This window comes from Toxorhynchites rutilus, chromosome 2 (genome assembly GCF_029784135.1).
Source record: "Toxorhynchites rutilus septentrionalis strain SRP chromosome 2, ASM2978413v1, whole genome shotgun sequence".
Lineage (NCBI taxonomy): Eukaryota > Metazoa > Arthropoda > Insecta > Diptera > Culicidae > Toxorhynchites > Toxorhynchites rutilus.
The window spans coordinates 229,846,014-230,134,371 of NC_073745.1; the positions used below are offsets into that span (position 1 = coordinate 229,846,014).

The following is a 288,358-nucleotide window of genomic DNA, read 5'->3' on the forward strand; positions in this document are numbered from 1 at the left end:
GTCGATGATGGCCTGGTCTTTGCAGCCATGCGTATTTTTCCTGCATCCTTTCTGCTCTTCTGCGATGATGTGATGCTGTTCGCAGTGAGCAGAAACTTTGGCGGTAATTATGCTGCTCAGTATTTTGTACAGACTCGATAGGCACGTTATCGGTCTGTACTTTGATGGGTTCAATGTGTTGCTGTCTTTCGGGAGGAGGAAGGTGACGCCACGGGTGGCGAATTCAGGAAGGTTGTGTGGGTCACGTAGCACCTTGTTGAAGCACTCAGCTATCTTTGGATGTGCGACGGTCAGCTTCTTGTGCCAAAAGTTCTGGACACCATCGGGGCCCGGTGCTGCCCAGTTCCTCAGGTACCGCGAGGCTTCGCGGACATCGTTCTCTCCGACGATGATAGCTGGCATCTCTCCAATTTCACCACAACTCTCCTCCTCCCGTCTTAACCACATTTGCCCGTCGCGATGTTCTACTGGGGTCTCCCAAATACCAGCCCAGAAGTTCGTCACATCGCTAATATCTGGCAAACCTTCGCGGTAGTCGGGCTTCTCGTCGCTAATGTGGTCGTAGAACGCTTTTTCGTTATCTCTGAACATCCGATTTTGTTCCTGGCGCTTTGCAGAGTCAGAGTAACGTTTCAGCCGTTTAGTTAGGACGCTCAATTGCTGTACCAGTGTGTCGAGTTTTTCCGTCAGCTGGTGAGCTCCCAGCTGGCGAAGTTCAGTAGGCCGCACGATCACAGCAACTTGGCGACATAATTTCGCCGATCTGCTGCCTCTTTTGTACGCCATCAGTCTTCCAATTGCGGCGCGCTTGTTTAGGATCCGTTGCTCCAATCTCCTTCGCCATGGAGGCTCACGCCTTTCACGGAGATGTTGGAGCAGTCCGCCTCTTGGCCTAATACGGTATCCTAAACTTTTGGCGGTCGCCACAGCAGCACAGTAAACTTTCAGTTGCAGCTCCTCCATGTTCTCAGCATCAACCAAGTGCAGCGGAAGAACGTGCTCGTTCATGAGCTTTACTGCACTTGTCAGCCTGCGGGAATGCTGCAACTTCGGGATCCTGGGGCGCGACAAAGGGTCCGTGTCACGGAACTGTGAGATCGCCTCGTCGTAATGGAAGACCAGATCGCGTAGTAGTTGTTGATCTGGCTGTGGATCTTCCGGCTCAGGGGGTTGTTGTACTGTGGCCTCCACTGGTGCTGATTCGCGTGCCCCACTCGCGAATGAATTGCTCAGCCGTACTGAACTTCGTCTCGACACATCGCTTGCTCTGCTTGTTCTGGAGCTTAGTTCTCTCTGCACCTGCTGCTTGATCTCGTCGACTTGCGTTTGGGAGAGCATATTGTTGCGTACAATCGCTCTACGCCTCGCGTTCATCGCGTTTTGGTCAAGCCTCCCGACGAACTCTGGATACGCTTCCTCGAACATTGCGAGTATTCGAGGGCGACCGCTCATGTCCGTCTCCAAAGCAGTGCAGATGTAATAGGCGCGGATCACGAATTCATTCATTTCATGTGTCCACATGATCCGTCGCCTAGTAGTACCCACAAGTGTGGACGACTGTCGTCTGACAGTCGCAACACGCCTCGTAGGCGCAGCGTTTCGTTGGTGATGTCGATGGCTGCTGTTTCCGTGTGGCGGTAGCTCTTCGGGTTGAACCCGGCTGGTGGCCCGCTCTTGCACATCGCCCTTCAGCCGCTGGCCGCTCGCTCTTACGCCCGTTCCAGGACCAGCTCCAGTTCGGGGACCCTCCTCGGGCGATCGCATTCTGAGTATTCTTCGTGAACGTAGCTCCATTTTCTGGGTGTATCTCCTTTGCCCGGGAGACAGCGGGTTGGCAAGGCCTCCATGACCCGGGAGGCCTTCCCCGGGAGAGATATAGCGCTCTGACTCGCTCGCACCCCCTCACTTAGCCACTTTCGACACCCGTTCTCGGAGCCAAGACCAGGTGTGTGTTTCCAGTTCACGCCCGATCTAAAAATGTCGTCATATGATCTTCGTGGAGGCGTGAGATAGGAACATTTGAGACCAACAGGTAGGCTCCTACCCTAGTGTTGATCCCCATTTGAGAAATTTTTTTTTTTTTTTTTTTTTTTTTTTTTTTTTTTTTTTTTTTTAAGAGGTGAGGAACGCTCTACCAGCCTTACCTGGGAAGGGTTAACCCAGACGTCGAGTGGGGATCGCACCCACAAAAACCAAGCCCTCTACTCGTTGCCTTATTCCCCCTGGGACCACATCTAGGCGACTACTTCAGGGGGCGGCTGTGCTCATGCACTTCTCGAGTTTTCAACGCTAACTAGCGTTGTCCTTCCCTTTTTCTCAATATTTTTTTCTTTCCATTCGTTTTTAATTCCACTGCGCTGATGTCCTCTTCGCAGGCATTTTGAATTTACCCGTCGAGACGTGAACCGATTAGGAATTGCCCTCCTACTTGACGCGCAACCCGTCACAGCCACCCTCGCGGGGTTTCTCACCTGTCGAGACGTGAACCGATTAGGAAGCGCCCTCCAACTTGACGCGCGCCCCGTCACAGTCACCCTCGCAGGATTTCTCTTCCCAACGGAGCGCCGATTAGGCAGTGCCCTCCAACCTGACGCGCACTCCGTCACAGCTACTCTCGTGGGGTATTCACCATTTTGATCGTGGCTTCATCCTTGATGCTCGTTCCTTCGAAATGTTCGCGGTGTTCCTCCATCCAGGCCACGATCAGGCGTTGTCAGGTAGGCCTTTTGCTGTTCTCCGCGGCAGTATCCGTTTACCTGTCGAGACGTGCACCGATTAGGAAGCGCCCTCCAACTTGACGCGCGCCCCGTCACAGTCACCCTCGCAGGATTTCTCTTCCCAGCGGAGAGCCGATTAGGTGGTGCCCTCCAACACAACGCGCACCCCGTCACAGCTACTCTCGTGAGGTACCATCTCTTGCAACAGCCGTCGCCGTTGTTCACCTTTCACCGTCGACGGGTGCACTGGTACTATGGTCCTATGGTACTATGGTCATATGATACTATGGTCCTATGGTACTATGGTCCTATGGTACTATGGTCTAACCACCATAGAAACATTTATTGCACCCTGAAACCTTAATATGCCTAATTTGGTTTTATTTGCTTGATTGATTCTCGAGTAATGCAGAAATTTATGTTTCTCATGTATGGCAGACCCCCCCCCTTATAGAGAAGGGTAGAGATTCTAACCACCATAGTATCATTAATTACACCCTAAAACATCTTTATGACAAATTTTGTTTCATTTGCTTGATTAATTCCCAAGTAATGTAGAAATTTGTGTTTAATTTGTATGGTTATTCTCTAGACAAAAACTGTCTTCGACAAAGTTGTTACATACGATAGAGCGCTCATTTTTATGTTATCAAAAATAGGGTGACCAGAATTGTCGATGAAAGAAAAAATCTTACTTTCTTATCGTTATAGATAGAGGTAAACATAGCTCGACAATGTTATAGTCCTAGTTATTTGAGACATCTTTGTAGAACAAAGTTTTCTGACGTAGAACTACGTCTTTCATTAAGGGTACCAAATCAGAAAACAGGTCACGTTTTTATGAAATAAAGTTAACGTTAATAACTATTTTTGTCGGGAACGGATTTTGGAGATTTACATACTAAACGAATCTGAAATTCCGTAAGATTTGTTTAATATGCTATACATTAGATTCCTCTGGTTTGTAGATGGTTGAAATTCTTGAAAACTTTAAGCGTTTCCATTTTCCCATACATTTGTTCTGTCCATTTGTGTGCTTTCCCGAACAGAGCTGTTAACAAAGGAAAAGGTAGAAGAATGAAGGGGAATACTTGCCTACAGTATAAACAGTGGATTTCGCTGAGGCAAACTTTCATTCGGCATCGGACTGTTGAGCAATCCAGTTCACTTTGCTTTCGCTGCGCTTCGATCTAAGATTGGACCCCACCAGTGGTAATCCAACTTGGATATCGTCGTTTGGTTTTTCTGTTCGTTTTTCGCGTTATTCGTATCGTGTGTTTTTTCCGCGTCATAAATTGGACGCTTCGCACAGTGTGTGATGAGCAAGAAGAAGAGGAAGGCTGGCTCGAGCCCTGCAAAAAACGAACGCATTGCCAGGGGCAATAAAATTTCGAGGCAAGCGTCATCTACTGCTGCACGCGATGTTGGTGCAGTGAAAAGCGCTCGCACTGAACCGAGCCTTCGCGAGTGTGACACCGCATTGAACAACAGCGAAGTAGGCGATTTCGGCGCGTCGGTCGAAAATGTAAACGCCGTTACCCAGACAGCAACCAAAATCAAGCTCCCCCCGCTGGTGGTGAAGGCGGCCGCTCTTGACAAAGTCATCAGCGAATTCGCATCGATGGGTGTTACAGCAGAGAACAAGCTGTGTGGCATAATTCAGTCTTTTTCCAAGCTGTTAACATTGTTTGTTTTCCGTCATCATAAGGGCTTCGTTGGTGCCTTTGAAAATGCATCAATGCATTAAACTGACGTTATGGCGAAGCAGGCGGTAAGGTTGAGCGCCAAAAAATTATTTGGGGCATACCATGCATCTTGAATGTCTTACTGGAATGTTATAAGTTATTTGGGTTCGCGTGCCAATCGCAAAACTGCCTTCAACTAGGATTGCATTTGCGCTAATATTGATCATAATGAATCATTGCTACTGTTTTCGAGGTTGTTATTAACAAAAAGAGTTTATTTCGCTTGTTTAGTCACCAAGAAAGTAAATGTCATTCTGGAATTTTGTATGTGATTAGGTTTCGTTTGCCAGTAGCAAAACCTTCTCCACTAAAGTTGACAGCTTCGCTTCCCTCGAGCATGAGAAAGTTATGCAACTTTTTTCGAGGCCAGTAATATTAACATAAGCGTTCTTTTGAGAATAGCGCAAAATAATGAGAAGTGTTTATATTCCTAGTAGTTTCAAGCCACCAATGTATGGCGACTTATATAAAATAACAGTGTAGTTCTACGTCAACAATGCGGTCGTATCTTGGACACAACCTCCTATAATTTTTTTTTCTATCTCTTGAAATAACCGATATAGCGCCTTTTTTGTTGCGTTAGGGTCACCATGAAACAAACTGTTTGTTTTGCTCTAACTTTTATATTTCAAATTCTACATACAAACGTTCTTCAAAAGACTTTTAGAGCTTACTAATACAAAAATTTTGCGATGCAGAAATTGACAATATCTCAACTTCACTCAAAGTTATTTATATTTCTTCCCAAAAATACGCTCTTTTCAATTGCTTGCCATTCTTTTTGGTGCAAACATAAAAAATGTCTGTTGACGGAATTTGGAAGAACAAATTTCACTCTATATAATATGTTATTTTCAAAGATATGTTATATTTTTTGTCTTTGAGTGAATTAAAATTGAAATCATGAGTTTTTGGGTGAAAACCTATCAATAACATTGAGCAGGATTAAGATATTGGCAAATTCTGCATCGTAAAATGTTGGTATTGATAAGCTCTAAAAGTCGCATAAAGACAGTTTTGATGTAGAATTTTTTAATATAAAAGTTAGAGCAAAAAACCGGTTTTTTCATGGTTACTCTAATGCAACTTAGTTAAAAACATCTTTGTGGGAGATATTTATTCATTAGACAAAAACTGTCTTCGACAAACTTGTTATATGTGATAGAGCGCTCATTTTGATGTTATCAAAAATAGGATGACTGTCGATGAAATAAAAAATCTAACTTTCTTACCTTTATAGATAGAGATAAACCTAGCTCAACAATGTTGTAGCCGCAATTATTAAAAACAACTTTGCAGAACAAAACTTTTTTCTATCTTTTAATAGAATCGATTTAGAGCTTTTTCCTAAGTTGCATTAGGGTGACCATGAAAAAGCGGCTCTTTCTTTGTTCTAACTTTTATATTTCAAAATCTACATCAAAACTCTCTTTTTACGACTTTCAGAACTTATCAAGACCAACAGTTTGCGCAGAACTTGTCAATATCTTAATCTTACTCAAAGTTATTGATGGTTTTTTACTCAAAAACTCATGATTTCATTTTAAATTCACTCAAACACGGAAAATAACACGGAAATGAATAATGATGAAAAAATCTAACTAGAAGGTGACTATTCATATAATTTTCGTTCAGAAATAAAGAAAAAGATATTAATTCCAATTTTTACATATTTTTTTCCAGTGTAATTTTTGTTGTATTTTTTATGTAAGATTAAATTATTTCCTATATTTCATTCTCTGACTAAAATTTTATAGATCTTAAAGTTTTTAAAACAGTTTGACAGAGTTTTGGTCAAACAATGAAAATATAGGAAATAGATCAAGCTTCCGCATAGCACAATTTAAAAAAAATACATTAAAAAAAATATTTAAAAAATATATTTTTGAAAAATTCTGAATGAAAATGAATTATGTGAATAATCCATACAACTACCAATAAGTCCCTCATACATTGGAATAAGGGCACTGTAACTTTTGGCATCTTTTTTTGAGTTTTTTCTTAATTTCTTTTTCAGTGTAGTTTTTAAAAAGTTTCGGCATTTTTTATGAAAATTCAAACAATTTTGTGCCTTTCCTTCTTTGACCAAAATTTTGTAGGTATTATAGTTTTTGAATTAGAATTTTTTGCAAAAAAAAAGGCCCTTTTCAAAAAGAAGTCAAATTTTGAGATTTCAAGTATGCAGAGTTGCTCAAATGATCAATGTCTTTACACCCACAACGTTCCACTACCAACTCCTAAAGCGACCCATAGACGTTTAATATTATGGCGCAATATTTTGCATTCAAAATTGCCCCTACACGATCGATTATATTGCGCAACCCAAAATATTCAATATTATTGAGCAATGTGGGTTGCCCAATATTTGGACGGTGACCCCTAGACGGTCAATATTATTGCACAATAATTTGGTTTGTACAAAAGATAGTACCGTGTGGAGGCGATATTGAAGGTTGTGCAAAATGTTGCACAATCACGAGCACAGACGTACAACCACACTGTGCAAACAGTCCCTACCGGAATTTCATGAAGTCAACATGTTGAGTGCAGATTTGTGCTGCGTGATAATTGCTGTGGCCACTAGTCGTAAAAAAGGAAAGAAAAAAGGCTTTCAGACTGGTAGAATATGGGCCAAATAGTGGTTTATTGATAGGGAGAAGTTCACCCACGACAAATTACTCAATAAATTTAGAGTAATTGAACCAAATGATTTTCGTAACTTTGTGCGAATGGACAGAGAATTATTTGATCAACTCCTTGCTTTTGTTACTCCTGAAATCGGTAGAAGGAACACTATCATGCGCGATGCAATTGCTGTACGCCAACGTTTGTCCATAACCCTACGATATATCGCAACCGGGAATAGTTTTGAAGATCTGAAGTTCTTAACTGCTCTGTCACTTCAGTTTACTTTTGTCGCAAAGACGCCAAGGTTTGAGTCTTCCGAAAACCGTAAAATCATCCAAGTGCATGGAATCGGAGTTTTGAAAAAAACAATTGATGCCAAATATCTTCAAATTGCATGAAATGTAGAGATCTACTGTCGTCTCGATTTTTGATGTCATCTAAATCCCAAAATTTGTTTTTTGATAACATCCCGTGCGTCATTTAACAGTTTTCAAAAAACTGAATCAGCATTCTACATGGCTTGACAATAGAATCAGCCTGTACCTCGTCCAATGCCTCTGCCAACTAAAACACAGCATCCCTAATGTTGTTTCACTTAACCATGTCATAGAACACTCCTTGGCATCCAAGAAGCTCACGCATAAGCTTTTGATTGAAGTTGGTCTAGACCAATTGAATAATATATTGGTCCATGAGCTGTAACAAGGCGATGAATATTTTTTTTCGGTTTTCAAAACATTACCCCTCCCCACAGGGGGCGCCAGACAATTTTTGGCTACAACACTGCAATATACAAAAAAAATAAGTGTAAATCATAATTATTTTACGTTTACCAAGAGGTTTTCTTTCAATTTTTTATGATTCGATTATCCGGAGTGAAAAAAAATCAACATTCCGGATAATCGAGTCCGACTTGTATTTCAAATCAAAACATTCTCAAAAATTCACAATTATAATAGAAAATCATTATCAGACACAATTTTAGTTTAATATTATTTCACAAGCTGCGAGAAAACGTATTACTCTATTACATAGAATACATATTCGTTTGGCAATTTTGACTCATCTGGAAGTACTAAGCGCCTTGATTAACACCAGTTTGAGAGTTTGGCAGTTATTGCGAGTGACAAATTGTATTTGCGACCCGGACATGTGTGACTTACTGTATGTGTCAGTATATAAATGTCCTAAGCGTGCTCATGATAATAACGCGCGCATGAGATGTTTAGTTCAAAATACCGCTAGTAACCAACTTATCCTGTCAATATTACCAACAGACGGCACAATACTATCCCGTTTGCCCAATATATTTTCAAAATTTTGAAAAAAACACAATATATTTCACAACCTTCCAATATTGCTCATAGACGAACAATTATTTTGCCCAAATCAAAATATTGAGCAATAATATTGAACGTCTATGGGCCGCTTAACCGTTTGAGTGCGGAGCAAACTTTGTTAGCATATGCCAACATGCGGATGAGTTTGGGTATATTTGAGAAAATACTAAAGAGCTTAGATAACTGATTAGGTCACAAAAGTTGTATTAATAGGTAAAAAAACACATAAAAAGTGAGGTTTATAAAATTCACTAACATAAACTCCCTCATCTATACATAATTTTTTTTTTTAAATAATGAAAAATAATATTTAAACAATTTCATTCAAAATTATGGCTTGCTGCACAAAGCGCGTGAAGTCCTCTTTAAAAAATGTCCCCGAAAGACGAAATCCTACGTTAAGAGGTGCTAAGTCAAAAATAATAACATAGAACAAGAAAAGCGCTATCGCGCTCCCCGCACTTTTCGCAAACAACAAGAGTGTTCAAACGGTTAAGACGAGTTGGCATGAAATTCGTTCATTGAAAACGTGTACGTTATATCGATGTTCTTAGAGGGGTGAAGGTTCCTACTGTCAATAATTTGAATAAAATATTTTAATTAATTCAAACACCATAAAACGTGTGGAAGAATTCCGGTTTCATAAGTATACGTCTACTAAATTGATAAATTTAATTATTATATCACCACCAGTGATCAACATCAACATCATGGAAAAAGCATGGTGTAAGCTGAAGCAGTCTAGAAGGTCTAGACACAAATCCTGGTCCTAATGGTGTTAGTTTCATTATTTTAAAAGAGTTCTAGAAGCTTGTGTCTCAACCAGTGACCCCTTCATTGAAGCACTCCATACAATGTTGTACAGTGAGAGATCAAACAATACGAACTAGCAGGAGGACATATCAAAAAGCTAATTCGAATGATAAGCTTGCGGCACCATGTGGTGAGCACTTGTAGTAAACATGACAAACTTTTTGTCTCTATTATAGTGACTTTCAACACATTTCGACTGGTTCGTCACTTTTACTTCCATTTTTGAAAGAATGTCGGGAGTGACAATCGAACTTGTGAGCTCTGCGTGAGAGGTATGGATGTTACCACCACGCCAGATCACGCCAGATTATTGCTGGTATTTTAGAAACGGATATACCCCTTTTTTATTTGACCCATTGAAAGCTGCATAAAAATCATAGAAACACACGACAACATATTTTAAACTATTTTGTAACAAATATCGCTGTTTCTCTGAAGTAAACATCTTGAAAATAACCATATCTGAGATATTTCAACGATAACGGGGCTTTCACTGCACAGGAATACAAAGGTTATGTACTAGACCAAAAGCTATAAAAGGTAAATCGCGGCTTGAGATTGCTGCAATACTAGACTATCAAAAACATTTGATCATCTTGATTGGATTGGTACCGAAAATGAAACGGAACGGCGTAACATTCTAGGGCGTCAGACGAGACAAAAATGAACTTGATTGGACCCGATGGACCATATTGGCACTGCTTACAAGCCATAATACCCAATTGAAACATTCCAACGTGGAAGAAGAACCAACATGGTCTGGGAATGTTTCTAAAGTTTCGAAGTTTTCGAATTCAACATTTATCGAATGAAGAAGATAATGGATTGGTTCATTTATTACGGCTGCAAACCAAAAAACAGGTCGCGTTCTTATGAAATAAAGTAAACGTTAATAATTATTTTTGCCGCGAACGGAATTTGACGATTTACATACCAAACGAATCGGAAATTTCATAAGATTTGTTTTTTATGCTATATATTACAATGTCCTGGTGTGTAAATGGTTTAAATTGATGAAAACTCGAAGCATTTGCATTTTCCCATACATTTGTTCTGCTCATTTGTGAGCTTCCCCATTCCGTCAATAACGTGCTACTTTCCGGCGACCAACGAAGAGGAATGATTGAAGGTGAAGGTGGAAGCTAGCCATTGTAGTAGTATAGGTAAACCCACGGGTAAAAATGGGGTAATAGTGTTTGTAAGAGAAGAGCAAAGCACACGTAAATAGATTAATTCACTTATCAGACAGTGTGGCGCTTCATTGACACAAGTCTTTGAATACATTTGAAAAGAAAAATAACAATTCAATACTAAAGTAAAATGTATGAACGATATGTTCCGATGAACAATTGCGCATATATATATATATATATATATATATATATATATATATATATATATATATATATATTGAATATATATATTGAATTTTCATTTGTTCATTAAATTAGTTACAATCATCTGTTTTAAGTCAAATATGCGCCGTTTTTTTCGATGACTTGTTCCCAACGAGATGCCAACTTCATAATACCCCTGTTATAGAAGCTCGCTTCCTTATTGGCAAAAAACTCGGATAGCCAATTTTCACAGGCCTCTTTTGTGGCTAACTTCTGACTACCTAGCTCGTTCGCCATGGACAAAAACTGGTGGTAGTCACTTGGTGCAAGGTCCGGACTATACGGCGGATGCAAAAGAACCTCCCATCCGAGCTCCCGGAGCTTCTGGCGCGTCACCAAAGAAGTGTGTGGCCTGGCGTTGTCCTGATGGAAGACAATGCGGCCTCTGTTTATCAAAGTTGGCCTCTTCTTCATGAGTGCTACCTTCAAGTGGTCCAGTTGTTGGCAGTACAGGTCCGAAGGGAAGGGAAGCAGCTCATAATTGATTATTCCTTGACAATCCCACCAAACACACAGCAGAACCTTCCTGGCCGTTAATGAGGGCTTGGCCACCGTCTGAGCCGCTTCAGCGGGCTTCGACCATGACCGTTTGCGCTTCACGTTGTCGTAAGTGACCCACTTTTATCGCCAGTCACCATCCGCTTCAGAAACGGGTCGATTTTGTTGCGATTCAGCAGCGATTCACATGCGTCGATACGGTCAAAGATGTTTTTTTTGCGTCAACGTGTGTGACACCCATACATCGAGCTTCTTTGTGAATCCAAGCTTCTTCAAATGGTCAATAACGGTTTGATGACTTATACCCAGCTCTTGGCCGATGCTACGGCTGCTACTATGCCGGTCTTTCTCGGCTAATTCAGCGATTTTGTCGCAATTTTCGACGACAGGCCTTCCGGAGCGTGGCGCATCTTCGACGACCTCTACACCAGAACGAAAACGTTAAAACCATCGTTGTGTGGTGGAAATGGAAACTGTATCGGGTCCATAAACTGCACAAATTTGATTGGCAGCTTGAGATGCATTTTTGCCTTTGTCATAGTAGTACTGTAAAATATGTCGAATTTTCTCTTTATTTTGCTCCATATTTGCGACACTGACACTATAACTAACGAACGACTTAACCAAACAAAACACTGTCAAGGACTATATTATAGCGCGCACCTTTCCAACAAGCTATAGTATGACTCGATACAACGAATACAACTAGAACTACGCGCTTACAACGACACCTCGCGGAAATACCGCAGGACTTTTTTGACAGCCTAATATATATATATATATATATATATATATATATATATATATATATATATATATATATATATATATATATATATATATATAAATTTAACTTTCAGAGCACTAGCTCTAGTTAGCCGACGTTTTTCACTATACAGTGCGACAGCAGATGGAAATTTTATATCTTGTGAGTATTCGATTAGAGTTTGGTTGATATTACTTGATGGAAAGTGTGCGAAAACGATCATTTTTTTGGGCGAGTGAGTGAGATGAAAGAAATGAGCGCCATTGTGACAGTCACTTGTGGCTAGCTTCCACCTTCCCCTTAAAGTCTCTGTGAACAAAGAAAAAAAAGAAGAGTGAGAACGAAGGGGAATATTCGCGTTGACGGCGGAATGGTGTCGACATCTGGATACGACATTAGTTTGTATGAGGTTAACTATTCTCTATCAGATAAGTCGGCCCTAAGGCAGTTTTAAATTGCTAAAATTTGTATGAAAATTTGTTCTTGGCGTTATTTACCTACGAAATGTACGTTGTTCTGATCATAATTTAAACTATTTTTCATGAATTTTCAGATATTCTCACCAAAAATTACCATCATAATATAAAATTATCGTTAGGCACAATTTTTGTATGATGTTTTTTCACTACTTGCGAGCAAAAGTGATTTTCATTTACATAGAGTACTAATTTGATTTGGGAAAAAAAATTATTCATAATTTTTATTTAAAAAGTGTGTTCATTTGTTCTGTAACCCCATATTGTCATGCCTGCTCCCCCATTTCGTAATACGAAGCTCAATGCCGTCAACGTTGGATCTCGCGGAGGCAAACTTTCAGTATCGTTTTAGATACAAAGCAATGAACATCGCTATATATATATATATATATATTTTTCTTTGTTTTGAGTCATTGAGATTGAGCTATGGACGCGATCAAATTACTTACTCGCTGATGTCTCTGGAATTGCAATTGTTACATCAAACTGACGACATTCCATTAAGGTTCTGAACTATACAACTAGGCTATAATCGGCTCGCAAAAAAAAAGTTCAATAAATTTGTGTGTGATTTGGTTTCGTATGACAGTAGCAAAAATTTGCCCACCAAGGATGATATCTAAGCTAATCGAGACCGGAAATATCTATAAGAAGGGCTTCTGGTGAGAAGAGAGCAAAGTGGAGATAAGTTTGTGTATATTTAGTTGCTTCAAGCCATCGATAAATGGCACTGTGTGCGTACGTGCGTGCTTCATAACACGTATGTACAAATAGCGCATCTTCGCTGCGATGAAACCCCGTTTGTATCTGCTCCCGTGTGCATTGACCTTGTCGCGATGCAACAATCGCCTAATATTTTGATGCTATGATGGACGATTGTTCGGTGGTGCAAATTATGCAGCCGCGAGAATAAATATAAACAAAGAGGAAGGTAGCGAGAGAAGAATATTTGCGCTAGGGTATGAATAATGGATCTCTGCAGAGGCAAATATTCGGATTGATTCTTTATCCGAAGCAGTTAACATCGCTTGTCTTCCGTCATCATAAGGGCATCGCTGGTGTCTTTGACATTTCATCAATGCATCGAACTGACGCTATGGCGAAGCAGGCATTAAGGTTATGTGTCACATAATTATTTGAGGAATAGCAAGCTAAACCACAGTGAATGTCGTGCTGGAATATTGTGAGTTATTTGGGTTGGCGTGCCAATCGCAAAATTGCCTTCAAAAAGGATGACATTTGCGCTCATCTTGATCATAATGAAGCATTGCATCTCTTTTCGAGGTTATTGAGGTTAACAGACAGAATTATTTGTTACAATTTATAACCACCAAGAAAGTAAATGTCGTTTAAGAATTTTGTATGTGATTTGGTTTCGCTTGCCAGTAGCAAAACTTACTCCACTAAGGATAACAGCCTATCTCGAGAATGAGAGAGTAATGCAACTTTTTTCGATGCCAGTAATATTGATAGAAGCGTTTCTTCTGAGAGTAACGCAAAATGATGAGAACTGCTAATATTCTTAGTCGCTTCAAGCCACCAATGTTGAACGTTTGTTTGATGCTGGTTGGTTTTCGTTGTACGAACGATGTCTAGAGGTGTGATTCCACTGAGACAATACGAAATAGCATGTAGCATGATATTCGTCAACTGATTCTACAATAAAAAACCATTTCAGGGCGACCAAAACAATCTACTGAACAATTATTTCTAAAATTTCTCAGCATTCTAGAATAATATCCGAAGTTATTAACAAGCGACTAAGAACTTCAGTTTGTTATGGATATTTAGTTGAATAAATTCATATGATTTTGCGAGTTTACTTTTTTTTCCCCAAAATATATATTTTATTAAGGCACATGTGGCGTTAGCCTGACGAGGCCGGGAGTCCAATATTTTGACAATTTTTGTCTTACAACTATGTTAGTAATATGTAACCGATTACTCGCGGTTGGCTCGAGGTTAGTATTACAAGTGTTCTCATAATTGGTATGTTGCAGTCTTCGATGCTCTGTACGTGTGCCCGACACGGGATACTTCCTATTGGGATGCAGCTGACCATTAATCAGCAACGCCCCCCTAGTCTGTACCCCATATCTAGCGTGGTGCGTCTTTCTCGACTCGAGGAATCCAGGATAGAATGGTCACTAGCCGGCGCAATCATCAGCTCGTGTAGAGTTGTCATGAGCGGTACAACCTTTGGCTCTTGTTGAATGATCAGTGAACTGCACAACCTTCAGCCCGTGCATCTGTAAAGAGTGTGTGTATGTATTGCCGCGACTAAGTAAAAGTTTATCGATCGGATAGGAGGGATATGGAATGGGGGCACAACGAAGGAAACATCATTAAACGTTGACATCGGCGTTTCTGAGGAACAGGTATAGATGAAGCAGAAGATCAGGATCCCGGCTACCTAAGATATCCCGGACGGGGATATCTGATTGTCTGCCTTGTGCTCTCAGTGCTCTAGAGAGCTGAGAGCGAGCAGCATGGAACCGGATACACGACCAGACAACATGCTCGATGTCGTGGTAGCCATCGCCACAATCACAAAGATTGTTTGCTGCGAGCCCAATGCGATAGAGATGCGCGTTTAGGTTGTAGTGATTGGACATGAGCCGAGATATCACTCGAATGAAATCGCGACCTACATTCAATCCCTTAAACCAAGCACTCGTCGAAACCTTAGGGATAATCGTGTGTAACCAACGACCGAACTCATCTTCACTCCACATGCGCTGCCACCTAACGAGTGTGTTCTGACGAGGAATGTGAAAAAATTCATTATAGGCAATTTGCCTTTTAAAAAGTGTGCCTTCTGAAGCGCCCACCTTAGCTAGCGAGTCCGCTTTCTCATTCCCCGGAATCGAGCAATGAGAGGGAACCCATGCTAAGGTAATCTTGAATAATTTTTCGACCAAAACACTCAATAGTTGTCTTATTCTTGTTAGGAAATAAGATGAGCGTTTATCAACTTTCATTGAGCGGATTGCCTCTATTGAGCTGAGACTGTCTGAAAAAATAAAATAGTGCTCGATGGGCAATGTTTCAATGATCCCTAATGCGTAATATATCGCACCCAGTTCAGCGACATACACGGAACAAGGATCTTTGAGTTTGAAAGAGGCACTGGAATTTTTATTGAAGATGCCGAAGCCAGTGGACCCGTTTATGAATGAACCGTCAGTAAAGAACATTTTATCAGATCCAACTTTCCCATATTCTGCCGAAAATATCGGCGGAATAAAATCGGAGCGTAGGTGATCTGGGATTCCATGGATTTTTTGTCGCATGGACAGATCAAAAATGACAGAGGAATTGCAGAAGTAAGGGAAGCAAACTTGGTTGGAGATGCCTGGTGAAGGGTGCACGTCGTGGGTAAGGTACTGATGGTATAAAGACATAAAACTTGACTGAGGAGTCAGTTGGAGTAGATTTTCGAAGTTATCAATCACCAATGGATTCATGATCTTGCAACGGATGAGAAATCTGTAGGATAATTCTGTGAACCGAAGAGTAAGCGGGGGTACTCCTGCCAAAACTTCGAGACTCATCGTATGTGTCGAATGCAAACACCCCATGGCTATACGCAAGCAACGATATTGTATTCTCTCCAGCTTGAGAATATGAATCCTGGCAGCTGATCGGAAGCAAAAACTGCCATATTCTAACACTGATAATATCGTTATTTTGTACAACTGAATGAGGTCTCCTGGATGGGCACCCCACCATGTTCCGGTAATTGTTTGGAGAAAATTGATTCTTTGCTGGCATTTCTGTTTCAAATACGCAATGTGTCTCCCCCAGGTACACTTAGAATCAAAATATACACCCAGGTATTTGAAAAACATAGAGTGTTGGATCGTTTTGCCGGATAGGTGAAGCTGGAATTGGGCGGGTTCGTGCTTCCTAGAAAAAACGACCATTTCAGTTTTCTCCGTAGAGAATTCGATACCCAGCTTGAGGGCCCACGTGAACAGATTGTTCAGGGTATCTTGCAACGACTTTTGCAGAACGGCGGGATTAGTACCCGTGATGGAAATAACTCCATCGTCTGCAAGTTGTCTCAGCGTGCAGTCTCTAGTTAGACAATCATCCATATCATTGACGTAAAAACTGTACAAGAGGGGGCTTAGGCAGGAGCCTTGTGGTAGGCCCATAAAACTGTAACGAGAAGATTTCGAGCTGCCATGAGAGAAAATCATGTGCTTTTCTGACAGTAAATTGTACAGGAAATTGTTAAGAATTGGTGAAAGTCCACGATTATGAAGCTTCTCTGAGAGAATTTCCATGGAAACTGAATCAAATGCCCCTTTGATATCGAGAAAAACGGAAGCCATTTGTTCTTTGCGAGCAAATGCGATTTGGATTTCAGAAGATAGCAGCGCGAGACAATCATTTGTCCCTTTATCTCGGCGGAAGCCAAACTGCGTATTTGACAGGAAATTGTTCGTTTCGACCCACTTGTCCAAACGAAGTAGAATCATTTTCTCTAACAATTTACGAATACAGGATAACATTGCAATCGGCCTATACGAGTTGTGATCGCAAGCCGGCTTGTTGGGTTTTCGTATGGCTATCACTCTCACTTGTCTCCAGTCATGCGGGACAATATTCAGCTCCAGAAACTTGTTGAACAAGTTCAGCAAACGCTGTTTTGCCAAGTCGGGAAGATTCTTCAACAAGTTGAATTTAATCTTGTCCGACCCCGGAGCTGAATTGTTACATGAGAGAAGGGCAATTGAGAATTCCACCATCGAAAAATTCTCATAATCGCTTTGAAGTGGAATGTCGCGTACGACGTTTTGTGCAGGAACGGTGTCGGGGCAAACCTTCCTTGCAAAGTTAAAAATCCAACGGTCAGAGTATTCCTCACTTTCGTTTGTATGGTTCCAGCCACGCATTTTCCTAGCCGTATTCCAAAGAGTGCTCATAGCGGTCTCCCTTGACAAACCATTGACGAACTTCCGCCAATATCCACGCTTTTTTGCTTTAAACAAACCTTTTAGTTTGGCTTCTAGAGCTTGGTACTTTAGAAACCATTCCACTAATCCAGTTTTCCTGAATTTTTTGAAAGCGAGTTTATCATGAAATTATTTTTTTTTATATTCAATTTCCATTACTCACCTTCCATCCATTTGCCCAGAGAATGTAGATCTACATTCAAGAGTAAAAACGCCATTGTATACGTCATTAGTTACAATCAATAACACAGTATTATTTGCAAAATATTAATGTCGCAAATTGCAACGGGCTTGAAACAAATAATATATCTGACCTCCTGTAGTCAATTATAGTGATAACTTTTCACCTGTTGTGCAACCGATTGTGATAACCTCTATCAACCAAACCATATGCTCTGAATCTATTCATTTCGCAGGTTCATTGAATTTCGACTGGGAAATCTAGAGGATGTTGACGATTTATCTTAATTGTGCTATTCATTCATTTCTTTCGTCCAATTCGCGCGCTGTTCAAACGTTATGTGGTAAACGGTCGAGTTCCATCGACTGGCAGAGTTTTTCTCCCCCAGTTCCAAGTACTCAAATTATACCGATTAGCGTTGTGCGCATGTGCCCCAAACTATGATCACTTGTGCTTACAGCGCTAGTCTATCGACTCGTGAAAATAGAGGCCCTAGTCTGTCTGTCTGCCAGTGCCCGGCAGTGGTCTCCCGTGTGGGCATTTGTGCATTAATTTAAATTAGATTTGCGCAATTATACAGCTTTTCTGTCCGCGCGCGCTCTTGCTTTTCACCACTCAGCTCTTCCACAGCGATTAACATTTTTGTCTGGCCTAATACAAGTAATTTATGAACATGGTTTATTTGTTTTTTGCTTGTTTGTTTGTTTGCCTCGTGTCGTGACGTAGATGTTACCACTTTGGAATTCCATTCAGAGATTTCGTCTACTCGTACCGGGGCACAGTGATTTCCGAGGAGAAACAGGTTGGTTTTCTTCATCCCCGTTTTGGTTCGATGCTCAAACGTGGCTCACGATTGACTTCTGCCTGCAATTAACCTTTCAGCGAAGCATCGGCCGTTGATCTAAACTAGTCTATGTTCTTCCACAGAGCCTCTGTTTCTAATATGTACCTTCTTAAGGTGATCTTTGATGGCAGAATGGGCGATGATTATTCTACGATTTTGGTATTATCAACTTCCCTGCTTTCATTAACCTTTCGTTCGATTCCTTCTTATGGAAATTGAGTAATTGAAACATTGTTGAAATCAATTTCGATGGGCAATTTGATCAATAACATGAAGGATGTCGATGATTTATTTTAATTGCTTCTTTCGTACGTTTCTTTCGGTTGTGCCCGGTCGAAGGCTCTCCTCGCCCCCTCTCACCCATCCATCAGTGAAGAATGTTGAGCACTGTGGTCAGCTCTGCTGCTATCTACCTATCCGTTCAGAAGCATCGAAGCGTCGACCGGGTATTACAAACGGCTTGCGTTATGTGCGTGTGCTTCGGCTTGGATTACTTCCACCGATTGGCTCAAATGAGGCAACAACAGCGCGGCCTATCTCCACCGATTTTGGATCCCCGTCTAGCTGTCTGTCGGAGCCGAATGCCGACCGTGCTTTTCTCTGGTGTTGTTGTGGGCATTATGCATCGAATTGGATTAGATTTGGTGCAATTATAAAGCTTTTTCCTGTTGCCTTCCGCCTGCATACTTTTCGCCTTTCATGGTTCGAAAGTAATTAACGTTTGTGGTTTTTGCCTATTGTTTGTTTTCTTTCGCTTGCTTCCATCGGCCAGGATCTTCTTTTGTCCCCCTTCTACGGCTTTCTATCGGGGGGGATAAATTTGCCCGATCGGGGCAGCAAAACTATGCGGTGTTCGATGCCGATTGTGCATATCTAGAGAATAAAAAACAAGAGAAAGTATTTTGTATGAATTGTTTAAGATAAAGTATGCTTGTACTTTGAATAAGTTATATGCTATTAGAGGTTAATGAAGGGATTTTTTCACAATGACCTGTTATGAAATTGTGGACGTATTTTAAACCATGTTTATTTGCATAATTCGATCTGAATAACTTGGATGATGTGCAGTACAGTGCGGACTCGATTATACACAGTTTTTGATTTCTTTTCACTGTATATAATCGAATCCTGTATATAATCGAATCAAACAATTTTTTTTTTCATTTGTTTTTTTTGCATGTATTTTTCGTTTTTTGAAAAAAAGAGGAATTTGATTTTTAATTCATCCACTTACAGTCAGAAAACACCTTTCTCACATGCAAAAAATTAATTTATCCAGATTCTCTCAGAAGGTGATAGACGATCATATTTGATGAAAAAAATCCTCCTACGCATATGTGCGAATTTCAACAATGACAGAGTAATAGAACTTTCTTTTTGTTGCGGGCTATGTTGCCTCAAACTTGCTCTACGTTAAAAAGTACGCTACGGAAAACAATTATGATGCCTTCATTCGAAAGATGAGAAAATTTAGTACAGGATATAGTAGTGGTACAGCTAAATAAATGGATTTTAATAACATTTTGGAAGTGAAAAACTTTAAAGTTAATAATTTTGAATGTGTTATGATTAATTTTATCCTAAAAATTTACATTAAACTAGATTGTTTCCATCAATCAAATTGAAGTTCTTCAACCGCTCCATAATTTGTTCTTTGATGCCCATCTTCTATATTTATTAATTTGGCTGCAATATCGATATAAACAGTTCCTGGTGAAAATTTAAGAAAAATCTTCAAAAATCACGATTTTTACCCCACTGTCCATGTAATAGTCACTTAAACTTCACCTTAACGTTGAAAGGTTACATTTCTTCTTGAAATAAGCCATATTTGAAAAAATTAAAAAAAAAATTTTTTTCCAAACTGTACATAATCGAATCACATATAATCGAGTCTGTATATATTCGAGTCCGACCTGTATATAATTGAGTCACAATTTTTTTTTATTTGTTTTTTTGCATGTATTTTTCGTTTTTTTGAAAAAAAAGAGGAATTTGATTTTTGATTCATCCCCTTAAACGTCAGAAAACACCTTTCTCACATAAAAAAAAATGTTTTCCAGAATCTCTCAGAGTGTGATAGATGATCATATTTGATGAACAAATCCTTCTACGCATATGTTCGAATTTCAACAATGACAGAGTTATAGAATTTTTTTTTGTTTCGGACTCTGTTGCCTCAAATTGGCTCTACATTAAAAAGTACGCTGCGTAAGCCAATTCTGTTGCCTTCATTTGAAAGATGAGAAAATTTAGTACAGGATATAGTAATGAAACATCTAAGTTAGTGGATTGAAATCACATTTTGGAAGTGATATACTTCAAAGTTAGTAATTTTCAATGTGTTATTATTAATTTTATCCTAAAAATTAACTAAAAAACTAAATTGTTTCTATTAATTTTATTGAAGTTCTTTAACCGCTTTACAATTTGTTCTTTGATGCCCCATTTCTATCTTTCTTAATTTGGCTGCAATATCGATATAAACAATTACTGGTGAAAATTCAAGCAAAATCTTCAAAAATCACAATTTTTACCCCACTGCACATGTAATAGCCACTTAAACTTCACCTTAACGTTGAAAGGTTACATTTATTCATGAAATATTTGAAATATAAAAAAAAAAATTTCTAAACTGTATATAATCGAGTCCAAAATTGTATGAAATCGAATCACATATAATCGAATTTGTATATAATCGAGTCCGGCCTGTAGTTGTTTTCACTGTAACTGTTTATATATTCTTAACATCTATTTATTCTCGCCAAAACTTAATATCCATTCTTTGAGAATCTTGAGAAATGGGAAATAATAATAAGACCTTAGAGCAGCGGTACACAACCTTTTTGACGTAGAACTACGTTTTTCAGGAAGGGTGTAAAATCAGAAAACTGGTCACGTTTTTGTGCAATAAAGTTAACGTTAATAACTATTTTCACAGTGAATGAATTCTGATGATTTGCATACCAATTGAATCGAAAATTCTCCAAGATTTGTTTGATATGCTGTATATTACAATTCCCCATTCCCTTGACTTCGGTTTGAATTGATGAAAACGGGAAGCATTTCCATTTTCCTACACATTTGTTCTGTCGATTCGTGTGCTTACTTATTTATTTATTTATTTACTATGACTCTACATCCCATTGAGATTAGATCTGATTCACTACTCTCCTCCAATAAACCCGGTCCATGGCTGCAGTTCTCCAACTCCCGGCTGCACCGATTCTTGCCAAGTCCTGCTCCACCTTACTTATCCGTGCCGTCAAAATCGAACAACGAACACATTCGTTTCTGCGCGTTTTCAGCTTATTTGGTATAAATAAGCCATCCACGATTTGAGACCACATTACTTCTCGTTTGGTGATCATCGAAGAAAGATCGTTGCCGGCGAGCATCGAGCGGGAGTGGATTGTCTTTCTCAGACAGGTGAAGGGAGAAGATGGAGTAGAGTTTCTTTCAACAAGGGCCCTTCTCAGGGCTAGAGTAAAATGAACTGAAGAAGTTTAAATCCTCTTTAAAATAAACATATAATGGGATGAAACCACAATTGCGAGCGAGTTAGCAAGCATAACACGAGGGGTGGACATTCATGCTTAATGTTGATTTCACATACGTACACACACAGCTCGAAACAAGAATGGAACGAATGGAAGATATTGCGAAACACATTCACCACACACCCTTGAAGAAGAGGAAGCCCTCTGTATCAAAGATTGCTACGATAAAGAAGGTGTCAGCAGCATACGGCAAATTGTTGTGCCAGTGCGGATATGAAAGAGTATCCCGAGTTTTGCTGAAGTAGTAAAATTAACTAAATAACTAAAAATTTATATTAAAAAAATTCGATGCATTCTAAAATAATATCTGAAATGACACACAAGCGGATCTACGTTGAAAATGGGGTCGTGTCCTGAGTACGACCCCTTACATTTTTTTCCAGAGGGGCCACAAACATATTTTGTGTCGTGGGCCACAAAAAAAATAATAAAGAAAGGTGGTGTCCAAGAAACAACCGCATAGTTGAAGTAGGACTACAAGATTATAAATTCAAGAAAGAAACCCTTTGGTACGAACATTTGGTAGCACTGACAATAAATGCTTTCACTGAGTGGGAGGCGCGAGTGTTTCGCTAGGCAATAAAACGCTAATCTGAGCAGATTTTCCAATTGAGGCCCAGAATTAACATGTACTGTTGATTGCTCGCTGTCTAGAACGAAACTGAAACACTAAACTTACTGTATATCCAAGTAGTGATTAGTTTTTTTCAGTATCTCTTAGCAAAATTTTATTTCCATTTTGAGAGCCACATACTACCCTCCAAAACACTCAGAATTGCATCAGGAAATCCTACAGAGTTGACAGTTCTAGTTCAGTATTCCACCAAAGAACGCAGCTCTCACCGCCTTCTTCATATCCGGATTGGAATGTTGCTCTTTGACGCCACTTTATATTCGGAAACTATGCTAGAATTCACGAAAATTAATTGATTGTACGGAAAAATTCACCAATAAGTCATTCACGATTTGTCATCTTGCTAGCGACCACATGGTAGTGGCAGCGAGGATTTCTAAAAAGCCATTCTCAAGGCTGAGTATTTAGTTTAGTTTTCCAAATTAGTCATTTCTAAGGCTAAGGGCAAATGAACTGATAAAATCTGAAAGTCAGAGAAAGCCTTTCAAAATCCTAACATCATCGTCATCACACTAATAAATCCGAGCAAGGACCTAAGTTCGCAGGAGACGAATATCATCCCAACTCGATTGGCCGTTGGCAGCACCATCTCAGATAGCAGCGAAACGCTTTGGGTGTAAACACATGGGTCTTTTAAACAACTTTGCATACTTGAAATATTCAAAAAAGAATTAGACTACTTTCAAATGATGAAGTGTAGAAAATCGTTTAAATTTTCATAAAAAAATACCAAAAAAGTTTTGAGAGAAAGTTTCGCTAAAAAAATATTTAAAAAAATAAAATTAATTTTTCTTAAAAACGTTTTTTTTTAATTCTCAAGAAAAATCTATGAATAGCCCTTACAATTTCCAACAAGTCGTCCATAAATCGGAAGATGGGCACTTTTACAGGGAAAAAGTTATTCTAACAACAACTTTTTCATGTTTCCTTTGAAAAAATTACAACTAATCCTAATTTTGTTTATAGTCAAGATAGCAATATAGTGTATTCGACAAAGTTTTAGATCTTAATAAAATATGAACTTTTGTCAAAGACGCCAACTTTCTATCTTTTATAGTTTCTGGAAAATAGGGCATTTTGGTATGGAGACCCCTGAAAAAAAAAGTTTTACTCGTTATAGTTTTGTGAACAAATTCTGGCATTTGACATGTCCTTGACATTTTTCTAAATAGAAAAAAGTTTGCAAAGCATGTCAATCGTGATAAGTTATACTTACAAATGTTACGAATCAAACATTATTAAAAAGTTTTCAAAGAAAAACATGAAAAAGTTGATGTTCGAAAAAGTTTTTTCCTGTAAAAGTGCCCATCTGGGTGCCATGTATGTGGTGACTTGTTGGAAATTATATGGGCTATATTCAAGGACAATAAATTTTAATTTTCCAATTATTTTTTTTTCAATTTATTTTTTTTTTTAAATTTGCTCGATATTTTTTAATGAAAACATAAATAATTTCCTACATTTCATTCTTTAACTATCATTTTTTAGACCTTATGGTTTTCAAAGTAAGATTTTTCGAAAAAAAGTAGAAAAAAACTCAAGATTTCAAAAAAAAAAATCTCACACAAAAGCTATCAGACCTACAAAATTTTAGTCGAAGAATGAAATGTAGGAAGTTATTAATAATAATAATAATTAAGGTCCCGCCTCATTCCCCTACATATGTTTGAGTTGGTCGATTATCTAGTTGATAATTAATTAATACATAATCAGTTTTACAAATAAAAACGAACTGATTTAATTTGCAGATATGAAATCACCTCTTTGTGATATCGGTACTTCACCTAGCTTCGTCTATTCAAAAGTTTCTTCGGACATGTTTGTAAGAAGTCACAGCAAATCTTTCAGTTCAGTCAAATCTCAAGAAGAAACGCTTGCTGTCCCGTCAAGCTATCCCATAGCATCTTCTGAGTTCACTGTAACCTGACTGCCAAAATTGTCAGACTATTAACTCTTCAGATTAATCGAACATTTGACCCGTTGGATGAATTTCAGGTTGTAGCCTATCCCTTCATTCTGACGGTTGTCTGCTTGATCCTTCAGAAATAGCTATTGAGCCTTCTTTACTTGACAACAGTCGTTCCCTCGATCTTAAACGAACCCCAATCATAGTTGTGCTTTTTTTTTAACGAAACTAACATATCCAATTCCACAATAAGAACAAACTCTACCATGTTCCAATCGTTATCACAATTCAGATTTTTCATGGCTGCATTATCGCGCGCGTGCTCAAACGTATGTAGACTACTTTCTATTTTCTTTTTTTTTTCTCTTTTCATTTCTATAAACATACAAAAAATCCTTCATTATCATTGGGACGAAGATGGCAGTTCATTCTTTCATACACATACACAAACACAATTCGTTGAAAACAACTTCGTTCATTACAATTTGACATTTTATATTACATTTTTGATATGTGAAATACACTGTCGTTTAAAATCCACTAATGTGGTTGCTCTTTTAATGTGCCTAGGCATCGAATTGAAATAAGTTACACCTTTAAAAAATAGGGAGTTCTGTGACACTCTACTTAAAATGTTAGGCGTTCGTGCTTCGTCTGCATTTCTGGTATTATATCTATGAATATCACTTCCTCTTTCAATTCGATCACACAAATATCGAGGCAGCAATCCATTTATAATTTTGAAAACGAGCACCATAGTTGAATATACAATCCTTTGCTTCACAGATAGCCATTGAAGCGTGTTTAGCATGAAAGCTGAGGAAGTGAATCTATTACAACGCAAAATTAAGCGCATTACTTTATTTTGTAAACGTTGTAGCCTCCACATTTGTGTTTCGGTAGCAAGAAAAAGAATGAATGAACAGAAGTCTATGTGTGGCGATATTATTGATTTATATAATTGAAATTTCGAGTAAAAATTTTCAACTCATTTCTTAAACGGCACATGATACCGTATTTTTTTGCAATTTTTTTTATGACATTATCTATGTGAGACTTAAAAAGCAGTTTGTCATCTAGAGCAGGGGTTTTCAGATTTTTTTTATGGCAGAGCACTTTTTATAGCAAAAAAAATAGATGGAGCACCTACATTTTTCCATCAACAAAACAAATCCTACTTGCATTGACATTACCTAACTGGGAACAACTATATTTCGGTTGCGTGCCGCAGTTACACGGCATTTTACCCGAAGTAAACAAAATAAAGCACTGTATGCGCTGTGAAATCGAATTAAAGATTGTTTTATTCCAAGGTGGGTTTTCAAGTGGAGCATTTGCTATAACTTAGCGGAGCACAAATTTCCGGCGGAGCACCATTTGAAAACCCCTGATCTAGAGTAACACCAAGATACTTTATCTCTCTAACGCGATCAAGTGTCTCACCATTTATCTCTACCAAACACTCGGTGTTATAATATCTCGAAGAAAATACCATGTACTTGGTTTTTCCAACATTTAATTTTAACTGCTTATAATTCAACCAACTACTAAGACAATGCAAATCTCCATTTAAGTGCAATGCTGCGGATTCCAATTTTCTAGCTGCTATGAACAGAACTGTATCGTCCGCAAATAAATTTATATCGCAAAAACGTAAGACTCGTTTCATGTCATTTATGTGCATTATGAATAAAATAGGCCCCAACACGCTTCCTTGTGGAACACCGAACGTACTAGCTATTGGTTCAGAAACAGAATTAGCAAAAACAGTTCGATTACTCAAATAACTTTCAAACCATTTGAATGCCGAACCCTCTAAACCAAAGCGCCGCAGAGTCTGTAACAACAAGGGCCTGGAAATAGTTTCAAACGCGCGTTTCAAATCCAAAAACACTGCAATGACCGCTTCTTTGTTCTCGATATATTCCTTCCACTTAGCTAACACCAAATTCAAGGCGGTTTCACAGGAATGTGATTCCCGATATCCCGATTGCTCTGGTGCTAAAGGGTGTGTCACATCAAATTGCATCACGGAAAAAAAGCTGTAGAAATTTAATTTTTAGGAATTATATCTTCTGCTTTCGCTTATAATCAGATAAGAGTGTATAGATCACGTTGGCCATGCTTCACTGTCAATTTTTCGTAAATTTGGAAAAATGTCGTCGAACGAAAAAGAGCGTCGTGAATTAATCCTGTGCACTCATTTCGAGAATCCGGAGTTGTCACATCGGGACATCGGTAAGATGCTGGGAATCGTCCAATCCACGGTCAGCAGAGTACTAAAACGATACTTCGAGAACCTAACCATCGACCGGAAGGTGAAGAACGGCAAAAATGGATGCTCCGTCAGTGAAAAAGATCACAAGCGCGTAGTTAAGCAGTTTAGACGTGATCCGAGAAGTTCGGTCCGGGATGTCGCCAATAAGCTGAATTTGTCAAGTTCATTCGTCCAGCGGACCAAGCAGCGGGAGGGCCTGCGTACATACAAGGTTCAGAAGGCTCCTAACCGCGACGAAAGGCAAAACATGGTGGGGAAGACGCGAGCCCGGAAGCTGTACACCAAATTGCTGACGAAGCCGCATTGCCTGGTAATGGACGACGAAACCTACGTCAAAGCGGACTTTCGTCAACTGCCGGGCCTGTTGTTCTTCTCCGCAGAGGACAAATTCAGCGATCCGGAGGAGATTCGCAAGCAGAAACTATCCAAGTTTGCCAAAAAGTACATGGTGTGGCAAGCGATCTGCTCTTGCGGAAAGCGGAGCGCCCCCTTCGTGATGACCGGCACGGTAAACGGGCAGGTTTACCTTAAGGAGTGCCTACAGAAGCGCTTACTAGCACTGTTGAAGCAGCACGAGGGCCCGACCATTTTCTGGCCGGATCTCGCTTCGTGCCACTATTCAAAGGACGTGTTGGAGTGGTACGAAGCCAACGGGGTCACCTTCATGCCAAAGGAAATGAACCCGCCCAACGCGCCGGAGCTTCGCCCAATAGAGAAATATTGGGCGATTATGAAGCAGGCCCTCCGGAAGAACCCAAAAGTTGTCAAATCGGAGGCGGACTTCAAGAGAAAATGGATTTCTGTTAAAAAAAACTACAACCTGACGTTGTACAGAACCTTATGGACGGGGTAAAGAGGAAGGTGCGAACATACGGGCTTGGGCTCGAAGTATGAATCAAAAGAAAATGCCAAAAGTTGTTTAATAGTTTTTATTTTACTGTCTAAAATTTTCAAAAGGATCGGTCTACTGGGCGAATTTCTACAGCGTTTTTTTCCGTGATGCAATTTGATGTGACACACCCTTTAGTAATGAGTTATTATTCAAATAGTTCACCAGCTGGCCTTTAACGACTAATTCTAGCAGTTTTTCTGTAGTGTGCAACATAGTGATAGGACGAAACTATTCGGATTTAATCGTCCCAGCAATTTTTTGTATTGGAACCACTAAAGATTCTTTCCAAACTTTGGGCACGTGCCCAGTTCTTAATGAATCATTTATCAGGTCCAGCAGGGAATGTCCAATAACATGAAAGCAATCTTGAACAACTTTTGCATTGACGACATCAATACCAGCCGACTTTTCTAGTGCAAAACAAATTCTTTTAAGGTCCGCAAAAGTTATTAGGTGAAAACAATCCAGTTTACATCCACTGGCCGTCGGCTGTACTATTTCGTCAGGTTCACTTACCAAATCGATACTTTCATTAATAGGTGAAACACTGTCAACGAAATATGAATTGAAATTATTGGCTATTAGGTTTTCTGATGTTATAACTGAATTCTCGAAAGTTATGGATCGCGGGCTACTGTTTTTAGAACTGTTTAGAACTGTTTTCACGTTTTCATTAGAAAATATCAAGTAAATATTTGGAAAAAAAATTAATTGAAAAAAATATTTTGAAAATTTAAATTCATTTTTCTCAAAAACATGTATTTTTTAAATTTAGAAAAAATTGGTATGAATAGCCCTTACAATTTCCAACGTGTCGCACATGCATCGGAAGAAGAACAGCCTTACAGGGAAAAAGTTTTACGAACATCAACTTTTTCATGTTTTTCTTTGAAAAATTACTGTTAATGTTTAATTCGTAGCATTTGTACAGTCAAAGCTCTCTATAGCGACAATCTTTATAGCGACAAATCTCTCTATAACGACATATACAAAGGTCCCTTCAAAATCACATAGAAATTCTTTTCTTTAAAGCGACATTTCTCTATAACGACCATTCCCTGTAACGACACATTACCGCTCATACATATCATTCTCTATTGCGATAATTTTCAAGGTCACGCCATTCACAGTGCAATAATAATAAGCTTGATTGAAATACTAAGTTCAATGAATGAACGAACATAGTCTATATTATGTTTTGTGAACGATTAAATGTTCGCGCGCAACTATTAATTTTCGTGTAAAATCTGCTTCATTTAATATTGGAACACAAACAATTGCGTGTAGTTCAGTCATTTATTAACGAATTCATAATTTGTTTTTCATACAAATGTAGCATTTTCTTTACTCTTTCATAAAAAAAAAATTTAAAAAATTATTCATTGCTGTTTCGAAGAAATTCTCGTACTTTTCCCGTAATACGGCACATTAGGCGGCGCACACCCTTTTCGTCCACCGTTTTGGCGATTTGATTCCACCAGTTCTTCATTTGAGTCATGTTCCTAACAAGTTTTCCCTTTGCCTTAAGCCTCCGCTTCGTGATTGCCCAGTATTTCTCTATCGGCCGGAACTGGGGGCAGTTTGGGGGGTTGAGGTCCTTCGGTATTACGCTGACCCCGTTCGTTGCGTACCATTCCATAACCGTTTTGCTGTAATGGCAGCTTGCGATGTCCGGCCAAAACATTACTGGACGGTCGTAGGCACGAATAAACGGCAGAATCCGTTTCTGTAGGCACTCTTTTTTGTAGACTTCTGATGTCATTGTCTTGTCAGTGAGAAAGACTTTGGTTTTCTGTTCACAACTGCATATCCCCTGCCAAATCATGTACTTGCGGGCGAATTTATCCGCAAACACGAACTTAAATTTTGCAGGTACATCCCCCCGAGCCGTCGCCAAATAAAATTTTTGACCTGGGATTTGCCCAAAGTCCGCCTTCACGTAGGTCTCATCGTCGATCAGAATACATCCGTCGAACTTGGTCAGCACTTGGTCGTACAGCTTTCGAGCACGGATTCTGGCCACATTGTTCTGCTTCAGCGTCCGATTTGGCTGTTTGCTGGCTCGGAATGACCTTATTCCTTCCCGGAGACGAATTCGTCGCACCGTACTGTGAGCGGCCTGGAACTTATTGGCCAAATCGCGATCTGAAAGATTGGGATTCCTCTTGACGGCCTTGATGACTTTCCCACGCAGTTTCCGGTCGACAGTTCCACTCCGACGCTTCGAATGCGGCTTCCGAGCCGTCGTCAATGTTTCCTTGTACTGCTTGATAACACGCCATACGGTATTTCTGGGCATTTTAAGCTGTTTAGCTAGCTTAGATGCCGACAACAATGGATTTTCAAGAAAACTGTGCACAATTGTATCTTTCCGTTCGGCTTCCATGGCGGTTGTTTACAAAATGCTATCGTTTGGTGTTATGACATAAATACATGGTGAAAGGTAATGAATTTCCCGACACGTGGGTGAAAAAAGTTTCCAAATCCGTCCACTAGGAGCGCCACAATGAGCAAAAGAATTTGTTCCAATATTAAATGAAGCAGACTTTACTTAACAAAAGCAGAGAAATTTAAATTTGAAACATCACTCAACCTGAACATATATTCAGACGCGATTCTGCTGACGGTACATTTCCATATATTCAAAACTCTGCTGCACATAATCAGCTGTACCATTTCGTATAACGAAAGAGTAATAAAAAAACCCTCGAAAGAGACGTGATCGCTCTGAAGCTCTCGGGACGCGCAGTGGGAAACTAACTAAACGATACCGTGTGGGTAAAAAGGAATACAATACAGATTAGCTGTTGTGGATCACGTTTTACTTCTGGTGCTAATAAAATTCATTCTGCCAAAACAGTGATAGGGCGAGGCAAAAAAAGAATGATGTCAGTTTCCCAATCTTTATTCAGTTCTACACGAATTCAGCTCAGCTTTCACAATACACACAAATAGGAAACCTGTAAGCTGATAAGAGATAGGGAAAGCTTATTGAAACAAATAAATTTAAGCATTGTTGTACCAGAATCCCGTCCTTGAGAAAATAAAGTATTTGCATTGAACCTAAAACGAAAAGTATTGTCCGTCCAACTGTTACATGGTAAGATTGTAAATTTAAACTCACACAACAGTTTGAAGCATAGTTTGTTTTAATCTAAATTCCAGTCCAAAATAAATTCAAAGACAAGAAAATCTTTGACGCTAAAAAATTAATTGGACATAATTGAAAGATTTAATTAAAATTTAAAACTGCGAAACTAGACCAAAAATCATTCAAAGCCAGCGACGGATGGTTTCAAAAATTCGTCAAAAGGAATGGACTCCCAAAACCAACTAGAAGATGCTTTCCAAACGATTTATGCTGGTTTATTAACAAAGTTTTGTTAGGGGACAAAATTTTGGGGGCTGAATTTTGTGTCTATTGTTTAATGTTTCGTTTCAATTATTTCAGTCAGTTTCCTTTGTTATAAATATAATTGATTTGTTTCGCAGGGACTAGAGCGTTTCTCTCTTTATAACGACATCCGAATTCTCTATAGCGATAGTTTTTTATAGCGACATTTCTCTATAACGACGGTCCCTTGCGATGTCGCTATAGAGAGCTTTCACTGTATGTATAAATTATCGCGATTTACATGCTCTGCAAACTTTTTTCTATTCAGAAACATGTTAAGAACATGTCAAATGCGATAATTTACACACAAAAATGTAACGAGTAAAACATAATTGTTTTTAGAGGTCTCCATACCAAAATTCCAGAAACTATAGAAGATAGAAAGTTGACGTCTTCGACGAAAGTTCATATTTTATTAAGATCTAAAACTTTGTCGAGTACACTATATCTATATATTAAGATCTAAAACTATAGCTATCTTGACTTCAAACAAAATTAGGATTAGTTGTAATTTTTTCGAAGAAAACATGAAAAAGTTGTTGTTAGAATAACTTAGAATAACTTGTTGGAAATTGTAAGGGCTATCCGGTTCCCGGAATAAATCGCCACAGAAAACGACTGCAACAGAAACCACCGCTTATAAAATGTGTAGTAGGCTATAAATATTGTGGCGCGGTATTGTATTTCAAAACAAGAATTAACCGGGCAAACGTATCGCCCCAGGCAAACGTAACGCCCCGGGCAGACGTATACCGTCCGACGCTCGCTAGAGCTCGGTCGGACATTGCTAAAGGATCGTATCCTATGTTTCAAACTAACCGGGCAATCAGTGGATCCCAGGTTTGCGTGCGAGACACCGCCGCTTCCGACGGCGGGTCGGCGGTGGACTCGGATTGCGTCATCTTGGCGGCATGGGCCGCCTCGATTCCTTATCCTCGCCAAATGGGGACTTCGTCCCCATTACATTGTCCTCAGAATAAATTTCGAAAAACGAGAACAAGAGAATAAATTTATAATAGAAATGTGAGGCACATGATGTTTTTCCCGCGCCAAATATTTCTAGCCTACTACACTTTTTCTAAGCGGTTGTTTCTGTTGCAGTTGTTTACTGTGGCGATTTATTCCGGTCACCGGGCTATCCATAGATTTTTTTTGAGAGTTTTAAAGATAAATAAATTTTAATTTTTAAAATAATTTTTTTTTCGCTGAAATTTGTTTTCAAGAAAATTTTGGTATTTTTTCATGAAAATTTAAACGATTTTCTACATTTCATCCTTTGACCCGAACTTTATAGGTATTATAGTTTTTGAATCACCGCGATTTACATAGTTTTGTTTATAGTTTTGAGTTTTTTCACAACGTTTCGCTGCTATCTGAGGTGGTGCTGCCAACTTCTAAGACGAATTGGTATAAAATTCGTCAGGAGCTCTTTTCCCGCATGAACATATTTTAGAAATTTCATATCCGAAGTGATCAATAGCGAATTGATTTTTAGTTGAAAGATTTGGTCAATAAGTAACAAACCGTTCATCTTTCGAAAGTGCATACTACTTTATGATACCACTTCGATCCGGCGGCAAAGACGCTGAAAGTTTTGCATCTCAAACGTTACACGCTTGTTTTCGAAATTTTAAACTTACTCCCCAGTACAGATGCAGAAATGATGTGGTGCAAAAATACAGAAGCACCTCTCCATTAGGCGGCTTAAAAATCATAGTGATACCTCCACCGAACAAAAATGCACCACTGTGTGCGATATTTTTCATTCGTTTTTCCTTTGCATCAAGCTAAACAATTGTGTCTGATATCAGCGATGAGAGAGACTGTGTGAATAATGTGTAGAATAATGATGATTATGTTTTGAATTATGAGGCTTTTAAATTTGTCAGTACATTAATCTCTAGCTTTAAAAAAGTCCAATTTAGAAAACTAAACTAAACTCTCGGCCTTGAAGAAGGCCATTTGTAAGGCTTCGCTGCCGTTTGATTGTTGGCTGAATGACTAACGAATTGTGAATACTGTGAAATTGCGCTACGTAAGACGATTCTGTTGCTTTCATTTGAAAGATGATAAAATTTACTACAGGATACACAGGGTTTTCCATCTTTAAATTCCGAAAGTAAATTGAAATAAAACACACTTAGAAATCGAATTTCGATGAAACTTTTATTTCAAATTAAAGTTTGGTTTATGCCATTATGTGTGAAATACAACATCATTCAAATGTCCACCTAGGGCTTCCTCGCACACCTTGATCCGGAACAGGTAATTTTCGATGACTTTTCGGCACATATGGGGCGGTATCTCGGTCACAACTTCACGAATGTTGTCTTTCAAATATTCAAGAATTTGCGGAGAGTTGGAATAGACACGGTCTTTCGCATAACCCCACAAAAAAGTCTAGCGGGTTCAAATCGCATGATCTGGACGGCCAATTGGCATCACCAAAACGCGAAATTATGCGTCCCTCAAATTTCGTTCACTGCTGAAACCACATGTCATCCGTATCCATATCTTCAATTTGTGGCAAAAAAAATCGGTTAACATGCAGTTACCGTCTCGCCGTCCTCATTTTCAAAGAAATACGGCCCGATGACTCCACCAGACCATAATGCGCACCAAACAGTGACTTTTGGCGGATGCAATGGCCTCTCAACAATCACGTGTGGATTTTCTGAGCCCCATATACGGAAATTTTGGGTGTTCACATAGCCACCGAGCTCGAAATGTGCCTCATCGCTGAAGAAAATTTGATGCGAAAATACAGCATTTTGCTGCTGTTGTTCGTTCACCCAATCGACGTATGCCCGACGCATTCCATGGTCACCGCGCTCTAATTTTTGTACCAGTTGGACTTTATATGGATGTAGGTGCAAGTCCAAATGCAAAATTCGCCACAATGATGTGTTTGACAAGCCCAATTGCTGAGCACGCCGTGGAATCGAAACATTCGGGTCATCCTCCACACTGGCAGCAACAGCAGCAATATTTTCGGCCGAACCCACATTACGATGATGCACAGGTTTCACAATATCCGCTACGGATCCAGTTTGTTCGAATTTACGCGCTACATTAGCGATTGTGTGCTCTGTAGGCCGTCCATGACGACCAAAATACCTCCGTAATGCTCGAAAAACATTTGCCGGTTTTTCATCATTTTTATAGTATAATTCAACAAAATTAACACGTTCTGCGATGCTAAAACGATCCATATTGTAAAATGGCAGACATTCAACTAACGGTATGACGCTTTGGTTGACAGCTATGTCAAACGGTTGTCAGCGCAAGGCTGTATACTTTCGGAAGCCCGAAATGGAAAACCCTGTAGTAGTGGAACATCTAAATTAGTGGGTTTAAATGACATTTTGGAAGTCAGAAACTTAAAAGTTAATAATTTTTAATGTGTTATTATTAACTTTATCCTAAAACATTATATTAAACTAAATTGTTTCTATCAATTAAATTGAAGTTCTTTAATCGCTCTACAATTTGTTCTTTGACACCCTGCTTCTATCTTTCTTAATGTGGCTGAAATATCGATATAAACAATTCCTGGGGAAAATCTTCAAAAATCACGATTTTTACCCCACCGTACATGAAATAGACACTTAAATTTCACCTTAACGTTGAAAGGTTACATTTTTTATTGAAACAAGTCATATTTGAAATATAAAAAAATATTCCAAACTGTATATAATCGAGTCCAAAATTGTATATAATCGAATCCCATATAATCGAGTCTGTATATAATCGAGTCCGACCTGTATATGATAGTGATATCGCTTGTGAATTCCACAGTGGTGTGAGCGCAGTGAATCTGCAACACTGCAGAATATAAATCTCATTGTTATGAGGCATTCGCTCACACACGATGTACACGTGTTCTGTTGACCTTTTTTTTTATTTGTGAGACAACGTGTGGGACAGTTATGCCTAAAATATCAACATGGGACAGTTGAGTTTGATGATTTTTTAAAAGCCGGGAATAAATAATATGTTTTTTGTGTTTTTCGGAAGATTATGCATAAAAACATCGTTTATGAAGAAACGTGAGAATTATCTAAAAATAACGTGGGCCAACTATGCGTAGAACGGCAGTAATCAACATCATCAAAACGTTTTTTAGCTCCAAACAGTTCATGTGTTTCGCAAAATGTATTTTGAGGAGTGAGATTTTGTTTTAGATTTTTTGGAATCTCCAGTCTAGTATCAGGTGATCAAATCTCATGCGGTGTGTTTAGAGGGTGTTTGAATGTGAATTCGGGAAATTTTGGGACTAAAACTATTGTATATTAAGGTGATGGAAGTTGTGTCGATTCAGCTGAAATTTGTCTAGGATGCGTAAAAATCAAATTTTGTTTACTTAACTTGTACTGCGGTACGTTGTAATGAATTAAGTAACTTAGCTACAAATAAGTTACTTTATACTTCAGGGTTGTTAACATTTTTGATAGCTTCTAAGCTATCCAAAAGTGTAAAAAAAATCGAATTTTATGATCTTCCACGAGTAACAGTTTGATTTGAAATCTTTTTATTCAATCTGATTGCTATTAATCATTTTCCATGTTACATCATCTACTGCTATAATTGGTGATCTTATCACTTAAACTCGAAATGGTCTTTTTAATGCGCCATTCGCTGCATCCGTTGCATTTCGTTCGAAAATCATGTGCATAGCATTTGTACCTAGGGTCTTCTTGAAAAAGATTGGTCCGTCTATTTCACGATCACTAGTGGTCATCCTCAACATACTCTGCCGAAAAAACTGACATATGAAGAAGTTTAATATTTAACACTGTTTCATATCTAGGAGACTGGTAATAATATTTATATTTTATATTTTGAAATTATGCAAATATCTGCAGATTGTGACTCAGAGAGTAAAAATTAAGGCATTGAATTTTTTTTCTAATCAATTCAGATATGGGTCTGAGCTCTGCAGCATAACAACAAAGAATTGCGTAAAATTTACAAAGCACGTATTTACGGACTCCGAGACGGCTCAAAGTATTACGTAGGGTCGAACCAAAAAACAACCGCTATTTGTAAAACAAAATTATCGGTGAAACATAACGCTTGAGCTTGCGAGCTAGTGGAAATTATAAGGAAGCAGAGTTTCAGCCGTAATTTCATGTTACCATTCCATCGACGTAACATTTAATACACGTCTCCCGACGGCATTTGTTATCAATCGATCGGGAACCCTACTATGCTGTCCTACAATGGTATACGTTTGATGACCATAACATGGGCCATAATGGAAACCAAGCATTCGTAGTAAATTGATGCTCCATTACGTACAATGCACTCGTATGCCTACAAACATAGTTCACAACGCACCACCACAAACGCAGACAGCTTCGAATGGCGGCCTAATTAATTAAATTAATTAAACTTATTAAATTGAAAGTATTTCATAATCAGACCTAAATGATATAAAACATCCAGTTTGATTGCAGTGTGCTCGAGAGCACACAAAAATAGGCTCAGCCGAGCACAATTTCAATAAACCTTTATCACCACAAAGTTAAACTTTTAACCACATCCCAAACAACATCATTAAACAGCACAAACCCATCAACGGAATCATCGTCATCGGCAGACAGTTCGTCGTAACACGATTCGTTGCATTCATCCCTCGTGCAGGGATTCGTGCAAATTATCTCATCACGTGGCCCAAATGACTACCGCTAGCTCTCTGTTCCACTCACTCACCCACAGCATCCCTAGACGCAATTCGCTTGATCTTTCCCTCTCTTTCTCTATCTCTGTATACTTCCACCACACCACTTCAATATTAATCAACTTCAAATAATTACATTACCCACAAGAAAAAACCGTACCATACAACAACGCAACAGCGGACAGCAGTTTGCCATTCGCTACATTTCCCGAAGTTTGAGAGGTCTGTCCGCGCGTGGAAAATGCTCTGTACAAAATTTGAGTACGAAGTTCACTCACGATGAACAAAAGCCGCCATGATCCACCTTCTGTCGGAGAGTGAGTGAAAATAAGTGCATTTGTGAGTAAAATTAATAACAACGTAGTGAGAGTTCACCCGTATTCTCGGAAAGTCTAGGCTCCTATGTACAGAAACATTGCGAGATTAAGATAGTTAGACTTTGAATGAGGGAATAATGTAAGAAAAGTTACAGAAGGTTAGAGAAACAGCTTGTGTACATGAAGCAAATAAACAGATGCGTTTTCTGTGGAAGAAATAAAAAAATCAAAATTATGAATGAAAATTACCTTATCCATAAGAATTTATATCTTACGCAATAGACTATCAAGTTTATTGCGTGTGGAAAAGATTTTTTTGACGTAGAACTACGTCTTTCAGGAAGGGTGCCAAATCAGAAAACAGGTTACGTTTTTATGAAATAAAGTCAACGTTAATAACTATTCTCACAGCGAACGGATTCTGATGATTAGCATACCAATCGAATTGTAAATTATCTAAGATTTGTTTGATATGCTATACAATACAATTCCCTAATCTCTAAACGCTTTAAACTAATGAAAACTGGAAGCATTCCCATTTTCCCATAAATTTGTTCTGCCGATTTGTGTGCTTCCCGTACACGTATCGTCAATAACGAGCAACTAATACATTAGTTTCTGCCCGTTTCCAACTTATTTGTTATAATTAAGCCATCCACGATTTGAACCCACACCACTTCTCGTTTGGTAACCATCGGAGCAACAACATTGAGCGTGAATGGATTCTTTCCCTGTCGGGAAAGACAAGGGAAGGAGGAGTATGGAGTAGAGTTTCTTTCCGCTAATGGAATGAAATCACAGTTGCGAGCGAGTAGTAAGTGCAACACAACGAGCGGACATCACTCACACCTAATGCTGATTTCACACACATAGACACACACAGCTCGATGCAAGAATGGAATATATTGCCAATTCAATTTCATCCGTATTCACTATACACCATCGAAGAAGAGGAAGCCCTTCCTATCAAAGTGTGCTGCGACAAAGAAGGTGTCAGCAACATACGAAAATTTTTTGTGCTAGTGCGGATATGAAGGAGTATTCAGAATTTTGGAATACGGACATACACTGCATTTACTTAGATACAACGTATCTTTCATGGAAGTATGCTTTCAAATACCAGTAGGAAAACCTTACACTTTTTTCCACCCGAAACATTGAAATAGACCCCTATATTGAAGGTTAGACGTAGTCCCACGTCAAAACAAGCGGATTGAATAATACAATTCCGTGGTTCTACGTCGAAAATGCGGTCGTGTCCTAGATACAACCCCTTAAAATTTTTCTATGAAAAACAATTAATTATCTCAATATTAGACCGCCGGATTAAGTTCACGATTCAGTTGTCATACTAAAGTGATGAGAACAACATTGGTTTTTCTCAGTCTTAACTAGCTGACCCGGCAAACTTCGTCCCGCCCAGAATAATTTTTTTTTTGTTATGAATAAATATTCACGTTTTCTCAATAAGCGAACGTTCAAGGTTCTAATTGACGTTTTACATTTTCCTTTTACTATAAATTTACTAGTACTTCTACCAAAACTCGTCATTATAATATCCTCGTATAATATTCACAATTCTCGTACAAGATTCTTCAATCACATGCAAATAACGTGGAATACATGTTTGATCTAAAGATATAATAAAATAATGGCAGCTCAAATCGGACGATTCCTTTCTCGAGTTTTGCGCTTTCCAACACAATTGACCATCCATTTTTATTTATATAGACATCAAACATAAAATGGTCTAATAACGCTTATCAGGATGTAAGTTTCCCATTTTCATTCAGTGTTTTCCGAAAACTTCAATTGTCATGTTTGGTTTGAATATCGTTGATTGAAATATGTGTGATATTTTTATGGGACATTTATTGTACTGTGAAATCTTCACATTCGAATTTTGGTTCTTTTTTTATCTATTATTTCTCGAGTTATGCAGAGATTGGTGTTTTGTTTGTACTGGAAGCCTCCCCCCACCCCTTTCAGAGGAGGAAGGTATTGCAATCCATCTTAGAAGCATTCTTCGTTTCTAAAAACTATCACATGCCAAATTTGGTTCCAGTTGTTGGATTGATTCTCGAGTTTTGCAGAAATTTGAGTTTCAATTGTATGGCAGTCCCTTCCTTCTTCGAGAGGGGGAGAAGTGTCGAACCACTATAGAAACATTTAATGCCCTCTAAAACCTACATATGCCAAATTTAGTTCCATTTGCTTAATTAGCTCACGAGTTATGCAGAAATTTGTGTTTCAATAGTATGGCAGCCACCCTATCATGAGATCCTTCCTCGGCCCCAAAAACCCCTACATACAAATTTTTACATCGATCGGTTCAGTAATTTCCGAATCCCTAAGAATCACAAAGATAGAAAGACAGACAAACAGAAACCCATTTATATTTTAGGTTGGGGAAAAAGTAATCCATTATTTTTGGGTGAAATTCAAAACTATTTTTAAAATGCTTCGGAATATCCGATTTGTGTCAAATATGCCCCGTTTATAGAATTTTACAACAAAATTGGTTGCCTTTCTAAAGTTAGCTTTCTAATATCTCTATCACAGAAGTCTTTGTCCTTATTGGCGAGAAACTCTAGCAATAGATTTTTATAATCTTCTCTTGATCTCCATTTCTTATCTTTCTGGATATTTTGTAATGCGGAAAAAGGTGATAATCGCTTGGTGCCAGGCCCGGACTATATGGTAGATGCAGTAAAACATCCCAATCAAGCTCTCGGAATTGTGTGCCCTTGCATTGTCCTAATGGAACACAACGCCTCCTCTTTTGACCAATTCTGGACGTTTCTGGTCAATTGCGAGCTTCAAATGGCCCATTCGTTGACTATAAAGATCTAAATTTAGTGTATTACACCTAAAAAAAAAAATTTTAAATTGAAAGAAAATAATAATAAAAGACGCAATAAATAAGTAACACTGTTTATCTTTTTCTTTCTTCTTTTTTATTCAATTTTCTTATTAAAGCACAGAGAATGTGATTGTCAAAATTATCCGAAAAATCGTTTGTTTCTCATTTGTTCCAAACATCTTTTTTTTTTTTTATTCATAACTTCTGAACTACTAGACCGATTCAGGTCTTTTTTGGAAAAATATTACATTACAGCAATTCCAAATGAAATCGTCCTAGAAATGCAGATTTTAAAAACTTGTATTTTTGATTCTAATGAAAGTAAGTATTCCGTTTGGGTTGGAGGAAATATGAGTTTTTCACAGCAATTGGGAAATTTTTAACTCAAGCGTAACTTTTGAAAAGGGCGTATCGATTTTAGTAAGAGAAATCTTTGATAATTTATATCTCAAAAAATATGTGTCGTACCGAAATAGTGTGTTAGAAAGAGTTATAGAGTATTGTTGGCTTAATATGAAAAAAATACACTGAGAAAAAATTAGTATTCTTTTTTTCATTTACAAAATAAAAATTCAATTTGCAATATCCAAAATACATATTTTTTATTTTTTATTTTTTTTTTTTCATACAAAATAGAAGTCATGAAGAAAATTAAAAAAATGGGCCCAAGATGGTAAAACTATTTTTGACGAACTTTGTGGAACATCGATTTTTTAGGAATTTTCGAAACTTCCAATTTTTGTATGTTAACAATCATTTTTAGCCACAAATTATGAATCCTGATGTGATTTAAAACAAAAAAGGTTATCAATCTCAATCTCCTTCTAAATGTAGCCATTCTCGAAATATTTAAAAAAATATTTCTAATTTATTGTCTTTTTTATAGTAAATAATCCCTTTTAATATGTTTGTCGTGTTATACCGTCATGTTCATGAAATTTTATGAATTTGCTTATAATTTCCAACAACTTTCCCAAATACATAATCATGGTTCATTTCTTGACTCAAGCGTAACTTTTGAAAAGGGCGTATCGATTTGATTAAGAGAAATGTTTGATAATTTATATCTAAAAAAATATGAGTCGTACCGAAATAGTGTGTAAGAAAGAGTTATAGAGTATTGTTGGCTTAATTTGAAAAAAAATATACACTGAGAAGAAAATTAAAAAAAAAGCGATATAAAAAAATATGTATTTTTTATATTTTTTTTTATTTTTTTCATATAAAATAGAAGTCATGTAGAAAATTTAAAAAATGGGCCCAAGATGGTAAAACTATTTTTGACGAACTTTGTGAAACATCGAATTTTTAGGACTTTTCGAAACTTCGAGTTTTTCTATGTTAGCAGTCATTTTTAATCACGAATTATGAATCCTGATGTTATTTAAAACAATGAAAGTTATTATCAATCTCCTTCTAAATGTAGCCATTCTCAAGATATTTAAAAAAATATTTGTAATTTATTGTCTTTTCAATAGTAAATAGGCCCTTTTAATATGTTTGTCGTGTTATACCATCATGTTCATGAGATTTTATGAATTCCCTTATAATTTCCAACAACTTTTCCAAAAACATCGTTATGGTACAGACATATGTTTAGGAGTTACGTTACGAAACATTCGACATGTGGGTTAATACAAAACGTAGCGAAACTAAAAAATCTGTTTTATCTTAATACAAACTTCAATCAATCAAAAAAATTGTTGGCAATTATAAGAAAATTCATAAAATTTCATGAACATGATGGTATAACACGACAAACATATTAAAAGAGATTATTTACTATAAAAAAGATTATAGATTGGAAATATTTTTTTAAATATCTCGAGAATGGTTGCATTTAGAAGGAGATTGATAATAACCTTTTTTGTTTTAAATCACATCAGGATTTATAATTTGTGGCTAAAAACGATTGTTAACATATAACAATTCGAAGTTTCGAAAATTCCTAAAAATTCGATGTACCACAAAGTTCGTCAAAAATAGTTTTACCATCTTGGGCCCATTTTTTTAATTTTCTACATGACTTCTATTTTATATTAAAAAATTGAAAAAATATATAAAAAATACACATTTTTTGATATCGCAAATTAAAATTTTACTTTGTAAATAAAAATAAGAGTACTAATTTTTCTTCTCAGTGTATTTTTTTTTTCAAATTAAGCCAACAATACTCTATAACTCTTTCTAACACACTATTTCGGTACGACTCATATTTTTTGAGATATAAATTATCAAAGATTTCTTTTACTCAAATCGATACGCCCTTTTCAAAAGTTACACTGGAGTCAAAAAATGAACCATGATGATGTATTTGGAAAAGTTGTTGGAAATTATAAGCAAATTCACAAAATTTCATGAACATGACGGTATAACACGTCAAACATATTAAAAGGGATTATTTCCTTTAAAAAGACAATGAATTAGAAATATTTTTTTAAATATTTCGAGAATGGCTACATTTAGAAGGAGATTGATAATAACCTTTTTTGTTTTAAATCACATCAGGATTCATAATTTGTGGCTAAAAATGATTGTTAACATACAAAAATTCGAAGTTTCGAAAATTCCTAAAAATTCGATGTTCCACAAAGTTTGTCAAAAATAGTTTTACCATCTTGGGCCCATTTTTTAAATTTTCTTCATGACTTCTATTTTGTGTGAAAAAAAATAAAATAAAAATATGTATTTTGGATATTGCAAATTGAATTTTTATTTTGTAAATAACAAAAAAGAGTACTATTTTTTTTCTCAGCGCACATTTTTTTTATATTCAACCATCAATACTCTATAACTCTTTCTAAGACACTATTTCGGTACGACTCATAATTTTTGAGATATAAATTATCAAACATTTCTTTTACTCAAATCGACGCCCTTTTCAAAAGTTACGCTTGATTTTTAAAATTCCCAATTGCTGTGGGAAACTCATATTTCCTCTAACCCAAACGGAATACACACTTTCATTCGAATCAAAAATACTCATGTTTTGTCATTTGTCGATTTCATTTGGAATTACTCATTAGCAGAAAATTTGAATTCTGTTTTAGTTATTTTTGATTGTATTTGTTTTTCGTTGTTTTCTAGTGTCGGGACCAAGAGCACTATATTTTTTCATATTTTTTTCTGGAAAGCTAAGGTTTTTTCACATAACATATCTCCTATCTACCCTGTGCAGATTTTTTTTTTCATGAATTTGGCTCAAAAAATACAGATAACTACAAATTTTCACTTCTATTACTTATTTTTAATTAATTTAATTAATTTTTAATTTTAGTATTTTCGCATAAATAATATCCCAATCGCTCGTTTCTAAACGGGGTTGTACACTATGGAAATTTGAAAAAAAAAATATTTGTGGCCTAAAATGTTCTCTGGGGTGTCTACTTTACTGTAGTTTTTGTCCCAGGTTTGTCCGATCCTCCGTTCTAAAGTTACAAGCCAACTAGTGGACCTAGGTCTTTGCGTGAGGAGCGTGGATCCAAAATTTCAAACGCGTTTTTCTCGAAACTAAGTTTTGCAAAATGGTGGGAGTTCTACCTCCGAAATTTTTTGTCGACATTCGTCGCCTTGGTGCATCATTTCTCGGTATTTTGATGAAACAGTTTTTCTCAGATTTGCCACTAAATTTCTTGTCATCGTACGTAGGATTTTTTTTTTTGATATTTTGAAAAATAAAATTTTGGTGAATGTTTTTGTCTCGATTTTTGAGGCAAAAACGCAATTTTTTTACAAAAAATCATTCGCTGAAATCGGTCCACTAGAAAAACTTGTAGTACTTCCATCAGTTTACTATGTTTTGGCTGCAAGGGTTCAACAAACCGGTTGCGGCTATTCAGGGGAAAGTCCGATTGACGCCAATATATTTTTTTGTTTTTTTAAGTAACATATACCTAATCAAATTGTGATATCAGATTGATTATAGTAATTTATTTTCTCGTTGAAAAAAATCGCGGAAATCACATACTTTTCATGATGTTTATAGTGTACTACCCCCTTAAACCGATCGAATTTATTTACGTTTTTGAATGAAAATGCGTTTTTGAATCAATCATGATAAAATACCAACTGGACAGCATGTGCGTAGATCTAATGCGCGTGTTGTTGATGACATTGCTGAAATCATGGCAGGTGACTGCACAGCGACGCGAGGAATTGTAATTCGAAGAAGAAACAATAATTAGTTAAGTTAATGAGGTAATTTAATATAGAAAAGAATTGTTTTGTTTTTTTTTTTATTTTTTTGTAGACATTCGTCGCCTTGGTGCATCATTTCTCGGTATTTCAAACACAAGTATTAATACAAATTCATGTTTGTAGTTGATATATTAAAATAGCGTTGAAAACGAGCTTCTAGTTTCCTATATATTTATTAAGATCTTTTCGAACAGTTCAAAATGAACATAAGGACTCAATTCTGGAAATATTGAAGCACAAATAGCTGAAAATGAATTTGTCCGCAACAAGATGACTCTTACTGGAATCCGTCTTTGAGCGTAATCTATAGAAGTTTAACTACGACCAAAACCAAACAGTGAAAAATAACTTTAAATCATTTGAACGACTCGATGATGCAACCAATTTTCCTTTTTTTTTTTTCAAAACGTTTTGATGTTGATTATTGAGTTGAACAAAACGAACTGAAACACCTAAATTTACTTACTCTTGGGCAATATGTGTCTAAAAATAGAACATCTATTGAAACGTAGCAGGATCAGACTTTTGAGATTTCAGATAGCATCTGAAGAAGTCACAAAATATATACGTCGTTGTCAAAGCTATAGATACAGATGCCTCTGAATTGAATGACAACAAAATAATAACTTCTAGGCCCATCTACCCGTGTCCAAACAATAAGCTTCCTAGCAGCGTTATGTCCCCTTTTCAATCATTCACCATTCTCTAGTTTTTGGATTGCTATATTCTAATTCATTACAACCATTACATTTTCGTGTGAACCAGAGTTAGATTATAATGACGATATTTACCTAGTTACCAATTTGAACAAGCATGTTCTGAGAATTGTGTAAACTTCCATTACACCTCAAAGTAGAATAGCATTTTTACTAAAGTGTAAATACTTGGCCGGCTCTACGTGGATACAATTAATATCATCGTATCAATAATAACATTGTCATTCAATGATACTAGAACTTGGACTATGCTTCAAATTTGAACTTATAAATTTAATACAGATAATACAGATTTCTTGGAAAAAACTAAGAAAAAAATATTTTTTCAGACTCAAAACACAGATTGACTATGGTGGTTTGATTTTATTACGGTTTGTTCTAAGAGTTTATTGATAATTAGTTTTACGGCAGAAATGTACAATACAAAATACAAATGTAATCACTTTTCAAGTGAATGAAGATTTGGCTCGTATTTCTGAGTGGTCATTGAGAAATAGATTGTCAATCAATGTTAAAAAGTCGTACGCAATGTTCATAGGGTATGCTAGAAATAATGTTGACAGACCGTGTTTGAGGCTGAATGACTCATTATTGCCAGTTGTTAGCTCTGTTACCAGCTTGGGCTACAAAATCCAAGTAAATATGGAATGGGACAATTTTATTCGAACAATGTGGAAAAGTGTATGGAAAACTATGCATTGCTAAATCAAAATTGTTTCAATCGCTTATCCTTCCTGATTTTATGTCGTGCGATTTCCTTTTGATACAGTCTTCATCAGTTGCAATCAACAAACTAAAAGTAGCTTTAAATTCACGTGTACGTATCGTGTTCATTCTGAATAATTTTTGGCATGTTTCACATTTGCAGTCAAATTTACTTGGATGCGCGTTTCATAGCTTTGGGAAGCTTAGATGTTGCTTGCTGATATTCCAACTAATAAAAAACAAAGAACCACAATATTTGTTCAGTAAATTGAGACCATTGAGAAGCGTTCGCTGTCGGAAGTTTGTAATTCCGCGCTACCACTTGATGAAATATGGCAATTAATTTTTTGTCAGAGGCGTTACAATTTGGAATTCACTACCGAATGATTTAACTTTGGAAAAATCAGATTCAGCATTTAGGAGAGGGTTGGTCGAGCACTTTCGTGAAAATTAATTTAAAAATTTGTTAGATTAGAAAAATTATAAAAATTTCCAAGGTATGTGTCACTAGTTCTACTATGTTAAATGCATTGTAACATTTGGAAAGGCATTGTCTTAAGTTGCAGAATAAACAGTAATAATAATAATAATAATAATAATAATTCTGCATCGTTGGATTTCCATTATATACAGATGGAAGAGAAAGTCTCCATCAGATTTAAATTCAATGAATAGTTTTATTGTACTTGTTATTTTTAATTTGAATACTTAGACCATGCAGTTCTGACCTTCACGCAAAATCATTCTAGATTTTCCGCTAAAACTATATCCCCATGATATAAAATTATTTCTTCGACACAATTCTCGTTCAAGATTCTTTCTCCACCTGCAGAAAATGTGTTATTGTGCTACATAGAATACATATCTAGTACGGAAAAGTTTATTTTTATACATTGCTTACGAATACCGATGATTTAGTGTCAAGGCGAGTTTGTGATTATTTGCACAGCTCGATTGAATTGAAAGTCGAACGGACCGTAAAAAAATGCCAAAGTCAGAAAGATCCGATCGGATTCCGGGATAAATGTGAATATTTGCACTTTCGCAAGGACTCGAAAGCCATGTTCGCCCACGTTAAAGTTCTCAAAAATCGATAAAGTAAAACTGAAGTAAAAGGTGTGTGATAATCAAAAGCAAAGCCGAAACCATAGAACAATTTGAGTATTCTGTAAACTGTGCGTTTATGATTTTCAATTCGAACTCAATTCATAAAATTAGTTGCAATAATTGGTCACACTAATTTTCTTACTATCATTCTCCAACATTGATTACTTGATCAAGGATTGATCATGTTAGTGAATGAATTCGCCACTATTTCTATTATCTTCACATTTCCCCTTACAGATTCAATCAACCAAAACGACAACAGACCTGAATGATACTTAGCCGTAATTTAGAGCAGCTTCGCTTTAAACTCTGCATTGATTTTCCAACTTTTGTGTTTGTCTTCCTCCATTACGATCAAATCCAACCCCAACTCCACCTCCACAATGTCACACTTTTCTCGGCATTACCGCCTTTTTTTCTGCTTTGTTCTAAGTGTGAATCGGCGCAGTCACCGAGTTTCAGTGTAGTGTGTATCAACAAGGAACTAAACAAACCGTTGGCTGCTGTGTTGAGCTTCATCAATTGTATGAGGGAACCAAATGAAAACGGTGTTGTAGTGTGTGTGTGGTAAATCTCTGCGAGCCATATGAATTCCCATATGGTCCTATGCTAAGAAGAGAGCGAGAGAACTTTCGTGAGCCATTTCATGAACACATTCGCCTGTTGTTCACTCAGTATCGCACTCAGTTAATTTTCCTGGTGAACTCAACACACAACAGGAGTTCCCTCTCACACATCCATTGCATGCGAACATCTCGCTCGCCAAACCATGTGAAAGAGTGAGAGAGATGGGTACGTGATTTGTTCGTTCCGTTGGTGCGATGGAAAGCGAACCGCCCCATCCCGGAGTGGCTTGGCGCGCCTAGGCCTACAGAACTGCACACAAGGATAAACTAGATGTTGATTTACCTTTCGTGCGTCAGGTTGTGTAGTTTCCTCTCTATCGTCTAAGCTGAAAGTATAGCTAGCGGTGCACCGTTTTTGGACGTCGGTGCTTGCGAAGAGTACTAGCGAATCGTACCTCCCGCGCGAATAGTGGCTCTAAGGCTCGAAGGGTTTTGATTATTATTTGTGTCCGCCGCCGAATTCCGCGAGTGTGCCCGCTGTTTCCCCGTGGAACGGTAGAAAAGGGTGGTTAAAGGTCGCGTGTTCACCAAAGTGTTGCTTGCAGTTGATTTGCGTGATATTGGATTTTCGTGCGTTAATTATCGCGGCGGTGAAACTGTGTGAAGCAATGTGAGAAGGATTTCGGTTAGTTTAATACAAGAAGGAAAAAAAATCTCAGCGATTTTGTCGATTGTGAACAACAAAAAATTTTTAGTGAAAGCAACAAACACAAAACAAGAAACGTGGTCAGGAAGCGCATCGGTGAAAGTGACAGATACAGTGAATCCGGGTACATTGGAGGTGTTATTATTTCGGAGAAAATACACAAATGGATCCTAACGAATAGCACAGTGCACAGTTTTTTTTTCGAAGTGTAAGAACAAGTGTTGCGAATATTTTCCCAAAGTGCAAGCAAAAGTGTTACTTTAGCACTACCGAGTCGTCGTAAGATGGACATCAAGTCACTGTCGGACGTGCAGAAGCAGATCTTTCAGAACCTGGTCGAGAAGTTGATCGCACGCAACAAATTCCCAGCCGGCGAGGGGGAAGATGTCCAGAAGCTGTTAGAGGATGTTCGTGACGCGAAAAACTTCCACAAGATCATGGAGAAGTTGAAGGAGTGCGGCCAGCTGGATCTGGATATCGAGGAAAACTTTCGCGAAGGTACGGAGAGTAACCGTCACGGAGGACACCGATCAGTACCAATCTAATCGGCGGTGTTTGTTTGCTTTGTTTGTCGTTCGCAGAAAACGGATTTTTCCTCAAAGATACTGCGAAAAAGTTCGGACCCGGCGGTCAAACGCTTACCCCGCGGCACACCATCGACGCAATACTAGGTTTGAATAATTGTGAAAATGGAGGTAGGATACTAATGATACTTTCGAGGGGTTTTGTTTGTTTGCACTAACAAAAGGTGTGGCTTCTGGGGGCTTCATGTTCTCTTTTCCGACTTGATACAATCAATGCTGCACTCTGTATGACATCATGGAGATCATAGACCAGAATGAACGATGTTGATAGAAGTTGACTTATATGTGCAAAATTAAACTTTTGCGTTCGTAGAGCCCGCAGACTCATCGTAATTGGAGATAAAGTTGTGAACATTGTCCAGTGAGAAATTCCAGAATTTTTGGTTGTGTGGCAGATGTTCAGAAGAAGCAGTTCATTGATTCGATTGGTTGATATCATTGTTGCAATTCAATTCTGAGAACGAAGTGACCGCACTCCATTTTCAATAGAAGCAAGGGCAAGCAGAAGAGTAAAATAATATTTTGTTATTTACCTAACTCATCTCCTACTCAATGGCATTGGAGTGAAGAACGCTGGCTTTGCTACCTCTTTCGGTCGTATTTTCAATCGAATGATAAATGTTTTATGCAAAAATTTATAATTTTGATTTCGAAATACAAATTCGAGACAGATTTTTTTCTAACTCGTGTTGTGCAAATAATAACTTTCAGCAGAGACATTTGCTCACTGAATTGCAATTTTTTACCTAATTTGCAATTGAGAGAACTGGTACTGCAAGCCCTATCTAGTCAAGTACCTAGCACATGAGAAACTTATTCAGACTTAACACTTTAAGGACCGGGAAAAGATCTGTAAGACATACGCCTGGGACCGCTCGCTTTGACTTGTGTGATGTTTTTGTTGCGTGCAAGTTTCTGTTCAACATCTTGCTGGATTTAATGAATAATTAATTATTCCATTGATTGTTTATCAAGTAACAACCTTCAAAATCATGCTCATTAGGTAGAGAGTCGAATCATTCATCTTTCCACATAGTTCAGTTTTCTCTTGATCGTGACAGAGAAAAGTTATAGACTGAAACGTGAGCGGTCAATATAAGAAAATATACAGCATTTTGAAAATCAAAAAAATAGTTATCGAAGATATTCGATAGACAAATATTTTACCTATCTTCCAATTTTATTAATCGGAAAAAGGTCTGAGAAAAGTATATAGCCCAGTTGTATATGAGAAATTAATTATTTTAAAGAAAATTTAAAAAAGTTATTTGAAAGGACCCAACACACATAGTACTCATTCGAAAAAGAATATTTTTTTTATCTTTAGCCAAATTTTCATTGGTCCGAAAAGGGTATGAGAAAAGTTATTGGCCAAAACGTTCACGAGTTGTACGGGGGAAAGGGTCTGGCTTTTGGACTATTTTTCGAATCCCTATGTAATTCACCATAGGATCTAAATTCCTATAAAAAATCTTGAAATAATTGATTTGTTTTAGATTTATAAATTCAGTACTACTATAATTCGTACTTAAATGTGTTCCTACGCCTTTTATAGAAAAGTGAGATTTTTTTCAGATAATGATAAGATAATTCTGCTATATGGTTTACTACCGTTCCGAATCATATTTCGGACGCTTAAGGCATATGATGCAGAAAACAGATCTCAACTTTATGCACAGGTATTATTTGGCTGATTTTTTTTATAATTTGGTTTAATATGCTTTTAACCTTTCTACTTTAATACCTAATTGTTTGAAAACATAAACAAATCATCGAATAAAATGCTTTTCAAATTAAGCGAATAAGAATCAAACTTCGGACACTAAATCAAATTTCGGACAGATTGAATTCAAATTTCGGACACTTTATTTTGTGATTTTTTGGAAGAAAATTACATTACACTTGATTATATTTTATAGTCAACTGCGAAACACTTGCCAAGCAATCACCGTGACCTGATAACGATGATGAGAACTGATGAAACACGAGAGAAATTTAAATATTGATAACGGGGTAAATTCTTCGTTCTCACGCTAAGCAAACGTCAAACACAAACGATAATGAGTGGATTTTGGATGTTGAATGGATTTTTCTTACTATGTAATAATTCAAATGTAATTCTCAAATGAAGTGATAGTGAAACCAAGGGATTACTCCAAAGAAGCAATTGTGATGTTTATTTTATAGTTATATCATCAGTGCATCAAGCATTCCAATATATTAGAACAAAGTGTCCGAAATATGATTCAGAACGGTATAAGAGCTATAGTGAAAAAATGTGTTTTTCTTTTTTTCCCCATTCTCAATAGGCTTGGAAATGAAAATTTGAGAAAATACTCAAAGTACGTCAAATTATAACAAAATTCAATCGCCCGCTTTAGAAAATTCCTTGGTGTATAGAATTTATTAGAGTTTTCAAAACTGGTTTTTGGTGAATATTTATCGAACTATTTAGTATCAAATACGAATTCGAAGTTATTCGTTCATACAATAATATCTCAGTACTGAAAGGTCTTACAGCAACGTTATAGAAATCAAATGAAATATAGTTGATAAGGTTAACTGGATTAGCTATCTCTGAAAAAACAGAAAGAAATCGATTTCTCATTTCTTCCCGATATTTTTGTCCACTACATCTACATATATTGAAATACAAATTTCTCTGTAAAACATTCCGTGTAAATCCATATAAATTATGCTTCAAAGTGATTTATATCCCATCTTCATGCGTTCATATTTCACGATTTTAAAGCATTTCAAAAATCGCCTAAAATTTCGTTTTCGCACTCTGTTCATTTTTTTTCGAATGTGAGAAAGTTCTATTTCCATTTTCGTTAAATTTATTAATTTCCCTCCCACAACTTGTATACATTTTGACCCATACATTTTCTCAGACTCTTTTTCGGCCAACGAAATTTGGCTTAAAATGAATATTCTCTTTCCAATGAGTATTATCTCAAAAATGTGTTTTGGGTCCTTTCAAATAACTTTTTTTCAATTTTGTTTAAAATAATTAATTTCTTCCATACATCTTGGACCTATAACTTTTCTAATACCCTTTTTCGATAAATAAAATTGTAGCTTGTATTGTAGAAAATTTCTCTATCGAATAACTTCGATAACTCTATTCGAACAACTTTTATTGATTTTAAAAATTCTGTATATTTCCTATATTGACCCATGCTCACGTTTCAGTCTATAACTTTTCTCTGTCACGTTCAAGAAAAAAAATGGGGAAAGATGAATGATTCAATTCTCTATCTAATGCAGAGATGCCAACCTTCCTGATTTTTCAGGATTTCCCAGACTTTTTGGCACGCTCCCTGATATCCTGACAAACACTCAATTTTCCCTGATTTTTATAAAATGATCCGGATTTTTCCTGATTTTTTACTTTTTGCTAAATCAGAAAAAAATCCACATAAATATAGTGGGAGTTTGGCTGGTTCTGTATGAGAACTGTCATAATAGTCTACATTAATAAGCTTTTGGGTCCGCGCTTATATAATGCTTACTCTTTCTTTCGATTATACTCTATCTGTTCGCATTTTCGAAGGTTCAGTGTCGACATTTCATAAATTTTGAAGTTAACGTGAAAGAAATATAATCTATAAGAATCGTATGCCCGAAGGTTCTCGCAATTTAATCTCAAAAAAACGAAGATTAGAAACAGAATAGGAGCGGAAACGATGAAAGGAATATTAGCGACCAAAATTAAGTACAGGACGGATTTCACGCCAACTCAACCGGTCATTGGCAGCACCATTTCAGATTGCAGTGAAACGTTTTGGGTGTAAAGATATTGGTCATTCAAGCAACTTTGCATACTTGAAATATTCCAAAAATAATTAGACTACTTTTTAAAAAGGGCCAAATTTTTTTTAATTTTTTTTTTCAAAAATTTATATCTTAAAAACTATAACACTTGCAATATTTTGGTCAAAGAAGAAATTATAGAAAATCGTTTAAATTTTCATAAAAAAATATTTAAAAATTTATTGTTTTTAATTTACAATAAATTTTTTTTTTCCAAAAACTAAAATTCAATTTTTACAAAAACGTATTTTTTTTTAAATTCTCAAAAAAATTTGTGTGAATGGCCCGTACAATTATCAACAAGTCGTCCATACATCCGAAGATGAGCACTTTTACAGGAAAAAAGTTTTTCTCACAACAACTTTTCCATGTTTTTTTTGAAAAAAAAACAACGAATCCTAATTTTGTTTGAACTCACGATATCGATGTAGTATGTTCGACAAAGTTTTAGATGATATTAAAATATGAACTTTTGTCGAAGACTTTAACTTTCTATCATTAATAATTTCTTGAATATATGGCATTTTCCCTGAGGACTCCTGAAAAAATATAATTTTTTTCAAATTTTTTGATAGCACCCCATATTTTTTATAATTGGGGGTGACTGTAACACCGTGCATGCACACTTCATTCAAGTAGCTGCTGACGACGATAATATTTCATGTGCTAGTATTGGGCACTGTTCAACCTAGTGAAGCTAGCTAGATACTGGTTCCTCACAGTTCTGTCGAAATGAATAAGTTTAATACGCTCTATTGTCGTGCTGGTATTTCGAATTCAAAGTGTAATAGAAACAAGCTACGTTTCTTAACGCCGGAATTGATTAAAAATATATATACTATGGGATATAATCACCATCTGGATGAAAATATTCGGATTTGTGAATCATGTCGTGCTTTTGTGGTTCACAATAGATGTCCACCGAGAGAATCACAGCAGTTGGAAATGAACAAAAGAATATTCTCATTCGTCGACCCTACGCAGCCTTCAACAAGTGGAAAACTAGTGGTTCAAGATATAGAAGGTAAAAACAATATCTAGTTGATCAGTGTGATGCAAGCACATTTCATTTTTGTTTATGAATTGGGGATGTTCGCATAGGTAGCAAATTCAAAAATTCAAACGTCAATTATAAGATAGATGTACGGTTATTGTGGAAGCATTTAACAGCATCGTTCAAATGTTGAAAATTTCACAAATTTCAATGAGAAATATGAGGAGCTTAGACTACCGTATTAAAAAATCGGAAGAAATTGCGCAAGCAGTGCGGTAACATCTGTTCGCACTGGATCCAGTGGACAAAAACAAATCAGATGATTTTGACGAGATTGTTATGCAATTGAAAGAAAAGTTTAAATCATCTGCTAACGACAGAAGCGAGCAGATAAAAATATTATCAGTATTACCCAAATCTTGGCCTATAACCAAGATCGTAGGAGAGCTTGATGCACCGGAATACATGGTTAAACAAATGCAAAAATTAGTTTATGAGCAGGGAATCCTTTGTACCACCAAGACCAGAAGTGGCCATGGAATCAGCGAACCCGAAAAAGCCTTTGTAACAAATTTCTACGACAGTGATGATATAAGCAGACCTATACCAGGAATGAATGACTACGTTTCTGAACTCAAAAATGGCCAAAAAGAAAGAGTTCAAAAGCGTCTTTTGATTATGTCTCTTAAAGAGGCATTTATGATTTTCGAGAAACGGAATCAAAATTTGAACATCGGTTTCACCTCGTTTATCATGCTAAGACCGAAACATTGTAGGCTACTCGATAGTACAGGAATTCATAATGTGTGTGTATGCACAATCCATGACAATGTGAAATTAATGTCTAAAAGTTTAAGAAGTCCCAAGAAGAAATTACTAAGAAATTGCTTTGTAATACATCTGTAAGAACGATAGAATGTTTTTTTCGTGCTTGTAAGGAATGTGCATTAAAGGAAGAAGTAAAAGAGGAACTTGAAATGCTATTAGAGGAAAACGAGATAGAACACATTGTTTTTCAACAATGGTTGACAACTGATCGTTGTTATTTAGAAAACATTATGAAGCCGGTAGATGAGTTTGTTTCATATTTTGTTGATAAAATTGATATGTTGATCACTCATGATTTTATTTGTAAAGAACAGTCATCCTTTCTAAGAAACAAAAAAGAATCTTTAAAGCATGGTGAATTACTTGCAATTTGCGACTTTTCAGAAAACTATTCATTTATAATCCAAAACGCTGCTCAGGGTTATCACCGGAATAATTCGCAAGCAACAATTCACCCGTTTGAAGTATACTACAGAAGTAGTACAAAATTAAAAAATATTAGTTTCATTATTATATCAGAGGTACTAGCCCACGATTCAAAAGCAGTTCAGTTGTTCATTTCAAGATTAATAGGATTTATGAAACAGTTTACTGATTTTACAAAAATGACATTTATGTCAGATGGAGCAGCTAGTCATTTTAAAAACAAACAAAAAATTGCCAGTCTGTGTAGGCTTAAATCAGAGTATAATTTAGAAGCTGTATGGCATTTTTTCGCGGCATCGCATGGGAAAGGGCCTTGTGATGCTATTGGTGGAACACTTAAACGAATGGCAAAGAGAGCAAGTCTTGCTCAAGAATACAGAAATACTATTAAAACTCCACGAGAGCTTTACGAATGGGCAGAACAACAAACAGATAAAGGAATAACTAAACTAAATTTCAGTTACATAACGACTAAGAATATAAAAAAATGTCGGAGAAACTCGAAAAAATATTTAACAACGCAAAGACAATTTCAGGAACCCAGAAATTTCATTGTTTTGTACCTATTAATGATGAACAAATAGCTGCTTTAAGATATTCGAAATCGAAGGAAACTCCACGAATTTTCACATTGTTGGGAAAAGCCAGAAAATAATATGTATAGTTATTCTATAGCATTATATGTATAGTTTTTATATGATGTTGAATAAATTTTCTAGTTATGATATTCACCGAAAGTGTGTTTTGAATAATGAGGAAATGGTTGGAAACACCATCTCAGATTGCAATGAAATTTTGTGGGTGTAAAAACATTGGCCATTAAAGCATCTTTCCATACTTGAAATCTTCTTGTTAAATCTAGGTGACTTTTTGAAAAGGGCCAAATTTTCTTCCTTAAACTGTTACAAAAAAAAAATAATCAAAAAACTTTAAAATTGTGCCCAAAGACCAAATATAGTGGCCAAAGAAATATAGGAAATTGCTGAAATTTTCATTAAAAATAACTTTTTTTTTAATTACGCTGGAGAAAAGTATTAAAAAAATAAAATTCATTTTTCTCGAAAAAGTTTTTTTTAATTATAAAAAAAATCAGCTCATATTTTAACCAACAATTCATCTAAACATCGAAAGAAGGGCACTTCTATAGGAAAAGAGTTTTTCTAACTTTTTATTCCTTTGAAAAGCTACTACTAAGGTTTCACTTGACATTTCCATTAGCTAGAAACATTAGTTTTTCAATAGTCATCAGGCAACAATGCCGTATATTCAAGAAATTATACAAGATAGAAAGCTGAAGTCTTCGACAAAAGTTCATATTTTAAAATTATCTTAAACTTTGTCGAACACATTATATCGATATCTTGACTTCAAACAAAATTAGGATTCGTTGTGTTTTTTTTAACATGAAAAAGTTGCTGTTAGAAAAACTTTTTTCCTGTAAAAGTGCCCATCTTTGGATGTTTGGACGACTTGTTGATAATTGTACGGGCTATTCACACATTTTTTTTTGAGAAATTTAAAAAAATACGTTTTTGAGAAAATTGCATTTGAGTTTTCGAAAAAAAAATTAGTGTGAATTAAAAACAATAAATTTTTAAATATTTTTTTATGAAAATTTGAACAATTTCCTAAAATTTCTTCTTTGATCAAAATTAATAGGCTTATAGAAATTTTTGAAAAAAAATTAAAAAAAACTTTGGCCCTTTTCAAAAAGTGGTCCAATTATTTTTGAAATATTTCAAGTATGCAAATTTGCTTAAAAGACCAATATCTTCACACCCAAAACGTTTCACTGCAATCTGATATGGTGCTGCCAACTAGTTGGCGTGAAATCCGTCACAGTTAAATAAAAACGACGGTTACATTTCCGACATCACATTTCCGCAGCATCCAAGTATAACAATCGATTAATCTTTTTTTTATTAAACTGTAATTATTATTAAAATGTGTTTTATTTCTTGAAGAATATATATCAAATTGTTTGTAAAGCAAGAAGTTGCGAGAATGATCTGTGAGACACGACAAATGAATTAGCAGGTTCACTACATATGTTTAAAATCTCCGTTCATTTGCATCAGTTGAAACATGGTTACGTAAATGGTTACGACTTTTGCGTTTCATCTATGCGTCGATTTTTTTTAAAGCAAATTTTGGCGGGTGATGAAAACGGGTCATTTGAAACAATCCGACTGACTCGGTCCCGGACAACCCAATATGAGCTATCCTGATTTTCCCTGATTTTTTTTTCCATTCTCCCTGATTTTTCAAAAAAATAGTTGGCAACCCTGATCTAATGAGCATGATTTTTAAGGTTGTTACTTGATAAACAATCAATTTATTCTAACTGAAATAATTCATTATTCATTAAATCTAGCAAGACGTTCAACAGAAACTTGCACACAACAAAAACTTCTATCCGCTTATTTCACACAAGTCCGTAAAGAAGGAACGCGAGAACGAGAAATCTCGTGAGCAGTTCGTAAAGTGTTAATGTAACTATGACCAAAGCAAACCACAAGTTCCAATTTCTATCAATTTTATCTGTAATTTTGTTCTTTCATAGTGGCAACACACAGTGTCAGTGTGTTTCAGGACTGGTACTGAAAATGTAGAACTTTATTTTACTTCTTCAATTGTTGATGTTGTTGTTGAAAATAGTTTCCTACAGTTTCAATACACTTTAAACACTTGAATGCGTGCTTCTTGCTCATTTTACGTATATTTGTATATTTGTGATTCTAAATGGAGACAGACTAACAATCGAAACTGACAATAGCGCCAGCTATCGAAAATTTGTTCTGATTATTACCTTATTGATGGTTCACATTGTAATACATTGATTTCCATTAATACAAATGTTCCAACTCTGACGTTTATGTTCTATATATCATGTCGACTGAGTGACACGATAAGAGTGAAATAGTCATCACCAAAAACATAGTTTCATCACTTTGAGAAATAGATTGTCAATCAATGTTAAAAAGTCGTACGCAATGTTCATAGGGGATGCTAGAAATAATGTTAACAGACCGTGTTTGAGGCTGAATGACTCATTATTGCCAGTTGTTAGCTCTGTTTACCAGCTTGGGCTACAAAAACCAAGTAAATATGGAATGGGACAATTTTATTCGAACAATGTGGAAAAGTGTATGGAAAACTATGCATTGCAGCGTAGTGGTAGTTTTTTGAGTCTTGATATTAAATCAAAATTGTTTCAATCGCTTATCCTTCCTGATTTTATGTCGTGTGATTTTCTTTTGATACAGTCTTCATCAGTTGCAATCAACAAACTAAAAGTAGCTTTAAATTCATGTGTACGTATCGTGTTCAATCTGAATAGTTTTTGGCATGTTTCACATTTGCAGTCAAATTTACTTGGATGCGCGTTTCATAGCTTTGGGAAGCTTAGATGTTGCTTGCTGATATTCCAACTAATAAAAAACAAAGAACCACAATATTTGTTCAGTAAATTGAGACCATTGAGAAGCGGTTCGCTGTCGGAAGTTTGTAATTCCGCGCTACCACTTGATGAAATATGGCAATTAATTTTTTGTCAGAGGCGTTACAATTTGGAATTCACTACCGAATGATTTAACTTTGGAAAAATCAGATTCAGCATTTAGGAGAGGGTTGGTCGAGTACTTTCGTGAAAATTAATTTAAAAATTTGTTAGATTAGAAAAATTATAAAAATTTCCAAGGTATGTGTCACTAGTTCTACTATGTAAAATGCATTGTAACATTTGGAAAGGCATTGTCTTAAGTTGCAGAATAAACAGTAATAATAATAATAATAATAATAATAATAATAATAATAATTCTGCATCGTTGGATTTCCACTATATACAGATGAAAGAGAAAGTCTCCATCAGATTTAAATTCAATGAATAGTTTTATTGTACTTGTTATTTTTAATTTGAATACTTAGACCATGCAGTTCTGATCTTCACGCAAAATCATCCTAGATTTTCCGCTAAAACTATATCCCCATGATATAAAATTATTTCTTCGACACAATTTTCGTTCAAGATTCTTTCTCCACCTGCAGAAAATGTGTTATTGTGCTACATAGAATACATATCTAGTACGGAAAAGTTTATTTTTATACATTGCTTACGAATACCGATGATTTAGTGTCAAGGCGTGTTTGTGATTATTTGCACAGCCAAAATCCAAATGCCAAAAACAGATAGATCCGATCGGATTCCAGGATAAATGGCTGTTTAATATTTGCACTTTCGAAAGGACTCCCACGCCCTGTTTGCCCACGTTAAAGCTCTAAAAAATCGATACAGTAAAACTGAAGTAAAAGGTGCATGATAACTAAAAGCAAAACAATTTGAGTATTCTGTAAACTGTGCGTTTATGATTTTCAATTCGAACTCAATTCATAAAATTAGTTGCAATGATTGGTCACACTAATTTTCTTACTATCTTACTCCAACATTGATTACTTGATCAAGGATTGATCATGTTAGTGAATGAATTCGCCACTATTTCTATTATCTTCACATTTCCCCTTACAGATTCAATCAACCAAAACGACAACAGACCTGAATGATACTTAGCCGTAATCTAGAGCAGCTTCGCTTTAAACTCTGCATTGATTTTCCAACTTTTGTGTTTGTCTTCCTCCATTACGATCAAATCCAACCCCAACTCCACCTCCACAATGTCCGTCATACTTCAGACTTCGTACATATGATAAACTATTTGCTTTTATTCTTTTTTCATTCAAATGATTTTTTGTTCCATTTTTGTAATTCAGAAGGAAAAACAATCCAGGTGTTGCATATTAGCTATCAAAATGTATTGGTATTAAAGCAATCAGTTAGTAAATTGAAACATCAGCCAAACCATGCGGGAAAATATTTTTCTCAAATCATTCTTCCCAAAGAAACATTTTCTGTAAGAAAAACCACAAGTAATATGAACTCCGCACTTTTAAAATATGGGTGTTACTGTCTGTTGGCGCCAACAAACAAATCGATCTATAGTTGCGATCCTATCAATTTGTTGCGCTTTACCATCTCTTGCGATGACAATTATTGTGTGTAAGAGATAATAGACTAAGCAGTTTTGAGTTTCGAAATACGCTCACATACACATTTTTCGATGTGAAAGTACATAAGAAGTCAAATTTCATTTTCTAAAAAAAAGAATATCAGAAAATATTGACTTCGATGGGCATCACGAGTAATTGCATGGTATGTTCTAACAATGTAAGGATTCATTTTTCGAACCAAAAAAGCGAGTTTTTTTTTCTCAATTTCCCAAGATTCTCTAAAAAATTCTCCCATGACCTTCAAAGTTTCTGACATAAAAAAAAACAGAACGTTTATAGTTTATTGAATTAGAAAGTATAGCTCGTACTATGAAACCGAAATCGGTCGGAAGAAAGTTGGAAAATGTACAGAATGACGAAGTTTTTGTTTCGTTTTGAATTTTAAACCCCGTACAAAAAAAAATGGTTTTTGACATAAAAAAATTCTTTTTCAATCGATAAACGAATGCTTCGTTATATGGAGAATCATATATAAAACAATCAGCAATAAGCATCACATCGATCGCATAATTTGTATTGGACTTATAAGTGTAGCAAAAATTGTTAAATGTAGTTTCTAGAAAAACGCGTTCAAAGTTTGCGTTACTGATTTCAAGGCTTTGAAGCGAGAAATGTCAATCGTATCTGCAACTGCAAACTCACACAATGTGCCTTCCTCTTCCTTAGATATTGAGGTAACAAGGTGATTTAGTAATCCGGTAGTTTTGCGCCCACAGCGGAGTTGCTTAGGAGCAAAGCGACAAACAAAAAAAAACATGTAAATTTTGAATATTGTTACCCTGAAAATTCATACTGAGTCGAGTCTTCGAATATTGAATTCAGAGCTTTTCAAATCTTCGGACCAAATGGAAAATAATCGTGTTTGAACTTAATCATGTTGTTTAGTTTTCGCACAGTGTATCAATTTTTGACACTCTGCCGAATAGTTTGTATGGTTATGGTTATGGGGATTTTTCTTTCTGATGTATAAATTCAACATGATCGGAACATAACCATACCATACTAAACCATACAAACTATCCGGCAGAGGTAAAAAATTGATACACTGTGCGAAAGCTAAAGTTGATTCTCCGGAAATTTTCGTTTTCTAGAAGCTTATCTAGTCTTTGGATGTAGTATCATGGGAACCATTTTGTTATACATGCCGATAATTCTCCCTTATTTTCATTTACATGTTTCACGAGGTACTCACTATCCCGACCATAGTGAAACCAAATAAGTCGTTTAACACTGCAACTATCGACATTTTTATTTAGCTTTTTCTATCAAACCGATCGTTTTGATCAGCGTGATCTTTAATTGTCAAAATATAAAAAAATCAAAGGAAATAAAATACATTTATAAAAAGTCATAACATTTTTGAAAAATATTAAACAAATTTTATTTGCAATGCTAAATGGATTAAAAATACATAAAACGTCGAGATCTGGTGTCAACTTGAAAAAAAAATTGACCGAAAATTGACCTTCTGGGACTCTGAGTCTGAGTGGCAATGAAGGTATGGAAAAATAATAATCATCGAATTTAAAGAACCGACCATGTCTATTTTGTTTGAAGACCCAAGTAAAGGCCTTTGCAAAATTTCAACTCAATCGGACATGATTTAGGGATGCTTCAGAACGTTGAAAGTTTTGATTTTTTTCATCATGAAAACTCAAGAAATCATCTAGGAAACATGAAATGAGAATAACGGAATTTAACACATTACATTACATATCTTCACATTAGTTAGTTGTCTAGTTAAGTGATATTAGTAGATTAAATATCTATTCAATACACTAGCCGATCCGACAAACGTTGTTCCGCCATAAAAATATTTCTATTGAATATGTTGGTTGTTAAATACAAAATAACTAATGTATTGTAAGTAAGTTTAAATGTTTTAACGATCTACACAAACATGATAAGGGTTTAAGGCAATTTTATTGGAGTTGATGTACCGGCCAATTTGGTAGCACATTGTTTCCTCGTTGTTATTCAATCAAGGAATGTTCAAATCGATATTCTGATTTTGAAACACAGCCACATTGATTCGTTTATTCACGAACTTGCAAATGTTTTTATTGCTTTTCACCGAACTGCAGAACTCAACATATGGTACTACCCAACAATTATTAATATCAATGACTGTCAATGTCTGCCATGCAAGGCGATAGAAGTTTTAGATCACCGCCATGATCACATGTTTGTGGTAACAATATCAAACAGTAACCCATATTCTGTCATTGGCAGACTCGAAAGCAATTTTAAGTTGAAATGAAATGAAAATTATTGCTCGATGTTGTTAAAATACTTAGAAGACATAGTCCTGACCATAACTTAACTATTTTTCTACAAATCTCCTTTCATTCCCGCCAGAGACAATTTCCGTTCAATATTTGTTCCCACTTGCAGAGAATGCCGAACACATCATACACATTGTAATGAAGCTTACTAAAGACTTCATTTTTTTACACACGTGCTGTAATATCATGACAATGTATGCGTTTCGGTCTGGCAATGGCAACGGCTGTGTCGGCGTTGCTCACGATAGCTTCTCGAAGAGTGAGTGTATTTTTCGTCACGCCATTTCTGTTGATTGTCTAGAATCCAGTCGTTCGCTCTCTACCTCTCTATCGTTTGCAAGTAATTTTACGTTCAGATGGCGAACGTTAGAAACATTAGGAACATAACTGCCGTTCTACGCATAGTTGTCTCATGTTACTTATTGACAGTTTTAACTTTTCTTCAAAAAACGATGTGTTTAGGCCTAATCTTCCGGGAAAACACATAAGAACTTATTGTATGTTCTCAACTCTTACAAAAACAACATCAAGCTCAATTGTCCAATCTTGATATTCTAGGCATAACTGTCCCAACATCTATTTTTTGTAGATCCATAATAAATGAATCGGTTCAAGCACAAGAATTTCATGCCACGCTTTCAGCAGGACCAATGTACTCATTTCTGGTTTGGAAAACGAACTAATTCTCAAATAAATAAAAAAAAAGTTGAACAGAACACGGGTACAGCTTGTTAGTGAATGCCTAATAACAATGGGATTCATATTCATATTCGGTGTTGTAGATCACTCTCTTCTTCATAAAACATTGTTTTTATGCACAATCTTTCAAAAAAACACAAAAAAAACTTATTGTTTGTTCCAAGTATTTCAAAAAACAACATCAAGTTCAATTGTCCCATGTTGATATTCTAGGTATAACCCACCATGAATTTCTCAACTTATAATCAAGTTTGATTGATTAAAATAAGGTGAACTTTTCACAATTCATTAGACAATAGTTTACTGCTTATAAAAAACCAGGTGCATTGCTAAACTAATTGCTACAAGCTTCTGGTAGACAAATATGGTAGAAAACTTTGAATGCAGTTTTCTTAGTTGCTGATTTTTAAACATGGGACAACTATGCGTAGAACGGCAGATAAGTACCATTGGAAAAGAAGATGGGAAGCTTCGTATGAACGGTGTGTGTCAGCGATTAATTCCAGATTATTGTTTCTTCTCCGAATCACAATTCCTCGCGCCGCTGTGCAGTCGTCTACTGTGATTCCTGTAATGTCCTTGTCAACATGTACAATGAATATACACTCTTATTATTCAGCTGGTGTTTTATGAGGATTGATGAAAATAGCGTGTTTGTCAGCTTTCAATCCGAGTATGAATTATTTTAAGAATCATAATTATCAATTATGCTTATTCAAAAAAAAAATCATTTAAGTCGTCTCGCTTCAGCTATCAAACAGCAGTCTTTCTCAATGCTGATGTAACACACAATGATTTTCTTCGATTCTAAGGAAGGTGGAGGTGGAGACACCGCGACGATTTGCTTGCCGTCTGGTGAACAGTTCCTCGGTATCTTGCATCACATCATATTTGAATCTGTACTGGGGTGTAAGTTTAAAATTTCTGAAACAAGAGCGTTACGTTTGGGGTACAAAGTTTTGACAGTTAACACCTCTTTGTCAGTCGTACAAATACTTCATTCGAAAGATAAAAGTGTATGAGTAATGATGTTTACTAATTGACCCAAAAACTTGTTTCAATGTCTTAAAATTGCTTCGAAAGCGAACTATTGAAATCACAAAAACCTATAAATACGAGTAGGTACTCGTATGATGGACTTAGTTAAGATTTGTCGATGCATGGCGTTGGCTGTCAGCGAAAGTTCCTTAAATATTGTGCTCGCTCTGGCCAATCTTAGTTTCTGTTTGGCTACTGCGTTGAAATTTTGTTTTCGCCTCAGAATGCATCTTCAGAATATGCAAGAAGCAAACATAGTGTAGAGTGGAATCAAAGCAGAAGAGAAATATTAAATAAGAGGTACGTCGTTGGTTTTCGTACCGTGGAAATTGTATGAACTGTTGATTTTATGCGTTATGTGTTATCAAAAAGATAACGATAGTGTGGGACAAATGCATAATCGCTTGAAACCGCACTATATGTAGAACGGGAAAAATGCCACGATACATACTGATTGCATTACGTGTATTATTCTGAGTGCGTGTACTGTTCTCGCGAGAACAAGAATGAATAATAAATCAACCATTTTCAGCTGCGTGTACAAAACATCACAAACTCATCGGTCCTTTTCGGGGCCACTAAAACTATCGACTTAAAAGTTATTTAAGAATTGTCGATACATTCTTAAAATCTATTTAATACTTATGTTTGACTGAACAGAGCTTCTGCGAATGGAGTGTATTTGGATTTGTTGGTGTAATGGTGTTTTTTTTAATTGTAGAGTGTCTAACATTTTTTCAGTTTATTCGCCTCTAGCCTTGAAAAAGACCAATTCTAAATACCAAACTAAACAATCCGGCCTTGAAAAAAAATTGTAAGGGGTTGTATCTAGGGCACGACCGCATATTTTAGACGTAGAACTACGCAATTATGTTATATAATCCACTTGTTACCGCTTCGAATATTATTTTAGAATGCATCGAAATTTACGTTTCAAACAAATTTGATGAACGTCCTGTTACGTTTGATATCATGAAAGAGGAAAATATGTGAACGGAAGAATTGTCAAACGATTTTGTATTTTACATTTCCCTCTGAAATTATTACACATCTCATGTTTACGTTACCGCGAAAGTTCATTCACCTCTAGTATCTGAAATGACGATTTTCCCAGATTTCTCAGTTTAAAAAAAACGTTTAAGGAAAACATATTTCGGTCTGCACAACGACAAGCGAGTACAAAAGTACTCAACACCAAATAATACCACCGACTTGCATGTCTTTGCAAAGCGGATTCCCCCAGACACATTGATTTCGAAGTCCGTGTTAGGGAAACACAGTTCAGTGGGAAAAAAATACCCCCGACTTGCATGTTTTGACAAAGCGGATTCCCCCAGGCACACTTATTTTGAAGTCTGGTGGGAACAAAAATACCCCCGACTTGCATGTATATTTGTGGAAAATGAATTTCCAAAGGTACATCGATTTTGAAATCTGTGTTGGGGAAACCGTAAATCGGGCCATTCAAAACTTGGCAGTTAGGGTGTTTAGATAACGCTTGACATTTTACAATTATTCAATTATTCATCTCATGAAAAACAAACTTTTTAAATTGTGATAGACGCGTAGAAATATTTCCTATCAATTGATGCAAACATCTTTTCGATCTGTTAATAAATGTTCGAGTTATGAGCATTCGAAATACAGGTAGGGTTAGCACAGAAATCTGCAGAACAAATGTATGGCAATAAATGAAATTCTTCCAGTTTTCATGAATTCATTCTTTGTGTGGACACCGACAGGACAACATCGTTGCTGGACGAGCTGGACGGCGAGGGATCGAGTGCCTTTCTCAAGGCAAGAGGGTGGAGGTGGTATCGCTGGAGTAGAGTAGAGTTTTCAAAGGGCCTTTCTCACGGCTAGAGACGAATGAACTGCAAAAGTTTAAAGTCTCTATAATACAATACCTTACCTTACCTTCATGAATTTAAACCGTTTAGAGATTAGCGAATTGTAATGTATAGCATATCAAACAAATCTAGAGAATTTCCGTTTCGATTGGTATGCAAATCATGAGGATTCGTTCACAGTGAAAATAGTTATTAATGTTAACTTTATTTCATAAAAACGTGGCCTGTTTTCTGATTTGGCACCCTTCCTGAAAGACGCAGTTCTACGTCAAAATACTATTTGGAAAGCTTTGCTGCTTGGATGATTGATAAATATCTGAAATTTTGTTTCGATGGTATTGCTTTCGCCTTCGTAGCCACCACATCATAGGTTGATTTCGGATTTTCTGTTACCGTTCTGCGCCCGCTGAGATGTTTTGTTCTGCGTTGGAGATGTAATTTCGCTAGGAGATACTGAAAACTATTTAGATTATCAAGAAGTTCAGTATTCCAGCTTCCGTGCTCTAGACAGCGAGCAATCAACAGTTCATGTTGAGGCTTAGAATTAATTTGAATTTCTACTCAAATTGCTTCCGCGAAGCGTCCGCGCTTATTTGTCAGCCCTTTGCTATCGAATATTTGTATCAAAGATTTTAATTATTATATTTCTTCAACCATGACTAGTAGGCTTTCCTGTGGAAAAAGTTTGAAGAATAGCATTGAATATATATTCGAAGATAGAGCTTTTCATGGGAGGGAATAAAAACTATTATTAGTATTTTTTTATGTGATGATTTTTTGCATTCCCTCTATTCTGATTTCTTAATTCAAGTAATTCGTGAGCCCACCCTATCTGAACATGTTCATGGACAGGTACCTCAAGGTAGGAAAAACTGATGATTGAAAATCATTCAACATAGTTGCATCATTTCATCATACTGATGATTCGAATTCGTATTTTTTTAAAGTAAAAATCAGCGCAAACTTTTCTTCATTGTGGATGAAAAACATGCTTAACTCGGTAAATAATGGGGTTTTAAAAAAATCTTTTCTATAGTATATTCTTGAATGTTCAAGGTTCAGAAAAATAAAGAAAAAATAAATTCGATTTTTTTTTCAAATTTCTAGATTAGAATACCCCCGGCAATTGTTTGTATTTGGTTTTTTTTCACATGGTCCTTTTTCGAAATTCTGTCGATGGTTATGTCCCAATTTTTCAATACCCTTTAATTTGGACATTGAATCCAAGCCCTTCCTTCATTAACATTAACTAGTTAATTTCACGCCTTAATACCGCTCGTGAGATGGTTCCTTGGCGTGTTACGAAATCGTATTCGTATGATTCTCACTTTACATTGTCTAATTCTACGTCAGTCAATCAGGAACCCATCAATCAACTTCTCATTCACTTCGAGCAACACTTCTGCCCCTGTTCCCTAAAAACACTGTTCGGTTCGAAGCTCATATTGGCCGAATCGATTTGGGCCCTCGAGAGCCCAAAGCCATGGAATAGGCTGTTCCGTTCTGTTCGGGCGCTCTTCCAAGCTCGTCCATTGTATCGAGGCGATGATTATCATCTCGTCAGGCCTTTGGCTGCCACTTTGGATCGTTTTACGATACAATGAATGTTCTCTGTCTCACACACACACACACTCACGCAGCCTGCCTGCGCTGAAGAGGATTGATTGTAAAGCTCTCTCAATCCGGTAGTAGCGCCTTTTCCCGAAAAGGGGTTTCTGTTTGGATGAATGCGCTAATTGTTGTGTAGGGTCCGCTTGGTATATCGGCAGCTGCTATCAATTTGGCACAGTCCGATCTTGTTCTATTCGATTCCTTTCAATTTCGACGGTAGTTCAGATAAGCAAGCCGAAATGCTTATATGATACGTTCAATTTCGATTTCTATGGAAAACGTGCTTGGCGGAAGTCTCTGAGAGTGGGAGCGAAGAGGATTCCAGTGGACTGTGGAGTCATTTGCGGAGCATGGCTAGCAGCTCTCAATCAATCTCAAAAGTCGGCTGGCATAATTAAATTTAAATTCCTTTTCACCAGATTAACTCCATTAAGACTGATCAAACCAGGCGCTACTTCTCTCAAGTCAGAGTCTCAGCCCAGCTCGCGACGTCCAGTTCTGGCTGAATTAGTGGAAGGGGGATGAGTGCGAACCGGGGAAACTGTTTTATTGACTGCTAATGAAAATCTTCCGCCCGATCAAAACGTGTTTTTCCACTTGTGAGACGCGTGAGACGGTGTGAGACTCTCTCAGCTCTCTCTCTCGCTCGTGTTCGCCTGTCCAACTGTCGATCTGCGGCACTATGAAAGCTGAGCAATAGTGTCTCGTACCTCCGCGGTTAATTCCCCCCGCCAGGGGTTTGCTAGCAAATAAATACTCAATTTCGTTTGATTGATTTATTAATGTCTCGATTTTGTAAGCCCTCGTGTGAAACACGAGGTGCCATGGCCATTCTTTGGCGTCGTTTGTTGTTTTATACATGCGCCATTGGACATCTCTCACACATTACAGATGTTTCTTTGTGGTTAGCATGAAAAGGGACTCGTTTTGGCGCTTAATTAATCATTAGCGGATGAGCGCTGGCGGAGTCCATTAGTGGTGAAGGCCATCTCCTGTGCTGGACACATGTGGGCAGACAGATAGTGATGTTATCTGCATAGGCTAATGATAGCGATGGGATTAATTAGGAGGAAGCCATTCTTTCGAATGGCTGTATCAATTGAGTGTTGGAATTTGTGGATGAACAGATCGTCAATTATTCTACTTATTGTATTTAAAAAGCTGTTCGTTCTCTTAGCCTAAGGGATCTTGAATAAATTCCAGCAGTTTTCCTATTAATAACGTTAATAGAATACAGTGAATCTTTTTTATAGCGTTAGGCATGTCGTGTCTCATGCCTTAAAGAGTATTTGGCGATAATTTTACTACATCTCTTTAATTAATAAAAAGTCAGGCACGCAGTTTTCTTGTTGAGGTTTATAGCGACATGTTTACTGACGAAAACAAAATGCAGAGGGTGGTTTAGACGTCACAAAAATAATCATTTCGATGTTCAAGATGAATGTGTTTCCGACGTTGAACTCAAACGATGAGGAAAAAACGAAAAAAAATGTTGTGGCTAGCAATGCATCATAAACGGTGTATTGTTAAGCATAAATTAAGCATTTTCATTCATTAGTTTTCATTCATAAAATCATTAATTTCCTGGCCTTCATAACAAACACAATTTTTGGCATATTTGTTAACATTGAATCACGGCCATCCAAGTATATTTTTAAATGGACAGCTTATTTTCGGCGTGACTTGAATGGATAAAATATTATTCATTTACATCATTCACATCAAGCGAATAAGAATCAAACTTCGGACATTATTTATAAAAAAAATCAAATTTTGGACAGATTGAATTCAAATTCCGGACACTTTATTTTATAATTTTTTGAATGGAATTTACATTACACTTGGTTATATTTTACACTGAACTGTGAAACATTTATCAACCAATCACAGTAAACTGTTAACGATGATGAAAACTGAAGAAACACGGGAGAAATTTAAATAATGATGAACGTGTAAATTCTACGTGCTCATGCTAAGCAAAAGTCAAACACAAACGATAATGAGTAGTGTTGTCATATTTTTGCCGATTATGTTATAATTCAAATGTAGTTCTTATATGGAATGATAGTGAAACCAACGGATTACTCTAAAGAAGCAATTGTGATATTAATTTTATAGTTACCGTTCTGAATCATATTTCGGACGCTTAAGACATGTGATGCAGAAAACAGATCTCAACTTTATGCACAGGTATTATTTGGTTGATATTTTTAATAAATTAGTTCAATATGCTTTTAAGCTTTCTACTTTGGTACCTATTTGATTGAAAACTTAAAAAAAATCATCGAATAAAATTCTTTTTAAATCAAGCGAATGAGAATCAAACTTCGGACACCATTTAAAAAAAATCAAATTTCGGACAGATTGAATTCAAATTTCGGACACTTTATTTTTTAATTTTTTGAACGAAAATTACATTACACTTTGTTATATTTTATAGTCAACTGCGAAACACTTACCAAGCAATCATAGTAACCTGATAACGATGATGAGAACTGATGAAACACGAGAGAAATTTAAATATTGATGAAGGGTAAATTCTACGTGCTCACGCTAAGCAAACGTCAAACACAAACGATAATGAATGGATTTTGGATTTTGGAAGGATTTTTTCCTACTGTGTAATAATTCTAATATAATTCTCAAAAGAAGTGATAGTGAAACCAACGGATTACAAGAAGCAATTGTGATATCAATTTTATAGTTATATCATCAGTGCATGAAGCATTTCAAGATATTAGAACAAAGTGTCCGAAATATCATTTAGAACGGTATATCATCAGCTTGAGCTTGAGCTTGGGTAGACAGTACAATTCGTAGTTGCTCTCCGTGATTGACCTAAACCAACCAAATTGTACAAAGAACGCACAGAATGATGATTGGGACTAGCAAATCATTCTCGTTGTGCAATTTTCGGTGATTCGAGCTTTAAATGGTCAATAACGACGCCGGCCACGTCCTTACCGTCACCAGGGGAAGGGAACGAATGTTAGTATGATATTCGCCGCCCGAAGGCCAGAAGGGTCGTCTCTATAGCGTGGTTCCCTCGCGTTTATCAAGGAAGGGATATTTGTTAGTGGGAATGGTTAAGAAAAATCAGGATTCACTGCGGTAAGTGACGTGATTCTAAAAACGTGAACCCTCAACTATTCGGCGAAATGAGATTTGAGGAAAATATACATTCTTATCGGGCCGGTCATGCATTTTGTTATTCATCGTGTGTAGTACATAGATATTTTTCCTGACCTGAGAAAGTCATAAAAACTCCGTTAAAATCTCTCGATCTATATATTCTAATTCAATCGCGGAGACCAAGTTTATTTTTGGCAGCCTGAGAAGGTCGCTAAGAAACCCTTTTAGTATTCCTCTAATCGACGATTGATCTTAACCTGAGAAAGTCACTGAAGAATTCTTTTAAACTAGCTAAAACTGACTATGTATTTCGAAGTTTGGAATCTGAAAACTGGAATACAAAAACAAAATAACAAAAGAGTATGGACAACAAAGTTTGGATTATTTAATTTTATTCAAAATGAAATAATACAAAATTTTATAATGTGATCTACGAACTGAGATATATACGCAAATTAAAATAAAATAACAATAACACAATACAGCAAAGTAAAGCAAAGCAAAGATGCTTTCAAATCAGTACCACCTTCAGATATTAATCTAAGTACAAAGCAATCTCAGAAAGAATTACAGGGCTATCTCATAAGCGCAATCATTAAAACTTTTGCGTGAGGAAAAACAAATGTATAAAACATAAAACATGAGCAACCCTAAATGCATTTGCTTGGCTTGAATTTGCGAGAACGCCGCTCTCAGTGAGCGACGCTGTGCAGTGATAAGAGGCTAATATATTAGCGGAGAGAACAAACACAACACAAACGTAGAAGAAAAAAAAAAGAGAAAAACTATCCATGGTGAACGTATGATTCAGAACGGTATATCATCAGTGCATTAAGTATTTCAAGATATTAGAACAAAGTGTCCGAAATATGATGTTGTCTGAAATATGATTCAGAACGGTACATTCATAAAAAAAATGACTTGTTCGTCACAAGAGTAATTTTTCTGAGAGGGTAAACATTTCATCATGGAAATTATCTAAAATATGTAGCTCGAAAGCTCTTCGATCCATAAGAAAAACCTATTTGCGAGCGAGCTGTGAGGAACCAATAAAACTTTTGAAACAACATACATCTAGAAAAAATATAAACAATTTCCTTTGAAACATTCATAATTGAAAGGTTGAAAAGTTAAGGTGAAAGTTAATTGACTATTAGAAGTAAATGGAGTAAAATTGGGATTTTTGAAGTTTGTTATTGAAGGAAAATTTTGTTTGTGAGTGAATGACACTTTGGAACATCAGGTAGAGTGTTTTGAAGTACTGGAAAATATTCTTAGCCGCTTTTTATCCCATTACTTCAGTTCAAACTAGATCCGGATTACATTTTATTGACTTTAAAAATTTTCGAGTTTCGTTGCGAATTTGTGGGAAGCTTTGGTTTTCTATTTTGATTGGGAGAAAAGAACACCACCGTGAATGACGAATCAACAATCAAGTTCAAGTTCAGTCTTCCATAGCGTACTTATTAATGCAGAGCCAGTTTGAGGCAACGGAGTCGGAAACAAAAAAAAAGTTGTATAACTCTGTCATTATTGAAATTGGAACATATGCCTAGAAGGATTTTTTTAATCAAATATGGCCGTTAGGGTGGCAATGGATGTATGGAAAAAAATCATCATCGAATTTCAAAAACCGACCATGTACATTTTGTTTATTGGCCCAAAAAAATGACCTGTGCAAAATTTCAGCTCAATCGGACATGATTTGAGGGGGGGCCTCGATGCGCTCAAAGTTTTGATTTTCTGATCCTCGAAAATCTTCAAAGGGGGGAGTAAAGGAAATTTGGATCGTAATTTTGTTTTCGATGTCAAACGATTTAAAAATGCATGAAACGTTGAGATCTGGTGTCATCCCTAAAAAAAATTTTTTGGCCGAAAATCGACCTTTTGGGACTTAGACTGAGAGGCAATGAAGGTGTGGAAAAACAATAATTATCGAATTTAAAGAACCGACCATGTACATTTTGTTTATTGACCCAAAAAAATTACATGTGCAAAATTTCAGCTCAATCGGACATGATTTAGGAGTGCCTCAAAGCACACAAAGTTTTGATTTGTTGGCCACTTAAGCTAAGTCCCAAAAAGTAGATTTTCGGCCAAAAATTTGTTTGCGAGATAACATCCGATCTCGACGTTTTATGCATTTTTAAGTCATTTGGCATCGAAAAAAAAATTGGATTTTCTAAATTTCCTTTACTCTCCCCTTGGAAGATTTTCGAGAATAAAAAAATCAAAATGTTGAGAGCTTTGGGGCACTCCTAAACCATGTCTAATTGAGCTGGCATTTTGCACAGGTCATTTTTGGGTCAATAAACAAAATGTACATGGTCGGTTTTTGAAGTTTGATATGACCATTTTCGCTGCCACCCTAATGGTCGTCTATCACTTCCTGAGAGATTCTGGATAGATTTTTTTTTCACGTGAGAAAGGAAAGGTACTTTAAGGGAATGAATCAAAAGTTAAATTCTTTGTTTATTTATTCAGAAAACGGCAAAATATATGCATAAAAACGAATAAATTTTTTTTGACTCGATTATATACAGAGAAAGGAAATCCGAGACTGCATATAATCGAGTCCGACCTGTTTATACCTAAAACTTGAACAAAAAAAGGATCCAACCTGGTAGCTCCTGGTGGAAGTAAAAAGATGCCGACCAACAAATTTGGAATGATGATTTTCATTCTCATTTTATTCTTTTTCTTATACTTTATCTTAGAGACGAATGAACTGCAAAGTTTAAAGCCTCTTAAAAACAAAGAATCAATCAATTATACTTTATCTTCTTATTTTCATGTATAAAACCTCACTACAAGTTTTTCGGAAAGCCTAAGCAATAACGTTTATAAGAATATAATATACTTATTACTTATTGTGAGTTATTATGATCAAAAAGTAATTTTTTTAAATTCGTTTTTTTTCGAAAAACAAAATATTTTTGCAATTTTTTCTCCTCATTTCTCGATATCTCATATATAGTTCCTGCTACAGTCCTGGAATTTCGAACTTTTCTTAGTTAGAGTTTCTACTTTTTATAGTAAATATAGTAAAAACAAATCATCAGTGACAGTCATTTCTCCGATTTTGTCCGCCTGAAAAATCATAGTGAATTTTTGACCAGAAATGGCACGAATGTGATTAAACAAGTACCATACTCTCCAGATTCAGCCCCGAGTAATCTTTTTTCTTATTTCCGAAACTCGTGGGACCCTGGGAAACTGCTTCGTTATTTTTTTTCTAAATCTTCCGAAATGCGAATTCCCGGTATATATTTGAGAGAATGTATAATATTTTAATGTGTTGCATCGGTTTTATTAAATTCTTCTTTAATTTTGAAAATGATTATGTTTTAACAGAATATTATATATATATATATATATATATATATATATATATATATATATATATATATATATCTGTCTGTCTGGGTTTTTGGGGCCGGGGAAGGTATTCGTGATATTTTGAGACCCCTCCCCCCTCTCTAAGGGGGGGCTGCCATACAAATGAAACACAAATCTCTGCATTACTCGAGAATTAATCAAGCAAATGAAACCAAATTTGGCATGTGGAGGTTTTAGGATGCAATAAATGTTTCTATGGTGATAAGATACTCCTTCCCCCTCTCTTAGAGGGGGCTGCCATACAAATGAAACACAATTGTTTGCATTACTCGGAAATTAATCAATCAAACGAAACCAAAGTTGGCATGTGAAAGTTTTAGGATGCAATAAATGTTTCTATGGTGATAAGATACTCCTTCCCCCTCTCTTAGAGGGGGCTGCCGTACAAATGAAACACAAATTTTTGCATTACCCGAGAATTAATCAAGCAAATTAAACCAAATTAGGCATATGGAAACTTTAGGTGCAATGAATGTTTCTATGGTGGTTAGATACCCCTCCCCCCTCTCTTAGGGGTGGCTGCCATACAAATAAAACACAAAGTATATATATATATATATATATATATATATATATATATATATATATATATATATATATATATATATATATATATATATATATATATTAGACTGTCAAAAAAGTCCTGCGGTATTTCCGCGAGGTGTCGTTGTAAGCGCGTAGCTCTAGTTGTATTCATTGTATCGAATCATACTATAGCTTGTTGGAAAGGCATTTTTGCTATAATATAGTACTTGACAGTGTTTTGTTTGGTTAAGTCGTTCGTGAGTTATAGTGTTGCAAATATGGAGCACAATAAAGAGAAAATCCGACATATTTTACAGTACTACTATGACAAAGGCAAAAATGCTTCTTAAGCTGCCAATAAAATTTGTGCAGTTTATGGACCCGATACAGTTTCCATTTCCACCGCACAACGATGGTTTCAACGTTTTCGTTCTGGTGTAGAGGTCGGCGAAGATGCGCCACGCTCCGGAAGGCCTGTCGTCGAAAATTGCGACAAAATCGCTGAATTAGCCGAGAAAGACCGGCATAGTAGCAGCCGTAGCATCGGCCAAGAGCTGGGGATAAGTCATCAAACCGTTATTAACCATTTGAAGAAGCTTGGATTCACAAAGAAGCTCGATGTATGGGTGCCACACACGTTGACGCAAAAAACTTCTTTGACCGTATCGCAGCATGTGAATCGCTGTTGAATCGCAACAAAATCGACCCGTTTCTGAAGCGGATGGTGACTGGCGATGAAAAGTGGGTCACTTACGACAACGTGAAGCGCAAACGGTCGTGGTCGAAGCCCGCTGAAGCGGCTCAGACGGTGGCCAAGCCCTCATTAACGGCCAGGAAAGTTCTGCTGTGTGTTTGGTGAGATTGTCAAGGAATAATCTATTATGAGCTGCTTCCCTATGGCCAAACGCTCAATTCGGACCTGTACTGCCAACAACTGGACCGCTTGAAGGTAACACTCATGAAGAAGAGGCCATCTTTGATAAACAGAGGCCGCATTGTCTTCCATCAGGACAACGCCAGGCCACACACTTCTTTGGTGACGCGCCAGAAGCTCCAGGAGCTCGGATGGAAGGTTCTTTTGCATCCGCCGTATAGTCCGGACCTTGCACCAAGTGACTACCACCTGTTTTTGTCCATGGCGAACGAGCTCGGTAGTCAGAAGTTAGCCACAAAAGAGGCCTGTGAAAATTGGCTATCCGAGTTTTTTGCCAATAAGGAAGCGAGCTTCTATAACAGGGGTATTATGAAGTTGGCATCTCGTTGGGAACAAGTCATCGAACAAAACGGCGCATATTTGACTTAAAACAGATGATTGTAACTAATTTTATGAACAAATGATAATTCAAAAAAAATACCGCAGGACTTTTTTGACAGCCTATTATATTTTATTTTCCTTGTATTGTTCATTGAACCACAATTAAATTTTGATCAGTTAAGAGTTCTAAAGTTGCAATTTTTTGTAGACTGGATCCCTGATTGATACGCCATTTGCTATTATTGGCACATTATCCCCATTTGTTTTTTTTTATTTTGTTTCTTTTTTAATCTGAATTTAAGGATTTTTTGGAAGATTTTCTCTAAATTTCTTTTCGTGATTTGAAATAAATAGACACAATAAATAAATATATAAATAAAAATAAGATTAAATTATTTTTTTTTAGACTGTAGGTCATGCCTTCAGCTTTCAATCGTTGCTTGTACATTCTCGTTTTTTTCCTAATTAAACAGTCGCTAGACCACACTCTATTATCTATTAAAACTTTTATATGTGACCATTCTCAATTTGGCACACGATTTCCAACGATAAACTTCTCCAATCGCGTTCGAATGAAGTGTAATCAGGAACAGCGTCTTGTCCACCCCAGACATATGCACTCAATCCCATTTTTTTGTTCCTCAGCAGCAGCAGTGGCAACCGCCACTACTTGCATGTCAACCCGCCGTCAGGCCACGGTGTAGAAATTGTTTGCGCTTAACTTTAATAGCCTATACTTCCAGCAAATAGCTCCGGTTGTCGTTTTCACCCTCCCTACGGTACGGCCGCACCACTACCGGACACATATTTTCCTACCAGGTCCCAACAGCGACACAAAGCGACTCACAATGGTAATGAAAACTTGTTGTAACAGAATTCCGCGTTCCCTCGTATTTTCTTGTTCTGGGACGAGGGCAGGCGGGCAGAGAACGGCGAGGAAATTCTAATCTAAACTGTGCTCAAATTCAATTTAATTGAGAGTGATTTACTGCTCATGATTCAGTTGTCGCTGGTAATTCCTGAAATGCACACCAGCGCCCAACGCTCGAAGGCTCGAAGGACTTGGCGCGACGATTACTGACACACACACACCCCTCTAATAGCTTTTAAATTCGAGTGCGAGCAATAGATTTGCGCCGGTATCAGGTGACTCCATTAGTGAAGTCATTAGCGGCGGCCGATGTTTCCCCCGCACGATACGATACGTCAGGACGACGTCGCGTATACGTGGTTCTCACAGTTGTTGCTGTTGTTGCGGTGATGCCCTCTTCGATACACACTTATCTAGATCCGCTGTCAATATCGCTAACGCAAGAACAGACGATGCAATCGGGGGAATGGGAATTTGTCAAGAGATCAAATTAAAAATCGATCCCATGGACTAGCTGGACGCGAACCCTAGCTAGAGCAGGGCAAATATTATTAAATTATCACCCCCTAAATGGGCTAGAAGACAGTTTTCCCGTGTTTTGTTCTTCCTCCTTCGCTTCTCTGAATCATTGAAAACGAACGAACAAAAATCAAGCTCCGATTAAAATCTTCAGCCGACTTCAGAGCGCCGGTTTGGGAATGCGCCGATGCAACCCAAAAAAAAACGCGCCCGGAGACAGTCGGAGGAGTGTGGAAATCGAAACATCTTGTCCGCATAACAAGTGTTACAGTTTTGAGCCTTTTTTTCCTTGTGGGGTTACCTGTGATAGGGTGTAACAACCACGAAGAACATCGGTAATCCGCTTGTTTTCGATGATGAGATTAAAACACAAATTTGTTTCGCCTACACACGCATACAAACGACTCGCTTGGGGTATATAAAAAAAGAGGCGAGCATAATGCCTAATTGATTTATGGCAGATTAAGATGTGGAATCCATTAAAGTCGTCACTCAGTCAGGATGTTTGAGTGGTGTCTGTTATGTTTTTTTTGTTTTGCTTCGAGTGATTATTCAAAACATTTTTTTAAGTTAAACCAGTTCGCAGAACTTTAGTTTCAGGAAGGTTGATTGGAATCAAATTATTAGAATGGTATGATTTTATTGATCGGAGATAATGATTAGCGATGGAATTAATGAGGCCAGTGTTGTCTATATTATTTTTTAAGTCTTAAATGATCTTAAGTTCACGGTTGAGCTGAGAAAGTTATCCCAAGTGAAGCTAGGGGACTATTTGCGTTGAGCATTCGAGTGGAATGAACACGCTCTTAAAATAAAAATTGTGAATGAAAATCTACTTTTCTGTATCAAATTAGTATTCTATGTAAATGAAAAACACTTTTTCTGCAGGTGGTGAAAAAATCTCATACGAAAATTGTGCCTGATGACAATTTTTTATTATAATGAAAAGTGGATAATGGATGAATGGATAAATAAGAGTCAGTAATACGTGTTTTAAGTAATTAAAAAACGGTTGTGTCCAGAGTTGTCAACTATAAATTTCAAAAATGAGGAAGAATCAAAATTTTTGAAGGCAACATATATTTATTAACTTACTTTCTTCTTTCGAAAACTGTTCCAAGTATTTTTTCTGCTGTCCATAAAGCCGAAGTTTTTTTTTCCTTGAGTAAACATTGCAGGGACTTGAACCTGTCATAATTTGATGGTGCAATTTTCGGTTGGTTTGGCTGATACATCGATGACGTCTATCACATTAACTAATTCTTTTCCGAATCGAATCGAATATGTTTTCTACGTAAAAGGGGAACTCGTTTTTACGAAAAATGTCAAATTTATCAAACAAAGAAAATGTATCTGATGATCTTATATTATTTATTTATTTATTTCTTTATTTACTATTCGACACTAAGTTAAATAATCATAGACTTAGATTGGGAGCAAACGTTGAATTTGAACTCAAAGTGGCATAAAAGCCCAATAACTTTTCACAATGGTATACAAAGAAACAAGTGACATAAAAACTAGTCAAAAACAAAAATGGTATGTTGTATTTGTTTGTATGTAAAATAGCTCGAAATGATTTTTTTGAATGATTTTAGAAACAGTCCAACACCATGATGCTTCCACCACCGTGCTTCATAATCGGATGTAGATGCACGTCCTGGAAGGCCTCGTCGCTCTTCCGCCAAACTCGGAATGGTCGTTTCTAGTCAAACAGCTCGAACCAAGTATAAACTTTCAATATAGGGACCTTTTCCAAAGGTTCGGGAGGAAAAAGTGGAAGATTTTGAACGTTAATATCTCTTCAATCAATGGATGGATTTTTATTTCGAATACATAAATTAAGAGAAAACATATACATCTATTTTTTTGTCCGAGACTCATATCGTTGAAATAGTAAAACAAGTGCACAATGTAACGATGAAAGAGGTCGATTTTACTCGTACATGCTTTCTAATGCAACAAGCAATATTCCTCCATTCCATTCAATTCGAGAGTAAGCTTACACGGTATGCCTTTTGGGAATGTTGTTGCTATGCCTATTCACGCACCGCTCAGAGAATCACGTTGCATCAGAGTGCGATGCATACTGTTTTGTCTCAAACTACGAACACTTAAGCTTTGATGGTCATTAAACAGTGTCTCATTACTCAAAACGGTATTTTTTCGCGAAATTAATTTGATTTTTGGATACAATAGAGCCTTCTTTTTCATTTGACTTCAAAAAAAAATTATTTACAAATATTTTTTCATGGCGAAAAACTAAAAATTATATTAATCACATTTGCACAAATTCCGAACACCATTTATGTTACTGATTCATATTCCGAACAATTTTGTCTCAAATTCCGAACAGCAAAAATGCATTTGTTTAAAGAATTCATAACTTTTGAATTACTGAACCGATCCAGATAATCGATATATCAAATTAAAGCGAATAAGCTAGTCTTTTGTGGAAAAATATTTTACTCGCAAGAAAATGGGATGTGAATTTCGTAATTATTGATTGTGTTCGTTTTATCTAGTTTACATGGTTTCGGGACCAAGGGCACTATATATTTTTATATTTCTTCTTGAAAGCTGAGGATTTTTTACATAACATGTCCAAAAATGCGACTAGACGAGATTTATGCGAATAGGATTCCATTTTTTTGCAAATTCAATATTTTTTCAAAGAAGACTGACTCATTGACTTCAATTTAATATGTCGATTATCCAAATCTGTAGTTCAAAAGTCATGAATTTTTGAAAAAAACGTCATTTTTGCAAAAAAAAGGAAACATGGTTTTTAGATTTTCGATTTACTTTGAAAAACTATAATTCAGAACAAAAATAAACACATTTCTGATTTTTGGATATGTTATATAAAAAATCCTCTGCTTTCAAGAAAAAATTGAAAAAGAATATAGCGCCCTTAGTCCCGAGACCATGAAAACTATAAAAAACAAATAAGTATAATGAAAATAAAATCCAATTTTTTCAAGTTTGCAGATGTAGTATTTTCTCAAAAAAGATCAGCTAACTGGTTTAATTTGATAAGTCGATCATCTGAATCGGTCGATTATTTCAAAAGTTATGGTTTTTTGAAAAAAATGCATTTTTGGAAAAAAAATAAAAAAAAAGAATTTTTGAACAACCCTAAAATGGTATTTTTCTATTGTTGCTCCAGAATTGTATTATCTTTGTACCCCAATTTATGAACTATCACTTTATTTGCCGGAAAATAGTGTGTTCAAACATTTTCTTTCGGAATTCGATTCATGTGTCGAAATTTGATTCAAATTACGAACACTACTTTAACGCTAATTTTAAGATTTCTGTATAAACCATTTTGTTACAATTTATAGTAGATTCGTAACGCGATTCTTACCGAACGAACATATAAACAGCAATTAAAGTAGTTTTAACTACAAAAATTGGAAAACTCACGATGCTTGTTTTCTACGGAATTTGCTAATGCCAACAATTGGTTTTCACTGGTTTTCTATAGTCACTTTTTTTTGTAAATGTTTAGTATTATAAATTATAGGCAGTATCGATACCTGTGAATGAATTTTTAAATTAAACCTATAAACCAAGGAATGTGAGGGTTTTCAATATGCAATTATTTATAACATTAAATTTCAGTAATTTCTCATTTGTGTTCAGAATTTGAATCATACGTCGAAACTCGATCAAAATTCCGAACTCTACTTCAATACTATATATTGATACCACAATAATATATATTTCTGCATAAAATATCATTTTTTTTCAGCCATTTATTGTAGATTCTCACCTTTTCTAGCATTTAACATGAAAAAAGCAAACAAAAAAATTTAAAGAACTACAAAAACTGGAAAATTAACAATACTTGTTTTTTACGCAATTTGCATTTTATTTTTGGTTTTGACTGTCACTTTTTTGCAAATGTTTAATATCTCAAATTATAAGCTGTATGAATGCCTAGAAAAATTTTACAATAAGAATATGAAACAATTGAATAATGTATGATAAAAATCATTACAGAACTTGACATTGGAACTTAAAGGTGTAGAACCTTGGGTTGATCACTTGAAATGTAGTATTATATTATAATTTAAACAAAATTAAGAAATGAAAAGAATTTAAGTAAAAAAATTCCCATTCGTGAAGACTCAATGTATGGTGATGGAGGAGTAGTAGCGGAAGAGTTAAGTTTTCCAAGGGCCTTTCTCAAGGCTAGAGACGAATGAACTGCAAAAGTTTCAAATATCCTTACCTTATCTTACAACATTCAGTCACACTCCGGCCAGTGTGATGTGTTGACGTTGAGAGTTTATGTGGGAATGTTGTTGTTCATTCTTTCGGGTGAATGTGACACAATCTTAAATAACATGATGTTAAATTTTTTATTCGAATTTTAACATTTAAAAACTGGCTTCGTGTCTTCTAATCCAATGAAGATTACACATTCGAGTTTGGGACTCAAATTAAGTTCCCGAGCGTGAAAGTCGCCACCAGACGTCGACACTGTACAACTGCCATCGCGGATTACGTCAGATAGAACGATTTTAAACAGCACAATAATCATACAGTCTTCTAAGAAGATGTGCGATCATTCCTAATCTATCCACGATCCAGCCACGAGGCAGAGATTTGTTCAATTTTGAGCGAGCAAGCAGAAATTGGACGCACTCCGAACCACATCCAGCCGGTGCTGATTCGCCTAATCTACTGATTTCCGCTCTTCTCCGCGGAGAGGGAGCCTCACAGCCACTCACAGTGCTCCGCGTAAATGTGATGATAATTATTTAATACAATAATTGCCCTCTACTAGGTTAACTTGTTCCTTCCAAAACCCAAACATCTGTGGTTCGTGCTGCACATTGAAGTCTGTGTATGTTTCGACCGGCTCCAACCCAAGGTATCGATTAAGTAAAGATCAATCGGTTTTCCTGCTTTTATCGACCTGGTGCCATGATGCATTAGCCGAGGGCAGAAGATCGCATCCAGTCTGGCTAGATCATTGATTTTTTTTTGGTTGCTGCCCTCTGTTCTCCTCTCTGTTTCTCTTGGTTTTATGAATGGCGATAATCACTGTTATTTCAGGCGCACTTCGCTGCTTACTTGTTGTCTGGAAGATGCTTCCTTCCAGAGTTAATTTGAGCGCTGGAGCGATGAAAGATATTCAGTTCGATTATCTCATTCGATTTGGCAACAGAGCGGAAATGACAGTCCAAAATTGGCAGCACGAGTTCGTACCGCAATCGAGAGGACACGGCTCGTACGGTTCTCGTTTAATTATTCAATCTGGGGATCTAATCAAACAATTAGCCTGTCCACATGAAGTGAATTGGAAAAATGAGATTCAAACGTGATTTTAAAATAGGAAAATGCGCAATCCAAACAAAGACACTATCAAAGTCTATTGCCAACAATGTGGGGCACACGTGGCCAAGAGCTCGAGAGCACAAAGGTTTCCGTTCTTTCGGCCTCTTGGTCGGTCGAATGGAGCCTGTACAAATATCCTCGACTTTTCCTCGGGCGATAGGATCTAGTGATTTTATCTTTCGAATTACACCAGACATGTACATTAAGCCGACAGGCAAAGTGCTTTCGGTTCGTTCCCTGCCTCAATCGTTTTGTCGCAATCGGAAATATGAACAGTTTGATGGGGATTTGGTTTCGATTCATCAATTAAATTGCGTATTTTGTCTGAGAGACTGTAGGGGGTATGAATTTCACAATTCGTTCATAAATTGTGAAGGAAAATCGAACACCTCCAGCATCCGGTGCGTCCTTTCTATGATGGCTGACACTCTGATGTTCTTTTGTCTCCCAATAAAAACCGGTTGATTGTCACCCTTTCGGTAACCTCCCATCTTCCAGCTGTCCGACACTCACTCACTAACTCACATCTACCCATTGTACATTCCTAAGCCCCAAAGCGTTGTCCGTAGCAGCCATCCTCGATGATTAGATTAAATACGCTGAAATCGACTCGTCGAGGAGGCAAAATCGAAGCAAAAACCTCGGCAGCAATCAAGACGTGGTGCACAAAAGTGAAAACATGTCTTCTCTGCCAGGAAATGGAGCTGTTCACGGGGTTCACTCGGATCTCGGACCCAAGATCGGAAGGATAGTTATTGAGTTAGTTTTCCATTTGGCAGCTTCTTTTCCTTGCAGCAGGGATGCTCTTTCTTTTGCGCCAAAGAAGCCGTTCCTCTTTTGTCTTGTCATTGTCGTTTGCTCACCTCCTTCGGTTTGGTTCCTCGACGAAGGGTCGGAACTTGACGCCCGACGGCACTTCGGGCGACTAATTGTTGTATCTTCTCTTAATTCATCTAATTTGGTGTCTGTTTTCATCGTCCGAGGAAAACAATGATTGGACAGAAACTCGTATTTGGTGCTTAAGTGATATTTAATACCACCTTCTTTTTGTTTTGTTGTTGTTGGCAGGAATTGGTGCTTCTTTGATGTTTGTTTGCTCATTCGAGCTCGTGAACAGAGAGTGATTATGTTTTCGCTCAAGTGGGTGATTGATTTTTGCTGTTAACCATGATGGAAGCGAGTAATTAGGAAACTTATGTTCGTTCCGAACGGGTTAGTACTTCCGATAGAAAGGGGAAAGGGGCTGGCAGTGAATAGTCCCATAAAATCGTTTAAGAAAGTTATTTATTTCTTGTGGTTGACTAAGTTTCGGTTGGAATATATCGAATCCTCTTCTTGATTAGTTGATTTTCTATTGAATTACAGAACTTATTGAAGAACAGCCGACCCTCTTCGATTTTTCAACTTATCCATATGATTCTATATTTTATTCCCTCTCTTAATTGAGTTTTTTGTAAAAACTTGTACCGATTTTGCTCAAACCTTCGATATTTTTTTTTTTTATTTAAATCGTTTATTTTTACAGGCTCAGTTACATAGGTTTAAAGGAGCCGAACTCCTTACTGTATTGTTACTAGTATATATACATTTTTCCTTAATTCTAATGTTAATAATATAGGAAACCGATTACTCGCGGTCAACTCGAGTTTAGAAGGGTGACATATTTTCTTCAGGAAAAGGAGGGGATATGAGGATATGTTGACATTGATCACACTCACACTCTCAATCACACTCTCAATCACACTCATCACACTCAATTCTTAAACCTATCTTATATCTAATATGTATTTACATTTCATCTTATTCTTAAGAAGGGATCCGATCTCTCACAAAGGAAAAGGAAAAGGAAAAACTAAGGGTATAAGGACAATCACACACGAAGATCGATAGCTTTAAGGAATACATATATTTGGGACATGTAATCAAGGTCTAACCGAGCCAACACGTCTCTCACCGGCACATTGGGCTGCCTTCCTCGGGCCCGAAGGGTGACTACTAAATTCGATCTGGCGACAAGATACAGCTCGCACGACCAAACAACGTGCTCGATGTCGTGGTAACCTTGGCCACAAACACAAAGATTGTTGTCGGCAAGATTAATACGAAAGAGTAGCGCATCTAACGAACAGTGATTGGACATGAGTCGGGAGAAGGTGCGAATAAAGTCCCGGCTCAAGTCCAGACTTTTGAACCATGGTTTGAGGCTAACCTTAGGGATAATCGAGTGGAGCCACCGGCCCAATTCATCTTCGTTCCATTTGCGTTGCCAGTTAACTATGGTATTTTTGCGGACTAAAGAATAAAATTCATTGAAGGCGATTTGACGCTGATAAATATCGCCTTCAATTGCACCTACCTTTGCTAATGAGTCAGCCCTCTCATTACCCAGAATTGAGCAATGTGAAGGGACCCAGACAAAGGTAATGACATAACAGCGTCTGGATAAAGCACTCAAAATTTCTCGTATTCTCTCAAGGAAGTACGGCGAGTGCTTTTCCGGCCTCACTGAACGGATAGCTTCGACAGAGCTAAGACTATCCGTTACAATGTAATAGTGTTCAACAGGTCGTGAGGCGACGCTGTCCAGCGCCCAGTGTATCGCTGCCAATTCAGCAATATACACTGAGCATGGATTCTGAAGACTGTGTGAGGTGCTAAAAAATTCGTTGAACACTCCAAATCCTGTGGACTCATTCATAGAGGACCCATCAGTAAAGTACATATTATCACAATTGATATCCCCATACTTTGCATCGAAGATCGTTGGAACGATCCTCGATCGAAGATAATCTGATGTTCCATGGATATCCTGCTTCATGGACAGATCAAAATGCACAGAGGAATTGATGTAGTCAGGAAAACAAACACGGTTGGGAATATACGAAGAAGGATCAACCTGCATGGAGACGAATTCATGATATGAGCTCATGAATCCAGAATGAAAATTTAGCTCGATCAGCTGCTCAAAATTTCCGATCACCAATGGGTTCATAACCTTACACCGGATGAGGAACCGAAGAGATAATAAATTGAAGCGATCTTTTAGTGGGAGTAGGCCTGCCAAAACCTCGAGACTCATGGTATGCGTTGAGGGCATACATCCCAACGCGATACGGAGACAAAGATACTGAATTCGCTCGAGTTTAATGAGGTGTGTTTTGGCAGCTGATTGAAAACAGAAACTGCCATACTCCATCACTGAGAGAATAGTTGTTCGATACAACATTATAAGATCTTCGGGATGGGCTCCCCACCAGGTGCCGGTAATTGTACGGAGAAAGTTTATTCTTTGTTGACATTTTTTACTCAGATACCTAATATGGGCCCCCCAAGTACATTTAGAGTCGAACCAGACCCCAAGATACTTGAATGACATAGCATGAGTGATCGGTTTACCCAAAAGTTGAAGCTTTGGTTTTGCTGGTTTATGCTTCCTAGAAAAAACCACCATCTCTGTTTTCTCCGTGGAGAATTCGATCCCTAGCCCAATGGCCCAGGTTGAAAAATTGTTCAAAGTATCTTGTAAGGATTCTTGCAGGTCGGATTCGTTTGATCCTACGACAGACACCACTCCATCATCTGCAAGTTGTCTTAGGCTGCAATTTTGTGTAAGGCAATTGTCAATGTCGCTTACGTAGAAGTTGTACAAAAGGGGGCTTAAACATGAGCCCTGGGGGAGTCCCATGTAAGAGACCCGACTTACTGCCGAATCTCCGTGAGAAAAGTTCAAATGTTTCTCACAAAGCAAGTTATATAACATATTATTCAATAGAGGCGGCAGACCCCGAGATTGTAATTTGTCTGACAAAACCTCTATTGAAACAGAATCAAAGGCCCCCTTTATGTCCAAGAATACTGAAGCCATTTGTTTTTTTTCGGCGTAAGCCATTTGAATTTCTGAAGAAAGCAACGCAAGACAATCATTCGTCCCCTTGCCCCTGCGGAACCCATATTGTGTATCTGAGAGTAGGCCATTCGTTTCAACCCATCGATCAAGGCGAAACAAGATAATTTTCTCCAACAATTTCCGTATACAAGACAGCATTGCTATTGGGCGGTACGAATTGAAGTCGGACGCGGGTTTTCCGGGTTTTTGAATAGCTATAACTCGTACTTGTCTCCAATCATCTGGAACAATATTATGCTCCAGAAACCGATTGAATAAGTTCAACAAGCGATGTTTCGCCACATCAGGGAGATTTTTCAGCAAGTTGAACTTAATTCTATCCGATCCCGGAGCAGAATTGTTACATGAAAGGAGAGCAAGAGAGAATTCTACCATCGAAAACTCGGAATCAAGATCGCACCTATCTTGTGGTATATCTCGAATAATTCTTTGCACTGGAGCGGAATCGGGACAAACCTTTCGTGCAAAATTAAAAATCCATCGATGTGAATATTCCTCGCTTTCATTGGATGAAGAGCGATTTCTCATGTTTCGAGCCACTTTCCATAATTTTTTCATTGACGTTTCTCGTGACAAACCTCCCACGAAATTTCGCCAATAAGCACGTTTTTTCCCTTTGATCAAGTTTTTAAATTGATTTTCAAGGTCCAAATACTTCTGAAAATTTTCAGGGGTTCCACGTTTCCGAAAAGCTTTAAATGCATTCGATTTATCTCCATAAAGCTTGGAACACTGGCCATCCCACCATGGATTGGGAGGCCTTCGACGAATAGTGGAACCTGGGATGGGTTTCGTTTGAGCGCGAACCGCGCTGTCATATATCAAACGAGAAATGAAGTTATACTCCTCCAATGGAGGCAAACCATCTCTGGAATTGATGGCTAGAGCAATCGCGTCCGCATATTTTTTCCAGTCAATGTGTCTTGTGAGGTCGTATGCCATGTTTATTGATTCAGAAGAATTCAACCCATTGGTGATAGAAATTTTGATTGGCAAGTGGTCACTACCGTTGGGATCCTGGATTACATTCCACTTGCAATCTAACGATAGTGAATTCGAGCAAAGCGAGAGGTCAAGAGCACTTGGTTTAGCAGGAGGTTTAGGTACACGTGTTGTTTCCCCAGTGTTCAAAACGGTCATATTGAAGCTGTTACAAAGGTCATATATCAACGATGAACGATTGTCGTCGTACTGTTCCCCCCAGGCAGTTCCGTGAGAGTTGAAGTCTCCCAAGATTAATCGTGGCTCAGGAAGGAGTGAGCACATGTCAACAAGTTGCTTGCGGCTAACCGCAGCTCTCGAAGGCCAATACAAGCTGACTATACAGAGGTCTTTGCCTCTGATGTTTGCATGACAAGCAACAGCTTCGATCCCTCCAGTAGGTGGAAGGTCAATTCTAAAAAATGAGTGACACTTATTGATCCCCAATAGTACCCCTCCGTATCTGTCATCACGGTCCAAGCGTATTATATTAAAATCGTGGAAAAAGAGATCATTTTGAGAAGAGAGCCAGGTTTCGGATAGAGCAAAAACATCACAATTGAGTTTATGAATTAGAAATTTGAATGTATCCAATTTAGGGATAAGACTACGACAATTCCACTGTAAAACAGTGATATCTCCGACCTCTCTATTTAAATTAGACATCAAGAGAGATAATCATTGCAAGGAGGGGCCATGTTTGCATCAATTGCTGCAAAATTGTCTTTAGTACTGGAAGCATTGCGGTGACAATGGTTCAGATGGAGTCGGAATCATTAAAACACGTGAAGATTTGATCCACAAGGTCAGACAACTTTATAAATCCCGATTGGGAAGTTGAACTTGACGGAAAAACAGGGACAGTTGGGGTTTTTGATGTCCCCTCGAGTGCTGGGTCGTTCGAAGGTGAACTATTACCACGGAGGCCAGGAGGGACCTGATTTTGCTTATCCGCTGCACTCGATTTTTTGGGCAAGCTAACAGGGGGTATCACCGGAGGGACTTGTCCTTGAACTTTGGGAGTGGTCACATTTTTGCGCCGGGGATTCCCTTGAGAAATAAACGGCGTGCCCCCGTTAGCTGTATCCGCTTCCATTTCGTCAACTGGCAACGTAGCGAAGACATTGTGTGTATTGATTGGTTGTTGTTCTTGAGCCAGTGGAGAAGCGCCCTTCAAAATTTCTGCGAAAGTGCGTTTAGAGCGTTCCCTCAAAGAGCGCTTCTGTTTCTCCCAGCGAGCCTTGTATGTTTCACAAGCTGAGAGCACGTGTGGGGATCCCCCGCAATATGGACACTTATGCTCAGTCGCACTGCAGGATTTCCCCTCATGTTGTTCTCCGCAAGTGGCACATCGTTCTTTATTGGCACAATAAGCAGCCGTGTGACCAACTGACTTGCACTTTAGACAAGTCATTGGCTTTGGAATAAAAAGTCGCACGGCTAACCTCAATTTATCTACCATCACGTAGTCAGGGAGAGCTGAACCAGCGAAGGTGACTCGAAACGAGTTGGACGGCGTAAATTTCTTTTCTTCTCCTTCATGGGAGACTGTTCCGAGCTGGCGGCAACCCAAGATCTTAACAGTCGTCGAGGGCAGTTTTTTAAAACGGCCGGTACCTTCACTCGTAATGTATTCGCACGTCAAGCCCGTTTCGGTTATCACACCCTCAATTTCGACTATGTGAGAGGGTATGTAGACCCGATACTCAATTGTAAAATGCTGATCGACAACAATCTTGTTTGCATCTTTTCGATCATTCACGACAACTCGCAATTTGTTTGGTCTAACCTTCGAAATTTCCGAAACGGAGGTATACCTTGCCAGATCTTTCGCGATCTGCATGACTCTCAACGCCTTTCCATTTGGCTTAGGCCTGAAGAAAACAACCCAGGGACCAGTTCCGGGCGCATCTTCTGGATAGACCTTTACACGGGGAGTGGGAATAACAGGGGGGGAAGGCGAGGACGGGGATTGAGAGTGGGAAGGCGAAGGTTGAGAAGGAGCGGGAAGAACAGAGGGAGAAGACGAGGTTGAAGGTAGAGTGGGATCGTTAAGGGCAGATGGGAGATTTGCTAGTTTTTTGGAGGGAGGCTTGGTAGGGTTAGCTGACTCGTCCCCAGAAGAAGTATCTTCCGTATTTGGAACACGTTTGAGTGACTTTTTTTTATCCGTTAGGAGGGAACTAGAGTCAGAGACCTCCATATCCGAAGGTCCCCCACTCTCTGCCATTTTAAATTTTCACTTATATTCTAAGTATTTTTTTAAACAATATTTCACAATAAAATAATTCACAAAAACAAAAAAAAAAAAAAACTTATAATTATTAAATATTTTCTCTCAGTATATTCAATCTTATTCACCTATGAACGCACTCCAGTGCAGATGAACGGGAGCGTGCTGAAAGCTCGTTGGTGGTGGGAATGTGCCTACGACACCACTACACACAGTCGTCGGTGAAAGCTTACCCGCACTGTCACTGTTGGCACGATGACTCGGCGAAATCTCCAATGTCGGCGAAGCAGCGACAAAACAAAAACCAATGCTTGGCTTTCCGAGGATGAAAGCCTTTATCCACTTGCAGGCAGGGCACTTCACTCACTATCCAGATAGTGAAATGAACTCTTCAGCGGCAAAAAAACAACAATCACGCGGTAACCGATAACGGAACTTGGACGCGACTTTCCTTCGTCTGGTTACTTCGGGCAATCGGCGAAGAATGAACCTTCGATATTTATTCCTTTCAAAAAATATTCCGACCGATTAGACTCCTATTTCACCCTTAGCATATAGAATCATGAGCAGAGATGCCAGATTTTTCAGGATTTCCCAGACTTTTTAGAACGCTTCCTCATATCCTGACGAACACTCAATTTGTCCTGATTTTTCTGAAATGATCCTGATTTTTCCTGATTTTGTACTCTTTACATTATTCGTTATAAATATACTGGTTTCCATGCCAAAGTTTTCTTTCATGATAGTTCTCCGGTTCGCACTTGCATATATCATACATTAGGGTAAATTTTCTAGACGCAAATCTATACTTAACTTAACTTAATCTCTACCCTCAATTGTTTCGTGGTTTTCCAAAATTACTCAAGAGAAAAATTTTGAATCCACAGTCAATATAAAAAGATCTATATACATAAAAATTGATTTCTGTCTGTCTGTCTGTCTGATTCTTATGGACTCGAAAACTACTGAACCGATTGACATAAAAATTGGTATGTAGGGGTTTTTGGGACCGGGGAAGGTTTTCGTGATAGTTTAAGACCCCTCCCCCTTCTCTAAGGGGGGTTGCCATACAAATGAAATACAAATTTCTGCATTTGTCGAGAATTAATCAAGCAAATAAAACCAAATTAGGCATATGGAGATTCTAAGGTGCAATAAATGTTTTTATGGTGATTATACACTCCTCCCCCCTCTCTAAGGGGGGGCTGTCATACAAATGAAACACAAATTTCTGCATTACTCGAGAATTAATCAAGAAAATGAAACCAAATTTGCAATGTGGAGGTTTTAGGGTGCAATAAATATTTCTATGGTGGTAAGACACTCTTCCCCCCTCTCTAAGGGGGGCTGCCATACAAATGAAACACAAATTTCTGCATTACTCGAGAATTAATGAAGCAAATGAAACCAAATAAGGCATATGGTGGTTTTAGGGGGAAATAAATGTTTTCACAGTAGTTAGACACTCCACCCGCCTTTCTAAGGGGGAACTGTCATACAAATGAAAGACTAATTTCTGTATAACTCGAAAACTAATCAAGTAAATGGAGCCAAATTTGGCAATGCGGAGGTTTTAGGGTACACGAAACGTTTCTATAGTGAATAGACACTCTTCCCCTCTCTCTGCCATACAAATGAAGCATAGATTTCTGCATAATTCAAAAACTAATCAAGCAAACTGAACCAAATTTGGCATGTGGAGGTTCTAGGGGGCAAGAAACATTTCTAAGGTGGCTCAACACTCCTCCCACCTCTCTAAGAAGGGGTAAGGTCTGCCATACAAATGAAACACAAATTTCTGCATAACTCGAGGATTAATCAAGAAAATGGAGCCAAATTTGGCATGTGCAGGTTTTAGGGGGCACGAAACGTTTCTATGATGAATACACTCCTCCCTCCTCTCTAAGGAGGGCTGCCATACCAATGAAATACAAACTTCTACATAGCTCGAGAACTAATCAAGCACAATTTGGGATGTGAGGGTTTTTGGGTATGAGAAATGTTTCTATGATGGTATGACACCCCTCTCTCCTCTGGAGTGAAGAGGTGGTCCCACAAAAATGTTACACATATTCCAACCGAAAATATTCCAATCAAACATGACAATTGAAAATTTTTGGAAAAGTCTGAAGGAAAAACGGAAAATTCGGAAAATTAAATTCCCATATGTTCTACAATTACATAGTGACAAGCGTTGTTAGTCCATTTGATGTTTGCGCTAACGAAATATCTTTATCTTCTTCTATAAAAATGGATTGCCGAATATGTTGATAAGAGCAAAACTCGAGGAAGGAATTGTATGATTTAGGGCGTCTTTATACTATCATATTTTCTGTATCAAACATTTATTCCATGTAACGGAGAAACATTAACACTTAACATAACAAGTGGTTGTTAAGTGGTTGAAGAATCTTGAACGATAATTGTGTCAGAAAATAATGTAATATTATAATGATGAGTTTTGGTAGAAGTACTAGGAATTTTATAGTAAAAGGTAAATTCAACAGGGTCGATTAGAAGAATAATCAATCAACAGTTCTGCGATTTGACCCATGAACTTGCGCTTAGTAAAAAACATGAATGTTTGGAGGTATTGATAACAAAAAACAAATTTTGGGTGGGACGAAGTTTGCCGGGTCAGCTAGTTTCATATATAATTTGTTCATCTGATTCAAAGTAGAATCAACGTTAATGATGGGACTATTGTAAATATATCTATAGCAGTACTAAATATCATAAAAATTAGGAAAAATTCAACAAGTCTTCCACTGCTCATTTATTTTCCTGATTTGTCGAGTAAAGATTCATTCATTTGAATTCATTGAAAATTTGAATATTGATTTCTCTGCAATTCTGCACTGTAGTGATACTGTAAGTTTTTCGGAAAAAATAGAAACGATCAGAAAGTCAGTTGAAACACTAGCATTTCCGCTTATGCGAGGATTTATACCAGGCTTATTAATTCTTTTACATATCCGGTCTTCGTCCGAAGGAAGATATACTCTGTTTCTGGTGAGATTTGGAATGGATTCTGCCTTATGAGCTACTACCAAGCAACCTGTTTCTTATATGCATGGCTCCCAGCAGTCTTCGACGAGGAAACAAACATGTTCTGGGAGGATAGAATATTTAAACTGTGTGAAAGATGGTGAAATATTGCGTAACAGAACTATGGATATAAAATTAAATTATAATGCTTTGATTGAAAATGATGTTTTTGTTTTCCCATTAAATTTTCGGACAACCCAATATGAGCTATCCTTATTTATCCGGATTTTTGTTTTCATTCTCCCAGATTGTTTTGAAATTATAGTTGGCAACTCTGATCATGAGTTAACTTGGTCTGAAAAATCTTTTATTTTGTAAATTTTCGATCATTTTTGTCATTGAACCAATTTTTTTTCTATACTTCAATATTAAAGCCGATTTTACAATCGTTCATAATGCGCGCTATTTCCTTTCGTTACTTGCCATTTTTTTTCTCGCCAACCAATCGGAAACACGAAATCATTCATGAGACAATATAGGACAGAAAAAATCGGAGGAATGGATTTTGGTCTGTCTTTTTCCATGAAATTACTGAATGTGGAATCTTTTTCTTCAGAAAAATCGTAATTCGAAAACAACTTGTCTGATCGAAGCCAATTAAATAGAACTTAAATTGGAGACTGAAACAAATAAAACTTTAGCCTAAGACTAACCGTTTTCAGGATACACTCTGTCCAACCTCTATAAGATCAGGGTATGATCTTGCTGCTTTGTGTCATTGTAAACAAACTTCAATTTATATTCTAGTGTATTTGTATTGGTAACTATCATACACTGCATGATTTTCATATGTGTGTGTGCAAGCGTTGAGCGTAAACAAATGTTTTTGTATTTTTCAAGTGTCAAGTTTCCACAAGACCAGTTACGTTTTCCGTTGGTTTTAGTTAGTTTGATTAATAAATCTGGAAAATACCGAAGGGAAAGGTGCTCACGGATAGAGAAAATGACAAATCGATGCATTTCACCAAGAAAATGTTGTAATTAGAGAAATTGCTCGTCGGATTGGACGATCCCATCAGGTAGTTCTCAATTATTTGTCCTCAAGGATACGGTAAAAATAAGAAAGCTCCACGTAAATCGAAGCTCTCTGACCAGGATAAGCGGGAAATAACTAGAACAGCTTCGAATACTTCAAAATCGCCTATTCAAATAAATCAATCGTTTTCGAAAGAATACATTTTGCTATTTACCATAACGAAAAGTTCCTCAATTTTTTCTTTTACTTTTAACTTCGCTAGGTTATCTTCAGTGACGAAAAAAAGTTCAATTTGGATGGTCCTGATGGTTTCAACGGGTATTGGCATGATTATGGAAGAAGGAACATTATTTTTTAAACAGAAATTTTGGTGGAGACTGCTGTCTTATAGAATCTGGACAGCTGAAATTATCATATTTAAGCACAATGAATAAACAAACTATTTTTTTGAACAAAATTGACGTTAAATATTCTTTATTCTAAACATTCTACAATGTATGAATGAATCTTGTTCAAATTCTGACTGTTTGTGTTGCAACGAAATAATTTCAGGTTGGTCTTATAGACGTTGGACATAGATATTGGATATTAGGTTTGGGGAAAAAGTAATCCATTTTTTGCGTGGAATTCAAACCCTTTTTTGATGCTTCGGATTGTCCGACTTTGGTCAGATATGCAAGGTTTTGTTGAAAAATTTGTAGTCATTTTCAAGGTAAATCGTGTCCCACATCAACGGAAAAAACGCTGTAGAACATTACCCATCGGATATTTCCTCTTGGAAATTTGGGTCGAACTAGTTTAGAGTGTATTGTTTAAACTGTATTTTTATCGCTGTCAGTTTTTCGAAAATTGGAATTGCTTTTGCACAAGTATCTGGAAAATCCCCAACTCTCTAATCGGTACATAGGAAAAAAAAACCTGGAATCGTGCATTCATCGATGAGTCGTGTAAGTTGTTACTACAAAACATTAATATTTAAGAAATGTTCAATCGTTTATCGAAATAACATTTGAAGCACGACAAACTTTGGGTTGAATAAAAAGAAAGAGTTTTTGTTAGGATGAAGAAAATTTTTGCAAGACTTTTTTTATACACTTTGTTATATACGGAAAAAATAGCAATAGGCAATACACTTGACCGTCATGAAAAAAAATCAGTCATTTCCGGAGTGACTGTTTCGAGAGAATCGAATTTTTGGTTCTAGAATGCATTTTTTGTGAAAGCCTGATTTATTTCTGCAACCAATTTATCAAAAAGTGCAAGTTCCGAATGAAAAATCCAGATAACTATTTTTATTGGCACCCAAAACCATTTCGTATCCCGAAGTCCCAGAGTGGCGATTTTTGTCAAATTTTTTTCTTAAGATGACACTAGATATCGACGTTTCATGTAATTTTAAGACATTTGGAATCAAAATTTTTTTTTCGAAAACCGGTTTTCTGCCCTATAATGTGGAAAATAATCAGTAATAGACAGGGAAACAATCAAGAGTCTACCCAGAATATGTAGATATAAGTTATGGGCGGATATGATTGGGATCGCGCGGTCCCACATCATTAATTGATCTACATTAATGGTATGGTATCGTGTGACAAGATAATAAAAGAGAGGAGAGACAAGAAAAAGTTCTTCGGGATATCTGAATTTCATGCTCGAGCTAGCCGAGAAAAAAGGTATGGAAACCCTCCTCAGGTCTAAAGGTTTTGTCGAGGTGTCTGACCGAGAGCGTGTAATAAGTGTAGGATTTTTGGTTTGCTTTTTTATACATCGATATGATTATATACCGATCTATAAACAAAGCAAACAAGGTTTCGTCCTTTGCAGCAGAGAGTCTAGACTAATTTATTGAAAAATGTTGTATGCAAAGATGCTTAGTTCGCTAACATCTCCTCACTCAGGAAGTTTGAAACAGTTCTGAAGAAATGCTGCCAACCCTGAGACGAGTTAGCGCGTAATTTCTCAATAATTTAGAGACAATTTAGCCATATCTCGTCATCTAATTTATTCAGGCGTAATCAGTGTTATTAAAAATTCGATTCAACAAATATTTTCTGCTTTCTAATCTACTGAAACACAATTATTATGCAAAGAACATACGCCTCGATCGCAATCCACCTCTGGGAACGGTTATGGCTATATTCAACCTCTGCCACCAAGCAACTAAACTAGAACTTTCCCAATCCGAAGCTGGCTGCATTCGTTCCGAAGTGTGTTTTGATTACAGTACAAACCACTCACCCTATTACTATTCCAAAAAACACAAGTCAAAACGGCAGGTAATTAATTTGTCAAAAACTTCCCAGCCTCACCCCATTTATTCGTCTAGCAGCTCAACAAACGGCCCCACATTAGAGCATTTTCACGCTAATAAATAACCTCCAAAAATTGCACGCCCGAATGGAAGCGAAAGTTTTTAATCACAAAAAACGCTCCTTTATATTCGTCCTGTTTGCCGCCACTGCTGGGCTGGGCGCAGAAGGCGCACTTCTTGCCGGCTACCTCCGCTATTTGGCCCCGATTAGGTCCGCCAGACGCCACCGAGAGTGAACCCGGGGCACGCGATAGCGGTTAGCGAAAAGTAGCGAGAAATGCAAATTATGACTAATTTGAGGTTTATTATATGTTTTGTAACACACGAGTTCTACTTTGTTTCTGGGGTGGGTTTGTGGAGACGTCTCCCCTGCCCCACACACCCACTCTAGCCGTCAGAAGACGACCGTAAGTGGCGTACGCAGTTGCATTTCGAAGATGAGGAAATTCTACGATTTCCTCGGGTCGAATGGAAGGCGGCGTTCGTGTGGGGAAAATTATAGAACACGCTTCACATAATTAGCAAGTCAAGCCCGTGAAACAATAATTGCTCTTTATTTCTGCGAACGGGGGAAAAGCCTTGGGTTCGGTACTTTCCTAACCGAACAACGAGCCAGCTTCAAGTAATTCAATTATAGTAATAGCTCCAATTTGGATATCCACTCCTCGCAGTTGCCCAAACTTTATTCACTGTTGTTGTCTTCGGTCACAAAATAATCAATCCGAGCACGAATAGCACCGATTTAATGAGCTGCCCAAGTGAAACAGATGGAAATGAGCGAGCAGCCGAAGAAAATCGTTTCAATTTGTTTCGCTCGTGAAACTACCATCACTTCACACATAATAAATAATAAAAATTATAATTCGTTGGTCGTGATTATTCAGCCCTACGCCCCCTCCGCCCGGTCCAAAAAAGAAATATCATTTCGAATGAAAACAATCACCCGTGGATTGGCTGGTAACGGGCAGGAATTCGACGGCGGTCAAGGGAAAACCTCCTCTCCCTGGTCACCAATTAATCTTTTAATTACGAGCACGAAATTATCATAATCGTCATAATAATGTGCATATCGGTCAAGATTTACGCGGACTGATAATTTTTTTTTGCTCCCCACCGCGGGTTGGCCTCAGGTGGAATTCATTCGTTAATTAATTCATCCACGTCGCTGATAATAATCGCCGGCTCGAATTCATCGGCTCATGAAACGTAACCTCATCGGGTCGAAATTCTATGGCATAATGAGCTGTGCGAGCGCATGTCAACAAATTTGTTCGGTCTTTCATAAAAACGCTCGTTGAAACGAGGAAAAATGGTATCAACAGATGTGGCATTGATTTTCTGAGTAACCTAGAGTAGAGAAGTGTTTTTTAGGACTTTAAATGGTTAACTCAGCGCTTATAATAGTTATTGATTTTTTTTTCTTTTTTTTCTTCCTCCGATGATCCTAGGCGATTCTAGCGACGCGACCGATCTGAGCGCTTCTCCACTGGGCCACATCAAGGTCTGCGATCAGCAGCAAATGCTTGCCAAATCTTCCCCGCTGGCCAATCAATATATGGGCAGTCCTTCGCCGGACAAGTTCCAGCAGCTCGCAAACTACCAGAACCACATGAAGAGCTTGGATTTCGCTTCCTCGCTGGATCCGACGGGTCTTACGGGACATCACCAACCCCATCATCCGGCGCTGCATCCCCAGCACCCGAATGCGCTTCCATCCCACGCTGAACTCGAGTACATGAAGTCGCTTAAGGAAAATAACAAATACTTCGCTGATCGAAACTACCGGACCGCGATGGGCTACGGAAACAACAAGTACAGTGCAGGTGGGGATCCCGGCAGTGAGGATGGCAATAGCACCTTGAACGACTACGAGGATGATCTATCGTCTCCGACCGGGGTGACGACGACGGGTGCCCTCAAACGCAAATACTCGGACAACGATGATCATCTGCTGGACGGTGGAAGCTGCGGGGCTGGCAGTGGTGGTGCGGATAGCAATCAGGTTGAGGGCTCCATTAACAAATACAGCAAGCTGCATGACTCAGCCGATAAATCAATTAAGGCTAATAGTTTCGATTATATGAAAAATTTCGATGATTTACGAGCGCGGCAAGCGGCATACGATGCGGAACAGCAGCTCCAGCAGCATCACCAACAGCTTCAGCAGCAACAACAACAGCATCAACAGCAACAGCTCCATCAGGCAGCCCTTCATCACCATCAGCAGCAACAACAACAGCAACAGCAGCAGCAGCAACAACTTAACGTTCAATCACAGCATCCACTCCAGCAGCAAGCTCCCCCTCACCATCAGCAGCAGCAGCAGCAGCTTGCCGCGGGAAGCATCGTGCATGGTTCAGTGCCCGCCGAACATAGGCCCGATGATTATAGACTCGCGGCGAATCCCGCCGGTGGTCAGGAAGGTCCGGACAAACTAGCCGAAGATGCCGGTATCAGCTATGCCTCCAGTGAAGAGCTGAACCAGACGACGCCAAGTGAGCAGGGCGAGAAAATGGGCTCCGGAAGTGATGATGAAGGTGAGTAATCAAACTTCGAAGAGTAGGAATGCTATGATTTATGCTGTCACAAGAATCCGGATTTTATTCGAATCTGATAGCGTAGAATTGGTTTCCATTTTGTGCTGTGGTCAAATTGGGTTTCTGTTGATATTCCGTGGCAATTTCGACGCTTTGTATGCTGCTTTCTAGTTTGCACATTCGTTCCATAGAAAACAATCTATATACAGTAGAACCTCGATTATCCGGTGCGGTGCGGATTATCTGCGAAAGTGAGTTCCCTAGTAATTCTATAAACCTTTCCGAAATTTGTCAATGAGTAGTAGAGTCTTACTTTTTTTTGTTTTTTTTTGTTTTGGTCGTGGCTTTCACATTATCTGATCACTGATGTACACGACCTTACAGATTAATACTTCAATAATTCCTGTATTGATGAAACATAGTTTTCATGCTAAAATATCTTTTTTCCGTGTTTGTCCTCATTTTTCGTTGTTTCGTTGTTTTTCGTTGTGTTATCCGCGATTTTCGTTATACGTGATGACCTGGCCCGACTATTTCGTGGATAATCGGGGTTCTTCTGTATATAAAAATGGATTTCTATCTGTCTGTCTGATTCTTATGGACTCGGAAACTACTGAACCGATCGACATGAATATTGGTATGTAGGGCTTTTTGGGGCCGGGGAAGGTTTTCAGATAGTTTGAGACCCCTTCCCCTCTCTAAGGGGGGCTGCCATACAAATGAAACTCAAATTTCTGCATTACTCGAGAACCGATATTGGGTATATGAAATTGAGGGATGCAATAAATGTTTCTCTGGTGGATTGACACTCCACCCCTCTCTCGAAGGGGGCTGCCATACAAATGAAACACAAATATCTGCATTACTCGAGAATTGTTCAAGCAAATGGAACCAAATAGGCCATATGAAAGTTTTAGGATGCAATAAATGTTTTTATGGTGGATAGAAACTCCACCCTCCCCTTTAATGGAGGGCTGCCATACAAATGAAACACAAATTTCTGCCTTACTCGAGAATGGATCAAGCAAATTAAACCAAATTGCGCATATGACACCCCATCCCCCTCTCAAAGGGGGGGGGGGGGGTTGAGTTGTTTATGGTCCGTGGTCTGCCATACAAATGAAACACGAATTACTACATTACTCGAGAATTAATCAAGCAAATGAAACGAAATTTGGCATGTGGAGATTTCAGGGTGCTATAAATGATTCTATGGTGGTTAGATACTCCACCCCCTCTCTTAGGGGAGTCTGCCATACAAATGAAACACAAATTTCTGCATTACTCGAGAATTTATCAAGCAAATGAATCCAAATTAGGCATATGGAAGTTTTAGGGTACAATAAATATTTTTAAGGTGGTTAGACACTCCACCCCTCTCTCTAACGGGGGGCTGCTATACAAATGAAACACAAATTTCTGCTTAACTCGAAATCTTCTCAAGCAAATGGAGCCAACTTTGGCATGCGAAGGTTTTAGGGAAAACGGAACGTTTGTATGATGAATAGACACTCCTCCCGTCTCTCTGAGGGAGGGCCATACAAATGAAGCATAAATTTCTGCATAACTGAAGAACTGATCAATCAAACGGAACCAAATTTGGCATGTGAAGATTTTAGGGGACAAGAAAAGCTTCCATGACGGGAGGAAGGGGGGGGGGGGAGGTTGTCTTTATTCTATCATATTTTCTGTATCAAACATTTATTCCATGTAACGGAGAAACATGTTATTTGCAAGTGGTTGAAAAATCATGAACGAGAATTGCGTCTGAAAATAATCTGATATTATAATGATTAGTTTTGGTAGGAGTACTAGGAATTTTATAGAAAAGTTAAATTCAACGGGGTCGATTAGAAGATCAATCAATGAACAGTTCTGCGATTGGACCCATGAACTTGCGCTTAGTAAGAAAACGTAAATTTTTGAAGGTATTGATAACAAAAATAAATTTTGGGCGGGATAAAGTTTGCCGGGTCAACTAGTCAAGTGTAAAAATATTTCAAAATTATTTTTTCTCAAAAGCATATTTTTCAATTATATGAATAATCCTTAATTGTAAGCAATTTTCATATATATTTTTTGAGAATTAAAAAAAAAACGTTTTAATAGAAATAAATTTTTATTTTTGAAATAATGCATTGTTAAACCTTATTTGCAGTTTTTTTTTTTACAAAAAAGGGTTTGTGTACTTTTTGTTGCGATTGCAACGAAGATGATGTTTTCCAATTGATTAAAAGTATATTCATTATTACAGTTAAAAAATTCCTGCCAAAAGGGGGTCAATACATTAAATTGTTCTTTCTAATTAAATTTGAATTCCTTACGTTTACTATTCCTTTCTCGTTTTACAATCGTTCTTTTGTCCTTTCGATTTGGTAATTTGAATATTCACTGCCAACTAAATTCAATAGTAAGAAACACGATTACAATTCTAAGTTATGCGTCAACTGACCTTGTGAACTGTACAGGGTTTTTTAATATTTTTAATTCGATCACAGTCACTTAATTTTTTTAGAAATTTGAAATGAAACTTGAAATCTACAATCTTTCATACTTGTCTAGCGCTTCTATCAATTGGTTTTGTTTTTTTTTATCTCTCTCCTGATCACTCATTCGTATAACTGACAGTGGCTCACCAAAACAGAGTCGACAGTGGCTCACCACAAGCAATTCGTTGGATAATAGGTGAGAAGCAACGAGGGGTTGCGAAAACTTTTACCAGAATCACAATATTATAATCTATAATTTTGCCTAATACCTACATATCGATCAAATAACCCGTTTTGGCGTTATATCGGGTTTTTTTTTAATAAAAAAAAACGGTTTTGGATATCAATGACATTCTTTATTCATGCGAAAGTACATTTGATGCCATTATGTATGGAACTTGATTTCTTTTGCATGACCTCCACGGACACGCTTGCAGAAGTCCAGACGCGGAACCCAATTTTCAACAGTTTTCAAGCATAAATCGGCCGATACTGCTGCAATTTCAAGTTCGATATTCGTACGAAGTTCATCAATCGTCGCTGGCTTGTTGGCATAGACCATAGACTTCACGTAGCCCCACAGGAAATAGTCTAACGGCGTCAAATCGCACAGCCGAGGCGGCCAATTGACTGGGCCATTTCGTGAGATAACGTGCTCACCAAACTTGGTTTTCAATAAATCGATTGTTAAATTCGGTGTGTGGCTTGTGGCGCCGTCCTGTTGAAACCACATATTGTCCAAGTCCTATCATCCAATTTGAGCCAAAAATATTCGGTTATCATTGAACGGTAGCGATCCCCATTCGCAGTAACGTACCGGTCTTGATCATCATGGAGGAGTACGGCCCAATGACGCCGCCGGACCATAAACCGAACCGTATTTTTTTTGGAATACAATGGTTACTCATGGAATACGTGCTCCACAAGGTTACTCGTGGATTACTGCCTGACCAATATCGCATATTTTGCTTATTGACGAAGCCATTCAGCCAGAAATGAGCCTCATCGCTAAAGATGATTTTTCGATGAAAATCCGGATCATTTTCAAGTTGTTGCTCAGCCCAAACCACGAACATATTACGCTTCTGGTGGTCAAGCGGCTTCAGTTCTTGCGTCAATTTGATCTTGTAAGGATGTGGGCCAAGATCTTTTCGCAATATTCGCCACATGGGTCGGAGCTGCCGTTTTAGGCTTTTTAGACGTTTTTTTGTTTCCGAATAGTTGTTCAATGTCATATCGTATTATATCATTATATACTAACTATCCAATCAATCATAAACGTGTGTATGAAGAGGGCCCGGCAGTCGACAGCACGGCATTGAAGATACGAATCAATAATAACCGTAAAACATTTCCGTCCCATTCTAGGAGGCGAGGAGGGTTGCTCGAAGAAAAAGCACCGGCGCAATCGAACCACCTTCACCACCTACCAGCTGCACGAGCTGGAGCGGGCTTTCGAGAAGTCCCACTACCCGGATGTGTACGCGCGGGAAGAGCTAGCGATGAAGGTGAATCTGCCGGAGGTTCGCGTTCAGGTGAGTACATCTCTTCATTTGTTGGATATTGATTTTTGGCTTGCCAAACGGCACCGTATTCCGTGCAGAGCGACCAGATATATGTAAATTCGGGGCGGTTTAATGGTGGCAGCGTAAAACGGCTAACACGGTTCACATACGATATGTCCCCGCATTTCGGGAACGTAACGAGCGAATGTTTGGTTATTTATATGTGTGGAAAAACGATAAATGAGCGCGTTATGCGGCTTTCTCGAATTCGGTTGGGTTAACATTCTTGATTTGGAATATTTTTTTTCTTTCGGGGAAAGGAATCTACGTACAACATCACCGATCACCGCAACACCGCAATTTCATTAAGAATAACATAAACAGCCAACCATCAGGTATGGAAGGTTTCTCCGGGACGGGATCTCCTGCATTCACATTCGGAGCTCGACGCCCAGCAATCCAATCAGCGCTGATCAAACTCATTTCCTGTCATCTGGAATAGGCCGGCCGGAGATAATTTAAATCGAAATTGATAGTAATTATAGCCTTCGCATCGTCAACAAAATACAAATCCGCATGGAAAATCACATTAGAAACCGTTTCCACATAGACACCACCTAGCTCGCTCCGGGACTGATGATGACGATGATGATGTTGATGTGGATGATAGAGCGCCGCCTCCCTCTCTCCCGTTTTGTTGGTCTGTTTATTTTGCTCCGCAGTCCCCGCACCGTCAAGTGAAGAGGGTGAATTATCCTCTTCAGACCACACTTAATAATAGTCAGTCACAGTTCATCTACAACCCACTCCCACCCACCGCTGCGACAGCGCACTGCAAACGACGGAGGAGATTTCATTCGTATCCTCTCCCCCGCCACACGAAAGGGGGAACGTTTTTCAGATTGTCGTAATTGAGTTTTCATTTTACCATCATATGAATACGATTATCGGGGTGAGATGATGGCAAGGGCTGCGCGTCCTTAGCCTAGATACATGAAACGGTTCCAGGGGGCGCGCGCGCGCACTTTCCGAGCATCCTAACAGGCGACGACCCCTCAGGAGGCAGAGCCATGATGTTGGCCGGTTGTTGGCAAAGGGAAAGTCACTGTTTATTTGAATCGGCGACTTCACTCAAATGCGTCCCCTCGGGTGCGCTCTCGATGGTATGGGATTTGAGTTATTAAAATTTGTTAGAGTTACGTTTTCGATTACTTTCCGGCGGGTGTTCCGTGAGTGCACAATGGGAGAAAAAAGGGACAAAACTGGTTAAAATAATACCAGTTCATTTTCACTATCGCAATATTCAAGGTGGAATGCAACTTTTTTGGCAGTCCAATTACAAAATGACGCCGGCTGTGTGATTGGTAATTGCTGCAAATCATCCAATTATTATCATCTTTTCGAGCGTATGCGTATAAGCGCTACTCAACAGTGGCATTGATTTGATCAAGGCCATACTCATTTGTTCTTTCTTGTTGTGTGTGTTGATAGAATCGATGTGATCATTTTAAAATGCTTAAACCGATGATGTATCCAAAAACGCGTGCGCAATTTATTGGGTCCAGTCGGTGGCGGATGGAGCGATGAATACATTCGTCATCTTATCGAAGCTAGCCTTTAGGTAAACAGGTTGTTGGTTTCAATAGATTGAAATTAATTATAATTCAACGCTAAGCAACGCAACGCCAACGTCGAGCTAAGGACACCGCTGGTTGCTCGAAGATGCCACCAGAAATCAGTACAGTAACCAACCTTACCTGACCATCGGCAGCTGGACAGGTCGCAATCACATGGCCTTTAAGCCACCAATTTCAAGCTAACCTTGGATCACCTAGAGGCGGATGAACTGTAAAGTTTAAAGCCTCTTAAAAACAAAGAACCAACCAACTAACCTTGGATCCACGGTGGTTATCAAATCACCAACTATGATCGACTCAACCACTTGGAGGACTTGGACTTGGTCCTACGAGTTATTGTAAGCATGTAGTCTCGCACCCAATATCTTCAGAAGATGTCTGCTTACACCAGCGACTGATTCCAGCTATTTTTCAGCTATTGTCGAGAGGCACCCACGATCTCATTTCGTTGACTGACCTCAACAGGAAGTGGTTGGGTGTCGTCTTCATCAAACGGAATATTGGGCAGAGGACGGGAGTTGACGATTTCTATAAACATGCTCTCCAGAAATTCTCGCGTCGGGTGTCTGCTAGTTTGAAGTCGTTCAAAATTATGCTCGGCGGTCCGGATCATCAACCGCACCCTCCCATGTGAGGCGTGACGTGGGAGGGGCGACTAAAGGCGGCTAGTCGAACTGAATGAAGGTCACCCATTGGCGGGGGCTGTGGATTGGCGAGAATAATTTGCACTGTTGACAATATTTGCAGGTCTGGCGATATGCTGCTTTAAGCCGAGCGTTTGAAGTATTTTATTTATTACCGTCTCATGGTTATGATGAAGGAATCGTTCGTGTTTAAAGAGATGATCCCGCGGAAGAATTATCCGCTTGGCTGCATCGTGATCGATGTACGCGCATGCCTTCGTCCCTTCGTTTCGTTGGTACCCATCGTCACTCACAAACATCCGACGTCTGAAGGATTTCACTTACGCGAAATGCCACACATTGATTGTACCGTCTGTTATCTGAACGAAGTCCACAGAGTACATCGTCGGCTCCGTCGCTTGATCGTCATCCCCCCTTAGAAGTTCGAGCAGTGTTGATCATCGAGGCGTATCAGTACCCGATGAAACTTCCGACGAATGTCCCCACTTACTGCTACCTTAGACTCTCGGAATTGCACAAGCGCCGAAAATGGGATTTCTCTTGAAATCTTTTTGCTCGGTACTTTGCCCAGCTAGCGCACCTGTACCGTTTCTCAGGGTAATATCCCTTGGGGCTGCCCATGTTTATATAGGAGACGTAAGCGACAGAATGAACAAAAGCGACTTTTTCGCCATTTTGCATCCTACGCAATGTAATACGTTTGCTCAACATGCAAACAGACATTTTTTGTTCGAAAACATTTGAGCAATTTTGAAAAAAATGTTTCCGAAAAATCACTGTTTGTCCACATAACAGACGTAGTTCCATACAGCTTTCATACATCGTTCGAAAATCAACAATTATAAGCATTATGTGCTATAAACTAAATCTACATTTGAATCACATTCTTTGTAGAGTCCAAACATGCCTATCACGATAGTGTCTTATTACTTAGTGTTTCCTAAGAAACCATTGAAACACTGCTCATATAATTACTATGTTTCGTAACTGCACTGAACAATGAACAAAGAGAAGCAATTGTGTTTTTTTAATGCTATAACTAACTAAATGTCTGCATTCGAATCTTCAATTAGATAATGAATCAATCAGATCACCAGTAAAATAAAAATAATATTGGTTCTTAGCATTATAACTCCTCGGATTCGACATCGAATTATTCCACATACTCAGCATCTACTCATAGTCACTCCACCATATTTATGCGATTGTGTCAAATTTCTCATAGTGATATCGGTAAATCATGTTGCAAATTACCAAAATTGCGGATTCAATTAATTGAAAAACATGAACCTGCTGTTCTTATCATATCTAGTACTATTCTAGACTCGCAACAAATCCAAAGTACCTTTTCCAGCAATTTCACTAAATTTCTCCCAAACCTTCTTGATTTTATCCGATAACAATTGAAACTACCGACGGAGACGTTTTAACTTTTATCGAAAATGTAAATACTAACACAACAGACAGGGCAACCTGGTGATAACGTCTAGCTATGTGAACAAATGTTCATTAAAACGATTGAATAGACGTAAGCGTTTTCCGCATGGAAAAACATATGTTTTAATCCGCAATCTCTTAGGCTCTCTTTTTGTCGATAATATCCTTCAACTGGACAGATTATTTCATTGGAAATTTGCATGGTTACGCTTTTTTTTTATATAAATTCGTTTATTTTTACAGGCTCAGTTACATAAGTTTAAAGGAGCCGAAATCTTAAATATATTTTTAAAACTATATATATGAACAATTTTCTTAAATCTATGGTTAGTAATGTGGGAAACCGATTACTCATGGTGGACTCGAGATTAAAAGGGTGACATTTTCTCAGGAAAAGGATGGGGTATAAGGAAATTATTACAATGTTGATAATCACACACACTCAATTCTTAAATCTATTCGTACATCTGTTGTGAATTTACATTTTATTCTCCTGTTTATAGCAAGCGGACCAATTACTCACAAAGAAAGAAATGGAGGGTATAAGGATATAAGGATAATCACACACGAACATCGATAGATTTAAGGAAAACATATATTTGGGACATGTAATCAAGGTCTAACCGAGCCAACACATCTCTCACCGGCATATTGGGCTGCCTTCCTCTAGCCCGAAAGGAGTTCTCTAAATTCGATCTGGCAACAAGATACACCTCACACGACCAAACAACGTGTTCGATGTCGTGGTAACCTCGGCCACAAACGCAGATATTGCTGCCGGCCAGATTGAAACGAAAGAGTAGCGCGTCTAACGAACAGTGATTGGACATGAGTCGGGAGAAGGTGCGAATAAAGTCCCGACTCAAGTCCAGACTTTTGAACCATGGTTTGAGGCTAACCTTAGGGATAATCGAGTGAAGCCACCGACCCAATTCATCTTCGTTCCATTTGCGTTGCCAGTTAGCGATGGTATTTTTACGGACTAAAGAGTAAAATTCATTGAAGGCGATTTGACGCTGATAAATATTGCCTTCAATCGCACCTACCTTTGCTAATGAGTCAGCCCTCTCATTACCCGGAATTGAGCAATGAGAAGGGACCCACACAAAGGTAATGACATAACAGCGTCTGGATAAAGCACTCAAAATTTTTCGTATTCTTTCAAGGAAGTACGGCGAGTGCTTTTCCGGCCTCACTGGACGGCAGACAGAGCTAAGACTATCCGTTACAATGTAATAGTGTTCAACAGGTCGTGAGGCGACGCTTTCCAGCGCCCAATGAATTGCTGCCAATTCAGCAATATATACTGAGCAAGGATTCTGAAGAATGGGTACGCTTGTAGGCGAAAAAACAACAAAATTGGGTTTTCCCAAAACTAATGGTGTTGGTGATTACGTCTCCTATGCGATCATGGGCAGTGCAGATCTTAGCGTAATCAAGACGGACCACTGAACGCTACCGGAGTAGAAAGGACCGGTCTTATTGAAATTTAATATAAATTTACTAAATTTACTGAATCGATTTTTATTTTCGAGTTAGTAATGCCCATGTGCTCCGTCGTCGATGGTCTTTGGGGGTTGGGAAGGAGAGGGGGGATATCATACCTTCTCTTGTTCTCGGTGAAACAGGAATGCAGGTTTAAATTCCAGCTACGTGTTATGGCCACCACAGTCGCTTCTTTGGTAGGTCTCAGCGATAGTCGACTTCTCCAGGAAGCGGGATGATGCTGCCTCGTTTCGTGGTCGATTGTGCTCCCGAATGGCGGAAACTGCTGTTCTTCAAGAAGAATGTCCCAATGGTGTTCCTCTCACAGTTCTGCTCCGTTAATCGTGGACAGAACTCGCGTCGTCAGATGGTACCGGTGAAAATGCGCTCCAGTATACGTTCTCCAACTCTTCGCGTACTTTCGCTTTATAGCTGCTCACCTTCTCCAAATTTTTTTTTATTCCTCAACACACGTTCTCCGCTCTTCTCCTCCTTTCTCTCTGTTCCTCCCATCCTTCCTGTTTCCGGTTACTGTCAGAGGCAGTGACAGTGACAGCTAGGCGAGATTGATAATTCACCCAAGCGTTACCCCGTTTTTGCGGCACGGTGGGCTTGAGTTAGTGGGTACAATTTTCATTGGCAAAAAAAATTACATTTCACAACAATCATCATGTAGACCAGTGACAAAAAAACAAATTTTCTACAAAAAAAAAACAAGCACAAAATTCTACAACGGTAACATTGAATTGTTCCGTATTTCGATGGTAACACACTAATTTATGTAGGTCCTCGCCTGGGGCTCGGTTGCATTCGCAGCTCTGCACGCTATGGTAGTTCACCTATTGCTCTGCTTGATTCTTGTCGGTAATAGTTCGGCTGAACAGTTCATAAGGTTGGCGTCTAGATGGCGCCTCTTACTAAAATCTACTTGACAATCACAATGCCTCATTTTTTAATGGATACGTGTCAAAATTTGACAGCAATCGGTCGATTGGTTCGTGAGTTACAGCATTGAGAGGGAAGGAACTTTTGTTATTGTGAAAAAAATGGAAAAATCATAAATCAATGAAAACGATGGCAAAATTGCATGAATTGGGCTTCGAATTTCTTCCGCATCCACCGTATTCTCCTGATCTGGTCCCCAGCGCCTATTTACTGTTAGCAGACCTGAAGAGAATGCTCGCTGGCAAGAAATTTAAGACCGACGACGAAGTGATTAACGAAACTGAGGCCTATTTTGAGGAAAAAATGAAAAAGTACTATAAAGATGGTATCGAAAAGTTGCAAGATCGCTATAATCGCTGTATCGCCCTCAAAGGCAATTATGTTGAATAATATAATTGAATTTTGCCAAAAATATAGTTTTACAGTGTTATCTTATAAACTTTTCAACCGAACTGTTACAGTTTCCTAAGACCATCCAGCCGGTTGACATTACCATGTGTTGCGTGATCTAAACCGATAAGAATCCGGAGACTGACGTTACTGTAGGACTCGAGTGGTAATCCTTTCAAATGCGTAAATTTTTCTCAGAGCTGCGTAAGTCGTAGCGACTGTGGACGAATTCGAAGTGAGGACAACGTGTACACACCGGCCAGCTCATACTTCTTCGAGCTACTTACACCAGAGATTTGTACGTTGATCCGCCGTGACTGCGCAAGCTTTTGCATTTCACCAGTCCACATCAAACACAACGATTTTGACGGTCCTTGAATTCCTAACTCTTCTGCCAGGCTTTGCTCCATTGAAGTGAGCTCGGATCCATCATCCACGAGTGCGTGCTTATCGTTTTCATCGGTCCGTGTACGATTGCATTACAGTTCATTCCTCGTCTCAGTATTGGTGTTATAGGATGCGAGTACTGAGTACAACGACAATTACGCACTGGAATCGATTCGTGTTACATTCGATTTCCCACGAGAGTATCATGGCCCAGTCCATCTTTAGAGATGATGGTAGCCTATCCACCAATTCGATTCTTAGCGATAAGTTGTATACGAAGTCACTGACTTCGCACGCGTGGATTGTGGCAACAAGATTCTCTACCGTAAGCGCGAAGTTCACAGTTGTCTCCATCTTCTCCATATTCGGTGAAGGTAGTGCACGAACCTTCCGGAGTATCGCCTGGTCAATAGTCTTCGAGAATTTTAATATGACAAAAAATCGGGATAACACTAAACTTCGACGTTCCATGCAGTTTTAAGACATTTGGCATCAATTTTTTTTTTTGAAAACCCCGATTTCATGAGCTCAAAGCAGGACTGTGGAGTCGGAGAAAAAATTCCCGACTCCGACTCCCCACAATTATTAGCACCGACTCCGACTCCTGCTGATAAAAATGAAATAATTCGAAACCAGAATTTTCATTTGAACGTTTTATTTGCGATTTTCTCTGATTAGACAATAAAATTAAGCTTCAAATTGCTTCAACCAAATCTGCCTCCATGGAGAGAACGATGGCTTCACAAATTTCAAAGCAACCTTTCTACGCTGAATAGGATATTAATAAGAATAAAATCGATCCTTTTTTCACATACTTTTAGCTTTGATTGTATCCATCAAGTGATCGTCACAAACTGAAAATAGATATAAATAAAACATAAATAGATATAAATAAACCTACTTATTGCTTATTGCATATTGCTACAGCTTTCGCTCATGAATTAACGACATAAATGAAGATGAGAACGGTTATATTTTCTTTTTTCACGAATCACTACTATATCCCATATGTTTAACCCAACGTTCGTCTTGTATAAATGTTCAGGGGGTTCAGATCTTTCGGCATAAAATCGACATCAATCGTCTTGTACTACTCTAATCCTTCGTGTAGTGGCATCATGCAAAATCCGGCCCGAAGATCTTCGGACCGTCGTGAGCCTTCAGGAGAGGGAGAGGCTGCTTTTGGAGATAGAGTGTGAAGAATACACATTAAACCATGTTTACGCAAAATTTCAAATGATTTTACCCAACGGATCAAATGTTAAAGCAATTTGAGTGTGAGCGGATTTTGAACAGGTGATTTTTCGGTTTTCTAAATTTTGATGTTTGCGACACTAGTAAATGAAGTCTGATTGAGCTAATATTTTGCATAAGGTATTTTATCGTGCAAATCAACATTTCGAAGGAAGTCTCGATTGAAAAATCGAGTCAACGATTTTCATTGGCAATCTAATCCTTACATTTTGCCTCGTATTCCAAAAAAACGGTCCCAGAGAGTCGGTTTTTGACAAAAAAAAATGTTTCTCCTCGAGACGACAGTAGATCTCAACGAAGACAATTGGCAACATTTTTTTTTATTTCGAAAACCCCGATTTCGTTTTTGCTCAAAACAGCAGAGATTGGTCACCAGCCAAAAAAACACGATCCGTATTTTGTTATTCACTCATTAGGGTGCCCACTCCTAAAATAGAGTGACAAGGAAAAAAGTGACATTTGACGTTTTTTTTTATTTTCAAACATTTTTAGCGTTCACACGTTTACTAGTTTTAGAATAGATTAAGAGTAGATCACCCATTCACAGTGGTAGGATAATGTAGATAATGTAGGTAGTAATGTAGGATTATTTCGATTGCCGCCAGCCTACTTCCCGACGTGGCGTAACTAACACAGATTTTATTGACCCTCGCATTTTAACGACTTTTTCTACCCCTTGTCATGTTCGAATACCTTACTGCTTAACATAATTTTTATTCCACCAAAACTTAGAATTATATGTAAAAATGTGTATTCCAACCAGGGCCCGAAATCTTCGAAGATGAAAAATTAAAATCGACTCTTCTTTCAGTGGCTTCGCTTCGACTAGAACTACTTCGGCATTTGCCGTCAACTTTTTTTTTGACTAGCGTGTAAGAGAGAGGATGATTGATGAACTTCTCTAGCATATGGTTATTCTAATTGACGTGACTAATGAAATCAATCCACACTACTACACCCCCTGACACGAATCTCGTTAACTGCGTACACAATCGTTTTTTAACGTCCATATAAAGCGAATCGAAAGCTTGATTCCTGATGCAAAAAAGTAGTTACACCATCAATGGACATTTTTTACCCACCGTGAACTCCAACCAACGAACTTATACAGTTACCAGGTATAGTAAAAAAAGGTCCTCGCATTAGTATTAGTGAATAGCGTGTTATCTAGCGTGCATTTTGGGAGGAATTCTAAACAAAATTTTAGTTCATTTTGTCTCCGAGTTCAATTTTTTGAAAAAAAACATACAGAAAAACGGGTTTATAGCGACAAAATTCACAAATTTGTCAGTGTTCCTGAACACAACAATGCACGCTATTTTATATGTGTGAGTAATTTTCGTATCCTCAGTTGAATATGATTTTACCGAGCCCTGATTCCCACTGATAGGAATACTTTGGAGTTAGAATTCGAACTAACTCTCAAATGCTCATACTCCGTATATCCTCCTCTGCCCTTACAGCTCACCATCCCCGTAGATTCCAATGAAACCCAGCCTTTACTAACATCGCGCTTGAGTTACGTTTTTTATCCCATCAATTTCCCAAACTCGCCGTCCCGTTCGGCTCAGGAGCCAATCAAGCACACGTGACATTGACAGCTCGTATAATTGTAATCCGCCGTTCGATAGACAAAACCATTCGGTTCGATCTATTACTGGGAACAGGGATTCTCCCGCGGACCTGAGCCACAACACACGAGCACACAACAATCGCGCGCTGCTGGAAGCGTGAAGGAAGGAGACCTGTCTTTGCCCGCGGTAAAGAGGATTAGGATAAATAACGTTTTTCTGCCCAAGCCATGATCGTAGGGAATCGATAACCGAGCGAAACGTTGCTCTCGTTCTCTCACGCACCCCAATTCGAATGATCCCGCCCAGCTTATCAACAAGCGTCTAATTGGGCGCTTCGAAAAATACCACTTTCTACGAACTGGGGAACATTAATTTGTAACACTTTGTCCGACGCTTGGGGCGCGGCGTGTGACACGTTTCCACGTGAACCATTTCACTGGTGTCAAATTTCTCGTTAGCATCGCAACTTCCTCGGTCTCCCCCCACACCTGGTGACACCTCTGGGTGATCAGGGTGATGGGTGATTAAAGTACCGGAATGCACGGAATGTGTCTTCAACCCGACCGCCGATAAAAGCCCCGCGGAACAAAGGGAATGAAGCATTTGTTTATTTGGTGGCGGCAGCATGTTTCGATTTGGTTTCCTGGCGGAGCGCATAAGTCATATTTTTTCGCATGCCCCGATGACATTTGTCACAAGCCATGCAGTCATCCGGCGCTAAATTAATGTCTTGCCACCGCCGAATCGTTTTGGGTGCTGTGGTGGCGGGGGCCTTGTTCCCAATTTAAATGACTTTTTGAAAAGTTGAAAATTGACGATTGCCGCGCTATATGGTGTAATGATTTGATTTTCCGTCACCGGTTAGCCGGTTGAGAAATTGAATTATATTTTTACACGACATGATGATACACGAAACGCGACGGGTTGGGGAATTGGAAAAGTTCTTCCCAAGGGCAGAACGATTTTCATTATAAGATAACCATCGAACAATGATGGATGTCAACGTTTTTCAAAAAACATTTTGCAACAAACAAAAGGTCCCCCGGCTCCGTCACATCACGAAGTTCATAGCAATTGCGTGTGATCGATGCATATTCCAATTTTGCAAGTGAGCAAAGCGATTTGCAGTTGTGCTCCGCCCCGCGTCATTCGTTTTTTTCCCGCGGAGGAACATGCACTCCAAGGCAATCACTATTGACATGAAATCAATATACAACATATATCACCGTGATTGAAGCTCGTTACGGACACATCCACGGGGGAGAGCCCTACCTGCCTCAAAAAAATGGGAACACTCATTTCAGAGTGCAATTTTGTTGTGACCTTTGCCACATTTTTCGGGCTGGTCTCTGATCGGAAATCAATAACCAACACCGGTGGCGGCTCAGCTGCCCTACAATGCCAATTCGGGCCCGACTCGTTGTTACGCATTATTATTCAACCAAGAAAAAACTTCATAATTCAATTCAATCATATTTCATTTTTCTCACTCGGGACAACAGGAAAAATAACCAGCGAAGGTACAATGATGTAATCAAATCACAGAGTCAAGTTGATGTGAAAATGGAAAATTAGGTTGCCAAATTGAATGAACGATAATGGCACAACATTCGACACGACCAACCTTACGAAGGGTAGTTCGAGGGCGCGAAATGTGACAGATGTAAGCTGTTGTCTCCCCCCACCAGAGCTCGGTGTTGTCACTCCCTCCCTTGACGGCTTCAAATCAAGAATCAATTATGACAGTTTATGTCGTTTTCCGGATTTGGTTTCGCAGTGTTTTGGTTCCGTTGGACGGAACTATAAATAATTGCCGCGGGGGTGAATGGCCTTATTTGGGGTGTGGCACGGTGGGTGAATGGAGTGATTATAGTCCATCCGAACGCTCTGTTGTGTAACAACAGAACTATCTTTTTTTTAGAACTTCTAGGGATGCGAAATGATCGACAAATGATAAAATGGTGTACAATATCTGTTTCCGTATATAAAACTAGCTCTGGCGTGAAACCTTCAATGGAAATCAATGTACCTGTGTTTTATAACAATACAATTAGATGTTACTCATCTTTTAACGTAATTACTCCTCTGCCAAATTGACGTCAACTTTGTATGAATTACAACAATTGTTGTTGTTCTTCATTTTTGAGACTTTCAGTCTCTTGGGCTAATTTGTCACAGTGAATTGCAACAAGTTTTATAAACTCATGTCGGATTTTTTTTTAATAATACACTGGTAAGATTGGTATCAAAGATATTAATTTCGTTCGGCCATCGTCCCACTCACTTGAACGCATGTAGGTGCGATCCCTATATTAAACATATCACATTTCAAATCGAATATGTTTGTATCATTTCCACAATGATGACCGCGAAAATGGTCATGTCAAATTCTAAAAACCGACTATGTACATTTTGTCTATAGGCCCAAAAACGGTCTGTGCAAAATGCCAGCTCAATCGGACATGATTTTATTATTATTATTTATTATTATTTTATTGTCGTCAATCAAAATTGTAGACCAATACATTCTTAATACTACTTAAAACTAAAAAAAACTAAAGAGAGCTGGCTGTATTATTTATCCGTTTAATTCAAAAGACGATTTTAACAACAAATTGTTTATTTATTTATTTATTTATTTATTTATTCATTTCGTCAAACCAGCGCAGACTAAATATGCTGCCCAAATATTAGAGTGAAATTTAACTATATCTTATTCTATTCAAATAGTCTTTGAGCATTGACCTTGACATGGTTATATCAATTATTTCACTGTGTTCGTTACAGAGGCTCATCATACGATCAATAGAACTATACAGGTAAACTTCGATATAACGTACATTTTACTTTCAAAATTGTACGTTGTATCGAATTGTACGTTATATCGAAGCATAATATAGTACTCACAAACGTAGTCTATAATACATTATTGTGTTGCTGTTTTAGTCAAGTTAATGAATAACTTCAATCAGAAGACGAAGCCAGCTTTTCTCATGATGTTTCCCTTCGTACTGTTGATTAATGCTTGATTCATTTAGAATCCGGAATCACAAAACCAGCTGTATTTCGGGATTGATTGAAGGTACAAAACTTGTTTTAGCATCACAATACAAATAATTCATTGTTCTATCAGAAAAAAAATATTGAAATTTTTTTTCCTTTACTCTTTGGAAATGTGTATGTTATATCGAGTGACGTTATATCGAGTGACGTTATATCGAGGGTACGTTATAACGAGGGTACGTTATATCGAAGTTTCCCTGTATTTGGCGTTCTTCGGTAATCTATGTAGAAAATGTTAGGGTTTCTCAGGTGCCTAATCGGTGCGTAAAAATTTAGGTTTCCTAATATTTCTTCTGAGTCCACTCGTTGTGATATGATGTCAACAATAATAGAATCATGGCAGAGTTCCGACGTTCTTTTAAGCTTTTCATATTGATGACCTTCTGGAATATAGTTTGGATAGGGTTTGGGCCTCTATAATTTGGTAGAAATAAATTTGTTATTCAAGAACATGTACTTCAGAGGAGGCAGGAGAATATTCTGGCTGTTGTGTATATCGATTATATGAACGACACAACTTACCTACAGACGGTTTAGTAAATACAGACTAACAGAGATGTACCCTTATCGGATTATAAAGCAGTGCAATTGACCACCCTAATAGATAAATCAAGTATAAGATGCCTAATAAACATTAAAATGATTTAAAAGTGGTTTGGGGCGAGGTTTGGAGGAGAAATTACTTTAGAAGCCAATTCGGAACTATTCCATATAAGGCCACCTTTGCCAAAAAAAAAAGGTTCCAGAAAGGAACCCTTGTACCATGTCCGATAGAGCTAACATTTTGCACAGGTATTTGACATTTTGAGCCACTTTTTGTACTTGAAATCTAGAAAAAGTTGAACTTCTTTTTGAAAAGGGGCCAGAGTTTTTTTTCTCCTTAATTTAAAAACAGTCCAACTCAAGAACAATAAGACCTTTTGAAAAACTTAAAATTTTCATTGGAAACGCCTTTTTTTAATTTTCACTGAAATAAAAATTATTCAAAAAATTGAATTTAATTGTTTTTGAGAAGTTTTTTTTTCAATTCTGAAAAAAAAATATATAACACCAACTCTATGCCAAACCGATATACTGGTTCTCAGATTTTCGTCAAAAGTGGTAGTTTTGTACTTTATCGCAAATTATTAGACCATTAGTTTTTTTTTATTTTTTTGTTAGGGTGACCATTTCCATTTTAGGGTGGCCCGAAAAATCCATTTTTTCGCTTTTTTGTCAAAAATGACTTTTTTCAAAAATGCATAACTTTTGAACCACTGAACCAATTTAGATGTTCGACATATTAAATTAGCTGGTCTTTTTTTGAAAAATACTACAGTTGCAGAAAATTTGAATTATGTTTTCGTTATTATTGATTGTATTTGTTTTTTATAGTTTTCATGGTCTCGGGACAATTTTTTAAAATATTTTTTCTGGAAAGCTGAGGATTTTTCAAATAACATATCTCGAAACCAGGTAAGCTTTTTTTTTCGTTTTTGAGTTATGGTTTTTCAAAGTTAACCGGTGGTCCAAAGAATCATTTTTCCCTATTTTCTTAAAAATGACTTTTTTCAAAAATTTATTTCTTTTGAACTACTGGACCGATTCAGATGAACGACGTATCAAATTAAAGCCTAGCCTTTTTTTAAAAATAACACACTTGCCAATTAATTGGATTGTAGTCACATACATCCAGTCTAGTCGCATAGAAATATTGAACGAAAATCGAAAACTTGTTAACTTTGAAAAATCATAACTTAAAAAGGAAAAATAACACCTCTCTGGTATTTGGATATATTATGTGAAAAAAACCTCAGCTTTCAGGGAAAAATATAAAAAAAATATGGCGCCCATGGTCCCGAAACGATGTAAGCTATAAAAAACATATATAATCAATAATTACGAAAACAGAATCCTTTTTTATTCAGAGTGTAATATTTTTTAAAACAAGACTAGCTCATTGGCTTTAATTTGTAGTGGAAAAAATGGTGAAAAAATGATTTTTCGGACCGTCGGTTAATTTTGAAAAATCATAACTCAAAAACGAAAAAAACGCCTCTATGGTTTCGACATATGTTATGTTAAAAAACCTTCGCTTTCTAGAAAAAAATATAAAAAAATATAGCGCCTTTGGTCCCGAGACTATGAAAACAATAAAAAAAACGAATACAATCAATAATAACGAGAGCAGAATTCAAATTTTCTGCAGGTGATTGGCTTTAATGTGATATGTCGATCATCTGAATCGATGTTTTAGTTCAAAAGAATTTTTGAAAAAAGTCATTTTTGGAAAAAAGAGGAAAAAGTTGATTTTTTGGACAACCTTAAAATGAAAATGGTGACCCTAATAAAAAAAAATACGGGTCTAATGTTTTGTGATAAGGAACAAAACTACCAATTCTCACGAAAATCTGAGAACCACTATATCGGTTTAGCATGGAATGGCTGTATATGTTATGGAGAGAAAAATCGAAAATCTTCGGAAAACTCTGAAGATAGGTCGGAAAATTCGGAAGGTTGATTTCCCATATGTTACATCATAACAAGCGTTGTCAGTCCATTCGATGATTGCGCTTTTGAAATTGATCTTTGTTTGAAATTGGGAATGGATTTTCAGGCGGAATAAAGAAGTTGAGAATCGAAGAACAAATTGTAGAGTGGTTAAAAAGCTTTAATTTGATCGCTTTGATTTGATATTAAAAATAATCTTCTTCTTCTTCTTATATGGCACTAACGTTCCTAAAGGAACTCCGCCGTCTCAACGTAGTATTACTTGCGTCATTTTCATTAGTACTTAGTTGAGATTTCTATGCCAAATAACACGCCATGAATGCATTCTGAGTGGCAAGCTCTAGAATACGCGTGACCACAGTGCAAGTCAGAGGAAATTTCTTTGAAGAAAAATTTCCCCGACCAGAACGGGAATCGAACCCGAACCCCCGGCATGTTAGGTTTGACGCTAACCACTCGGCCACGGGAGCACAAAATAATACTATCTTTAAAATTTTCCACTTCCAAAATGTTAGAGATGAACCAGCCTTAGGCTGAAAATCTCTTTAATAAAGAAAGAAAACAAAACTTCCAAAATGTAAAATAACATTCACTAATCCACTCCTTCAGATGTTCCACTACTATATCCTGTACTAAATTTTCTCATCTTCTAAATGAAAGCAACATAATCGGTTTACGTAACGTGCTTTTCAATTTAGAGCCAGTTTGAGGCAACAGAGTCCGAAACAAAAAAAAATCTATAACTCTGTTATCGTTGACATTCGAACATATGCGTAGAACGATTTTTTTCGTGAAATATAACCGTTTATCACCTCCTGAGAGATTCTTGAAAAAATATTTTTTTATGAGAGAAAGGTGTTTTCTCACTTCAAAGGGATGAATCAAAAATTTAAATTTATACCATAATTGAGACACTTACTTGACAATTTATGACATAAAAAAAATATGAAAAAATGTTCTGTATCTCGATACCTGCCTAACTCGATGGTCCCCTTGGATATCGAGTTAGGGAGAGTTGACTGTAGTACAAAAAATTTGATGTTTGAAGGTGAAATTAATGAGAGTACCGTTTTGTCTCATATTCCGAACAGTCTCAAATTCCGAACACTTCATTTTTAAATATAAATTTACTAAACTTTTATGTTATAAATAATCGAATAATGAAAACACAGACATTCTTTAAGGTATAGGCTTCATTTTGACATCATTTACAGGTATCAATACAGCCTATAATTTATAATATAAGACATTTGCAAAAAAAGTGACAGTCAAAACCAATGATAAAATGTTTGCGTTAGCAAATTCCGTAAAAAAACAAGCATAGTTCATTTTTCAGTTTTTGTAGGTGTTTCAACTGTTTTCATGTTAAGTGCTAGAGAATGTAAAAACGACAGTAGTTCAAAAGGTATGATTTTTTTTTAAGAAATGCATCTTTGCTGTACGGAATTTGAGACAAAAAAGTTCGGAATATGAGTCAGTGACAAAAATGGTGTTCGGAATTTGAGACAAAAGTGATTAAACATATTTTTAGTTTTTCACCATGAATATTCATTTGTAAAAAAAATTTATTGTAGTCAAGTTAAAAAGAAGGCTCTATTGTATACAAAAAGCAATTTAACTTCGCGAAAGAGTACCATTTTGAGTAATGAGACACTGTTTAATGACCACCAAAGCTTAAGTGTTCGGAATTTGAGACAAAACGGTACGGGTGAGATCGACACCCTGTCGGGTTAAAACCGACATCTCTAGAGAAACGAATGTAAACTTGTTACAAAAAGCAGGTGATTTGACAAATTCCTACTCCTAGACCGGAATAAAGACGAGAGTTTTGATCCCAGCTTGGGTGAGCATTCACAGAAGATGTGCCGATGAGCGTTGAAGTTCTGCCAGGTATTTTTGTTGACATGCCCTGTTCAATGTTGGTTTTGGCTGTTTATCAGTCCAGCTCTGTCGTTTTGTCTTCCAAATATAAACACAAGGCATCTACGCCTGAACACAAACCAGGTGTCGGTTTTACCCTGATTGAAGGTGTCGGTGTTACCCCGAATGGACTCGAAATTTCAAAACAAAGTTTTCTATCATCGATAATCAACAAAACCACCTACCATCACAGAAGATACACTGAACGATGATCTAAGACGAATGCGGCTCACAGAAGTATCGAATTTTCCAGAATTTTCCGACTAAAACACTTAAATTCCTCTAGCGAAATTTTACACGGACTAACTCCTGTTTGCTGATCGGTCCTGTTTTATTGTTTCTTTTGACATTAAAGCGGCTTCCGCAGCTGTAGGGTGACTCGGAACCTAAAAAATGAAGAGTGTGTACAGGGGGCATCGGAAAATTTAAAATTACTTCTAACTGGAAAAATCAGGGAGTGTCGGTTTTACCCTGACTTCCCCTACTTGAAATATAATTTCCATAAATTAAACTAATCTCTTATTTGCCCCTAATGCTTGAGGATTGTATTAGAACTATCTTGATTTCAACCGGATGATTCAAAGTTAACGAACTCAGAAGATATTTTAGTTTTCAAAAATATCTCATGCCCTTTAAATCCAGAACAAGCATTAATACATTCCCTCTAGGAAACCAATGCACGGAAGTATAGAAAAGGAGAATTTCGTAATCGGAATACATTTGATTAAATGGGAAAAGGCTTATTCAGAGTTCCGGATTTGATTCAGTTAAAAGTTTCAATGACCGTGTTAAAACTGCTTTTTTGAATTTTTTAATGAAATCTAAATCATCGTTATTCATTCCTTCCCTTCTGTTACAGAGAAATATCGTGATAGAATCTGAATTTGACTTCGTGTTTTCAACATATTTTCTTCTACCGTTCGCCTTCTATAATACCCACCACTATCGAAGGGGATCCCCACGGGAAATTGATAAATCCGCGACGCGATTATCTCTCGTATTTCTCTTTAGAAGATATCGAAACGTCTTCCAACGAAAACGAGTCGAGCCAGATGCGATTTATAGAATTTTCTGATGCTCCGGAATTCCTGAATCGGTGTGACGGAAGGAGGAAAAGAATCATCGGAGGATGTAGATTAAATAACGCCTAACGGAGCAGCAGCAGCAGCAGCCGTGGTGGCGGAAAGTTTTTCGTTTCATCTGAGAAACAGGACTGTGGGGTGCTGTTCGATAGGGTGATGACTACGCGCTAGCGTTCCGGATGAAAAAACAAATAGAATTGAAGGGTCGATTCAATTGCCGCCAAGATTGATACCGTCTCCCTATTGTTGTTAATTTGATGCTGTTCAGTTGGCAACAAACACATGCTTTCTCACATAATTACTCTGGGATAAGAGTGTGAATTATTCCCATCATTGATTTTGGTTGTACCCTTTTCCGCATAGGGAGGGTGCCCTGCATGCAGCTGGGCGTGAAAATCCCACTTGATTGGAGAGTAAAAGCTGTGAATTAACACTATAAGATACTATAAGACAATACGAGCATCATAAATACAAGAAACTTCTGTCCCATTTCGACAAACTTGACTACGCGCTTCGCAGAATATTCCACCCAGATCCAAGCGACAAAGGAAGGGAAAATTTGTGATTCAGAGCCAAAGTCTTGATAAAATAATAAACACTTGCCAAGCGGCGTTGGTCAAGGTATCATAATCAACCCCCTTCCCCTATTCCAGGCCTCGATTTCAAACGCACGCTGATAAAATTGAGCACGCAAGCCACGACGACACTAATTAAATTAATTATTTCAACTAATGTGGTCTATTTAGAGATGCTATCTTAAGTACACGGTAAGCCAACTGTTACCCAGCCTTGAGTCGGAGCTTCGAACGCCGCGAACGCGAGGGGGTATGGGCAGCCGGAACTGCTTTTTATCATGTAACCTCGTGTGTGAGTGCCTGGCCTGGGTAGTGCATGTTGTGACTGGCTCCCGGAGGGAAACTTGGTTTGCGCCTAACCGACGGCCTAATTGCTTTTCCACCTGGCGATGTGGTGGGTGCGAAGGGTGGAAAGGAGGGGGGTTCCCTTCATATATTGAGCCACCTAATCGGAGCATTGAGATTCGAATGGTTATGGCATCCGCCTCGGATTCAAATAAATTTAAGTGAACCGCTATAATTTCGGATTTTATCGAAGCGCCGCGCACATAGGGAAACCCCCTTGGAACGAACTTCCCGTTCCAACCGACCAACCGCTTCACTCTTCATTATTGTTTATGTATATTTAATTATTGTGTCATTTTCAAGAATTAAATTATAAATTATAATAAAGGCAAGCGGGGTGAAAAAGTAAACACGAGCAAACGTGTGGCGTGGCAAACACACTTTGTGAGGAAGAGAAAAGAGTTGCAATAAACAATAATCTCGCTTCGTGTCGCCTTGTGCAACGTGATTGTGTATGTGTGTGTATGTGTACATGTTGGATCGGACCCCGATCAGTGCCAGTGCAACTGTCGCGGAGGAAGCGCGGGGAATTCCAGGCAATAAGGACGCTCAAGTTCGTCAAGTGCAGTTGCTCCTTTCACTCGGGCGATGTTGACGTGCACAACAATCAGTTCCGCGTCACGTGGACTGGTGGCGGTGGTGGCTGAGGTGCTGAGGGGAAACAGGACGTGCATCAGCCAGACGAACCTCCCGGCACCACCTTTCTTCCCCATGCAGATGGGCCCTTGTTAGGGCTGTTTGCTAACGAACAACGAAAGAGCGTGCAGAATTGCATCGTACGCGGGGCGGTGGCGGCCGACAGGTGCGACTGCTGGTTTTGGGGCGGCGAGAGGTGAGAAAAGTGGAAAATAATGTATTTATATTGCATTTTTCAATTTTCATAATTATGCTTTCGCATTTAAATTTGCACAACCTCTGCGAGGTTGTTGGTAAATTCGACCGTGATGCAGCCTACACTTTCGCGCTCAGTCACTCTCTCATTCTCGCTTCCCCCAGTCTGATTTACACCCACACTCGTTTATAACAAACATGGCGAAATTGGGTCCCGTCATTTCTACTCAAATGTCGCTCTCGGTGTGGTTGAGCAGGTGTGATCAAAGAAGTGCAATGAAGGCTCAATTTAAATTGAATTAAACTCAATGACGGGCACGACCTAGGAGGTCGGTTTGATCCCGACCTAGTCGAGGAGCGGTTGTTTCTCGCCGCGTAGAGTGGGATAGTGAGGAGTGATCTTTTTTTTTTAATTGTAACACGCGAATTCTGCCTTTCTTCATTTCCTCTCGATAAATACGCCAGCTAAATCCGTATGTGGAGGCGATTTGAGAATAAATTGCCACCGATATAATTACTACGATTCTTGTGGATGCTTTAAAGTATTTTTATATCTAGATGGCGTTTTCACAGTGTAGTGAAGACCCACTGTAGTGAGGACCCGTTTAACTCTTAATTATTTTTGATATAACAGTAACAAGTGCCGCCAACTAAGGAGTGTATCGGAAAGTGAGCTTCCAAAAACCAAACAAAACCTAATAGGTTGATGAAATTTTTGGTTAAACGCGTTTTATTATTGCCTAATATTGAAAGGCAGTATAGTGAATAATTCACGCAAATAGCTGATTTACGTAGAATGATCGTACCTTGGATTTGAAACCTACCATCAAATTCTCCACAGTAATCTTCCAATGTTTCCTGAAGTCTGATATGTTTCGAGACGACATACCACCCTTTTTAATGTGCCCTTGACAACTACCCAGCTAGCATACAACAATCTTTCTCAAAAATGATCTCAGTCACAGCTGCTTTGCTCGATCCAAAGGAAGAATGGAAAATAGCTGCCGCACACAGTGGCGCAATTTTGTTCGATGGAGACACCGCGTCGATTTTCATGCTGTCTGGTGGAGAGTGCTGCTGTATTTTTGCAACAACATCATTACTGTAAGTGTGTAAGTGTGTAAGTTTAAAATCTCAAAAACGATAGCTTTTCGTTTAGAGTGCAAGTATTCGAGCATTAACACCACTTTGCCTGCTGAACGTAGTGGCATGACAATTACATTCCAAAGATAAAAGGTTTATGAGTGACGTTTGTTAGTTCTCGCTCCAAACATTTTCTTCCATAGCTCAAACAGTGCTTTGAAATCTATGAATATGCTTGAAAGTCCATCGAAGTCAAGATTGGTCAGCGGTTGATATTGGGTTGGAGATTAAGTTCGTAGCGTATCTTTCATTTAAACACAAAAACAATAATTATATCAATAACCAATAATTTTAGGTTGGGGAAAAAGTAATCCATTATTTCACTCAAAATTCAAAACAATTTTTAATATGCTTCGGATTGTCCGATTTGGGTCAAATATGCACCGTTTTGTTGTGAAAATTGTTGCCATTATAAAGATTCATAATGTCTCTATCATAGAGGTCTTGGGCCTTATTGGCAAAAAACTCCAGCAATAGATAGTGGTTTTTGCGCGGTATCAAATAGATAACTGTTGTGGGGGAACAAACATGTAATTGGCTCTGGTCGCAGTGTGTCTAGCACAATGTGCTACGATCATTGCTAATAAGGACACAAATCTCGTGTATTGTTCTCGCTGGAATAAGAATGAATCATGAATCACTCATCTTCAACTGTTTCTACAAAATCACGCAAACCCATCGGTCTCTTTTCATCAACTTTCGATTAAAGAGTTATTCCAAAAATGTCGATGCTTTCTCAAATAATATAATCATCAGAAAAAAAGCCAATTTGGAAAATTGAACTAAATACTCGGCGAAAGACCATTCGGAAAGCCTCGCTACCATTGCCAGCTGGTCGTTAGCAAGATGACTGATAGATCGTTAATGATTAATTGCTGACTTTTCCCGATCAATCAATTATTTTTTCCTGAATTCGAGCATTGTTTCCGGATTCAGAGTGGCGTCAAAGAGCAGTGCATTTCAAGCCGGATGTTGAGAATGTATTTTTCAGCGGTGAGAGCTGCATTTTTGGCAAGAGCCATCTCCTACCGGAACCGGTTGCATGTGGAACACCGGTAATTGGTGAAAATTTGTCCCGCAGCGGTTGCTGCCTACGCCGCCCTTCACTACATCCAATTCGGCTTGGATTTTCTGTTGCCGTTCTGATTGTTGGAAATTTAGTTTTACTCAGAGATACTGAGAAACTATTTAAATAGTCAGTACGTTGATTGTTTCAGTGTCTTTCTAGACAGCGGGTAATCAACAGCACATAATAATTCTGCGACTTATATTGAAAATCTGCTCAAATTGGCATTTCAATTAATGTCATAATTGTCGAGCAGTTATGAGTGAAAGTTCGAAAGGTGGTCATGATCTCTTGATTGGCGCACTATACATACCACCAGAGAAAAGGATAGTTAGATAGAGGATAGCTCTTTCATGCAACTTCATTTTGATGGTGTATCTGAGGTGTTTAGAATCCAGAAGGATATTAATACTATGATTCTGCTTGGTGATTTCAACCTACCAATTTCTGATTTGGTTTGAAACGAACAACGGTTATGCTTCTTTGGATCCACTACAGTAATACACCAATGTGGCCATCCAGGTTCTCCTCGACAATATATCCTTCCATGTACTGCAACAACGCAACTTGATTCGCAATTGCCCGAACTTGACCTCATTTTCTCAAATGGCTCACTTGTGAACAACGATACCGTATCCGTTGCCCGAGAACCGATTGTTCCTATATTGGTCAGTATCATCCTGCCCTAATTTATTCTGGGGAATGCAAACCATCTGTCCTCTATGAGGAAGTTTATGACTTTAATAGACTCGATTTCCTTCGAGCTGATTACGATGCTTTGAACCAATTATTTTCACAGGCAGATTGGTCTGAAGTTTTCCAATCCTCTGATGTATTGGTGCCACCAACTCCTTCAACCGCATTCTTATGATTTGCCTCACACAGGCAGAGCCACTTAGCAGGCCCCCAAGAAATCCTGCATGGTCTAACGTTCGCTTCAAGAAGACATTCCAAATTTTCAAAACTCTATTACATTTTCTCTTGAAAATTTGGGTAGAAAAGGTTCAGAATGTATTTTTTACAGTGTATTTTTATCGCAGTCAGTTTATCGAAAATTGGAAAAAAATAGCGTCACACGAAATGCAACGTCGTGGATTGATTTTGCGCAAGCATCTGGAAAATCCTCATCTCTCTCATGGGGACATCGGAACACTACTCGAAATCGCAGTCAAGGGTGATTAAAAGTTACTACGGAACTCTGAGCATCGAACGGGAGGAGAAATGCGGTCAGAATGGATGTTCTATTACTGATCAGGATCACAAGCGTGTCGTGAATGCGTTTAAGCGGAATTCCAATGCTTCGGTAAGGGATATGGTCAAAAAATAGAATCAGTCCAACTCTTTCGTTCAGAGAGTTTACCATTTTCAAAGTTTGCCGAGAAATCTGCTCATGAAGAATACGAAGTACGCCATTCGTGACTACCGGGATTGTAAACAGGCAGATATACCTCAAGGAGTGTCTGCAGAAGCGTCTGCTTCCTCTGTTGAAGCAACACCAGGTCCCTACGATCTTCTGGCCGAATCTAGCTCCGTGCCACTATTCAAAGGATGTCCTGGAGTGGTACGAAACCAACGGGGTCACTTTCGTACCCTAGGACATGAACCCCACAACGCACCGAAACTAAGGCGTAAGATGCGAGCATCCGGTTATTACTATATACTAGCTAACCCGGCAAACTTCGTCCCGCCCATTTACTTGATTAATTATCGGGTAATGCAAAAATTTGTGTTTCATTTGTACGGCAGCCCCCTCTAAGAGAGGGGGAAGGAGTATCTTAACACCATAGAAACATTTATTGCATCCTAAAACCTCCACATGCCAAATTTGGTTTCATTTGCTTGATTAATTCTCGAGTAATGCAGAAATTTGTGTTTCATTTGTATGGCAGCCCCCCCTTTGAGTGGGGGAAGGACTGTCTAACCATCATAGAAACATTTATTGCACCCTAAAACTTTCACATGCCAACTTTGGTTTCGTTTGCTTGGTTAATTTCCGAGTAATGCAGAAATTTGTGTTTCATTTGTATGGCAGCCCCCCCTTAGAGAGGGGGGAGGGGTCTCAAAATATCACGAAAACCTTCCCCGGCCCCAAAAACCCCTACATACCAATTTTCATGTCGATCGGTTCAGTAGTTTCCGAGTCTATAAGAATCAGACAGACAGACAGACATCACTCCATTTTTATATATATATATATAGATAGATTGAAGTTGAATGTATTAAATATGCCAAAAGCCTACTAATGGGTTATATTTTATTTTCTGAAAATTTGAAAAGGATGGGTCAAATAGATAATTTTCTACAGTGTTTTTTTCCGTGTTGCAATTTGATGTGGGACACTCTTCATATCGTGGATACGATCGCTTTCTCTACGATCTCTGAAGGAATCCCAAACGGTGCTGGAGCTTCGTAAATTATAAACACAAAGGGTACAGGCTGCCAACCTCTATGCATTTTGGAGATATGTCGGTTGAAACTTCACAAGCGAAGTGCGACCTTTTTGCGCAACATTTTGAAAGCGTTTTCGTAGGTCGTATTCCTGCTGAGGATGAAGGGGCAACGGCGATCAATGGAGCTCCTAGAGATGTTATGACGTTTTCAAAATTACCGAAGAGATGGTGGATGTGCAATAGATAAACTCAAGCTCTCCCACAAACCCGGACCGGATAAGATTCCCTCTTGCGTTTTCAAGAGATGCAGAAATTAGGTGATTCGACCTCTTCAAGATATTTACAATTGCTCTCTCCATCACCAAAAACTTCCGACAGTCTGAAAATCCTCTTTTATGATTCCTATTTTCAAGAAGAGTGACAAAACTGACACCTTTAATTGCCGTGGAATAACATCTTTGTCGGCGGAATCAAAATGTTTGGAATGCATAGTAAATGAATGTCTTGTTTAGTTCATGCAAGAGCTACATTGACCATTTCCAGCCTGGATTTTACCCTCAGCGGTCAGTTGTGAGTAATCTTTATGAATGGGACGATGAATGCGATGAACGGCGGAGTACAAGTGGATGCAGTGTACACGGATATCAAGGCTGCTTTCGACACAGTAAATCACGAAATACTACTGGCTGAACTATTTCGACTTGAAGTATCGGAAAGAATGTGCAACTGGCTTCATTCGTATCTACGCAACTTTGCGCCAAAACTGGATCCTGTGAGTCTTCGTATTTCTCGCCACGTTCTGGTGAATCACAAGGCAGCAATCTAGGTACATTGCTGTTTACACTGTACTTCAACAATGTAGCGGTTCTTCAACGAAATGGTGTGCTGTACATCTATGCTGATGATGATGATTTGAAATTGATTCATTCTGGAGTTCGCCAAAGGTTTTGATGATCCTTGAGTCCATGCAAAGCAGGTTTGTGAGGCGGGCTGAATAACCCGCATTGGCATGACCCAACGAATCTGCCGAACGAATTAAACCCCTTCAAATCAGCGTGCTGATAATCAAGCTGTATTCGGAGCGAAGTTCCTACGTGCTGAAATTGACAATTCAGAGTTACTGGGTCGCATGCGCATTTACCCACATGAACGAGTTCTGAGATGTAGGTAACTCGTTTAAAGTACACGCAGGAATACGCGATATGGCTCACACGATCATATTAGACGTCTACGAATAAACTTCTTCATGTAGCTTACAGTTTGTTCGATTTTAATGTGTCAACTGGTTTATTTCGTCAGCGTTTATTTCTCCGAATTGTAGAGTGGTTAGAAAGCTTTAGATGAATTGATAATAACAACGAAGACCATCATACATTTTTAGGAGACAAATAATAAGAACCTCTACATAAAAACTAACTTTTGGGAACTTTTGGGCCCCTTCAAAAAAAGTTATTTTTTCTATATTATTATAATTTCTTCACTAATTTTAACTGAATTACAACCGTTTTCAGTTCTTTAAGGGAGTACATCTACATTCCATTTTTAAATATTCAAAAAACAAGAAATATTCGTATAAAAAGAATAAGAAATATTGTTTTCGATTCGACTATATACAGCATTCGATAATATATTGTAAAAAAATTGAAACTATATATAATCAAGTCCAGCCTGCTTTGTGAGACTTTAAAAAAAAACGCCAGAATGAAACAAACATTATAATGCAAAATTTGGTCGAGGCGATTTTTTATGTATTATGTAAAAAATCGTGAGCTTTACAAAAACTATACAACCGAGGTGTCATGCTTCAAAAGTAGACATTTACTTTATTTCAGGATGGTGAATGCTGAGAGTAAAAAAATATGTGTAGAATTTATTCCGATAAGGAATAAGTATACACGGCTTAAACTAGATCGGCGTGTTTTAGCCATGGACTGTTTTTTTTAATATGAAAGTAGGAGAAAGGACTCTAAATGAATTATTTCACATCAAGGTAGATGTCGACACTATATAGCTCCATCGCGAACATCGATTTGATCGAATTTTAACGTACCCATACTTCAATTATCCTTAGTTGTGTTTTACAAATACATATTCCCATGTTGTTTTTAAGGATGAATTTTCATTTTCTTTCCTGTTACGTTTTTGTGGTTGCTTTTCTCCAAAACACAGCGCTATCAACTGTCCGTGGCAGCAAACAAAACAAAACAAGCCAAAAAGTGAAATTCATTACGACGTGTCGCGTTGAAACTGCACTTCGTCAGGAGAGGTCCCCGTAGGAACACACAGGCATGTTCGAGAAAACGAATAACGCCCAAGAAAGAGCTCGACTATAATTTTATTAGCGATTATCACGGAAGTACTTCCCTCCCCTCGGCCATCAGTACCACTTTGGGCTGTGATTATTCATTCCACCAAGCGCGATTTTGTAACCGCCGCCGCCGCCGCCATCGCTGCTAAAAAGGAGTTTCCACAACTTCCACAAAAGCTGGGACAAAAGTGTAGCGAAAGTAATTTGCAATCGACACAGGATAGGTGGGTTGGGGATAAACATGACGTCGCGGCTCAATTTGATTAAACCATCAGTGCAAAAAATAGAGCTTCGTGTCCTCTGCTTTTGATCGCGTGGCTTCTGAAAAGCGGCCAGAAAAAAAAATCTCCTATTTGGGCCCCGAAAACTTGTCCTGTTTAAGTTTGAGGTGATGAAAAGAAGAACATGATTTTTTCCACCCGAAGGCTCCCGCCCCGGAGACAGGGGCCCTTAGTTCGGCGCGTGCAGGAAGTCTCTTCTTGCGAACTTGTCTCCCTCCCGTGGGAAGTCACGGAAAACAAGTCCCAAAAAAAGTAAATTAAAATTGCACACAAAAGTTTCGACTGCTGCTGTAGGCCCAACCGATAGCGACAGCCCCTTCTGAGGAGTGAAAAAACGAATTAACAGCACAAATGTGAATTAAGTTATAATTGTTGGGTCGATAATAGCCACAATTTGGGGTAAGTGTGACGCTCGGAAGGAGGGTGGTCCAAGAGTGGAAGAAAAACCGCGTCATTAAGTCAACGATAATTGCTTTCTGTCTGGTGTTGTTATTTTTTACGGCAACTATTTACAACAGACAATTTGCGGTCAAATTTGGTGGAATGTATTTCCGAGGAAAGCATTTTCTCGAAATGCTGTCAACCACTGAAGGTTTTCGATGAGAACGATCCGCTAATTGTGTTTCGAATCACCCTTTTAACCCTTTCGTCGCCCCGTCGCCCTGAAATGGGTGACACTTTCCTCGTTCAAATTGAATAGTATTTTTAGATGGAATTTGATAGAATAGGCACCTAAATGTAACTACAGGATGTGTAGAAAATAATAAAATCATAATCATATTATTATAATGTTTATATTATACTTTCTATTAATTTTTTTTGCAAAACCCATATAATATGACTTTGGCATACATTATTGTTGTCAATTCGTCTTCAAATTAGGAAAAATATTGCTAGATCATGTAAAAGTTATCTACAAACTAAGTTTGATCTTCATTTAATAATTTATTCGCAAGATGGGCCTTGCAAGAAACTCAAAAACGTCGCGTTTGGCGACGAACGTGTTAAGGACAGCTGGGGGGGATCTCTCGCGAATCTATATGCAACGCTTGGTGTTCAAATCTTGGTAATACAGATCGGTTTGATTTTTATTGTCGGCATGGCTTTTTTGTGTAATCGTTTCGATCGCTGACTTCCAGCAACGGAAATGATTATTTTTGTAATTTTTGTTATCAAATAATCAAGAATTGCTTTGAACACAGTATTTTAAATACAGTTCGCATCACTCACGCTGCCTTGTCAACGATGTAATGACAAATCCTCACACGCTGTGGTTTCCATCAAAATCATCTCGTTATATTCACATCAAACGGATCGGACAGGGTGAGTGACTTCCGCAGTGTGCGTGCGGATGAATTTGCTGCCCCTTGCTTGGTACAGAGAGCGAAAAAAAACTCATTCAAAGGCGGCCATTTTCTATCATCCAATTTGCTGCTGGAGGACAGCGTGCGAGAGAACGAGACGAGAAGAGCACAGCCAAAAGCCACAAAAACGAAGATGTGCGCGCGGTGGCATAGAATCCATCCCACTTTTCTCGCCCAAAGTTTCTACTCTCGGTGCGCGCCCCTCTGTTAAGAGCGGTGATGCTTGATTTTCCGGTTTGCCTTCTTTGTTTGGGTTTGCGTGTGTGTGCGTACGGGGTGAAGAATAACTTCTTGACGGGATGATGGCTTTGTCATATCGTTCAACTTCAATCATCAAACATTGCGTCAATTGAATTGTAACTATCGAACAGGGATGGTACTAGCAGAGTAAAACTAATTGGAAATAATTAAGTCACAGATTGCACAGAGAGTATCGTAAAAATATAATTTTTCACACTGTTGTGGACCAATAGTTTTTGAGAAATTGGAGAAATTGAAAATGATAACGAACTGTAGATTTCGACGTTTTATTTATAGAAATTAGGGTAGGCAAAACTAATATGCCTCCTTTTCTATTTCTATGCTGATCTTCAGGATTGAGAGACCATTTCATCGATCGCGATCGCGTTCATCCAGATTCTCTTGAAATAATCGATGTTTTTGAAATTGAAATTAGGAAAATCGAAAAAAAAAATCCAAGCCATATGACATAAAAATGCACGAAACGTCGAGATCTGGTGTTGTCTCGTTGATGTTGTCTCGATAAACAATTTTCGGCCGAAAATCCACCTTCTGGGACTTAGCCTTTTTTGGCAACCGGGGGCATTTAGATTCGCACCACGCTCGAAACCACCGTAAATTTTTAAATGTTTATACAGCATTTTATACTTGATTTTTCATTAGAGTGGCTCGTTTATTTTTTACTAGGGGGATTCCAAAAACAATTAAAATGAAATTTATTATTATTGAATAGAAAAAAGCAGGAATTTTATTTATTTATTTATTTATCACCGTCTCGAATTGTTTATACTTCCTCAGACTGAATCCTTATATTAAATTCTTAATCCTATTTTTAAAGACAGTTTTGGACACGTTAAAATCGAACACAGCACAAGCACTTTTGAATTCACGGAAACAATTCTCTAAGGGGTTATGGAATCCGTAGGAAGTCCAATGGCGATTGATAAACAATAGATCTCGCTCACGTAGTTGTCGAAATGGTACATAGAATGATACATTATATAATAAGGATGGACAATCAAAATTTCCATTTAACAGATCAAACACAAATATTTTTTGAAGGTTGGCACGCCTAGAAGCTAACGATTCCAACGCGATCAGTCTGCAGCGGCTCAAGTAGTCGGGGAGATGGTCTGGATCTATCCAAGGCAGTTGTCGGAGAGCATATCTAATGAAACTACGCTGTACTCTCTCCATTCGTGTGATTTGGGAGCTGTGAAACGGAGACCACACGCAGACAGCATACTCCAAAATGCTACGTACTAATGAGCAGTATAGCGATTTGATTGCGTAAACATCTCTGAAGTTATTGGTGCACCGACGAACAAATCCAAGGGCAGCAAACGCTTTAGCGGTAGTGACGCAGATATGCTCATTGAACCTTAGTTTGTTATCTAGGACGACTCCAAGGTCGCGAATGGAATCAACACACTCTAGTGTTTCAGGCCCGACTGAATAACGAAGTTCAATTCGAGACTGCCGGCGGGTGAACGACACTGTTTTGCATTTTTTGATATTCAATTCCATTCCGTTATCCTCACACCACCGCCGTAGCTCCTCTACGTCAGCCTGAAGCGCGCAACAGTCAGGATGGGATGTTATTGACCTATAAATTTTCAGATCGTCGGCATAGAGCAGTTTTCCAGCATTCAGTCGAAAGCTCAGGTCGTTTATGAACAAAACGAAGATAAGCGGCCCAAGAACACTTCCCTGTGGTACCCCTGATGTGATTGGAAAATATCGAGAGTGAGAGCCATTGATGTTTGCATACGCCCACCGTCCAAGGGGCCCAACGACACCTTCCGAAATGTGTCCCGAAAAATTAAAAATTATCGTGGAAGGGTTATTTCCGCAGCACGACCCAACGACCTGGCCACCCACGCCATATGGAGAGGATGAGGATAGCATCGAACGCAGAGATGTGACGAACGATGAGCTAGTTGCAGCTATCAAACGCCTAAAAACGAAGAAAGCGCCTGGCCCAGATGGAATCCCCAACGTAGCTTTGAAAGCGGCAGTCCTAGCATTCCCTGATATGTTCAGGACAGCCATGCAGAAGTGTCTAGACGAATGCTACTTTCCGGATCGATGGAAGGTACAACAGCTAGTACTACTGCCCAAGCCAGGAAAGACGCCGGGTGGTCCAGCATCGTATAGACCCATATGCCTGTTGGACACTCTTGGGAAACTTTTGGAGAGAATCATCCTTAATAGGCTGACGGAATGCACGGAGGGAGTTCGTGGACTGTCCGATAATCAATTCGGATTTCGGAAAGGGAGATCCACGGTAGATGCCATTCGCATAGTGGTCGAAAGAGCCAACAGAGCATCCAAACAGAAGCTCAGAGGAAATCGATACTGCGCAGTGATAACGATCGACGTTAAGAACGCGTTCAATAGTGCCAGCTGGGAGGCCATCGCGACTGCGCTCCACACGATGAAAGTCCCAGACTACCTGTGTAGAATACTGAGAAGCTACTTCGAGAACCGTGTGCTGGTGTACGAGACAAACACGGGCCAGGCGCAGATTGAAACTACGGCGGGAGTTCCGCAGGGCTCTATCCTGGGCCCATCGCTCTGGAACAGTATGTACGATGGTGTACTAAAACTGAATCTGCCCAGAGGTGTGGAGATCATTGGCTTCGCGGATGACATCGTTATTCTCGCGACAGGGGAATCTTTGGAACGGGTCGAAATGCTCGCGACCGAGTCGATAGACATGATCGGAAGGTGGATGCAAAGTGTGAAACTGCAGATAGCCCACCACAAGACGGAAATGCTGATTGTCAGCAACCGCAGGGCGGTGCAACGTGCAGAAATCACAATTGGAGAGCACTCGATAACCTCGAAGCGAGACCTAAAATACCTGGGGGTGCAGATCGACGATCGACTGAACTTCAACAGTCACGTCGACTACGCTTGTAAAAAAGCAACGAAGGCAATCAATGCACTGACACGAATCATGCCCAACAACTTTGGCCCAAGCAGTAGCAAGAGGCACCTCTTGGCTAGTGTCTCCTCATCGACACTACGTTACGGTGGTCCAGCCTGGATCGCGGCGTTAGAAACTCAGCGGAACACGAAGAGGCTGAATAGTACGTACCGGCTCATGGCGATGCGAGTCGCGAGTGCGTACAGAACCGTGTCAACAGAAGCGGTCTACGTCATAGCCAGGTTGGTCCCCATAGACATCATCTTGGCGGAGGACAGCGAGTGCTATAGGAGGAGGGGAACCAGAGGAATCCGGAAGCTAATGAGGGCGGAGTCGATGGCTAGGTGGCAGCAAGAGTGGAGTGCCGCGCAAAACGGCAGGTGGACGCACAGGCTCATACCGACACTAATGGGCTGGGTGAACAGGAAACACGGAGAGGTAAATTTCCATCTAACGCAGTTTTTGTCTGGTCATGGCTGCTTCAGGCAGTATCTGCACCGGTTCGGACACGCAAGATCGCCTCTTTGTCCGGAGTGTGGAAATGTGGAGGAAACACCGGAACACATCGTATTCGAATGTCCCAGATTCACCACAGTGCGTGAGGGGCTGCCTACCCTTCATGCTGGGAACATCGTGGAGGAAATGTGTCGTGACGAGGGCACCTGGAACGCAGTAAACAGTGCAATCGTACATATCATGTCCGAGCTACAGCGGAAGTGGAGGACCGACCAGCATGCGGATAACGCCTGACCATAAGAGATGAATAATCGAGACGGCTGTAGTACCGGATAGTCCCCCCCGAGAGCCGCCGTGACGGAGTGCGCGTCATGTTGGAGGGCACTACCTAATCGGCGCTCCGCTGGGAAGAGAAATCCTGCGAGGGTGACTGTGACGGGGCGCGCGTCAAGTTGGAGGGCGCTTCCTAATCGGTGCACGTCTCGACAGGTAACCGGATACTGCCACGGAGAAGAGCAAAAATGCCTGCCTGGCAACGCCTGATCGTGGCCTGGATGGAGAAACACTGCGAACGTTTCGAAGGAGCGAGCATCAAGGATGAAACCATGATCAAAATGGTACATACCCCACGAGAGTAGCTGTGACGGAGTGCGCGTCATGTTGGAGGGCACTACCTAATCGGCGCTCCGCTGGGAGAGAAATCCTGCGAGGGTGACTGTGACGGGGCGTGCGTCAAGTTGGAGGGCGCTTCCTAATCGGTGCACGTCTCGACAGGTAACCGGATACTGCCGCGGAGAACAGCTAAAATGCCTGCCTGGCAACGCCTGATCGTGGCCTGGATGGAGAAACACCGCGAAGGATGAAGCCGTGATCAAAATGGTGTATACCCCACGAGAGTAGCTGTGACGGAGTGCGCGTCATGTAGGAGGGCACTACCTAATCGGCACTCCGCTGGGAAGAGAAATCCTGCGAGGGTGATTGTTACGGGGCGCGCGTCAAGTTGGAGGGCGCTTCCTAATCGGTGCACGTCTCGACAGGTGAGAAATCCCGCGAGGGTGACTGTGACGGGTTGCGCGTCAAGTTGGAGGGCAATTCCTAATCGGTACACGTCTCGACGGGTAAATGGATGCCTGCGAAGAGGACATAAGCGCAGTGGAATGAAAAGCGAATAGAGAGAAAAAATGTTGAGAAAAAGGGAAGGACAACGCTAGTCAGCGTTGAAAACTCGAAGAGTGCATGAGCACAGCCGCCCCCTGAAGTAGTCGCCTAGATGTGGTCCCAGGGGGAATAAGGCAACGAGTAGAGGGCTTGGTTTTTGTGGGTGCGATCCCCACTCGACGTCTGGGTTAACCCTTCCCAGATAAGGCTGGTAGAGCGTTCCTCACCTATAAAAAAAAAAAAAAAAAAAAAACGCCCACCGTCCAGATAGGTAGGAACGCAACCACTCACACATCCAATACGGAAAACCTAGGTGACTAAGCTTCGCTACTGCAAGTTCGTGGGGAACCTTGTCGAACGCTTTCGAAAAATCGAAGTAAATTGCATCTACCTGGTGTCTGAGCTCGATTTCCGTTGATAAAAAGTTAGTAAACGTCATCAGATTAGTCGTTGTCGATCGTTTACTGACGAAGCCATGTTGATATTCAGATACCATCGGTTGACATGCGGTATATAAAATGTTATGAACTAGTCTTTCGAATACTTTTGCCACGCAACATAGAATGGAAATACCTCGGTAATTTTCAACGGCGTGATTGGAGTCTGATTTGAAGATCGGACATATTGAAGCTGTTTTCCATTGATGCGAAAAAGTGGTGTGACGTAGAGACTTATTGGAAATTATTGTCAATGGTATCTGCAGAGACGTGGCGCATTCTTTCAGGAACAGTGGCGTAAGTTTATCAGTTCCAGAACCTTTAGACACGTCCAATTTACTCAAGGCAAATGAGACATCGTGTTGTGATATTTCAAACAGCGGCAAATTCAAATCGAAAACGGGACAATTCCTGAGACTGTCAGGCGAGAATGCTGGTGAGATGGTGCTGTGTACCTTTTCGAAATGATCTGCGAACAGATTTGCTATTCCTACCGGGGAATCAGCACTATTACCGTTGAAAGTCATCTCGGCTGGGTATCGGTTTAAATGCGAATTGCGAATAAACGTCCAAAAATATGAGGTGTTTCGCTTCGCAGTCGTCTCCAGGTGAACGATGTAATTTTGAAATGATGCGGTTTGAAGTTCGTGATACTGAGTCTCAATTATGCGAAGATTGTGACGATTTGCATCCGTTCGTTCTTTAAAATAACGTTTACGGGATTTGCGGACAGCGTTACGAAGGTGCTGCAGCTCTGATGTCCACCAAGCGTGCTTGTAGGAGTGTCTCGTGAATCGTCTACGTGGAACATGCTCATTCAAAACTGCATTCAGAGAGTCATAGAATATACGTACCGTCTCATCGGTATCCTTACCGAGAAACAACGAAGCCCAGTCGATAGTAGATACAGCTCTATTAAGTTCTGCAAAGTTGCAGCGTCGAAAATCAAAGTCGTCGGTTTCAATTGTGTTCCCAGGAGGTAGCAGGAAGTTGTCGTTAACATCAATATCTCCTCCAATTATCTCACTTACACTTCGTCCCTCGCGCCATGACTAGCAGTAAGTTAGTTCCTTTCATGTAGTTCATTCCCGGTACTTCGCAGCCTATTTTTTATAAATCAATCTCCACGTTCTGAAGCATTTCAATATTTTTTTCGTTGGGGTTCGATCGCTGGTAAACATTCCTAGTTGTTTCTTCCTCACAACTGTTTTAGCTCGTTGATGGTTAATACTGCACTTTTTGGAGCGCTCTTTTTAACTTTCGCATGAATTTACGGGTTCATTGGTTCACTGAATCTCCAAAAACAGCCAACTAAAGGGTGTGTCACATCAAATTGCATCACGGAAAAAACGCTGTAGAAATTTAATTTTTAGGAATTATATCTTCAGCTTTCGCTTACAATCAGATAAGATATATGTGTATAGATCACGTTGGCCATGCTTCACTGTCAATTTTTCGTAAATTTGGAAAAATGTCGTCGAACGAAAAAGAGCGTCGTGAATTAATCCTGTGCACTCATTTCGAGAATCCGGAGTTGTCACATCGGGACATCGGTAAGATGCTGGGAATCGTCCAATCCACGGTCAGCAGAGTACTAAAACGATACTTCGAGAACCTAACCATCGACCGGAAGGTGAAGAACGGCAAAAATGGATGCTCCGTCAGTGAAAAAGATTACAAGCGCGTAGTTAAGCAGTTTAGACGTGATCCGAGAAGTTCGGTCCGGGATGTCGCCAATAAGCTGAATTTGTCAAGTTCATTCGTCCAGCGGACCAAGCAGCGGGAGGGCCTGCGTACATACAAGGTTCAGAAGGCTCCTAACCGCCTAAAACATGGTGGGCAAGACGCGAGCCCGGAAGCTGTACACCGAAATGCTGACGAAGCCGCATTGCCTGGTAATGGACGACGAAACCTACGTCAAAGCGGACTTTCGTCAGCTGCCGGGCCTGTTGTTCTTCTCCGCAGAGGACAAATTCAGCGTTCCGGAGGAGATTCGCAAGCAGAAACTATCCAAGTTTGCCAAAAAGTACATGGTGTGGCAAGCGATCTGCCCTTGCGGAAAGCGGAGCGCCCCCTTCGTGATGACCGGCACGGTAAACGGGCAGGTTTACCTTAAGGAGTGCCTACAGAAGCGCTTACTACCACTATTGAAGCAGCACGAGGGCCCGACCATCTTCTGGCCGGATCTCGCTTCGTGCCACTATTCAAAGGACGTGTTGGAGTGGTACGAAGCCAACGGGGTCACCTTCGTGCCAAAGAAAATGAACCCGCCCAACGCGCCGGAGCTTCGCCCAATAGAGATATATTGGGCGATTATGAAGCAGGCCCTCCGGAAGAACCCAAAAGTTGTCAAATCGAAGGCGGACTTCAAGAGAAAATGGATTTCTGTTCAAAAAAAACTACAACCTGACGTTGTACAGAACCTTATGGACGGGGTAAAGAGGAAGGTGCGAGCATACGGGCTTGGGCTCGAAGTATGAATAAAAAGAAAATGCCAAAAGTTGTTTAATAGTTTTTATTTTACTGTCTAAAATTTTCAAAAGGATCGGTCTACTGGGCGAATTTCTACAGCGTTTTTTCCGTGATGCAATTTGATGTGACACACCCTTTAATCTCCAATTAGCCAAACATCCTCTATTTTCACTTCTAATGCAGAACAGTTTTAATCACAAAGGATTGTACACAACATTATGAGAGAACGACTGTTTACTCCCAAGAAAATAGTGCTGCCGAAAAATATTTCCTGTAGGTAGGATTTGAACTTCTATTATTTGGTAGGAATCAAGTTATCATTCAAGAACATATACTTCAGAAGAAACAGGAGAATATTTTGACTGTTGTATGTATATCGATTATATGAACGACAAAACTTACCTACAGACGGTTTAGTTAACACAGACTGACAGAGACGAATCCTTATCGGACCATAAAGCAGTGCAATTGAAATTACAATGAAAAACTTTGACAAACAATAGTTACTATTTTCACGAAATTCTGTGTTTAACCGTATAACAACTTACCAACCTAAATGAAAGAAACTGAATCTTACCCCTTCGCGGTCGTTTGTCTGCTCTCAGCCATCAAAACAAGGAAGTATACTCATCTTTCACACATCATTCACACTAAACGTATTTTGATATCTAGTGAAACTTTTCACGAATTCAAACGGTGCTCATATGAAAAATACATGCGGTACTCAATGTAAACGGAAGTTGTCATCCATGCTTGAGGAAAGGCTTAATGAAAAACTGCACGTATTGCGGCTGTATGTTCAAACAGAAAGAGAAAAGGCGGAAGACCTGAGCTGCATTTTGGTGACTGTTTCGAAAGATATCATACGAATTATAGCATATATTTTTTAAATGAAAACAAACACATTGAAACGCATTGTTTAGTAAACACTTATCTGAATTTATATAAAATCGAATAAATCTTAAAAGTTATACATCACTGATTTTTCAAATAAAAATAATTCCGACCAGTACGACACCACCATCCAAACTAATTACGACCGCAAAGGGTTAAGCCTCCGTTACACGCGCTGTTGTATTTTATACAAAACACTTCCATTTAAAAAAGTTGCTAGTCATGACGAGAGTAACGAAATGTTAAAGACCTAAGTTTCCTACTAAGATGGCGTTTTCTCATTAAATAACAATAAATTTCATTTTAATTGTTTTTGGGACCACCCTAGTAAAAAATGAATGAGCCATCCTAATGAAAAATCAAGTATGAGATGTCTAATGTAAAATGGTTTACGTATGGTTCAAAGCTAGGTGTGAATAATTTTAGAAGCCAATTCTGAAATATTCTATATTTGAGCCCTCGTTTTGTCAAAAAAAGATAAGTCACAGAAGGTCGATTTTCGGCCCATTTTTTTCGAGATAACACCAGGTCTCGAAGTTATATGCATTTTTTAGTCATTTGACATCGATTTTTTTAATTTTCCCAATTTATACACTGCACAAATGTCTACGTTCAGATCTTGAAGTCCTCTAGAAAGTTTCGTTTATTTTTGTCTTTGTTGCTTTTTTTTTTGTTTTTGGTTTTGTAAAAGCTCCCTAGTTGTTTATATGACGAATTTAATGCAACACGGTTGGTCGTTGGCAGCACCATCTCAGATAGCAGTGAAACGTTGTGGGTGTAAACACATGGGTTTTTTGAGCAACTTTGCATGCTAAGAATATTCAAAAAAGAATCAAAGGCTCTTGTTTCTAAAATGCCAGAAAAATTTTCTTGACGTTTTACAATAATTTGTAGCCTAAAAACTATAATTCTTACAAAATTCTGGTGAAGATGAAATGTAGGAAATCATTTAGATTTTTTTTTTTAAAATGCCAAAGTTAACAAAATTCGCTGAAAAAAAATATTTAAAAATTTAAATTTATTTTCCTTGAAAAATTATTTTAAATTAAAAAAAAATATGAATAGCCCTTACAATTGTCAACAAGTCTTCCATAACAACAACTTTTTCATGTTTTCTTCGAAAAAATTACAACTAATCCTAATCCTTGAAAGAAGTTTTTCGAACAACAACTTTTTCACGTTTCCTCTGAAAAATTACTATTTATGATTGATTTGGATCATTTTTATGCATTAATTTTCACGATTTTTACAATTTACAAAATGTTACGAGTGAAACATTACGTTTTCAGGAGTTTTCATAAAAAAATATTCCAGAAAATAAAACTGATAGAAAGTTGACATTTTCGACAAAAGTTCATATTTTAATAAGGTCAATAACTTTGTCGAATACACTATATCGCTATCTTTACTTCAAACAAAATTAGGATTAGTTGTATTTTTTTCAAAGAAAACATTAAAGAGTTGTTGGTAGAAAAACTTTTTCCCTGTAAAAGTGACCATCTTCTGATGTATAGACAACTTGTTGGGAATTGGCATTATATTTTTTGAGTCTAATTCTTTTTTGAATATTTCAAGTATGTAAAGTTGCTTGAATGACTCATGCCTTTACACCCACAACGTTTCACTGTTACCTGAGTTAGCGCTGCCAACTCCTAAGACGAGTTGGCATGAAAGGGCCTGGCCGAGTAACTGAGTAAAAGGTGGCCCCAAACCAAATCACCTGCTGTATGGCAAATATTGTATAGGATATTAAATAAGAAATTTTGACGGTTCATTTGAACCCCTATGTGGATTAACATAGGATCTATAGTGAAAAACGTACTTTTTTCGTTTATTTCACCCCATCCTCAAAAGCTTCGAGATAAAAATTTGAAAAAAATACTGAATGTGCATCTTACTACGGTGTGTCAAGAAAAATTATCGAAAAAAAATTTCATGTAAAATTTAAGCACTAAAAAAAATATTTAGATTTTTTTTTGGGATTTAGAGATTCAGTACTAGGGTAAATGATCTTGGTTTGTCCAATTTGGGGTGTTTTTACGCAACTAATAAATGCAAATCGATTTTTCTTCATGGAAATCACACATAATCGAAACGAGTTTGGGTTTTGTTGAAAAGCCCCAAGTCTCTAGTTGCTAATACTACCATAAGGTGTTGAAATTATTCAAATTTTTATGTTTTTTAACGATTTTCCTTAAAGAAGAATTATGATCATGGTTTGACCACCTCTGATTATGGTTTGCCCAAAAAAATGATCATGGTTTGTCCGGTTTTAGAAATCTCCATTTTTGAATGAAAACATTCGAATTCACAAGTAGATGTTGCATTTATCATTGCTTGAGTTTACTGTCATCATATTGATTCATTCATAATTTAGGCTTTCTTCAGAATATTGCCTTTTCTTGGGCATTTTAGAAGTGTTCACCTCAACACACTCAACACAGAGAAACTTTATTTCCGATATCCGCGAAGGACACAATAAACAAACTGCAGCGCGCCTAGCGGTTGCCATAGAAATCATGTGGACAAAACAACATTATTGAATTGGACAACTCATGATCAGAATTGAGTTCATCAAAATGCGTTAATTTAATGGTTTAGCTATGTAAATCCGATACAAACGGTGAGCAAGCATGATGTTTACAATATTTATAAGTGTTGTAATCCAGAAAAGGTCTGAATACGTGCCAAATAATCATCTGGTGATCGATTAAAGTTAGCTCGAATGAGGGGCGCATTGACACAAATAGAAGGTGTATTTTATAATCCTTTAAAACATGTGATTTCGTAAAAACATACTATCAAACTACTATAAATCATGTAAAAGGCAATTTAATTTATATGTTTCGAAACATTCGAAGGCCTTATTTGACACAGGAGCGCTGAATTAGAGCATTCAAAAAAGTGGGCAAACCATGATCATATTTTCGACTGGACAAACCAAATCATTTACCTTACACTTATTCATATTTAAATGTGTTCCTACGGTTTTTCTTGATATATGTGATTTTTTTCAGTGTTGCGCGGTTCAAAAAATATATTTTTTATATTTCCAAAGAGTCTGGCTCGGTAAGGGAGCAAAAAGTCCCCCAAACCAAATCACCAGCTGTATAGAAAATATTGTATAGGGTACTATTTTATTGAAATTATAAAAAAACATACAAATTCATGTGATTCGATTGCATAAAAAACGTTTTAACCCCATAGCTCTCGCTGCTGGTGTTACCTCAGGTTTGCGGAAGAAATGGTTCAGATTCTGGTCTAGAAATTAACGCCAGCAATAATTATTTACGTATTGAAAGGGCGTTTAAAGTTGGTTTTTGCCAATATTCAAACTAGACTACGGGTAACGGTAATAATAGGTTCATGAAAACGGTTCTCAGAATAAAGCAGGTGACGGATAAACATCCGCTCTTGGTTCGGAGAAAGCACGGAAGTTTTGATCCCAGCTGGAGTGAGCACTCGCCGGAGATGTGAAGGCTCTTTTTTTACATGCCCTACTCAACCTTCCCTTTGACTGTTTTTTATTGTATTGATATCCAGTCCAGCTCTGCCGTTTTGTCTTCCAAACGTAAACACGAGGTATCCACAAAAATAAGAACGCGTTTTTTGCTGTCAGCGGAACACAAACCAGGCGTCAGTTTTGCTCCGAATGAACTTGAATTTTCGAAACAAAGCGTTTGTGCACCGATAACCGACAAAACTTTCTACCTTCTCACAGAATACACATTGAACATTGGTCTAATATGATTTAGGTTCACAAAAAGTAGCGAATTTTACAAAAAAAAAATGTTATAAAAATATGTATGTTACCATCCTTACTGCCAATCTCTTCATTCTTTGTCTTGACTGACTTCAACAGCTACAGTATGCAAAAATCTTCGACTAAAACATTTAAATTCCGGCCATCTGTCCTGGAATCTTGCAAAGTATTCGGTATCCGACCAAACTACTTTCTACAAGTATTTCATCCAAGGGGTGGGGGTAAAACGGACATGTTAAGAAGAACTTCAATTATATCTTTGGAAACTCATGTTTCCCAAAGCTTTGATGCAGTTTCTTGCAATTCAATCTACTGTTTTTCTACCTAATTGGCCAAATATTTTACAAAAAAGTGTTTTTCAATGTTTTTTACTAGAAATAAAACAGACCGAAAAGTACAATTTTTTTTTTCGATGCGGGTATAATGGACATGTAGTGGGGGTAATATAGACAGGTTTATAATATATGAAGCATAGAGGTTTATCGTTCGCGAGAGGAATAATTTTATTCAACCAAGGTCTGAACTCATCACGAATGTCCGTTAAATAATGAAAAAATCTTATTAATTCACCTAGAAGTGATATCGTGCTTTTCAGCTTATACGGACAGACCCGTCGATTATTTTGCTTTTGGTTCCAACATCTTCTAAGCAGTCCGCATTTGGCGATTTGATTTTCATTTATAGACGCAGGGCATTCCTTAGGAATAGATTAAACAGACTTTTCACAGTTCATCTCACTCCCACTGGCAACTGTCCATTTTACCCCACCAGTACAATTATTTCAATAATTTAATTTTTTCCACTCAAAAATGAATTTACTTTTCCGTACATACCTAATATCGCTTCTCTGTTAAATCACAAACCGAAATATAACCATCAGCGAATTGAATTTTGATATTAAACCACTCAAAATGCTTAATAGCGAAGCAGCTAAAATTATGATGCATGCATGATTTTCGGTTTTTGTTTCCCTTTTTCACTTTTGATCAGTATGCAATGCCATAGGGTGGCTTAAATATTATAGAATAACATGTAGAAGGTGTCCTCATTAACAGAAATCGTAAATTCAAAATTTAACTATACAAATCAACTACCAGTCCATATTACCCCCACTGTCCGTATTACCTACGGTTCCCCTATAGTGAAAATGTAAACAAAGGTGACATAATCTTTCTAGTGAAATATTTCAGCGGTTAGTGCATTATAAAAAAAACAAAGCCCTAAACGGTCCCTCCTAATTAGGTCGACCTTAATTATTCGAATATGATTCAAATTGATGAAATTGCTGTCAATTTCACACCACCGGTACGGTTATCTTCATTCCATAAAAATATTCGTTTATATTCTAATAGCTTCAAAAACTCATCGCGCAATAAACCTCAACTAATGTGCTTCTCCCCCGCATCAGCGACCGTCTAATAGGAGGCTATTAGGACTAATTTCTCGATGATCGCCGAAACTTTCACTTACCCTCAAGATTAAATGAAATTAAACATACAAGTTACGCCTCGTGGCAGCGCGTTGAGAAAATTTACGAGCTGATGATTCAGAGACACTTCTAGGCCGAAAAAAGGGCCCATGGCTACCATCAACCACTGACCAATTCGACAACCGACTCAACGACCCAAAGTATCGTGTGACCGTGCGTGCAAACACCCTAATAACGCTGAAAACGAGCCGCTCATTATTTTGACTACGTTTCTAGATTATCAATCTCCATAGGCTGGGCCCCCGAAGCTCACTCTCGGCTTGGCTGCTTTGGCGGGGCGTCGATCAAAAACAGCCCACCTCTTTGGTTATTATTTGGGTATTATCTTTATGAATTTCCATATTTAATGCGGGAATAAATTCCGACTAGCGTTGATCCGTTGTTTTTTTTTTCTCTTGGATTCTCTTTGCCGCCGCATCACCCTCGGTAAAGCTCGTTTGCCTTTCATAACACAATAAAATGAATATAAATTTGATAGATTTATTCAAATTTAGGAAGGATGGCCATGGGGGCACGCAAGTGCGTGCATATGTGAGCACCACATACCTTCGGCGCGAATAGTTGTTTGCGTTGTGAAACGAGCAAAAAAATATATATACATACCGGGGGGACCAATTTATGAATTAAGATTATTATCGAAACAACATGCGATGGGCAATAGACTTGCTCCGACGCAGGCACCGCTCGGCTCGCAGAAGCGATTTGGGTGTCCTTACCAGGTCACACTGGTACGGGTGGCGGCTATTAACCGTATGTTTTATGCCAACTTTTATTCCCAGTCGTTCACATACGATTGTTGTTAGGGCGATTCGTTGAATAATAATTCAGTGTTATTGAAACCTGACTCCGTTTATTGGCGCGGTAATCGGAATACATATCGAGGTTGTTTATAAACTACCAGGAATGGGGATTTCCTATGTTCCTGCTGAACGAGGTTATTCTTGTTGAATCGAACTTCACGGTCGGAGCTTTACTAACAAACCGCCAATTATACAATTAGTTCAAATCAGTTCGTCAACAGGTTTTACTTGTTCGCCGTTTTATTTTTTTCATCCATTTAAAACATAACTTCCTTTTACGTAATTCGGAAGCACTCACGATTCTGCCGCACAGGGTTTCCATTCATGTCGCGCTTTGTGTAGCTACATGATCATGAACTAGTTTGAATTATAATTCAATTAAACCCCTTTTCTTCCGCTCGTCCCACTAAGATCTGGCCCGCACTAGAGACGATTAAAGACTTGCTGCCGCCGGTATATGAGCTTCAAGGGAGGAAATTATATGTAATTCGATATTTTATCCTTGTTGATACGAGCCGGTTTGGGTAGTGAATATTGGCGGAATGGCAAAACGGCTTCGAACATGTTTGATCTTCGCAACAACCAAAAAAAATTGAAAATATTAATTTATTTGTTCGAAAATGCATAGTAATACACTAGTCAACGTGAGAAATATACCATTATTGATAGGCTGACCAAACGTACAGTTTTTTCAACCATTTTTATTGTCCCACCTTTCTATGAATTTGTACCGTATTTCAAGTATAGTATTGTAATATTGTCTTGCTGTACTAAGCGATTTATTTGAAAATACATGCCTCAAACGTTGGTTGTAGAGATCAGCTCGTGACCTTTCAAATATTCATTGGCATTAATTGTCCTTTTCCAAAAAATGAAAAAGTTTTGTTTAATGAGTGGACAATGATTAAAGGAATTAAAACTTATGAGATAAAAAGGTGAAACGAAGAATCCGTGTCAGTTACATACAGTTCATTGGGTTCATATATTTCCAGAATTGAAAACATTCGGATTTGTAAGAAATTTCTGAAGTTTTCTGATTCTATTTTTCCCCCTGCTAGTAACGCATGAGTTGAAACGATTTTTCTACGATGAACAATATCAACGGAGAAGACACGATTTAATGTTGAAACAATGGAAGCTAGGATAATTATCAAACAGAACTTTGATCTGGAATGTGATAAACTATATAATAAGTATAAATTATAACAAAATTTGCAAAAATCATCATCTCCATTGAAAAATTCATTGCTTTGTTTTGCAGATAACGGAGCAGGTACTTCTAAGAATACTTGACTTTTTCGTTTTGACGTAGGACTATGTCGTATCTTCCAATATAGGGCCCATTCAATTCAAATTTCGGGTAGAAAGTGTGTATAAATTTTGAACGTTAAAATATCTTCAATTAATGGATATATTTTGATTCCGAATGTGTATAAATATCCCGAGCAACTTTTTTTTTGTCAAAGACATATATGGATGCTTCACTTACCAAATCGATTAACTCCATTTTTTTAATAATATTAAATTTTGGTATCAAAGCACTTGACTAGCCCCTAACTGTATGTATTCAAAACAAATTTCTTTAATAATAAGTATTAACACCACTAAATGACAAAATCTTTTCAGCTATTGAATAATGAATAATAATAATAATAAAAACATATAATATTTTATCATTTTTCTCAACATCTTGTTTTATGGAGTTAACCGATTTGGCAATTGAAGCATCCATATACTGGAAATAGTAAAACAAGGAAACAATGTAACAAATAAAATAGGTTCTAGGTTTAGCCACATTTTTATGTACACCAGAGGGGTAAAAATCTTTCACATCTGTACTTTTTCTTCCAAAAATCTGTTCCATCGAAAATATTCGTTGTAGAGAAAAATCTATATTATCAGCATGAAAAACTCCCCATTTATTTACAACAAATACTACATTTACATTTGCAAGTCATTCGTGTGTTCGATGAGGCTTATTTTTTTTCTGAATCTAGATGGTTTACTTTCATTTATTAAAATTTTCGAGCTGCCGCCACGACGTTTAATCCAATCTTTTGATCTGAATATATTTTGAAGCATAGTTTTGTTCTGATTATATTAAAAAAAATCGCTCGACAGTTGCTAAGGCATCGAAGTGCCGAGAATGCATAGCCATTATTTTTTTAGATATCCAAAAAATCTGTACCAATCTGTACTTTTTGACGAAAATCTGCACTCTGTACCGTAAACAATCTGTGCTAAAAATAACGAAAACATCTGTACCTTTCCAGATAAATCAGTACGTCTGGCAACATTGATTTAGGGCTAGGTTTTTCCGATTTTACTCGCCGCTCACAATGCAACAAGTAATGTTCTTATATGCAATTCGGGTGTTAGTTTACATGATATGGTTTCTTACTTCGATGTCATGTCACATCGATCTGCTCTGTGTTTTCAATTTTTAGTTTCACTCTAGTTAGCGAATACTCAAAACCTTTATGTAAAATTGAATGTTTTTTTAGGAAAATTGATGCTTGATGCTCGCGCTGCGTAATTTATTTATTTTGAGTAGAAATGGGAACATCGGTTCACTTTAATGAACGGTCAATTCTTTCGAGCCGTTTCTTTGCTCTTTCGGTCAGCAGTGTGAACGCCAGTATCGAGAACTACAGTGAATATTAGATGGAACATATTATTAGTAGACAGCTGCTTATGTCCTGGCATTGATATCATTAAGTTAGATAGGATATTTTTTTATTTTTATTTTTATGCATATCCGAAATTCGATTTCAATTTTCCGTTTTTAACAGCAATCAAGATTCGGAGCTCACTCAACTAGCAGCCAATCGGCGGCAAGGATGTTCAAAATAGCCTTGGTACAAGACTTAGAGTTTAGCATAAGTTTTCTAAATTGACCTTTATTATAGCGAATAAAACGCAAATGTTCAAAATCTCTATAATTCAACTTTTCTTTGTCTCTCTACCTCGCTCTTTCGAGCTCTCTCTCTCTCTCTCTCTCTCTCTCTCTTTCTCTCTTTTCAGTTTTCATTTTCACTCTAGACAGCGATCAGCCAACATCATGGGTAAAAACTGAGTGTTAATTTGGGACTGATTATTTATTACCTTTTATTATTTTTCCTATCGATCATCCAATTTTCTCGAATTGATGCAATGTTCCTGAGATAAAAGGGGTGTCAAAGCGCAGCACGTTTTAAGCCGGATGTAAAGAAGATATAGAACACAACACTATCTGCAGTAACGGTTTGGTTTGGATTTTCTGTTGTCGTTCTGCGTAAGGTGCTGCATTGTGGTGTGGTGTCTTTCTTCGTGAATGATGTTTTCGGAAATGTTAAAGATGTAATTTTTTCAAGTGAAAAACTACACGGATATTTAATAAGTTATTCATTATAAATTATAATAATGTAATGTAATAAAGTAATGCTTATATTTTTTTCAATCACAATGATATTCTACGTCAAAATAACATTTTTCGAGATTTTTTTTTTCATTTGCGTGTCCCGTTTTCATTTCTAAACTATTTGGTCAGCCTAATTATTGATTACAAGCACTCCACGAATTTCAAATTCATTAAACCTAGTTTCTGTATCAGTTTACCCGATATCGATTCATGTGATACGAATGCAAATGATTTTTTTTAGTTTCAACAATCAATCATCACAATAATCTCTCGACAAGCACATCTCGCAAAACAACCAGGCGAAAACATAAAAACACGAGTCACATTCAAGGTTTATTTGTACAACCGTACGTAACCAAAATTCATCACGCCTGGGTCCTTTTTTCTGTCCTTCTCATTTCGCTGTCACCGATACATGTTTTCCGATACCCAAAATAAACAACCGACTGCATTCGGCGGCACCCAACCCGCTGCAAAACGAACAAAGGGTCGGAGTGTTAAAAATTGTCACTTTCTACTTGCCTAATGCAACACTGGTTCCATACAAATTGGAAGGATTCTTTTTTTTTTGCTATTCGCTGTTGTTGAAATCCTTAATAGCCCCTAATGGAAGATTTGAATCAGCTCTCGTAATGGAACAACAATAAAGATCAACCAGTGTTGATAGGCCCGTAAGGATGTTCGAGAAGGATAGTTTCATTAGTGCTGCGCTGGTTATTGTTTACCATAGCCAGGAAATTACGGTACAATGAGTTTGAAAAGTGCTTCCCAAATAGATTCGATGCAGAAGTTTTTTTTTCTTTCAGATTTTTTGCTCATTGTGCAGGGGTTCGAACCCAATGTGCGCAGAGTTCGTTGACGGGTGTGTGTTAAAATGCTTGAACTCGATTCCGAGTGTTCTTGAGACGCAGAAGTACGGGTACCATATGTCGAGTCGAACTCGTGTATCGGGAAGCAACAACAAAAAAAAAGGAATAGCACATGGACATGGGAAGGGGGCGAAAGAGCGCCAGCTAATTAGAATCTTGACGCATCCTTCGCTACATCGGCGGAGAGCGAGAGAACAATTCAAACTTCAACCGAGTGTTCTTCCGCGCGCAATTTGCTCGCTTTGATTGTCGGCGAAATTAAATACAGCGCGAGGCAGCGGGTAATCGGAGAAGCTTACGGCTTGCGGAATTATCCGACAATTATCCAAAGCACATTATCTTGTGTGAACCACCACCGTGCATCAGTCTTCGGACAGACGTGTGGACATGAACCGGCGACGGCGGCAGCGACTGCTGCGGACAGATCAGACGGTCGGCAGATCCTTTTGAGGAGCGTGAAGTTTGTGCAGTTGTCCGCTGCAAGACGGTGGCGCCGGTCGAGCCGCTGCAATAGCAATTGGAATGACTCAAATTTCGGTGATTTTGTGTCAAGACATGTCAGTTTTTCGTGTAAATTAGTGAGTTTTTTTTCGAATTTTCACTGGTTTTGATTTTCTTTTCAATGCATTGAAAAGTCATATTTCACGTAAATAATCATATCTTCAGGTTGTACTTTTGGCTGAGATTCCAATATGAGTATTTTAAAAATTTTGTCGTTTCCAAATCTACTGAAATTTTCAGAAAATTTTAATAAAATCTTTTTGAATGGAATCCACGACAATACGAGCAAAGGCACCAAAAAGATGTTCTTCAGCATGACAATGGTTGGCCTCAAGTTGCCAAAACCGTTAAAAACAACTTCCAAACTCTCAAATGGGTAATCCTACCCCACCTGCCACATTCACTAGATATTTCGACGTCCGATTATTACTCGGTTCGATGGCACATGGTCTGGCTGATCAACAGTTCTGCTCATATGGAGACATCAAAAAATTACTTGATTTATTAGATTGCTTCACAAAACGAACAACATTTTCATAAAAAAGAACAGTGAGAACTGAGTTGCGCACCTGGTAATGAAAGGTAATTTTATAATAAGGTCGTTTGTACCTTCGGAATACAATGGGAGTAAAATGAACGTTTCACGTTTCTTTTTAATGTTTGATGGATTGAATAAAACTGCATACGGTATGGAATATACAAAAAAGTGAGTCCAGCAATTTTTTCACTAGTCATAACTCTTCGAAAAATACACGCAGTAGGATGAACCTAGTTCCATTTGATTGAGATTTTTTTTTACTTGACTTTGGACTACGTCTAACATAAACTAGAGATGTAAGGAAAACGAAAAATTTCGATTCCTTATAACTCGACCATTTTTTAATATATAGCAAAGATGTTTGCATCAATTCATTAGAAATATTTCTACGCATCTATCATAATAAATATTTTTTCCTTTCATATTTTGTTTGTAATTATCCACCGTGCATATCATTCTATGTACGAGGAATTTGAAAATATGAAAGATAGCACAACGAAGTCAACAGACATACAAGCCTGTGAGCTCTTGTCTGCTATCCTTTTCATTCCTAAAGCTTGAAGAGAAGCGAAACATTGCATCGTAAGCCCCACTTCTGAGTGATTCTACAATTGACCTGGGAGTTAAATTAAAATTGGATATTTTATCATTCATTGTGATGCAATCTCTTCTCTTGAATGGCACTAACGTTCCCAGAGATTTCATTTCAAACATCGATGCTGTTCGTCACCATCTGGTAATTCGAAAACATCAAGATTACTCGTACAAAGCAGACATGTCCATCGGAGGAAAGGCTCCTCGGTAGCAGTTTGGCATGAAAACTACTCGCAAAGGGGCGTCAGTATCCGTAGGAGTGAAAATGCCCCATCGCTCTGCGTGAGATCCGGCGTTATCAAAAATCAATTGTGTTGCTGATCCAAAGGCTGCCGCTCCAGCAGTGGGTACGAGAAATAGCTCAATATTTCAAGACAGATCTAAGATATTCCGGACAGGGATGTCCGATTGTCTGCCTCGTGTCATCAATGCTCAGAAAAACTGAGAGCGAGCATTATGAATCCTAAAACACCACCAGAAAGTAGGCTCAATGTCGTGGTAGCCAACGCGACAATCATATGGAGTGCTTGAATTCATAGAACATAGGACATAACACTATGTATCACGCGAATGAAATCACGACCTACATTCAACCCCATGAACCGTGCGCTCGTCAAAACCTTAGGGATAGTCGTATGTAACCAACGACCGACGTTATCTTCACAACTCCTAGATGTTTGTTGTGTGTGATATTCCCCATTGGTTTCCAACATCTCTTATGAAAAGGTTAGGATATCGTTTGGGAATGTTGGCCATTTCGCGTTCGCTCGCTGCGGCTTGCTTGTTTCGGTTTCCTGCTGATACTGGCTTCTTAGCAGCCGTTAGATTTTCTCTGAACAATTTGGTTGAATTCGTCACAGTCGATTTGGCCACTTTCAGCGAGTTCTGTTTTTTCGAATAGACATAGGAATGATTTGAATTTTGCTTATGCTCGAACAAGCTTTCGGTAAGCTGTACTTTATGATTCGATGACATTTTAAAAATTAATCAAAGCATGGTAAACACAAAACGGAGGCAACTTTTCATGCAAAATTTTCAATGAGAGTGTTCCTAATTTTTAATGCCCAATATTAGAGAATTTGACCATAAATAAAATATTTACGAAACGATAATTGAGTATTACATAGATCATGGTTCAACTGTGAACATTCGAACAATAACGAACAATAACAATAACTTTTTCTAACGCCGAAAAAGGTGGCATATGTATCGATAAGATAGGAATACTCTTACGCCTAAATGGCTACTGTGTAATATACGGCAAAATTATCGCAAGATAAAATGTACACGAATAAATTCGGCTCTGTTACAGCTGAATTGCTAGATGAGCCTTATAAAATAAATATTACATCGATCAGGAGTGGTCAAAGTGTCGAGTAGCTGTTACAGTAACCCGCTTATCAGATAATAACACTTTTTTGAACTTATACAGATTAGTCTCCTGGGAAAAGTTATACATAATCGATTGGACTTCATATTAAAAAATATACTGATTTTTTTTTGTGTTCATAAAAACTTGAAACGAATCTTTGAATTCGAATTTCAAGTATTCTTAACGCACACTTTTATATTTTTTTTTCTGAAATACATAACTAATGAAACTCAAATTAATGTTCTATGCTATTTTTTTCGTTAAGCTTAATATTTTAATTCTAAAGGGAATTCCAAAAACTAAAATTTGTACAGATTGTACACCCAGGTTTTTTTTTACGCGGGGGATACGTACCTCGTAAAAAAACCGCGTTAATTGGAAAATCCGCGTAAAAAAAACCGTGTTAATTGGAAAATCCGCGAATCTCCCCGTAAAGAAAAAAAGGTCACATAAAAATCCTCTTGAGAATCGTGATGGGGTGCGGCATACGCTCTGAGGGAGCTTGAAAGGGAGAGATATGAACTGTAACTCATTAGATGAGCGATTTTAGGGGGTATGACGAAGCGAGGTGGAGTGTGACAAAGTAGTTGTCCAGCCTAAGGTAAATATTATGGTTTAAATGCTCAAAAAGGTGCGCCTGAGGGAGAGATGTGATATTGCTCAGATTAAAAATAACATGCTATCTCGAGATACTTCTTCTTGCACTTGCAGATTCATCAGCTAGCGACCCAGCTTGTATTTCTCCTGGAAATGCTTTCTCTGCAGCGCTAATTGCCTCTGTTCCAACTCTAACTGCTTCTGGTCTAATTCTTTCTGTTCTGTCAGGCATTTGCGTTGCAAAATCTGTCCTCCGACTTGACGTGGTCGTTCCCATCGAAACTGGCATTGGCGGTGGTGAACAACGCGGGCAAATTGAATCTGTGTTCGCTACAGATGCATCGAACCTGGCACATAGGTGCGGCACTAATATCATATGGTCTCAGGAAGCATGAGGGACAGATTTGATATTGCTCAGTTTTTTTTACGCGGTGACCGCGTTAAAAAAACCGCGTTAATTGGAAAATCCGCGTAAAAAAACCGCGTTAATTCCAAAATCCGCGTAAAAAAAACCGCGTAAAAAAAACCTGGGTGTACTAACTTTCTATACTACTACTCAATTAGATTATGTCTGCAGAACAGTATTTAAAATAAATAAATCTTTGTATATTCCTACAAATCTCGCATCTATGATTGTGCCCTAAACCTAAAAGGCAAGTATGATGAAAATTTGAAGTGGGAAGCTTTACAATTATTGTTAAACATGGTCGTACAAATTTGATTTCGATATATATTATTATATTGTTGCGCCAGTATGAAAGAAAATAAATATAATGGAACGTTGATGATATTGCCTTAATTTTGTCCGAAATTACGGATTGGCGTTAAACACTGGACGGGTTCTATTATAGACCGTATCAGAAAGTGTGGGCACAGTTAGAAAAAACTGAAAAATTGTTTTTTTCGGTTGCGGAATTGAAGTTTTATTATGCAAACATTTTCACTGGTATTAGGTTGGGGAAAAAGTAATCCATTATTTTCTCGGTACCTGGCTTTAGTGATCAATATCTCGCGTAATATAATCATACAATTTCAAGTTTAGTTTCGTTGTACAGATGACATTTCACACAAAAAAAAATCTTTTGCTGTTTTTGTTTGTTTCATTCAGTTGTGAGTTACAGGGTGTTAACAACCAACAAAACGGTGCATATTTGACTCAAATCGGACAACCCGATGCATAATAAAAAGGATTGGAAGTTAGCGGTGAAAAAAATTAAAAAGCGTTACACTGCCACGGACTTTATGTTTCTTTTTCAATCGTATAAACGTTTATCATTTATATAATCATGTATTATATCGTTTGTTGTTTCTCTTTCCTGTATTGAGAACCTATGGTACTTGGAGTAGGTGTCCTACTTATCTATTTGCCACCTCTTGGATCTGTTTCCGATTGATCGAATAATCCATGGTTTCTCTCCTCAGCTTGAAATACACATATTTTTCAGTTTTTTGCTCAAGCTAATAATCAGAACAAGCTGGAAAAAGTAAAAAGTGTTACATTTAAAATTCAGAGCTGATCTAAGCACATGTAGAAAAAAATAATTTAGAGTCAAATGAAAAGAACACAAATCAATACACAATCAAAATAATTAAAAAGGTTAATTATTTGAGATACTGAAAACAAATGACACCGACACGGAGAATTGAATGAGCGAATAGCTCTGTAAATAATCTCAATAAATCAATATTATTGTTTTGATTTTCGATCAATGTTTGATATTTTCATGAAAAAAAATATATAGAAATGCTCACAAGCTCCAAAGTATCTTCACATTCTTTGAAATGTGATTTTCAAAATATCTATGCAAAACTAAATGTCTTTAGAACGAAGACATATCTTCACATCTGGCATCTCCGGTGCGGAAGGAAAGCTTGATGTGTGTGCTGCGATGACAATTTTGTTTTCCTTTCAATTGATCCCTGCTCTCTAGCTCTAGGAACACAATTTGAAAGTATTACACTTCGGTTTACCGTTCATCCCTTCCTGGCAGCAGCCGACCTTTGACACATCCGACGCGGTGTTCCTATTTCATCCCATTCATCCAGCTGTGTATTGTTCGGGCGGTTCCCTTGTCCCATCATCAATGCACGATTACGAACCATTTAGCGAGAGAGAGAGGTTATGTTTATAAATAAATGACTTGGGCTATCCCCTCTCGATTATCGTCCTTTTTTTTGAGTGCGCGCGCCCTAGTGCAGACGCTTTTTTGTGTCGATATCATCGTCGGTTTCGGGAGGGGATTTGCCGGGGAAACCGTTCGGAACGGTGAGAATTCGCAAAATGTTTTTGATGGGCGAAGCGAAAAGCGGTTTTCTGGGGGGAAATGAAATTCTCGATGAGTGATGCCAAAAGCGGACAGAGTCTGTGTGGCTTTAATTGTTCGGTAATTTGTCTTTTGAACAGCCAGAAAGAGTACGCTCATCCTGCGGCCAGAGTGGCATAAATCATTTCTAATCCATTGGATCAATGAATGTTTGTTCGGCAAGACGTGTCGTTAGGCCGAGGGAAGATTAATCGAGTGTCGGCGGCTCTCCTCCATCTGGGTTTAATATGAACGTCAAACGGAGCGTGTAAAGTGGCTCATAATTGTCAAATTATTCGTTAAATTAAACGCAATAAAGCTGGATCATGGTTTACGCCTTCGTCCCGTCGTGGGTGCCGTACCAAGGAAACGAGCGACAGCACCCGCCTTCGGCCCCGGAGCAAACGCTTTGAACTCCGGCGGACCGTGACGATGCGCGATGCTCTCTTTAAGGTCGGCCGCCGGTACCTCTATTTACACTGGGTGGTATGCACGAGAGTAAATTTCAATTTTATCCTTGTTGGAGAAATGAAAACAAACAGAAACGAAATCATTTTTTTTGTTGTTTCATTTGGTACTATTTGTATCGGTTCACCCTCTTGCCATTTGCAGCCATGGGAAGACAAGCTATGGACGGCGAGAAATTTAGGGATGAAATAGACCTGTCGGATTAAGATTGTGAAGAATTTTTGGCATGTGTTTGGCTCCGTATCATATTATCATACTCGGAATCATCACAGAATGTCGTATTGGATTGCTCTTTCCAGCCAGTCATGGTCGACTTCCTGTTTCCAGGGGGGGTTGAATCAATCTGCAGCACACGACCAGTGCAGGTCCGAGGGTTGATGAAGAGACAGCAAATCGAAATCATGCTTCCCATTAACTCTTAATAAAACCATGCGTCTCGACCACCACAGATAGGAAATTGTGGAAATTCCCAAAGGGTTAATTAAAAAACGATTTACTGCTGCACACGTCGTCCCGCAGTCACTCAGGAGTTTATGATTGCATGCAGTGAATTATTGCTGCGGTGACAATAATGTGATGGGCGCCAACCAGAAGCACGAGGGGTCACCTCGAAACCGCCGCTACTGACAGCAATAATTTTGATCGTTCAAGGTTAATAACTCTCATTCCGTGCGCTAAGCATAATGGAAAGAAAGAACAAAAAATGAAACGCCATAGAACTAACACAGGAAACAACAGATGGTTCTATTTCTTGTGGCGTAATTTTGTACCCCTTGTTACCGGCCCGCTTGTGCTCTTGCTGGGGCGGGGTCCGGGGAAGGTGTGTGCTACACTTCACTCCGAGTGTAATTAGCAGCAATTTAAAATTAACATAAAGCGTATTCTTCTGCTCACGTGTGTTCGCGCAAAAGTGTTTTGATGCGGAGAAAAGTAAAAATCGATTAAATATGATGATAATTTAGATCCTTCCTCGCCGTACAAAAGAAAAAAAAATCAAGTTTCGGAGGTAATCAATATAATTTCGAATGCGATTTCCTTCTCTCGAGCGCAGAACGTGGAGGCGGGATAATTTCAGAACAGAAGCAAGTACTGATGTACCTGGGGGCTTGGTGTGGTCAGAACAGAGATTAATGAAGCCGTCCGATTTCCAAACGCACATATTTGCATTCCCGGAGTAAACACCCACCAAACCAAAATCCAGATATGCTCAAAGCCTTCTTCCCATTCGCATCAAGCTCGTTGCAGCTTGTGGTCCTGCCAGAACAATGGATGAATTCGCATTCGCACATGAATTCGCTTTGAAGGGAGCCATACAGCTCGCTAATTAGGGGAACGCAGCGAAGGGCCATTGTTGTTCAATTAAAAATTAGCTAGGTATATAGCGGTGTGCATGTTTGCCCTCCATGCCCTGACATCTCGTTTGATGAAACGTCACGAGTCAAGTTGGAGAAAGCTGAATGGCTGCCGCTGAAATGTTTTGATTTGAACATGAATGCGCACCATCGTCATGTTTTGTAAGCGGACACATTTGAGCTGCAGCATTTCGCTTCAGGCATCAGGAAACCGAGGAACAGCTGCTGATTTTGCGTGTCAATTTGCTGGATTGAGCATATTTCAACATCCAGGATATCCAGGGATGGCGCGAGAACTGTTTACGTGGATTAAATGGGTTGAAATAAATGGGTTTATGGGAAAGAAAAATCTGTTGTTTTATTCAGAAATATTTTTTTTTTACAATTCAATGTTCTACAATAAAAATTCTGATTTGGTTTTGATGAAATCACGGGCTTTTCTCCAAGTTCCTTATATTAGTTTTCGAGCATATTGCATATTGCAATATATCTCCAACCTAACAAGAATGATTTTTCCAACATTCCAACATCTCTTCAAATGCACAATTTTTTGCCATCTTGTCATTTTAATGTCTAGCATCTTCGACCTCATGGTTGTATAGACCCTTCAAAAAGGTTTAATTCCTCTCTTATAGACTTAAAAAACTTTGATCCTGGACGCAGCCCACAATCTTCACGTACGGTTTGTCATCCATAAGCGAGTATCCTCGCCACCTTGTTGGAAACTTTATTATAACAAAACGTTCACCACCGAAAGACGCGAAAATTAAAAAAAAGTGCTTTCAAAAAATTTAAGAGCCGATTAGTAGGAGCGCTGTAGCAAAATGAGTTGTGCCTCCTAATTCTCACTGAAGGAAGCTTTAAATAGACACTGTCGGAATGTCGAGGTTCTTCTGAGTGCGACTCTGGAAGGCCTCCAAATCATTGACAGTATAAAACGAAGCATTACTTTTAAGTCAGTCGCATAACGCTTGCTCGGCTGCATTGTGACTGAATGGAATAATAATCAGCTTGTACGTCATTCCATAAAGAAATTTAGCGGATTTGTTTGATGGGCATCATATTTTTTTCATAAAAAAATTGTTTTTAATATTTCCTCTCGCGAAATTATTCGAAGAGTAATTTTTTAGCAAAAAACTGCAGCTAAAATCGTATACCGAATATCTTATTATGTGAAACGTTCCTAGAGGAACTTCGCCGTCTTATCGTAACACTTAGTTGACGCCACTAAAGGTTTCACCGAGTGCTGAGCGTGAGAATCTTAGAGATCGAAATAAAATTGTGTTTCACAAGATTGAGAGCCAAGTTACGTGTAGAGTTATTTTTTCAAGTATAAGTTTCAAGTAAAATTAATTTAACTGCATTTCTAATACTTTGTTCAGTTATATTCAATTGAATGTTGCATACAGCAGATATCTAAACTACCTGAAAACTACTAGTGTTGTGACCAGGGCTCGGCAAAGTCATATTAAACTGAGGGTAGTCAGGAGACTATGAAGAAATTAACCTTCGTATCAATTGGAAATGAGTTTTGAGTTCTTCCAACAGTTTCTCCGTCAACATGGCTCAACAGAAATTCGGGCGTTTAGTTGCTATCTTACTCTACGACTCGATTATCGCGTTTCATTTTTCCCCGTCAAGTGGACTTCAATGCATATTGAAGTGACTCCCCAACCCCAAAATGAATACGTTTTTATCTCTCTCATGTATCACGTATACGTGTATCGATGTTTGATTTCAACGTGGTTTGACATGTACTACTAGATTTATTCTAGAGCTTTATTTGTTTGTATCGTACACGAAAATTACTCACACATATGAAATAGCGTGCAGTGCTGTGTTCAGAAATACTGACGAATTTGAAAATTTTGTTGATATAAACCCGTTTTTCTGAATTTTTTTTCACCAAATTCAACTCGGAGACAAAGTGAACTAAAATTTTGTTTAGAATTCCTCCCAAACTGCATGCTATTTGGCACGCTATTTATTAATAATAATGCAAGGAACTTTCTAGCAAACCTGATAACTGTGGGTAGTCAATAAACCATCCATTAATGGTGTAACTACTTTTTTGCATCCGAAATCAAGTTTTCGTTTCACTTTATATGGACGTAAAAATATTGTGTACGCGAGTAACAAGATTCATGTCAGGGGGAGTAGAAGTGAATGAAGAAACAGATTTGTATTCATCAGTTACGTCAATTAGAATAACCATTGACTTGAATAGTTCATCAGTCATCCTCGCTCTCAACGCTCGTCAATTCATTGTCTAGTCAATTTAAATTATGTTGACGAAGTAGTCCTAGTCGAAGCTACTGAGAGAAGAGTCGATTTTCATTTTTCATCTTCGAAGATTTCGGGTCCTGGTTGTGACAATTTCAAAAACATTTTTTTACAAATCCGAATATTTTTAGACCGATTTTCATACTCTCTGTGTTCAATACGGGGTTTGATATTTTTTTAAATGAGATTTTATGTGGATTCAGGCGCAGCATTATAACTGCCATCACTGGACTTGTAGATATACTAATTAAAGGAATATCGTAAAAATTTCGTTGATGCACTTTTTTTTATCTCAAAAAGACCTTTGATAGCTTTCTACAGAAAACTGAATATGTAGGTTGTCCGATGCAAGACAAACTATATTGTACAATGTTAACAGTTCAGCTGAAAAGTTCATAAGCTTGACGTCTAGATGGCGCCTCTTGCAAAAATCTACTTGACTATCACAAAGCACCAGCATTGAGAGTGAAGCAACTTTTGTCATTGTGAAAAAAATGGAAAAATCACAAATCATTGAAAACGACGGCAAAATTTCATGAATTGGGTTTCGAATTACTTCCGCATCCACCGTATTCTCCAGATCTGGTACCCAGCGACTATTTTCTGTTCGCAGACCTGAAGAGAATGTTCGCTGGCAAGAAATTTAAGACCGATGATAAAGGGATTACCAAAACTGAGGCCTGTTTTGAATGAGTACTATAAACATGGTATCAAGTTGCAAAATCGCTATAATCGCTGTATCGTCCCGAGAAAAAAAATTAGTACACTTTTTTATTTACAAAAAAGAACTTAAATTTGCAATATCTAAAATAATAATTTTTTGTTTATTTATTTTCTTCATATAAAATAGAAGTCATGTAGAAAATTTTAAAAAATGGGTACAAGACGGCAAAATTATTTTTGACGAACTTTGTGGAACATCGAATTTTTATGAATTTTCGAAACTTCGAATTTTTGTATGTTAACAATCATTTTGAGCCACAAATTATGAATCCTGATGTGATTTTGAATAAAAAAGCTCTTTATCAATCTCCTTTCCAATGCAGCCATTCTCGAGATATTAAAACATTTCTAATTTATTTTCAGTTTTAATTTTTTTTTTAATTTATATGTGTATTTTCTATTTTTTTATAATTTTTTATATTAAATATAAATCATGTAGAATATTAAAAAAATGAGTACAAGGTGGTGAAACTATTTTTGACGAACTTTGTGGACATGGAATTTTTATGAATTTTCTAAACTTGGAATTTTTGTATGTTACAAATCGTTTTTAAGCACAAATTATGCATTCTAATGTAATTGAAAACAAATAAGCTCTTTATCAATTTCCTTCTAAATGCAGCTATTCTCGAGATATAAAAAAAATCTAATTTTTCTAATTAAAAGTCTTTTTTATAGTAAACTAGCTGACCCGGCAAACTTCATCCCGCCCAAAATTTGTTTCTTGCTATCAATACCTTCAAACATTAATGTTTTCTTACTAACCGTAAGTTAATGAGTCCAATCGCTGAACTGTTCATTGATTGATCTTCTAATCGACCTCGTTGAATTTACCTTCTACTATAAAATTCCTAGTACTACCAAAACTCATCATTATAATATCATATTATTTGTCTATTCACCACAGAAACATTTCGTGTCCCCTAAAATCTTCACATGCCAAATTTGGCTACATTTGCTTGATTAGTTTTCGAGTTATGCAGAAATTTGTTTTTCATTTGTATTATTTTCTGCTAGAATGTCAATCCATCACCAAATCTGTTGGTACGTTAATAATTCCATCAGAATGTCAGCTTCATGACCAAACATAGCATAGCATAATATAACGTTTGTCTAAAGTATGTCTTTGTATGTCAACTTGCTTTTTTCCAGTTTGAGAAATGAAGTTAAAGGGGTATTCTAGTGTAGAGACACGAATTTCGGACGTTTTTACGAGCTCCGTAAAGGTAAAAAAAGAATATTTTTGCTATCCATTATATCATTATTTGTTCATCTATCTTTTAACAATGCAACAAAAATTGAACGGAGAAAAAATATTCATAACATAACGCATGAACAAGTCAAAAACATGTGTTTTGGGAAAATGACGGCCGTTTGAAAAACAAAATGCGGTTTAAAATTTTTGTTCTTGCGTTTCCCGATTTTTTTAAAAATAGTAATATTCAAAAAATATTATTTTTAGAGGTTTATGCGATAGAGATATGCCTGCAGATTGTATCCATATAATTTGGACATTAATCTGTTCAGTAGAACTTGAGATATCGTGTACACCAATTTGAAAAAAACTAGTTTCGAGAAAAACGCGTTTGAAGTTCATTGTTATGGCCGTAACAGGTTAGATACCGCATCATTAAAATGGCTCTAACTCGGTAAATAATAGGATTTTCGATAAGTCCTTTCTAGAGTATATTCTTGAATGCCTAAACTACAGAAATATGAAGGAAAAAAGTTTTGTTTTTTTTTAATTTCTAGACTAGAGCACTCCCTTAAGTTATAAATAATCGCACAAAATCAGGCGAATGGCGATGGTGTTCTAAGCAAGTACCCGAAAAAAGTGTGATTTTTTGGGTTCGTTTTTCAGATGTTCAAATAACGTTATCCTACGTCAACTACCTCTCCAACTTGGTTGCCTTATTCAAGCATTGATTGCTGGAAGACGGCATCACTTGTCTGACAGCACGCGGCATAATGAACCAATTGATATACGAAATTGGTGAGCAACTCATCACTTGTTAATAACCGCCTCAATCGATTAGTTTGACGCCTACAGACTGCTTTTTGTGGGGTTAGTAAACTCTCTCGTATCAACCATTCATGAAATGCTAGTTGGTATATGCTCGAGAATGTGGTGCATAAATAAACCTTTCGTATGGATCACCCTCAACATAGTAAGCATATTAAAAAGTGAATGGCAGACGACATGGCAAGCATATTTTTCCATTTTAATGTGTTTCATTTTAACACCAAACACTAATCTCCTAACAATCATTCCTAAAAAAAAGCGCACTGGTACCATGAATAAAAAAAATCTTATGCACTAAAATTTAGTGCCAGAAGCTGATCTTTTGTTGCTATTTCTTTGCTCAATGATTCGGCGAATAGTAACAGTAATCAGTTATCTTGCTATGTTTGCTTCTGTATGAGATCCTGGGCAAATTTTAAGCGAATGGTGTCTGACAAAACATTGATACTACTGCGCAAACAAAACAAGAAAGTGACAAAACTATGAAGAAAATTATCCAATCCAGTGCTTCAATTTATACTAATATTTGGTTTTTGCATTGTTCGAAGAAATTTATAACAATGTATTTATAAGAAATTTATAATTTATATAGTTGAAACAATAGTCATTCATTAAAAATATGTGTTTTAAGGATACTTAACAACTAAAAAGGCGCGACAAAAGTTAAGACCGGTTTAAAAATTCATGGTAAAAAACAAGAAATTTCATACCGTGTAAAGCTTCTAGGGCTAGTACTTGATCGTGTCTCTTTGTTACACATCGCTTTACTCACCCGGTTCGGCATGGATTCCACCAGCTTCTGGCACGGTGTGACCGGGATGGCGTACCAACAAGCTTGGATCCTATCCCACAGTGTCTGTTTATTCTTCGACTTCTTCGAGTGCACCGACTTTTTCACGATCACTCATAGGTTCTCTATAGGGTTCAGATCCGGGGATCCTGAAACCACTTTTTGACCATTTTAGGGGCATCTTCCACTCGGCGTGTGGCAACATACCATCCCTTGGGATTTGGGCGTAGAGGCACTGATTCATGATCTTATCCACCCAGTACAGGGGGCCAACCCCGTACCAGGAGCAGCACGACCACACCATAATGTTCCCTTCTCCATGCTTGAATGTCTTCATGGTATACTGTGGCATGTAAGTGCAGCCTATTGGCCGATGGACCCAAGTTTTTCCATCCGAGCTGATGAGGTTTACCTTCGTCTCATCGGAACAAAGTATATTTCGCCACTGTTTTTCCTTCTCCGAACCGATCCAATTGAAGTGATATTTCGCGAACTTCAGCCGCGCCTTCAGATGCTTCGGCGTCAGCATCGGGACCTTCCGGGGGCTTTACCGCCTAGCCTCAGCTCCAGCAGCCGATCTGCGAAAGGAGCTAAAGCTATTGGAACAACAAACCAGGAAGCTATAAGACAAAAGTTTAGGAGATCATCGTGGTGTAGAGCTGGTTGTTCGATGTTTTAATTATAATAGAAAGTTTGTTTGAATTTTTCCTCATACTTTATTATATCTTATCATTACTATTTCGTGATTTGTTTGAAATACATTTTGTGTTGAGCTTATCTAAAATTCTTCATAATTCGTTTAATCTTAGAAATTTACACACAATTCTAAATTTGCCTGATTCAAATCTACATTTCCTAAAAAAATTTGGATAATTTTGCACGGTCAAATTACGCCCAATCAACCATTTATTACAACAATTCCACACCGTGTGCAAACTAAATTTAACCCTCCGGAGGAATGCGACCAAATTCTTTCGCAAAACTTCCGTCCCGTCCAGCCACCGTCTAACCCCACTCACACAAGACGGTAATATTGAGCCAATTTTCTTTTTAACAAAACTGTCACAACCAGACAGCTCGCCAGCTCGTTCGCTCGGGCTCCAGCCAGAGCCAATCTACGTTCGTTAGGGGGCACAATAAGGTGCACGAAGAATGTCCCTCTCACGCTGCACCTTCGTTTGCTGCCGCCACCAAATCCAATATAAGACGACAAGAAAGACTAGGATTTTCCTCCGAATTTTGTAGTCAAAGATGCTGTCGGTAAAAGGAACCGACCCTTTGCGCTTTGCGCTGTGAACCTTCCACCCACTAGGGAAACCCGACATTCATAATAAATGTTTTGATTGCCGTCTGAAAAGGAAAATAAGCACCGCACAGCATGTTTCATTCACTTTTAATCTTGCTGTCAAGGTTCCCCGCGTTCTTGCGCTAGTTAGTGGGAGACGTTTCTTGAGATGCCGACTTAGCCGAAGGAGAGAGCGGGACGGTACGAACGAGCAACCATTTTGTTTGATCCCCCGGTCGGAGCGGGGGAGTTTCTTCAATTTGCGGTAAATCGATTTTTTCCTCGTTCCGAATCGGCACTTCCTCTTTTGCACAGACTAATTGCGACAAATTATTAGATTAATTATTGGATTAGGCGAGCTATTAAGGTGGTACTAATGAGCGAGCGAACGAAAGAAATTGTGCGCTACAACACTTCAGAGCGCAGTGAAATGTTGAAATGTTTCACTAATTACCGGCCAGCTGCGAGCGATCAGAGCGCGTTCGGTGGTGTAAGCTGGTATCTCGAGGGTTTCGCTAATTGTCATTTCTTGAGCAGGCCTAATTGACAGGCGTCACAATGATGGTCGCGGCGAAGGATAGGAGAAGACCGAATGTCGCTGTGTGTATCACATATTTTTAGTCAGACGTCTTCTCAACCAAAGGCTAAATCAAAAGCATTCGTCGGAAAAAGGCGACACATCAAACAAAGAGAAATACAATTGCTAACCCCTTGAATTAGAGACATTTGCATCTGACAGATTGATTCCTACTTTCAGCAGCGTCAACAAATGCAGAACGCCGTCGTCGTCCAATATTGCTCGGGGGCACTTGAGCCAAACGCCACACAGTCTTTAATTATGAGGACATCAAAAATCAAAAAGGAGAACAACACAAACGCCGGCTCTCCTACATCGAACCAGGAAAATAAACGATTTTTCCGAACGGAACGTCTTTTCGCCACAGAGCACTGCACAAGCCGGAAAAATCAACAAAACTCCGATCTCGACAAAGAAACATTCGCCGATAAGGATTTCTGTCGTTATTTTTTCACTTCTCCGGAGAGTCTCCGCTAAACGGTGACACTCTTGTTCAGCAGCAGCCTCATCCCCCCGGGCAGGGTGCGTCGCAGTCACACAGAGTGTGGGACATCCCACCCGCAGGCTAAATTGCACCCGCTTCGGAGCCACACGCGCCCGCACGCTTCCCGTCTCGATTTCCACCCCGAAAACAAGTCAATCTTTTGTGTACACACGTGCCAAGTGTTTAATTAACCCTCTAATAACTATTTTACGAATCAACAACATTGCAGCTTCTCGGGACAATATGCTACCGTTGACCCAATCCACATGGCAGCGCGTTGGCAAACACGGCAAACATTGTTTCCTTTTGTGTCCTCTGCTGGTGACGACAAGCCAGGTCTCAATTTTCCAGGCCTCCGGAGGCGAGTCGTGCGGTCCGGGGTGGAGTGAGGGGCGGTTGTGTGACATCGTAGCTAATAAGGTTCGAGGCCCTCCGCTGGGAACCGATCTCACCGGGACGGTAATACAACTGTTGTTGCTGCTGCTGCTGCAGCTGATGATGCTGATGACGACGCTGGGAAATGGTGAACCAGGACTGTTACAGGATCACCTTCGCAGGGCTGGCTGCTTGGGAATGAAAGATGAAACGAGGCACGCATGCGTGCTCTGGGTCGGGGGATGATTCGACTTCACAGAACGTACCCAAACCAACCAACCCACCACCCAAGTATGAATGCCCAATAGGGCTAATTGAAGATGCGTTGGTTGGTTCATAATGGGGATGTATCTCCGGGAGCGGAATGGGTAGACGCCATTGTGAACTTTGCTGCTGTCGAGCTCTGATGGAATTATGATTGGTCGGCAGTTTTTATTGGATGGACACTGTCTTCAATCATGCTATTTGAATTCTAGAACCAAAATATTTGTATTTTTAATTTCTCAGTTGCGTTCAGTTTATTGACAAAAAAAACCGTTTGTATTTGGACAAAAATACTTTTCCGAAGTTAGTTATTACATCACGCAAAAAATTAAAAGGATAATAAGGGATACAACATCACCGATAATTAATTCTCTAACATTTTGTTGTCTTTTCTGTAGAATTATTTCCTATAGGCTTGGCTACATTGTAGCTAAGTATATTGTCGTTAAAAGTCAGCTAGATTACGAACAAGATAAATGGGAAATGGCAATTCGTACAATTTTGCCATCGTTGCAATCGACTATCGACCAGGGATTGACAATTTCAAAACCAAAAGATGAAAATTACTTTTTTACTTCTTCCTTTCTCTTCAGTCAATTTTAATTTCGATTGTGTGTACCCAATACGCATACTGAATCATCGATTTTTCAATTTCGTTTTCGTTCTGCTGACGTTTCCTTTGAATTTGAAAGCAGACGCTTTCACTTGACGGTGACCTATCCATTACCATTTGAATAAGACTAATATGCCTTCATATGCCTCTTTTAATACCACTTTTTTTGAAAGACAGTCCGGGAAAATCCAGTTTGAAGAAATGAATTCGAATGAATCGTCCTTTCACATGTGAAAGGACGATGACTGCTTTCAATTGAAAGATTCATTCGAATTCATTTCTTCAAACTGGATGTTCCCGGACCTTTTTTTCAAAAAAAGTGGTATTAAAAGAGGCATATGAAGGCATATTAGTCTTACGACCAGCGCCGAAAACTGATCAAGCCTGATCACCAGATGATTATTTCGCACGTATTCAGACCTTTTTTGGATTATAACATTTACAAATATTGTAAACATCATTCTTGCACACCATTTGTATCAGTTTTACATAGCCAAACCATGTAATTAACGCATTTTGATGAACTCAATTCTGATCATGAGTTGTCCAATTCAATAATGTTGTTTTGTCCATATGATTGCTATGGCAACCGCTTGGCGCGCTGCAGTTTGTTTATTGTGTCCTTCGCGTATAGCAGAAATAAAGTTTCTCTATGTTGAGTGTGTTGAGGTGAACACTTTTAAAATGCCCAAGAAAATGCAATATTCTGAAGAAAGCCTAAATTATGAATGGATCAATTTGATGACAGTAAACTCAAGCAATGATAAATGCAACATCTACTTGAGAATTCGAATGTTTTCATCAGTGTTGGAAAAAATCATCTTCGCTAAGATCAAATGCATAGATTTTCGGGCTAGGTTGCATCGAAAACCTATATATTCCAAACGAGAATTAAAATAACAGATCCAGGCACCACCATATGAGCAAATGAACTTTTGTCCTTCAATATGTTTTGATGTTTATTTTTTCCACCCAGTGTCATTTTCATCTTGATTATCGGAAACGTCAGAACTGAATTTCATTTCAGCCAAATGAATATCAGCTGTTGTTAACTTCTAACCTGAGGCTGCTGTGTGCGGTTGGGTTTTGCAGCTGCCGGATGCCGTATTCGGAAATACCTTATGAAATTCCCGATGTCGCAAATGACTTGACGGTAGCTAAAACCTCTCGTTGTATCCATTTTGCATACGCCGATATTCACTGCCAGAACGAATATCGTTTCGGATGTGATGAATATCAATTTGTTGCTTTTGTTATCCAAAGTATAAATAACAGCGAAGTTATGAACCCCACTCAATGTCGCATTCATTCATTATAGCAAATTTGTTCATGCAACAGCGATATAAACGAAATGAACTCGTTTGTTATTGTCATCAATATAATGAGGGCAGTGTGTTTCAAGCTGAAAAAAAGTCATTTACACTGGAACAAAATCATGTTCGTTACTCGTGAATATTTGTTGATATTCTAAGACACTGGTTTTCATTCAAAAATGGTGATTTCTAAAGCCGGACAAACCATGATCATTTTTTGGACAAACCTGGTGGTCAAACCATGATCATAATTTCTCTTTGAGGAAAACCGTTAAAAAACATAAAAATTTGAATAATTTCAACGCCTTATGGTAGTATTAGAAACTAGAGACTTGGGGCTTTTCAACAAACCCAAACTCGTATCGATTATGTGTGATTTTCATGAAGAAAAATCGATTTGCATTTACTAGTTTCGTAAAAACATTCCAAATCGGACAAACCAAGATCATTTACCCTACTCATTCTTTCGCATCGTCGTTTTTATTAGTTTCAGTGAATATGGTTCGAGCTTCAACGAAATTTTCATTCCAAACAAGACACTTTCATTCGATGTAAAAACCTTTCATTTTCATTTGACGATTTGACAGTTTCGCTTCGGTGTGCAGAATGAAAGAACTGGACGTGAAGCTAAACGATACTGTACGAAAGTGAAGTGATATTCACTTTATTGAACGTGAACAGAGAGTGGCACTATTTTCAGTCTGCACGCTCATTATTGAGTGACGATGTATAAATTGTGTTTGTGTTTGAAATTGTATGGCCCTGCTATCGACTATTGCAACAATCGGTGGATTGTATTATTGGAAAAGGAGCTTCCTGATCGCTTCTTCCCTCTTCAAAAAAATCGATGAATGAATAACGTAAACATACCAAAGTTTGACCAACTGGTTTGGGTCACTTAATGGGGGTAGAGGCATTATTTTTGGACGCTTTTTCGGACTCTGAACAAAAAAAAAACAAATAATAGTTTTAATATCCATTATTTTTTTGCTTATTTTTTGCATGTTATTTTGTGTTGTTTGAACACAATAAAATACAAAAAATACACTATTTGAGCCCTTCTGGTCATCTGAAACGAACAAATCGAACCAATTATCAGACTCCGCTATGATATGAACCTCGAACAAACAAGTTTTTTTATAACGATTTAAATTTAAAAAAAAATAGTATGAAAAAGAAGAAGTAATAAGGAAAAATAAAAGTTTTTGTTAGTTTATACGATTGAGAGATGTATAAAGAATACTCATAACAAATTTGAAATTAATCTGTTCAGTAGAACATGAGATATCGCTTGTGTCAGTTTGGAAAAAGGGATTTATTAAACGCGTTGAAAGTTTTGGATTAAGGAGGTACTAAATTGAATACTGCGTCATTAAAACGGCTGTAGCACAGAAAATGATGAGAATTTCTAAAAATCTTCCAAAGGATATATTTTTGAATGTGTTAACTTTAGAAATAGGGAGAAAAAATCGTTGTTTTTATTTCTCGACTAGAATACCTCTTCAAACTTTTCACGTTTCACTGTCTACTTTCCCGATTTCCGCTTTATTTGTATGGAAAATAATACAGAGTGACACAGATGAGATCGCGATACTTCGTTCTGAATTTAAATTTCAAGAATTTCGTTGATTTAAATCCGTGTTTCCTTTTTTTTTCGACAAAATTGAGTTCACTGAAATAAAGAGTTAAGTGATAATTATTACTAAGTGATAAATAATAATTGTTACATTTATAATAAATACTGTGTATTAACAATTATTCGTGCAAAATACTACTTTTTTACTATGTTCCTCAGCAGGTTCGGGCTGAAAACAGTATTTTTAAATAAGCCAGTGTTCGAATTAGCTTCCAAAGCGAAATTCGGTAACAGTTAACACTTCAGTTTGTTTCTTCGCCGCGTTAAATTTTGATAGGAGAGAAAATACAGAAAAAATGGTTTAAGTCAACGAAATTTATTCCAATTCCCAAAAAAAATTCGCGATTATGCTTATTATCTTATCCGTTAGGGTAATTTTCACCAATCTAGCAAACTTGAGGCAAATTTCAAACAACTTTAGCGCTGCATTAATCCAAAATACTATTCTGAATCGTCATGCGTTGTCCGAAAGTCTGGTCATGCTTCGTTCCAAATGAATTTATAAACGCCCTAAAACTAGTCATAACTGAACACTCTATGGATCATTATCAAAGAATCAAAATAGCAAAACATTGTGACATTGTTTTGGAAATGTATCGCAAAGGTGTAGTATAGAAGCATCTGGATGAGCCTAATCCTAAGTATTTACAAAACAAACACATTTATCGTTTTTAATGGTGCAATTTTGATAAGACGTCAGAAGAAGATGTATTTTCCCTCACCGAGCATTCAGTAGCGTATTTTTGGAAAAAAAAATATGTTTATACGTGTAAAACGTTTGCGAAAGTAATTGTTTGGTCGTTTGGTCGTTTGCAATAAATAAATCAGTTTGGAATAATAAATAATAAAGAATTCTAGACATACGACATGGAAAACATGCTTGTTGGAGTGCTCACTTGTTCATTTTTTTCAACTTCTATATTTCTGTTTCTGTCAAGTTGACCCGGAAACCTTTAATTGAACTGAAAGTAACCATTCGCTCAATAAATTTCCAATCCAATACAATCCAATACAATTTCGGGCTGAATTTTGAGCTCATAACATCCAAAACATGGCGAATACTGTGGAGTTATGGTATTGCAAGTAACTGGATAATCTGTGCATCTGGGCCCTCAATGTGCCTTCTGCATAGAAGAGGATATTATGAGATCAGCAGCAGTTAATCCTCCACCAATCGTTGTATCCGTCATAAAAATAGAAGGTTATGGCGCTGCGCTGCCTGAAAATCTGGACTTGGTCTGTGTCTAGTACAGACAAACCCAAGTCCAGCATCACCTCTCCCAAGGGCCCCTGAGGTTCTAGCGCTGCCTCAAAGGTCTAATCTAGAATTAGGAACAAATCATAGTCCGCAAAGTTTATTTCTTCTAAAGAGTATGTTCAGAGTATGGATCCGGGGCCTTGTACAAGCTCTAGTTCCGTATCTGATATTGTCATTCCATCATTCAACTCTCGTTATTAATTCCCATTATCTGAACTTCTATTATCTGAAGCCCTCCGTGGCGGTGTCAACTGATGTGAAACGCAAAACAAAAACCTAAAGACAACCCGTTCGATAAGCCTTGATAAGCCCGATGGGACTATCTCCGCCACTTAAAAAGATGTCTACCCCTCCGAGTGCGAACAAGTCGAAGGCTATTAGCTCGAACATCGGCATCGAACCTCGACATTAGCTAATCTCTATTTATCTAATTGATGTGATAATGGCCGGTATTCTAGAGAATTTTTTCATTCAATTGAACGTTAGAGAGATCCGAAAAAAAATTGGGAGATTTACAACTCCTTACACGGAGGTTTTCCTGGCTAAAGTCCTACTTCAAGAATCTCTTATTCCGGATGCAAAGAACCCGTGGAAAAGCATCGCAGAATTTAGTTTGTATTGCCTTTACCGTAGGGATTTCAAGCACAAAGAGTGCTCGAATACATAGAGTTTGCGGTTCATAGATGATAAAATCAGCGCCTTATACTTGTACTCGTACATTACATCTTGATTTCACAATAATGATACGATGGCACAGGAGATCTAGCGAATACTCATGAGCTCCCCCACTTGTTCAGGTGGGGAATTGATCGCACTCGATCGCCATCTGGGGATCAAGCAAATCAACCGTAGAAGATTAGTGGTGATTGAGCATTAGGGTGCCAATGAAAATAGACATCTCGAATTTTAAAAAGTTACCCCATAAAAAAATTTCATCACCTCGAAAAATATCCTATGCAAAATTTCAGCTCAATCGAACTTAGGGGAAAGTGGCGCAAAGTTTTTGATGATGAGTTTTTCGAAAATCGAAAAATCATCTAAAGGTAGAGAAGGAAATCAGGGTTTTCAAAAATTGTTTTTTGATCCTAAATGTCTTAAAATTGCACGAAACGTTGAGATCTACTGTCATCTCAAAAAGAAAAAAAAATCAGAAATCGACGCTCTGTGGGGTTTTTTTTCGGAATACAAGGCAAAACGTATGGTTTTGGGTGCCAATAAAACAGTTATCTCGATTTTTCATTCGGAACATGCTGCGAAATGTTGATTTGCACGATAATATACCCAATGCAAAATATAAGCTCAATCGGACTTCATTTACTAGTGTCGCAGACGTAAAAATTCAAGTTTTTCGAAAACCGAAAAATCACCGGAAATCGTCTTGTCTTAAAATCGCACAAAACGTCGATATTTACTGCTTTCTCGAAAAAAAAAATGTAAAAAAAATATTTCGGCACTTGGTCGTTTTTATATTTTTGACAAAAAAAATCGGAATAACTGTCCAATTGAGTTGAAATTTAGCATAGAGTGTTTTTTCGAGGTGGTGAGCATTCTGTATGGGGTAACTTTTTGAAATTCATTATAAAATGAAGTTGGAAAGTGTTTTCTAAGAGTAAAAAGGAGAGCATAAATATGGATTTATATCTTTCCCGGTCTGGGCGGTGTATGTGGCAAAGTGTGCAATATGCTTTAATGCGTGCTTATTTGCAATGTGTCTCTTGTATCGCTCGCTCATATTGCTGTAGCATATTTTTTATACAAATGTTATACCAGTATTTGAGAGTAGTACATTATCTGTTATTTTAAAACTCATTTAATGTAATAAATCGGGATGAACATGTGGGAAACATGTGGTAAAAATTAATTTCTGGTGTAGGAATTAGTGGAAAAAAGACAGTCAAAAATAAAAGTTGTGAAACGGTTGTTGAAAAAAAAACTTGGTCGTCTGATTTGTTCATACCATTATTACGTTAGAAATCTGATAAATAGTCAAGAAACACATTTATGTGTGGTTCCAAATTGAAACCCAGGGCTTCCTTCTTATGTATCATATTCGAATAGCTTAACATCGAAACCGAAACCTCTAACAACAATTATGAACTATCTTTGTGAGCAATGTCAGCTCATAATATAATGTATGTAAGTATATAAGTTAGATTTTAAATTCGTTAGTACAATTGGGATTAGCCAAAATAAATGTTGAAGTCCTGCGAATAAACCGCCAGTTTTTACTACATGATATGCCTTGGAGTAAGTGATGGGCCTGAAGTATCGACTAGAATGAGGTTTAAGTTTGCTCAGCTGCTAGAACTCGGAAACGATTATAATTGCAGACCGTGGCCGGAAATCTGATAAAGCGGGATTTCACTTATAAATTCATGACCAATGCTGACAAAGGCATGGTGCACCCGTGGCCGAGTGGTTAGCGTCTCACATTATCATGCCGGGTGTTAGGGTTCCTGTTAGGATTCCCGTTCTGGCCGGGGGTTTTTTCGTCAAAGAAATTTCCTTCGTCTTGCACTGTGCTCACGCGTCTTCTAGAGCTTGCCCCTCGGAAAACATCCAAGGCGTGTTATTTGGCTTAAGAAATCTCAACTAAGTATTAATAAATGACGCTAGTTAATGCGCATACGTTGAGACGGTAAAAGTTCCACAGGGAACGTTAACGCCATTCAAGAAGAAGAACTGACAAAGGCATTGGTTTCGCTTTCTGATCGGTCTAGGGTCTTCCCGGGTTGGAAATTCTCTCGACATGCAATGGAATAAATACTTTAGATAAAGGCTTAAGGTTGTTCTTTCGATTGGTAATCTATGCCTGCGAGATAACCAGTTCGTTTTTTTTTTAAATTTTCAATGTAGTTTGCTTACTGGCTAGTGTGATGTCATAAAATAAATACATGAATAAATTATTATCGATAAGATAACTCGTCCCGCTCGAACATTTGCAGAGGAATAAAGTGGGATCAACATTATTATTTTTTATTCTACAATAAGATATAGTTCAGTTTCAATTGAATTAGTTATGTGTTTAGGACTTTTGAACAACCCTTCTGTCACTCCAGAAGCTTATCGTTTTGTTGAGAAGCCATACCTACATGTGAGCCAGCATTGTGTACTAGAAACAGTAATTTTTATTTGGAACTAATATGGCCGATATTTGTTCAAATAATTGTATTCGAAATAAAGTTTAGTTAGTGACATGTTGCGTAGTTTACGGTTCTTCATGTTTTTGCACGGAGTTTCAATTAGACACGATACCGTTCCCCAGTGATGATTTCTTTCGGTTTTCACGGTTCAAAACCGAGCCTTCGCAGCGTGAAGTAGAGCTTGTCTACTTGGCAGTGTTTGTTTCACTGGGCCATTGTAACAAATCCATTTTTAGTCACCCGTCAATATGCGACGAGGAAGCCCTTCCTTTTCAACCGCTGGGACAGTTGTTTACAGACGAAAAAAAAAGAAGCGTTTCAGCCGCCGTTTTCTTCGAAAATATCAAATCCACACTTTGTGTGAATAACGACTATTTGGTACAAAATCAGACATCCTCACATAACCGGAAGTGTAGGATGCCAAAACAAAATCACTAGTATGTCAAAACGTTCTGTTTATCATATGTCTAAGCACTTACTGCTGAAGCCTTCTATTGACAAACAACGGAAAATTAGTATCGCATCTTAAAGTATCATTTTTGTAGGGATTGCCAAGTGTTAATAATAGCCGGTTAGTTCAAAACTCGTTCGAAGTATTTATAATCTCAGGGATGACAATCCAAAACAAAAATCATTCAACGCGTACTTATGCTAAACTCTCCTATAAAGTGGCGTTTAAATAAAAAATATTTTGTGTTATACAGAAATTATACAGAAATATTTATGATTCATTTGAACCCCCAGAAACTAAAATTTATGGAATTCGTTTTTCGACGGACTGAAATCAAAACATATGGATACGTTTTAATTCAAAACCAAATAGACTTTAAATCAAAACAAGTCACCCATTTCAATCGCTCTATCCTCATGACTCAGCCCTCAGCATCCGCCATCAGTGCGTTTGACGCTCCCCAGCCTCCCCCCAGGAACTCTTCTATCCTTCGCAGCGCCAATGAATCCTCGCAAGTTTGCGGCCAAATTCAATTAAAACAGTTATTTCATGCCATGGTTTCAATTAAGTCTTCTTTTCGCGCGGTACACAAACCTCCGGCGAATGTTTTTTGGGGGACCGTGAACGGAAAATAAACGTTCCTCCATGATTGAAATCATTCGCTTTTTTTTTCTCTCCTACACCCCTTTTTTTGGTCAATCTTACTCCGTTTGATGGCTGAATGGCCCATCGGTTGTATTTGTACAACAGGCCCAACCAAAGTGGTCTCCTGAGGGTGGGGAGTCGAACTCTCTTCGTCGCACGGGGACAGCTTTTAGCCAGTTGATGTTTATTGCATCAAGCGTATACGAGGTAAAATGTCCACCGTCGTTTGGGTCCAGGCAAAACGAATAAATATCTATTCATAGATCGAACCGAGCGATTCGTTGGGCTTTATGCTTTTTATAACAGTTCCTCGTGCAGAGGACCATTTGCGCTACTAGAAGGAACCATTCGATTCCAGAGTTCCGTTCAATTTTATTATTTTCTCCATCGTGTGTGGCTGTGACACAATCATGATATTGACGGTGGTGACGATAGTCGCGAAGGACCGCGAATGCTTCGCGGCAGCTTCAAGGCTTGATGCTTACTTCCGATGAGCGCAGCGATAAAAAAAGTTCAACCATACATATCACGGAACGATGAAACGGGGATGCATCCGGCTCGAAACAAAGCAATAAAGGGTGTTTTTTCTTGTTTGAAATGGCCATGCGGAGGAAAAATAGCTTTTGTCCATTCATGCGTCGAACGATCGGTCGATGGTTCGCGTTTCCCACGACAAAATTGATTTTTCCTCTAGATGGAAAAATTTCACCTGGTACTTCACGTTTGACAACCTGTTATAATAGAAGTGCGCGTAAAGCTATAATGTTTTCATATGATCGAATTAAATAAAACGGGAACATTCATTTGGCTCAATGATTTATCAAGTAGAATCCCCTCGAATACTTCATCTCGAACAAAAACAAACCAACAGATTCCGGTTATTCGAATCTCACCCACCGCAAAGAGCAACAACTATTTCATCAACGCAATGGAAATATTTATTCTGAACGAACGACAGAGATCCGTTCGATTGGGGAAAAATATATAAATTCAGTTTTAGTTTTCAGTTTTTTTCGCAATCAAATATCGACCAATCGCCCTCGTATCGGACCGTCCGGATTGGCATCGGCGCGCAGAAGTTATGCATATGCAAATTGGGGCCAAATCGCATTTCGCTTTTCGGAATTCGTTTATTAGTTTTGCGTTCCAGATTGAATTTGAATACGTGCGTCTAATGGTCACCGATGTCCGCACCGATCGATTGGTGACCGCTCTGCGGAAAAGCTTTATTTTTCTTAAATCTTAATTAAAATATTCTCTACAACAGACAAACACAACATTCGGTCTCCGAGTTTGGCCAGCTGCAGTGTCAAACCACAGCATATCGCTTGGATACTCTCTCCCAACTCGTGGGGTTTTGATTTCATTTCCATTTAATTTGCCGGGAATGTTCCCGAATGCTTGTACTAAATACAAATCACTTCTCCGACGCTATCTGGAGATTTGCGCCCGGTAACGGGATGGATCCATAGTTTCCAATATATTATGCAAGCGGTAAAATGCCGGCTCCACCGGGGCGAAAGCTGCGTGTGGATGTGTGTTAGGAAAACAAGATCCGTTTTCCGGATTATAGGGAAAACCAACAACGGGATGCCGTTTGCACAGGGCGGCCCATCCTGACGGAAAGACTCGGATAAACTATTACTATTATGCAAATGTAATTAAAACTTTTCGATCGGTATTTACACAGAACTTTAATTAAATGAAATCAGAGTTTTCCTGCCGTGATTCATCTCCAGTGCACTCTGCCAGTGCCGCAAATAACAACTACTGACTGGTTCCGGGCAATGGTATGACGATGATGATGATGATGATGATGCTGCTGCTGTCGTGTATATCCAGCATTAGAGGTTGGTTACGTAATTTAGATGCGTAGTTTCCCGAGTGCCCCCTCTCCACTCCACCGGTCCCCTCTTATGTGGGTGGTACATTTTCGTATGACTGATTTAATTGGAAAATCGTTCGTAGAAATACGATGTGTTGATGCTGGCAGAATGAAGTTATCGTTGGCAGTTTAAGACCGATTCCATTTTGATAACGTCCAAACCGGGATGCGATTTACCATCATGTAGGATATCGTGTAGCGTACCAAATGGGTAGTATTGATCGGTACCGAGCGCTTATTTTGTGTCCGATAATCATGCATCTGTAGGCGAGTACACATTTTTTTAGAAATGTATCTAATCTCGAATGATGCACAGTATTCTATCCATAAACAAAAATCACTGATTATAAATTTACATTTGTATCATATCATACTTATTAGCTAACTGTCTAGCCCAACAATAATTCCTAAGTGTTTCTTTCATCGAATGAAAATCATACTGCCGGAGTATGACACTTTTTCGATAAACTACCAAAAAAAAACATTCTGAAAACACTGTCCACGATTCGCGGTTTGGTTCATTCCATCATTCAAAAGAGAGCCGCTTTTGAAACCTGTCGAATACCTTGTGAATCTCATGGAGAACAGGTATTATTTTCTAATCGTTATTTTTTTTTATCAAAAACAGTGATTACGTTGTAGAAGCTTATAAAGGAGAAATGACAATAAACAAATTAACATCAACAACCGGTGATATGTAGGGGAGGACGAGGTAAGACGGCCACCCTAAGCATGGAGTACAATCAAACACAATGTATACAAAATTGAAGCATTTCATTGTGTCAGCATCGGTTTTTAAGATGTTTTCCATAAGCACGTTAATTTTCAGATAGTTTACTTTTTATTTCACAATGTTGTATCATAAATTAAGAACGGTAAAAAAATGGTGATACTAAAATCATGCGGGGTAACGTTGGATTATTGTTTACGGCAAAATTGTTCTACAGATCAAGGCCATTGTACTATAGATCAAGTGTGACAAAAGTGGGAGGGATTATTTTCCCTGAATTACTTTTAAAATGCTTATACATGATTGAGGATAATGCAATACACTAAAATGATTTCTTATAATTCTCGCGTAACTTTTGAAAAGGTCCAATGTAACATTTTCGTCAACTCGAGAAAAATGAAGTTGAAGACCCGAACATTATTCCGCGAATTGTCTTAAAAGGTATCGATCTTTATCACTACTTTTACCACTAGCAGTCAATAATAACTCTGAAAAACCAATCGTAACAGTTGTTCCGTGTTTTGAGCTTAAATTTGAAGCCTCGGAGCGAAAAATGTTACATTGGACGTTTTGACTGCCCCTGTTTGTACATTGGACATACTACGTTTCACGATAAGAATTTGAAACTAACTACTGAAGAACAATCGAAACATCAGCATTTCATTCTAAAGACAGATTATTATTGTCATCACTCGATGAATTGCACTGACATAGATAACAACACCTGAAAGAAAAAAAAACTCAAAACGACCGAAGTACGACTTCGTGTTGTTTTGATTGCTTTGTTACTTCGGACGTTTCGAGCGTCGGAGGAAAGAGGCGTCTGAAGTAACAGCCGAGAGCTTAAAATCCGAATCTGTACATTGGATATTTTTTGCATCGGCCATTAAAAGATGATGAAGATAGATACGTGAACGATTGTTTTTGTAATGCATTTAATGATTGAAAACTAATAGCGTGCATCCATTAACTCGATTTGTTTACATTTGTTACATAGGACCTTTTCAAAAGTTACGCGAGAATTGTCCAATAGTTGATTGTTTCAATAATCTTGAGGGTAGCCATCTTCCCCCGCCGTTCCCTATGATAAAAACGTCAAGTACAATCAGAATGATACTCTCCATTTACAGAGAAACTTCGATATAACGTACACACTTTCAAAGTCCAAAGGAATAATTTTTTGAATATTGTTCTTCTGAAAGAACAATAAATTATCTGTATTTTGATACTAAAGCATAATTTGTACCTTTAACCAATCCCGAAGTACAACTGTTTTGTAATTCCGGATTCTAAATGAATCAACCTTCAATCAACAGTACAAAGGGAAACATCATGAGAAAGGTTGGCTTCGTCTTCTGGTTGAATTTATTCATTACTCAAACAGCAACACAATAAAGTAATATAAGCTATGTTTCAGAGTTCTTTATTATGCTTCGATATAACGAACAATTCGATACAACGTACAATTTTGAAGGTAAAATGAACGTTATTTCGAAGTTACCCTGTACATGTTCGTTGCCCCGTCAGCCAGATATCGGTGACACTTTCCTCGTTCAAAATTTATAGGATTTTAGAAGGAATTTGATAGAATAGGCACCTAAATGTATCAATAGGATATGTAGAAAAATCATAAAATCATAACCATTTTATTGCGATGTTTATACCATACTTTTTATTAATTTATAGTAGGGATGGTTTTGTACTGCAGCGTTTAGCGAAACCCATATAATATGACTTTGGCATGTGTTATTGTTGTCAGTTCGTCTTCAGATGGGGCAAAACTTTCAAATAGATTATGTAAGAGTTTTCTAGTTTGATCTGCATTTAATAATTTATCCACAAGTTGGGCCCCGCAAGAAACGAATCTGTTAACGAGGATGTGGCAGGCACTCTTTCCAATAAATTTTTCCTGCAATTATAGAAGGTTGACTTTTTCTGGCGTAAGTAGATTGCTTGCCAAACAAAATATTTCTTAAAGAATTTCATCGTTTTTTCGTCCTACGCCAATTCAGCTTTTTGCAAGTTTGCCCACATTTTTATGTTCGTCACCATCTTACGTAGGGGAGAACAGGGTGAGACGCCCATCTTAATCAAAACAGGCTGAAACATGTATTTTTACCACATATTTCAACGTTTTTTCACATCCACAATGTAGCTACGTCTGTTTTCTTTGCAATGAAATGAACTAAAACAATTAAATTATGAATTTTGTTTTCGTAGTTTTTAAATGTATTGGTTTTTTGTTGTTTTCATGGCGCTATATTTTCTTATATATTTTTTCCTGGAAGCTGAGGTTTTTTACATAACATATCCAAAATTTTGAGATGTCATTTTTTCGTTTTGAAGTCATGATTTTCCAGAAAAAAATGTAAAAAAAGTATAGCACCCTCCAGTCCCAAGTCATGAACAACAAAAACAAATACAGTCGAAAATCACGGAAGCAAAATTCAAAATTTTTGCAAGTTTAATATTTTTCCAAAAAGCTGAGCTTAATTATTCATAAGTTTTGAATTTTAAAAAAAAAGGCATTTTTGGAAAAAAGTAGGAAAATTGATTTTTTGGACCCCCCTCAAATCTAGATGGTTACCCTAACGAAAAAATGAAAAAAATGCGTGTCTAATATTTTACGAAAAGGAAAAAAAACTACCACGAAAATCTTAGAATCACTATATCGGTTCGGCATGGATTGACTGTATACGTGTCCAAAATACACCGCAGCAACGGGTTGAAATGTCAAACGATCTCAAAGTATTTATTTTGGATGATTCTTCGCAGATTGATTCGCAGCTTATACTAGGTAGGAGAAAATGTAATCTATGATTTTTGGGTGAAATTCGAAATCTTTTTGAGCCCCTTCGCGTACGATTTGATTTCCGAAAGAGCGAACCAAATGCAAACGCTTCGATGGATCACGCATCGAGTAATTTCTCTTCTCTCCTGAGCGACTCTGTGTCTTGTGGTATGCAAGCGCACCACGAGAGAGACTCGATGTTGTACGTTTTGGCACAATCGTTTCACATCGAGTGAGACTCGATGTTGTACGTGAACAGGGTTAATATGCTTCGGATTGTTCAATTTGGGACAAATATGCACCGTTTTGTTGTAAAATATGTTGCCTAGGGTGCCAATGAATGTATGATAAATTTTTTTAATGAAATTATGCACAAAACGTTTGTTGGCCATGAGAATAGATCGTATATATAACATACCGCTGGGATACCGATTACCGTATATTTAATACCGATTAGGGTGACACTATGCAAAAAAATCCATTTTTCTCAATAAATTGAATAATTTTTTGTGTGTATTTTTTTAACTTATGTTTCAGAAAAAACCATAAGAACCTAAAATTTCATCCTTTTAACCCCGTCCCATTTTTAAATTTTTTATTTCGCGATTTCAGTATTTTTGTAAACACAATATCCAAATAAAAAAATTAAAAATTACGTACGCTTCATCGAACTTTCACCCAAACATGCGGAAGTATCCTCAGTTCGTCTAAAGCTAGGGGCATCGACGAGGTACTGGAAACCTTATCGAATAACCACAATGAATTATTGAAATCCTTCAGATCACACATGCTCGGATAGTAAAATGTTAACCACGCTCATCAATCCAGATAAATTATCAGCTGGAGAACAAGTGTATTGAGTTTTTTATGGCCTTTTCAGGTCAGGAAAAATATCTATGTACTACGCACGATGAATAACGAAATGCATGACCGGTCCGATAAGAATGTATATTTTCTTCAAATCTCATTTCGCCGTATAGTTGAGAGTTTACGTTTTTAGAATCACATCACTTACCACAGTGAATCCTGATTATTCCTAACCATTCCCACTAACAACTATCCCTTCCATGATAAACGCTAGGGAACCACGCTATAGAGGCGACCCTTCTGGCTTTCGGGCGGCGAATATCATACTAACATTCCTTCCTTCCCCTGGTGACTGTAAGGACGTGGCCGGCGTCGTTATTGACCATTTAAAGCTCGAACCACCGAAAATTGCACAACGAGAATGATTTGCTAGTCCCAAGCGTCATTCTGTGGGTTCTTTGTGCAATTTGGTTGGTTCAGGTCAATCACGGAGAGCAACTACGAATTGTACAGTCTACCCAAGCTCAAGTTCAAGCTCAGCTGGAGAACAAGTTTATTGATTCAATGATTCGAATTAATATTTATGAATATGTAGTTACAAAAGATGAAACAAACAACACAGTTTAATGGATTTTTATTATCGAACGATGATTTAACGCAGCTGGGACAACGTCATTCTACGATGTCGTGAGCTATGCCAACAATTCATGGTCGACATGTACGCGAAAGTAGGTAGCGAACGACTGCGATTCCTACGACACAATCGACAGAAGCAGCATGAGGACGACAAATATCAGTAACGTAGATGTTGACGGGCTGGAAAGCGCCTCAGCTGAGCCAAACATTCAGTGTTCATATTAATGTTGAGTTTCGCTGTTCGGCGAAAAGCAGTAAATACAAATGAAAATCCGTGAATAAGGGAAGCATTATGGCTGTGTTTAAAATTCAGAATATCGATGTGTCTACTTCTCGATTAAAAGACAAAGACGAAATAATGCGCCAACAAATTGGCCGGAATATCAGCACCAATGAAGTTGGTGCACACACATCAGTTACGTAAATGAAATACATTGAAATAAGATAGTTCGAATGATTTAATTTGTTTATTGCTGTCGGCGGTCATCGTCTAAAGTGTTGAATTCCTCTGTATGTCATAGCTCTTATCGTCACATATTCGTTTGGTCTTCATCAACGAATGGATCACAAAGGTAAAATCATTCCAACATACTTACAATGTATTAGTTATTGTTTATTCAATCACCAATGTATTCACTAGAAATAGTTTATTTGGCGGAACAATGTTTGCTGGGTCAGCTAGTTTTAAAATATGAAGGACGGAATGGGGTCACTAAAGTCCCCCACACGAAAAGCTTACTTTATAATTATAAATAAATTAATAATAGAATGCCACTAATAAGTTTTTATACAGGATTTAGCATAAAACTCGACTACCTGAACGGAAAAAAGAGAGAAATAAATTGTTCACGAAGTTATTAAAGTAAAACTATTCTTGGGGGACCTAAAGTTTTTGAGATTCGAGATGACCATTTTTATTGGCACCCTAATCTTGCCATTCTAAAGGTTACTTCATCATGCCTTGGTTAGGCTGACCAAGTAGTTCAGGAATAAAAACGGGACACGTAAGCAAAAACACAAAATGCATTTTATTGTAGAATTTCATGAATGAGTGAATAAAAGCAGAAATAAAGCCAAACAATCGAATATTCTTAGATTTATCTTCTTTGTTCTCTACAACAAATTTTATTCGTTCATATTCAAATGGTGGAGAAACTTTGCGTAGCAAATCAGGACTTTTAGAGATTTTACGAGGGTCGTTCAAAAATAAGTTTCAGTGCCTCAGAAATCGCGGAAAAATAAACTTTGGACAAAACGCAATTGCAATTGGAAAAGCAATTGGAAAAATTCAAATGGACTGTGTTCGAGCATCCTCCTTACTCCCCAGACTTCGCCCCTAGCAATTGGAAAATTTCAAATGGACTGTGTTCGAGCATCCTCCTTACTCCCCAGACTTCGCCCCTGGCGACTATCACTTATTTCCGGTGATGAAACAGGCGTTCGGCGGTCATCGATTCGATAACACTGAAGAAATTCGAGACGCAGTTACATCGTACTTCAAAAAGTTGGACGCTACGCACTTCGCGCTCGGTATAGAAAAACTCTCCACGCTATGAAAAATGTCTCGAACGTTATGGCGATTATGTAGAATGATAGAAAATAAAACGTAGATTACGAAAATTACCCTGTTTTTTGTCCTAACTTTATTTTTCCGCGATTTCTGAGGCACTGAAACTTATTTTTTGAACGTCCCTCGTATCATAAAAATTGTCGCATTCCAGATTTTGTCCAACGTTGAGTCGCGACTTCTTCGTTACACACGTAATGTTCATCTTACAAAAATTAAAACTGGTCCGGCACTACCAGGCAGGCGCAAATTATAATTAGTAAGCATTACGAATTTCTTACACTCTAGAAATTTGTTTTCCACTTTTGAAAATGGTTGCACCCAATAATTTGTAACTAACACTGGTTTTTTTGTTTTTTGTTTGTTTGTTTTTTGTGTTCCTACTTTTTTTCTCAATTATTATATTTCCTCTAATCATTGTCCACTAATCATACAATATGTTTTAATCTATCTCAATTGAAGATTCTTTTTACGAATGCTTCTTTCAATCTCTGTTCATTCAGAAATGGGCCTGATTGCAACCTGTAGTGTTTCTCCTAATACAAATGCCACCAACTGATCTCTGGTAGAAGCGCAATCTGCTAAAAATACTTCTCTCGAAATAAGATCCAAGATTTCATGATTTTTTAATCATGTGTTACCATGCTCAAGAAATTTAGCATACTGTTTACTGTTCAACTCTTCAATTGTGCATGCTTTCACAGCGAAGCTTTCAAAATCGAATGCCAAACATTCGATTTTATGTCGATAACAGCTGTGTAAACTTTCTGCGAATACAATGAGTCAAATTTTAATCCAAATTCAAATTCGAAATAAATTACATGGCGCTACAAATTTTTCCCCTTGCTTCTTTTAATGATTTTTTTGATTTATGTTTGCAAATTTATCACCGGGGGTAATTGATCAAACGTACTCATGAAAACAAACTGAAATCTCAAAACAGCATTTTCGTTTCCATTTCTAAGCATTGTAAAAATGCATACTTTCAACAAATCAAAACGTTATTCATAGACACTAAACATCTCAATTCACACTTAGCTAATTCTTTATGAGCAGAAATAGTAATCAGATAGTTACACTTACTATTGAAAAAGTGAGAAAAATCAATTTTACAAAAAAGCACCATGAATTAGAACTATTTTTCTTGACTAGACAATCAATGCTGTGGCTCAGTTTTATTTGAACTGGCTGAACCGAATGGAACGCAACAAGTTTCATTTGGAAGGAATAAGTTGAGGGGCCATAGATTCCAAAACCCGTAATTTGGTGTATCATTTTTCAAAAATAGCTTATTCGATATTAATTCAAGCCTATATCACTTCATTGACGTAAACCGGCTATGTTCCGCATCAGGTTTCCGATGGAAGTGACTACTTTATGACCAGAACCAAATCCCATCATTCGACATATCGAACTTCATGGTTTGTCGAGACTAGCTCATTGGTGACCATTTCAAGGGCTCATAGGATAACTCGTACGGTCTTCGAATGACCTGCAACTCAAACTTTAGATCGAGATACGAGAAAGGCACGACCACAACTTTTAATGGATTAAATCAGATTTGGAATCCTCAAATGATTGAATTATAATTTATATAACCATAGGTAAAGCAATCAGTGAATTTCTATTTATACATGTACGTGCATATTACACTAGAAAATGATAAAAAAATAGATTGATCAATTTCACTCCAAATGTATGCTTTGAAATATCCCCCTAAAATCTTTTCATACTAACGTTTAAGGAAATTTCTCAACAAAATATTTCAAACGTTTTGTGAACTTGATACCCAGTACTGGTTTCAAAAATAAAAATCGGACAATATTGTTATATTTGAATGGAAAAAGAACAAGCACTGGTTTTTCATGCCTATCAAAGCGCCTGATTGAATCAATGTGTAAAGTATTTACAGTCTAGAGTTCGATCTACACATCAATTGAACCAATGATAAAGCTGATTTCACACTTTCCCAAACTAGTTACTGTAAGCCGTAAACTTATTTTTGATATATTTTGTAGAAATTATAAAACTTCTGCGGAATTTCACAATTCAAATACTCGTTATAACGATCCCATGAAAATATACAGTTAGAAAAGAGACGTTGGTTTTTGAGTACAATACGCAATCTTTTACATTATCACGAAAATGGCACCAAAAGAACGCATAACTCGCTCCATTCATTTAAAATAGAGTCCCGACGGAGCCACTTCTATCCATGGCATAGCGCGAGTAAATGAAATTAGGCACACTAATTGACAATCAAGCACCACAATCCATCGTCATCGGAAGCCACTCTTGGCTTTGAAAAAGCTCCGGATGTCTGCGCACATCCCCGCATTTGCCTGGCTCCAGCTCCAGCTTCAGCGTCTTTCTCTTGTTGATAATAAAAATTGGGCGCTAAAATGAGCGAGAAAAGCAAACTTAATGGTTAAATTAATTATTTAATTCAGAAATTAATTAAGTTTCAATTTGCATAAAGGTGGGCGGGAAAGACGGCGACTGAAAAACTCCTCATCTCGGTTCGACTTCTTCCTCTCCCGAAGGCGTAACAGACGCGAATGGGGATGCTCATGGTGTGAACTCCACGTATTGCGCTTGATAGTACCGAGTTGTGATAGAGTTATGTTCGCTATTATTGCATCCCTACAAAATGTGTGCCCTCTCTCGAAGGAGATCGCAATACGAGACTAAAACATAACAGCATAAAAACTTCGACAGCAGCGGAGAAGAAGTAAATTGGAAAATGGGAAGAAAAAACTGTGGAGAAATACAGAATACAAGGCTAATTGCATTTTAATCTTTTCTCTTTCGCTAATTATTTCAGCAAGAAAAGATCCCTTGTCCTGCCTGCTATCTTCCCTATTTTCGCTGGGTTGCTACCCAACTGCTGACGAGTTCTTCATTTTTTAATTAAAAATTATGGATAGAAAATTGAATGTTTTTCACGTTTTCTGAATCGCGCGAGATTTCGCCCCGCCACTTCCGTCGTCTGATGCGTCACATAGCCTTAATTACATCCTCTCTCTTCTTCGTTTACACTCATCCATCCCGCCGTTGCCCCAATACCCGAACACGGTCGCTCTGATGACGCTTTTAAAATGCAATTGAAGCTTCATAAATGGAAAATAATGTAATTAATTTTTTCTTCGCCATTTTTTTCCTTTTTTCTCACCCCGCAACGATTACAACACTCGACAGGTGTGGTTCCAGAACAGGCGCGCAAAATGGCGCCGGCAGGAAAAATCGGAAAGCTTGAGGTTAGGACTGTCGCACTTCTCCCAGCTGCCTCATCGGTTGTCGTGTAACGGAGCGAATCTGCCCGTCGATCCATGGCTGTCACCGCCATTACTTTCTGCGCTTCCTGGTAAGTTCAACAGATTAACTTTAGTTAGATGAAAGTCAAAACTAATTCGGTGTTTCTCTTTTAGGTTTCCTCTCCCACCCGCAAGGTGTCTACCCGAGCTATCTAACGCCACCGCTCAGCCTGAATCCGTCCAATCTGGGTATGACACAGCTTGGTCTGGGACACCCAAACGCACCGCAAAACCTTAGAATATCCCCGCAGGGAATGCACCCGATGTCCCCCCAAATGGGCGGCCACAGTATGCGTCTATCCCCGACCCATCCCAACGGAGCCATCACTCCCCAGAACCTATCGATGGCCTCGCAGCAATCCCTCACTCCCCGGCACTCTCCGCTGGGTGGCCCCGGAGGACTTGGGGCACAGCCTCCGCCGCAGCCATCGCAGCTCGCTTCTGTAAATATACCCATAACATCACCCCAAAATCTATCACTAACGCCACCTGGTTTAAGATCGCCGCAAAGTTTAAGTAGCAGTAGCGCCTCGAACAACAACAACAACAATGGCTGCGCTGGCATACCCCTTAGCCCAAATTCCTCCTCGCCCACCTCGCCGCCCGCTCAGTCCGCGGGCGCAAAAATGACCAAGCTAACCAACTTGGACCAGGATGGCTCACTGGATGGGCTCGGGCTTAACAAGGATGGCATCACGGCCGGAGCTGCTGCCCTCAATATGACCGTGAATCACTCAACCGATATGAGGACCAACTCGATCGCATCGCTACGCATCAAAGCGAAGGAACATTTGGAGAACATCAACAAAGGCATGACCGCGATGGTGTAATATAGCTCTGGAACGAGAGACAGACAGAGAGACAGAGGAACTCTTGTGGTGAAAATGTTTCCTAATTACGTTTAATAAGAGCAAATATGTTAGATAAATTGAAATAATCGATAACGGATAACAGCGCAAATGATCTCCCCGACATGTAGCAGCGGAATAATCAAATGCTGGAATGAGAACACTAAATAGATAATGACATTTCAACTTAACTTAATGCGATTCAACGCGACCCTGTGCTTAGTCTGTAAATAGAGATAGTTTTGTTTTTATTTCATCGAGGCGATCCTTCGTGAAAGGTACATAAATATTTATAATGAAACACTTGCTTGAAAGTTAACACGCTGAAAATTTGTAAATATGGCAGCAGAACTTTCCGAACTATGATAACAACTATTGAGTAGAAGGCACACATATTGGCTCGCCGGGGTAGGATGGAAGTGAGCCTCATTTGTAAATATAAGATAATATTAGTAGCATAATTTCGAAAAAACGGAGGTTGGATGGATAATTTTTGTATAAAAAGTGAAACGCGAGATTATGAATTGTTCACTTGTGAAAATCGATGAAGAAAAACGCAGAAAGTGAGGAATAAAGAAAGAAAATTAACTGTCTCATTGTAGTCTGTTGTCCGAAATACTTCCATTACAGTGCGTTATTTTTTTAGGGAATTTTAAAAAAAAATTTACGCGGTTATAATACAATTTCTGCTTCTTTCATTGCAATTATTGTTTTTGGACATATAATACAGGTCAGACTCGATTATATATAATCGCAATTTCACTTTCAACGTTAATTTTCGAATCCAATACATAATCGAATCACAAAAAAAGCTATTTTTCTATTAATGCTTGACATTCATACATTAATTAAATGTTTTCTTGAGATTCGAGTATAGGATTTGAAAATAATTGTTGAAAAAAAATTGTCGACTTTGACTGATTCTCAACAACATATCTTCTAGAAATATCTTCTAGAATATCTCCCGACAAAATCTTCTCGCTACGAGGCAGAAAAAGGTTGCAGCGAAGCAGATAATGCACATTTCTCGCATTTCTGGTAGAAATAAATATTTATTTTTGTAAGATCGAAATGTCGTTGGTTTCATTGGATCCAAAGTTTCATCGAACCTCTTTGGTCAATTTTAAAATTGAACAGTTTTTTAGACTTTTCCAAATTTATCATCCAATCACCACAAAGGGCTCATCGAACCGATTTAGGGGTTGTCCATGGACTGGAGGCCAGGTGTTCTAAAGGCCTCAACGATTCAAAGAAAGCAAACAAGATGTGGATAATTGATGATGATGATGATGATGGTCACGCCACCTTCCCCTACAAAGGTTTGAGCAAGACGAGTTATCTAGAAGATAATATTTTTTTCCTCAGCTTTGAAATCAGTTTAACAAAAAAAACGAACTGATTTTACTTACAGATATAAACTCAAAAAAATATTTTATTACATTATCAAAAGAGAAGCCAATACTCAGTCCTGTCCGCCACAGAGCCGATACGATCCCGACTAGGCCCTTGCAGCCAGTTGGTCCACCAAGGCATAGGTCCAACCGCCAGCCTAGTTTTGGATAGACAATGAGTACCCCCATACAGAGATGTCGAGAAATTTTCCATCACGAAAAAATCCTAGACCGGGCCTCACAAAACTTTTATCTTATATCCTTTATATCTGTGCGACGCGCGCGAGGCTCAAACTTTTGTAGACTACTTTTATTTTTTTTAACTACTACAGAAGAAAACAACAAAAATAAAAAATAAAAATAGTCCATCATCACCATGATCATGACAGACATAATACTGCTGAATACAATTTTTGAAAAATAATATTTAAAAAACAACAAATTCTACACAGAATAATCCGTTCAAAAAAAAACTTCGTCAGGTACAGTATTCATTGAAAAAAAATATATATATAAAAATTCTACAATAAACTGTTCACACTAAATTATCCGTTCGTATAAAACTTCGTCAGTTACAATCTTCGTCAAAAATTAAAAAAAACATTTTCCGACTGTTAAGAAAGAAAACACAGCTTTAATGTGTGAAATACAGTGCTGTAAGTGTTGTTGCACATTTAATATGTCGTGGCATCGAGTTGAAAACATTTATTCCTTTGAAGTACAACGAATTTTGTGAAGCACATGACAAATAATTAGGTGTTCTCAATTCATTCGCGTTTCTACTGTTATATCTATGAAAATCACTTCCTCTTTCAACTCGATCACTCAAATATCGAGGCAGCAAACCGTTAACTACTTTAAAAATGAACACCATAGTTAAATAAACAATTCTTTGCTCCACGGATAACCATTGCAGAGCGTCCAACATCAAAGATGAAGAAGTGAACCTTTTACATTTAAGAATCAATCGCATTATTTTATTCTGCAAGCGCTGTAACCTCGATATTTGTGTGTCATTGGCTAAAAATAGAATGGAAGAACAAAAGTCCAAATGAGGAGAGATGATTGATTTGTACAGTAGTATTTTGCTGTGAATGGTCAAATCGTTTTTCAATCGACATAAGATTCCATACTTTTAGGCAATTTTCTTGATGACAGCGTCAATGTGAGTGTTGAACTTGAGTTTGTCATCAATAATCACGCCAAGATATTTAATTTCCTGAACACGATCAATAGTCTCATCATCAATCACAACAGAGACGTTTTCATGAGAGCGATTACGCGATATTATAAGATATTCAGCTTTACTTATGTTCAATTTTAACTGCTTATATTTCAACCATCTACTTAAAGAATGCAAATGTAGCACGACCTGATTTAAATCATTAGCTGCAATGAATAACACAGTATCATCTACAAAAAGATTGATGTCAAAAAATCATTGATGTACATAATAAATAAAATGGACCCTAATACACTTCCCTGAGGTACTCCAAGATTATTCCTTACGGGACTGCAAATTTTTTTTTTTATTAATCCGATTATTTTTACAGGCTCAGTTACATAAGTTTAATGGAGCCAAACTCTTAACTATATTTCAACTAGCATATATCAACATGTTGTTTCCTTAATTCTATGGTTAATGAAATAGGAAACCGATTACTCGCGGTCGACTCGAGTTTAGAAGGGTGACACATTTTCATTAGGAAAAGGATGGGATGTAAGGAGATGTGTGTTTACACTCGCACTCACATTCACATTCACATTCACATTCACATTCACATTCTCATTCACACTGACACTTCACACTCAATTCTTAAAACTATCCTTACATTTAATATGTGTTTACAATTTAACTTATTCTAATGTTAGTAGGAAGGGAACCGATAGCTCGCGAAGGACGAAAAGGAGGGGAAAAGGATGTATGAACAATCACACTCGAAGATCGATAGCTTTAAGGAAAACATATATTTGGGACATGTAATCAAGGTCTAACCGAGCCAACACATCTCTTACCGGCACATTGGACTGCTTTCCTCCAGCCCGAAGGGAGGGACTGCAAATGAAATCGTTAAAAATAGTCCGCTGAGTTCTGTCATTCAAATAGCTTTCAAACCATTTGTATGTAGTACCCGTAATTCCAAAGCGCTTAATCGTGTTCAACAACAAGGGCCTAGAAATCGTCTCGAAAGCGCGTTTTAGATCCAAGAAAACAGCAATAATGGTCTCTTCACATTCTAAATTATCTTTCCATTTTGCTAACATCAAGTTCAATGCGGTTTCACAAGAATGACTTTCCCGATATCCCGATTGTTCTGGTATTAGCAAAGTGTTATGGTTTGAATATTCCAACAGCTGGCCTTTAACAACAAGCTCCAAAATTTTCTCTAATGTGTGCAACATGTTGATGGGACGAAACTCTTCGGCTTTGATCGTTCCAGCAACCTTTTGAACAGGAACTATGAAATATTCCTTCCACACCTTAGGCACATGCCCAGTTATTAAAGATTTATTAATAAAGGGTGTGTCACATCAAATTGCACCACGGAAAAAACGCTGTAGAAATTTAATTTTTAGGAATTATATCTTAAGCTTTCGCTTATAATCAGATAAGAGTGTATAGATCACGTTGGCCATGCTTCACTGTCAATTTTTCGTAAATTTGGAAAAATGTCATCGAACGAAAAAGAGCGTCGTGAATTAATCCTGCGCACTCATTCCGAGAATCCGGAGTTGTCACATCGGGACATCGGTAAGATGCTGGGAATCGTCCAATCCACGGTCAGCAGAGTACTAAAACGATACTTCGAGAACCTAACCATCGACCGGAAGGTGAAGAACGGCAAAAATGGATGCTCCGTCAGTGAAAAAGATCACAAGCGCGTAGTTAAGCAGTTTAGACGTGATCCGAGAAGTTCGGTCCGGGATGTCGCCAATAAGCTGAATTTGTCAAGTTCATTCGTCCAGCGAACCAAGCAGCGGGAGGGCCTGCGTACATACAAGGTTCAGAAGGCTCCTAACCGCGACGAAAGGCAAAACATGGTGGGGAAGACGCGAACCCGGAAGCTGTACACCGAAATGCTGACGAAGCCGCATTGCCTGGTAATGGACGACGAAACCTACGTCAAAGCGGACTTTCGTCATCTGCCGGGCCTGTTGTTCTTCTCCGCAGAGGACAAATTCAGCGTTCCGGAGGAGATTCGCAAGCAGAAACTATCCAAGTTTGCCAAAAAGTACATGGTGTGGCAAGCGATCTGCTCTTGCGGAAAGCGGAGCGCCCCCTTCGTGATGACCGGCACGATAAACGGACAGGTTTACCTTAAGGAGTGCCTACAGAAGCACTTACTACCACTATTGAAGCAGCATGAGGGCCCGACCATCTTCTGACCGGATCTCGCTTCGTGCCACTATTCAAAGGACGGGTTGAAGTGGTACGAAGCCAACGGAGTCACCTTCGTGCCAAAGGAAATGAACCCGCCCAACGCGCCGGAGCTTCGCCCAATAGAGAAATATTGGGCGATTATGAAGCAGGCCCTCCGGAAGAACCCAAAAGTTGTCAAATCGGAGGCGGACTTCAAGAGAAAATGGATTTCTGTTCAAAAAAAACTACAACCTGACGTTGTACAGAACCTTATGGACGGGGTAAAGAGGAAGGTGCGAGCATACGGGCTTGGGCTCGAAGTATGAATAAAAAGAAAATGCCAAAAGTTGTTTAATAGTTTTTATTTTACTATCTAAAATTTTCAAAAGGATCGGTCTACTGGGCGAATTTCTACAGCGTTTTTTCCGTGATGCAATTTGATGTGACACACCCTTTAAGGTCCAGCAAGATGTTATCAATGACATGAAAGCAATCTTGAATAACTCTTGAGCATCTACACTCGACAATAAAATTAGAGGAACAGAGTGCGAAGTCGAAATTTTGAGATTATTATTGAAATGCGGTTACTTCTTAAAAATCAACGCACGAAGATGAAATGTAACTTTGAAATATAGGGTTGGGGAAAAAGAAATGTCGTATTTCTGATCGAAATTTGACGCTTTATTTAACATACTTAAAATTATCCAATTTAAGTCAAATATGCGCCGTTTTGTTCGCAAACTTGTTGTCATTTAGAAGTCAACTTCAAATTACCGCCGCCCCCCCCCCCTTACAAAACCCCCCTCCTTATTTGCAAAAAACTCAGACAGCCAGTTTTCGCAAGCCTCTTTTGAGGCCAACTTAGCATCACCAAGAGCGTTTTGCTTGAACCGGAAGAGATGATAATCACTTGGAGCCAGGTTCGGACTATACGGTGGGTGCAATAGGACATCCGAGCTCCAGTAGCTTCTGGTGGGTCATCAAAGATGTGTTAGGCCGAACGTTGTCCAGGTGGAAAACAACACCATTCCTATTGATCATTTCTGGCCGCTTCTGGTCAATCGCCTGCTTCAAACAGTCAAGCTGCTCACAGTAGAGAACCGAGTTAAGGGTCTGACCATAGTTGAGCAGCTCATAGTGGATGATTCCCTTCCAATCCCACCAAACACAAAACCTTCCTGGATTGGCGATGGTTTGGGCCGGCTCACCGCGCTTCGACCACGACTTTTTTCGCTTTAGGTTGTCGTACGTGAGTCACTTTTCATTACCAGTCATCATCTTCTTCAAAAATGGGTCGAGTTCGTTCCGTTTCAGCAGTGCATCGCAGGCGTTGATTCGGTCTGAAAGATTTGTTTTGCATCAACTCGTGTGGCACCCATACATCCAGTTTTTTTTTGGAATCCAATCTTCTGCAAATGGTTCCAAACGGTTCCTGGCCAATTTCAACGATTTTATCGGCTTCCACGACGATTGGCCTACCAATACGGGGTGTATTTTCGAAAGCCACTACACCAGAACGAAATCGATCAAACCAACGCTGTGCTGTGCGAATCGTTACAGTATCGGGTCCTTAAACTAAACGAATTTTTTCGGCCGCCTTCGTTGCAGATTTACCTCGCAGGTAGTAAAAACGTAAAATATGGCTTGGTGGACTCCATCTTTGACGCGCTATAACTTGAGACTGAAAATAACAATCACAACACTGTCAAAACGACACTTGTAGCACAGATTGTCGTCTTTAAATAGCCGTATATTATGACGTGATGCGATAAGTACAACACAAGATATTTTTAAGTGTTGCCATATATTGCCAATATACGACATTTCTTTTTCCCCAACCCAATAGTTTACGGACATATTTTTATCCTGGTTTGCGTAGATGGAATGGCCATTAATTCAACGAGTATCCTCAGAATGCCCTATTCGAAACTTTCGTTTCTACAAATTTGTGGGTTATGAGTGTGTGTAGGGGGAGTCAGGGCAAAACCGACACCCTAAGGATTTCCACATATTTTCAAGACCTCCCATGTTTCTTCGACTTCAAATCGTTTCAGAACTTCTTTGCGACTATCCATGAACCATTCTACAGTATCTGTTGATTATCTTTTGAGTAGAACTCGAATTTTGATAGAATACAAAGTATTGTTTCGACAAAAGGACATACATTGATATAGAGCGAAAATTATTCGCTTGAGCCTTCTACAGGAAAATAACAGCCGGGGAAATTGAGTGTCCGTAAAATCGAACGTTGGCCATAACGAACATTTTTTTCTGCTGAATCAACACCAACACATCTAACCTCCATTTTGTTTCATTTTAGAAGACCATTTTGATTTGTTTCATTTTAGAAGACGGAATATTTTTCATTTATCATTGCTTTTTCAATTGTGAATGTATGCAAATATCGATTAATTTAGCAAATATTATTGAAAATCTGTATGATTTTTTTGTCCGTAATAACTTTTGGTGATAGCGGCCCGTAGAATTTGTTTTATGGAGGAGCTGGAGGAAATGATCAGTACGTGTAACGAGGATTCTAATGAGATTGTTTGTGTGAATATTATTCTGCCAGACCTCCCAACCCTCTATGCCATTGTTTTTTCGCAGTACTCTGGTACTTTGCTGGTTTTGGAAAATGTTCGATTTTTTCGGGAAATGGATAATTGTGGAGACTAATTTTTAAGCATTGACATTTCTGCATAGTTTATACTTAGGGACCTCCATTCTCCTGTTCTTGTTCTCCCCGGAATCCAAAATTGATGCATTCATGAGTACCGTATATTTGCTAATTGAAGTGACTTTTAGTTCGCAGTATGTTTGTACTTGCAAAAAAAAAAGTGCGGGTTTTGGCCAATATTCGATTTATCGAACAGTCATTTCCCGGAAAATGGAAGATGGGAAGAAAATAATTCTTGAACATTGGAGTTCCTTTAGCGTCAATAATCGAAATTACACCAATGGATTTCGTCAATGAAATAATTTTTACAGCTTGGTCGTTAATGGGTTAAAGAAAGGAATAAAAACTTGTTACAATAATTTCAAAATATTAAGAGCCTATCTATATACTATGTGGACACATTATGAGGAGAGAGAGGGGATAGGATATATCAATTGATTTATTTCAACTGCAAAAAAAAAGCTTTTCACTGATGGCTTATTGAACCCCAAAGCTCTCGCTGCTGATGCAGTGTTAGGTTTGCGGAACAAATGGCTCGGATTCTGGTCTATAAATCTCAACCAGCTTTTCGTATGTTTTCATTTTGAATGAATGTTCCGCGTTGTTTTTTTTTCTTCTGGACAATTAAAAAGCCAGACGGTTCTCAAGATCAAGCAGGTGATGAACAAATTACTGCTCCTTGTACAGAGTAAACACTAGAGTTTGGATCCCAGCTTAGGTGAGCATCCACGGGAGATGTTCCAATGAGCGTTGAACGAAGGGATCCCATGAGCTCTACCAGACTTTTTTTATTGACGTCCCCGTTTCAACGTTGGTTTTGGCTGTTTTATCAGTCCAGCTCTGACGTTTTGTCTTCTAAATAGAAACACGAGACATCTACAAAAAGTATGAATGCATTTTTCCTGTCAGTGAAACACAAACCAGGTGTCGGTTTTACCCTGACTGAAGGTGTCTGTGTAACCCCGAATGGGGTCAAAATTTGAAAACAAAATTTTCGAACACCGATAAGCAACAAAATCACCTACCGTCTCTCAAAATACACTGAACAATGATTTAAGATGAATTAAGCTTAAGCGCAAGAGTCAACGGAACGGTATACAAAAATAGGAAGGGAAAGATTCGAATCTCCCTCAATTAGGAACTGTTGAAGTGATCAAAGAACACTAAGCTGCGTGGCAGGCAAATTGTTTTCAAAAATCATTTGAAATTATCCTCTATCTCAATCCAAAAAAGTATTTTTGTGTTTCTTATGCATTAAGAGTGAAACAACTCATATTTGTGCAACCCCTTCCCCCACTCCTCGCTCATTAACATTAATGCAGAGCATAACCTTTAAACAGCCCCACTCTTGCTTGGTATGAGAATTATGAACATAACAAAAAAAATTCAATTGAATCACTTCAAAACAGCCAAATATACCGCTGATTTCTCGTTTGTTTGGGAAACCCCCTAAGTCCTTCAACTATGAAGCGTTAAAGGTATTTGGAGCTTAAAGTGTATTGATATTGTTGAAAAAGTGGTTTTACATTATATGTTTTGGGTGCAATTATCGAACCTGATACCAAGAAATAGGAGGATTAGGTCAAAATTTTGAGAAAAACAGTTTTTGTCAATTTCTCGCAAGTGCGTCAAATGGACTTATGGGGTTTCTCAAGTAATCGATTCAATTACACTTCCTTGTCGCTTCCGCACATTTGTCGATTTATAAAGTGATGCATTATTTTTTTGAATAAAAGTATTATTAAAAATGATTACATTGAATGGAAGCGTTCATATCATTTTAACATTTAAGTCGTTGAAAATATCTCTTTTTTGATAATCAATTAGATAGTTAATGGAGTAGGCGATTAAACGATTGTACTGAAAAGAAAAATCGTGTCGATTAGCAAGCAGCTGAAAAAACTTGGTTAGTTACAATCAATTCCTAAAAGGAGTTAGAGACGAATGAACTCTCAGAGTTCAAAGTCTTAATAATTCAATACTTCCTTCTCCTCCAAAAGGAGACATCTCTACGTGTGTTATAAAATAGGTTGTGCTGACAGCGCCAATGTGTCCGACGCAGGTTCGCGCAGCTGATATTAGCCAAGACACCATCATGACGCATAGTACAACTAATAGCCACCAGAGTGTTTTTCATTGCATATTGAAGTGCTGCGCTGATTATTTGCACTCTTTCGATTTGTCGGAATAAAGGAATAAAAATATTTTTGACGTAGGATTACGTCTTTCGAGAATATATTGGGGGTAAAAATTGAAAATAGAAATAATAGAATAAGGGAGTAAGACGGTAAAACTATGGGGTTATATTATTTTTTGTGGTCAAATAATGAAAAAACAATCTGACGGTATGAACTTTGTTGAGATGCTGTTTTTCAGATTGTAATAGCCATTCATTACTTCGACCTGTCTCCAATCAGACGATACAATGATGTTTCCGTCTCTTACGCCTTTTACAGGAGTAATGACGAAATGCCTACGGACAGCTTCAGAGAAATTTTTTTCTTGTCTTAATTCTGAAGAAGACAAATAGTGCAGACCCATATCCTGCATATGATGCCCTACTACATTATTTAAAAAAAAAGTAAAATCCAATAAAATTTTAAATCTGTAGCTACAGATTCTTGATCAATGTCTTATCAATCATCGTTATTGAGCTTTTACAGCATAATCAAAAAACATTCTTATTTTCATCATTTTTCATTGTTGATATATTTGTTTCTCTTATTTAATTTTTCATTTCCGTCATTATATAATTTAAGGGTGTAAATTCCTCTCTCATTATTTTCTTTGCTTTTATATATATTTCTTAGAATTTTGCGTGAAACCAATAAAATTTTAAATCTGTAGCTATAGATTCTTGATCTGTAGGAATAAAGATTATTTTGTAGGTATGGTAACCTTGAACCCTGGTAATAAGCGCAGGGTTGCCACATATACAGAATATTCTGTATTTCACAGATTTCAGCTACAGAATCTATATATACAGAGTTACAAATTTTCAGCAAAAATACAGAGTTTACAGATTATAAAAAAATTAAATTTTAAATGTTAAATTTATTACAGATACCTTGCTTTATAGAAAAGTTGAATGCAACGCAATGAGATGGATGCAGTTATTAAGCGAAATTTTGAGCGATTTGAAGAGCTTAAACTATTTTATTCATTCCAAGTTAAGTATGACCATAGGCAATTCGCCAATCGTTTAGTAACTCATTTAAACGATCCTATGACTAAACCGATTATATTGTTCCTAAACTTTGTTCTACCGCTCATCAATAACGTGAATCGCACTGTTCAATCAGAAAGTTCTCAATTTTGCGAACATTATAATGAGACAAAAATGTTATCATTGATCATGTTGCGTAACTTATGTTTGCTGTGTGCAACGATTCGTTGAAGCTGATCTTGATGTGAAAGATTTTAAGACTTTCTTAACACTTTACCAACCGGCCGTCGATTATTCGACTTTTGCTCCACAGCGCTTACCGACCGGTTGTCGATTAATCGACTCTCGATCTTTCTGTCAGATTTGGTTAGGTTAGGCTGACAAGTAACAAGCAGCAAGCATTTCGTATTCTTTATTCAGATAATCGGTGCTTTTCTCAAAACTTTAGTTTTAGCAAACACTTAGTAGTGTTTCGGACGATCTGCGGCTGAATGGGCGGTGAAAAGGGTATAGTATGTTCGAACCGCTACCGGTCGGTAAAGTGTTAAGAAGCCTGAGGATGTTTGCGTTGGTATCAATGCAGATGAAGCTGAAAAGGGATGCATCTAATAGGAAGTTGATCTTCAAATCGATTTATCGTAACTTCTTTATTCAACTGGTGAAACATAACCGCAGCCTTGATAAACCCTCAAAATTTCGTCAAGCTACCAAACCTTAATGATTTGATGCGCCAATTTTCTCAATTCGTTGAAACAGGTAATAGACAAGGCATGGATAACAAATTCAGTCTACTCAAGACGAATTTTATGAGGCAAAAATTGAGTGACTCGGATATAACTTGGTCCCAGCTGTTGGATGTCAAAAAAACGGGAAATTTTTGTATATATTGCCAACAAAACAAAATCCGGAAATTGGTTGGCTCCCACAATTATGGACGCTTTTTTGAAAGCGAAGAACTGTGTATCGGCTCAAGAAGGAGCGTCAAGAATGAAGTTGAAGGAAAATCTAGAAGTAATGTTAAAAAATCATGTCAAAACATCATACGATTCAGAGGCGAAAAACTTTTATATGGTTTTATATATTATTTTGTTGTACTAACACGACTTAAATAACCCATAAATAAGAAAAATAAGTTCATAGTGAAATAAACCTTTATTTCCATTTTTTTCCTTCAACTTTCCAATATTCCCAGATTTTTTGGCTAAAAATACAGATTTTTTCAAAAAAAAGACGGATGGGTAATGTCGGGGACATAACCGGAGTGACGTAGGACTATACAAAGGGGACAGCTTTTGTTAAATATATATTTTAAATATATTGTTTTATTTTCTTCTCCTACGTGAATACCTACATATCCACCTGAAAAATGAATTAGTTTACTGTTTACTCTTTATGAACATGTTGGTGGTTCTGAAAAGAACCTTTGGTGTTGTGTTTTTGTTATCACTCGATATCCCCATCTTGTTCGGTTGCACCTTCCTGTTTAGCTATTACGTTTGCCACTCGCCACAGCTTTCACAGCTGGAAAATTTCTTCCCATCCAGCTTGTGACATGTTGTACAGTAAGTTACATCCAATGCGACGTGCCGAAGCACCACTCAGTGTCGCATTGGAGGCGATTTTAACCTGTAATTGAACATTTGCGATAACAGTGGTACAGTGTCGACTTTCAATGTGGGGTCATAATTTGGATCTCTATGTTTACAAAAATGCCCAACTAAATATGTCGCATTGCATGTCCGTCCAATTAGCTAAATGTCGAACTAATTGTAAATTACTGTTCTTTCAATCTGGAAACAATTTAAGGATTGGTGAAAATTGAATAATCGGGAAAGTCCCCAACTATCAATAAGCTCAGAACAACTGCCAAATTCACATACTCATCAGATCCTGGCAAACAAATTATGAAAAAATCAATTTGTGTTTTATTATTATTTTGGATAATGTTTTAGAAAGCATTGAACTGTATTTCCTAAACTCTTTTTTGAAAGGTTTAATGGCCCTGAAAAGCGCCTTGTTTTATGGAATGGTTCCAATTTAGAAAACTTAGTACTCGTGGTTTTGAAAAAAAAAAACATTTCGAACGCCCTCGATGCCGCCTTGTTCTGGATCTGCCACCAAAGCAGTTTGTATAAAGAACAAACTTTTTTTCTTCTGCTACCTGATGCCGTTTTGCGATTGCGTTTGCCACTCGCCACTCGCTGCAACTGCCTGTTGTCTTGATGTCCACCGAACCGAATGTGTTCTGTTCCGAATGCGGGTTTTCTTATCGTCGCGAGCAGCTTTGCCAGCTAACTCGATCACTTCGGCGGCCGAAACTATATAACGCCGGCTAGGTGGACTGGTGCACTGGTACTAATGCGCTCGGCCTAGCTACCCTTGCGGGTAACTCCAGATCAACACGGTTCGAGCCGGATTTTGCCTTTCCCTTCACTTTTCCTCCTTTACCATGTCCAGACATGGCTGCTTGGGTTGGTTTGTTGATGTGTTGTGATGCGAATAGATGTGGTGTACGGTTTGAATGAGAATGATCGTTACGGCAGCGGAGCGGGGATTTTTAAGCTGACTGGCTGGCTCGAGAATTACGCATGTGTGAGACTGTGACCAATGTTTCGTTAATTTTTTTTTTTCCTTTCCAATCGTGCTTCATTCTATTTCGCTGCTGCTCTGGTTGCCCGTTTTGGTCGGTACGATTTGAGGAGCACAAAATGGACCAATCAAAAATGGGCACATAGGGCATTTTGACAATGCTTGATATTTCACAATTATTCAATTATTCATCTCAAGAAAAATTAAATGTTATTCGTTATTATAGATGCGTAGATATATTTCCTATCAATTGATGCAAAAACCTTTGCGATCTATTGAGAAATGCTCGAGTTATAAGCGTTCCAAATCTTGCATTTTTTCCTACTTGTTCAGTGCCTAGATTTCACTTTCACCCCCTATATCTTCCGGTTAGACGTAGTCCTACGTCAATATTGCAGAATTAAATGTGGCTACCCTGCTTAGGCGAGTCGATAAGTAGAGCAACAAATGTGAACATAAATTTAAACAACACTACGATAACTGTAAGTTTTTGCTTAGGTATTACATAAATGTTCATGATATTGACATTTTATTGTTACAAGAAGTACGTTACAACAACTTTTCCTTTGTACCGTCACATCTAGCTTTTGTTAATGTTGATGAAAATTCCTCACTCATAGTTAAGCACGTCAATTATGATAATATACAGCCATTCCATACCAAACCGATATAATGGTTCTCAGATTTTCGTGTAAAGTGGTAGAAAGTGGCTTTATCGCAAAATATTAGACCCGTATTTTTTATTTTTTATTAGGCCCATTTCCATTTTAGGGTGGTCCGAAAAATCAACTTTTTCCCCTTTTTCCATGAACGACAATTTTCAAAAATTTATTACTTTTGAGCTTCCAGACGGATTTAGATGATCGACATAGCAATAAGCTAGTCTTTCTTTAAAAATATTACACTTGAAAAAATTTGTAAATACTGATTGTATTTGTTTTTTTTGTTGTTTTGATGACTTTAGACTAGAGGGCGCTATATTTTTTAGTATTTTTTCTTGAAAGCTAGGGTTTTTTTACATAACATATCCAAAAATCAGAGAGGGGATATTTTTTGTTTTCGAGTTACGATTTTACAAAGCTAACCGATGATCCGTAAAATAATTTTTTTTCACCACAAAAACTCAGAACTTGTATCCGATTGAGATGATTGGCATACCAAATAAATGACTATGAGATAGTCTTTTTTGATTAAATATTACATTTGCGAAAAAATTGGCTTCAAGTTGATATGTGTAGCGTTGCTCGACGTTCTTGGCTTTCTTTCATACCACTATAACTCGACCAATCCTGTTAGACTCTCGACTCTTTTATTTTTCCGAAATTAATTCTACAAGCTAATTCTTCTACCTTCAAATTTCTGGGAAGGCGCTTGGAGTTACCCTGCTATATCTGCCGATAAATAATTATGCGCCGAGTAATCAAAAAATGTCCCCTGCCACGAACCGAGTGGAAACTTGAGATTTGTTTCACTCGCACAAAAATAACAAAATTGATGTCAGTGAAAAAATGTAGACTCGGGAACAACATAAGTTGAACAAAAGTGTAATTAGAGAAGTGTTCGATTTTCGACAAGGGGGATGCACTTTTGGAACTTGACGACATAGCGCAAGTGTGCTTTAATGAAATATGAAGAATGGTTTGGCGAGGTATTCTCCAAGCATCTCTACATACATATATGGAGGAATTAGGGTCGCTTCATCCCCCCCTTACTTACAGAGCTTGTAATAATCTTGAATAGATTATTGCAAGCAGATTATAAAATAATGTAATAATTAGATAAATGTATTTGATTTTTGATTTTTAATTTTCAGTCATAGGAACTAAAATGATTTTTTTTGTTGTAATTGAAACAAAACATACTCCCACAACTCTGTAATTCCGCTATTCTAAATTAGAACTGAAATGACCATATCTCCTAAAAGTTTCTCAAAATGTCTTATCAATCATCGTTATTGAGCTTTTTCAGCATAATCAAAAAACATTCTTATTTTCATCATTTTTCATTGTTTATATATTTGTTTCTTTTATTTAATTTTTCATTTCCGTCATTATATAATTTAAGGGTGTAAATTCCTCTCTCATTATTTTCTTTGCTTTTATATATATTTCTTAGAATTTTGAATTCCTACATTTTTAGTTGCTATGAACCTTCAAGTAAGTATATATGTCCTTACAGGAACTCATTCCTGGTTTTCCAGCCCTTCGGTACATTCAAAAGCTATTATTGCGATTGATGGACTCATTCTTGTTATAGATTGGCTGTAGACATATATGGCCCAATCTTCCACTTTTTCTTAAAATCCCACTTCAAAGTGTGTATGTAAAGTTTAGAATCACACCCATTCAAATTATCGATAAGTACATTTCCCCATATTTCCCTGTTCATACAATTAGGGTATGGGAGATATGATTGTGTCTTTCTAAACAGAATAAGCAGTCTTCACAAAATTGACGGAATATTGTTAAATAATAATTATCCCTTCATTGATTCATATTTTAATGCCGGATTCAAATTTCTCTGCTAAATTAATTCAGTCTGTGTATTACATTCTCTTATTCTAAAAATCTCCTAATTTATTTGAAAATTGATTATCCTTCTAACAGTTGATTTGAATTGATTAGGAAGAAGCTTTTTCTTTTCACTTTTTTAAAATTTGGTTATTTTGAGAGGGAAAAAATATAATTGGACCTATTCATCATCTCACTGATGTCCTAATTTGTTACAATGAGATAGTTTGCAGTCGCCAACAAGTGTTTTTTCGTTTATAGTTTTATATAAATTTTTCATATTTTATATCTGTTTTTTTTTCACTTTGAACCAACGATTTGCAAGGTTTAAATCGGTCTCACATTATTTGTTTTACATAATTTACTACAATTCTTTATCCGGTTTCCACACATGGTTGCTATTCTATTTATTTTAGTGTTGGATTCTCAGTACATAATAAAAGATCATGGAACGCGGAATCCGATTTAGATACTTCATGTTAACTTTGAATATTTTCCAAATATGACAATCGTCTAAATATTGACATAAACTGCCCTACATCTAATACGATTATTTCCCTTGATGAATTAATTGGCTTATGAATTTTTTTTGAGAATTTTTTTAACTTCCATGGTTTATGGGAAAGTTGATGGAATATCATATAGCTCCTATGTCTACTATTACCGAAATTAGTGCTCCTCTAGATTGTCACCTTATTAGATCCGTATCGCAGTGAAATTCCTGTCTGTCCGGCTCACATTTGCTCTTCCGAGAACTGACGTTTGTTCCTGTCTTCCTCCATTGACCAACGGATAGTTTACCACATTCGATGCGATGTAGATAGACATCTCGGGGCCACAGTCCAGCGAAAACATGAATCGTGAATCAAACTTCTCAGCAGACCACGATGACTCAACCAAATGAGCTTCTCCAACCGACTCCGTGCGGGAATCATTTTTCTTCAACATGCTTTCCACTTTGCTGTATATGCTCGACAGCATATCCTTATTGTTCGATCGATCCGAAACAAGCGATTCATTACCGGAATTTTCTTCTTTAGAGATCATTACCACAGGGGGATGATTTTACTTGGCTCAACTATACTAATATTTATCCACATTTTTTTTTCACTACGATATGTTCATTTTCAAACGTCACTTCTTGTACTGCATTATGCTGATTCATTTTTTTTCGATTTTTTTCTTCTTTCACTACAATATCTGTCCTCGCACATTTTATAAACTGAAAGGTTCCCTAGGATCATCTGAATCGGTTCAGTAGTTAAAAAGTTATGAATTTTTGTGATGGAATCGGTTAATTTTGGAAAATCATAATTCATGAACAAAAAATAAAACTCAACTTTCAAGAGAAAACATAGAAACAATATTGCGCCCTCTATCTTTGACCGAATAAACTATAAAATACATATTCAGTCAATAACTACGAAAAAAAAAATCAGTTCATTCGCAAGTGTAATATTTTCGAAAAAATACTTACTCATTAGCTTCAATTTGACATTTCATTTCAATTGATTCAGCAGTTCAGATGTAATGAATATTTGTGATGGAAAGAAGGGGGTAAATTTGATTATTCGGACCATTTTTGGACCGTGAAAAATCATAACTGACGAATTTCATGCCAACTCGTCTTAGGAGTTGGCAGCACCATCTCAGATAGTAGTGAAACGTTGTGGGTGTAAAGACATGGGTCATTTAAGCAACTGTGCATACTTGAAATATTCGAAAATGAATTAGACTACTTTTTGGAGAAAGCCAAATTTTTTTCCTAATTTTTTACAAAAATTAATAACTTAAAAACTATGATACCTATAAAATTCTTGTCAAAGGATTAAATATAGGAAATTGTTTGAATTTTTACAAAAAAATACCAAAAATTTTTTGAAAAAAAATTTTGCTGAAAAAAAAGTTACTTTAAAAACTAGATTTCATTTTTCTCAAAAAGGTATTTTTTTAAATTCCCAAAAATATATATACTTACAATTTCCAACAACTTGTCCATACATCGGAGGATGGGCACTTTTACAGGGATTTTCCGAATTTTCCCTTTTTCCTTCAGATTTTTCCGAAAATTTTCAATTACTATGTTTGGTTGGAATATTTTTGGTTGAAATATGTGTAATATTTTTATGGGACCCCCTCTCTATTCCAGAGGAGAGAGGGGTGTCATACCATAATAGAAGCATTTCTCATACCCAAAAAGTTTGAAAGAAGTTTGTGTTTATGTGCCCCCTGTAATTTGTCTTTCATTTGTATGGCAGTTTCCCCTTAGAGAGTGGGTGGAGTGTCTAAACATCGTAGAAACATTGATTACACGCTCAAACCTCCACTTGGCAAATTTGGTTTCATTTGTTTGATTAATTCTCGAGCTATGCAGAAATTTGTGTTTCATTTTTATGGCAGCCCCTCCTTAGAGAGGGGGGTGGAGAGTCTAACCACCATAGAAACATTTATTGCACCCTAAAACCTTCACACGCCAAATTTGGTTTCATTTGCTTGGTTGATTCTTGATTAATGTAGAAATTTGTGTTTCATTTGTATGGCAGCCCCCCCTTAGAGAAGGGGTGGGGTCTCAAACTATCATGAAAAACTTCCCCGGCCCCAGAAACCCCTATATACCAATTTTTATGTCGATCGATTCTGTAGTTTCCGAGTCCATAAGAATCAGACAGACCGACAGACAGACAGACAGACAGAAATCCATTTTTATATATATAGATTATCAAATTTTAAATACTCTGCTAACATTTCTCTATTTAGAAACATGTCAAGAACATGTCAAACGTTAGAATTTACACACAAAAATGTTACGAGCAAAACATTTTTTTTTTCAGGAGTCTTCATACAAAAATGACTTATATTCCAAAAACTGTAAAAGATAGAAAGTTGATGTCTTCGACAAATGTTTATATTTTAACAAGATCTAAAATTTTGTCGAATACACTAAATCACAAAATTAGGAAAAGTTGTATTTTTTTTTCAAAGGAAACATGAAAAAGTTGATGTTCGAAAATCTTATTCCCTGTAAAAGTGTCCATCTTCCGATATATGGACGACTTGTTGGAAATTGGGAATTTAAAAAAATACGTTTTTGAGAAAAATGAATTTTAATGTTTACAATAACTTTTTTGTCAGCGAAATTTTTTTCCAAAAAATGTTTGGTATTTTTTTTTGCAAAAACCTAAATAATTTTCTACATTTCATCTTTTGACAAGAATTTTGAAGGTATCATAGTTTTTAAGTAATTAATTTTCATAAAAAATTAAGAAAAAAAAATTGGTTTTTTCCTAAAAGTAGTCTTGCTTAAATGACCCATGTCTTTACACCCACAACGTTTAACTACTATCTGAGATGGTGCTGCCAACGGCCAGTCGAGTTGACATGAAATTCTTCAACTCAAGAACAAAGAATAACGCCTCTCTAATTTCCGGATATTTTATACAAAAAAAAACTTCAACTGTCAAGAAAAAATATTTTTAAAAAATATAGCGCCCTTTAGTCTTAAGCCACGAAAATAACAAAAAAAAACAAATACAATCAATATTTACAAAATTAAAATCCAAAATTTTTGCAACTGCAATATTTTTTCAGGAAAGAATAGCTAATTAGCTTCAATTTGATATGTTGATAATCTAAGACGATCTAGTAACTCAAAAGTTATGCATTTGAAAAAAACCATTTTTCGAAAAAATGGGAAAAAGTTTATTTTTTGGACCATCCAAAAACGGAAATGGGCACTCTAATAAAAAAAAAAATAGGGGTCTTGTTAGCCATCCCTAGTTGGCTGCGCATCTTCACCAATAAGTCCCTCGGTGTTCGAGGAAAAACAACCCTACCTGTGACGGATCGTGTGACGGTCGGGGTAAGTGAAAGAGGAGAAAAAGAATCATAAACAAATCGATAACGTGTGCTAGTTGAAATTAAGAATTTACAAGTGAATTTCGCAATACTTAAAATTAATTATATATACTTATTATCTAATGAGTACAACTATAATAACCAAGCCTAAACATATCCTAAACAAACTTATATTCTAGCTTAATACTATCGAGGATTACATATAGATTAATCTAATTTCTAACCTAGTAAATACCAAGAAAACGATTGTTCCTGCTCTTGAAATTAAAAGGAATTATTAAGGGGACTAAACGTGAGTAAAACTGTAAAAATAGGAAATGAACTTATAACTACAATTTATTAATAATTGTTTCCTACGTATAATTTAAAACTAATATTTTGTACATATGTGCAATTCCCAGGGAAATTATAATTCGCCTTACGGACCTCAAACATCGGGTTCTAAAATTATAATTCCGGAAGAAACCCCCCTCCGTTGTTACCACTCGTAACATTTTATAATTTCCGTTTACGCGAGCGAATTGAGTCATGCACGGGACGCGTAGTAAATCTGCCACGAACGGCAAGCATTCAAGCAGCGACAGGAACCGTGCTGGAAGTGTGGTTGAGGTGATCACAGAGGATGGTAGGATGCAATCCGCCAATAGGAGTAACCAAGGGTGCGCGTGTCAGAATTGTGATGATCCTGATACTTCGGCCATGGTCCAATGCGATGGGTGCGATAAGTGGAGCCACTTTGCGTGTGTGGGAGTCACTCAAGAAGTCGAAAACCAAAGTTGGGTTTGCCAAAAATGCCAAACTGACAAGGAAATCCAACAACAGCCTTCGACATCGGGGCATCGTAAGGAAATGGTTGTCTTTGAAGCGAATACCATTGAAGTGGAGATGCATAATACCATGCCTCAATCTGCGGATCCAAACTACCAACAGCAGCAGCGCAACAGTCTACCGAAGGTGGTGATAATTCCGCCCAGTTTCGAAGCGAATTCCGAGAAGCGACATAGCAAGCCAGCATCTTCCAAAGCAACATGTCAGGCACGACTGAAGCTGTAGTTAATGAAGTTGGAAGAGGAACGTGTCTTTGAAGAAGCGCAAGCCTAAAAGTTTCACGATTATCTGAAGGAGAAATACGAGCTGTTGGAACAAATATCCAGTCTAGCAAGCTCCAAACATAGCGAATCTGGTAGTCGAGTGGAGAGATGGGTTGAAGAAGTCAACGGTTTAATGATTGACGAAAACGCAGCTGAAGGCGTGAGAGAACAGTTTAATCCGAAGGGACATTCAACAATCAACATTGCAATGTCCTCGACCAACCAACTCAATCCTGTTGGTGAAAATCGTGAGCATGCAAGTATAATTAACCCGACCGCTCCCACTTCAGGTACAGTAGATCACTCCGCTTTGCATGTAGGTGAACGATCTGCGATTGTTAATCCGAGAAATCAGAACAGTACCCCATTGTACGGAGCCAGAAGCTTGTGCAGTACTTTGCCCGGTTCATTTTTAAGGGATCCTGTTGTCAACAGAAGTCCGGTTCTTCCTTCCGGACAAGCACTTAATCGCCCAGCTGGGCAATCTGTTATTCATCAAAGCAGCCCTTCGCATCCCCACGGATTGTTCAATAATCACCAGCAGCCTACTTGGTTCAACGCTACCCCTCCCTCGCAGAGCCAACTTGCTTCAAGACAGGCGGTATCGAAGGACCTTCCTCCTTTTTCCGGGAATCCTGAGGATTGGCCGATCTTCGTGTCAACGTTCGAGGGTACATCCACTATGTGCGGCTATTCAAACGAAGAGAACATGATCCGGTTGTAGAAGTGTCTCAGGGGAAAGGCATATGAAGCTGTTAAGAGCTGCCTTATGCATCCGGCGAATGTGACTAACGTCATCAACACCTTAAGAATGCTGTTCGGTCAGCCTGTAGCGATCATTCATTCGCTGATCTTGAAAATAAATCAGCTTCCGACGATTAAAGAGGATAGGCCCGAAGCACTGGTAGACCTTGCCGTCAAAGTACAAAACTTCAGCGCAACCGTCGATGCGTGCGGTTTGGATGATTACATGTATAACGTCTCTCTCCTCCATCAGTTAGTAAACAAGCTACCACCTACCCTGAAGCTGGAGTGGGCTCGATACCGTTTAACTCTTTCAGGGGTCAACTTGGCGACCTTTGGTGAATGGGTAATCTCTCTTGCTGAGGCTGCCAGTTTTCTAACAATACCCTCCGTAGTACAACAAACCCCCACAAGAATAGGAATGAATACATCGAAGACGTCTAGTACGTTTCTGCACACTTATTCCGAGCCCGCTCTGGAGTCTACTACCGAAAATATTCCCAAATTTTTAAACGGTGGAAATTTTACAAAAAGATCGATACCTAACACCGGTAATTGCCCGGTATGTAATGGTAGATGCAAGACAGCATCGAACTGCAAGCGTTTCTTACAACTCTCTCGAGATGCCAGATGGGCTGTGCAACCATGATAGTTACAATTCACAATTAAAAAAAAAAAACGAAAATTTGGTTTTTACAATTTGGTTTACGGGAGAGGTGGTCAAAAGTGACAAACAATTATCGACGACAGCAAAAAGTGTGGATTCCCAACCAAACGGGAAAACCCTATTAGATTTTGAATCTTCGCAATGATGGGTGGTTGGGTGGAATTAACCACTAGGTGGCTACGATGAGCAGGACTGGATGACAGTTTGGAATGGTAGGAAAGTGGAATGGTTGGAACGGAAGAATTCGGGAAGAAGGAAAGCAGGAGGTTTGAGAAAGGAATTGAAAAGGAATTGAGGTCTCTTGGGTTTCGACCGCGGAATCGTGCACATCGATCAAGTTGGATCAAAGTGATTCTCACCAGTTTTCTGTATAGTGAATATCACGTTGCGGATCATTACAGTGAGCGGAGAAACCGGCTGAAATAGCCCTGGTCGTTGGCCATAGTAAGGTCAGCTAAATATCAAGGACCAGCCAGAAGAGTGTGCCTGTCTCGCCCTCACCAGCCTCGTGCTGGTACGGATCACCGTAAAGGAGCTACGCAGGCCAGTTGTCACGAGTTGCTCGTCACGCTCCACTCGTTCATCGTCAAGGACAACACGGAGGTTGCGACCTTCCACCGAAGCCAAGATCCTGGAGAAATAACTACGTCATACCAGACGCCCGTTCGCCGTTGCCGACCGCCATCTCGCCGATACCATTCCCGTCCACGTCGTAGCCGATCATCACCCGTCAGTACCCGCCGCCAACCCGAGATATCAACCAGTAACCGGAGAAGGATCCGTGAGTTAATAAATATTGTTCATTAACCTGAAAATTACTTCTTTTCGCTAACCCAAATCCGAAAGCTTTCCCACACAACTCACACGACGACCCTGAGACCCGAGGACCCAAAAGAGGCCTTTCGCGCCCACCCCTGTACGGTCATAGATAAGGCCGAGGGGCTTTGATTGTGTTCCCTTCCCGAACCAGCAGATTATATCCTCGGGGGCTGAGAGCAGCCGCATGAGTTGCTCCATAATAACGTCAAATCTCATAACCCAGTATCAAATAATTCTGAGAGTCAAGTTTCAACAGCCGCTCCGCAGGCAGGACCTAGCACATTCCACGGATGTAATACACACCAGTCCGCTGCAAATGCAGTTTTGTTTCGCTATCTTCCCGTTACTCTACGCGAAAACGGTATTGCTGTCAGAACGTTCGCCTTCCTTGATGAGGGATCAGCAGTATCCCTAATAGACCAAGATTTATCCGACCACCTGAAGTTGAAAGGTCCCGCCAATCCACTGTGCCTTCGATGGACAGGCGGAACTGAACGCAATGAGACGAACTCCTGTATGGTGGACGTGCATATAGCCGGAGTTCAGAACCACGCTAAGGAGTATCAACTAAAAGGAGTTCGAACAGTGAGAGAGCTGATGCTGCCATTCCAGTCCCTCAATGTGGAAGAGATAGCTCAACGGTATCCGCATTGTCGTAATTTGCCAATCGAGTCCTATTCAAATGTCCGTCCGCGTATACTCATCGGTCTGAAACATGCACCTGTCAGCTTAGTACTGAAAAGTAAGGAAGGGAATTTCGATCAACCAATCGCCGTTAAGACTAGACTGGGATGGGCAATCTATGGCGGATGTGGTTCCAATGACTCTGCAAACTTTGTCCATTATGCGTTCCACGTTTGCGAATGTAACCGTCAATCCGATGATGATGTACATCAAATGGTGAAAGAATACTTTTCGATGGATAGTCTCGGAATAATGAAAACAGACAAAAAACTGCTATCCACGAACGACCAAAGAGCTGCTTCACTACTTCAATCTCTTACCAAGTTCGACGGTACCCGGTTTGAGACCGGTCTATTATGGCGCTACGACGGTGTCCGTCTTCCAGATAGTAAGGATATGGCGCTACGTCGGTACTACGGACTTGAGAGGCGGATGCAGAAGGATGCGGAACTAGCCAACGCTCTGCAACAGAAGATATCTGAATATCTGGTCAAAGGATATGTGCGCAAGCTGTCAGACGATGAGCTAAAAAGACACTACCCAAGAGTGTGGTATTTACCTATCTTCCCAGTTTTTAATCCCAATAAACCCGGTAAAATAAGAATAGTGAGGGATGGAGCCGCAAAAGTCTTCGGTATTTCTCTAAACTCGGCAATTTTACCGGGCCCCGACCAGTTGTGTTCTCTCGTCGCAATATTGCTACAATTTCGTGAATACCGCGTCGGAGTTACTGGGGACATAAAGGAGATGTTCCACCAGATCCTCATGCCACCGGAAGATCAACATTGTCTACGGTTCTTCTGGAGAGACGAGAATGGTGAGATCCAGGTCTACGTGATGAACGTAATGTCATTCGGAGCCAGCTGCTCCCCGGCCAGCGCCCAGTATGTTAAAAACATTAATGCGGAACGATTTGCAGGAATTTTCCCGGAGGCAGCAGATATAATTAAGAATCGCCACTACGTGGACGATGCGATGTTCAGCACAGACACACCAGAGCACGCCATTCGTCTAGCGCGAGAAGTTAGCCAAGTGCATTCCGTCGGTGGTTTTGAAATGCGTAACTGGGTGAGTAACTCGCAACAAGTATTAAGCGCGTTGAACGAAGCCAGTATGACTGAGAAAAATATGGATTTGACGACGGGACCGATTGCAACGGAGAAGGTGTTAGGAATGTGGTGGTGCACCAAATCCGATGAATTCGTATACAAAATTGGATGGAACCGGTTCAACCCCGATCTGCTCAATGGATGTCGTCGAATCACAAAACGTCAAATGCTGCAGATCCTCATGACTATCTTTGATCCCCTCGGGCTGATTTCCCATTTCCTGATGTACTTAAAAGTACTCCTCCAAGAAGTGTGGCGAGCCGGTATTCAATGGGATGAAGAAATCAGCGACCCACTACACGAAAAGTGGATCAGATGGCTAAAAGTGCTGCCAAAGGTGGAGAACGTCAGAATTCCTCGGTGTCTTCGATCTTCGGCGATACCCGACCATTGCGAGGTACAACTGCATTCATTCGTAGATGCCAGCGAAAATGGTATGTCAGCTGCTCTGTACCTCCGTTTCAATCTAGACGACAACATCTGCTGTTCCTTAGTGGCTGCAAAAACCAGGGTAGCCCCTCTGAGATTCCACTCCAGCCCGAGACTGGAGCTGCAGGCAGCTCTCATAGGGGCCAGATTAACCCGGACGGTTACGCAATCCCTCTCCACTTCGATTCATCGCGAGTTCTACTGGACCGACTCCCGTGATGTACTCAGCTGGATAAATTCGGACCATCGACGATACATTCAGTACATTCGTGTACATTCCAGTACATTCGTGGCGTTTCGGGTCAGCGAAATACTCGATGCCACGGAAGCAGCAGATTGGCATTGGGTACCGTCCAAACAAAATGTAGCGGATGACCGCACCAAGTGGGAGACGCAGCCTGACCTTTCTTCAAAATCCAGGTGGTTCAGAGGTCCCGATTTACTCTATCGAAGTGAAGCGGAATGGCCCAAATCCTCTTCGAAGTCCATGCGAACAGATAACGAATTGCGATCTTCCCTCATGATTCATCACTTGTCGCCCGACTCAATTATCAAAGTCGCGGATTTCTCAAGCTGGAAACGACTCAAAAATGTGGTTGCCTACGTTCATCGCTTCATCGAAAACTGCCGAAGACGGACCATGTGGTTGCCTACGTTCATCGCTTCATCGAAAACTGCCGAAGACGGAGAACCAAGCAGTCCATCGAAAGCGGTCCGTTGTCCAGAGAAGAACTCTACGCATCCGAAGGTTTCCTGTTCCGTCCAGCTCAACGCGAAGGTTACAACGAAGAGGTATACATCAGATAATATCCTCCCCAGAAGCAGCCGATTATACAAACTGTTACCCAGATTGGACGAGCGTGGAGTGATGCGAATGCGCAGTAGGAGAGCTGCCTGTCAATACGCCACCGAAGAAGCGAAAAGTCCGGTGATTCTCCCAAACAACCACGCTGTGACCATTCTGCTGATTAACCACTACCACCAAAAATTCCACCATCAAAATCATGCTGCCGTTGTGAACGAGCTGCGTCAAAGATTCGTGATCTCTCGCCTTCGCGTCCGGTATGAAACCGTCAGAAAAAACTGCCAGCGCTGCAAAAACTAGTCTACTGTCCCTCGACCCCCGATCATGGCGGACCTTCCAGCAGAACGGTTAGCTGCCTATACACGACCGTTTATACACATCGGTGTCGACTACTTTGGCCCCATGGAAGTCGTAATTGGAAGAAGGATAGAGAAAAGATGGGGAATGATCGCCACATATCTTACGACACGAGCAATTCATATCGAGTTGGTAAACTCGCTAAGCACCAATTCGTGCATAATCGCATTACGAAACTTCATGAGTCGACGGGGAACACCAAGAACTATTCGAAGCGACCGGGGAACAAACTTCATTGGCGCCAGCCGAGAGCTTAAAAGGCTCCGGGAAATCATCGACTATGACCAGGTCACCAAAGAATTTGTTACGGCAGAGACAAGCTGGCATTTCAACCCACCCTTGGCTCCACACATGGGTGGTAGTTGGGAGCGATTGATCCAGAGTGTGAAGAAAAACTTATTGGTCATCTGTCCCTCGAAGAAGCCAACTGAAGAAGTTCTGCGGAGCTGTCTAATTGAAATACGTTGGTACGTAAGGTACGTTGAACTCCCGGCCACTCACTCACGTGCCCATTGATAACGAATCATCAACCGCACTCACACCCAACCACTTCCTTTTGGGGTCATCCGATGGCTCGAAACCCTTCACGTCATTGGACGACAGTGGTGCCCTTCTTAAGCAAAGCTGGCGTACATCCCAGGCGCTGGCCAACCAATTTTGGAAACGCTGGCTGTCTGACTATCTCCCTGAAATTACGAGACGAACAAAATGGTACGCCGACGAGAAGCCAATTTCTGTGGACGACATCGTGGTCATCGTAGACCCAAACCTCCCGAGAAACAGTTGGCCAAGAGGTAGGGTCATTGCTACTCATCCAAGCAAAGATGGACGGATCCGGTCAGCTACGGTAAAGACATCAACTGGCGATTACGATCGCCCTGTAACCAAACTGGCGGTTCTGGAAGTTCGATGCGGAGAAGAGTAAGCCGACGATGCCTTCGGCTCACCTGGGGGGAGTGTTAGCCATCCCTAGTTGGCTGCGCATCTTCACCAATAAGTCCCTCGGTGATCGAGGAAAAACAACCCTACCTGTGACGGATCGATAAGACAGGAACGGTAGGTCTGTCATCGGTCGGGGTAAGTGAAAGAGGAGAAAATAGAATCGTAACAAATCGATAACGTGTGCTAGTTGAAATTAATAATTTACAAGTGAATTTCGCAATACTTAAAATTAATTATATATACTTATTATCTAGTGAGTACAACTAATAACCAAGCCTAAACATATCCTAAACAAACTTATATTCTAGCTTAATACTATCGAGGATTACATATAGATTAATCTAATTTCTAACCTAGTAAATACCAAGAAAACGATTGTTCCTGCTCTTGAAATTAAAAGGAATTATTAAGGGGACTAAACGTGAGTAAAACTGTAAAAATAGGAAATGAACTTATAACTACAATTTTTTAATAATTGTTTCCTACGTATAATTTAAAACTAATATTTTGTACATATGTGCAATTCTCAGGGAAATTATAATTCGCCTTACGGACCTCAAACATCGGGTTCTAAAATTATAATTCCGGAAGAAACCCCCCTCCGTTGTTACCACTCGTAACAGGTCTAATAATTTGCGATGAAGGACAAAACTACCACTTTTCGCGAAAAATCTGAGAACCACTATATCGGTTTGGCATGGAATGGCTGTATACATATACAATATACCGTTTTGTCTCAAATTCCGAACACTTAAGCTTTGTTAGCCATTAAACAGTGTCTCATTACTCAAAATGATACTTTTTCGAGAAATTTATGTACTTTTTAGCTAGTAGCGTGGCGGCTGCTAGAATCTAGTATGCAATCTAGATTCAGAAAAAAACTATGTATAATGTGCTTATACATAGTATTGAGTTGCAAATGCAAATGTAGTATTTGTAGTAAATAAATGAGTATTTTTTTCATACTAATAAAATAAATTTATCTCTACAACGAATATTTTCGATGGTACAGATTTTTGGAAGAAAAAATACAGATGAGAAAGATTTTTAACCCCTTTGGTGGCAGATGAAAATGTGGCAACACTGGAAGTGATTCCATTCATTTGGCACTACTGTGAATTCGATAGTTTGCGCCATTCCCGAGATCCAAAAAGGAGTCGGCTCATTATCGCCGGCCGGATTAGGACCACCTTTTCCTATTGCATTCTGCCATATTCAAGCATTTATTCTCGAAAAAGGTGTCACGAGCGAATTTGTTTTTCTCCAAACGAAGTGATCATTCATCGGAACGACCACTAATCTGTCGGTTTATCCAGTAATGTCCAGAGAATTCAGACGAAACTTGAAGCGATATAAACTGAATATTCCTGGCAAATGTCTAATCTTTCTGAAATCGCATAGCTCAGCTGTCACTATGAGGATACATACCATATTACCAACAGGCTTATCTTTCCTGTATACTCAACCATACCGCTAATTTACAGTAATAACTGCTAAGAAAAAAGTGCATATTCTGATATTGGGAGAACCTGAAATTATTATCCAATGTCATGCTCATGTCTCATGATCACAAATATCTATTCATTGTCGCTTGGCAGATTGATCATGTTCATTTATCACCCGACACCCAACAGTACGTACGTACGCTTTGCGTCTTGGCACGCGATCTGCTATCATATTAATCTCCCACTTCCATTCAGGCAAACCTATGTGACCGAAAAGTCAGTGATAAATCTGATCATGACTTAAACACTTGAAGCTGCAGCAGAGAAGAAGCGACAGGCACTTTTAGTCTTGCCAAGAAAATATCGCACGCCGAGCATACGATGAAATCAAATTAAGATTATTCACTTCACTTTTTATCAAGTCAGCGCCAGAGACCGCAAGACCGCGAGCAATTGGGGATTCCGATCTTCTAGGGTGAACATGTGTTTCTAACATGTTAATTAGTGCACTTATCGCGTGCACGACATAACAAGACAGTAACTGAGAGTGGTCCCTTGGATGATATTTTTATGAGAAGATGATGATACCAACTAATGGCGGGCGGATGAATCAAACTGACACGACGAAGAAGACGAGAGTACGGCTCGTGCTTCGATATGGGTCGATGCGCTGCCCGGTTCAACACTGAGCGAGATTTGGTGACAATTAAATCGTAATTAAAATTGCTCACTTCAACATAAATTAGGAACGATGGGCAAGGCGGTGGTGGCTGAAAGAATAGGAGGACATTTCAACCGCCAAGTTGGTTTATGATGACAGCCGGATTGGTACGGGTGGTGACCAGAAGGAACAGATTAGGACATGTTGTATTTAAACATCACATTTTATTATTGTGGCTGGTTCAAAAGACTTTTCAGGTGGCGATTTAGTTACTCGTTACTCAGTCTGTGTTTCATTAGATAGTAGTTAGTCAGTCTTCTGAAAAACGATTACCCAGTAATCGTTTTCGATTATCGCAACTGTCTAGAGAGATTCGAATGTTAATGAGTTAATTTTTTTCTTTATATTTGACGGATCCACAAATATCACCCAAACACGATCATTGCTTCACTCGCAAAAAAAATTGGCAGCATGTTAATTTTGCTCCTCGCATCTTTTACAACCAACAGTGTTTCACAAATTTGTTCGGCCGTTGCTCAGTGGTGATGAACACACGCACTCCGTGAAAAGTCTGATCGCAAGATATATTTATGAAGATCATATACTCGACGTGGGATGAAGAATTTCTCGTACGAGCTCACAGAGAATACACTATCTCAAGGTGTAAACATTACTTTAAAAAGTAGCGTTCAGTGAACGCATGCGCGATAAAATCACACACACCAAACTGAACCGTCAGCACTAGTATTACCTTACCAGGTTTGGTGAGGACGCACTTCAGCTAATCGACCAAAATCCACGGTTATTGATTTTCCAAGTTGGCGTTGCGTTCAAGCAAAACTGGGTTCAACGCAGCATTTTCCGATGACGGGTTTCCTCGCTTTCACTCTCATTATCAATAACTCGAGCCTGGCATATGTGGAACTGACGATGGAAATTGTGAGACAGACGCAGTTGAAACAGTGTTATTCCGCCTTTTACTCCGTTCCACTCTGGAAACAGGTCACAGCCGAAACGAAACAGTTTTTCCTCCACTCCACGATCGAAAATAGTATCGAAAGCGCTGGCGCATCGCTCTGACGGTTCTTCTCTGTTTGTTTAGAATATGATTATGAATTCCTGACGGCCCGTTGTGGCAAATGGATCCAGAGAAAGAGAATGGTAGCTTCAAAAATGTGTATTGCAAAATTAGGTTACTTAAGGTGGCGTCACCACCACAAGACCGAGACATACGAAGTTTGTCCGTGGGTGGGTTTTGCGTTTCAACGTGTAACGAAACAGAGGAAATTGGCCACGATTCCATACGGTTAACATCCGTGGAAATTTCGTGTTTATTTTAATTATTAATACTGTCAGAGGAGAATTGCCATCGAACATACAGTACGTTCAGAGTAGAATTGGACAATCTTTAGAAAAAGATCGATCTTGACGAATCGGTTTTCTTAACGGCGCAGAGATCGTTTCACTGATTAAATCGGCACCAGAGAATCGATCTGTTTGTTTTCGGTTTATTCGATATCTGAAAAACATTTGTTTTATCTGTTTTCAGTGTAAATCGATTATATTCTCACCCTAGACCACCTAACAAATTTCATAACAATTTTGAATCGCTTGATTATGCTGATTCTTCTACGATTTACTTCACTACAAACGCTGCCAGGATCAAAATCAACGGCAGCTACTGAGGGGCGTGATGTACTAGTAGATATCACGATCACTGAATGAAAAAGTGAAATCAGTTCCAACCGAAAGGTTGCTTTCTAGAACTGGCGATTAAACTAAACATCTGTTTCGAGTAAATGACAGAAGTATAGAATCGTTGTCATCTGGGTTCTGGGCAGATAAATGTCGTTGAATTTATAATAGTGCTTTTTCAAATATATTTTACAATTAAATGATTCCATGACAGCACAAGATAAACGCCATGGAAAATACTTTTTTCTGGACTCTAAAGTTTTCTTGTGGCCTTCATGCTGAGGTATAAACACCACCTAACCTTTTTTATGTTTGAATAAAAATATTAGATTTGTATTACTTGTGCAAAGAAAAGATAACACTCATACAGAATATTTGATAAAATGGAAAAGGCTCTTGATTTTTGAAAGATCGTTTCAGCAAATGTCGATTCTCTGGTACCGATTCAATCGAACCCTACGCCGTTTATAAAATTAATTCGTCAAGATTGATCTTTTTATAAATATCGCCCAATCCTAACCCCAGCGTATATGAAAGGTATTTTGTTTTGTTTGCATGAAGACAACAAAAAACTTTTTTTTAATCGTTTATTTTTGCAGGCTCAGTTACATAAGTTTAAAGGAGCCAAACTCTTCACTGTATTGTTGCAAGTATACATAAACATTTTTCCTTAATTCTAATGTTAGTGATGTAAAAAACCGATTACTCGCGGTCTGCTCGAGTTTAGAAGGGTGACATATTTTCTTCAGGAAAAGGCGACGCTGTCCAGCGCCCAATGAATTGCTGCCAATTCAGCAATATACACTGAGCAAGGGAACTGAAGACTATGGGAGGTGCTGAAAATTTTGTTGAACACTCCAAATCCTGTGGACTCGTTTATGGTGGACCCATCAGTAAAGTACATATTATCACAATTGATACGTCCATACTTTGCATTGAGAATCGTAGGAACGATCCCCGATCGATGATAATCTGGAATTCCATGGATTTTCTCCTTCATGAACAGATCAAAATGTACAGAGGAATAGATGTAGTCAGGAAAACAAACACGGTTGGAAGTGTAGTGCAAAGATCGATTTCCGATTTTTTTTTCTAGAGATCGATCTAAGATCGCCCAATCTTAGTTCAGAGATTAGATTTTGATCTATATATAGCCACTCCATGCCAAACCGATATAGCTGTTCTCAGATTTCGTGAAAATTTGTAGTTTTGTACCTTATGGCAAACTATTAGACCCATTTTTGTTTTTTTTTTCATTGAAGTACTCATTTCCATTTCAGGGCGGTTCAAAACTCGATTTAGATCCCCCACCCCCCCTTTTACTGAACTACCTTTTTAAAAAATTCATAATGAACTGAACCGATTAAGATAATCAACATATCAATCTAAAGTCGACTAGCTAGCTTTTGTAAAAATATTACATATGGAGAAGATTCAGATTTTGTTTACGTAATTATTGATTGTATTTGGTTTTTAAAATATTTATATTTTTTAAATATTTTTTCTTGGCAGCTTACGCTTTTCTATATAACACTAGCTGACCCGGCAAACTTCGTCCCACCCAACATTTGTTTTTTGTTATCAATACCTTCAAACATTCACGTTTTCTTACTATGAGCGAGTTCATGGGTCCAATCGCAGAACTGTTCATTGATTGATCTTCTAATCGACCCCGTTGAACTTACCTTTTACTATAAAATTCCTAGTATTTCCAACAAAACTCATCATTATAATATCAGATTATTTTCAGACACCATTCTCGTTCAAGATTCTTCAACCACTTGCAAATAACATGGTTCTCCGTTACATGGAATAAATGTTTTATACGGAAAATATGATAGAATAAAGACAGCCCTAAATCGGACAAGCCCTTCCTCGAGTTCTGCTCTTATCAACACATACGGCAATACCATCGTAGAAACATTCCCTCCCCCTCAGAAAGGTGGGAGGAGTGTTGAACCACTTTAGAAATGTTTCTTGGTCCCTAAAACCTCCACATGCTAAATTTGGTTCAGTTTGCTTGATTAGTTCTTGAATTATGCAGAAATGTATGCAATCCCCCCTCCCCCCTCAGAGAGAGGTCTATTTACCATGGAAACGTTTCGTGTCCCCTAAAACATTCGCATGAAAAATTTGGCTCAATTTGCTTGATCAGTTTTCGGATTTGTATGGCAGCTCCCCCTTAGAGAGTAGGGTGGAGTGTCTTACCACTGTAAAAACATTCATTGCACCCTAAAACCTCCACATGCAAAATTTGGTTCCATTTGCTTGATTAATTCTCGAGTAATGCAGAAATTTGAGTTTCATTTGTATGGCTGCCCCGCTTAGAGAGGGGGGACGAGTATCTAACCATCATAGAATCATTTATTGCACCCTAAAACCTCCACATGTCAAATTTAGTTTCATTTGCTTGATTAATTCCCGAGTAATGCAGAAATTTGTGTTTCATTTGTATGGTCTATAACAAGGGTATTATGAAGTTGGCATCTCGTTGGGAACAAATCATCGAACAAAACGGCGCATATTTGACTTAAAACAGATGATTGTAACCAATTTTATGAACAAATGAAAATTCAAAAAAAATACCGCAGGACTTTTTTGACAGCCTAAATATATATTCATAATACCCCTGTTATAGAAGCTCGCTTCCTTATTGGCAAAAAACTCGGATAGCCAATTTTCACAGGCCTCTTTTGTGGCTAACTTCTGACTACCTAGCTCGTTCGCCATGGACAAAAATAGGTGGTAGTCACTTGGTGCAAGGTCCGGACTATACGGCGGATGCAAAAGAACTTCCCATCCGAGCTCCCGGAGCTTCTGGCGCGTCACCAAAGAAGTGTGTGGCCTGGCGTTGTCCTGATGGAAGACAAGGCGGCCTCTGTTTATCAAAGATGGCCTCTTCTTCATGAGTGCTACCTTCAAGCGGTCCAGTTGTTGGCAGTACAGGTCCGAATTGAGCGTTTGGCCATAGGGAAGCAGCTTATAATAGATTATTCCTTGACAATCCCACCAAACACACAGCAGAACCTTCCTGGCCGTTAATGAGGGCTTGGCCACCGTCTGAGCCGATTCAGCGGGCTTCGACCACGACCGTTTGCGCTTTACGTTGTCGTAAGTGACCCACTTTTCATCGCCAGTCACCATCCGCTTCAGAAACGGGTCAATTTTGTTGCGATTCAGCAGCGATTCACATGCGTCGATACGGTCAAAGATGTTTTTTTGCGTTAACGTGTGTGGCACCCATACATCGAGCTTCTTTGTGAATCCAAGCTTCTTCGAATGGTTAATAACGGTTTGATGACTTATCCCCAGCTCTTGGCCGATGCTACGGCTGCTACTATGCCGGTCTTTCTCGGCTAATTCAGCGATTTTGTCGCAATTTTCGACGACAGGCCTTCCGGAGCGTGGCGCATCTTCGACGACCTCTACACCAGAACGAAAACATTGAAACCATCGTTGTGCGGTGGAAATGGAAACTGTATCGGGTCCATAAACTGCACAAATTTTATTGGCAGCTTGAGATGCATTTTTGCCTTTGTCGTAGTAGTACTGTAAAATATGTCGGATTTTCTCTTTATTTTGCTCCATATTTGTGACACTTTAACTCACGAACGACTTAACCAAACAAAACACTGTCAAGGACTATATTATAGCGCGCAAAAATACTGCAGGCCTGTTTTGACATCCTAATATATATATATATATATATATATATATATATATATATATATATATATATATATATATATATATATATATATATATATATATATATATATATATATATATATATATATATATATATATATATATATATAGTTAGTTTCATAGTATATATATATATATATATATATATATATATATATATATATCCAAAAATCTGAGAGGCGTTTTTTCGTTTTTGAGTTGTGATTTTTCAAAGTAAACCGATGGTTCGAAAAAAAATTTATCCCTTTTCAAAAATGTTCACATTTGAACAACAAAACGGTCCACAAATATTGAATTTGTGTGAAAAATTGAATTCTGGATTAGATCTATGAATCTAGTCGCATAGGAATATTGAACGAAGACTGAAAACATGTTAACGAAAATCATAACTCAAAAACAAAAAAAAATACACTAATGATTTTTTAATATTATGTAATAAAACCACAGCTTGTACGTGAAATTTGGAAAATCGATTTTTTTTTCGATGCCAACTGACCTAAAAATGTATTTCTTGCACTTTTTTTCGGTTTTCCATTTCTTTTTTAGATTTTGGGACCCCCCGAGTTTTCTTCCACTTTGTTTTCAAAAATGACTTTTTTCAAAAATTCTGAACTGAACTAGTCTTGTTTACACTTACTAAACTTCGAAAAAATTGGATTTTGATTTCATACTTATTGATTGTATTTGTTTTTCATAGTTTACATGGTCTCGGGACCAAAGGCGCTATATTTTTTATATTTTTTCTTGAAAGCTATTTTAAAATACAAATTTTCAATTAAGAAATAATAAACAAAACACAAATTTCTGCGTAATTCAAGAATTAATAGAAGAAATGGGACCAAAATTGGAATGCGAAGATTGTAGAGTACAAGAAATGTTTCTATGATGATGTGGAGACGATCTGGCGTAGTAGTAATATCCATACCTCTCACGCAGAGATTACGAGTACAACTCTCACTCCAGACATTCTTCCAAAAATGGAAGAAAAAGTGTCGAACCAGCCGGTATGTGTTGAAAGTCGCTATAATAGAAAAAAATTTAAAAAAAATCTATGATGGTTTGACAACCGTCCCTCCTCTGGAAGGTTTTGGTAGTACTAGGAAATTTATAGTAAAAGGAAATTGTAAAAGGTTAATTGGAAGATCAGTCAATGAAAATTTCTGCGATTGAACCCACGATAGTTCGCATAGTAAGAAAACGTGAATGATTGAGAATATTCATAACAAAAAAAAATCCAATTTGGGCGGGACGAAGTTTATTTATTTATTCATTTTCGCCAAACAAGTGTTGACTACATACTTATTTATTATTGTTACAATGTTTTCTTAGGTTACATACTATTCCTACGATATATGTTTATTTTTAGCTGTTTTTACGCGATTGATAATGGCGTTGTTTGCATTATTTGTTCTGGATGTTTTCGTTAGAAACAATTTACGTGTTCTCAGTTGATGCCTAGGTACACAGAAATCGATTTTTCTAGTAAAATTCAGAAATTCAATGAGCAGAAGATATGAAGGCATACCTTCCAATACAATCTTGAATTACCGAGCTAAAGCGTTTGTGTTTGGATCCGCTTCTACAGTCCGTGTTAGGACAACACATTCCGGAGTGCAGAAACAGCTGATTCCCTCAGGCACCTTGGTTTTGAAGTTAGTGTAAGGGAAACATATTTCGGTGTGAACAAAAACACCCCCGACTTGCATGTATTTGCAAATCGGGCCAATCAAAACGAGGCAGTTAGAGCGTTTAGATAACGCTGAACATTTCAGAGTTATTCAATTATTTATCTCATGAAAAATGACATTTTATTCATTGTGAGAGATACGTAGGAATATTTTCTATCAATTGATGCAAACATCTTTTCGATCTATTAAGAAATGTTCGAGTTAAAAACATTCGAAATCTTCCGTTTTTGTATGTTCTATATTTATGCTTTCATTTCACCCCCATATACTCCGGACAGACGTAGTCTTACGTCAAAATAATTCAACGCTATTCACAGAGCATGTTTCTTGACTCTTCTTCTTATTCTTAAATGACACTAACGTTTCCTAGAGGAACTTCGCCGTCTCAATGTAATATCACTTGCATCATTTTAATCGGTACTTAGTTGAGATTTCTATGCCGGATAACACTCCTTCAATGTATTCTGGAGTGGCAAGCTAATATGAGGAAAGAGTAGAGTTTTCCAAGGGCCTTTTTGAAGGCTAGAGACGAATAAACTGAAGAAGTTTAAAGTCTCTTTAATTCAACAAGGAAAGGAAGGAAAAGCAAATTTTCAGTATCGTTCGAGATACGAAACAATGAACATCACTTGTACTTCACTGTTTTGTGCCATCGCATGTCTATGTTTCGGACTGAGCTGTGGACGCGACCAAATTACTCACTCGCTGATGTCTCTGGCATTGCAATCGTTGCATCAAACTGACACCATTGCATTAATGTTTTGAGCTACACAATTGTGTGGAGAATCATCAAGCTAGGCTATCGTCAGCTCACCAAGAAAATAAATGTTCTGGAATTTGGTCAGTGATTTGATTTCGCATGACGTTCGGAAAACTCTCTCCACAAAGGATGACAGCTGCGCCTATCTCGAGCATGTATTGTTCTGCGAGCACAAGAAAGAATCATCAAACAATGATCGTCATATATATCGTCAAACGATTCTACAATAAAAAAAACGGGCGATCAGGGCGATCAAACTGGTAGAATGGTTATTTCAAAATTTTCGTAGCATTATAAAATAATATCCGCAGTTATAAACAAGCGACTTGAATTAGACTACAGCGTAGTTCTACGTCAACAATGCGGTCGTGTCTTGAACACAACTTCTCATAATTTTTTTTAAATTTTTTAAATATGACTTTTGTCAAGAAAAAATATTACCTTTCAACGTTAAGGTGAAATTTAAGTGGCTATTATAAGAACAGTGTTGTAAAAATTGATTTTTGAAGATTTTGCTTGTCAAAGAACAAATTGTAGAGCGATTAGAAAGCTTTAGTTTAATTGATAGAAACAACCAAGTTTAGTATGAATTTTTAAGATAAAATTAATAATATCACATTAAAAGTTACTAGCTTTGAAGTTATCACTTCTAAAATGTTATTTAAATTCACTAATTCAGATGTTTCACAACTAAATCCTGTACTAAATTTTCTCATCTTTCAAATGAGAGCAACAGAATCGTCTTTTGTAGCGTATTTTTTAATGTGGAGCCAGTTTGAGGCAACAGAGTCCAAAACGAAAAAAAAAGTTTTATTACTCTGGCATTGTTGAAATTCGAACATATGCGTTGAAGAATTTTTCTCAACAATTATTATTCTCTATCACTTTCTGAATGAATTCGGATTTTTTATATGAGAAAGGTATTTTATGACTCTAAGGGGATGAATCAAAAATTAAATTCTTCTTTTATATTAAAAAACGAAAAATATATGCATAAAAAAACTATTAAAAAATATATTTTTTGACTCGATTATATACAGTGAAAATAAATCCGAAACTGTATATAATCGAGTCCGCCCTGTACATTGAAATAAGAAAGTTTGTTTTTTTTATTGTTCAGATACTCACTAGCCGCCACAATGTCAGAAACAGGGTTATAAAAGTAGATAAATTTGTCCGGCAGATGCAACCTGTTTATCTGCATAAGTGTCTTTTCCGAAGAGTTAAGACTACTTCAACATTGAAACATTTTACTAGTATCTTGTTTTTGTCTTGTATGTGTATCTTGAAAACAGATTCGGACAAAGAAGTGGCTAGTGAGGTATGTTATCGCAAATACCGCTTCACAGTATTATTGTAGCAAATCAACGTGTTATTTCAAACTACCATAAATTTAAAAAAAATGAAGAACTGTCGATTTTCACTATTATTACTTTCTTAACTCTCACACACGTGGTTTATGATCTTCCTAGACTATCGATAAAAATAACTCCACAATTCTAAACAAAACAAACCAAACTAAACGGTTCGTCAGTCCGATAGAAGCATCTGTGCGTGTGAGGGAAGCGCCGTAAGATGACAACACCGTGCCGGTGTTCGCGCGTCCGTGAGTTATGATGGACAGTGATACGGCGCATAATACCCGCCAGTGACAACTCATTATGTGGGAAGAGTCTTTAGCGCAGAGTTTGATTGATCTTGGGTACTTTCTTGGCGGTTGTTGACGCTGACAAAGTGGAAGGATAGCGTTATCTCTGCATGTTTGAGGGCCTCCACTTCTTTAGGCCAAAAAGAATGGTGATATATAACATTTTTTGACAATCTACGTCTGCCAAAAAAGTCAAATGGATTAGCACCATATTAATTCTACTTAATTGATACCGTATTTTTGGTGAGGAAAACGATTATGCCAATATTGAGGATACTCAAAAGGTGATTTCAATATTCTGAAAGATTTACAGATGACTTTTCACCTGATACGTGTTCGTTTTAACTTTGAAAAGTTGTTTTTATTGTAAAATACGATACGATTTACTTTCATTAGATCTTTGGTCTTAGAAATCAATACCGCTCTGAATATTTTATTTATGAAAAATGAGCATTTAAAAATATGAGTCAAATATTTTACTTGCTTAGCTTACACCGGAAGGGCTGAACAAAATAAATAATGTATTTATGCAGCATATGCAGTAAAACATTTCTATAACAATATCAACATTCTGGCAAAGCACGATTAAAACTTTGTTTCTGTTCACTGTAAAGTCGGTTGAATAATTGACAAAGTCTTGGTTGAATAATTGCGCAACGCCCGAAAAAATCAGACCATTAGAAACACCTGCTATGGTTCTGAAGGTCGAACGATCCGGAGTACCTTTGCTGCACGGACTCGGTTAGATCACAGAAAAATCGTGATGTAAAAAATCACCTGAATGTATCACACCGCTGGATCCAATTATAGCGGCGATGTGAATCATTCCGGAATGCTGTCCAAATAAGTCACGATCGTGCACCTTGCCCAGAGTTTTTCGCACGTTTGATTTCGGTATGCGCTCACACTGTCGGTTTAATTTTTCACAATACTCATCACGATGATCGGGTACACCCCCACAAGCACACATCACCAAACGTCTCCATCGCCGGGACAGGCGATGAAATAACACCAGAGGAGGCGTCCGACTGGCAGCATTCATTTTCCGGCACCCTAAGTGCGATGTGTTCCCTCCGTACTAAACGTCGGCGGTTTTCATTCCGTCTGCATGGAATTCCCCGAAGAGGAAAGCGCGAACAACTTTGATGCAAACTGGCAAGTCTCGCCCGATTCCGTGGCAGGTTATTATTTTTTCTCCGGTTTCGAGCAGAAAAGAAAAGCCACTAAAAATAGCCCAAGGTTTAAGGTTTAATAATATTCTTCCCCCACACGGACACATCAGCACACGCATGGAAGCAACAAGAGATAGTTTAACGCACACACGCGTACATATATTCATGTCCAGAAGAACGAAAAAAAAGCTGGTGTCTGTTGCGTAGATAAAAATTAGAGAAAAAGATTCGCATTCTTGTCATATTTCGCTTTCGAAGACTGAGCAAAAGTCGTTTCCTTTGAACGCCACAAACTAGTCCATAGTCCAAAGCGTTTTTTCGGGATACCTTTTGATGGGGAAAATTAATTACCACTATTACTGAAATGCTCGCATTGCTCACATTTTCACGCTCCATATATCGCAAGAGTGATAAAACGAGAGGTTGATTCGGAGAAAAATTTTGTCTTAGAATTATATGTAGAGGAGCCGCGGGTAAGACGGACAGTGGGGGTATAATGGACAGGTGGTTGATTTGTATAGTTGCATTGTGAATTTCAAATTTCTGTTGATGGGAAACCCTTCTACATGCTAATCTATAATATTTAAACCATCATATGACAATAAATACTGATCAAAAGTGGATACATTAAAACATTTCGCCAGGTATTTCGAAAACCAGTATCATGAACTGTAAGAAACTGCTTTTAAATTTTTGAAAACATGAGTTTCCAAAGATACAAATGAAGTTTTCCTTAACATGTCCGTCTTACCCCATCTCCCCTATCCGATACTGACATGTATAAAAAATCGTCACCGTTACAACTATTTCAAACTGCACTTATGTTCTAAACATTGAATTTTGTGAGTAGGCATACGTGTATGAGGTCCCGTGTGCACAAAATAATAATTAATTGAGCTTATCTATACATCATATCTGTACTCTCTATCAGAAATAGCCGTGTGTATTCTTAACAAAAAGCAAATGCATTATTTACTGTACATAAATTGCAACTAAATAAAAAATACATTTCAGAGGAATTTACTAAAAACCCCTGTTTTTTTCTTATCTTCCAAACAACTATAAAGTTTCTATATACAGCCATTCCATGCCAAACCGATATAGTGATTCTCAGATTTCCATGAAAATCGGTAGTGTTGTTCCTTATCGCAAAATATTAGACCCGTATTTTTCTATTTCTTTTTATTAGGGTACCCATTTCCACTTTAGAGTGGTCCACAAAAATCACAAAAATTCCGAAAATCACTTTTTTTAAAAATTCATAACTTTTGAACTACTGGACCGATACCGATGATCAACACATCAAATTGAAGCTAATTAGGCTTAATTATAATTAATTATAATTATTGATTGTTTTCGTTTTTCATAGTTTACATGGTCTCAAGAAAAGAGGCGCTATTCTTTATATATGTTTTTTTGAAAGCTTAGATTTTTTTACATAACATATCCAAAATTCAGAGAGGCGTTATTTTTTGTTCTTGAGTTATGATTTTTCAAAGTTAACCGTTCGTACGAAAATAATTGTTCCCATTTTTTTTTCCAAAAATGACTATTTTCAAATATTCATAACTTTTTAGTTACTGGATCGTTTAAGATGATCGACATATGAATTTGAAGTCAATGAGTTGATTTTATTTGAAAAAAATACCACATTTGCGTAAAAACTGAATTCTAGTCGTATAGGAACGCATATTGAACGAGAACTGAAAACATGTTAAATTTGAAAAATCATAACTCAAAAACGAAAAAGACACCTCTCTGATATTCGAATATGTTATTTGAAAAAAGCCTTCAATAAAAAATATGAAAGAATATTTCATCCTTGGTTCCGAAACCATTTAGACTACAAAAAACAATTACAATCAATAATTACGGAAATAACATCAAACTTTTTAGGAAGTATAGTATTTTTTCAAAGAAAACTAGTTCATTGGCATCAAATTCATATGCTGATCGTCAAAATCAATTTTTTTTATTAATCCGTTTATTTTTACAGGCTCAGTTACATAAGTTTAAAGGAGCCAAACTCTAAACTATATTTCTACTGGCATATGTTAACCCATTAACGACCGAGCTGTAAAAATTATTTTTTTGACGAAAGCCATTGGTGTAATTTGGATTATTGATGGTAAAGAAACCCCAATGTTCAAGAATTATTTTTTCCCAATCTCCATTTTCTGGGAAATGACTGTTCGAAAAATCGAACATTGGCCGAAACCCGCACTTTTTTTGCAAGCACAAACAAAGCGCGAACTGAAAATCAGTTCAATTAGCAGATATACGGTAATCACAATTGCATCAATTTTATATTTACGAACGAACAAGCACAGGAGGATAGAGGTCTCTAAGTATAAACCTAAGTTAATCCACCTAAGATGAGATGTGACATTTCTTATTTCAACTTATTACTGGCAGGCATATGCTGTTGTTTTCTATTGTTGACCGTGGACAAATGTCTATGCTTAAGAATTATTTCTTTCTGAGTATTCATTTCCCGAAAAAAACATTTTCCAATACCTGAAAAGTACCAAAATGATGCTAAAAAACAATGGGATCGAGGATTGGGTGGTTATTATTCGGTCCAGCGAAAGAATATTCACACCAGCAATCTCATTAAAATCCTCGTTATACGTACTGATCATTTCCTCCAGCTCCTCTACACACGAAATTGTACGGGCCACCATTACCTAAGGTTATTACGGACAAAAAATCTTACAGATTTTCAATTATATTTACTTCCGTCTTCCAAAGTAAATGAACTAAAACGCGCTGCAGAGGTTAGATGTGATAGTATTAATTCGTCAGAAAAAAAAAATTTTCGTTATGGCCAACGTTCGATTTTTCGAACACTCAATTTTCCCGGTTGTTATGTTCCTGTATGAGGCTCAATCGAACGATTTTTGCCCCATATTGCAATGTATGTTCTTTTATAGAAGTAATACATTAGAAAAGTTCACATAATTTTGTATTTTATTGAGTTTTTTAGTTGAAATTGGAAACACGTTCCAAACATACTTGCTTTAAATCGAATTTATTGCCCAATAAAGTTATACAAAACTGAGTGAACCTGATAGTAAGTGGTAGCTAATATATTAAGCTATCTTTTGATGCAAAAACATTACAATATGATAGCTTTGCAAAGACATGAAAAATTATCAAAGTTGCTGTTCGATTTTTCGAACGCTCGGCCTAAATTGGGTTAACATGTTTCCTTAATTCTATGGTTAATAAAATAGGAAATACTCGCGGTCGACTCGAATTTAGATGGGTGACACATTTTCATAAGGAAATGGATGGGATGTAAGAAGATGTGTGTTCACACTCACACTCACAATCACATTCACATTCTCATTCACACTGACACTTCACACTCAATTCTTAAAACTATCCTTACATCTAATATGCATTTACAATTTAACTTATTCTAATGTTAGTGGGAAGGGAACCGATAGCTCGTGAAGGACGAAAAGGAGGGGAAAAAGATGTATGAACAATCATACACGAAGATCGATAACTTTAAGGAAAACATATATTTGGGACATGTAATCAAGGTCTAACCGAGTCAACACATCTCTCATTGGGCTGCTTTCCTCGAGCCCGAAGGGAATTTTCTAAATTCGATCTGGCGACAAGATACAACTCGCACGACCAAACAACGTGTTCGATGTCGTGGTAACCATGGCCACAAACGCAGAGATTGCTGTCGCCAAGATTGATACGAAAGAGTAGCGCGTCTAACGAACAGTGATTGGACATGAGTCGGGAGAAGGTGCGAATAAAGTCCCCACTCAAGTCAAGACTTTTGAACCATGGTTTGAGGCTAACCTTAGGGATAGTTGAGTGAAGCCACCGGCTCAATTCATCTTCGTTCCATTTGCGTAGCTAGTTAGCGATGGTATTTTACGGACTAAAGAATAAAATTCATTGAAGGCGATTTGAGGCTGATAAATGTCGTCTTCAATCTCACCCACCTTTGCTAATGAGTCAGCCCTCTCATTACCCGGAATTGAGTAATGTGAAAGGACCCAGACAAAGGTAATGACATAACAGCGTCTGGTTAAAGCACTCAAAATTTCTCGTATTCTCTCAAGGAAGTACGGCGAGTGCTTTTCCGGCCTCACTGAACGGATAGATTCGACAGAGCTAAGACTATCCGTTACAATGTAATAGTGTTCAACAGGTCGTGAGGCGACGCTGTCCAGCGCCCAGTGAATCGCTGCCAATTCAGAAATAAACACTGAGCAAGGATTCTGAAGACTGGGGGGCCCTAAAAATTGGTTGAACACTCCAAATCCTGTGGACTCATTCATAGAGGACCCATCAGTAAAGTACATATTATCACAATTGATACGTCCATACTTTGCACCGAAGATCGTTAGAACGATCCCCGATCGAAGATAATCTGAAATTCCATGGATATCCTGCTTCATGAACAGATCAAAATGCACAGAGGAATTGATGTAGTCAGGAAAACAAACACGGTTGGGAATACACGAAGAAGGAATGATATGTACTCATGAATCCGACGCGAAAATTTAGCTCGATAAGCTGTTCAAAATTTGCGATCACCAATGGATTCATAGCCTTACACCGGATGAGGAACCGAAGAGATAATAAATTGAAGCGATCTTTTAGTGGGAGTACGCCTGCCAAAACTGCGAGACTCATGGTATGCGTTGAGGGCATACATCCCAATGCGATACGGAGACAAAGATGCTGAATTCGCTCGAGTTTAATGAAGTGTGTTTTGGCAGCTGATTGAAAACAGAAACTGCCATACTCCATCACTGAGAGAATAGTTGTTCGATACAACGTTATAAGATCTTCTGGATGGGCTCCCCACCAGGTGCCGGTAATTGTACGGAGAAAGTTTATTCTTTGTTGGCATTTTTTACTCAGATACCTAATATGGGCCCCCCAAGTACATTTGGAGTCGAACCAGACTCCAAGATACTTGAATGACATAACATGAGTGATCGGTTTACCCAAAAGTTGAAGCCTTGGTTTTGCTGGTCTATGCTTCCTAGAAAAAACCACCTTCTCTGTTTTCTCCGTGGAGAATTCGATCCCTAGCCCAATGGCCCAGATTGAAAAATTGAAAAAAGTATCTTGTAAGGGTTCTTGCAGGTCGGATTCTTTTGATCCTACGACAGATACCACTCCATCATTTGCAAGTTGTCTCAGGCTGCAATTTTATGTAAGACAATTGTCAATATCGCTTACATAGAAGTTGTACAAAAGGGGGCTTAAACATGAGCCCTGAGGGAGGCCCATGTAAGAGACCCGACATACTCGAGCAAAACGAAAGGTCAAAAGCACTTGTGTTAGCAAGAGGTTTCGGTACACGTGTTGTTTCACCAGTGTTCAAAACGGTCATATTGAAGCTGTTACAAAGGTCATACATTAACAATGAACGGTTGTCGTCGTACTGTTTCTCCCAGGCGGTTCCCTGAGAGTTAAAGTCTCCCAAGATCAACCGTGGCTCAGGAAGGATTGAGCACATGTCAGCAAGTTTCTTTCGGCTAACTGTAACTTTCGGAGGCCAGTATAAGCTGACAATACAGAAGTCTTTACCTCTGATGTTTGCATGACAAGCAACAGCTTCGATCCCTCCAATAGGTGGAAATTCAATTCGAAAAAATAAGTGGCACTTATTGATCCCCAATAGCACTCCTCCGTATCTGTCATCACGTTCCAAATAAATAATATTAAAATCGTGTAACGAGAGATCATTTCGCGAAGAAAGCCACGATTCGGACAGAGCGAAAACATCACAATTAATGTTAAGAGTCAAAAATTTGAACATATCGATTTTAGGGGTAAGGCTAGGACAATTCCACTGCAAAACAGTGATCTCTCCGACCTCTCTATTAACCTCTCTATTGAGCCATCGTGAGAGATAATCATTGTAAGGGGGCCTGGTTTGCATCAGTTGCTGCAACATTGTCTTTAACACTGGAAGCATTGCGGATCAATGGATCTGATGGAATCGGAAACATTAAAACACCTGAAGATGTGAACCGCAATGTCAGACAACTTTATAAATCCCGATTGGGAAGTTGAACTAGACGAAAAAACAGGGACAGTTGGGGTTTTTAATGTCCCCTCGAGTGCTGATTGGTTGTTGTTATTGAGCCAGTGGAGAAGCTCCCTTCAAAACATCTGCAAACGTGCACTTCGAGCGTTCCTTCAAAGAGCGCCAACGACTCTTGTAAGTTCCACAAACTGAGAACACGTGTGGGGATTACCCACAATATGGACACTTATGCTCAGTCGTACTGCAGGATTTCCCCACATGTTGCTCTCTGCAAGTGGCACAGCGCTCCTTGTTAGCGTAACTCTTATTGGAACGTAGTTTTGAAAAACCTGTAAATTCTGTAAGAAACATAACAAATCTGAAATATGCATCTTGGTTCTTGGTTTTAAAAAGTTAAAAAAATATTTAGCAATACAGCTTATTTTGTAGATATGGTAACCCTGGTTGGAATATCTATATAATTTTTCTTCAAGAGCTTGCTATTGAAAATAGAAAGTTCTTATAATTAATGGTTTCGGATTATTTCTACCGCTATAACTCTTACAACCCGTTTGAAGTTCAGTTCAGTTCATATAACGGGGCCATTTAGTATTGAATGGATTAAATTGACGGATTTCTAAGCAGTATCAAAACTCAGTTCGAAAGCAATTGTCTTCAAAGTCCTACGTCAATTTTCCGTTCGTGCCTCTAGGCTCAGACACTACTTTTTGTTTTTATTTTTCCATCGACCTTATTTTCCCACCAAACGTTACAATGAAAATTTAAAAAGAATCTGCTGCTTTTGAATTATCTGGCGTGAAATTGGTCTAATCTTATTTGATTTTTTTCAAAAAAAAAATTCAAAAATTTTCTCAATTTCAACCCATTCTGAAATAGAGCCAATTTCTTATTACCAGCTTTCAAATGAATCGACCTTTAGATGCTTCAGCGGGGTCCATACTTCTACTTTTGATCTGCCATTTTTCATTGTGCATAGGCGATATTTTGTGAAGAAAAACTAAACTTTAAATGGGATATGCTTCATTATAAATAAAAAAATGGGTGGGTTATATTTATGATATAACCGCAAGGTTGACGTGGGACTACCTTAGCTTATTAATCGTTTATATGTATTGATCGAATATTTGATTGAATGAACCAATTTCCGAATTCAATTGAATTCAATATATTTGCGTTGTGAGTAAAAAGTTTAAACAAATGCCATGTAAGGTTAATTAATGCATTGTGATTTATGTTCTTCGTTACAAGTAAATTTAATGACAGTACTTTTACGTTTGGTATGATGCAGTATGATGTATGATGCAGAAGTACCCCCGGCTTGCATGAATCAACTTCAACTTCTACTTTTTATACTATAGAGGCTTTAAACTTGAAGGTTCATTCGTCTCTAATGTCTGCACGATTTTCCCAGGTTCCTAAGTTCAGAAGACCGTGTTAGGGAAACATACTCTAGTCTGCACAAAGGGAAGCGAGTATGAAAAGTACTCGCAGCTTGCATGTATTCGCAATGCCGATTTCCCCAGATACCTTGGTTTAGAAGTCTGTATTAGGTAAACACATCTCAGTCGGAACCAAAACACTCCCGACCTGCATTAATTTACAATCCCAATTTTCCCAGACATCTTGGTTCTGAAGTCTGTGTTGGGGAAACACATTTTAGTCGGAACAAGAATGCCCCGATAGTATAGATCCTGTTAAAAAATATATTTCTGTCGAAGACTTCAACTTTCTATCTTTTATAGTTTTTGGAATATAAGTCATTTTTGTATGAAGACCCCTGAAAAAAATAATGTTTTGCTCGTAACATTTCTGTACGTGAATTCTCACGTATGACATGTTCTTGACATGTTTCTAAATAGAGAAAAGTTAGCAGAGCATTTAAAATGCGATAATTTATACATAAAAATGTAACGAATTAAACATTAATAGTATTTTTTCAAAGAAAAACATGAAAAAGTTGTTGTTCGAAAAACTTTTTCCATGTAAATGTTCCCATCGTCCGATGTGTGGAAAACTTGTTAGAAATTTCAAGGGCTATTTATATCTATTTTTTTCAGAATTTTGAAAGCTTATGTTTTCAAGAAAAATGAATTTTAATATCCAAAATATTTTTTTTTTCAATGAATTTTTGACGTAGGATTGCGTCTTTCGGGAACATATTGGGGTACAAATTGAAAATCTAAAATCGTGCACATCGTGAAAATTTTCCAATTTCAAACGCTTATTGCTCAGTCATTTCATGAGGGATTGATGAAATTATTGCGTCAATCGATCTCGGCACTCCATCACAATTCTTTATATTTAATAAAATAATATATGTCATGAAACTAACTAGCGAACAAATCTCAACCCCTATCCTGACGGAAATATCCACATCTAATGGGTCGAAATTGACGAAACGTGCGGCGGTTCCCTAACAGAGACATCAAAACCAAGCAGCCTGGGGGAAATCGGCATTGCAAATATATGCAAGTCGGGGGCATTTTTATAATGCAAGTAGGGTGAGTGATACGATTGATTCTAGCAAATAAAATTTAAATTTGAAACTTGTTGTTGTTTCGTGAAATTTCATATCAATGACCGATCGTGTATTGAGAAAAATTTAGCACAAGTGTAATTGTAAAATTGTATATGTTAGCTGTTGTGTTAAAAATGACTTGTTATATGAAACGATTTATTTCAATTTTTATAAATAAAAACCAAGGTGTGTTCCTGCTCGAGAACGGCTCGTTCGGTTTAAGCTGTCTGTTTTGTTGTGTTCATTTTCACCCAAGAAAAGTTCATGCGGCGAGAAAAAATTGGAAAAGTAGAAAAATATTAGAAAAGGTGATTTTCCATTTGCTCTACATATAGTATTAGGTGTTGTTAGTCCAATTGAAATTCGCATTGGGTTCAATAAACACTCAGAAAGTAAAAATTATAAAACAAAATTACGTTTTCCATTTCAAATATGTTTCTCTATATTAAAGTAACATGTTTTTATTTATGAGAAAAATTGATAATTGTATTCGGTATTGGTAATTATCTTATATTACATTGGTGAGTTTTTCTTTCTTTATTTCATCCATACATAACACAGGAGGCATTTCGTCTAGGATCACAGAGGGCGGTTTTCATCATATCTCATTCCACTTCGGCATCTTCTATCTGATACGTACCACCCAACGACTGTCTACCATATTCTGTCATCATCACTCGGTAAATACTGGTGGAGTGAACAAAAAATACCCAACAACCAAACAAAATTGTCCTTTTCAGGGCCATCAAATCATTATCAAAGAGTTTAACGATGTAATTCTTCAAACATATCCAAATCAACAGCCTCACGGAATCCTACGTCAACTATGCGGTCGTGTCTCAGACACAACCCTCCTGTGATTTTTTTTTTTTAAATCTTAATATAAAAACTATGAGATCTACAAAAAGTTGGTCAGAGAATGAAATGTAGCAAATTACTTAGGTTTTCATAAAAAAAATTTCATTGTAAAAAAAATGAAAATTGAAATTCATTTTTCTAGAAAAAATATTGTTGTATCGAATTGTACGTTACATCGAAGCATAATAAAGTACTCACAAACGTAGTCTATAATACATTAATGTGTTGCTGTTTTAGAAAAGTTAATGAATAACTTCAATCAGAAGACGAAGCCAGCCTTTCTCACGATGTTTCCCTTCGAACTGTTGATTCAAGCTTGATTCATTTAGAATCCGGAATAACAAAACCAGCTGTATTTCGGGATTGATTGGAGGTACAAAACTTGTTTTAGCATCACAATACAGATAATTCATTGTTCTATCAGGAAAAAAATATTGATTTTTTTTCCTTTACACTTTGGAAATATATCGAGGTAAAATGTACGTTATATCGAGTGACGTTATATCGAGTGACGTTATATCGAGGGTACGTTATATCGAAGTTTCCCTGTAGTGCTTAATTCGTAACATTTTCATGTATAAATTATCGCAAATAACAGGCTCTGCTAACTTTTCGCTATTTAGAAGCATGTCAAGAACATATCAAACGTGAGAATTTACACACAAAAATTTTACGAGCAAAACATTATTTTTTTCTGGAGTCAAATACAAAAATTCATACAAAAATGACTTATATTCCAAAAACTATAAAAGATAGAAAGTTGATGTCTTCGATAAAAGAATTTTTTTTATAATTATTATTTTAACAAGATCTAAAACTTTGTCGAATACATTATGTCGCTATCTCGAATTGATAGAAAATTAGGATAAGTTGTTTTTTATCAAAGAAAATATGAAAAAGTATGGACGATTTGTTGGAAACTTTAAGGGCTATTCATATATATATTTTTGGGAATTTGAAAAAAAAACGTTTTTGAGAAAAATGAATTTTAATTTTTTAAATAACTTTTTTGTCAGCGAAATTTTTTTCCAGGTATGCAAAGTTGATTAAATGACCCTTGTCTTTACACCCAGAACGTTTCACTGCTATCTGAAATGGTGCTGCCAACGGCCAGTCGAGTTGCCATGTAATTCGTGAATAGAAAATTTAAACAGAGCATGATTCCATTTTCACTTTCCTAGAATTGCATGTATTACGTGATCGTAAAATGACTTATGGCAGATCTGTCCGTGGACATAAATTTCCACGTTCAATAGTTGATGTTATTATAGAATAATCAAAAGCTCAAATTTCTCTTTCATGCATTTTTAATTTCTCCTGACTGTTTGATCCCCCAAAGTGTCGTTGATGAATGTTTTCAGACTAATTATTAAAGATCTAGAATTATACGGACTTTTCCCCATCCGTTTTCGGTAAGCGATCAGTAGAAAATATTCCAAGCATCCTCCGTGTACCCTTACAAGCACACAGGCCATAGCGCCTTTATTGGTTTGTATGTTTGGAGAAGAACGATCTCTTTTACCCACTCTCCTCTCTCTGTTTTTGTTGCTAATCCGCTCTCACTCTCTCTTTGTTCGCGATCGTTCGTAACAACAACAGACAGGATGCGCGCTAGAGCCGCGATCGTGTCGGCGTGTTGCGCATAATCAGTTCGGGTGCGGGATGTACGGAAAAGACCGACGATGACGTGGCGAGGTGTCCGTGTGGGAGGGTAGGATCATGCATAATTTTCCAAGCATTTGGCTGGCCGTGGAAAAAAAACACACGCGAAGTGTATTCGCTCTCCCTCGCATCCATATACGGTCTGACTAATGTATGATGCCGATGCGATGATGCGTACGCGATGATTTGAGCAGACCGCTTCTCGTTGTCTTTGCAGCAGCCGTTTTTCCATCTGCTGCACTCTCCTCGCGCGGAGAGGAAAAAAGTGCGCAATCTATTTTTAAGAAAAAACACTGAAAACCAAACGGCGCGAAGATGTTTGGAGAAATGTGAAAATTCATAACTCCGGGGAGGGTAGACAAATGTGTGTATGTGTGTGTGTGCGTGTTTGCGTACAGACACACGCACGCACACAGACAAATGGTGGAAACTAGCGAGGAATTTCCGAGGATGAGGATGCATTAGATGGAGCTAGCTCGCCAAGCCGAAGGTATAAAAGTGTCCTGCGGTCGGTGGAACCGTTACAGTCTCAAGTGTAGAACTCGTGGTGAACGGACTCACGTTACCTTAAATTTTCTCTCCTTCTTCCGGTGAAAGGCCTAAAAAGTACCCCACAGCCAAAATGTGTGACGATGATGTTGCTGCGTTGGTCGTTGACAACGGTGCGTATTGCTGCTGCTGCTGGAACTTAGCAGAATTTGCGAAGAAACGCTGGAAAACACAAGGATTATTCATGGAATTACAGTGATCTGTGGAATGATGGGATAAATCAGTGCGAAATATTAGTCTGAGAGACAATTTAGTGGAAACGTCCAGTGGAATAATGGATTACTCGTCTTAAGTGATCGTGCATAGGAAAATCTTCTAAGAGTGAATCATTTGTCATTTGAATTGATGGTTCTAGATTGTATTGAAATAAACCGCTTTCCATAATGTTTCGAATATTGTTAGCTGAAAGCTGACAAAATGGGTGTGGCACATGACACACAAAATTACAATCTTTTACATCTGTAGAAGTCGTAGGAAATATCGTTCAAGAATACTTCTAATATGTGTCATCCCGTCCTCATATTTTCCCCAAAAAAGTGTCTTTGTGTGTCATTTTCGTTCTGATGGAAATTGACAACTGTGATTACCATGTATATCCCATCTCTTTTAAAGGTTGGATACTATTAACCACCAAGAATGAATCCACAAACGTTATGAGATAATGTTTGTGTTCGGATTGTTTGAATCCGGAGCAAAAATTGTTTGATGGGCGAACAGTTAAATGAAAAGTCAATGTCATTAACGTTCCTAATGCAAATTTACCTTCCCAAAGGAATGTTTTTGTGCCATTTTAATTAAAGAGCCAAATCCATTTCCGCGATTCTACGGATATTTCCGCGTTTGAACGGAAATCAAATTCAAATTAATTGTTTCACTGAAAAATCCAAACTTGATTATAAACAATCTCCGATTTTTTTCATTTTTGATCCCCTTAAAGTCGGAACACATCTTTCCCACATGAAAAAAAAAGTTATCCATAATCTCTTGAAAGGTGAAAGAGATCATATTCGATGAAAAAAATCCTTTTACGCATATGGTCGAATCTCAACAATGACAGAGTTATGGTTTTGAAGGTGTTATTATTAATTTTATCCCGAAAATTCAATGACGTTTATCTTGATTGTTTCTAACAACCAAATTGAAGTTCTCTAACCGCTGTACAATTTTTTCTTTGAAAAACACCCTTCAATTTTTCCTTCTTCGCCGCAATACCGTTATAAACAATTCCTGGAATTTCAATCAAAATATCCAAACATCAAAATTTTTACCCCACTATTCGAGTCTTTATATAATCGAGTCCGTACTTCATTTTATATGCCCTCAATTTCATACCATTTTAACAGGATTTGATGCTTCACCGTCTATCCATCGGGGCCAATAGTTTGGAAAAATCTCACGTCCAGCTGTAACAATTCTGTTTTTTCCTACGTTCCGCAGTTTCGCTGATTTTAGTCCAATGAACAAGACGTCACGTTGACCCTGTAACTCTATTTGTTCTCCATGTAGGATCCGGTATGTGCAAGGCCGGTTTCGCCGGTGATGACGCCCCACGTGCTGTCTTCCCGTCGATCGTCGGTCGCCCACGTCACCAGGGTGTGATGGTCGGTATGGGACAGAAGGACTCGTACGTCGGTGATGAGGCCCAGAGCAAACGTGGTATCCTCACCCTGAAGTACCCAATTGAGCACGGTATCATCACCAACTGGGATGATATGGAGAAGATCTGGCATCACACCTTCTACAATGAGCTGCGTGTTGCCCCAGAGGAGCACCCAGTGCTGCTGACTGAGGCTCCCCTGAACCCCAAGGCTAACCGTGAGAAGATGACTCAGATCATGTTTGAAACCTTCAACTCGCCTGCCATGTACGTCGCCATCCAGGCCGTTCTGTCCCTGTACGCTTCCGGTCGTACCACCGGTATTGTGCTCGACTCCGGAGATGGTGTCTCCCACACCGTCCCAATCTACGAAGGTTATGCTCTGCCACATGCCATCCTCCGTCTGGATTTGGCTGGTCGCGATCTGACTGACTACCTGATGAAGATCCTGACCGAGCGTGGTTACTCGTTCACCACCACTGCTGAGCGTGAAATCGTTCGCGATATCAAGGAAAAGCTGTGCTATGTTGCTCTGGACTTCGAACAGGAAATGGCCACCGCTGCTGCGTCCACCTCCCTGGAGAAATCCTACGAACTTCCCGACGGACAGGTCATCACCATCGGTAACGAGCGTTTCCGTTGCCCAGAAGCCCTGTTCCAGCCATCCTTCCTGGGTATGGAATCTTGCGGTATCCACGAAACCGTCTACAACTCGATCATGAAGTGCGACGTCGATATCCGTAAGGACCTGTACGCCAACACTGTCATGTCCGGTGGTACCACCATGTACCCAGGTATTGCTGACCGCATGCAGAAAGAAATCACTGCCCTGGCCCCATCTACCATCAAGATCAAGATCATTGCCCCACCAGAGCGCAAATACTCCGTCTGGATCGGTAAGTCAAACTTGTTTCTCGCTCCTATCGTCACTTATCTAACGTCTTGTCCACTTTCCTCCCTCCCTCAGGTGGTTCCATCCTGGCTTCCCTGTCCACCTTCCAGCAGATGTGGATCTCCAAGGAAGAATACGACGAATCCGGCCCAGGAATCGTTCACCGCAAGTGCTTCTAAGCAGTTCGCGACGAACCTTTTTTGCTACTTCTTGTATTTATCATCCATTCTATCCTTACAATGTCAACAGCAGCAGCAACAACAGCAACATCAACATCAGCAATTTCAACATCAACAACAAGAAACGACAACACCGACACACAAACAAACACATCAAAACAGCCAAAATACTGCGAAAACACTACGATACACAAAAACATCTACTTCGTGTTTAAGTTTTGTATGTTTTAACTATACGACCAACGTCAGTTTTATTATATTTAGTTCTTTTTTTAATTGAAAAACCGAATAAATGAGAGAAAAAGTATTTATTGAAAAAAACCTACTGTAAAATAAAGAAGCATAAAACGTAATTTAAATCGAGAACACCACAAATAAACCAAAATCCTTCGAACGGGTTTTCGCTCTATCCCTTTTTCAAGGAAGTCACCTGTATTCGCGCAACAAACACCGACGAAAGTGCGAACAATGAAAAAGAACTGTGTGCCATAAGGAAACTTATTTTTGTTATAATATAATTTAAGTATTAAATAATTTTGAGGCTACAATTCGTGTTTTTTCATTCATCCCTCTCCTCACATTCCCCAGGGTCTCGTATGAGTAAGCGCACATGACGCAATCGACCAAAACAGCGCAAACCGAAAATTGAAGGTGTTCACGCGGAATAAACCACGCACGTGGTGGGCGATATTACGAAATCACACCACTGCAATGCCATTCGTGGCGTTTGTAAGCCTTGCCACGCCAAGAACCTCGTAAAGAACAGCAAACAATAAACAGCATATTTTCACGAATGAATTTTCATCCTGCTGCTGTGATGCGGGGGATAGAATGCGCCGCCAAAATAAATACGATATATGATTCACATCATCGCAGCTGGTTTGAGTTTTGGACCGTGTTCTTCGGTGGGATAAATTTAGAACTCATAATCATCGAAACCATCCCAAGCTTCTGGTGGCGCAAGAGATGAAAACAAAAACGCGTCTGCTGAGGATTTGATTTCTGGATTCCGGAGAAGAAAAAAATCGTTCCATGAAGAAAAAAATGTATTTTTAGCCGACTTTTTGGTTTGGAAGATGCAGGCTTGGGTCGATCAGCTCCAAGGCAAGTGTAAACGAAGGGGATACGATATCCGTCACAGCTCCATAAATGGGCATGAAAGTGAGTGAGCGCTGCGTGGAAATTTGTTGCCTCGGTCGTTGGCTTGGTGGAAAATTAGAACTAGATGAGGAAATCGCGACGACGACGACGATTGAGATGATTCACGACCAAAGGAATTCATGAGGAATGCTGCGGTTCTCCGAAATATGACGATGTGGTTCTGAATTGGACATGTGCCAAATATGAGGGGAAAGTGTTGTATGGACCGCAACGTAACACGCGGAGAGCCAGTGCCAAGCTAATCCGATTGCAAATTAAGTCAACTAGCCTTCAGATGCATTGATTATCGCCCAACTTATTACGACTTAGTAATTATTATTCTGAATAACTATTTACGGTTAATTAAAAATATTCGATCGAAATGGAAAAGGTAGAGGCGTCGCGTTTCCTGATTTTCATTAATCAAGTACAGTGGTTCTCCACTTTTTCACATTTTAGGATGACATGAACACAGTGCATTTGAAATGCTTGCTTTTAATTTTGCTTGAGATCACATATTACATGAGGCAACACAAATCCAATGCGACTTCATGCGACCTTCATTCGAAGCACCAATACCGTAATACGAGGTAGTGTTACGACAAACACAATACCATATTGCATTCAACGTTCTGTTAATTATTTCTTTAGGTTCAATTTAAGTTGATAATCTGCAACTGCGGAGGTACGTTGAAGCAAACGAAATATCGTCCGGAATATGTTTGCCGACCAAATCGAGACACACTAATCAAGAACAACCCTCGATTCACGGCACGTAGATTAGCAGATTCACAACTGATATCTGAAGCAGCCGTTCGTGGACATCTTGTAAAACTTAGATACGTAATCGCTACCTAAAAACATTTCATGGATCGCATCTTTATCACTCAACAAATAGTCGCCGTTTTTAAGGAGATAGTACACTATGGAAACTTGAAAAATAAAAAAAAATTTCTGAGATGTCTACTTTACTATAATTTTTGTCCCAGGTGTATCCCATTCTCCGTTCCGAAGTTACATGTCAATTAGTGGACCTAAGCCTTTGCGTAAGAAGCGCGTGAAGAATGCGCGCAACGCGTACATCAGTTGCTCACGGGTATGGATATCATTCTGGCTATTCGTCCAATATACGAGGAGCTAAATCGTGATGACTTACTGGAAAGATGCTTGGGAGAACTCACACAAAAATGCAAACGAAAACTTTAATACCTGTATTCGGTCGATGTATTCAAAACCCATTCATTGTGGAAAGAAAATTTTGGAGACTGCAGACTGTTTTTGTCTCGTTTTTTTTGAGTCAAAAACACTTATTTTAACAAAAAATGACGCCACTTCGTCAAGAATCAATTTTTCTAAAAATCCTACGTATGATAACAGGAAGTATATACAAGAACGCGTAAAAAAATTGGTTGAAATCGGTTCACTAGAAAAGCTAGTAAAGGGTTCAACAATCCGGTTGCAGCTATTCAGGGGACAATTCAGTTGACCTCAATTTTTGTTTGTTTGTTAAGTAATATATACCTAATAAAACTGTGGTATCAGACTATACATAGTAATTTATTTTCTCATTGAAAAAACGTGGCAATCACATATCTTTTATGATGTTCATAGTGTACTACCCCCTTAAAGCTGATAATGACCGGTGAGGGAAAATTGATCGTTTACAACAATGTATAAAAGGGGGTCTTTGTAGCAACATTGGTTGTGCGTTCGCTCACTGAGAGGAAAATTTAGTATATATGACGATTTTTTTCATAAATGTTACCAATTCGCTAGTCATTTTCTACCCTACTAATCATTGGTACATCTTACAAAAGAAAATTGGTAGGCATTATTTTTGTAGTATGGTGGGCATGTTGGCCCACCATTGGAGCAACATCAGTGAAAACGTTGTTTTTTATTTGTAAGAGATAATGATAAGGGATAATGACATTATGTTGTTGATAATTAATTCTTATTTATAAAGCTGTCTTCAATCATACATTATCTTTTACACGGTAATTTATTACATCCTACATTATATATCTAAACATTGCTCGTGCAAATAGATAGATTTAATCGCAGCCTCGACCGAATCAGTCTCATATGTTTTTTCAAATCCTCGCTCATCAAGATTTTGCTCCTTTTCCTGTTGCACATTTTCATCCTTTAGGACAGGAACAACTGATTAGTTGGCAGTTGATGGGACCAGATCGTAGTACATTTCATCCGCATTATTTGCTCTCCCGTTTCCTGATGTATGATTATGGTTAGTTATAAATATGGGTTTGTGATGAAATATATGTGATTACCTGACATTTATTTGTGTTACAAATGCTTAGTCTAGTATTAAATAGTCATAGTATACACCACCAGTCAACTGTGCAATTTTAATCCAAGGTTAGAAACTGAAAATTAAAAGGGAAAGGATTGTGTTGAAGCTTATTTTTATAAGATTCGGTGTATTAAGATTTCACTACAACGAATCAAACTTTTGTTTTCTCGCAGCGAAAACAAGTTCTCGATATCTTTGTTGTCGAGAATTTGTTTTCGACGAAGAGAAACAAAAGCTACATATATTTTAATCTAATAAAAACCAAAAAACCTTGCCTCCGAATGGCTTTGTTTCCTCAAGAAGAATGACGACTGCGAAGTACGCACATTACAGTTCCTAGAAATGAAAACAATCAAGGTTACACATGCTATGAAGTAAAATGTACGAATCTTTAGTAGGGATGTATATTGCGTAAGACATCCGTTTTACAAAGTTTTGGTAATATATACAAAAAATGCGTACATTTTACCAATGTTTCAACTACTAAAGATTTGGTAGCAGCATTTACTAATGTTTTCCTCCAGTGCTTGATCGATCGAGAGTTCAAAAATCAGGGCCCTCAATTGACCATTTTTGTGTTGTTATAGAATAATTACGTCCACGCATCAATCATCAGTGATGGAGATCGATCCACGGTCGGAGTTCTGGCCTTTCTCCAAGCTCAAGCTCTGCTTGCAACAAGAAAGCTGTTGCTGTTGTGCTATTAATAACACAGCAATGATCATAGCAGCTGTCTCCGCTGTTCAGTCTACTGAACAATGCACAATGGTCCAGGAGATGCATTTAAGTGGAAATCAGCATTTAGACCTCGACAGTTATTCTCTAGACAAAAACTGCCTTAGACAAAGTTGTTACTCACGATAGGGCGCTCGTTTTTATGTTGTCAAAAATAGGGTGACCAAAATTTGTCAATGAAATATAAAATCTAACTTTCTTATCTTTATAGATATAGGTAAACATAGTACGACAATGTTATAGCTCCAATTATTTGAGACATCTTTGTAGAAAAAAGTTTTTCTCTATCTCTTGAAATAACCGATATAGCGCCTTTTTTATAAGTTACGTTAGGGTCACCATGAAAAAAAGCGTAGTGGTAACATCCATGCCTCTCACGCTAAAGGTCACGAGTTCAATTCTCACTCCCGACATTCTTCCAAAAATGGAAGTTAAAGTGACGAACCAGCCAAATGAGTTGAAAGTCACTATAATACAGATAAAAAAAACCATGAAAAAAACTGTTTTTTTTCTCTAACTTTTATATTTCAAATTTTACATGCAAACTGTCTTCGAAAGACTTTTAGAGCTTACTAATACAAACGTTTTTCGATGCAGAACTTGTCAATGTCTGAACTTTGATATTTCTTCCCAAAAAACATGCTCTTTTCATATGTTTGTCATTCTTTCTGGGGCAAACACAAAAAATGATTGTTGGTGGAATTTGAAAGAACAGATTTCACTCTATATAATATGTGATTTTCAAAACTATGTTATTTTTTGTGTTTGAGTAAATTGAAAATGAAATAATGAGTTTTTGGATGAAAATCCATCAATAACTTTGAGCAGGATTAAGATATTGACATATTCTGCATCGCAAAATGTTGGTATTGATAAGCTCTAAAAGTCGTACGAAGACCATTTTGATGTAGAATTTTAAATATAAAAGTTAGAGAAAAAAACAAGTTTTTTCATAGATACCCTAATGCGACTCAGATAGAAGGCGCTAAAAACAACTTTGTGGGAGATATTTATTGTTTAGACAAAAACTGTCTTAGACATAATTGTTACATATGATTGAGCGCTCGCTTTTATGTTGTCAAAAATAGGGTGACCAAAATTGTCGATGAAATGAAAAATCTAACTTTCTTATCTTTATAGATAGAGGTAAACATAGTTCAACAATGTTGTAGCCTCAGTTATTTTAAACAACTAAGAAAGTCAGATTTTTATATTCATGAACAATTTCGGTCACCCTATTTTTGACAACATAAAAGCGAGCGCTCTATCATGAGTAAGAACTTTGTCTAAGACAGTTTTTGTCTAGAGAATAACTGTCGAGCTCTAAATGCTAATTTCCACTTAAATGCATCTCCTGGACCAATGTGCAATGGAAGAATAGAAAGAATAGTCTTACGCCTAAATGGCTACTGTGTAAATTACAATTTATAGAAATCATAAACATGTAGCATGTACACGATTAAATCCGGATCTGTTACAGCTAAAACGCTAATGAGCCTAAATAAACAAACAAATCGAAAAAAAAAACAATGCACAATAGTTCAAAGAACTAATTTAGGGGGAAGTTTGTATCTAGAGCTCGACAGTTATTTTCTTGACAAAAACTGTCATCGACAAACTTCTTACATACGATAAAGTGTTCATTTTCATGTTGCAAAAATAGTGTGACCAAATTGAAAGGTGAAATAAAAATATCTAACTACAGGGTTTTCCAACTTTAAATTCCGAAAGTAAATTGAAATAAAACACATCAATTGAGACGGCCGCATCACCAAAACGCGAAATTATGCGTCCCTCAAATTTCGTACGAAATATGGCCATGTTCGTTCGTGTTGTGTGGCACGTGGCGCCGTCCTGCTGAAACCACATGTCATCCGTATCCATATCTTCAATTTGTGGCAAAGAAAAAATCGGTTAACATGCGGCCATAGCGCTCACCATTCACAGCTACCGTCTCGCCGTCCTCATTTTCAAAGAAATACGGCCCGATGACTCCACCAGACCATAATGCGCACCAAACAGTGACTTTTGGCGGATGCAATGGCCTCTTTTGGCGGATGCAATGGTGTGGATTTTCTGAGCCCCATATACGGAAATTTTGGGTGTTCACATAGCCACCGAGCTCGAAATGTACCTCATCGCTGAAGAAAATTTGATGCGAAAATTCAGCATTTTGCTGCTGTTGTTCGTTCACCCAATCGATGTATGCCCGACGCATTCCATGGTCACCACGCTCTAATTTTTGTACCAGTTGGACTTTATATGGATGTAGGTGCAAGTCCAAATGCAAAATTCGCCACAATGATGTGTTTGACAAGCCCAATTGCTGAGCACGCCGTGGAATCGAAACATTTGGGTCATCCTCCACACTGGCAGCAACAGCAGCAATATTTTCGGCCGAACGCACATTACGATTATGCACAGGTTTCACAATATCCGCTACGGATCCAGTTTGTACGAATTTACGCACTACATTAGCGATTGTGTGCTCTGTAGGCCGTCCATAACGACCAAAATCCCTCCGTAATGCTCGAAAAACATTTGCCGGTTTTTCATCATTTTCATAGTATAATTTAACAAAATTAACACGTTGTGCGATGCTAAAACGATCCATATTGTAAAATGGCAGACATTCAACTAACGATATGACGCTTTGATTGACAGCTATGTCAAACGGTTGTCAGCGCAGGGCTGTATACTTTCGGAAGCCCGAAATGGAAAACCCTGTACATATCTCAACTTCATAGATATAGTTATGCTTAGTTCGACAATATTTTAGCCCCAGTTATTTCAATCCACTTTGTAGAACAATATTTTAATATAACCGATTAAGCGCAACTTTTAGAACTTCCCAAGACGAAAATTTTACGATACGGTCTTCTCAATATCATGATCATACTCAAAGTTATTGATATTTCATTCTCTAAAATACGACCGTTTTTATTTGTTTTTAGTTTTTTTCTGGGGCAAACATGAGAAAAGGCACATTTCACTCCACATGAATTGAATGTTTTAATAATATTTTGTTTTTTGTGTTTGAGTAAACTAAATTTGAAAAATAAGTTTTTTGAGGGAGAAAATATTCATTTGAGATTTGAGATTCTTTAAGTAGAAACTTTATTTCAGATGTTTCGGATTGTTCAATTTGGGTCAAATATTCACTGGGTCAAATATGTCACTGCGAAACAAGAGTCACGTTGCAAATAAGCACGCATTACTTTGCCACATATGTACACGGCCCAGACCAAGATGGATATAGATCGCCTTTATGCTCTCCTTTGTACTCTTAGAAAACACTTTCCAACTTCATTTTGTAATGAGGTGTAATATTATCACGCTTTTACGCAACAGCATTATTAGCTACGTGGATAGCGTGGTCGTGTAAAACAGTCTTGCATTTCAGCCGGCCTTAGTTCGATCACCGTTGACATCGTTTGAACTTTTTTTTGGGTGCAATCCCAAAAAAGATGGAAAAAGAAAAAATAAAGAGATTTCTGCTCTCATACATACAGACGTCTTAAAGTGTTGAGGGACAGATTGTTTTATTTGGTCATTTGACGCTTCAAGACATGAAAAGGCATAGCTTCTGTCGAAAATTAAATACTTTCTGGCAACGCTAATTTGGGTGTATTTCTTATCTCTTAGGAAGATGCAATACTTTTTTTGCGAGAAAAAGGTGGTAATCGCTTGATGCTAGGTCCAGACTGTATGAGTGATGCTTTAAAATTTTCCAACCAAGCTCCCGAGGTTTCTGGCAAGTCAATACAGACGTCTGTGGCCTTACGTTGTCTTGATGGAATACAACACATCTCCTGTTATCCATTTTTGGAATAATAGATTACTTTTTCCCCAACCTAATATACAGCCATTCCATGCCAAACCGATATAATGGTTCTCAGAGTTTCGTGAAAAGTGGTAGATTGGTTCATTATCGCAAAACATTAAACCCTTATTTTTAATTTTTTTCGATAGGGTGCTCATTTTTATTTTAGGGTGCTCCGAAAAATCCATTTGTTCGCTTGATTTTCATAAAAGACTTTTTTCGAAAATTCATATTCATTTTTTTTTTTTTTTTTTTTTTTATCTGTATTATAGTGACTTTCAACTCATTTGGCTGGTTCGTCACTTCTACTTCCATTTTTGGAAGAATGTCGGGAGTGAGAATTGAACTCGTGACCTTGAGCGTGAGAGGCATGGATGTTACCACTACGCCAGATCGCCTCCGAAATTCATATTCAGATGATCGACATATCAAGTTAAAGTCAATTAGCTATTCTTTTTTAAACGGTTTTATTTAGCATGCCTTCTAATATGTTTGTATGTTTGTCTGTTTGTATGTTTGTATGTTTGTAACGTGTTTGTCTGTAGCGCTGACCCACATTAATAGAAATTTGACTCCCTTGCTGTTGAACGAATGATCTAAAATTTGGAACACACTTTTATCTCTGTAGTCGTTATAAAACTGCGTATTCCATGTTACTGAAAATCCAAGATGGCGGCCGCTACAAAATGGCGGATCACATATTTTCTCAAAACCTCATCAATATGGATTTTCCAAAACCCCATCAGTATGGGTATGAAATGAAAGGGCTTGACTAGTAGAATACGGTTATTTAAGAAAAATACAAATCCAAATTGGCTGCCACTACAAAATGGCGGACTACATATTTTCTCAAAACTTCATAAATATGGGTATCAAATGGAAGGGCTTGACTAGTAGAACACGGTTATTTATGAAAAATGCAAATCCAAGATGGCTGCCACTACAAAATGGCGGACTACATATTATGTCAAAACCCCATTAATATGCGTATCAAATGAAAGGGCTTGACTAGTAGAACATAGTTATTTATGAAAAATGCGAATCTATGATGGCTGCCACTATCAAATGGCGGGCTGCATATTTTCTCGAACCCGATTAATATGGGTATCAAATGAAAGGGCTTGAATGGTAGATCACAATAGATCATGAAAAATCCAAATTCAAGATGGCCGCAATCACAAAATAGCCAATTACTTTATCAAACGGTTTTATTTAGCTGGAACTGTTCGTATGTATGTTTGTATGTCTGTAGGGTTGTCCCACATTAATAGAAATTTGACCAATAGGAACTGACCTAATTTATAAAATACCTTTATCTCTGCTGTCATTTTAAAACTGCTTATCTTGAAAAATCCAATTTGGCCGCCGCTACAACATAGCTGATTCCATATCATCTCAAAAAAAGGTTGATTGAGATATGTGTATCAAACGAACGAACTTGAATCGGAGAACACACTATGTATTTTCTGCAACCCACTCAATATCGGTATCAAATGAAATGTTTTGACTGATAGAATACAGTACAATGGTTTTATTGTAGAGAAATATGCTAATGGAACAGATAATGTACTAAAAACTAGAAAATAAAACAAGTAAAAAAACTTTTTAAGTTAAACGGTTTAATTGTGATTAAACATTATATTGTACTAAAAGCTAGAAAATAATTAGGCAAGTAGCAGTTTGCAGTTATCACACCTCTCCTTCATTAGTCTAGGACATTTATACGATTAAAATAAAATCGTGGGGCACGTTGGATTTCCATTATCCACAATATTACACATTATTATGTTTAATCACAATTAAACCGTTTAATTTAAAAAGTTTTTTTTTACTTATTTTATTCTTAAAATGACTTTTTTTTAATCATAACTTTTGAACAACTGGACCGATTGAGATTATTGACATATCAAATTAAACCCTATGATCTAGTCTTTTTTGAAAAAATACCACACTTGCAAAAAAAATGGATTTTGTTTTTGTAGTTATTGATTGTATTTGTTTATTTTTCAATAGTTTACATGGCTAGAGAAAGAAAGCGCCATATTTTTCGCTACTGCTACTAGAATTCAATTTTTCCGTTAGTGTAATATTTTTCCAAGAGCTAGCTCATTAGCTTTAATTTTATACGACGATCGTCTAAATCAGTCCAGTATTTCAAAAGTTATGAATTTTCGAAAACAGTCATTTGTAGAAGAAACGGCGACAAAATTGTTTGTTCGGATCACCCAAAAATCGAAATGGGCACCCTAATGAAAAAAGGCAAAAATACGGGTCTAATATTTTGCGATAACTATCGAACTACTGGATGAATTTAAATGATCGACACAACAAATTGAAGCCAAAAATATTATACTTGCAATAAAAATGGATTTTGTTTTCATAATTTTTGATTGTATTTGTTTTTTATAGTTTACATGGTCTTGGGACCAAGGTTTTCTATATATCTTATCCAAAATCTAACAGTTGTTTTTTTCGTTTCTGAGTTATGATTTTGAAATTCGAGTTGTTTTGGTTCCTGTAGCTTAATGGGCGGAAAATAGAAACATTGAAAATCATTTTTTTGTTTATGAAAATATAACATTTAAGCTCGTTGGCTTCAACACTAACTAATGTATTTTGCACACTTTTCCTGTGATTGTTTGTTAGATTTTCAAAGATTTTCTTGTTCTTTTTTTTCTCCAATTATGTCCTATTACAGGTCACAAACGATATTCTCAAGATTTGGCCCCGCGCGACTTTTTTTGTTTCCAAACTTGGAAAAGTCACTCCCTGGGCAGAAATTTGAGTTGAATGAGGAGGTCATCGCTGCCACGGAGGCCTACTTTGCAGACCTCGAGAAAACGTATTTTTCAGATGAATTAAATAAGTTGGAGCATCGTTGGGTCAAGTGTATCGAGCTAAAAGGAGACTATGTTGAGAAATAAATCACCACTTTTCCAAAAAATTTGTTTTTTTTTGTGGGTTAAGTACTCATCGGACTGCCCTCGTATATAATAATTGCATCATTTGTTATACTCCCCTTTATTCCGCACGGCGAATGAAGGAGATAGCAAAGTTTCACGCTTTATTGTGTAAGTCACCTTACTTTTCAACTACTATTTGATGCCTGAGTCGATAACATATAATGACACGACTTCGAATCTCACCTTGTGACAAACTATAGTCACGCAATTCGCCTTCGAGAACATCGTAACTTGAGCCATCTCACGTCATTCACCGCGTAGAATAGGGTGGATTGTACGAGTATCCATGAATAAATCTAACAGCAGCAATATAAGATGCAATTTCAACAATTTTCCATCCACCGCAATGGTCCCCTAGAGACATAGGGTCTATAGTACCCTATAAATTTTCGATCTTATTCTTGGCCTTCTAAACAACTTGCTGGCATGTCGGTAACAGTCAAAAGGAAATGTCAGAGATCAACTATAGTTGGGATTTTTCGCTTTTGGAAATATTTCAAAATAACAATACTAAATGGTAGAATGAAACTTATTGAATGCAGTGTACTGTGAAACCGAAAGCTGCGATATAACTGAAAGCTGTTTCTAAAGATATCACACGAAGGAGAATTGTAAAATATAATTTTTATCACATAACATTAATCAGTAAGTATATATCTATAGTTCACGAAAAAATAACCATATACTATACTTGTTTCTCTCAATCAATAATGTTCAATCATTGTATTAAGCTTCAAACTACCAAATATATAATAAAATAAAAGAGATTATTTTTGGACAATTTGTGGGATGATTTGGTCATAGTTGTGGATGATATGGATAATGTGTGTGTTTCATCGAAAAAAAAACATATTTATGTTTAATTCAGGATAATATTTCAATCAGCAACATCGTTCAGAACAGAAACCAGACTGAAAGAATTGTATTGAGACCATACAATGACTTTTCCCGCCACGAATTTTAATGGTACAAAAGGGTTGGTTTTACCAGCGCATAGCATACCCTAGATATTCGGTGACAATCCTTGTTGATTGCGACATTTTAGGCGCTTCACGAATCCGCCAAATCAATCGCTTCCGGCTGAGCGAGTTTTGAGATTGGACGAATTAATAATTTCATTTTTTTTTCGGCCAATTCAAATACCATTTCCCGAAAAATTCAAGGTGACCTGTACTTTCCGAGATAAAGGGGTGGTCCAAATCACCCCAACTCACCATACGAAACTCATGCCCAAATTCAAAACGACTATAAAGGACCAAAAAAATCGAGGGGTTGTATCCGAGACACGACCACTAAGGACGTAGGAGTACGAAATCTTTTGTTTTTTAAATTTGTTGGTTTAACAATTCGGATATTATTTGCGAAAACGCCAAAAGTTCCGAGAACCCTGAAGAGGTTTAATGGCTTGCGTGGTTTTGTAGAATCATTTCGAGATGCAAAAAAATCGTACTTGCCTTTACGAGAACAATACACTAATTGGTCATATGTTGCAATTTGTTGCTTTATATCAATGCACGCATGGCACTGAGTATTTAACGAGAGGCATCTTCCGTGCATAGCCATTTAACAAGCATCAAACACGCGTCTAACAGATGCACACAGTTGCAGCGATAAAAATGACACATCGCAAAAATGGCCGTTTATAATAAATCGTTTCTCGACTCTCTGTCAAAACCGTCATCAAAGCTAGGAGCTTGTTGCATCCGAACAGAGACGATGCGCACGAGAGCAAAACGAATGGCAACTAAAAGTATCGAAGGTGTGCTATTCACATGTACAGGAAATGAACGAAGACAAGCAATATACAAAAAGCCAAACACTGATAGCTAGAAGCGACTTATAATCATTTGCACTCTTCTCTTTTTCGCCTGCTTTGCCATGGCTCGGATGACTGTGTTAATTGCAATGCCAGATGCACTTCATGTGAAATATTCGCTAGCGTTCACAGCTCGAGGAGAAACATAAAACACAAAACGAGCAGAATAAGCGATCCTTGTTGTTTTGGGCACAGAAAAATTCTGGGAATTTTCCTCAGAGGAGATGCAATACTTATACGCTAGCGACAGCTTACTTACTATGCAAGGGTGGAGTTTACTTCGCAAATATTCTTTTTTCGCTAACCTCCTTCGTTGTTTCTATTCTAGCGGTTGCATAAGTTACCCGTTTTTTAAACAGCTCTGTTCGGGAAAGCACACAAATGGACAGAAGAATTTCCATCAGTTTAAATCATATACAGACTATGGGATTGTGATGTATAACATATCAAACAAATCTTAGAAAATTTCCGATTCGATTGGTATGCTAATCGTTAGAATCCGTTCGCAGCAAAAATAGTTATTAACGTTAACTTTATTTCATAAAACGCGACCTGTTCTCTGATTTGGCACCCTAAATGTAAGACGTAGTCCTACGGCAAAAGTAGTGTCGGACTGTTTCTCAATACAGTAATTGCTTCAATTGTGTTCTCCTCTAGTGGTGGCTAGATAAACCAGTTCCCATGGTTTAGTTCCCCTAGTGTCCGCTATAGAACCGTATGGCGCTACGGAAGAAGAAATTGAACTTTCTTTACTACATGATGTTCCCCTTTGCGGTCGGATTTATTTTAACTTGAAAAAGCAGTGATGTATAAAGGTGGGACCACAATGCCGCGCTATGCGTCGCATTGCGACAATTGTGCTTTGACACTTCATTTTAAATATGTGTGTTTCCATTTAGTCAAACACAATAATGCGTTGCGTCATTAGCATCGTTGTACTAAACGCTAGCATTTGTTCTAAACTGCTTGCGCCGAATTATCGATGGCAGTGGCATGGTGTCGACGTCTGGTGGCAACTTCAAATTAGGACCATAATTTGGGTCCCAAACTCGTTAGTGTAATCTCTATCAGATTAGAAGACACGAAGCCGGTTTTTAAATTCTAAAATTTGAATGAAAATTTTCACATCATATTATTTGATTACTTGAAACACGTGTTTCTGACTTTCATTCAACCATATGGCTAAACAATTCCAACATTGTTGCTGAATGTTTTCATCATAATGTAGAGTTGTCTGCAAACCTGCAAACAAAAATGTTTTTCATTTAAATGGAATACTAGTTTGATATGAAAAAGCTAATTTACATTCATATTTTAATTTTGAAAACGGTGTTCATTCCTACTGAAAATCAGCTATTCTTTCATGCTCCCCTAAACTAGTGAACGTAGTTCAATGCCGCCAGCGCGGATATGGCAATGTGTTGTTTTTAAAAACATTCAACTGATTCGTGGCATCTACAAGAACAAGATTTTCATACGAATTTTATTTTGTTTTTGTTTACATTAAAAGTGGTGACGCGAATGCTAGATTGTGATTGCAAATCAACAGACTGCGTCGGGCAAATGTTTTAGTACAAAACGCAAGCAATGACAGCTGATGAGAAGCAACGCACAACGCGGCATTCTGTTTCCACCTTAACTTTGTGAGATTATAAAAGACGAACAAGATTTTTTTTAAATTTTTATGTAAACTTCAGATAAGTATTTAGTAAACAATGTGTTTTAATGTATTGTTTTCATATAAAAAATATTTCAGTCCCCAAAATGCAGTTCAGCTGTTCACATGTATCACAAAAATAATTATTTTGGCGTCTTCCGTCTTTTATCTTCCATTTTGAACATACAGAGCAATCCTCTTTGCCGCAATAAAGAGTGTTTCCGATTAATCCTTTCATCAAGCATGGGTGACAACTTTTGTTTACAATGAGTACCGTCATGTATTATTTATAAGAGAACCGTTTGGATTCGTGAACAGATTCACTAGACATTAAAATACTTTTAGAGCATGAGTGAGCTGATATATTGTTGCATAAAGTACAAGATTAGTATACTTCCTTACTATGGTGGCTGAGAGCAGACAAACGATCGCAAAGGGTTAAACCGCTCATTTTTTAGATTTCCGGAGTCGCAAGAGTGATAATTCGAAATGATGTAGAATGCATATCTTCATGTACATTATCATATCTTCATTGTTTTAGTCAAGTGTGAGACATTAAAAAAAACAAAATACCAATGTTAGATCCAGATTATATAACTAGATTTAAATTTATTATTCCACTATCTGACCCAGCGAACTTCGTCAAGCCCAAAATTGATTTTTTTTATGAATTCTATCGTTTTCTCACGTTTTCTCACCAAGCGAGCGTTCGTGGTTTCAATAGCAAATATCTTCATTGATTGAGCTTCCAATTGAGCCTTTATTATTTTCTTTTTACTATAAATATATTTTTATTCCTAACAAATTTAATCAATATAATAATTAATTTTCCATGCTTTCAACCCAGCTGCGGCATGTTTAAATGTGTATTTCGTTCAACGCCGATAGAAGAGATCAATAAGCTCTTTCAAGCTTAGTTTTTATATTGGGTTGGGGAAAAAGAAATGTCGTATATGGTCAATATATGGCAACACTTAAACATATCTTGTGTTGTACTTATCGCATCGGGTCATACTATACGGCTATTTAAAGACGACAATCTATGCTACAAGTGTCTCTCGACAGTGTTGTGATTGTTCTTTCCAGTCTCAAGTTATAGCGCGTCAAAGATGGAGTCCACCAAGCAAGAAATTCGCCATATTTTACGTTTTTGCTACCTGCGAGGTAAAACTGCAACAAAGGCGGCCGAAAAAAAATCGTATAGTTTATGGACAGTATCGGTCACGATTCCCACAGCACAGCGTTGGTTTGATCGATTTCGTTCTGGTGTAGTGGCTGTCGAAGATACACCCCGTACTGGTAGGCCAATCGTCGTGAAAACCGATAAAATCGTTAAAATCATCCAAGTAGACCGGCATGTGAGCACTCGCTCGATTGGCCAGCAACTGGGTATAGACCATAAAACCGTTTGGAACCAATTGCAGAAGATTGGATTCCAAAAAAAAAGCTGGATGTATGGGTGCCACACGAGTTGACGAAAAAAAATCTTCTAGACCGTATCAACGCCTGCGATGCACTACTGAAACGGAACGAACTCGACCCATTTTTGAAGAAGATGGTGACTGGTGATGAAAAGTGGATCACGTACGACAACCTAAAGCGAAAAAAGTCGTGGTCGAAGCGCGGTGAGTCGGCTCAAGCCATCGCCAAGCCCGGATTAACGGCCACAAAAGTTTTGCTGTGTGTTTGGTGGGATTGGAAGGGAATCATCCACTATGAGCTGCTCAACTATGGCCAGACCCTCAACTTGGTTCTCTACTGTGAGCAGCTTGACCGTTTGAAGCAGGCGATTGACCAGAATCGGCCAGAAATGATCAATAGAAATGGTGTTGTTTTCCACCAGGACAACGCTCGGCCTCATACATCTTTGATGACCCGCCAGAAGCTACTGGAGCTCGAATGGGATGTCCTATTGCACCTACCGTATAGTCCAGACCTGGATCCAAGTGATTATCATCTCTTCCGGTCCATGCAAAACGCTCTTGGTGATACTAAGTTGGCCTCAAATGAGGCTTGCGAAAACTGGCTGTCTGAGTTTTTTGCAAATAAGGAAGGCTGGTTTTATAAGGGGGGGGGGGGGGGGGGGGGGTGTGTGGATAATGAAGTTGCCTTCTAAATGGCAACAAGTTTGCGAACAAAACGGCGCATATTTGACTTAAATTGGATAATTTTAAGTATGGTCAATAAAGCGTCAAATTTCGATCAGAAATACGACATTTCTTTTTCCCCAACCCTATATTTTATATTTACAATTATTAGATTCAGGAGTTAATCCCACAATCGAAGATAGGTACAGTCTCTCACCCTATGTACATCCCGTCAAATATATACGGGGAATTCGTAATTTTAAATCTTCCCGGTGCACATTTTTCAATTTTGATTTTATGTTGATACTACTGCCAGTAGTAGTCTTAACGTGAATTTTGAGCACGACCTCTTTCAATTAATTTTCGGAATTCGAGCATTGCTTCCAATATGTGTACAGAAGAGTTTCATTCTTGAATTTACAATTTTGTAGTCCTACGTTAACAATGCAGTTTTTTTGCGGCCCGCAGCATCATGACTACAACGTGTTGTGGTCCCTGTTTTATTCATTAATTATTATTTATTATTAACTTATTATGCAAATTATGATTCAACGTTGTAAATTGACATTACAGGGTAATTATTGTTCTCGAGAATTTTCGACCAATTATAATGAAGCCGTATTAATTATTAAATCGAAAATCGCCAAAAAAATTCCCACACTATCATAAAGAAATTATCAATTTTAAAATAACAACTTTGAATGGACTGCCATGGAATATCATAAGCTATAATCCGATAGTTAGTTCTCAAAAACTGAAAACTGTATATCAATTATTGTTGTTGAACCTAGAACAAAACACTGAACATTTCTTTCCAAAATCTATTACAATTTGTTACTATTATTATTTTTGAATCTAAGTTTATCCTTCACAATTCATTTTACTATATAAAGAAAGAAAACTATGCTGCTACATGCGACTTGTTCGTGTTCATTATAATGTTTCCATCGTTCTTCTCTTCGATTTTGATGTTAAGCCGGTCCTCGTGTTTTTTTTTTTTAATTCCAATACTTATTTCGTTCTGATCGGTACCTATCTTACAAATTTCTTGTTTCGATCGGCGATTCGCGTATTCCTACCATTCCAAAATCGGCATAGACAACGTAGCTTCCGAAGACTCAGGGAGTTGATTTGTTAATTGTTGGGAGGGTGATTTCCTTCCTCTGCTGAAGGCAATGTTTTGTTTCACTTCTCTTTCATCATCTTTTTTATCTTTTCGACGCTCGCCGTTCTTTTCTCCAGCATTATCATAATTTCGTTTTTGTTTTGTGTTCACTACTTTTGGAGGTTCGGAAGTTTGTTTCTCCAGTTTATGCTTTTTTCGTTCCCTGTGACCAGCATCGTGTTTAGACCTTTTTCGTGCTTTATCTATAAACCTACATTTATTTTCAGACTTGGAGCCATGATGACTGTCCGAATTACCAAAGCACAAAAATAGTATATCATCGTCCTGCTCGATACTTTTCGATGATTGCGTTGTTTCTTCTGCCTTACGCTCCTTGAACTGCCGGAAATCTGTTCTCTCGCCATGAAGAGTTTCATCGCGGTTTGAGTCTGGTTTTTCGAAGCATAAGTGATCAACATCGTCAGAATCATTATTTGAAATGTCATTGGATACTACTGATGGCCACTCTGGGCTGAAAATGGACCTTGGCAATGTGTTGTTGGAGGATTTGGATGGCTGCCTACTATTGAGCAGTGCGTCTGGCTTGGAACTATTTTTTAACTCAATAGAATGAAAGGTGCTTTCCGAATGTATGTCCTCCCAATCCATGCTCGAACTTGGCGTAGGCAGCAAACTGTTTGATGATTTCTCTTGCGTATACTGTGTGAAAGGAGCTTTCCTGCCTTTGTCATTTTCTTTTTGATCTTCTTTTCGCTCTACGCAGTTATTATCATTAATTTGGAGTTCTGTTGATTATATTCTGGTCTGGAACGATGCTGCTTCTCATTTTTCCGGAGAAGCATTGGTTGATCATTGAATTTCAAACCGTTGTTTGCGGCCGCTGTACTCATGGGTGATTCTGATGAACAAGAACTGTGTTTTTTGTCGTGGTTTTCATATTTGAATTCGTGTTTTCTTCGTTCTTTTTCAAAATTGAGACGACGCTGATCTTCCTTAGGAAGTATTGTTGTTCCAGTTCTAGTGCTTCGATGAGTGCCTTCCGACTGAGTGGCCTCCCATTCGAAGTTTAAACTTTGCATAGATGAAAAAGTGTCTGATGAATTCTCAAAATTTGGCATTTTCAAAAGTTGTGTTTGAGTCCGAGATGAACCATTGGTGTATGATAGGCTTTTCCTAGTGCTGTCTGGTTGCGCATCTTCCCAACCTTGCTTCCGTGGCAAAACAGTTGATGTTGTTTGTGGCGCAAAACGAGTCTTCTCCTTCATTTTCATAGTCCATAATGGTTTTGCTTGGTGTCGCGACGGTATATCACATGATCTGTCGCTTTGATGATCACTATTGTTGGTGATAACACTCGAGCCCAATGATTCTTGTGGCTGGTTACAGACCACAACAGATTCTCTTATTGACATACTACAGTTAGCCGGAAATGAAACGTGAGATACATCACGCAGGCTGTCGTGTTTGAGGCCACCCAATGTGCATGCAGAGACATTTCGGGACTTGTCATCACTTACCATCCCTTGCTGCTGTGGGGACAAAAGCGTCCGAGGTACGTGTTGAGTCTTAAATTTGGCTAAAAGTAGACCAAATGGGCTATGGTCTTGGTACGAATGCAACGGGAATCGTCTACGAGAACCAGCTTTGTGAAACTGTGAACTGGCCGAGGGTGAACTTGGGGAGCCGGGACTGCTCATACCAGAATCGTCTGATAATGTCCTATCTGCTCGTAAAGCATCAACCGCGTGCATGAAGCCATCCGTGATCTGATCTAGTAAATCTTGCGTAACTGTGGGGTCCACCTCTTGGAACCAAAGCTGTCCCTTGTTGGGATTTAGATCTCCCGTATTTAGTAATTTCGACGCAAAATGAATACAAAAACAGGCCAACACGATTGGTTTGTATTGAAGGCATAGGCTGGTTAATTGTAAACTTTTGGTGGCCGCGATATAAGCCATCTTAGATAACTCATGAGGAATTTCGAGCTGGTTGCAGGCCTGTACTACATACATGTGTGGAAGCTTAATGCAAACTTCAAATCCTAGCGTTTTCAGCAGGATAGATTCATGTAACGTTAGATCTCGCCTAATTTCCGCAAAATTCACTTCGAGGGGATCTCCCCCCGAGGTACAAGCATATAGAGCCTTGAATATGTCCCAAATATTGCGAAATTCGTTTTCAGTTTTCGTTGCCAAGAGCACTGCCGCTGGTGCAACATTGTTCCAATGGAACAAAGTAATTGGATGGTGCGCGTAAAATCTATGCATATATACTGATGCGATGTTGAAACACGATTGTGGCAACGTTAATCTCTCGCCCACGTTTTGAATAAGTTCCGCAGCTTGCCATCGGGACCAACATTCTTCAGCTGCACTCATACCACGTCTGCGACTCGGCGAATTTTCCAGTTGTTCGGCCGTGAAGTACCATCTCTGATCCAGACTTTCGAATCGATTACCAAAACCCATCTTCAGCTATGATCGAACTGGAAGACTATAAGTTCAATCACTGTGAACAGTACATTTGGGTGATAGAAGCAAACTAGTTATGAAGTTGGACGTCTCTGTGTTTTATACCCTCTGAATTTTCTGCCTGAAAAATTCCCAATTGCTTGAGGCCACGACAGGTCTAGAGTCGTAGGGTCATAGAATGAATATCGGTCGGTAGGTAACATACCACGGATATGGTACTAGATGACGTTAGATACCAAAGTCACTTGCTTCGTTCTAGAAGTCACCTTACTTTTTAGCCGCTTATGTATACCCAATGTATACCTAAGTCGATAACAGAATGGGACACGGCTTCAAATTTTTATAAATTTTTATAGTTATGTGCCTTCGCGAGTATTGTGACTCGAGCCTCGACTCGAGGATTATTTCATGTCCATCGTTCCTCTGAACATTCCGTCATTTCTTTATGGGCAACTCGATATGCATTTTAGCACACTTCTGATGATTTGGAATTTTGTTGCCATCAACGGTAGCTTCCGGAGGATCATGTGCACACTATACGGCTGTTATCAAACCTCTTCAGTCTGTAAATAATCACGTCAAGTTCTAGTTTATTAAAAGGCGTAATTGGTTCAATCTACAATATTTCTGCAGCCTTCCAGTATCATATTTATTCGACGGCTCCAGTCCCTTTCACTAACTCAATGATGATCTTTTAACCTTTCTATTTACTAGACCTCCCCGCAGTTGTTTTTAACCTCATTATTACAACGTCTGCTACAACTCCAAAAAAAAATCGGAGATTTTGTCATACAGGGTATACTTTTGTTCCTTCTGTCACCCGGAAAACGGTAATCATATTTTAAACCTTCCTCAACATTTTATCACACATAGTGTTCCATTTTGCCTGCCACCACTAGGTAATTTGATTTTTGATATGGTAATTTAGAACATTTTTTTTATCCCATTTATTTATTTAAGGCTCATTAGCATTTTAGATGTAACAGAGCCGAATTTTAATCGTGTACATGTCACATGGTTATCATATCTATAATTAGCACATTACACAGTTGCCATTCGCCAGTATTCCTTCTATACCATAACATATGGTACATTCACACAGTAGCCATTTAGGCGTAAGAGTATTCTTTCTGTTCTTCCATTATCCAGTTGGACCACCGGACAGCGGAGACAGTTGATTGATCATTGTTGAGTTATTTATAGAACAGCAGCCCGATGTGTCTTGCAGAGCAGAGCAGTTGTATGGATGAATCGATCTTATTTCGACCGTGGATCGATCTCCATCGCTGATGATTGTTCGTGGACGTGGCTATTCTGTAACAACACAAAGATGGTCAATGAGGGCCCTGAGTTTTGAACTCACGATCGATCGCTTACTAAGCGAACGCGCAACCAATGTGGCTACGGAGACCCCCTATTTAGAACATTCACTGCTATTAATTTTTCGATTGCCTCTTGATCTGCCCACTAACTATCTGGTATTCCAATGAGATTTTCTACCCAGCAAAATGCAGCGTCCTGTCTATTGTGTACCGCAGGCATATAGAAAGTTTTATTGAATCATTCAATTACACTTCAAAGAGAAGAATTTTTGGAGGTACATTTCAAAATTGAGGACAATGTCTACAAGATGCGCTGCAAAAAATATCTTACCGCAGCATGATATATAGAGAATTTAGCGATACAGGTCGCACTCGATTATCCACTCGACTTCGGATAATCGAATCCTCCGGATAATCGAGTCAAAACAATTTTTTCCTTTAATTGTTTTTTTTGCATGTATTTTTCGTTTTTTGACAATAAAAGAGGAATTTGATTTTTGATTCGTCCCCTTAAAGTCAAAAAACACCTTTCTCACATAAAAAAAAATATCCAGATTCTCTCAGGAGGTGATAGACGATCATATTTGATGAAAAAAAATCCTCCTACGCATATGTTCGAATTTCAACAATGACAGAGATACCGAACTTTTTTTTTTATTATTTCGGACTCTGTTGCTTCAAACTGGCTCTACATTAAAAAGTACGCTACGGAAGACGATTCTTATGCTTTCATTTAAAATATGAGAAAATTTAGTATAGTATATGGTAGCGGAACAACTAAATTAGTGAATTTTAATAACATGAAAAAAATAAAAGTTAATACTTTTTAATGTGTTTCAATGTGTAATTTTATCCTAAAAATTTACATTAAACTAGATTGTTTCTATCAATTAAAATGAAGTTCTTTAACCGCTCCACAATTTGTTCTTTGATGCACAACTTCTATCTTTCTTAATTTGGCTGCAATATCGATATAAACAATTCCTGGTGAAAATGCAAGCAAAATCTTCAAAAATCAAGATTTTTACCCCACTGTACATGTAATAGCCACTTGGACTTCACCTTAACGTTGAAAGGTTACATTTCTTTATGGAATAAGCCATATTTGAAACATAAAAAAAAAATTTTTTCCAAACTGAATATAATCGAGTCCAAGTTGTCCAAGTTGTCCGAGTCCGAGTTGTACAGGGATTTCGGGCTTCCGAAAGTATACAGCCCTGCGCTGACAACCGTTTGACATAGCTGTCAACCAAAGCGTCATATCGTTAGTTGAATGTCTGCCATTTTACAATATGGATCGTTTTAGCATCGCACAGCGTGTTAATTTTGTTAAATTATACTATAAAAATGATGAAAAACCGGCAAATGTTTTTCGAGCATTACGGACGGATTTTGGTCGTCATGGACGGCCTACAGAGCACACAATCGCTAATGTAGTGCGTAAATTCGAACAAACTGGATCCGTAGCGGATATTGTGAAACCTGTGCATCATCGTAATGTGCGTTCGGCCTAAAATATTGCTGCTGTTGCTGCCAGTGTGAAGGATGACCCGAATGTTTCGATTCCACGGCGTGCTCAGCAATTGGGCTTGTCAAACACATCATTGTGGCGAATTTTGCATTTGGACTTACACCTACATCCATATAAAGTCCAACTGGTACAAAAATTAGAAAATTAGAGCTTGGTGATCATGGAATGCGTCGGGCATACGTCGATTGGGTGAACGAACAACAGCAGCAAAATGCTGAATTTTCGCATCAAATTTTCTTCAGCGAAGAGGCACATTTCGAGCTCGGTGGCTATGTGAACACCCAAAATTTCCGTATATGGGGCTCAGAAAATCCACACCATTGCATCCGCCAAAAGAGGCCATTGCATCCGCCAAAAGTCACTGTTTGGTGCGCATTATGGTCTGGTGGAGTCATCGGGCCGTATTTCTTTGAAAATGAGGACGGCGAGACGGTAGCTGTGAATGGTGAGCGCTATGGCCGCATGTTAACCGATTTTTTCTTTGCCACAAATTGAAGATATGGATACGGATGACATGTGGTTTCAGCAGGACGGCGCCACGTACCACACAACACGACCGAACATGGCCATATTGCGAACGAAATTTGAGGGACGCATAATTTCGCGTTTTGGTGATGCCAATTGGCCGTCCAGATCATGCGATTTGAACCCGCTAGACTTTTTTTTTGTGGGGTTATGCGAAAGACCGTGTCTATGCCAACTCTCCGCAAACTCTTGAACATTTGAAAGACAACATTCGTGAAGTTATGACCGAGATACCGCCCCATATGTGCCGAAAAGTCATCGAAAATTACCTGTTCCGGATCAAGGTGTGCGAGGAAGCCCTAGGTGGATATTTGAATGATGTTGTATTTCACACATAATGACATAAACCAAACTTTAATTTGAAATAAAAGTTTCATCGAAATTCGAATTCTAAGTGTGTTTTATTTCAATTTACTTTCGGAATTTGAAGTTGGAAAACCCTGTATATAATCGAATCACATATAATCGAGTCCCACCTGTACTGTATTCTATTAGTCAAAGCATTTCATTATTGAGGGGATTGCAAAAAATACATAGTCGACCATTTTGTGGCGGAGACCTTTTCGAATTTATGTTGTTCATAGTGTAGTGTATTCTCCAAATCAAGCCATTCAGCCATTTTTTTGCGGCGGCCAAATTGAATTTTTCAGGATCATGGAATACGCAGTTTTTAATGACAGTAGAAGTGGAGGCGATCTGGCGTAGTGGTAACATCCATGCCTCTCACGCTAAAGGTCACGAGTTCAACTCTCACTCCCGACATTCTTCCAAAAAATGGAAGTAAAAAGTGACGAACCAGCCAAATGAGTTGAAAGTCACTATAATACAGATAAAAAAAAAAAAAAAAATGACAGTAGAATTAAATGTATGTTCCAAATTTCAGATCTATCATTCAACAGGAACGGGGTCAATTTTATATTAATGTGGGACAACCCAACAAACATTCAAACATACACAGAAACAGGTCAAGCTGAATGAAACCATTCAAAAAGTAATTAGTTGTTTGGGGACTGCGGCCATCTTGAAATTGAATTTCTCATTATCTGCTATGTTCTACTAGTCGAGAACTTTCTTTTGATACATTTTTGGGCATTTTTCATAAATAACGGTGTTCTACTAGTCAAGCCTTTTCATTTGATACCCATATTGATGGGGTTCTGAGAAAATAGGTAATCCGCCATTTTTTTTCATAAATAACTGTATTCTACTAGTCAAGCCCTTTCATTTGATAATATGGGTATCAAATGAAAGGTGATACCCATATTATGATGGGGTTGTGAAAAAAATATATAGCGCCATTTTGTGGTGGTGGCCATTTTGGATTTGAATTTTTCATAAATAACTGTATTCTACCAGTTAAGCCCTTTCATTAGATACCCATTTTGATGGGGTTCTGAGAAAAGATGAAATCCTCCATTTTGTAGTGACCGTCTTCTTGGATTTGCATTTTTCATGAATAGCTGCATTTTAATAATCAAGCCCTTTCTTTTGATACCGATATTAGCTATTCAATATAGAATTATTATACGAATTCAGAATTTCTGAAAATCAAAAATAAAATACTTCCGATAATCGAGTCTAAAATTCAGGATAATCGAATCCCGGATAATCGAGTCCGACCTGTACTAAGATGTTTTACGAAAAATAGCATACTTGCTTGAGTGTAGCCGAATGACAATGACACATACACAAAATCGATATATTTTATTGTTACCAGAGCCAAAAAGGAGAAATGATAACCTAAAGTGCAAAAGATCACATGTTTCTCCTTTTTGTCGGCCACAAAGATCAAAACCCAACATGATGCTTTTCAAACGAATATGTCTGAAAAATTCAAAGTTACCGGAAACATCAGTCTGTTGCGCTTAATTTGGAAACATTGAAATAATTTGTTTTCTGTTCGTTTTGTATTTAATCGCAAATAAAAGACTATTTTCGACATGTGATTCTTTTCAATCTTCAGGAAAGCAAAAATTTGACATACGTGACAAACAAGATAGGTAGGAAGTAAGAAAACCGGAAGGAATTCGGAAAAGTTGAGAAGGGCTTCGCTTGTATCTATGGCAAATTATTTTTTCCAACTCCCTAAATGCGATTTTTGCAGCTCAGTGTACGTCATTCCAAACTAATCCTTCAAGTGTTGCACAAAAAGGGTTTTCCAATGCATGGAATAATAACATACACCCAGTTTTTTCAGACTGTTTTTACGCGGATTTAATAATCACGAGTTTTTTAACGCGAACTTTCGAATGGACGCGTTTTGACGTAGGATTACGTCTTTCGGGAACATATTGGGGTACAAATTGAAAATCGAGTACATCGTGAAAATTGTCCAATTTCAAACGCTTATTGCTCAGTAATTTCATGATGGGTTGATGAAATTTTTGCGTCAATCGATTTCGGCACTCCATAACAATTGTTTATATTGAAGGAGATAATATATGTCATGAAACTAACTATCGAACGATTGAAAAATCTCAACCCCTATCCTAACCGAAATATCCACTTCTGATTGGTCAAAATTGACGACACATGTGGCGGGTCCCTAATAGACACATCAAAACCAAGCTGCCTGGGCAAATTGGCATTGCAAATACATAAAAGTAGGGGGAGCTTTTGCTCCAACCGAAATGTGTTCCCTAACAGAGACATCAAAACCAAGCTGCCTGGGGGAAATCGGCATTGTAAATACATTAAAGTAGGGGGGACTTTTGTTCCTACCGAAATATGTTCCCTAACAGAGACATCAGAACCAAGCTGCCTGGGGGAAATCGGCATTGCAAATATATGTAAATCGGGGATTGCTTCGTGAAATTTCATATCAATGACCGATCGTTTATTGTGAAAAATTTAGCCCATGTGTAAGTGTAAAATTGTATATGGTAGCAGTTGTGTTAAAAATAACTTGATATATGAAACGATTTAATTTAAATTCTTAAAATTAAAAACCAAGGTGTGTTCTCGCTCGAGAAGGGGTCGTTTGTTTTAATGTGTCTGTTTTGTTGTGTTAAGACGAACAGACGACGTAATATACGAATCGTAGAAGCTCGCGAGTAGAATAATCAGGAGAACAGGTCAGAACTTTTTTTTAAATTTCTTCAAACGTTTTCAGAAGTCTAACAAATCGCTCCATAAAGCCCCACTGCACAGTGTAGAATCGTTGACCATCAGAAAATATACAAAAACGGCGTCAGCCACAATGGCGTTTTTGGCACTTTTTTTTTTAAATAGAGTACATCAATTTGAAACGTTCTGCAGCCCCCATGATAGCCTGGATTTTATTGGCGTCAAAGGAAAAGTTGTTCTAAAAATCGCACAAAACAAATGTCTTTCGATAAATATTGTTAAATTTGGTAATAGCAGGCCCGACAAAAAAAGATTGACGAAAAAAAACTATTTTTTGTAGAAAATCAGCTTAAATGTTTTGATGCCGCAGTTTGCTACGGTTGTGAATAGATGCAACATTTAGGTGAAACATAAGCATAGTGAGAAAAGCAATTGCAATTTTTTTTACTCTATTTTTTAAATACTAAAATTTTATATAGGATTTAATGTAATCGAAACTATAACAATCAATTGATGAAAATGTTCATATCACATTAATCTGTAGAAGATAAAATATGAATTTCAACTAAACATCACAAAATTTATTATTAAAGATATAAAAAGAGTGTGATCAAAAGGGAAGAAAAGTAGAGTTGGGTTAAAAATGTTAATGAAATCTGAATCATATCAAACCAATTTATCACTCAACGCGTATTGAATACAATATATAATATATATATATCGTGAACATTCAGCGCTTTTCAATTGTTGAACGTGAAATTCGCAATCACAAAGTGCCAAATCCCAGCAAATGAAATAGTATCAAATTCTGGCTAACAAGAACACATTTGCAGGTTGCTTTTACTTCGTAATCGTTTACAAAAAGAAGTAAAGTACACAGTTGGTCTTATGAGAAAAATAAACAAAGAACATTCGTGGCGATTCTGCATCCCTTCAGTTTTATTTGCAATTTTGTATGATTCCAGTGTCATTGTTTCCACGATTCGTTCAAAATATATATCAGCTATATTCAGTGGCGTCGACTGAGGGGGTGGATCGCCCCCAGGTGCACTTTTTTATGGGTGAAAATGGACCGAAAACAAATCAAAAGTTTCTAGATTAACAAATACTTCTACATTCGACATATACACCCTACCTACTTTCGACACAACTATGAAAATAACCTTCCCATTGACCTCTTTGATTTTCGAGTCTTGTGTTTTGACGAGCGGTTGTGTTTTGTTTTGTTTCTATTTCTCTCGTATACGTTTCATTATTTCGTGTTGTCATATTAGTGGATACTATTGGTTCAAAATTCTCGTTGAAAAGAGGGTCGTTTATTGCTTATTGTTGATGTTTTAAATCAAATCAGTGAATAGTTTTATACAATTTTAGCGATCAGTTTTGTATCAAATCGAAACAAAAGTATGAAATAAGAAAAGAAACTTAACAATAAATTCAATCCTCGTCTAACTTCAGCCATCAATAAAAAAGTAAGTACAATAAGGAACGGTGTCGCTACTAGGAATGCCTTAAAGAAGTCACAATTAGAAGACTATGCGCAAATGACAAATGAGTCAAATAGTGTTATATCCGTTGGAGATCACGGCGAGGATGACGTTTCGGATTTCTTCGCAACCCTTGTTGGTGGTATCAGAATGCATGAGATAAAATGCATTAGATGTAGTGCTCATAACTTCAATCTCGTTGTAACTGATAACACAGTTGTGTGTTACATTAAGCAGACTACTACTACATCAACGAAATGAATTTTCTAGCAATATTTGATAGTTTTATGGAACAAACAAAATATGCGTTCTACTACACCTGATAAGAATATAAATGCAGTTCAACATGTGCATGAAAGTGTGCCAGAAGAATTTGATATCGATGCATACATATCCAGTAATTTCGGAAACGGTACGGAAAAATCAAATGCTGCTGAAAACAACATAGAAACTGCTATACGCAATATCCAATACGAACGACGACATCCTGCTTCGGATAGTTCTTTCATAATAATAGACTATTATTTCAAGCAAAAACAGAAAGTAGGTTATATCTATGGTATAACCGCAATTGTGACGTAGGACTATCGTTGATTCAGTGATCCTTTGTTTGAAGTTGAATCTGAATCCATTCTGAATGAATATTTGGGGACTTCGAAAATGAGAGCGTTACGTTGGAGGTACAAAGTTTTATGCATCCAATATTGGATACGAAAATATCCTATTGATGGGGAAGAATAATCTTCAGAAGCTATCCTGTTAATTTCGATTGATTAAAAAATCACAAAACCAAATGTATTTGGTCACAGTGTTACATGGATAGAAAACATTCAAATAAACTCTTTCACATGAATGTATTTTTAAATTTCCAGAGGAACTAGCAGATTATTTTCCGGATCTTTCTCGATGCTGAATGGCATCCAAACGGAAAGAATTCCGCGCGTGTATGTGTGTGTGTGTGTGTGTGTGTAGCGGCTGCTTCGAGATCTTCCCGGGGAACCGTTTGTGGCATCACTCTCCTCCTGATGGATTCATGTCTGGCCTAAGGTGCACAAACAGGCTCTTGGTGACACCGTTCATCAGCGCTTTCATGATAAACGAAGAGCTTCACCACAACAGCGACAACATGCTCCAATCGCTGTTCAATTAGAACTGAGTGGATTTCCGAGCGGCGCTCGCTTATATACCGATTGGTGATTTCAATAGCCTGTTTTGAAAGCAATTTTAAGACTATTGAAACAAGTTTTTGGATCAAAAAGTAACAAGTATAGAACGCGTAGACATTTTATCTTTCGAATGAAGTGTTTATCATACCATTTCGTTCAGTTGTTTAGGAGCTATTAACGCTCAAAATCTCGGTCTCCGGCGTAACGCTTTCGTTTTCGAAACTTTGATTTTACACCCCGGTATAGAAATGAAAGACGTAGTCCTACGTCAAAAGTATTCGATACTAGTATTTGGGACCTTGCAAGAGTTGTGTATTCTGCGGCATCTACCCAAGTTTCGGCAGAACGAGATTAGTTTTCACACCACATCGACACACCATTGGAGAAGACGCACTGCAGAACATCATGCAAATAAAACTAAATGAACAGTTGACTCCAGCAGCTCTGTATGATGCGTTGAAAAAATTGTAAGGGGCTGTACCTAGGACACGACCGCATATTTTCGACGTAGATCTACGCAATTATATTATGCAATCCACTCGTTTACCACTGCGAATATTATTTTAGAATGCATCGAAATTTTTGTCATAGATTATGTTCTTCGTTACAAATAAATTTGATGAACGTCCTTTTACGTTTGATATGATGCCTAGGAATACCAAAATAATTGTCAAACGATCATAGTATTTTACGTTTCCTTCTGAAATTATTGCATCTCTCATGTTTACGTAGTTATCGAACCGCGAAAGTTCATTCACCTCTAATATCTGAAATGACGATTTTCCCAGGCTTCTCAGTTTGAATGCACGTTTTAAGGAAACATATTCCGGTCTGCACAACGACAAGTGACACTCAACACAGTACTCAACACCCAAAAATACCCCCGACTTGCATGTATTTGCGAAACGGATTCCCCCAGGCACATTAATTTTGAAGTCTGTGTTAGGGAAACACAGCTCGATGGGAACAAAAATACCCTCGACTTGCGTGTATATTTGCAGAGCGGATTTCCACAGGTACATCGATTTCGAAGCCTGTGTTGGGGAAACCATAAATCGGGCCAATCAAAACTTGGCAGTTAGGGCGTTTAGATAACGCTTGATATTTTGACATTTTACAGTTATTCAATTGTTCAAATAAAATTTTATTAATTTTGATAGACGCGTAGAAATATTTCCTATCAATTGATGCAAACATGCATCATCAAAAAAAAGATAAAGATCTGTAAAGAAATGTTCAAGTTATAAACATCCGAAATACGGGTAGGGTTTTTTTTTTTTATATCTGTATTATAGTGATTTTCAACTCATTTGGTTGGTTCGTCACTTTTACTTCCATTTTTGGAAGAATGTCGGGAGTGAGAATTGAACTCGCGACCTTTAGCGTGAGAGGCATGGATGTTACCACTACGCCAGATCGCCTCCTGCACGGGTAGGGTTAGCATACTAATTGGCAAAACAAATGTATGAAAAAAAGGAAGTTCTTCTAGTTTTCATGAACTTAAACCGTTTAGAGATTAGCAAATTTTAATGTATAGCATATCAAATAAATCTTAGAGAATTTCCGATTCGATTGGTATGCATGAGAATTCGTTCACAGTGAAAATAGTTATTCACGTTAACTTTATTTCATAAAAACGTGACCTGTTTTCTGATTTGGCGCCCTTCCTGAAGGACGTAGTTCTACGTCAAAACCTGTGATCTGGAGCATTGCCGATTTTTTAAATGTTAATGTGACTAGAAAAGACTACGAAAATATCACAACATATGATTTTTAAGAAATTTGTTAATGAAACTTGTCAAGAGATTGTCAAAGCGCGTTTTTATCATATGAAAAATAGGAGTTACAAAAATATTTGTACATATATGTCCCTATAATAAAATAACGCAATATCTTCGATTTTCAAAAGTTTTTAAATACTCACGTGAACACATGCCTCATACAGAAATATTTTATAGAACGTGACTCAGTGTTCAAGATCATATGTTCTCTGTCGTAAGCTATTTGGTGGAAGAACTTATATAACATTTCAATTCAGTAATACTTACTAGACGTAAGTTATGGAATATAGTTATGGATCGTTTTTCAATTAAATATATGAGAAAATGCCTAATAATTTATCAAACATCACTGTTGAATTTCCTTGAGATGAAACAATTTCCTAATTTTTAACCACCTTTATTTCAGGTCTTTTCGCAGGTTTCCGGTAAGTATAAAGGTAAGTTAAATTATTCCTACAAATGACAGTTGTATAGGTATGTAACAGGTAAGTAACAGATATAATAACTTATTACAACTTACGTTTAGTTTTCTATATAATTTTTTAAATTCAACAATTTCATATAATAACTTTCTATTCAGGAATCAATTCTATTAATCTGGATGCTATTCTTTAATTTGTATAGATCACTTTGTTTATATTTTTCTAGCATGTTGGTAGGCCAATGCTTGATGGGAGGTGCGCCGACTCTGTGTTCGCAACACCATGATATTTCTGTCAATGGTGTACCGATTACACAGTCGTAACAATCACACTATCTTTATGTGAATTCAAAACCCATAATTTTGAATCAGTGTTTAAAAAAATGTCGACGATACAATGTTCGTTCGTTAACTGGGCTGGAAATTCAATTCCAATTATAGAATTACACTCGCTAACTGGATTGCAAAACAGCAAAAGCAAAACTTCAAATTGAATATGATACATAAATGGGCTGCAGCCTAGTTAAGGGGGGATCCCTGTCTGGGAGGTCGAAAAATCGAATTTTAATTTTTTTCATTTTTGGGAAGCTTATGCTCAGAAATGTTGTCCTAAAAAGATTTTTCGATATTTGGACATTACTCTAAAGGAGGGGTTTTCAGATTTTTTTTATGGAAGAGTACTTTTTATAGCAAAAACACTTGACTGAGCACACACAACTCTATTTCGGATTCGCGTCGCAGTTGCACAATATCTGACTCGGAGTTAATAAGATAACTCACTATACGTCCAGTGAAATTGAATTACGGAATGTTTTTTTTCAAGGCGTGTATTAGGGCCCATACGCGGATATCAGAAGGAAAACACATTTTTTTCAATAGACCATTTGATGCACGCAACATAATAACATAACACAAAAAACTACACTAAGAACACTATAAAAACACTTTAACAGCATCCGGAATTCGCACCTGTAAAACGAAAACAATTAGAGCAGATATACATGCGAATTTTATTCACTTACCTTCTCATCCAGCCACAATTACCTACAAAAGGATTAAACATTACATCAATCACAATACAAAACACACAGTACTTACCATTCACAAAACACAACACAACAAAACAACATATAGACAATCATAACAATAACAAGAGAATTGTCACGCTATACAAAGCGTATTGTTTATAGCGAACATTCGAGAAGGAACCCGACTAAAGAATCAATCGCAATTATAGGCTATTCAAATGACTAAGGGCTAATCGTATAAATAGGGCACGGAATGTTAAGAGCAGACTCAGTTTCAAATAAACTACCGATCATTATAGATCAAGCGTCTTGATTATATTCGATCACACCACATCATCGGGTAGCCAGTCTACTCTCATTTCACTTCTGGGACTCTGCTCAGATACCTCTCTGGGCGAAGACAGCGTGTTTTCAAGTGGGAGCACTTGCTATAACTTCGCGGAGCACAAATTTCCCGCGGAACACCATTTGAAAACCTCTGCTCTAAAGAATCAATTGGGATGTTAATTCTATAGTTCTATAATCGGGGCTTTGAGCATTCCAAGTTATTATTACAAAGTGTCTGAAATATGATTCAGAACGGTGCCTAGTTGTTAACAACAAAAATGTAAAAATTAAAAAAAATCAATGTATGTTTCTCAAACCCATGTCTGGAATAAAAAGCACATTCAAAAAATGATTCCAAATCCGTCTTTGTCTATAACGTTGTTCCGCATTAATGCAAATTTAACCGTCTTCCTGTTGACCGATTGATCTGAAACTTGGAACACACCTTTATCTCTGCAGTCATTATAAAACTGCGTATTCCATGATCTTCAAAATCTGATATGGCGACCGTTACAAAATGACGAATTACATATTTTCTCAAAACCCCATCAATATGGGTAACAAACGAAAGGTATTGACTAGTAGAACACAGCTATTTATGAAAGATGCAAATTCAAAACGACTCCCACTACAAAACGGTGATACAGTCAACTCTCCGTAACTCGATATTCTGTTACTCGAAATTTTCTCTAACTCGATGGATTTCATGGCACCTTTGATTTATTCAACAAGTATTCTTCTCTCTATCACTCGATACCGTTCTGAATCATATATTTCGGACACATTGTAAAAATATCTTGAAATGCATTATACCCTGATGATTTAACTATGAAATAAATATCACAACTGATTCTCTCAAATAACCCCTAGCATTTTATATGAGAACTACATTTGAATTATAACATAATAGGCAAAAATCTAGCAGCACTAGTCATTATCGTTTGTTTTTGACGTTCGCTTAGCGTGAGTATGTAGAATTAACCGTTTATCAAAATTTAAATTTCTCTCGTGCTTCATCAGTTCTCATCATCGTTCACAGTTTACTGTTATTGTTTGGCATTTGTTCCGCAGTTGACTATAAAATATAATCAATTATAATGCAATTTTTCTTCAAAAAGTTACAAAATAAAGTGTCCGAAATTTGAATCGAACTTTTTCCCTACGATTCGATATACGATACGATATTCCGAACAGTTGAAATTGGTGATATTGCAATGTGAGTTTGCAAGCTTATTATAGATTTATACAACGCACTAAGATATTTTGAAATTCTGTATAACTAATACACATGTGTTTCAACTACAGACCAGCAGATAGATAGCTTCTGAATAGGGAACTAGAATAATAAGTGGACAATGTACAACTGGATGAACTTCTAACAGAAGAAACGTTGAACCCTCCCTTTGATGCCATGTATCCTTGGTAACTCATCAACTCACGATAAAAGTAAGCCTCACGTTACTCCTGCAGTGGCAACAAGCGAGTCCTGGGATATGATGTATGAAGAACCTGCAAAGAAGTTGATTGAAATAACGAAGCGCAAAAAAAAATTGAGGAAAGGAAAACTGAGATGAAACGGAAAGAAAAAGAAATCCAAACATTAGTTAAGAAGAACGGATGAGGTAGATAGAAAAGCTTGAAGAATTGAAAATGGCAGAAAGGCAGCACATTTACGAATTAAGAAAGCGAAATTGGTACAAAAGGATAATGACTAAATAAATGAAACTATGTAACAAACATTAAAAATCAAGATTCTTGCTCTGTAAATAACCTTGAATTATGTTAGCTCTGATTCAAATACAGGGCAGACTCGATTGTATAGATTATATACAGACTCGATTATATGTGATTCCATTATATACAATTTTGGACTCGATTATATACAGTCTGAATTTTTTTTTTAATTTCAAAAATGACTTATTCCAAGAAAAAATGTAACCTTTGAACGTTGAGGTGGAATTTAAGTGGCTATGATATGTGCAGTAGGGTAAAAATCGTGTTTTCTTATGATTCTGCTTGAATTTTCACCAGGAATTGTTTATATCGATATTGCAGCGGAATTAAGAATGATAGAAGTTGGGTGTCAAAGAACAAATTGTAGAGTGGTTTGAAAGCTTTAATTTGATCGATAAAACAATCAAGTTTAAAATTAATTTTTGGGCAATGTGGGTGGAGGTGTGATGCAGGAGTAGAGTAAAGTTTTCCAAGGGCCTTCCTCAAGACTAGAGACGAATGAACCGAAAAAGTTAAAAATCTCTATATACAAAAACCTAACCTAACCTAACCTGAAGCCACACCACTTCTCGTTTGGTGGTCATCAAAGCAACATGGTTGCCCCAGAGCGTCGAGCGGGAGAGGATTGTTTTCTTGACGGGTTAAGGAGGAGTATGGAATTGGGTTTCTTTCCACAAGGGCCCTTTTCAGGGCTGGAGGCGGAAACCAGAAATAGAATAGAATGAAAACACAGATGCGAGTGAGCTAGCATAACACAACGAGCGGATATCATTCATGCCTAATGCTGATTTCACACACATACACACACAGCTCGATGCAAGGAGAGGAAGCCCTCTGTATCGAGGTGTACTACGGCAAAGAAGAGCAGCATACAGGTATTTTTTGTGCTAGTGCGGATATGGAAAAGTATCTCGAATTTTGGAATATAGGTATACACTGCATTTATTTAGATAAACGTGTATTTAATGAAAGTATGCTTTCAAATTCCAGCAGGGTAACCTTACTGATGCATGTTGTGGGGTTCGATCACATCTCAAGCGAAATATAGAAGCAAAAAAGTTCATAGTTTATGATCGATATCTGAGTGGGAAGGAGAAAGTCCGATGCGAGTTGAACCAAATAAACGAGAAGTGCTGATAGCTTTCGACTCTACTCGACTCTTTCGAGTCTACTGAAGTAATAAAAATTTAAATAGTCAAAAAGGTAGTTCGAAAATTTCGATGCATTCTAAAATAATATCCGAAGTGATAAACAAGTGAATTGAATAATATAATTTCGTAGTTCTACGTCGAAAACTGCGGTCGTGTCCTAGATACAACCATTTACAATTTTTAGTGTAGAGTAAATTTGAGGCAATAAAGTCCGAAACAAAAAAAAAGTTCTATAACTCTGTCATTGTTTAAATTCGAACGTATGCGTAGAAGGATTTTTTTCTTCAAATATAATCATCTATCACCTCCTCAGAGATTCTGGAAAAACATATTTTTTTCATGTGAGAAAGGTATTTTCTGGCTTTGAGGGGATGAATCAAAAATTAAATTCCTCCTTTGTTCTCAATAAAGGAAAAAAAAAATGCATAAAAAACGAATAACAATTTTTTTATTCGATTATATACAGTGAAACCACAAGAAACCGTTTTGCAAACAGAGTGTCTGAAATTCGAATTTACTCTGTCCGAAATTTGATTTTTTTTATAAATAGTGTCCGAAGTTTTATTCTTATTCGCTTCAATTGAAAAACATTTTTATTCGCTAATTTCTGATTTTTTTCAATCAAATAGATACCAAAGCAGAAAGCATATTGAACTAATTGAACTATTCAAAATATCAGCCAAATAATATATGTGCATGAAGTTTAGATCTGTTTTCTGCATCATATGCCTTAAGCGTCCGAAATATGATTCAGAACGGTACCTCCAAGGAACCATCGAGTTAGGCAGAGTTGACTGTTCGTATATTTTTTTCAAACCCCCATCAATATGTGTATCAAACGAATGTGCCCAGCTAGTAGAACACAGTAGATCGTGGGAAACGTGGTGCATATGATGAAACAACTAAATGTGGATAATGGAAATCCGACTTGGCCCACGGTTTTATTTTAGTCTTATTATTACCCTAAACTATGGAAGGGGTGTGATAACTACTAACTGCTACTTGCCTAATTATTTTATATCTTTTCGTACACTATCTTTATTATTATTATGTTTAATCACAATGATACCGTTCAACTTAAAGAGTTTTTTTTACTTATTTTATTTTATAGTCTTCAGTATATTATATGTATTATTAGTACATTTCTCTGCAATGAAACAGTTCAACTGTTTACTTACCTAATTTTCTTCGAAATATTTTCATGATATACTGTATTCTTTTACTGGAATTATTTCATTTGATACCGATATGAGGGGATTGCAAAAAACACATATTGAACCATTTAGTGGCGGCGACCTTTTCGGATTAACGTTGTTCATAAAGGGTGAACACGAAATTATTGCGACACATTCAACAGGGCATAACTTTTTTACCATTGGGTAAAAATCAACAATGCAAATGTATGCAACAATCAATGCATACTTTCTCGTTGATGTGTATTGTCTACATGCTGTCAAACTCGAAGTCGTGTTTTTCGATTCAACGTAAATGGAGGTGAACCAACGCGAGTCGAGAGAACAAATTCTTTCCAAACACCTGGAATTATTGACCTGTCGCACCGGCAGTTGGGAAAAATGTTGAACATTCACCATTCAACCGTCTCCAAAGTGTTGAAGCGGTTCCAGGAGCAGTTGACGTTGGACCACGGCAAAGGGACTGGAAGAAAACCGGGACCGGAGAATAAAAAGACGGAGGGAAAGGTGAAGCGGATGATTAAAGCAAATCCCAACGTCTCAAGCCGTGATTTAGCTAAAAAGATCGGCATGTCGCAGAGCTACGACCAGAATGCAAAGAAGAGAGCTGGACTACATACATACAAGGTACAGAACTTCTCAAACCGCGATGAGCGGCAACAATCGACGGCTAAAACTCGGGCACGGAAGCTCTACGAGAAGATGCTGACAAAATATGGCTGCTGTGTGATGGACGACGAAACGTATATAAAAGCCGATTTTAAGCAAATTCCGGGGTTGGAGTTGCGTTCAATTTTACACTCAAGGCTCCATCGATTAACTTTTCTTTGGATTTTTGAAGTAAATATATGTATAAAACTACCCTAAAATTATGGTTTGATTCTAAACATTATAAGAAAATTGGTATGACATTTTCGGTGTCGCAATAATTTCGTGTTCGCCCTTTAATGTACACTCTGTCCAACTTCTATAAGACCAGGTGATGATCTTGCTGCTTTATGTCATTGTAAACAAACAATGTTTTAATTTATATTCAGTGTGTAGGTATTGGTAACTACCATACACTTCATCATTTTCATATGTGTGTGTGCAAGCGCTGATCGTGAACAAATGTAATGTATGTATAAGACCAGTTACATTTTCCGTTGTTTTAGTTTTTTTGATCAATTAAATCTGGCAAATTCCGAAGGGAAAAGTCCTCACGAAGAGAGAAGAAAGACAAATCGATGCATTTCAATAAGAAAGTGTTGGTATCAGAGAAATTTCTCGTCGGACTGGACGATCCCATCAAGTAGTGCTCAATTATTTGGCGAATCCTCAAGGATACGGTAAGAAGAAGAGAGCTCCACGTAAATCGAAGCTCTCTGACCGGGATAAGCGGGAAAATCGCATGTGCAAATAAAGCAATATTTCAACTACTCAACTGTTCGAGTGACAATTCGTTAAATTTGGGTAAAAAATCCTCACATAAAGAGGGCTTAAAAGGTTAAAACTCCTCATCTTACACCATCTCACATCGGAAGACGTCTGAGTTTTGCCCAAGCTCACATGAACTGACAGTGGGACACGGTATGTTGTGACAAAGAATGTTTCCAAAAGAATACATTTTGCTATATACCATAACGAAAAGTTCTTCAATGTACAGGTTACCTTCACTGACGAAAAAAAAGTTAAATTTGGATGGTCCTCATGGTTTTAACGGGTACTGGCGTTATTTACGGAAGAAGGAACAGTATTTTTCAACCAGGAATTTTGGTGGAGACTCGTGCATGGTTTGTGCGGGATTCTGTGCAACCGGAAAACCCAAGATAGCTTTCACATCATTCAAGGATTACACACATGTTTTGGAATCCTCTCTCATACCGTTTTTGCGTGGATATCGTCACAAAAAATTCACATTCCAGCAAAAGAATGCTACTATTCATACCAGCTAGTAAACTAAGCAATGGATTAAGGACCAAAAACATATTTTATTGGACTGACCGGCTCGCTCTCCAGACTTGAATCCTGTTTAAAATCTTAGGGGGGTCCTTGTACGCAGAATCTACACTGAGGGAAAGCAGTACACCACGATTGAAGAGCTCATGGTCGCAATTTCGGTAAAATGGAAAAAAATATCGAGAAATCCGTTCAGCAAAATCTGATAAATAGTATTCCAACACGAATTTTCAAGGTTATTAGTCTAGATGGTAAGATTACTAATTACTGATATGTAAATCAGCCGATCGTTTTGAATTTTTCATTGATAATACTTATGAATTTCGAAGTGGTCTTATAGAAATTGGACAGCTGAAATTATCATATTTAAGCATTTCCGGCCATAACACGACCTTATAGATGGATAGTTTAATTACTTCTGTGTTGATAAAACATAGTTTTCATGCTGAAACACCTTTTTTTCGTGTTCGAACCTCATTTGTAGTTCTTTAATGCGTTATCTGCGATTTTCTTTATTTGCGGTGAGCTAGCCAGACTATTCCACGAATAATGGGGGTTCTACTGTATTTCATTAGCCACAAATGACCTTACAATATTACCCTACTGATGATTCTTGTAGGTTTTTTTTTTCAATTTTACAATGACTCCATACATGGATCTATTAAAAGATATTAACAGACGTACTGTCTCAGCGATGCGACCTGATCACCTCATTGTTAGAACGATTTAAGAAATTCATCCTTTTCAACTTATGCTACTACTTATGTGCACCAAATATGGGCTTAGATAATCCATGCTGAAATTGTTTTCTTTATCCGTTTCCACTCGCGAAACGACAATGGCAAACAGCGCAGTGTCAAAACTAATAACTTCATATATCATCTGCTCACTTCACATCTCGCAGTCTTCAAGCACCTTTCGAGTGCCTATTGTTAGTTATAAAATTACAATGTTTCCTTCTCCCGACAAAGCAAATAATGGGTTAGCGAAACAGTTACCCGCCAGGTCCCGTATGTTTGATTCTTTGTAATTACCATTTAAAACTCAATATTCTCCAAGTGTACCTCTCGAGTGCGATGCGAACCGGTGAGAAGATAATTATATTTTTCTCAATACAACCCAAATAAATGTTGCCCGGGGCCATTCTAAATTCTATATCAAGTTCGGCTTGTTTGCTGACATATCGGCAAGAGTGTTCTTGTGTTCTTGTGCTGGAGAAACGGGCGCACCACCCGCGGAGTCATTGAGCGAGAGTTCCCTTCCCAGTCAGAGGATTGACGAAGCAAAAAAAGGATCCGGCTCTCGTCCTCCCTGCTGCCTCTTGCATGCAGAGTAATGCTTCTGCGGTGTAAACACATAAAGCTAAACCGAATTTAATTGTGAAAACAGAAAAGCACTTGGGAGTGTTTATGATCGGATCAGCCTGCCGAAAATGTCGCAAGGGATCAGCGCAAGAAGAACGGTAAACTGTTTCCATTTCTTCGATTAGGCCGTTCGAATTTGTCACCGTGGCAGCTGTTGAATGTTTCGACTCGTTTCGATTCAAAGTTTTAGATTTTTGTTTACAATGTATAAATGTATCGAAATTCTTTCAGTGCGTCATTATGCTCCGGATTTCGAGCCGACATCAGTCAATTTTCTTCCCCTACAAAGTGTCGAATTTTTAAGGAAATGAATCGTTGTGTCGCATTATTGGCGCACAAGATATTCCGGGGGCTAATGCCGAAACGACAGCACTGAAATCGAGAGGAAGGAAATTTGTCACCACCCAGCGGGAGACGAAACGGTGGTGCGGATTTTGCTTATATTGCGATAATTACGGTTGATTAATTTCAATCGAAAACACTGCTCCACTGGCACTGAATCGGTATGATTAGCAGCCGCCGAGGGGAAGGCCGGTTGAGGAAGCCACGGGCAGGAATTAAAATCCAAGCAAAATTAGAAATTGTCGATCGGCAGGAAATCGTTACGAAGAAAGTAATAATTTTACGCCCGATGAACGGGATTTATGTGAGATGTCAAGAATGGCGGAAGTTTCTTTGTTGTTATGATTTTTTGCAACAGTTCCATTGCACAGTTGTGGAACTGCCCCGCCCGTCATACCTATGCTCCTTGTATCAATTTCTTACAGGCAATTGAGTTGATAAAATCAAAGCTAATCGTTTCGGGGTTCGTGTCTTATTGTCACCGTGGAGACGCGGCAAACAGCCGTATCGGATTTCCTGTAATTGACCCAAGGTGTGTAATGTGATCGGTTTTCTGCCAAATTCGCCACAAGGAAGATAATTCAATTTGGATGCTGGACCAAGTTGAAGCGATACGCGCGGGAAACCAGATTCGCATCGGTGGGCGGTAAACATCAATGAATTGAAGCGAGCCGGTGATCGGTTCCGTAAGATAGACGAGTGGTCCTAATGCTTTTGTTTCTACGCTTAGCCAACAGAAAAAGTCCTCCGTTTCTGCTGCTCTTTTCAACAGTTCCCGTCAGTGCATGCCGACGCTGGATGTGACTATGATATGTAGCACCAATAAATCAAATTAATAATAAACACAGCTCCAAATCATCATAATCCAGACACGAATCGCTGGTGTATATGATTTGTTCGAGGGCGGATGGTAAATAATGAAATTAATTTCCATAATCGCTCGATAAGCCGACTGCGACCGATAACAATATCGGTCGATTTGATGTGGAGGCCGGGAATAAAAGTGAGGTGATTTATCTGCGCTGGCAGGTGAAAGAATTCTCACCACGAGAAATTCACTTCGCCATATGCTATACTTGATCTACTCAGCACTATTTGAAATAGACACATTCGTAATAATCTACCCTCATCCTGAAGTTTGATATAAATCTTTTTCAATTTGAGGGGTGAAGTGATTACAAGTTGTTCAAACAATTCAAATACATCGCGTCTCTAGGTCATTATAACAATCATTGTTTAACATCAAATAGTCTAATAGTTTATCGTTAATTCGAGTCATCATTCAAAAGTTGCTAGTTTATTGTTTTTATTGTTTCAATCAGGCGCGAAACACTCAAATGAAACTCAAACAAAGCTTTTTATTTGCGAATTCGAAATTGGGAAAAACTGCATGCGTGCATGGAGCGAACAAAGTATTGCATTGTTAGGAGAAATAAACACATTTTTACATAAATAAACGATTATTGAATTTTCCTTTTAGAATGAATATTCTTTAATAAAGTTTTCCGCAAGGGTATTTGAACAGTTTTTTTTTATGATGAGGATTTTCTTGTTTAATGATCAATGATTTTTTTCAATCTCGGGTATTGGCTTCGTAGTAGGTGATTGTTTTCCTCTTCCGTAGTCAGTTATGAATATCGTTCTTTATGAGTATCGAAGTGCAGTGTAGTGAAAGAGGTTTTAGCCGTAGGATTACGTCTTTCAGTAAAATATTGGGGGTACAAATTGAAAAACGAAAATCGATCGCATTGTTAAATATGTCCGTTCATTACTCAGTCATTTCATGATGGTTTCATGAGATTTTTACGTCAATCGACTTGGGCACTCCATAATAATTTATAACATTGAAGAAAATAATATATATCATGTAACCAACTATCGACCAATTGGAAATTCTCAACCGTCAATTTTTCGTCAAAGAAATTTCCTCCGACTTGCACTGTGATCACGCGTATTCTAGAGCTTGCCACTCAGAATGTATTCAAGGCGTGTTATTTGGCATAAAAATCTCAACTAAGTACTAATAAAAATGACGCAAGTAATACTACGTTGAGACGGCGAAGTTCCTCTAGGAACGTTAGTGCCATTGAAGAAGAAGAAGAACCCCTATCCAATCGGAAGTATCCAGTTCTGATTGGTCGAAATAGGAAATACAAGCTTCCTCATGTACCCACAGTTATTTCTCAATCGTTTCCTGATGGATTTACGAGAGTTTTGCGTCAAGCGATTAGAGCAGTCCATAGCGATTCATTACAATGAATGAAATAATATACAGTAGAACCCCGATTATCCGCGAGCCGATAAAGCGATCACTCTAGACTCGAAAACAAGCTTCCGGAACCAGTGTTGAAAAAATCATCTTCGCTAAGCTCAAATGCATAGATTTTTGGCCACGGCTGCATCGAAAACTTTTATATTCCAAACGAAAATCAAAATGACAGATCCAGACAACCAGTGAATATGAGCAAATGAACATTTTCATTTTCATCTTGATTATTCAAGATGCCAGAATTGAATTTCATTTTAACCAAATGAATATCAGCTGTTGTTTACTTTTAACCTGAGGCAGTTGTGTGCGGTTGGTTTTTATTTATGCCGTTGTTACCGTCTCGCCAAACAAAATTCTGCGCGATTTCTTGTAAAGTTCGTTTCATCGAACTATGGCGTTTTTGTTCTCTAAATCAGTGCTGCCCAACCAGCGGCCCTCCAGCGTTGTTCATGCGGCTCGCAGCCTGATTTGGAAAAAAAAAAATCATATGAGCGAAATTAAGAAAACAGTTGAAAATTATTCCATACAATTGAATAAAAATATCTTTGTTAGTAATTTTTGTTAAGCGTGTGTATCCAAGCTGATTCTGTCTTTTTTTTTCTTTCTTCTGTGCTCAATTAACCTTCTGATAATTGCTCTCGTTAGTACATAAAGGAATATTTCACGTTTTGGCTCGGTTCTACTCACACTCGCATAAATTCGTGGAAGTGAGTAGCCAAAAAACGTTGAAGTAGCTCGGTTACTAGCAACCGAGTAACTGACAACGTATAAACCCGGCTTAACTGCTGGAAACTAGTTCAAGAGTCTTATGAGAGAGAACGGAATGTATTTCCGCGTGAATTCATAAGAGAGAGAGAAAGTTTGGAAGAAAATTCATTCGATTTTGCTGTACTGTAGCCATTAGAGGGCATTAGAGTTCATTCGTCATTTCAGTGTCTATTGGCAATCACTTATTTATCGCTGTGTGTGTTGGGTAAATCGAGGCGAAATGGAAGCCAGCACTAGTAAAAAAAAGTGGTTAGCGAAGGATGTGTCTGAAATATACTTTTTTACGTGCATAAATCATGGTTTATTTTATTTGTAACGAAGCTGCTGCTGTTTTGAAGGTTCAATCGGAAACGAAAATATGAATCGAAACATGCGTCAAAAATGAACAAAATTGTTGCCACATTCTGTACTGGAAAATTGGCTGAGTTAAGAGTTGTTTGTTTGAAAGTTTAAAAGAACGAGCTGCCGACTATGTATTTTATTCAGTGGTGATGGATGAGAAAAGGATTTTGAAGTTACCGAAGAACTGGCTTGCTTTTCCCTATGGATGTAGGATTCGAGGATGTCTTGAAGGATATCGTCCAAATCATCAATCAACCCGCACGCATTGGATCATCGTGAGTTCCAAGCTTTTTTTCTCCTTTTATTTATTCTTTTTTTTCACTCAAAAACAAACTCAAGTTGAAGCAACAAATGGGATATTTTCATTTTACTCATTTTCTAACATTAAGAATTTCTCAAATATCGACAACTAGGAAAAGTGTTGATGCATTCCAGTCGATAAATGCTGATTTTTCTCGCAGTTTTTGGTACTTCAAAGCAAATGAAAGAATTCTCCAATTTTCTCTACCTCATTCTGTTTCCATGATGTACATGTCGCTGAAAACATGCAGATGGTACTCATTGTAACGCACTGTGATTTATGGCTGCGTGACAAATTTGAAAACCATGATATCTTGGATTTCTTCTCCAGATTTGTTCCAGAAGCACGATTTGCAGAACTAATAAAACATGCTCATTTTATTACTTCTTTGTTTGAATCCACAAATATTTGTTAGCAATTGTGTCAGTTATAACAGAAGGGAAATCAAAGTCAAGGAACAAAATCACTGACAGTCATTTGGAAAACACGCTTCGCATCGCGTGTCATCTTTCACATTGAAGCTGATTTAGATAAAATGGCTCAAGAAAAGTAGTTCGAGTGAAATCGAAACGGTGTTGGAGTATGTATGTATTTAAGGATTTTCTATGTTGAAACAAACAAAAAATATTGTAGAAACTTTTTGGTGATTGAACGAACGTCCAATTTACCCCTCTACCGCCCATGTTTTTTATTTATCTAAAAAAACCTTCTCCACTTTCATCTCGAATTTCCGACTTTCAACATAAAATACTCCTAGCAGAAAGCTGTCAGTATGAAAACAATGTGTATGTGTGATAGACGAAAATATTCTAAAGACGTTCTAGTGGGGGTGAACATTGAAAATAATGTCTGAATAATTTGGAAAGAGGATCTGCGAAGCCCGTCTAAAGGCGGGCTTGGGCTGTAGAGGGTTAATCGCATTATCAAGTATAGCTATAATTCTGTGAGTGAAATCGCGACTGCTCTTAGCAGAGAAATTTGGAGCGAAGAAAAGTGGTAACACTGCAGTCATATAGTTCGATGTTTCCCTTCACTCTTACCAAGATTCGTGGTCCCATCACTTGTTCGGTTTCCTAGCAACGATAAAGTTCGGTCTGTACGAGAAGTGTGTGACAATTGCCACGTTATTTAAGTGCGGGAAACCGTTAAAACAGATCTACAAGCTGTTCAAACTGTTCTCTATCAACGAACGGTTCGTGTTCCGTACACTACAACAGCACAAAGAAACAGCTGATGTGCCCACAGGCCCAAAAAGGGACGTCCGAGGTTGGCGAGTATGGGTGCACAATGTTATCTATGTTGTTCATGAATGCGTTCAACGCAATCCTCTTCGGAAATAAAAGCGCTCATCGGTCGAAATGAATTGGATAAATTTATTGGTGCGTACATCGATATGTGAGTCATTTAATAACGCCCAAATTGAGGCAAATTTGTTTGGAACGATGCAAAAAACTCCTAGAACGGCTAAAAACGAGACTAGCTTGTTTGGGCCAAGTTGAAGGAGCGTGCCTGTGGACGTTCTCATTGGAATTACTTTTGGATATTATCTCATTTTGCTCTCGAGTTATGAATTTTACAAGTATAGAACTGAATGCTTTCTAATTCGAAATAAAAAGTGAGTCAAAAAAGTACAGTTAAATACATATATTTTACATTTCATTATGAAAAGTAGTGGGGAAAAAATCATTGAGGCCGCGGCTATGATGAAAATTCTAATGCGGCCCGCACCATGTCTATACCTGGCCTGACTATTTTTTTTATTTTTGAATTTTGACTAAAAATCAATGCCAGAACAAATATCGTTTCGAATGTGATGAATATCAATTTGTTGATTTTGATATTCAAAGTATAAATAACATCGAAGTTATGAACCCCACTCAATGTCGCGTTCATTCATTATAGCAAATTTGTTCATGCATCAGCGATATGAACAAAACGAACTCGTTTGTTATTGTCATCAACATAATGAGGGCAGTGTGTTTCAAGTCGAAAAAAGCCATTTACACAGAAATAAAATCATGCTCGTTACTCGTGAATATTTGTTGATATTCTAAGACACTTTTCGGAACATTCTATTTAGATAAAGT

The 288,358-nt window shown here is 38.0% G+C and overlaps 2 protein-coding genes across 4 annotated transcripts; both read left to right on the plus strand.

The window, feature by feature from the left end:
* Window positions 1-47,536: 47,536 nt before the first annotated feature.
* Window positions 47,537-188,381, plus strand: LOC129770066 (retinal homeobox protein Rx). 3 transcript variants are annotated; one of them, XM_055772684.1, is made up of 7 exons: window positions 47,537-48,391; window positions 48,475-48,588; window positions 97,049-98,137; window positions 101,995-102,161; window positions 186,855-187,020; window positions 187,085-187,413; window positions 187,470-187,640. In XM_055772684.1, the coding sequence occupies exons 1-7, from the start codon at window positions 48,178-48,180 to the stop codon at window positions 187,488-187,490; spliced, it is 2,100 nt and encodes a 699-aa protein (XP_055628659.1). In that variant the 5' UTR covers window positions 47,537-48,177; the 3' UTR covers window positions 187,491-187,640. The 3 variants fall into 3 exon arrangements, with proteins under 3 accessions (XP_055628659.1, XP_055628657.1, XP_055628658.1); XM_055772682.1 differs by having other exon boundaries at window positions 187,085-188,381; XM_055772683.1 differs by having other exon boundaries at window positions 48,475-48,564; window positions 187,085-188,381.
* A 50,992-nt stretch (window positions 188,382-239,373) lies between these two features.
* Window positions 239,374-242,229, plus strand: LOC129764623 (actin, muscle). The gene is made up of 3 exons (XM_055763886.1): window positions 239,374-239,528; window positions 240,922-241,908; window positions 241,980-242,229. Exons 1-3 carry the CDS (start codon window positions 239,489-239,491, stop codon window positions 242,081-242,083), a joined length of 1,131 nt encoding a protein of 376 aa, XP_055619861.1. The 5' UTR covers window positions 239,374-239,488; the 3' UTR covers window positions 242,084-242,229.
* Window positions 242,230-288,358: the final 46,129 nt, after the last annotated feature.

Bases quoted from the DNA above. Each gene is read 5' to 3' on its own strand.
- LOC129770066 (XM_055772682.1), top strand. From the start codon at position 48,178: ATGGACATCAAGTCACTGTCGGACGTGCAGAAGCAGATCTTTCAGAAC. The intron at 48,392-48,474 runs GTACGGAGAGTA...TGTCGTTCGCAG, and splicing joins CGAGGAAAACTTTCGCGAAG to AAAACGGATTTTTCCTCAAA. The intron at 102,162-186,854 runs GTGAGTACATCT...AACACTCGACAG, and splicing joins TGCCGGAGGTTCGCGTTCAG to GTGTGGTTCCAGAACAGGCG.
- LOC129764623 (XM_055763886.1), top strand. From the start codon at position 239,489: ATGTGTGACGATGATGTTGCTGCGTTGGTCGTTGACAACG. The intron at 239,529-240,921 runs GTGCGTATTGCT...TTCTCCATGTAG, and splicing joins TGCGTTGGTCGTTGACAACG to GATCCGGTATGTGCAAGGCC. The intron at 241,909-241,979 runs GTAAGTCAAACT...TCCCTCCCTCAG, and splicing joins CAAATACTCCGTCTGGATCG to GTGGTTCCATCCTGGCTTCC.